Below are 285,451 nucleotides of genomic sequence, written 5' to 3' on the forward strand. Positions count from 1 at the left end.
GACGGGGACACCTACTTTTACACCTCCCTCCGTCTACTGAGGCTCCCCTTATTATTGTGATGGATGGCGAAGGAAAGGGGGAGAGCGATGGCCCCTTGCCTCCTCATCACCTATCCATGAAGAGCGTGCGGCTCGACCGGCGGTGAGGTAATTACACCGTCGTTATAATACGCACTTGTGCACAAGCGTACTTACTCTCGCACTACATAAACACAGCCCTCCACACACCAGATGGGGTCCCCAGTGTCTGCATCCTGATGGCTCCATCCCTCCCCTCCTCCATACGTCTCTCCTCTGCTCTCCCTCTCTACGCCAACTGGGGAATTCCAAGCCTTCCAGGAAATCTTGGCAGCTCCTGACCAAGGAGTGTGTCTGCATGCGTGTGCGTAAGAGAGAGAGAGAGAGAGAGAAAGAATGTCTGTTTGTATTGTAGGAAGGAGTGTGTGTGTGTCTGTGCGTATATGTGCACATATGCATGCTAACCCTCGCTGTTAACAAGGTCTGTTTAACGCTGATCTCTCACTGTCCCTGACGAGCTGACAGATGTGGACACTCTTATGGTGCCATGCTCACACGTTTCAGTCCAGCAAATTAGTTTCTTTCTATATATTTATGGCAAATGTGGCTAAAAGGTTCTAAAATACCTAGAAAAGCATATTAGGAAAAAAACAAAAAATTACATTTATAATGTGTATATAGAGCAATGCGTTACCTTTCTGGGGAATTGTATGTCCATCGACAGCATAGATCCTAAATCTAGCTTTACAGTGAGTTGCTGGGTACAGAAGTTTAAACCAGACTCAATAGACATGCAGGAGAGAACACAGACGCACTTCTTTTCTGTCTGGTGTTACAGAAAAAAATGACATTTAGGGAGAACTGCTTATTAACGTTCTTCTTGGATCAAAGCTCCACCATAAAAGTCCAACGCACACATGGAGACGGGTCTGACCATTGGGACAACGGTCACAAAGGCAAACAAGTGACCCATCTGACATTAGTTCTCATTTCTGTAGAAACAAAAGCCGATTATGCAATGAACTGTAAATGTAGCTTAAGGTGGCAATCTGAAAAATCTCTGTTCACTTTGGCGCCACCTGTGGCGATAAGCGGTAATTGCAGATATGAGTTTTGTCCCTGGTAGAAAGATAACTGCTGCTGGATCACCTGGGACTAATTGTGCATATAGCTCTGGATTTTGGGCAGGACTGTCCACATATATAAATACAGAAAATTAGTGTGGACCATAGGCTCAAACAAAAGTTAGTTACCTCATTTGGTTTATTTCAGTAAGGAACGATTCATTTGTACGTAAAGATCAACATTTTCTAAATGAAACAAGACCTTGTGAGATTAAATATTCTGGCGTTTAGACTCTGATAAGGAGCATCTTAGAATGGAGTCATGGATGAAGGAAGTAGCTCGAGACAGGACCCCTCTGGTGGTTCATTGGTGAAGTAAACATCAAAGATGTTTTGCCACGAGCTGCAAATGCAGGAGCTAAGCTATGGTAATGCAGATCTTCTTCTGAGATGGTAATTCTTTGGAGCATCCACATTGCTGGAAACCCTTCCGCGTCATCAGCAGGGATCTCAGGTTCACAGGTGTTTCACCCCTTGGCTTGTACACCTCGCCTGAGTGGGTCAGCGAAGACTGACAAGGCTTCACCTGCAGAAGGGTTCCAACTGTGCGCTGTCTACAGCCACAGACACCTTGAGATGGATTCGGCTGCTGGTGGCTTTCTTCAGCTGTTGGGGGTTCAGTCCAACCCTCTGGAGGAAGTATGTACCGAAATGTGCTGGGAACCCGCGGCAGCCGACTTCAATGGGGAAGATGGTTGCGTGCCACCCTTTTAAAACTGCTTCGTTGATCAGGTCCCTGCGAAGGGTCACGGGGGGCCTGGAGCCTATCCCAGCTGTCATTGGGCGAGAGTTGGGGTACACTCTGGACAGGTCTCCAGTCTATCCCAGGGCTAACACAGAGAGACAGACAACCATTCACACTCACACCTACGGCCAATTTAGAATCACCAATGAACCTAAGGAGGATGTCTTTGGACGGTGGGAGGAAGCCGGCGTGCTCCACACGGAAAGGCCCCAGTCGGCCGATGGATTCGAACGATTCTTCATTCACCATGCAAGTTAGCAGGTATTATGTTGATAAAATATGTATTAAACACAGAAAGGTGAGTAAAGACTCAATGTAGTAGGTGTAGCATTTAAGAGAATAAAAAATACATTAGGTGCTTCAACAATCTTAGGTGAGTAGGTAGAGACTGTTCAGTTTTAGGTAGTCAGATCTGTGGAGCACATGCCACAACTCAAAACATGACAATCTGCGCCCTCCCGTTCTTGAGAAGCATCCACCAGAAACTCATAACATATATGAATGTCTTTCCAACTCCTAATGTTTACATGATTCACAGTAAGGCACGACAGAACTTAAAGGGAAAGGTGGACTCAGGCGAAGACATCAGACGAACCTTGAAGGTCTGCTTCATGTCCTTGGCAGACGCCGCTCCCGTCGCTAACTGCAACACAATGGGAAGAGGGAGTCGGCTATAAAAAGTGTGGAAATTGTGTCATTTCTCCGGGTTGGGTCATCGGACACGGCAACCCCGTCGGAGCGAGCCAGTCGAGCCGGAAGAGTCGCCCCATTTCTTAACTCATACGTGTGTCGATGAATTATGTATGTTGACGGGTTCCCAACAGAAGCTGGGGGAGGAGGGGCTTTTCTTTTCTCCAAGAGAATAAACAACTGAAATTATACACCGCTAAAGCATGCAGCCGGACTATAAATAGCAGCAGTAGTGCTTTTTTTTTTTTTTTTTTTTTGCCTGGGGATGTAGTTGCATTTTTTTATTATTTTTTTTATTTAACAGGTCAGACTGTGATCTCCTCTTTAAGCCTCTGCATTGAGACGCAGCATCTCTGGGGTGTTGTCCTACCTCTTTGAGGGGCCCCTTTAATCTCTCAAAGCAGGGGGTTGGGGGGGGGGGGGGCATCTTGTGAAGGCAGAATTGCTTGGTGTGTGTGAGAAAAAGAGAGGGTGATGCTTTTCATATGTTATTTCATAAGGTTAGAGGTCAGCGCTGTCAGGAGCGCGGCGGCGTTTAAAATCTCCCAAAAGTGACATCAAGTGCAAGAAAAGAAATGAGTGGCGTCTGCAGCGGGACGCGGTGTTAGTTAGTTAGTTAGTCTCACTTAAAGCTTTGTCAGGAAATAATGGTCTCCTTAAGAATTAATCTGGGATCCACACTACTACGGTGGCAGGCGGCCAGCTGAGTGATGTGCGCGTTTTTAAACGGCCCCCGCATCCTGCCCGCTTATCTGTAGGTGTCCCGACGATCGCTCGGCTCTCTGCTCCTCTCGTCTGGCAGTTTTTTTTTTTTTTCTTTCTTTCTGTTTTTTTTTTCCTCCCCTCTGTATCCCAGCCCTCCTCCATCTCTTCCTCCTCCTCCTCCTCTTCCTCCTCCTCCTCCTCCTCCCCTCTAAGTTCGATGCGATCGGCTCTGGGCCCTGCCGTGAGTTCTCGGTGCGGGCGACAGCGCTGCTGAACATGGCGTCAGACGGGATGATTTTAACGAACCACGACCACCAAATCCGGGTCGGAGTCCTGACAGGTAAAGGCACGAATGCCCATCGCCTCTTTTATGTTTCGCTCACATTTCTACCTATTCATTTCCGCCGGTTGCATCTTCATACATGTCGGCTGGTTATATATATAAATATATATATATTTTTCTTTTTTGCGTGGCGGCGGCGGTAGCGGTAGCGGTGGTGGTGGTGGTGTCTCTCGGTCTTTGCTGGGTTTTTGCAGCCTCTTGAAGGCTGATTTAAAGCCTTGTTTTTTTTTTTTTTCTAACCCCCTCTCTCCCCCCGTTTTTCCCCTCACACCGGTTTGCGTTCACGCTACATGACATCCAGTGCTTATGCGGCTGAAGCGGTAAATGTGCGGCTCTGCATCGGTTTGCGTGTCTCCGCTCCTCCTGTAGATTTCTTCGCCGAGCCGTTTTTCCCCGCTGGAGAAGAAGGAGAAGAAGAAGAAGAAGAAGAAGAAGCGCTCAGTTTATGTGCATTGAATAATTCATGCCCCGATCTTTCTTGTCAGAGCCCAAAATTACAGCTGACCGTGTGTTGCGCGGCTGCTAAAGACGCTCAGGCTGTATAGATTGCATTATTGACACCCAGCTGACCACAGCGATTTTTTTTTTTTTTCATTCCTCTTTTTTTTTTTTTTTTTTTTGAAGTGTTGCTCACGACAGTTGCTGGAGGTGGATGTGGTGGATGTGATGATGCGCGCATCCTCGGCCTGTTAGGAAGCGGCGGAGGATGTGGAGGAGAAGATTGGTGAAAATAGATATATATATATTTTATTGGGGGGGGGGGGGGGGGGGGGTTGTGAATGAGAAGTTGACGTGAGGCGAGGGCTCGTTTTTTTTTTTTTTTTTTTGGTGGGGCTTGAACGCACCACCGGCGAAATCCTCCTGACATTCCTCTAAACGCAACGCGATGACGGCGCGTCTCTCGCTTGGATGCAATGTGCGGCTGTGAGGCGGCGGATGATGGTGTTAGATCTGCTCGCCGCCGGCCTTCATTTTTCCCCCCTGTGTGTGTGTGTGTGTGTGTGTGTGTGTGTGTGCGTGTGCGTGTGTGTGTGTGTGTGTGCATGTGTGTGTGTGTGCAGCCTATTGCTTTGTCATGTTTCTGATCGTGAATCAGAAGCAGCTGTGATCGGAAAGTAAATTATCTTTTTTTGTTTTGGGTTGGTTGGTGGGGATGGGGTGGATGCACGATAAGGCTATCCAAAGGAATACCCCCCCACCACCCCCTTTCCTCCTCCACCTCCTCCTCCTCCCCTTCCCTTCCTCACCCCCCCCCTCCCTCCCTTGTCCATCCTGTGTGAGGCTGGGTCGATCAATATTTCATGAAAGCCGTGGTCTCTCTCTCTCTCTCACACACACACACACAGGCACACACACACACACACACACATACGGTATTCCTGCGTATGGAAATCCGCCACGGAGGAGGTGGTAGGCGGTGGTGTAGCGATGGAGGAATGACTGTGTAGACCCTCTCCTTAAATCTGCCAGGGAAACCCCCTCCACCAACAGCAACCACAACCGCCACTCGTCTCCTTCTTCCTCCCTCCTCCCTCCTCCTCCTCTTCCTTCTTTTCTACCCGTAGAGAGGGGAAGCGCTGTCCGTGGTGCTGAAATCCAGCGTCACTCACAAATCAGTGCGGTACTGACCCAACCGCGGTAAATACTGCATGAGGTAGCTACACCCTGGGACCGTGGAGGAGGATGAACCCGCCTTGGGGGCTCACGCAAACGTGCGGTGAGAAATGAGCGGCTGATCAGATTTTAGTGCGTGAGGAGGAAATAAACGCGCTTTCCCGACTGGTTTCTGTTCACGCAGGTTTGCCAGCTGGAGGTCACCGCCCCCCTTTTTTTTTTTTTTTCCACACTACAGTAGAGGGGGGGGGTTAATTTCTCTACGTGTCATCAGTCACTCGAATCCCCAACTGTATCCCCGGCGCGGTGACAGATTGCCAGTTTGATCTCGCTGTGCGGTGTTGACAATTCCCGCATACATATGCCGATGTTGAGACGCGCAGAGACACGACCGACAGGCTTATTTGTCTTTTTGATGTATTCGTGTGTGTGTATGTGGAGTGGGAGGGCTTGCACTGTCAGGGAAACAAAGCATCAAAGAAAAAAAAAGAGTGGAAACAGTGGCTTTAAGTTTCCATGTTTCACCTGACCCCTTAGCCTTTTAAGAATCTAATCACAGCCGGATTACTCATGGCTACAGAGGCCGCTGTGTGATTCCCTATTTGGAGGGCGGGGGGAGTTTTTTTTCTATGAGGTGATGTATTTTGACAGCAAAAACTCCCCCCCCCCCTGCTGTGCAGCCACGAAGCTCCAACTATTCGGGTTGAAAACGGCTCGCAACTCTCGCCACGCCTCGGCCTCCCATATCCGCTGTGTTCATTCCGCTCCTCTGCTGTGGTATTGGTCCTGTGTGAGCAGAATGCTAATGGGGTCCGGAGCAGTGCTCAATCTCCCTTCCTGCCAGGGTCAAAGGTCACTCCGTCCACTCCTGCGCTCGGTCACCGGGGAGCAGATGAGACCTTGGCTCACCCTCCTCCATCACTTATCCCCGCATCCCTTTAGACAGGTGACAGAGCCCCGGGGGACGTCTCTGTTTAGACACCCCGGGCACGGCGCAGGCTGCCCGAGCGCAAACCCCGCGCTTCTCGTCGGGTAATGCGTGCATTTCCTTGGATGTTTTGCGGGGTTTATTTGTTCCGGAGAGGGAGGCAGGAAAAACGGGATAATTGGGGTGAGCGTGCTGTCACTTGTCAGGGACGTCACGCCGAAAATGTGAGCTTAGTTAGGAGTGGATGAAAGCGTCTCATGCTGTGCTCAACCCATTGTGATGTTTGTGTTTTTTTTTTTCTTCTCGCCTACCTGTGTGTAAGCGCTCGTGTATTTTGACGCACGAGCGCACGGTGGCCACTTTCTAGCTGTCTTCGGGTTTAGTTTTAATTGTCCTATGCCTCCCTCCCGGAGCTTGCCTCAGGGCCTGAAGCTAGAAGCTCACACACACACGCACACACACACTGTCTTTGTATAAATATGCACGCCCGCATCGCTTTATGCATGTGTATTTGTGTGTTTATGCAGATATACAGTTGCAAATGAAGAGGTGGTGAATTGTAGTCTCAAGTTTGTCACAGGGAAAGGACTGTGCAAGCACTTAAAGAGATGCTAGTTTAGCGGTTTGACTTTTACTATGATTTATAGTCGGAATGTATTGTATAGTATTGCCATAAAAATGTGTCTTTAACAGGGAACACTTCACAACAAGATTTCTCTATGAAACTCTAGCACCAGGCTCCCAATGCTACATATTGGACGAGCGCTTCTGAGCACATGCATGATCTGTGTGTGTGTCTTGGCCTGTACAGTATGTGCATATGCATCTGCTTCGCCCCTTTGTCTTTGTGCACTAATACTGAGCTCTGGCTGGAAAACACAGCTTAGCAAACCCCCCCCAGCCCCAAATATAGCTACTGTATGCATACCTCCCATGATCACACACTGAGAGAGAGAGAGAGAGAGAGAGAGAGAGCGAGAGAGAGAGAGAGACCAGCAAAAGAGGCATTCAGTGGCTTTTAATCTATAAAAGCCAGTGTGTATGTGTGGGACCGTACAGTATTATTACACGGCAGCGCTCCATACATAGGCCACGGATGCTCTTGCATGTGTGGCTTGATTCACAGCCCATAGAAAGCTCCATTGATGCTGGCTGCTGAGAGTATGTGTATGTGTGTGTGTGTGTGTGTGTGTGTGTGTGGGTTAACTCCAGCCCTTCCTCAAAGGGTCTTGGATACACAGTCAGCACAGAGCTTCCGATGAGGAGCCGGGGCAGGAAAGCTCCACTCTGCGACAGACAGCGCCACTCTCTCTCGCTCTCTCTTTCCCTGTATCAATCTTTTCCCATCCTTCCCTCCGTCTCGCTGTTTCTTCCATTTTATTTTTGTTCTCTCTCTCTATCTCCCTCGGTTGTAACAACCGAGAGAGGCTCAGGGATGTGTGGGCGGCTCTCCAAACTTGCATGTCTGTCAGAAAGACATGAATTGACGACAGGCAGGCTTCCCAAAACAACCACCTTTAGATCGCTCTCTCAGTCCCTCCGTTAAGTAGAACTAATTCTGTGACTCCCTGCAGAATGGCTGGAAGCTTTTATTTTGGCAGGGCGGCGGCCTGCGTCTTAATCATGTGCTTCTTAATCATATTCCGTTGGCGTGTTAAAGACGTGTGGAGGGTTGTCCTAGAAAGAGGGCGAAAGCAGCATAATTATATTGTTTTTAAATGTGTTTGAAAATGGCTTCCTTCGCCGCACTTGTGCTGTGATCACGGGCAGGCCAACATGTATGTGCACCTGCTCGTCTAGGTGCAGATGGGATAATAACTACTTAATCTGCTTTTCCACATAATTTAATCTTCGGCGCTAAAGAGGCTTCACCGCATAAGCGGAAGTCGAGTCAGCGAGAGGCGGACTACGGCGCGCCGGGGCACCTTGACCAAACCTAAGAGACGCAGTCATCTGCAAACAAAACGATGTGCGCCGGCTGCCGAGCCACGGAGCGATCTCTGCTCGCTGCCTCTGAATAATTAAAGCGACTGTATACAATGCAAATCCAGCATTACGCTGTTAAAGCTGAGCCACAGTCGCTAATTATCTGTGTTTCGACGTCATCAAATTGAGCGTTCGTCATGGTGTGGGAAATTTAGCTTTGACTTTTTGCGCGTTGTGACCAATATTGACGGTAGAGTTGGAGCTCTTCCATTCAAATACTGTAAAAGTGGTTGTAATGCTCCACATGCAACACACAATAAGTCCTATTGGGCTCTAGTTTATTAGGCCAACGTAGACATGGTAGATTCTCTGTGTGTGTTGTGTCATTTGAAAAGGATAGCAATGAGTTCCAAGTTTTACTGGAGAAATTTTGTATAATCAGAAAATGGTACATTTCCTAGCAATACTAGCAAAACTGTCCATATTTTTTGGTGATAAGCCATTTATTGACCATGTCCAGGTTAGCTTGAGTGCATGGGAGATTATTTAATTTAATTTCCTCTTTAATATCGCACATCTAAAGGATTCCCTTGCATATTGGCGGCTGTGGCTCAGTAGGTAGAACGGGTTGTCCCTCTTTGAGCAAGACACTGAACCCCCAGTTGCTCTCAGTTCGTGGCACTGGTGTGTGAATGTGTGAGTGCTTTTGTGAGCGAATGGGTAGATGCGTCTGTGACTGTAAAGCGCTTTGAGTACCAATAGGTAGAAAAGCGCTTTATAAAAACAAGGCCATTTACCACGTTGCATATCTTCCATATCATAATGTACAACGCTGGGGCAGTGTGTAACAGTTTGGGTTTCTTTGGCAAAAACTCCCAGCACCACTGGCACTGAGGTTCCCACAAGGCTCGTGATTGATAGCACAAGCCTTTAACGTTACCAACTCCAGTTGAACGCTCATATTCTTGTCATGCCAAAAAGCTATCCAATAAGCAACAGTACACAATTTCGACTCTTGTCCTCTATAAAGAGATTCTGGGTTCATCTGTGGTTTGCTTATGTCGTGGGTTTCCTCTGGGCGCCATCGGGTTCCTCTCCGCAGTCCAGAGACATGCAGGTTACCTTAAATGGCGACACCAGTGGGTGTGAAGGTGAGTGTGAATGGCTGCCTCTCCCCTGCGTGTCAGACGTGTGATTGACTGGCAACTCACCCTGGAAGTTCCCTGCTTATCACCCAATGTCAGCCAGGATTGTCCAGCACCCTTTCGAAGATGTGAAGTGTATTGGTATAGGACGGAGTTAAGCTGCTCTATTGATAGAAGATGTTGACAGAAGAAGAAGAAGAAGAAGATAACTGTCTAATTATGTAATGAGCACTACGGAGCAGGGTGATGTTATTCTAAATTTGCTACCCGCATACTGTTGTCCATCATTTGAAGCCTTACATTTGGCCACCACCTATTCACGGGGCAAAGACAAAGTCAAACAGTCATCCCATTCCACCCTCCTGACGCTGACACAGGCAAAACGCGATATCCCGACAAAGCTAACATCACGACAGGACAACAAAAACAACACCAAATGTACGCTTACACTCGGCTCAGTGGCGATACAAAGATACGTGGTGTGGATGGGAATCAGCGAGCCCCGGGCGTGTGTCTACCCACTAGCATGATTTTATTCCTCCTTTTTTTTTTCCTTCCTGCTTTGACCCAACTGTCTGTGACTGAGTTGAATCATCTCCGCGCCGCTACCGGGGCGATCCCTCGCAACGATACGTGGGCATCTGTTCGACAATATGCTAGTTTGAGAGGGATATACTTGGAACAGAAGGGCTAAATGGGAGGAAGGTGGGGAGGGGAGGAGGGGAGGAGAGAAAAAGCAAACTGGGCTCACACTTTTTTCCTGCTTCTTGTCCCTCATCTGATACCAGTATTTTTAGATCGACTTTGAGCCGTATCGGTGATTTTACTTTCGTTGCCTGTGTCAGCGTTGACATGTTGGCTTTTAACGGACTTTAACAACCGGGAACGTTAAAAATATCGCGATCCCGAGGGCCGTGAAGACAAAATGGTAGCACGGTTAGAGAGAAGAGAAAGCCACCTGGACAGTTTGTGGTGGTGTTATTTTTCGACTCTACAAATATCTGAGCTCCTCATTTGCGTGTGGTCAGGCAAAGATTTATCTTTCGTATGGGTGGGGCTCATACTGTAGCAGTAGTTAAAACACAGGCTGACCCTTCCCTCCCTTGTTCTTTCTCTCTCTCTGCATCAAACACACACACACACAGCTGTCACAGTGGACAGCAGTAAGGCAGGCAGACCACATGACCAGAATAGACAATACAGGATCAGGGACACGGACACAGAATGAGAATTAAGTCTTCACTGCAAAGGAATTATTTTCAGTGTCGAGTAGCGGGGAGTGTATGTGTGTGTGTATTGAAGCAGGAAAGGGCGACTCTCCTTTCTTTTGCACTCTCTCTCTCTCTCTCTCTCTCTCTCTCCTCCCATACTCTAAATAGTCTTCACTTGGAACGGCGAGTTAGAACAAGAGGCAGACGGCGTTTTGGCGGACAAGGAGCAGGATCTCCTCCGCTCTCGTGGGCTCTTGTCAGCTCTCCAGAGAAGAGCTCCATCAGGGCTGCCTGGAAAGCCATTCCCAGACTGGATGCGTAGGTGTAGGAGAGTTCGCTGGTTCCCTTCCTGGCCTAAAGCGCTGTTTCAGTCTGTCATTCATTGGAGGTGATGAGGAGGTTATCATAGCTTAAAAAAGAGGATTGTGCCTGATATTTTAAGGATTAAGCAAAGGGGGTGCTTCAGTTGTTTAATGTCAACGCTAGTGTTGGTTTGACAAAAAAACTGTCAGCGGACATGGGTAGGGAGAACTAGAAGCTACGGTTTTCCATTTTTGAACTGGCGATAAACGCACAAGACTATCACGAAATCAGTAGTAACACTTTCCAGACAGTGTTTGATGGGTGTTGAGGTTGTGACGAAAAACCTTTTGTCAGTCTTGAACAAGAGGCGTAGCTGTATTTCTTTATTTCTTTATGTCTTTTGCTTCTGTCCTCTGCTGTAATGCTGTTAGCTTACCTTGATTAGCACAAATAGCAGCGCACAATGCAAGTCTACGCCGACCAGGACTACTAATTGTTGGCTACCTGTTACTGTTATGTCATTATAAGGCCCTTTTTAGCTTCTATTGCCCTTGAGATTTGTGTAGGACTTCACCCGTGATAAACTAAACTGATTGGTTGCTATTTTGAGGATCATAATTCATGTCAGGACAAACCCCAAACCATGGGGCTACCTGTTGACTACTATGAAAGTTATAGGTCAGAGCAAAAGTATAAGAGAGTCTTCTGCCTTCGATAATTGTAAAATGAAAGAAGTTCAGAATGAACTCTTCCTCGATGGTTGGTTGTTTAAGTGATTACGTGAGTTGGTTGCCAGGGCAAATGGACTAACCCTGCACGAAGGTCATTGGGTGGGTAAACAATGGTCACTTTAACAGGGTTTCAGAATTGAAGTCCTCTGCAAAGGTAAGACAACCTGCCAGAAGGAAAACCATCTCAACACCGCTCCATCAACCAGGTCTCTATGGTGGAGCAGCCAGATAGAAGCACTTCCGGAAGTACACTTGTCATTTGTCACATAGCGATTAACCTTCATGTTGTCAATCATGCAACTTTTGTCCTTCTGTATCAAAGCTGACCTGATCTGTTTGGCTATTTATAAAGCCTAAAATATAATGTGCCACCTAATTCTGTCTTACGCAATTTAAGCCAACTACTTTTCAACTAGTTACTACGTATTATACATGTCTTTTAAGAATTCATGGGCACAAGATCACATTTATATGAAATGATGTGATATAGAAACAAAACGGGCCAAATTTGACAACAGGAAGGTTAAAGGATTACTAAGAGCACAAGTACAAAAGAAACTGCTGGTTTGCACAGGACTTCAAGCACTATTACTGGTTTTCCTCATTTATTTAATGACAGCCTCCCTGCTGTGAAGCATAGCGGTGGCAGCATCATGTCGTGGTGTTGCTTCCCAGCAGCTGGCACCGTGAGACTGATACAGTGAAGAGACCTGAGACTGGAGCAGACAGTTCTCCTTTAAAGCACGGCCATGACCCATAGCATACAGCAAAGACAACGCTGGGGTGACTTCAGAAACACATTCAGAAGTATTTACTCTAAAAAAGTTACCATATTTTGGACCAGTATTGTGATTTGTGTACTTAGTCTGGACAAAAAATATGTAATATCACCTTAGGACGATGATGGAGTTATAGTTTCTTCATATACATTTTTTTAGACGACAAGCAATCAAGAATATTTAAAATTCTGCAGCAATCCAATAAGTGAGATACTATATTTAAAGACAAACAACAGAGCGTGTTGTCTTTTTACTCTCCTCTGGAGAGACAGCAGTTGCGTCACCCCACTCCTTTACTTAGGCCGGTCCTTTAGCGATAACCTATGCGAGGAGAGAAACTGCTGAGTGATGGCGATAGAGATCAAGATAAAAGATACAGCGGTGGTTTTAACTGATGAGTCACTCTTACGGTTTGCTGCCGCTGGATCCCGGGTCCTGGCTTGAGGTGTTAATTAGGGCTGGAGGGCCGGAGGGCCGGAGGGCGCGAAGGTTGCAGGAGGACAGATAAGTTAGGGGAGAAAGGGAGAAAGGGGAAAACGTCATTGATTCATCAGCGGTCCCGCGTGTTGCCGTACTCCCTCGTGTCTCTATCGGTCCTCATCTAATAGGTGCCTGAAACGTATACCTCTCTCATGTTTCACTCTGGGGACTCGGCCAGTTTGGCCGTATCTGGCATCTATCACAGGACGCCTGGGTGCCGGGAGTTTCACATTGAGAGCAGGGGCTATGCTAACAAGGCTAGCATCAGTATTGTTTTTGGCACACGTGTGAGCCGAGACATTACACAGACTGCTTTTTAGATGTATTCTGTAATGTCGAGGTGGCACCATTTTCTTGGCACACACGCTTCCTTTTCTGGAATATTTCACCCGGCCACCATTATCATAAAAAATTTACGTTTCAGTCAACATGAATGACTAGATTTTAAAAAAAGTCTTTTTCCTGACGTGATCAGATTGTTCTTCAGGATCTCCTTCACCTTTAAACATATCTGTAGAGAGAAGCTGGCTACACTTTGAATGGGTTACAGATTTTAAAGATGTCTGACATATTTGTCTCTCCATAAAGCAGCCAGCTGGGCACATCAGCTCCACGTTTGGCTGCTCGTTGCTGGTGTTTGTCACCGTCTCAGCTGACAGACACTTGTGTGATATCCACGTGTTTCCTGGTTCACTTTGGCTCAAGGCTGATTTTCTATCCTTCTGCTCACTCACATGTTAATGCTTGTTTATGTCTTTTTTTTTTTGTTGACACGTAACTTCAGCACAAAATGCTCCATTTAGCTTTTTTTATTTTCTTTGAGCCACAGAATGCTATGGGATTTCAATTAAAGGTACACTCGGAGAGTCTGCTGCTACTCAGCCTCTGAAAACAGATGTGTAATGTCTTTCCCTGGATATAGATGAGCTTTGTCAAGTCAAATTGTCTTAATTTGGGCTTAGTTTAACACAAAACCAATTGCCTGGGGAAGTCTACCCTACTTGTGTGGATATATTGGATTTGACTTGACTGCTTTGATTGTGACTATTCATACTTAACCCTGTCGTAAGTGACCCAGTCAGTGTAGTACTCTTTAAAAGGTCTTTCTCTAACACCTCTAACATCGTGCAACACAAACATTTTGTTACTCAGTCAATTAATTCCTATGTTACAACAGCAACTGACTGCAGTCCCTCGAATGGCTCCAGCTTGAGTTACTAGACCTCCATGTTAAAATGCCTAGCTTTACAACAGGAACAAACATGTGTTTTACCTGGGTTTGGATGAGGTTTTATGTAACTCACTCTTTTGTGACCGGTGCCCCTGGTACTTCTCTTCAGGAAACCCGTGGGTGACGTCAATTTTCTGTATACTGTCAATGGTTGTGCCTCCAATATTCCACGTTCGCGTCCCTCTCCTTGGACCCCCATCAGTGAAGAATCGCTGAGAGCAGAGCACCTTTTCAGATCTTCCGTGTTCCAGCGACCATTAAATCTGCTTCCCTGTACTCTAAGAAGAGACAGGGAACCTCATTTATGTCAACATCACTCAGATTTTTCGATATTTCAACATTTTTGTTGTTGTTTGCCAAACAGAGAAACAGAGAAACAGAGCGGGGTGTAGTTTGAAGAGGGCTGAGGTGTGAGACGCACGAGAAAACACTCCGAGTTATGATGAGTAAATAAACCGTTCCGTAATAAGAGTAATGTTTTTCCCACAAGGTGTGCGTGATTGAAAAATATAGGCCAGTTAATGATTAATGTACAAACCCGAGGTTAGGAAACATCAGTCATCACCACACTCATCAGCCATTCATAAGAACGAAGACAAGCAACGTGCACTGAGAAGGTGGAAAAGCACCGCTGGGAAGTGGTGTAGTGCCGTGTGACTCCTCGCTGTCACCCTGGTCAACGGCCCTTCAGCTCCCTCTTGACACACTGCCAGGGTGTCCATTGGCTTGTCACTTGCTCAGACCTCCTCCCTCCATTACTCCGTCCCTCCCGAGGCCACAGGACCAGCCATGTCGAGGTGCAACGCGCTGATTGATGTGTGTGACACACGCTTCCGGGAGCCTCCGTCATCTGAATTGCTTCTATTTTGGAAGCGGAAAATGCAAAGGAGAGACACGCAGAGGAGAGAGGATATTTATATTTTTAAGGGGGGGGGGGTTGGAAAAATGTCCACAATCAACATTGTGTTTGGTGGTTCTCAATTAAAAAGCCTTTTCCCTGCTGTGTTTACAGTTGCTATGGAGCGAGAGCTGCGATTGCATTCGTAATTGACAGTAATTATATCAGTCGTCGGCTTGCTCGCACATTTATATTTACATCAATTTCACTAATCAATTCCAAATCAATGATAATTGAAACCGAGTTTGATGAGGGTTATAAGACTTGGGAGTTAAATATTAACGCGCTCTCTCCTCCATTCCTTCTCATACATCACATTTTACCTCCCATTTTCTCGCTCGCTATTTTTGTCTCCATCTCCTCACTTTGTTTTTTTGCTCCACCTTTCTCATTTTTTTATTTTTTATTTTTTTTTCTGTCCATCTACTTTCAACTCACTCGGCCTCCCCTGCAAAGAGGCTGAGCGAGGCCGCATGAGAGGAGCATGTGCGCGTGAATAATGGAAGAAGCCAGCTTCTCCCTAACAAGGTGTTTCTGATGGCCGACCCCTGCCCGGAGTGCGTGTGTGGTCAAGGTGTTCTCCCGTTCTCCTTCTCCATTATTCAGCATCAGGCCTTCTCCTTTTTTTTTTTTTTTTTTATTCCTACCACAAAACCCTTTCAGATCATGGCACCTGGGAATCAAATGTTAATAGACACCCGCCCCTCGCCCACACGCTCGCACACATCACCGCCCGTAAATGCTCGACGTGTACACACACGAGAGCCCGTTTGATTGACGCGGCTTGACGGCTTTGTTGCCCTTTTGCATCACGGTTTTGCATGATGGCCTGGCAGCAGGCGTGACTGGCGGTTTTTCAATCTCGGCGCGTGACCGTGTACAGTTGAACGCGTGAGACGGGGAGCTTCCCTCTGTATTGTGGCGGCGGGTTTATGGAGAGAAATAACTCTCGTGCTAGAGACCCACTTGGAGTTTTCCGCTTGTCCAAGTTTGCCACCAGCACTTAAGCTTAATGCGCAGTTGTTGATCAGAGGAATCTCAGATAGTGACCTGAAATAATCAGCTAATCGCCACAATAGCAATGAGTGAATCATCTATGTTTTATGTAATTATAAACTTAGTGTCATGGCTTGCTGTGGGGAGATGCACGAACCGACGAGACTGTGTTTTGTGGTCAGCACCTGAACCTGCAGGTATAATAATCATATTAATAATAATAATAATAGTAATTAATAGTGATGATAACCAAATAATCAGCGGATTAAACGAGGGGGTAGTGTAGAAAGATGCATATGTGATTACCATAATTTATTTGCATATCATGACGCGTTTCTGTATTTACGTCAGTGAAAGTTGGACTTCTCTTGAAGCAAAGTTGCCTAATGATTACAAGTCACAGGCTTTAATTCATCCAGTCAAACCCTGAAACCCCCCCACCCTAACGCTCTGATCCTCCAGGAGCTTCCCTCTCGGATGCCCCCGCACTGACATGTAGATGTATGTGTGTGTGTGTGTGTGTGTGTGTGTCTCAGTGGGATAAGTGATGAGATGTGTGAAATATGGCAAGTGGAGCAGTCTATTAGGCAGCTACCCGCCGCCCCCGCCCCCGCCCCATTCGCCTCCAGGCTTCCCTTCTGCTCCGCCATACAGAGAGGTGTGAGAGAGAGGGACGTCACAGAGGGTGTGCTGGATCTAAGTTTGATGCATTGAGGGGTTTTAAGCAGCCGAGCCTGAGCCAAACACCCACCACTAAAGAAGAAGTAGAGCAGGAACTCCTCTCTTCATCAGCTAGCGTTAGCCTGGAGAAGAAGGACAGGTATCCAACTGACTATTAGTGTGCGTGTGTGTGTGTGTGTGTGTGTGTGTGTGTGTACATGTGTGAGCTCTGACAGTGGGAAGCTGTAATGTAATTGCTGACACTGTCCAGAGGATTGAATGTAATGAAGGTAGCTGCTTACAGACGTCTTCATTAGTACAGCCGGGCCCGGGGCACTCCCTTTTGTGTGTGTGTGCGTGTGTGTGTGTGTGGGCATGTAAAAACTCTGCATCTTGGGAAATAAGGGAAGTCGAATGGTTTGCACGCATATGCACACACACACATGTGACGCCACCCACTCACACATTAACAAACACATGAACGGGCAGCGTTCAGATTGTGTTGATTGTAACTTTAATCCACAGGAGTTTTATACATTACAGATGTAACATGACAACATTTTGGGGGCGTAAACCTTTGCTGCAATTTTTTTGAGGAGGTCATGCTGGATGCAGTGGGGCGTGACCGATGATTATTTTAATTATTCTCTTGATTATGTCTTAGAAATGTCGCGCACCAACAAAAAACCCTGTCACAGTTTTCCCGGAGCCCCGAGGTGACGTCTTTGAATTGCTTGTTTTGTTCGAGCACCAGTCCATAGCCCAAAGATATTCAGTTCACATTTCATATTCAACACAGAACAGCAGCCAAATTTCACATCTGGGAAGCTGGAGCAAATAATTGCTAAGGAAGTTTAGTTGTTGATTCATTTTCTATCAATTGATCCATTGTGTAATTTCTTATTCCACTAATGGCCTTAAGGGGGAACTACTGGTTTTTACAACCTGGACCTTATTTCTGGCATAAAATATGGTTGTTTACTCACCCATATAACTTTTGCGTCATTTGCACTCGTTTAGGAAATAATTAAATCAGCGTATCTCCATATAGCGGGAGTGACAGGGCGCCGAGACGCAGCCTCTAAATAACGCATTATCTGCTGCGAAACTCGTTCATTTCGCCAATATTCTGTTATCGTACGCTAGTGCTATTCCCCGTTGAGTCTGGAGTTACCTGTTATCATCATCTGGGGTCTGTAGATTGACCTAGAGACCCTGGACGATGTCATCTCTGAGCGGCGCGCGCACCCGCAACGGTCGGCTTGTTTACCTGTAATTTGCTAACACGTAACTCTGGACTCAACGGGGAATAGCACTAGTGTATCATAACAAAATATTGGCGAAATTAACAAGTTTCGCGGCAGATAAAAAGCCTTATTTAGAGGCTGCGTCTCAGTGCCCTGTCACTCTCGCTATATGGCTATACGTTGATCTAATTATTTCCTAAACGAGTGCAAATGACACAAAAGTTATATGGGTGAGTAAACGACCGTATTTTATGCTAGAAATAAGGTCCAGGTTTTAAAAAACGGTAGTTCCCCTTTAACTATGGAGGGATCTGCAAAACATTTTTCTTTTCCGCCGTCAGACCTATGAGTGTGTGGAAAGCATGACTTTGGATTTAATGTGATCAGCTGACTAGTAATGTCCAATCACGCTCATCCAGGTGTCTCTCTACCTGATGTTTTTGAGGCCTCCTCCCCCCCTTAAAGCAACAGTTGGACCCTCAGATTAACGCTGCGTACTTTCGGGTGCTGCAGAGTTCCTCTTTGCTCTGTTCCACTGATTTCACAATGATTGTTGGCACAATGTGCTAAAGCCGCAGCTGTGCTGATCAGGCTTTTGTTTTGCCTTTTCAGAAGCGTGGCTGGCATGAAATGGGATTTGTGGGCAGAGAGCGGAGGCTGGTCATGGGGAGGGCAGCCGGTAGACCAGACGATGATGAGGCTACCGCCTTCACCACATGGGGACCCTGTGGAGATGCAGTTTAGATTAACTTTCCACTTAGTGAACAATGTGTCACTTACAATATAGTCGCCTCTCATGCTGCAGAAATCGGCCTGACAGCTGCACCTCTTGAGACGTGTTTGGCCCAATCAGGGTTGGGGTTGTTGATGCGCATTTGCCCTGGCCATCGAATGATTCCCCTGCTCGGTGTGAGGGTGACCCTTTACTCTGATCAGGAGCCGGGCATCGATTGTGAACGGCCATCCGTCAGCCCAACCTTGACCTGAAGCGCTGACTGCAGTCGCACCGTAACCCTTGACCTCGGTCTATCCCTCCCTCTGCCTCTGTTCTTCTGTCTCTTTCCTCCACAGAATGAGACATCACAGAGGAGCAGAGACAACATTAAGCCTCCTCTATGAAGACGAATCAATACCTGATCTGATTAGTCCTCGGCACATATGTTTCACTACAAACCCTGAAAGCCAACAGATAAAGAGCCCCATTGCTAATGTTAGCCAATAGTTATCCATTTCAGAGCTAAACCACTCTCTACCCGTCCGTCTTTTGTCATTTTGAATGATGTTAGTGTTTTCCTTGTAGAATCGCTCAGCTTATCCATACTGGATCCTGTAGCCGAGCCGTGGTTGTGGTTGTAGTTGTGCATCCTAGGTTTTCCCTGCATCAGCAGCTTGGAAGGGAAACGAGAGGTGGGAAAAAGGAGGAAGAGAGGGAGGAGGGAAGCTTCTAACGGGCGGCATCAAAAATGTGCAGCAATATTGATGCCGCTGTAAGCATTTCTATTGAAATCAATAAAGCCACTCTCAAACTCATTCTGGCTTCTAACAAGAGGATGGGACCTAGCTTATTAATGAAGCAGTCATAGATATCACACACACAGATGCATAGCGAAGTTGGAAAGAAATGGAAAAAAAAAATACAGCAGTTAGATGAGAATTTGTTAATTGGTTTGTATTTCGGGAAGGCTGAAATGACATTAACTTGTCTTTAACACACTGTATGCTGCCTTCTGAGCTGCAGAATTAAGTCACAATTAAGGGGTTAGTCACACAAATTAAACCAAACCTGAGTCTGAGATGTCTCCTAGTGCACAGGGACGTTTGTGCTGAAAACGGCTACTTAAGTTTTAGATCCGGTTTCAGTTTAAGCTGCAATGCTTACCGATCTTTCATTGAACCTTTTGATTATCCTTATTCTTTTTCACCAGCAAACTGCGACGTACAAAACACGTGGGTGCGTGATATCAGCTGTTACGGACCAGTTTGAGTTCCACGTGACTAAAACGTTGGTCAAAGGTTGTTCGTGAGTGTAAATACGCATGATCCTGTTACAACATTCAAAGACCACCAGTTCAGCAGCTCCATCTAAATAATGTCTGATGATCTGCTCACATGAAATAGAGAGGAGTCTCTAAGTGAAAGTTTTATGTGCAGTACTGTATATCATCGGCACAGTGGAGAGGTGGTTAGCACTGATGCCTCACAGCGAGAAGGTTCCAGGTTCGAATCCATGGGCCGACCGGGGCCTTTCTGTGTGGAGTTTGCATGTTCTCCCTGTGCCTGCATGGGTTCTCTCCGGGTACTCCAGCTTCCTCCTAATTAATTGGTGATTCTAAATTGGCTGTAGGTGTAGGTGTGAGTGTGAATGGTTGTCTGTCTCTCTGTGTTAGCCCTGCGATAGACTGGAGACCTGTCCAGGGTGTACCCCCGCCTCTCGCCCGATGACAGCTGGGATAGGCTCCAGCAGACCCCGCGACCCTTAACAGGAATAAGCGGTTACAGAAGATGGATGGATGGACTGTATGTCATATCATTATAAGTTACACTTTGGCGTGTATGACCCTTTAAAGAAACTCTTTCCTGAAAGTATGAAACTCTTCCTAGAAACCGGAAGAGCTACTATTACCTGGGAGGCCTGGAAGCTACCAACCACCGTACACATCTGACAGCTGATCAGTTGGTCCTTCGTTCATTCTTGAGTCACTTTCTTGTTCGCTGGTGCTCTGAGCTAAACGGCCAATCAGAACGACCCCTCACATCAATTTCGCTGCACGTTCAAAATGTCTTAATTTGCAGAAAAGTCAAGCAGTGCGGGAGACACCAGACGAGCCAGGATCACAGATGGTCAGTGATGGCCCGACACTGGGAAGCGGCCGACCATCGGCTTGGTGTGTCACGGCCCTTAGGCGGATATCTCCATAACGCGAATGTCAAATAATACTCAAATTGTCAGTATTGCTAGATTTAAAGGTTTTGTGATGTGTGTAAATGGATCCTTTAATCATTTTGTATCATATCCATCAAGGTTTATTTTATATCCACCCTGTATGGTCCGTTGCGTGGATGTGCATCCGTGGTGAAAGCAATTGTAGCTTCATATTGTGTGCAGCATTTATATCCCACCACCTTTTTAACCACCTGGTGCTTGCTTAACTATAATGTGTGCTTTTAGTCAAACAGCTCCTATGTTTTTATTTTTATTTTTTTATCTCTTTACCACTCACAGATACTTGATCTACGGTGGCTTGTACACTTGCATTCATGCACTTTGTTGCAGTGCTTGTACCCATGTGTGTGCACATTTAGTTTGTGTGTATAAACAGCTGTTGGAAATGCCACAGAGAGCCGGCTTGCCGTGGGCCCTCTGCCATCGAAATGTCATGCTACATGGGGAAAAAAAGCTGCGATACCTCATCCCCCAACAGCCACACACCCGCCCAACCTTCATAGCACGTGCACACACACACACACACACACACGCACACATACTCCTGCCTGGCTATATGATAATGCCACGCCGAGCCACAGACACATTCATCACGCCTGTTGTCATTAGAAACAGGCCTCATTATACTCAAGGCCTGTGATTTATGATTAATATTTGCAAAGGGGTGTGGTGCATCGCCGAGCCCCTCCAATCCATTGATTTCATTGAACAAGAGAAACACAGAAGGGGGGCGGGTAAGATGGAAGGTGTTGAGGGGGTGATGGCGAAGCTGCAGGGGCATTCCAGCCATGGTGTGGGGAATGAGATGAAGGGCAAAGAAAGCGAAAAGAAGGGTGACACAATCAAGGACCCTGTATTCCCTGGTGCTGTAAATTGTCTCTGGAACTCTTCTTACGTGGCTTCATTAGTAAGTGTCGTTTCAATATTTATGGCCGTGTTAATAAAACATCAGTACGTCAGACCTTCGTGGAGAACTGCAGGGTGCGGGTTGCCGCAGTCTTGGGGTTTTCGATGGTATTTCGGATGATGAAGATGAACCCAGGTGAGCGCTGTGTGAGCGCTGTGTGAGCGCTGTGTGAGCGCTGGGGTCCGTCGGCGAGAGCGGATGACGGAGACCTTTTGGACATGCAAGCGCATCACAGAAGAGAAGTTTGGAGCCGGGGAAATTGAAGTTTTCTGCTTTCTTCTTTTATTTGTTCCTATGAATTTAACAGTAGGGCCCAGTTTAAAGAGCGTTCAGGTTGAGAGCAGTCTTTCGCAGTTTTGATATGTGCAGCGTAAGCTTGCACCGTATTACTGAGTCCATGATCCACCTTTAAATGAATCCCTTGTATCAAAGACTATTCTTAGAGCTGAAGGTGATATCTTAGATTTAGCAAAACCAAGATACATAGTACTTGAATCTACAGTATATAAAGACGGGCGAACCCTCTGGGATGTCACCCAAGTCTCCTGAAGATCAGTTTTGAAGCCCAGTGCGGTTGGCTCTGGCTGTCACCATCTTGGCAGCGTCTGACTCCTCCTAACTCCCGGCTAACTCAAAAAATGGGCAAAGAGGTTGGACTGTGAGTGAAGCTGAGGTGGGGTTGTTATACGGAGGCATTTAGCTACCTGGGGCGGACACTCATGAAGTCTCTACTGGGATGCTGGGATAAGAAGTAATGTTAATGTATATATAAACGCATTGGAAACACATCTGGAGGTGTAAAGACGACATAAACTTAATAGATCTCCTGTCTCCACCTCTTCCTCCGACCTCCTACCTGTCCTACAAAAAGCTGCACATGAACGTAGAGCTGATTCAACTGTTTTCTCTCTTTCCTTGATCCAGGTTTTTGCCTAACGATTATTTGTGTCGGAGCCTGATTCCAAACCTGTGACACGGAGAGCATCTCTGATATAAAGCCTTGTGGTCAGATGTGATTTAATCCCCTTCGATTTTGCTAATGTGGACACTGTTAATAGGACAAATGAATGTGCGATGCTAGAGAGAGATGCTGGTCTATCAGGGAGCAGTGATAGAAGCCTTTTCCTCATCATTCCCCTTCCTTCTCCTTTGCATCTTTCTGTTTCCCTCCTCCATCTGCCCCACTCATCTGCATCAATTTTATTTCCTCCACTGCTTCCCCTTCTCTTGCACACTCTTCCCCTACCAGTCATTTCCCCATCTTCCCATTTCTTACTACTCCCTGTCCTACCCTTCTGTCTTCCCCTGCCCTCCCTCTTTGCTTCCAGAGTACTCCCACCATCGCTCTTCTCCCTCTTCTTCTCTGTGTTCTCCCCCCCCGCTTTCATCCGGTGTGAATTGCTCTCTTAATCCTGTCAGGGTTAGGCTGCAGCTCGACCTCCCTCAACTCCACATGTCCGTCCTACCACCACCATTCCTCCTCCTCCTCCTCCTCCTCCTTTACTGAGGCTTGGATGGAGCTGCTTCTCATCTCCAGGGATACGCGAAGAGAGGGAGAGCTGCACAAGTTGGGGAAAACGGAAAAAGGCCCTGCCTGGGACACAGCTGTGAAGAACAGAACTGTCTTTCCCTCTCTGCCTTCCTTTCGCTGCACATCTGGTGCGTGTGGGGGGGGGGGGGGGGGGGGGGACTGGGTCATGCTGCGCTGTGTTGTTTTGTCCTTGGCCCAGCACGGTTGCCGGATTTTGGCCTGGCTCCGTCGGCGTGCGTTTTCGATTTGAGATGCGGATCGGCCCACTGCCGTACCCACACGGATGAGCCGGGCTCCTTTGGCGTAGCAAGCGGTGGTTATTAAACCGATAGATTAATTATTAGCTGCGGTATTAGCGTGGGCCCGGTGCGCTTTTGGGCCGCTTCCCTTCCGTAGTGTTCCTCAGCGGCTGGCTCCTAGTAGCAGGTGGAGTGTCGCACTCCTTGCGTTATGTAACTCCACCCCAATTTAGATCTGACTTCAAATAAATGAAAATCAAGCTGCTGGTTGGCTCCTCTCCCCGCGGATATAAATAGCATTTTCAAATCTTATCTAGAAACAGTGTTGTAGAGGGGAGAGGCTTTGAAATGCAGCCCGACGATTAGGATCCCATTGTTCCGCTCCACACCCCCTCCATTCTCCCGGCTGCTTACAGTAAGCCTGAGGATCTGTGTGTATGTGCCCGAGCGTGTAGTCCTGCACATGCGTACGCACTCATCTGCATCACACTGTGATTGAGATAGCGGCTAATGGTGAGATAGCATGTGCATGTGCGTGGCGTCGTGGATTTGAGAGGTTGTGAGTAATTGGTGTGTGGATGTGTGCTGCTGCTGGGTGTGTCTTTGATGATGGATGCTGTGCTGCTGCTGCTGCTTACCCCACTGCTCCTCTCAGAATTAACAAGGTTGCTAAGATACAGTGGGCTTATATTAGATTAGGTTATCTGCTGTTATTGCTGTTACTATATTTTACCCAGCACCGTGAAGCCTTTATTAATTTGGAAATTTACCCTGCCATGGAATGAAGATGCCGGTATTTGTGAAACATTGCTCCGTTCCTCTCCTCTTCTGGCTAGGAAGGGGGGTGGTTGGGTGGTGGGGTGGTGGGGGGGGTGTTGTACTGAAAGCCCCCTAGTCAGATGTCTACCCCACCCCATTACAATCTGGAGGCGGATCCAAACCTCTATTCATCATTAAGCTCATTTAATCCGAGGCCCGGGGCCAAGTGTTTCTATTTGACACAGAACAAGCCAGTAAAATAGAAGACAGGGTAGCGTTATCACTTTGGTCGAGGCTTATTGGCGTGCAGAGGTGTTGCCCCTCCCACCGGTAGATGTCATCCCAATCCAGCATTTGACCTCCATAGCAGCTTCTCCAAGGCTGGAGGGCCATTGGCACCGCTGCTACCAGATAAAGAACGGGAAACAATAGAGATGCCAAGTGGGCTGCTCAGACTAAGAAGCCGATGCCCTGCTATCCCTCCACTAGAGCATGTATTTACTGTATGTATTGATTTAGTTTTGGACAAAACAACTCGAGACCTGAGTCGTGATTTCACCTGGATAAGCATGTGGAATTATCTTTAATTTGTTGACTAAAACTTCCTATAATAAAAGTAAAATAAAATATCCGAGACAGCTAGCTTTCAGGGCAGCAGGGTATGGTGTCATCATGACGGATGAGGAGTGTCATAATTGGACTGGAAGCACACTTTGGAAACTCTAGCTGCTCTGTCTTGCACTGCGATTTGCAGAGATGAGATCCAGTTTGCTGATCCGTGGCAAGCTGTCCAAGGCTGCATGCGGGTGTAAAGGTGTGTTCCTGCACCTGGAAAGGGGGTACGCTTTTTAGTGTGCGGCATTTATCTTTATACGTGTATGTGTGCCCGCGTGTGCTGTGCTTGTGTGTGTGTGTGTGTATGAAGACCAGCTATAAGGGAAAACCCCATTAGTGTGGGATCCCAGGGAGATAATGAGTGCTGACTGCTTTATGTCCTGGAAATGATTGAGTGGAACATAGTAGCAGTTTATGAATCCTCTCTGCTCATGGCTGACAGACTGACAGCACGTAGCCAAGATACGGTATTATGGATGCCTTCTGGCTAACCTAAAGTATCTATATCAGAAAAACACATCCAGCCCGCGTGCTAACTTAACCTTGGTTATGGAGACAACAAAGATTGTCTGCTTGCTGACTTTGCTGTCTGTTTCAGTGACAGATTTAATGCTTTATATCTGCATTACAGCATCTGTTTTGTAAGTCTATAGACTACAAACACAAACTAATTCTTAGCAGGTTTTGAGTATGTTTCACTACTAATTGATTAAACCAAGAATACAAAAAAGTCAGAAAGCATTTATGAAGCACTCAAATGACTTTTAATGTGTTTTTAAAGGGGAACTACCTCGAACTACCGAGTCAGTTTTAGTCCTTCGGAAGATATTTAGCTCCAGTGGAGCGCTGTGTATATCCATATAGTGGGAGTGAATGGGGCACCGAAATGCAGCCTCTAAATAACGCATTATCTGCCGTGAAACTTGTTCATTTCACCAATATTTTGTTATGATACGCTAGTGCTATTCCCCGTTGAGTCCGGAGTTACCTGTTGTCTATTCGCAGACGTGCAGCAGTTTGTTATTCTTTGGCCAGCTGTTCCTCTCCCTGCTTCTGTATTTTCCTTTCAACAAGCTCCTCATCCGTATACTCTGGCTCAAAACGGTAAGAACGTAAACTAAGTCGTCGTCCACAACCTCAGCACTAGCGTATCATAACAAAATATTGGTGAAGTGAACGAGTTTTGCAACAGATAATGTGTTATTTAGAGGCTGCATTTCGGTGCCCCAGTCACTCCCACTATATGGATATATGCGGCGCTCCACTGGAGCTAAATATCTTCCGAAGGACTTCAAATGACTAGCAGGGATGCACCGATCGCATCTGACTTTTTGTCAAACTGTGTACAGTACCCGTACTTGCATTTGGGTACTCACCCAATTTCAAGTACCAATACAAGTGAAGCTTCTTTCAACAGCTGATGTTACTGTTTTGATGCCATGGTCCTCATCTGTTCTTACCAACCCCTTAGCTTAGCTAATTTAAATTCCTGTAGCATCATTTTTTGAGCAAATTACACTGTCCTAAAAGAACTAAATGAATTTGTCTCTGCTGCTGAAGTACCACCTCTTGACGTCATAATTTAAGACACAAAATTATGATGGCAGATGTCACACAAGTTTAGATCCTCTCTAAGCAGTCTAGGTATCTATATTACAAAATAATCCAATAAAGCCAAGACAGATAAACAGTTTTTTTTTTTATCCCTATTATGTAATATTTCCTTTTCTGTTTTTTTTTTTCATTCATTTTTGTTCTTTATTGACATTCTCTCCTCCCTGATCATTCCTCTTCTCTTTGGTCTCTTGATGTGTTCCCCCATGTCCTGATCTCCAGCGCACGGCAATGTGTCGGCGATTAACCCCTTGAAGGGTGAGCACGAGCTTGTGTTTGCGCTAGGCCCGTGTGTGAGTGTTGTTGGCCTGCCTCTGAAGCTTCCTGCTCTCCTCCCACCGCTGTAGCCCGGGGACATCCACTCAGACACACTCGCAGGTGGAGGCAAATGTGAGAATGATAAGAGTCAATACAGGCGTCGGCCCCGGAAAATAGAATTACACATTACAGATATCTGCCTGGATGCGTGGCATAGCCAACATACGACGTTTCAGGCGTGCTAAGTTAGTGCTCATGAATGAAGTCTGCTGTATTGTGTTGGACCTTGGAGACAGCAGTTCAAAAAACAAATTCAAGGTTAAGTTACTGGCTTTATTGCAGAGGGTTCCCCCCCAGTGGTGTTCCCTGGTTCTTGTGGTTCTTCACTGTATTGTTAATTCACTGTACGGCATAGGGGTAAGGGTGTTTATGGTTGTCCTTGCAAAATATGTCCAAAAGTAGCTATGTCGGGAGCCCCTTTATCATTTCTTTTCAAGGTTTTTCCAAACAGTTGCTTGGTTTGCATGTTCTGACAGCGCAGCCCCGGTTCCCCTACGAATAGAAACTGACGGAGACATGCATTAACACAGAAAAACAGAAAGAAAAACAACACTCCCAGTAGAAATAAAACAAGGAATATAGAAGAAGGAGAGGGCAGCTACAAGGGCAATCTTTGGCTGCAACTGTCATCCAATATAAAAAGTGAATTGACCGCCTTGAAATTTAAATTACATCCACACGATACGTGTTTGTCCACAAAATAATAATAGCGCGGTGCAGTGGTAGTCTAGGGTGCGTATGAGCAAGTCTCTGACAGCAGTCTGTCTAGCCTTACGTGCCTCGTCCCCTCCTAGTGTCGGTCCAGCCATGTAGAAGCATTGACCTTTAGCTTGCTGTGTAGGCTACGTAGCATGGGGAATAGCACCCTCTGGGGTGGGACAGGGGTCGCTGTCGGCTCACGATTATGAAGCTCACGTGCGGTGGGCAGTAGAACTGAGTCGGCGTCTTCCCTGACGGTTAAATCCCAGGTGGCTCAGGCGGTGCAGGTTTTTATTTTTTATTTTTTTGAAGGACGACAGAGATGATGCAGTGCAGAGACGCGTTGTGGGAGCTTCACCTGGAGAAAGGTGCATGGGCGGAGCTAGATGTGTGGGAGGGAGCGGTGTCATGAATTCCTGTGCACCTATTTCCCCTCCCTTCTCACTCTGCCTTCATCCTGACTCCCGCCTCCCCCCTTCTCCCCCCCACCACCATCTTCAGCTCTTGCACAGGATCACATTAATATTCCTTTGAAGCCCGTTTCAACCGCAGCCCAGATCTCCCTGTCCCTCTCCTCCGCTCCGTCTCTCCCTCTTTTTGTCCCCCCCCCCCCGCTTTTCTTGCTTTCTTCGTGTTTTCCCGTGCTATTGTTTTCTGGAGAAGGGATCGCTTTCCCACCACCGGTGCAGCAGGGAGGGGCAGTTTTATTACCTTCAGTCAGGAGTTCCCCTTGCTGCACACATGCGTGCACACACACACACACCGAGGGGTGGTGGATACCGATGCCTTTGACAGACCGTGTTGATTGGTTCAGAATGGTTGCTGCCTCTTGTAGGAGAGTGGAACGGCTATTTTTAGATCAAGGGGTAGCTGGGAGAGAAAGACTGAGGAGGGCTCTGTGTGTGTGTGTGTGTGTGAGTGTTTGTAAGGAATACTGCAGTCTTGAAGGAAGTTTCCTCTTCACACACACACACACACATATACACACAAACACACGCATGCACTTATGCAGCAGTGCCCCTCTGAAGCCAGGGTGTATTCCATGCGTTTGCTCCCCCTTTTCTCTCCTCCCTCCCGCCTTTTTTTTATTTTATTTTTTTTTTATTTTTCGCTTCACCCCCACCCCTCTCCAGCAATCTCTCCATCTCCCTCGCTTCTGCCTCTCTTTCTGAGTTGGCTCGGTGTGCAAATGTCAGCACTTTCCTATTTATTTGCCAGAGCCCAGAGCAACGTCCTGCACCCCCTGTTTACCTCTGTTTCCACAGCGTTGCCCCGCCGGCACTGCTTTTCTTCCTCATCCCGTTCCACGTCCTCCATCTTTTAATTCTCTCTACTCCACCTCTAATCTATGAGTCCCCACTCAACATCCATCCAAGCTTCCCCGTCCTTTACTCCAGCTCTCTTGTATTATCTCCCTTTCTGCCACCCCACTTCCATTTTTACACCGTTCTTGCTTCACCCGTCCGCTCACCCCGTCCTCCCGTCCCTCCTCTCCTCCCGTTCATGGATCATGGCATTTCATTGGAGTAACATCATGACATTTCCAGTCTTGGCTACAAGCCGCGCATCAGGTTTTTTATTTTTTTTTTTGGCTGATATCCACGGCGCCGCCGCCACACTCCTTCGACGCCTGGCTTTATATCTATTTTAAGACGCGAGCGTGTCCGTTCATGTTCAGATCACAAAACACCTTGTCCCTCTCTTCCTCATCCCCGACTGTCTCTTTCCGTCTCCTTTCACTTTCGCTGTTTAGTTCGTCTTTCTCTCCCCGTGTCCTCAACTTCCTCCCTGTCTTACTCTATCCGTCTGTGATCGCCACGATGACTCATGTGGGTTCACACCTGTTCTGCAGTCGGGCGGGGGGTTGTGGTTTTTGAGAGGAGGGCTTGGAGACGACGAAGGTGTGACTTTAAATAGTCGCACAGTAAAAATACGGGGCGGATGAGGCGGGGGGATGTCAGTATTTATTATATTCACACGGTGACATTGTTTAATTTTCAACATGCCAGGATTGGAAGACATAATGCAGAAGACACCAGACTTGGTTTCTATATACAGACATCGCCTGTCTTATAACAGCCACAGCTGACAAGTGTGACTCCCTAATTTAGACACAACGGACAAGACTCGCATGCTTGAGACACTTTTTTTTATTTTTTTAGGCAATTTTTTTTTTTTTGTCGCAGGTGTGAAATGTGAGAATGAATACAAAAACAGCACAGATCCATTTATAGGTGTGTGTGTGTGTGTGTGTGGAGGGGTGTTTCTTGGATGTCCTTCCTCTTATTTTCCATCATCTGTTCTTAATAGGGTTGCTTTAGTATATTTCAGCACTTTCCTTATCTGCTCGTCGGTTCGGTCTCCCACCGAGAGTGATCACACGTGGCTAACCGTGATACAGCGCAACGAATATAAGAGGATAAAAGCGAGGTATACCACGAATACCTGCTGTACCTGTCCGCTGCCGTTGTCAGAAAATACGGGGCGAGTCTCGATCATGTCGTCGCTGTTGGTCTTTTAGTTTTTCCCCCACTGCAGAAAAGACTCAACCAAGATCCTCTGTCCTGATTTTTTGGTCTCCTGTCTTTCATTGGCACTTCTTACACCAATCAGCCACAGCATTAAAACCACTGACAGGAGAGGTACATAACATTGACCATCTTGTGACAATATAGTGTCCTGCCGGAAAACTTTTGGACCTGGCATTCATTCATGTGAATGTTACTTAGACATGTAGCACCCACCTAGACCAGACCTGGCCTCCAAATTCAGTAGATTCTAAACTGATCAAGTATCTGTAGGATAATCCACAGAGGCCCCTCCCTTCAACCCATAAGACCCAAAGGCCTCCAGTGCCAGACACCACAGGACACCCTCAGAAGGCCCATGTCCATTCTCTGATGAGTCACAACTGTTTTGGAGGCACATGGTAGACCTACACAATATTAGGAAGGTGGTCATAATGTTATGTTTTGAAGGCACAAGGGAGACACAATATTAGGTCATAATGTTATGCCTGATTGGTGTATAGTGAGCTTTTCTCCTGGTTCAAATGGTCTTAACTCCAAGGAGTGACGTTCTGTTGGGTTGTTTGAATACTTCATGCATGTGTTGGTTAGTGCGTGCAGGTTGAGATCTACTGGAACAAAAAACAACATTGAATGACTGAGCATGAGAGCAAAGAATTTTTAGGCAATGAAATCAAAAATTTTGATAACTTTTCTATTGTAGTTGCTTCCATTTATGAGAAAGGTTCATTAACGGCTGCTGCTGACAATGCATGTTTGCGCTTCGTCCCACTTGTGTGCTAACCCCGTTCTTCTCTCTGTCTTTCCAGTGAGCGACAGCTGTTTTCGGAACCTTGCAGAGGACCGCAGTGGCGTCAACCTCAAAGATCTCGTCCACGATCCCTCCCTGTGAGTGTCACCCTTTTTCTCGTATACGTTATTCATGACAAAAAATGCGCACGATCTCTGTATGATCCAGATCAAAGGTCTTTTAAATCTGCCAAACAGAAAATAGATGCGCAGGCTCTCTGCATGTGTGCGTGCGTTTCTGCTCCTTCTTCTTTTAGTGCAAGAGTGTAACTAAAAAAAAAAAAACTAAAAATATCTCTTCGACACAACATGTCGGGGCTCGGTGTCGCCCTGTGAAGTGAAATTCCCAGCATGCATGGCAACAACAAAAGAGCTGCAGTGCTCCTCTGTTTAAGGATGAGTCGTGGTAGCTGCAAGAACTCATTATTTGCTCAGAAGAAGCTAAAGGAGGTGGAATCAACAATTGTCTCTATTAACAGGGGAGGATGTGTCACAATCCTTCAATTCTCCTTTGGCTTTTCTCTATTTTGTCGACAACTGAAGGTGGTGATTTATGTCGTAAACCTTTACATCTCGTTCTGAAACCGTTAACACGCTCTGGCTTTATGGAAATTCTTTCGCGTGGTTTTGGATCTTGGCTGCAGGGATAGTCTTCCATTCGGTTACAAGAGCGCTGCTGAGGTCAGGTGCTGATGCTGAATGATAAGGCCCGTCTAAGAGTTTCATCTTTAAGGTAGAATTCAATATGGTTGAGGTCAGAGCTCAGGCTGCTTCTTCCGCACCAGATTGGAAGCACACTATTGTCTGAACTTTCTTTCATTTTATGCTGCATGCTGCAGATTCGATGTCTCCGAGATTTATAAGTGGAGTTTGATGGAGTCTTCTTATATCAATGCACACACCGCATATTGCCTTTTGAAGTGCCACCTCAGCATGTGACTGGAATGCCACAAACTGTGACCCCCAACACGCCGCCTCAGAGACACGCTTCTCTAGACATCCAAGCCGTTCTCCGCACATCCATTGATTCGCCGGAGCCGCTCCCCTGTCACACTATCACACCAGTCAATATCACTGGAGTGTCAACCACCCTGCCCCCCTACCCTACCCCGTGGGGGCCCCCGGACTGATCCGCGCTTGTCATGTCCTTTACGGTATGTTTATTCTGAGGCTGATGTGTAATTTATGTGTCAAGTCTGTGTGTGACACAGAGCGGGAGTGTGAGCGGACTTGTGCCATGTCATGTGCGTCACGCTAGACATGCCGCCAGAAAGTAATTAGGGGAGTCATCACACGCTTGTTTGTACAGTGTGGCACGCTGGGAAAATACATTTTAAGTGGTCTTGTTTGTGTGGCTGTCCATGTACATTTGTTTTTTTGTTTTTTTTTCTATGTTTAGTGGTGTATTTCATTTTTATTTTTATTTTTTAATGCAAACCAGATGACATTTTTACAAAAGTAATGAAGGTGGCAAGGCTGCAAAATGTCTATTACCAACATATTTAATTAGGTTTCTACCCACCAATAAATAAGTATATTATGAAAATATATTTTTTCAGGATTTAACCCAAGTCTGTATTTTTTTTTCCTAACCATAACCAAACCGTATCCTTCTGATACCAAATTCCTCTGGCTTGTCAGTACACTAGTAGTTACTAGTTTATTTCCCAGAGACAGATAATATTTTCTGTTATGTGATGCCATGGAGCTCGAGTATTAAATGTGTTTTTTCAAGAAAAAGAGCGTCCACAAGCGTCTCGACCCCTCCGTCAAAGCATAGCAAGCTTATTTATACAACATAACATTTGGATACGAGTCTCGGCGATGGCTGGTAATGACTGAATGAATGAATGACACTGAGGGTATGCTTAAGTTTCACATAAAGGGAAGCCAAAGTCAACACCAGTGTCTTTTTGGTGACCAAGGATGTCGCCTAAAATTGTGAAAATTGTTTGTTCGGAGTTCTCTCTTCACCTCTTGTTCTCGTAGTAAGGGTTTGTACCGACTAGTCGACGAGTTGCCATCACGCTTAAAGCAGGAAGTCGACTAGTCGCTGATCACGTGACAATAGCAACACGGACGCCTCCTAGAAGACAGGTGAGGAAGTTTCGGTCATTGCAGCAAACTAGCAGCGGTAGCAGCTGCACTAAAGATGAAGCCCACACTATCGTGACATGCAGAATATGTAAGCCAGTCCTGAAATACAACAAATACTACTACTTGTACTAGTAGTATTACTACTAATACTAATACTGCTCAAAAGTACTACTGCATTACACACTCATCTGAAAAGGCATCCACTAAGTCTAGCAGAGGAACGGTCCAAATCATCTTGACAGCAGTCAACTAACAACTTCACCTATAAGTCCTATACATCATCTATTTGCTGGTAAATTTCATTGTCCAAAGTTATTAGACCTTTAGCTGCTATACACGGAAAAGGCCTCGGAGAAATACCCCCTTTTTTTATCCTGGCTAGTTTACAACACGCTGTGAAGTACCATTAAATTATTGACGGCGATGATTTATATAGGCTAAACATATCTGCAGCGCACAGTATTGATAAGCTCGTGTATTTCAGCTCTGTTGTGTTCTATTGGTTGACATTGTTGTGGTTGTAGAGCATGTTTTTTGTTTTTTTTTGCCGAGGAAAAGCCGCATATTAGAAGTGTTGACATGGGCTATTCAAGCTTCAGTAAACTTGCAGAAAAGCCTCTGTAATTTCCTTTGTGTGAAACTCTAAAATATGTATTCAAGTCAATAGCATTGATTTCATTCCTGCGAAGTATTACTTTGTACTGCGTTTTTTGTGTGTGTGACGTCATCGACTAATCGGCGTCGACTTTTACCACATATAAGTCGACTTTCAAAAGTCGTTCAACCCCTATCATGTAGTAATGTTCCTTAAGTGTTTTTCTACTTCTAGACTCTGTATGTGTTTACCAGCGCCTTGAGTAGCTTTTTCATCCTTTTTCACATCCCAAACTGACAAAGTGTGTTTCACGACCCTAAAAACAAAACTCTTTCTTCATCTCTTTAAAAGTAAAGACGGTTTTTTTTTTTTTTTCTTTCCCATAATTTTCCCTACGGGGATTAATAAAAGTACATCTTATCTTATCTTAAGGGAGATGCTTTGATTGTTTGTGTCTCTGTTAAGCCGTTTGACTGAAGCTGATTCTGCTCAGGTTAGCAGTTGGAAACCAGGATAAGGTGTATAAATAAATGCCCAGTCGTAACCCAGACGGTCTATTTAAACACGACCAAAGATTTCTGGTGTTTCCAATAAGTAACAAATACTTTAGATGGAGCTTAAAAGGGAGCTACTGTTTTTTACAACTTGGACCTTATTTTTGGCATAAAATACGATCATTTACTCACCAATATAACTTTGGTGTCATTTGGAGTCGTTCGGAAGATATTTAGATCCAGTGGAGCGCCGCGTATATCCATATAGTGGGAGTGACTGGGGCACCGAAACACAGCCTCTAAATAACACATTATCTGCCGCGAAACTCATTAATTTCACCAATATTTAGTTATGATAGGCTAGTGCTATTCCCCGTTGAGTCTGGAGTTACCTGTTGTCTATTTGCGGACGTGCAGCGGTTTGTTGTTCTTTGGCCAGCTGTTCCTCTCTCTGCCTCCGAATCCTCCTAAGGTCCGGTAAGGACGTCCATCATAAACAAAGTCGTCGTCCACAACCTCAGAATTGGAAAAATATTCTGCCATGTTGCAAAACAAGCCGCGCGGGGTTGCGCACAGGGTTGCGCGTAGGGTTGCGCATGGCGCTCAGAGATGACATCATCCAGGTCAGAGGTTAGTAGGTCAATCTACAGACCACGGATGATGATAACAGGTAACTCTGGACTCAACAGGGAATAGCACTAGCGTATCATAACAGAATATTGGTGAAATGAACAAGTTGCGTTATTTAGAAGCTGCGTTTCGGTGCCCCAGTCACTCCCACTATATGGATATACACGGATCTAAATAGCGTCCAAACGACTCCAAATGACACTAAGGTTATATGGGTGAGTAAACGATGGTATTTTATGCCAGAAATGAGGTCCAGGTTGTAAAAAACGGTAATTCCCCTTTAAATCATGTAGTGAAATCCCAGTGTTGTCAGTCCATAAAAGGTTAAGTTGTTAACTGGAATCAGCCAGTCATTAGCAAGATTTTCTTGTTGTTGACCTCTGGAGGAAATGACCTTACACAAATGTTCTGTGTACCGGTCAACTGATAGCGTTGATCCCGGCTCCTGTTAAACATTACAACTGGAACATGCAGTCAGCGTCAGCATCCCTCCCCTCTCTGCTGCTCTGCGGTGATGATTGACCTCCTCTGGCCCGAGAGCCTCCGTGCCATGTTAATCCACGCCGCACCACAAGTCAGCAGCTCCATCAGGTTGAGCAGCCGGAACGCTGTGCCCTCAATGTGCCACCGCTGCCGTGACAGAGACGCATGGACAGAGACGAAAAGAGAAAGAGCGGGGGAGGGAGGGAAGGACGGAGGGAGGGAGGGAGGGAGAGAGGGAGGGAGCGTGGTGCCACAGCAGGACACATAGCATAAACTATAATCACAGCATCTCTCAGGCATGCAAACACATTCTGGCACATGCAATCAATCAGGCTGCCCAGTTTGGCATTCAGGAGTATCCAGAGGTGTGTCAGGGGGAGAGAAAAATGATTTGTGGCAAAAAAAAAAAAAAAAGAGAGAGCAAGTAACAGAGGGGGAGTCAAACAAATGATACCCAGAGTCAAGGACACACAGATGAGGCAGAGGTGTATGTGTGTGTGTTTTGTGTCCATCCTTACCTCAGAGCAAGCAAATACTTTTAGATTAATATTTTTTATTTTTTGCATCCTGTGGTTGTTTGTGCGCTGAAGGTCGAGCGAGTCCACCCTCCGCAGCAGTTTGAGCCAACTCTGTGTCTCTGCCCTCCAGCGACTCGGGCTGTAACAACCTTTGTCAATTTTACAAATTGTCACGGCTAAGAATAGCTACAAGTCAATCAGATGGGTGACACCAGGCCCAATTTCACAGCCAGGAGACGGTCAGGGGACAAAGACACAGACAGAAACCGGGATTGCTGGAGATCCAGGACCAATAAGAAGTTTAGGCACAGACTTGTGCTTTTCTCCTCAGAGCCGCTGTACATGTATCTCAGAAAAACTGGAAATCTGATCCCAGGTTGGGTCTAGGGGCTCTAGGGAATGCTGATCATTTTAATAGAACATCCAGTGTTTCAGTCTGTCGTGAGATCTGTTCTTGTCTAATACAAGAAAAGGTACAGAGAGAATGCAGCTGCAGTAGCAAGTACAACTTCTGTGAAAACTGCCACTAAAATCTGCCGCTACGTCTGCAACTACTTCTAAAGTATTGTGTAGTTGTAAATGTAATCCTGGTGTAATGTTGTTTTGCAACACTAAGCTAGAGGTGGACATTTGTTTACTCATAAACGCTGATGATTACCACATGTAGTTCATTGAGTTTGCCCTGTGATAGACTGGTGACCTGTCCAGGGTGTACCCCACCTCTCGCCCAGTGACAGCTGGGATAGGCTCCAGCAGACCCCTGCGACCCTTAACAGGAATAAGCGGGTATAGAAGATGAATGAATGAAGGAATGAATGTCTCTTTTTGTGTTGGCTTTAAGTTCAGAACAAATCAAACTCTATCAGGCTATGCAGCAAGCGTTTTACCTGCATCTCGATTGTGTTTTCGCCACCTACAGTGTGTCCCTGTTAACTCTTTCCATACTGGATCCTTCCTCCGGTGCCTACCAGGGAGGTATATCCAACGGGACAGTGTCGACGTTGAGGCGGTGGACTGACGTGCAGCATGATTGACTTTTTTGCCAGAGATCTGCAGCCGTCGTGTATTTCTCCTCGTCTAATGTAACGTTCGTGTTCTACTTTTAGTCAGCAGCGAGGGGAACGCTGATGTAGTCAGTCACGGTGATGATTCAGGAAACCAAGATCGGCTTGAGGTCTCAAAGATGACTTACACTCCGCATGTATAGAATTAAGATGCAAAAATAGATTTTGTGGCGCCTTTCAGCAATTTTCCGCAGGTCTGAGCATATTTGTCGCCGTAGTGTCGCCCGGGTTCGTCGATAAGGTCTCAGTATTTCAGACCTGAGCGGAGGTTCAGTGGAAGTCACTCAAACACACCTGCGCTATGAGCAGTGCTTGTTTCGCCACATGTGTTAACTGCGTTGTTTAAATACGCGTTTGTTTTTATATGCGGCGTGACGGGGAGAGTTCAGAGAGAGAAATGAAATGGGAGAAACGGTCAGCGATGGCTGATCTGAACCGCGATGACATTTATTCTGTAAATAAAAAGAAGGTCTGCCGAGTGGAGTGGTCTGCAGGCGGTTTTAAAGTGTGTGTGTGTGTGTGTGTGTGTGTGTGTGTGTGTTTCTGGGGCCGTGTGCATGCTGCTTAGTGGCCGTGAGTGGAATCATGGGAGTGGAACACCTCGCTGGGCACTCAAAGCTCTCATCACGGTAGGGGATTGAAGAGGTGGGCTCGTCCATTCCTCCTCCTCCTCCTCCTCCTCCTCCTCCTCCATCCCTCCATCCTTCCCTCTATCAGCTAACATGTTGAGAGGTGACCCCTTGAGAGCTTTCCTACATATGGATGAACCAACAACTCAGCTCTAATGGGCTCGAGTCCATGCTACCACCGGGAGTGTGGAGATGGCCAAGGCTCTCCTCCCTGGATGCAGCTTGTGTGTGTGTGTGTGTGTGTGTGTGTGTTAGAAAGCAACAGAAAGAAAGAAAGAAAGAAAGAGTGAGATTGAGTGCTCTGTACAAAGAGCTTGTATTATTAATGAAATCACCCTGGCAGATGGGTCTCATTTTGGAAGTGTCCCACAACCACTGAGATTTGCAGCTGGCTCCCATGCACACACACAAACACACACCCATACACACACACACATCCCCTCTCTTGTTAAGTGTGCCCCTGACAGTCTATCCCTCTCTTTTCTCGCTCTTCTCACTCCTTGCCTCTCTTTCTTATCCTGTCTTCCTCTCTTTATCCTCTTCTCTGGGCTCGTCTTTTATTCATTGAAAGATTTGGCCGAGGCGTCTGGGCTTTCAGGCCAAAACCACTGCACCCCCCCCCCCCCCCCCCCATCGCTCTCTTTTCCTGTCCCACTCTACCCCCCCACCCACATCGGGATTTGTCCACACCTCGAGCGAAAAAGCCTTTATTCCAGGCTGACTACCTCTGGCCTGCAGTTTGAAGAAGAGCTTTGTATGTCATAACCCCCCGCAGTAGAAAGAGACATAGATGGGTTTTTGAGATTAAAACGTCGCAAGCCCTTTCCCCTCTAATAGGCTTCCCTCGATTCAGAGCACACCCACCTAAAATGCAGCCAAGCACTCCATCTGCAAGGAAGCAATTCATGCACAAACGCACATATATGCACATAACCAGTGTATGCGAACATGCCAGTTTACCCCCTGAACACATCCATGCGCACAAATGTGCACACACATAGGTGCACGCCTCACGTGTTCTTATCGCACATAATCAGTTTGTTTTCTCGAACCAGTCAAAAGAAAGTGAAGTGTGCACCTATCTAATGTCATTTGTCACGACAGCAGACCCGTGGAAGCTGATAAAGGGGAACGCATCAGTGGTTAGGAGTTTGCATGTTGTGCAATAGGAAAAAGTGCCGTTCATGTGGTATTCACTCCAAACGTGGTAAACCCAAACACCCTTTGAAAACGGCATCTGAACTCGGGATGATTCTCTTTTCTTTTAAATTTTTTATGAACACCTAAACGGCCAACTGTGTAAGATAAGATAATGTCCCCATTCTTAATCCCATTATGGTTTGCAGTTCAAATAGGAAGAAGACTCGAATGTAGGGCACTACAGAGCAAAGATGAGCTTTTAATAAAAGCTGACTAGCAAAACAAAAGTCAACAAAGAAGACGCCAGGCCTCAAAAAGTTAAAAAAAAAAAAGTATAAAGCAACGCATGGCATGAGGAACACAGCAGAAGAACACCGGCAAGAAACATAGCGAGGGCAAACACCCAGGTGAACCAGATGAACTGCTGTTCCCCTCTTTTCACAACCTCATAAGTGGACATTTTCAAAAGGTTAATGACTTGCGCGCACAACTTTCCATGTCTGTATCCACGAGTCGCCAGTTCCATCTGAAGGTAGTATGAAATAACTATTTGGAAGACATACGTGAACCTAATGATGGAGGAGCAAATGATGACATAAACTAAAGAAGCTAAACTAGCTTACAAACACCTGGGCTGGGCTGGGCTGCACATACACTGCACGTTTCTATAGTATATACAGTTGAAACTGTGTCAGAAAGGTGGTGATTCAACTGTATGATCATTTTGGAGGATGTAGTTTGTGGTGCTGCTAAACTGGACTGAAGTGTTTCTGTTATTTAGCCTAGCCCACTGAAATGAATCTGATACTTGTGGTCGTGTACTGATTAGATAAAAGCAGAATAAAACATGCAGTGTTAAATACATCCACAAGCTTACTGTACACTCCCATACACATATGTACCTATATTCTAATTATGCACACGCGTTTATGGAAATGAGCAGCGCATGGACAAGCACATAAGCTTATGCAAGAATACACAAGCCGCAGCGTATATTTAACAGACATGAATACGCACCTGCTCAAAAATGTCCAGTCAACAGCACATTTCTGCCTTTGCAGAGAAAAGGCATCCCTGATAGTTAGCAAAACAAAAAAAAAACTCTCACACTCTCTCACGATGAACAACACAGCAACCAGAGGCTCCAGACAGGAGGGGTTGCCTAGGAAACGGTGGGAAGGAACCCTAGTTATTTGTGTTGAGCATATTTTCATTTGGGCTGAAACAGAGAGGCATAAAAACCCCAGGAGAGCGAGAGAGGTGATTTGTCCTGACAGCTCCTTTACTCTCCCGAGGTGTAACACAGACGCACACACACACACAAGCACGTAAACGGACGAGTGCACATGCATGAACACATACAAACACACACACACACACACACACACACACACACACACACATGCAGACACGTACAGCGACGCCATAATAATAACCCCTCCCCTACCTGCCTTCTGAGCACATCAAGAGAAGTAAATCACTCGTGCCATCACAGGAATATCAGCGGGGAAGCTATGTGTGTGTGTGTGTGGATGAGCCAGTTAGCGCATGCTCCAAGTGGCCCTGCATGTCCAGTGTTTCATTAAAAAAAAAAAAATGCACTTCCTAAATGATTCTTTCTGACTCCTGTGAGTGTTTTGTCGGCAGCAGAGAGCTTCCCTCTGAGCCTCATGCGTGCTGGATGCAGCGTTTCGGTGTGATCTTGCTTAGCGTGTCCCTCTGCTGCACATTTCAAACACTAATACTTCCAGTGTGCACAGTTTTCAGCTCAGTGTGTGAAGAGTGAGAATCCCAGTGTAAGGGAAAACCATGCAGAAAATTCGTTTGTGGGTATTTGTTTGAGGGAGGGTATCGTCATGGCGTTTAAGTGTCTGACGCGGAGAGGAATCATGATGCAGTAGTCTCCCAAAAATAGCAAAAAAAAAAAAAAAAAAAGGAAAAGTGTTACATAAGTGGTGTCTGTGCAGAGCCTTCACCTTGAGCCTGGGGTTGCTGCTGCTTTATTATTTTTTTTTTTGAGTGCCATACTCTAACTGGCCACAGGAGGTCGCCATGGCTCGCTGTTCAACATCATCATCAGCAGTAGCAGTAGCTCTGTCCTTGTCAGAACTCCCTCCTCACTGGGCCATCCTTTGGAAAATCCTTTCAGGAGGGGATGTTCAAGGGCATTCTCGCTCTCCTCGTTTTTCCTGCTGTGTTTCTGCGTCTCTCGCTCCTTTTCGCCTCCGCCGCTTTGGGCTCGTTCTGTCTTTAATCCTCCATTTCTCTCACATTTTTAGCACATCTTTCAGAACCTCTTGAGCGTCTTCACAGGTTTTCTTAAATGGGCGATGAGGACTTTTCTTTAAAGGTTACAAAGCCGGGGAGGCTGGAAAGCAGAGGATGTGTTAATGAGAAAACATGCCACGCACACAAGCTCTACAGTGCACGAATCCGTCTCCTTTTTGGAGGGGGATTTTCCGATTTATTACGTCTCTAAATGAAAAGAGAGACTGTCCTTCAAGTGGTTACCATGACCTTAACTTAGCCACCAACTACTGACAATGTCTACATAATGACACAAGAGATGCGCAGTAAGAGGATTTCATTTCAGGGATCACGCCTTTAATGCTACTTGTGCTACTTAATGCTACTACTTGACAATATTTCCTCATTCCTCAGGTTGGGAGGTATGATTGCAGCCTACAAGATAGTGCCGGATGAGATCGATGAAATTAAGGTGAGTGCCTCCTGCCTATGAACCGTATTTATCTACCTACAGCATCTCTGATTATTTTAATGTGCGGTGTTGATTTCCATTATAATTAATCATGTGTATGTGTGTGTGTTTGTCACACAACAGGAGACGCTGGTGGACTGGTGCGATGAAAAGGAGCTCAACCTCATTCTCACCACCGGAGGCACCGGCTTCGCCCCGAGAGACGTCACACCAGAGGTGGGCTTGCACGTCTCTCATTTGATTGTGTCGATACCGATAACACTGCACCGCTGCAACATAAGTAGTTTTAGAAGGCTGCTAAAAGGCCAATGTCTCCTGTCAACGCTTCATTCAGAGAGCTGCAGCCTCTTTTTTTGCTGATCACACACACGTGCCGTAGCACTGATTAACACACAGGGTAATTAGCCCCGCAGCCAAATGGGAAATAAAGTGGCAGAAGTTCGACTCCCCTTAAAAGAAAATATGGGATTGTATTGAGGGCAGTTTGGAGATAATGGGCGGCAGGTGGCAGAGTGGCTGTGCTGAAAGTTTCTATTGCAGTTTAGTTTTTTTTTTCTCATTACAGAAAATCCAAATTAGATTAACCGTCTATTCTTTCTTGTTTCTTTATCAACAGTTCAGTCACTTTCTGTCATGAACCATAAAGAACATACCTGAATACAGACCATTTACTGCCTACGTACAGAGCAGCTCAACATTTTTGCCTAAAAACGACTCAAAACATCAGCGGACATTTACACGAGTCCTGAAAGTAGACAGCGAATCCAGTCCAACAAATGAAACAGAAATATTACACTTGGATTTGTTTATTCGGGGAAAATGAGCCAATATTGCATATCTGTGAGTTGCAAAAAGTAAGTGCACCTCGAAGATTGCAAGTTAATTTCAAGGCGGTCCATCTGTTCAGAAGTGTTTCCAGTGTTTCCAGTCGGTGTAAGGAATTTCAGTGTCCAATTTAGTTTAAAAAAAAAATTTGGAATTCATCACAGTGTGAGCTTCACAACACAAGTTTGTGGAAGTGTTTGATGGCACGAACAAAGGAGCTTTCTGAGGACCTCAGAAACAGAGTTGTCATTGCTCATCGGCCTGGAAAAGGTTACAAAATCATCTCTAAAGAGTCAGAAATACAGCCACATACAGCCTGTTTAGCTGCATCTATGCTGGACCAATGAATTCAGAATCATACCTGCAAATTCTAAAAGAAAATCTGTCCGTGAGCTGGATCTGAAGACGACTTTGTTTATGATGGACGTCCTTACTTTTTTGAGCCAGAGTATACAGATGAGGAGCTCCTGGAAAGGAGGACGCAGAGGCAGAGAGAGGAACAGCTGGCCAAAGAACAACAAACTGCTGCATGTCCACGAATGGATAATAGGTAACTCCGGACTCAACGGCTAATAGCACTTGCGTATCATAACAAAATATTGGTGAAATGAACGAGTTTTGCGGCAGATAATGCGTTATTTAGAGGCTGCGTTTCGGTGCCCCAGTCACTCCCACTATATGGATATACGTGGCACTCCACTGAATCTGAATATCTTCCGAACGGCTCCAAATGACACCAAAGTTATATAGGTGAGTAAACAATCGTATTTTATGCCAGAAATAAGGTCCAAGTTGTAAAAAAAACGGTAATTCCTCTTGAATCCAACAGAAATGTTGTGGAAGGACCTGAAGCAAGCAATTCATGTGAGGAAACCCAGCAACATCTCAGAAGCAGAGAGGTTTAGAACTGAGGAACGGGTTCAGATTCCTCCAGGCTGGTGCAGACGACGGATCAGCAGTTACTGGAAATGTTTAAAGTTGCTGTTATGGCTGCAGAAGGCAGTTACAGCAAATACTGAAAACAACGGTTCACATTCGCTTGCAACTCACTGATATGTAATATTGGCTCTTTTTCCTGAATAAACAAATACAGAATTATTATGCAGCGTAGTGAGTACACAATTATTCCTGTTTCAGTTGGTTGAACGGGTTGTCTTTGCCTACTTTCAGGATGTTTTGAATCATTTTTATGCAGAAAAGTAGATCATTTGGAGGAGTACAAATACATTTAACCTGCACTGTATATCTTCCTTAATACTGCTGATTACCATTTCAGGAAATATCAAATAGAAACTCTTAAAGAGTGTGACAACTAATTATTCACCTTGCACACATGCTTGTCTCGTGTTCTTTACCTGTACACGTACTCGATCACACACATGCAAGCCGTTTGGCAGGGGATAAGCTGTGGTTCTCAGCAGTATCATTGGTCCTCATCAATCACGGCAGACAGCTGCAACCTTCCTGGAAGGAGGAAGACGCGTACACACTGTAGCCACTGATAATACCTGCTATCTGATCAAACCCCGTATGCTGCAGACGGCGATATCTCCGCGTCTGTCCCTGCGTGTTTGAAGGCTGTACAAGAAACATGTGACTTCATTGTGTAGAAGCTAAAAGCAGGAAAGGCAGGGGTGACGGATCTGCGGTGTGACTTAATTGGAGATGTGCGCAAATGTGTCCCTTTAACCTCCGTATTTTTCTTTTAAGCACTGCATGTAGCTGTTTTTTTTCTTTACATCCATTAACAAATAATGTCGACTGTCGAAAAAGATGAAAAACCCTTATCTGACCCATCTCCTCCCCATCTACACTCATCTACATCAGCAATCAATATTGATTTAATCTTAAATCAATCTTTAACCATTGCATGTTGAACCTGGAATTTCCTGGAAACTGAAATTGCTCATCATATATTATACACAATTATTGCTTGCATAGTTTTTCAGCTGGTGTCATTGCATACACACTAACAAAGTCACATTTTTAGAGTTGGTAGTTTTGATGTTTTCATCCGTCTTTGCGGGAACATAACCGGCTTAAATGTAACTGTAACATCTTAATGGTTGAAACCTGACTGTTGCCTGTTGTATGTTGCATTTCACCCCATCACACGTCTACTTTTCTTCCATAATTGAATGAGACTGTGCTGCATTTGAGTCTTTCCCAGACTGTTCTTTTCTTTACTTGCAGCAAGTGTGAAATCAATGTAAATTTGCTGCCAGAATGAAAGCTAAAACAACTTGAGTGGATGTCTGAGGCTGCTGCCCCTCCTCTTATTCCGTGGTGGTTGTGCACTAAAGCAGCTCCTCTTCATGCAAACCAACAAAACAGATGCTCAGATAATTGCTTTCTCACATGCAAGTACATTGATTTCTGGTCGTTAGCCCAGGGCACTGAGAAGCATGATGTATGGTGCATGTCCGCTTCAAGGACTCCAGTTTCCCTTTAAATAAATCATTTTCGGTGCATAGATTTAATCAGGGCCCTGATCCTTAACTATTATTGTGATTACAGTGTGGAGGAATTTCATTTGTTGTGTTCATTCAGATGCAGCTGCCTCTTTACAAAGGTCACTCGAGTCACCGTGCACCCGAATGTAATAAGTCTCATTACGAGTGTCAAGTTAGAAAGAATGCACCAAGACTGTGTGTGTGTCCACACCTCAAGGACACACATAAACAATGGACAAGAACATGTCTCCAGCTAAAGGTGTGTGTATAGCATAGACCAACCTTTCCCAAAGAGTGGTCCGAAGAGCACTAGTGGTCCTTGAGCGGCACGGCGTCTGGGTAGTGACCCTGCCGTGAAAGTTAGCCCACCTTGGGATTGAACGTCAAATTGAATTATGGATTAGTGGCTTAGGACAGGGTCACTTAAAAGAAATCCAGATGAAACAGCTGACACAACTAGAAAGGTGCAATGCGAGTAGTTCAGTTAAAGGGGAATTACCATTTTTTATAACCTGGACCTTATTTCCGGCATAAAATACGATCATGGTAAATGGTAAATGGCCTTGCTTTTATATAGCGCTTTTCTACCTATTGGCACTCAAAGCGCTTTACAGTCTCAGACACATCTACCCATTCGTTCACACAAGCATACACACATTCACACACCAGTGCCACGCACTGGGAGCAACTGGGGGTTCAGTGTCTTGCTCAAGGACACTTCGGCATGTGGCACATTCCGGGGATCGAACCGCTAACCCTCTGGTTCGTGGACAACCCGCTCTACCTACTGAGCCACAGCCGCCCCACCAATATAACACTGGTGTCATTTGAAGTCGTTCGGACGATATTTAGATCTGTGTATATCCATATAATGGAAGTGAATGGGGCACCCAAACGCAGCCTCTAAATAATGCATTATCTGCCGCGAAACTCATTCATTTCACCAATATTTTGTTATGATACGCTAGTGCTATTCCCCGTTTCGGTGCCCCAGTCACTCCCACTATATGGATATACACAGATCTAAATATCGTCCGAACAACTCCAAATGACACCAGAGTTATATGGGCGAGTAAACGATCGTATTTTATGCCAGAAATAAGGTCCAGGTTGTAAAAAAAACTGTGCCGTTGAGTCCCAGGACGACGTCGCTAAGGTGAAAAATCACAGCGAATACATAGAGTTAGGGTTTCTTTGGACTGGAGAGGAGGAGGATCCCTAAGCACACTATGTTTTGTGCTGTGAAACGTTGGCTAATGAGGCTATGAAACCCGCAAAGTTAAAGCGGCATCTGGAAACTAAGCACAAGGAGTACCAGGGGAAACCTACTGGATTTTTTGAGAGAAAACGCAATAAACTGAAGAAGCACATGATGAAGGATACCTCCCAGTTTTTTGCACCTGGGGAAAATGCGAAGGCTACAGAGGTGTCATACAAGCTATCCCTCTTGATTTAGTTAAACCAGCTGCAAAGGTGATCGCTAACATATTGCTTGGGAGAAAGGCCAGCGACGAAATTAACAGGATTCCTCTCTCAAATGACACCGTCCAGCGGCGCATAAAAGCTATGGCTGAAAGTGTCGAAGATCAGTTAGTGACACGTTTATGCCAAAGCCAGTTTTTCTCACTACAGTTGGATGAGTCTATCGACATGGGGAATGAGGCAAATCTGCTGTGTTTTGTGAGATACAACTTTCAGGGAGAAAGGTTTGACTGACTTGTGGCTCCACGTCCAACCTGAGCATCCAGAGCTGGCTGATTCTGCTCTGAAACTGTTGATGCCCTTTCCAACCACCTGCTGGATTTTCCACACTTGTTGGCCTGAAAACAAAGCAGCGCAACCGAATCAGTGCGTACTACAATATGAGACTGAAACTCTCCAGACATTACTTCACTCATGGCCCAGAAAAAGCATCTTCCCATTAAGATGGCAAAAAAAAGACAATGAATGAGTAGAGACTATGATATTGGTAAAGCTGTTGTTTTGGGGGTGATTTAGAATTAGGTGGTCCGTGAGTGTTTGTGTTATGGGTTAAGTGGTCCTTGGTCTGAAAAAGTTTGAGAAACACCGGCATAGACTGTATAAATATGGATGGTGGGACAGCGCCTCAAAAAGTGAAGCCAAAGCAAGTAGAGCTCCCCCTGGTGGTTGGCTGTGGTATAGGTCATAAGCTCCACCCCCTCCATGTTAGCTTATGGGCCGAACTAAAACTCTAAAATAGACGTCAAATAATTTTTTTTCAAGGATGGTTTCTGTCATTTTAGATGGTTAATATAACGTTGATGCATGTTCAAGTGTCAATTTGTTGGATAAATTTTGCTTTTAGTTAGTTATATGGTGCTATAGAAACAGGATGTGACATAATGGTGACCACCAGTTGCTAAGTGTGGTTGGGTCATCGATATCGCGGCGTCGCATGGCTCCACTCTTGGACCGTACTGCGCAGACTCTGGCCCCAAAACTTGCAAAATGGCGCTGTCCGTATCCCCGGGAAAATACTGTCACTTTGGTCAATGCAAGGAAGTGGCGACACTTCCATATTTATACAGTCTATGATGTATAGGAGTGAAATCATGTCATCTTGATATTCCTCAGTGTTAATGACCACGTCAGACCTGAAACAAACCCACGTCCTGCTCTCTTTTTGTATGAATGTGCTACAAAACAGCAATACCAAGGACCAAAAGTCCTTCTGCTACACTTGTGCATCCCTCTCATCATACAGCTGCAAGGGTTAGGGTCTGTTTTTTTTTTCCTGTAAGTAGATCAACAAATTACTGAATCAGTAAATGCATGCATGAATCAAAGAAACTCATCCCGTCACTTCTTCCAATCACTGACTTTGTACGTTGCGTAAAACGCGTGTAAATCCATCCTATTTGTTTCTCCCTCCCTCCTTCCCTTCCCTTCTCCTCATCCCGCATCCCTCTTCCCTCCCTCCCTGCATCCCTCCCTCCCTCCCTCCCTCCCCTCTCCTGAGTCCAAGCCCGAGATGCTCATCAGTGGCTCCTCTCCTTTGAAGTCTTTTTCCCTCCCTCTCTAATGGTGCGTTTGAAGTGTCACTCAACTCGAGGACGCCCAACAGCTGGGGGAGAAGGCACTGTCTTCTCCTTCGCTTTCTATCTGTCAGGAACGTGCCGCATCGACTTCAGGGAAACAAAAACTAATATTTTAATGTGATACATGAAATAATAAAGATCCACACACGCTTTAATTTCTTTAAAGGTGTGACTAACTGCTACAGCTGGTTCCTTTAAATCAGTTTCCTCTCTCATCCCTAGTGAACACCACTGCAGTTTTCTCAGGAGGAAACAACACCGTTGTTTTGAGCTGACGCGGATCGCATGCTTGGTTAGACGATGGTCACACTAACAGCTCTCCTCTCTCCAGGCCACTAAGGAGGTGATAGAGCGCGAGGCTCCAGGGATGTCTCTGGCAATGCTGATGGGATCTCTCAACGTCACACCACTAGGCATGCTTTCCAGGTTAGACACACAGCTTACCTTACTGTGGCTTCATTTGCAATTAAAACCTTCATTTAAGCAGAATATTTTACATTTGCAAGTGTATTTTATTAAAAGTTTTTGTAACTCATTACATTTGGAACCTAAAACCAGTAATTCCCAGCTGTGACCTTGCAGCGCTGCTAAAGTTAAAACGCCCTGTGACCTGACGTTATAATTACTGTATTTAAATGTGATGAGCAGAGGTAGGTAGTTAGAGCCTTAAATATAAATAAACTACAGTGGTTTAAGAGGAGATAACGTCTCATATTTGTCACTTGATGCGCTGAGCTGATTTTTTGCAGTGGAGGGAGACGCCTTCATCGCTCTAATATCAACATAAGAGAACACTTTCTTCCCCTTTATTTATCTTAAATTTCTCTGTGTTTCCAGACCTGTGTGTGGTATCCGAGGGAAGACACTCATCATTAACTTACCAGGAAGCAAGAAAGGCTCCCAGGTAGGAAACCCCCTCAAAAAGAGGTAGCCACCTTTATCAGAACAAACGAACGAGCCCAATCAGTCAGATCAGATCAATCAGACTGAGAGAGGTGGGGTAAACTTACGATATTCTATTAAATAGGAAAATATAAGCTCCCGATGACCCTGTAAACTCTGGATCGATTTGTTTATCTTCCTATCTTCCTGTTTCAAAAGTTCTTCAAAGCCAGAATCTACACCGATCAGCCACAACATTAAAACCACTGACAGGTGACGTAAATAACATAACATTGACCATCTTGTGACAATATAATGCTCTGCTGGGACCTGGCATTCATTGGTGTGGATGTTCCTTAGACATGTAGCACCCACCTAGACCAGACCAGACCAGACACCCCCACCCCATAACAATTACACTCCTTGATGGCAGCAGCCATCCCCAGCAGGATGCAGCCTGACACAGGCACACACACGCTTTAGGAACAACTCAAAAAAACATGAAGAACAGCACAAGGTGTTGACCTGGCCTCCAAATTCACTAGATCCCAAACTGATAAGTATCTGTGGGATGATCCACTGATCCCCACTCCTGTTGCCAGACACCCCAGGACACCCTCAGAAGGCCCATGTCCATTCTCTGATGTGGTTCTGAGTCCAAGAAGTAGAGTCTTTTGTAAAGTGTTAACTGCAGTTTAGCAAATTATTCTGCTGTTTTGGTTTCCTTACTCAAATAATATAATAGTAAATAGAAAAATGTCAACGCCAGGCTTCTGGTTCCACATCCAGGACGTGTTTAACATATAATCAAGACCTGAGGGATGCACATCAATCAGTTACCTGCCTGGAGTGCTGCCGTTAGGTTGTTTGCATAAACAGCGTTAGCTTAGCATTGTGCTAATAACGTGACATCTGAAGGTCATCTTTCCTTCAGAGTCTTGCTCATCGTTCGTCATCTGTGTGTGTTCGGCATGTGTATGGATTTGAAGGGGTACGACTTAGTGTGGGTCTCTGTGCGCATTAGTTTAAATGATTAATTGATCTTGTCTGTGCATATAGATCTTTGTGTTAGTTGTTTCATGGTGCATTTTGTTGTGTGATCTTTCTGCGCTTTGATATATTAATGTGTGTTCAAATGTATGGGTGCAAAGTGCACGTGTGGGTTTGTGTTTCTGTTGAATACATGTGCATATGTGCTTATGTAAACCTGGACATGTGTGTTTATGCGTGTCCACCCACTACTGTATCCTACTCCCCCTCAATCTCTCTCCCCCCGTGCTGACCTGCACATCTGTCTCTGTCTCGTTACTCGCCCGCATCTCCTGATCGATTTTAGTATTTCTTTCAATCAATTACACCACCTCTCCCCCATCTGCTGCCATATTAGTGTCTCCCTCATCAGCCCCCTGTTAAAGTTAACGGCACAAGCAGCCCATTGCAGGCTTTTATTACAATGATCTCCTGTCATAAAGATAACGGGGAAGTCCAGCTGAGCCAGCCAGACGAAGCCCCTTATGTCACAGTGTCGGTTACGCATCTTTTAGCAGCTCATTTTGTCTCTTTGGCCTCATTTGCACAGCAGATATAACACAAAGCGTATCTGCATATTGCGCTATAAATACATTTCCGGCGGAGACACAGAGCCTTGGTGCATTTAGAAGTCGTTTCCACATGAAATGCTCAAAGACGTAGAACATGTTTAAAGGCGTACTCAGAGGATTTAACATCTTCGTGCATCTTGTATTAGAGTTTGGGGCTCACAAGAGACAAAAATGAGCTGCAGAGGAGGGCGTCTTCTGAAAACATAACATTTACCATGATGCAACTCGATAGCAAATTCCTTTAAACTCCACAAGACTTAGATTTCCCTTGTGTAAAATCTTTTTTTCTCCTCTGAGGACATGATACATAACATCTCATGACAAATAAACTAAATCCATGAGTAAAATCAGTGAAGTATCCCAATAAAATGATGGAAATATAGCTACTAACTTTTAAAAATCTATTTTTGTCAGACCGTAATTCACAATAAAGAGCATATTGCTGTGACTGCCTATAAAACATGCTCTATCCTCGTAGTATTGACGTTCTCACTCTCACTGATGACTTTGCTGCGTGTAACAAATGGCCGTTCTACCTGTTGTGGTGACATTTTTTTCCTCTTTTGATGGTGACTTCCTTGCAAAAATGTTTTTAACTTTTGATTATGAGGTTTCCACCTGCAGTGATGAGATTTAGCAGCGGGGAAGGCATTTATACCCACTGGGATGACATTTCCATACACTGCAGTGACATTTTTATATACTGGGATGGAGACGTTTTTACTAAAAGCAAAAACCTGAACAGTGATTGCAATTTTACCTTTACAGTTTATCATATGTATTATTATACCTTGTTATGTTATTATGTTATTGTTATTATTTTATCTTATCTATATGTATTTATATATAAGGATGTTTTATTGTGTATCTCAGATCGCTATGCCCACTATACTCTACTCACACTCAAGGCTTTTTAAAAGGGATTAAAACCAAATATCACTAATTTAAAAAATAACTTGTTTCTTTAATCGCAATTATAATTATAGTATTGGTTTCCAAACACTTGGACAGGACATGGACTATTTTCCTATAAGTTAATGCCTAAACAAAACTGAATTGTAATTAGATGACTTTGTAATTTCAGTCTATTGATTGCACTAAAAAAATATATAACAAAATAAATGTATATAAGTAGTACTAGAATCATAACTTAAAGGGGAATTAACGTTTTTTACAACCTGGACTTTATTTCATGGACCTGGACCTTATTTCTGGCATAAAATACAATAATTTACTCACCCATATAAACACAGATAATGCGTTATTTTTAGAGGCTGCGTTTCGGTGCCCCAGTCACTCCCACTATATATGCGCGGTGCTCCGCTGGATCTGAATATCCTCTGAACGGCTTCAAATGACACCAAAGTTATATGGGTGAGTAAACGATGGTATTTTATGCCAGAAATAAAGTCCAGGTTGTAAAAAAACGGTAATTCCCCTCTAAGTATCCTATAGCTTTCCAAATAAATATATATATATATATATTTATTTTTTTTAATTCAACACAAAGCAAAACAGAAGCGGGACATTTCCAGATTGCGGGAATAATATGATCAGATGTGCATCATGCAGTTTTCATCAGCCTACACGTTCCAGTTTTGTCGAAGCTCCTTAGCACGTTAATCCAAAAGCTACTCCTAGATTACCACGGGCTGATTATCCGGCACAACTGACTGACTTGTACGCTGTAGGCTACCGTCGTAAGTTTAGAGTCTAGTGGGTCTCTGCAGCAAGCTTTTTTTTTTGTGTGTGTGTGTAGAGCAGTGAAAACAGGAAACATCAGTTGTTGTGTGTTGCGGCCGTCTTGTCTTTAGCCTCCTCTCATCGTGTCTCTTCTCATGTGATTTACCTCATTGCCGGTTCGCTCCACTTCAAGTTAATGCAGAGATCTTCGTTGTAGTAGTCGACAAGAGAATATTTCAGATGATGAACCCATTGTGATCATGTGTGTTTTCTTCTGGGAAGAGTGGTAGTGCAGCTCCGTGTCCTGGCCGATTCTAAAATGGTAAAAGAAGCCTTGATATAATTTAAACGTTTGAGTTGCAGGGAGCGACGGGGAATAGCACTAGCGTACCATAACAAAATATTGGTGAAATGAATGAGTTTTGCGGCAGATAATGCATTATTTAGAGGCTGCGTTCCGGTGCCCCATTCACTCCCACTATATGGATATACGCGGCTCTGCAATGGAGATAAATATCTTCCGAATGACTCCAAATAACACCAAAGTTATATGGGTGAGTAAACGATCGTATTTTATGTAAGAAATAAGGTCCAGGTTGTAAAAAACAGTTGTTTCCCTTTAACATGGAGGCCTGGAGACAGCCTTAAGTGGCCATTTGAGGAACTGCAGTTTTTTGTCACTTCTGCATTAGCTACATTTTTCAGCTCCTACAGTCGCCACTTGATTTTAAAGTATTTCACTTTAAAATTTGATCGTTTTGCTTCTTTTATCATGAGAAACAGTTTAACCTGAGTGAAAGTCAGACTCACACATGTAAAACGACCAGGGGAATATGCAGAGTGACCCAGCTGGAGATACCGCTTCAAGGTTTTATCAGCTCGAAATTCAAGGACTTGTTTTTAGGAGCTGAAGGATCTGAAAGTTGTATTGTAAAATATAAAAAGTAGTCCTCAGACTGTTGGAGTATGTCTTAAACTTAAGAACTATGTCTGTGTTGGCCATTACTCTCCACCCCTTATTCTCTACTCTCCCCATGTCTGTTTTTCTTTAGTTTCTTTTTCTTTCAACTTCACTTTCTTTGTCAGTTTCACTGTCTTTTTGTAGCAGTCTATTTTCCCTCGTTCTCCGTCTTTATCTCCCGCTCTGTCTCTCCTAATGTCTCGAGATCTCATCCTCCCTGTCTCTCTCTTACTGTCATTCTTCCTCGTCTTCTCAACCACACTTCTCACAGCCCCCCTCTCAGCAACGGCATTGCCTTCCACTCTCCCTCCATCCTTCTCTCTCTCTCTCTCTCTCTCTTTTTCATCCGTTGGCAGTATATCCTGGGATTGCTTTTTAGTGTTCTTGACAGTTACTCTCCTCCCGGACAAAACAGAATAAGAGCAAAAAAAAAAAAAAAAACACTCCTGATGTACCTTAAAAAATTTCCCCGCCGCTCAATGTGAGCACAAAATGGAAAAGCGGGAATGTCTCCAGGCCCTTGACACCATCCTCACTTCTTCTTTGGCCCTGTCCTTCCCTGCTGCACCTCCACCTGCACAGCCCTCCTCTTCACATCTTCCGAAAGCACTCAGAAGTGGGCTTCAAACACGCCAGCAAGAGGCATAATCACTCTACTGTTTGCTGAGGGGTTTGGGATGTGCACGTGTGAAGGGAGCAAAGGTTAGTAGCTCGCGGCTGCCCCGGCTTGCAGGCTTGTGGTCGCCTGCTAAAATCAACCCATTCAGTCTTTTCCATCTGCTACTTTGAGGAGTCCTTCAGCTGTCCCTTTTTGTACCTTTTATGCGGAAGCTGCTCTTCCGGTCGTGCACAGATTGCAGCGAAGATTTAAATTCAGTCAAATCAAGGTTAACACTGCCAGATTTAATCCAGCCTGCGGTGCGCGCACGCGCTAAAGCGGAACGTGGAGCGGGGAGGCTGCTCCGAAAGCGACCCCTTCGCTGCCAGCGTAAAGTGTGTGTGTGTGTGGGGGGGATTAATAATGTATCCCATCAATGCTTAAAATGCACGGGAAGATAAATAATTTCACAGATTAGCTCTTGTCTTGGGAGTGAGGAGAATGGAGCGTTTAACATAGCCGAGGAGCCCACAGGCACTCTGATGACACACAGAGAGACGCCTGAGAGGAGGGAGCAAAAGCTAGTAGATGTAAGACCAGGAGGTGGCGCTGTGTTCTGCTGAGGCTTCAGACTTCTGATTTTGATTCCTCACATGGTGTCACACTGTTATTCGCCACAAAAATGCACTGTACCTTCTAAAATCTTCATTCATATCAGAGAGGGCTATTCACCTAAAGATACAATTTGTCACATGCTGCTGATGTTTCCTTACTTTCTTAGCATAAACACAGCACTTCCTCCACGTTTTTTTTATTAATTTAGGGTCATCTAAATTTCCACATGGCTAATCTGTGTCCGCCAGTATCCACATCGACCTCAACAGTCTGTTCCCATTTCTTCTTTTCCTGTTAGGCTTTAAATGTGACCCTCTCTAACTTAGAGAACATCCTCACAGCAAATGGCAGACGAGTGCAAGCTGGTCTGGAATTCTAATTAGGGACACTCAGATTATGTAAGCCATTAAAGAACATGGCAGTTCGTACACCGGTCAGGCATAACATTATGACCACCTTCCTAATATTTCGTAGGTCTCCCTCCAAAACAGTTGGGACTCATCAGAGAATGGACATGGGCCTTCTGAGGGTGTCTTGTGGCGTCTGGCAACAGGATGTTGTTAGTGGGGACCTTTGGGTCCTATGGGTTGAGGGGAGGGGCTTCTGTGGATCATCCCACAGATACTTGATCAGTTTGGGATCTAGGGGATTTGGAGGCCAGGTCAACACCTTGTGCTGTTCTTCATGTTTTTTTGAGTTGCTCCTAAACTGTTTTCTTTGGCTGCATCCTGCTGGGCATGGCTGCTGCCATCAAAGTGTGTCATTGCTATGGGGTCGGGGTGTCTGGTCTGGTCTAGGTGGGTGGTACATGTCTAAGTAACATCCATATGAATGCCAGGAACAAAAGTTTCCCAGCAGAACATTGAGTTGTCACAAGATGGTCAATGTTATTTACTTCTCCTGTCAGTGGTTTTAATGTTGTGGCTGATCGGTGTACACGGCAGCCATTAAAGAACGCTTACTCAAGGCAACGTGCACTTATACCCCTCCAGGAATGCTTCCAGTTCATCCTTCCAGCGCTGCCGCACGCTATCGACCTCCTTCGCGACGCAGTGGTGAAGGTAAAGGAGGCGGCAGACGAGCTGGAGGACCTGCCCTCGCCACCGCCGCCCCTCTCGCCGCCTCCCAACAGTTCGCCACGCCGCCAGACAGAGGACAAGGGCGTGCAGTGTGAGGAGGAGGACGAGGAGAAGAAGGACAGCGGCGTGGCATCCACCGAGGACAGCTCCTCCTCCCACATCACCGCCGCGTCCATTGCTGCCAAGGTACCAGGAAAGAGAGGAGGGGTGGAGGGGTGGAGGGGTGCAGGGTGGGTTGTTGTTCCAGTCACCTCGGGTCTGACATCATCCATTTCAAACAGTCATCTTCACACATCATTTTTATGTTAAAGGTGTCTCGTGGAGCACTTTAACATCAATATATCATTACCAGTACAATTTAAAAACAAGTGTGAAATGAGATGATGTAGAGGAGGGAGTATAAAGAATCATAAACGCAGTGAATGTCTGAAGAAAAGACGTGAGAGACCAAAAGTGGTGGACCGAAAGAGGCAAGAGGACAAGCACTGTAGAGTGGATATTTGGCATACTCTTTGATAACAGCGACATCAGCCAATGTGTGGAATACAAAGTATAGTCCTGATAGATATGTATGTTTTGAAGAAGTTCAGAGGGGTAATTCAAAGTATTTGGGAGCAGTCACTGCTAAAATGCTGCCACAATCTTTGAGCACTTTTAAATGATAGATATACTTCTCTTCAGCCCACACCTTCCTCTGTGCCGTGCCTCTGCGGCTGCTTCCTGCTGGCCTCAAATGTGGTCCAACTGGTCCAAAATGTAGGAGGATTTGTGTTTTTTTGTTGTGTTTTTTTTTCAATTTAGGTTGCTCGTTTTCTTTTTTGGCCAACGGTTTATATTTTTAAAATGCACCACAAGGACGTTTTAAAGTCTTCAATGACCTATAAGGTTTAAATTGGAATCTAGGGGTAAGTTCCAAGATATTTAAGTGAATTTATTTTTATTTTCTTGTGTTTTTGGGACAAATGCAGAAAGACTCCCCTGAGAGACGAGGCCGATAGTGTACACTGTACGCATGTCTATATTGTCACCAAATGATCCTGTGAAAACACAGCTCCATGTGTGTGCTTTGGCGATTTAATCAGTGGACCCGTCGCAGGTTAGATGTTTGTTAAATCTATCAGAATCAGTTCCATTTATCTGTTAAGGCGATAATTAACAGTATGTTTTGGACGTCTTGGCTTTCTTTACATGGTTCTAGTTCACACGAGGTATTTAGTAGTAATCAATGACCGCCTAAATGCGAATGCTTGGCAGACTATTGATTCATTGTATGAGAATTATGAGTTACCTATAGGGATCCGTGCCCAGTTATAAAAATTGTCAGTTCTAGATATGAAGACATGTCTGGCTCTGACACTGTTTTTAAATGCTCGACCTGCAAATAAAGGAAACTATATCATTTATCGTGTCCACATTATATCATAACTGTCTCTCAACGTGCATGCTAATGTGTCTCCATACCCCTCATCCCATCCTGTCCTGTCCTGTCTGCAGCCTGGTCCTTGCTGTATGCCTCTGTTGTCACGGTAACATCCCACCTCATAGTCCATTCACAGACAGATGCGGGAAAGACTCCATCACCCCATTATTTGTCACCACATGTCATATTTTTGAGGTAATTTTCCTTCCATGTGCGTCAGCCTTGTAAGTAGACACACTTTGACATATTGTAGATGTTGACATGTTTTGTCCTCATGGCTGGTGCGTGTGTAGGTTTCTTGCATGTGGATTATGTATATGTACGTGTGTCCTCTAGAATCTTTAATATCAGTTTGTGTGTGACGGGTTCATGGTGTGTGTGTGTGTTTGTGCGTGTGTGACCTCAGATCCCAGACTCCATTATCTCGCGGGGTGTGCAGGTGTTGCCCAGGGATGCAGCCTCTCTCAGCACCACGCCCTCTGAGTCGCCCCGCGCCCAGGCCACCTCCCGCCTCTCCACCGCTTCCTGCCCCACACCCAAAGTGAGTACTCGCCAAGTAGACACACGCAGACGCGCAAACACACAGAATGGTTATTATTTACTTATATGATCTGGCTTTGTTGATCCTGCTATCAGCACTTGGACTTTAACAATTAGCCTTAATCAGTGTCTGATCAACTGTGATGTACTACTGTGTGTACTGAGGTTTGCAGGAAGAATTATTCAGAGAAAACGGGACTTCATATTATTCATATTAGTTCTTTTGTTTTATTTATATAAAGAACTAGAGTCCCGCAAGCCCAGTAAAGCTGACCACACTTGGAACAGCTTTGTCAAAGTTTCATATAAAGCTGCACGTGAACTTGTTGTCATGGCAGCAAAAGTGCTGACACCTGAGCTCCGTAGCCGCCAGGAGTTCTTGACCTTAAAAATGGTACTTAAGCGCTCTCAGTTTAAGCTCCACTTGGAAAATGTACATATCTGTATGACCAATAGCTAAATTAGCATGGCTAACAGCTAACTAGGCTCAATCCAAAGGTCACACTAGCTATTCAAATCTACAAGCGCTTGTACAGCTCACTCAATTTATGTTAGATGTTATAACTTCAATCAGTTCTAATACTAAAATTTCAAAAGTTTCCACAAAGTCACATCCTGTTACTTGACAGGCAACTTAAATCTGCAATTGATCCACATAGACCCTACGCTGCAGCCTGCACTTTTTTATTTGTGCGCTGGTGTGTCTGCCTCGTTCTGTATTTACACTGCTAAGATTATGATTGAAAGTTATAGGCTGTTTAGACATCTGCACCGTAACTGACATGCACCTCCCCAGAAATGTAACTACACCCATGGCAACGCAGAGCACAGGAGCTGCGATTGGTCCACTTGGTAGTAGCGTGTTTCCACTTTAGTATTTCCAGCTGCTTCTCCATCTCTGCAATTTTCAAATTGATTGTTTTGGATCAATAAAGATGGAACACATCAAGGAAAGGTTAACTGAGGAGGTTCAGAGATAAAAACGTTTGTACGACTCGTGTTCGGTCGCCGTTGTCGAAAGTGAAGCAGGAAGTGGAGACAAAAATTAACCCGGCTAGCAAAAAGACAAAGCTCCAACTAGCGTTTGGGTGACAAGCCAGACTGACGAGCACACAAGAATAAATGGTTCGCCTCAGCGTAGGCTACATGCGTAAGTTACGCCGTCTAGATCCCGCAGTACCTTAAATGAGCCTTAAGTCTGTGTACTTCTGACAGCGCCGATGGGAAGTGAGCGCATTATGTTGGAGTTAGAGAAGAAGAAGTCAAGGTGGTGTGTAGGAGGCACAGGGAAGGGAGAGTTTTCTGTGCTTCTCGGCCCAGCTAGAGACGGGAACAAGAAAGTTCACTGTGGACTGAACACTGCTGTTCCGTCTGTCTTCCTGTAAAGTGTAGTTACATTTCTGGGGAGGTGCACATCAGGCTACGGCGCTACGGTATACCTACAGCGTAGCATAAATCCAGAAAGGAATGGCAGCTGCTGCCTCATAAGAAATATTTCCAGTTTGGTCTCTAAAACCACAGGTTGTAGTTTTTACATTTCAAGTTTTGTATAAGTGGCAAACTAATCTTTTAACTTTTAAGCCAAATTGACAAGAACTCCTAAAAAGAGCATGAAAGCACGACAGCTACTGCGCTTGTGTATCAGCGAAGGCTATTTCCATGAAGAGGAACCTTCAGACCGTGATAAACTTCTAGGAGAGAAACGATATAGCTGCTGTTTGAAGCTGTACATTTGTATTGTGCTGTATAAAACGGATTCTAATCTTGAACCCAAGTCTCAAACAATAACTTTGAATTAGTAAAAGTACACTCTAAAACTTAACCAAGTTCTCAGCAGGACAAGGACACGCATTTAGCCCTATTGTTTGTCTCCCTCAGCTCAACTGTGTCTATCACGCTCCAGGTTTGCAGTGTGGTATTTTGTGTTAACACATGTAATGCTTATTGATTCTTCAGGAATGTAAAATGTGAAGGAGACTTTTTTTTTTTAATTGTTATTTTTCATGAATTTCATACTTTGTTGCATTTCCCTTAATTGAAATATATTTTTATTTGTGTGTTGCGGTGAGTTCAGGTTATCTGAAATAGTTCACACATCCAGATACTTCACACACAAACACACACACACACACACACACACACACAGACCGGGTTCAAGTGTATGTTCTGTGTCTTTGTGTTTTTCCATGTGCGGCCTCTGTTGTTTGTGTGAGAGTGTGTTACTGTGCGTTCGTAGAGACAGCGGGTTGTGGTTCTTATGCTCCGATGCGTACGGTATTATTACATTGCAGCTTTGTTTTATTAATTTTTATTTATTTATTTTTAACATATACCTACAGTATGCGTTCACTGTCCTCGCCTTTAATTGGATACTTAAACATTTTGTCCATGTTCTCTTATTTTCTCTTCTATTCTCTTGATTCGTCTCTTTAACCGAAGAGACGCGCAAATCCTTGTAAAAAAGACAACGTACGAAAAAAAAAAATAAATGTCCAAGTATCCTTCTGTGTTTTAACAGATTTCTCCTGCAGGTTTTTAAAATACAGAATGGCGTCAGTCTCTCTTTCTGCCCTCCGTTCTCTATTTCTCTCTCTGTCTTTTTCACCTCATCTGTCAGTGTCACGTCTCCATGTGTCTCCCGGACAGCAGGCAGGTGCCGTGGGAATAGATGAGGGGGTTTCCATGGGAACAGAGGGATGGGGTGTTGGAGGAGGAGGAGGAGGAGGAGGAGAGAGGGAGGAAGGAGGGCGGGGGCATAGACGGGTCATGCAGCACAAGAGCAGCCAAGAGCGGTGCTCTCTGTTTCTGCAGTTTCTCACAGAGTGTGTGAGGGGGTCAGGAAAGACCCGGCAGCGTGTAGATAATAAAATTTATATATAGTATTTAAGCTGGATTTAGAAGTCAAAATGTGGAGGAGTAAGTAAGAGATGCTGAGAGTATGAAAACTTCAGCTCTGCATCCTGCTGAGGTGTCACTGAGCAAGATAAGAGAAGATGATATTCATTCTTCTGGACACTTCTGGGTATCCAGATTTTTTGTGATTTTGTCACAAGAAGAAGAACGCATTATCAGTGGCTTGAAATGACGGCAGCTTTGATTTTCTTCACTAACCGTCTAAAATAGGATAAGCTGCATGGTCAAACGTCAAAACTGTGCACACACAGATCTCTTCTAACTCTCTGCTTGGTCTTAAACCAAAGCACTTTGGAATTTGATTTGATCTCACCCCAAAAAGAATCCTAATGTTTGTCCTAAAATGTAAAAAGAAAAAAAAAGTCAACACACTGCAACACACTTTAGAATCACTTTTAATGCGAGTCTTACTTTCTGGTAGGAGTGTTCTCTATGGAGAGTGCCGGGACACCGAACACAGCAGCAGCACTACTGCCAATTTTTCAGTGAGCAACAAATGAAAAGCTTGTGTTGATCACAGCTCATACCGCTGATGATGATTAGAGAGCCTCAAACGTAGCCAAGGTGTTTTTGACCTCAGCTGAGCTGCAGAGTGTGGAGCTGTAAATAACCGGACAGCGGGGAGCTTTACTGCTGCGGCTGTCCCGGCACTGCTGCTGCTGCTGCTGCTGCTGCTGCTGCTGGCGCTGCTGCTGCTGGCGCTGCTGCTGGCTCCACTGATGCAGTCAGGTAGTCCCCCACCACCACCACCACCACCTCCCCCTTTTTCTCTACAACATGTCCACACACATGTCTTCACAGTGAAGCCTCTCAATGACACAGTCTGAGTATCGCCAGCCTGTCAGGATCACATGCCAGCCGCCTTAGTCAGCGTTTGTGTTTGACGTGTGCATCTGGACATGTGTGTCTGTGTGCGCGGCAGATAACGGACAGCTAATGGCTTTTCTAGGTATGGCTCTTAGCTTGTTTAGATTCTGACACGGGCTGTTTCCCGGCGACAAGCTGCCATATGTTCTTTGAAATTCCCACGTTGCGAGCGGCTGCCGACAGTATGTACACAATGTCCCTGGAGCCGGAGCCAGAATGGCTCTGTTCACTGATGCATTTCACGTGCCACTGTGGGCTGTGTTAGTTTGTTAGCTGGGTCTCGTTGGCAGGGCTGTGTGGTGGCTTTGAGAAGAAAAGGTATGAAGGAGGTCTTAATCTTGTCACTGCCAGAGCTGCTGCTGCTGCTGCTGCTGCTGCTGCTGCTGCTGCTGCTGGGTCCCGTACAAGACGGTCCGACACCTCAGCTCACAGAGCACAGCATGTGCAAGGGAGCGCTCTTCTGCCAAACAGAAGCACGCATAAATACACACACAGGTCATGTAACGATATTTGTCAAGTTACGGGACTGTGCCTTTTTTTGTGGTGGATGTGTTACAAAAAAGTGAAGCTGCATTTAAATGTGTTTGTGTGAGTCTGTGTTCTGTACCAAAGAGAATTTGTTGATACAGTACGTGTGTGTGTTTGTATACGTGTCAAAAGAGCTCATAGTGTTTGCTGTTAAGGATAAAGTCTGTGAACTGATGTCCTAACCCGTCCGTCTGCAGAGCTACATGTGGAAAAACACACATACAGTAAATTCGGATTCACAAATCCATCCCCGGGGGAGAAAGTGTCAGCCTCGTCTTTCACCGCGCACACACACACTCAGCCCACGACCCACAAACGCGGGCTCCGCGATACAAAGGGATTACAAACTGAGCAGCTCTACGACCATTCATGTAGCCAGACTTTCTTTCTCCGGCGCACTGTCTCGAATGCACGCAGGCACTCTCACATGCACAAGACGCCGAGAGAGTAGTTGTACCTTTCCACTCTTGTGAGCATTTAGTACAGTTATGTAATGGTGAATTTGGATTAATGAAGCATACGGGAGACGGGGGGGGTTTGATTCAGAGGATGGTTGACGGTGTGTGTGTGTTTTGTATTCTCACTGAAGTAAACTGAAGAATTTTTATGTCAGTCGGTTTGCAGAAACACAGAAACATTACTGCCTGTTTTCCAGATTGAGAGACAGCTCTCCTGATTAAAATAAATAAGTAGGGAAACCACTGTTTTTAGTTGACATGTTCTGTTAAAACAGCAGCAGCACTTTCCAGTAGACACTTCCTTTTGGTCTTCGGTGAGGGTACGGCTGCAGGGACGGGCAGATGGGGATGATAGATGATAATCTTAACCTGGGCCCTGGGCGTGAAGACCGGAGGTGAGCGGAAGAGAGTCACGGCAATTTTTAAGTAAAATTACAGCTGACAGCGGCAGGCGAGAACATATTTAAAGTCTTAACGGCAGCAGCAACGTGATTTGCTGATTGGGATTGTGGCTAGGCTGTAAATTAACATAGTCAGCTGATTAGAGAAGCAGAAAGATGGAGAGAGAGAATTGTGAATGAATAACTTCCTGACTGAACTTACTCAGAGCTTCATGTGTTGAGTTCTGCTTACACTCAAAGTGTTTGACATCATCTGAATTACAACAATTTAGAGAGCTCTTACAGCGTCACGTTTGCTCCACTGGTTTTTATGGATGTATTTAACCTTCCAGTTTGTGTCCCGTAAAAATGTAAAATTAGCCACGAAAGTTGCTAAATTGTCAATTTCTCACTGGACATTTTGAATACAGTAGGCTTACAGGCTTATACTGATTAATGTCAGAACTCCTAGCCAATGAACCGCTGTTTAAAATATGTAAAGAGTAGAACTTGAATTTGACTTTTCAATTAAAGTTTTTTGCTTCATTGTTAATCTGAAGAGACATGAGGCATAACATTTTAGTCTGTCTCCCTTTCCCCTGCACTCCCCTTTCCGTCAGAGCTTTCACCTTGATCACATTGCGTCTGCTTACAGTGTTTAAGCCCTCTGCATTGTGTATGTTCCAAACATCCCATCACCTTGACAGATATTGGCATCAGTTTTGGACTAAAGCATTCTGTGCACTCGCCGTCTCATGGCGACTTTGCACAGACACCTTCAGGTGCTGGCTGTGCACCTAGAGGACACGGCCTCATTTTGCTCAGGTCCTATAGCTTTTTTTTTTTTTTTTTTTTGATGAATGGTTTGATGTATGGCTTCAGGGCCAAGGCCAGGGCTTATGGAAATCAGCTCCTTCGCCGGAATGTAGGAAATGAGTCACAGTGCGGTCGAGCGGTGCAGCCCACAACACTTCCACAACCTTCAGACTGGACGGCTTGACGTTCTGGTCACCGCCACGAGTCAAATACAAAGCGCGTATTGTGTTACTGTCCTCAATAAATGACTTAATAATTGATAACTAATTGGGAATCTTGCTGTTTAATTTTCTGATTTAATCGTCCATTTAATAAATCAGTTTTTCCTTTTGGTCCTGCTCCATATTTGGATAATGAAGATTCACAACGGTCATGGCCACTGAGTTCAAGCTCGAGCGGCCTTAGTCATCCGTCCCTTGCAGGAGTCTGACAGCGGTCAGAACGAACGATCGACGCGCGTCAAGCCTGAATAAATAACTACACGTTCAGTTTGGCCATAGACCGGGCTTTGCACACAGATCCCAGAATCATCGCTTGCAAATGAGTAGTGACAGAGGATCATTGACAAAGTGAAGTGATCTGACAGGTGTGGGGGGAGGGCAGATGAATGATTTATGGCCCGGCTGTACGCGAAAGTGCCGTCACAGCGCCAGCTCAGCCAGCTGTGGTGTGATGGATCAATGATCTGTGAGCCTGTAGCAGACTTCTCCTGTAACCCATAACATGACTCCACTGCCCACAGCTATAGAGATTTATGAGATAAAACATGAGAGTGTGCAAAGGTTTTATTGACACTAGTTGGTTGGAAAAAAATAATAAAATTCTTATTATTCATGTGTTATGTATGGAAATAGGCCTAATTTGGATAACTTCAGTTTGAGATGTGTCTCTTCTAAACAGAATCATGCACTGATTGGAGAAGGGTTGCATGCGACATTAAAGGTAAAAGATCTCAAAAATGGCCTCTGAGTCCTCCAGACTCACTTGCGTTTTTGTTTAACTAATACTGCGCTCTGCTCTACCTCCACCAGTTACAAGGAAAAGTTGGATTATGTACTGTATTTATTTATTTATTTATTTTTTACAACTCACAGTCCTACGGGACCGCTTTACGGAGCGGTTGCTACATCCTGTTTCTATAGCGTCAAATAACTAACTAAAACGAAACTTATCCAACAGTTTGAACATGCATCAACATTATATTAACCACCTAAAATGACAGAGACCATCCTTGAAAAATAATCATTGGACGTGTGTTTTAGTGTTTTAGTTTGGCCCAAGTCCCATCCACTGACATGGAGGAGATGGAGCTTATGACCTATACTGCAGCCAGCCACCAGGGGGAGCTCTACTTGCTTTGGCATCACTTTATCTATCTTTGAACTGTCTGTGGTTTTAACACTCAATTTTAGCAACAATTGTGAACGTGAGCAAAATGCACAAGTTTGATTTCATCACCAGCATCATGATGCTATAGGCCAGTCTAGCCTGAAGCGAACACTTTAGTTAGCTGTGGTGTTCAGAGCAAACAGCTACTCTTCTGTGACAGATGCTGTTGAATTTTTATTTTTTTTTAAACTCCTTTGGGTTTGCTGAAAAGCCGCTATCCTCCGGGCTTGGCTTTCGCATTTTAGCATTTTCCCTGTGGCGGGCTGATGCCTCTGTAGTGCTCTTGTCAGAGTATGTTGGGTGGTTAGTGGAGCGCAAGTTAAAGGCGGTGAAACTCAAAACAGATGGGGGCAACTTCAGACTTTTGTTGTAATATTCATTTTTTTTACATCCAAGAACAATGCAGTAGTGACCTCCTTTTTGGTAAGCGTTCTTGTATTTATACAGCGCTTCTCAGGCATCGGGAGCAACTCTGGGTTCAGTGTCAGTGTTGCTCGAGGACACTTCGACATGTGGTCCATGTACCGGGGATTGACCCGCTCTACCAACTGAGCCGCAGCTCATTCAGTGTCTTTCATTTTCGCCATCTTTTGATATTGGGTCACAGTTTCTTCTGTTGTTGAAATCTGCTGATGTGTTTAGCACTGATGCTGCACGGCCAGAAGGTTCTAGGTTCAAACCCACCGGCTGACTGGGGCCTTGTATGTTCTCTCTGTGTCTGTGTGGGTTCTCTCCGGGTACTCCAGCTTCCTCCCACCGTCCTAGGACATGCTTGTTAGGTTAACTGGTGATTCTAAATTGGTTGTCTGTCTCTCTGTGTTAGCCCTGTGATGGACTGGTGATCTGACCAGGGTGTACCCCGCCTCTCGCCCAGTGACAGCTCGGATAGGCTCCATCCCCCCCACCGTGACCCTCCAGAGGACAAGTGCTTACAGAAAATGAATGAATGAATAAGTATTTCTTTGACTATAGTGGAAAACTTGCTTGCTTGACCGTTTCATATCCATTCACAAGCTTAACCTTGGATCATACTCCTTCAGTGAATCACACAGAGCATTCATGCTTGTCTGGCGTGTTGGCGTTGTTCTGTAATCACTCTGCTTCAAAACAAGTCGTCCACTAGTCAGCTGGAGCTATCAGTGTTGTTTGTTGAAATCGCTGCAACACAGAAAAGAGGCCAGACTTTCAGAGTGGATGATGCGTAGGAAACGGAGGGCCGCTCAGAGACGGGGGACGAGGAAATGCACTTTCCAGTCGCGGCTGCCGCGGTCTGCATCGCATGTGACGTGTAGTTACATTTCTGGAGAGCTGCACGTCGGGCTGCGACGCAGAAGTGTAAATCTGGCTCCACGATCGATAACTGTACATTAGAGACGGTGTTAAGAGCAGCCATCCTGATCTCCTGCATTCAACGAATGGTTCGACTAATATTTGCAGCGACCTTCACAGACACCGGATCCTACTTAACATCACATCTACATCAGGAGGAGTGAGCTTTGCCACCCATTTGATAGATGAAAGGAGCCATGGTGCAGTTAAATATATTCCTTCCTCCTATCCCGTGACATTGGAGCATTTACTGTCGTGGCCGAGTGTGTGACTGGATGCTTTTGTTGGCCTGTAGAGGTGACGGCGCAGTGCTGTTTTATAGGTGTGTTTTCCTTCTTTTAAGGCTTATTCCCCCCTCAGAAACGATAGATAGGACTTGTTATACGCCTTTTTGTTCCCCTAAAATTATTCATGTTTAGTTTTATCTGACAGTATTGACCACTTGCGCGTCTGTTGACGAGTGTGTGTGTCCTCGGCGGCGCAGCCTTAGCACAAGATATGTGTTATTGTCGTCTTCCAGTGCAGCAAGGCTCATAAAAGTGACTGCGGCCTGCTGGAGGTGTGGAGGATTTATGATGGAGTGAGCGAGTGAGAAAGAAAGAACGAGAGAAAGGAAGGAAGGAAGGCGAAGGGGGAGAGCAGGAGAGAAGAACAGAGTGGGAGGGAGTGAAGACAGGAGAGAGAAAGGGACGGACAGCTAATGAGTTAGAAAGGACAAGGGACGGGAAGAGAGTGGGAGGTGGGGACGGGGAGATGGAAGTGCACTGAAGGGAGAACGGTTTGGCTAGGTGGGCCAGAGCCGCTTGCTCCCTCTTTCTGTCTGTTTTCCGTCAGTCTGTATCCATCCGTCCTTCCCCGAGGGTGAGTCCAGCATCTCCCCCTCATGTCGGCTTTAGCCTTGGCCTTCTCCCCCCCCCCCCTTCTCAATCATCTCACATCAGCTCGAAAAGCGACGGAAACAGAGGCTGTGAGAGAGGGTGAGGGCTGGGAGGGGGCGAAAGAGTCACATCCGTCATTTTCCCCTCCACACACATGCTCGCGGGGCGATGCACATTATCGCACAGAGATGCGCGCACACAGGCCTCAGTCATGCGTGTATGATTTAGCAGGGCACACATCGGCGTATGTGCAGCCATATACCCTCCTCCTCCTTCTTCTCCTCTCCTCCTCCTCCTCTTCCTCATTGTCTCCTTGGCTGTTGCTTTTCCTTGCTGCTCTTTCGCTCTCTTGTGCATCCTTCCCACTCCAGCCTTCCCTTCTTATCTCTCTCTCTCGCTCTCTCTCTCTTGCTCACCCTCTCACCGTTAGCGAGTGTGTTGAAGTGTGTGTGTGTTTGTGTGTGCATGTGCCGGGGAGCTCATTCTGTTTCGACTCCAGGCAGAAGATGGTAAGTAATGTCTTTCCTCCTGCATATCTGAGAGTATGTTTACAGGTTTGTTTTGAGTGTGGAGGGTTGCGTGTGTGACTGTGGATGTCATTTGTGTGCCTGTTTAATAAGTGAAGGTTTCTGTATCATAAGCTGAGTGGGCATGGGGGTGGAAATCTTGCGTGTGTGTGTGTTTTGAAAATGTAATTTGCGCTCTTGCATACGTATTTGTGCACGAGTACGCCTGAAGGAGGTGCGGTGTCAGGCCATGGTTAAGTTTAGGAGGTAGGAGGGTGAGTAATGTAGCAATGGGGCTGCTGACTGTCTTAAACTAGCAGTGGGCTGCAGAATGAGGAATGAGGAATGAGGAAGAGGAGGAAGAGAGCTCATGTGTCTCGATACTGTATCTGTGGACTCGGTTACATAAAAAGACAAAGAAAGCCAGTGTAGCAATCTCACAGGACTCCCCACTCCACCGGTGTTGAAGTCCAGCCTTCTCAGGAACAGAAATATGCTCCATCCACATTTCTCTGCAGCCGCTTTCATCCAGAGCACCTCACAATTCATGCAAAACAGGAATAAGGAGCCCCTTGATCCTTATGCCTCCAATTCACCGTTACTCCTTGTCCCCGGAGTTATCATGTGCTCCCTTCCAGGCACTAACACGGCAGCTTAGCTGGAGCGCTACTGTAAATGGAAATGAGGGCAGTATGGATGAAGAAGTGTGGAAGCAGCACCTTCAGGGTCCACGATGGCTTTAAACAGCTGACAAGGGGAAGCAGCGGGATATTGATGTAGCTGTGGTAGAATGGCTCCACCGATATCTAAATGTCAGGTACAGCGATAAATCTGTAGCTGCTTTTTGCACACGGGTTCCCACGGCGTGTAGAGAATAAAAGCCGTGTGGGGACCGTCGGTGCCTTTTTGTGACTGTTTCGACTGAAGTGTTGATATTTTAAAGGGATGGCAAAAAGAAAAAGGTGATACGTTTGGTATGCTCCTTCTAGTGGCCATTTCTTTTTAAAGGTATAGTTTGACATTTTGTGGGAAATATGTCAGCCTGTTGACTCTCTTGCTGGGAGAGAAGATGTGTACCTCTGTTGTGTCTGTGTTGTAAATGGAAAGCAATTGCAAGCAGCCATAGCTTAGATTAGCTTAGCTTAGCATAGCTTAGCACAAAAGATAGTAACAGTGTCTTCTTAGAGCTAGCTAAGCTCTTTCCAAATATGATACAACCCAGCTACCTTTAATTTAAATGCCTCTTTCATCTTAAGTATACAACAACCACAGAACATGCAGCTTAATGCCGGATGCAGGTTCATCTCTTGGTGACTTTCTTGAGTCTCTGCTAGTTGTCAAGTAACCTCAAGAAAAAACACAAGTTTTCACTTTAAAATTGCATTTTTACAGGGAGGTTTCTCGAAGACAGATTTTCTTTCTGTCATAAAAACACAACAGTTGTGTAGATTTTACCATGTGACAAGAGGCAAAGAAAGCAAAGGTGATCTAAATAATATTCTTCTTAAAGGGAAACTACTGTTTTTTACAACCTGGACCTTATTTTTAGCATAAAATACGGTTGTTTACTCACCCATATAACTTTTGTGTAATTTGTATTCCTTCAGGAGATAATCAGATCTGCGTATATCCATATATTCGGAGTGACTGGGGCACCGAAACGCAGCCTCTAAATAATGCATTATCTGCCGCGAAACTGCCGCAAAACAAGATATTGAAATATTCCTTTAAAACAAGCAACTAAATCTGCCAACACAAGGAGACTTTTACCTTCTCCCGGTTAAAATCAGCCATTTTTTTTCAGTCCGTACATTTAAAACCAGACAAAACAACACCAATGTCTGCATTAAAATGAAGGGAATTTGAAAATCTATTTCAGAAGATACATGAAACAGTGTGACTGGCATTGGGGACACTAAAATATTCTTATTGTACTGACAGAACTGTCTTTCACTAAGGAAATAAAACTTTAAATATCAATATTATTATTGTTTCAGAAGGAGATGTTTTTTTTTTCTTTTCACCCTTTTTGAATCTGCTTTGTGCGGCCCTTGGAGGATCAGAAACATGCATGTGATGCCGGCGCGAGCGTCCTCCTCTCTGTTAACAAGAGACGCAACAGCTTTCAGTAACTGGATCGGAAAATGCAGATTGATGTTAATTTGGCTGTGAGGGATGACTCTGCCTCGTCAAATGTCACGTACAGAGAGATGGCTGCGGGAGCCGGGTCTTATAGGACGTGGGATGTGTTATGTATGATGCATTGTTGCAGAGACCAGATGAAAGTAGCTGTGGCCAGATGGAAAGTGCTCTTTTGTCTTTCAGCCGTCACCTTGCTGTGTTTTGGCTCGTTTTACCCACGGACCATTTGGGTCAAATTGCTTTAAGCTTTAAATCAAATTCATTTCAGCCGAGTCCAACGTGTTTGTTCTTGTATGCATAGAAAACACTTTTTTCAGCTTTTAGTATAAATCTTAACAGATGTTTGGGAGTATATCACTTTAATGGAGTGTTTGAATGTAGCTTTTATTATGCAGCATGCACATACATCGATATGTCTCACGTTTGCGTGCACTGTAGGCGTTGTTATATTTGTCTTGAGTTACTCACGCCCACTGACTCGGAGAGTTTGCCCGGAGGGCAGTGGAGAGAGAATGGAAAGGGTACATGAGAGCTTTCAAATAACGAGACAGCAAGAGAAAGAGATGAACAGTCAGACGGAAAGAGAGAAGAAAGAGGAGGAGAAGTCAGACAGGATATGAAAGGCAGTAAGAGGAGTGGATGAGACGGTCTGACCAGCTGCACTGAGCGTGCTCATTCACCATGTGGGCTGGGGGAGACTGGTGAGCAGCACAACTCGAGCCTGTCAAAACAGCTGTGTTAGCTCTGGCACGCTGGAAATACACTCAATAGCTCATTAATTTCGAATGTATGTAGACGAGAAGATGGTCATAGGAGGGCAGTGATGAATGACCGGGGCTAGACGAGGAGGCATGGACCACATGCTCACGGTCAGCTGTGGCTACAGTTTGTTTGGCTTTTCCATTGACTCTCCTCTCACTTTATTTATTCATGAGAAAGAGCAAGTTTTCATCTTCAATAAGCCGCCGTTTTGAAACTGTAAGCACAAAACTTAAAATCAGTTTAAAGCGCTGGAAGCACAAGAGCTTAATTTGACGAGTAAAGGCAGCAGCTCGTCACAATCCTGCAGAGTCAGTTGGCGATATCAACTAAAAAATAATGTTTACACTGATTAAACTAAGGGCGGCACAGTGGTCTGATGTTCTCCCTGTGTCTGCGTGGGTTCTCTCCAGGAACTCCAACTTCCTCCCACCGTCCAAAGACATGCTGGTTAGGTTAATTGGTGATTCTAAATTGGATTCTAAGTGAGTGTAAATGGTTGTCTGTCCGATAGACTGGCGACCTGTCCAGGGTGTACGTCGCCTCTCACCCAATGACAGCTGGGATAGGCTCCAGTATTTTGACAGATTTAAAGGGGAACTGCCGTTTTTTTACAACCTGGACCTTATTTCTGGCATAAAAGACAATAGTTTACTCACCCATATAACTTTGGTGTCATTTGGAGTCATTCGGAAGATATTTAGCTCCGCGTATATCCATATAGTGGGAGTGACTGGGGCACCGAAACGCAGCCTCTAAATAACGCATTATCTGCCGTGAAACTCGTTCATTTCACCAATATTTTGTTATGATACGCTCGTCCGGAGTTACCTGTTGTCTATTCGCGGACTTGCAGCGATTTGTTGTTCTTTGGCGAGCTGTTCCTCTCTCTGCCTCCGCATCCTCCTTTCAGAGAGCTCCTCATCCGTATACTCTGGCTCAAAACGGTAAGGACGTCCATCATAAACAAAGTCGTCGTCCACAACCTCAGTCAGAAAAATATTCAGCCATGTTGCAAAAAATGAGGTGTAAGTCAGGTGCTTCTTCTTTTACTGTCCAACATAATGTTTTATTGTGTAAAAGGGTAAGTAGCTCAAGTCTCAAAATTTACTTCAAAGGTAACATGGCAGCAACACAGCTAGCAACCTATCTCTGGCTTTAATTACAGCAAAGCCACAGTTGGTATGAGCAGCAGTCAGAATGGCCTAAATCTTGAGACTCATGAGTGATCTGATCATTTGGAGGTGGTCTGTGCCACATACGACCAAATTCCTGTAGTAGTTGGAACAGACATCCGTCCTGGCCACATGGACAGACCCTCTTCTTAGCTGACGTGCGCTCCGTAAACTGAATTTTGCCGCACTCATTCAAGAAAAAAAAGGCACACAACTGCTAATATGAATGATCACCAGAAATGGCAAAAGCACTGAAAGTGTTGTCTGTTCATCAGTAGGGAGAGCCTTTTAATAGCATGCAGCTGTTAAGTAACTAAACTAATAGAGTCTAAACGAGAATAAATTAACAGAGGAAATGATTTAATGGGCTATTATTCAATAGTTTAAGAGGATACTTTCAATTTGCCTCTTTCCAATTAGCAAGCATTGTGTTCTAAACCATTCTTAATGGTGTTGGTACAGAGATACTTGGTGATTAACTTGTTTTGTTTTAAAAGTTTAGTTTGTGTTTCACTGTCTTGTAATGTTCCTCATAAAGACTTATTATGGTTCTAAATGTTCATTATTAAGTTTCTTTTACTGATTTTGCATTTCTCAAGAAGGTTTTAAAATCATTTTCATGATACATCACTTAAAGGGGAACTACCGTTTTTTACAACCTGGACCTTATTTCTGTCATAAAATACGATCGTTGATCGTTCACCCATATAACTTGTGTCATTTGGAGTCGTTCGGGAGATATTTAGATCCAGCGGAGCGCTGCGTATATCCATATAATGGGAGTGACTGGGGCACCGAAACGCAGCCTCTAAATAACGCTTTATCTGCTGCAAATCTGGCTGGAGCCTATCCCAGCTCAGGTGTCGTCGGGCGAGAGGCGGAGTACACCCTGGACAGGTCGCCAGTCTATCGGACAGACGACCATTAACACTCACACCTACGGGCAATTAACCTAACGAGCATGTCTTTGGACAGTGGGAGGAAGCTGGAGTACCCGGAGAGAACCCACGCAGACACAGGGAGAACATGCAAACTCCACACAGGAAGGCCCAGTCAGCCCATAGAATCAAACCTGGAACCTTTTTGCTGTGAGGCATCGTTTCTGTAATTCAGTTTTGTGCTTTTTTGGAAGAAATTGCAGCGATGGTAAAAAATGTTTGGCACTGTGTTAGTGGACTGAGCTCTGCCTTAACAGAGCACTACCTCGCTGCTACAGTGTTTAGGAGAACCTCGTGTAGTTCACTCCTGCGTTTCAATTTGTAACCACCTGCGGTTACCTGCCAGTGTCCATTATCTGAGCAGTGAGTCTGATGAGGGCAACTGCTGTGAATGTAGAGCATTTCAATTAGGAGGAATCGAATGCTCATCTCCGTGACAGCCCTGCTTCACAAACTCTATTTATTATATGATCTGAAATGTTACCCGTTCACGAGGAAAGGTCAGGAATTTTCTAATGACTTCACTAATAAGTAAATCATAGTGAGCTTGGCTTTCGTGCCAGCCATTATTTAGGGAATAGATGTAATATTTTCGAGTGGATTTCCCAGTGATATGTCATAGCTGCAAGGCTCGTAGACCAGCAAGAACCTCTGCTAACACAGATGGCTGTGTTTATGTCGTGGTTTTTGGTATTTTGAGAAGCGAGCACATGAATGAAATGCTGCCGCGGCAGCTGCCGAGGACACGGTGAATGACTTTCCCACCGGCTGCGGTAAATAAACACAATGATCCTGATCTCCTCTAAAAATCCGATCTAATAGCTACGTGTCCATAAAGATAATCCTTCTCCTTGAAAGATCTTCTTAAAACTGGCTGAAACAAAACCTCCTTCTAGCCTCATTAGGGGAGTTAATAAAAGCCTTCATGTGCCTTTTGGTGGAGGCATCGTTATTAAAAGTGCCTTACCACGGCATAAATGAAACCGCTCAAATCATGGGTGACCCCGGCGGAGCAGTAACAGGTGATACTTTTGGGTGCCGAGAATATATTACATTGCATTTTCCTGGCTCATTTTATTTCCCATGTGGTTTGTGGCCTCTAACAATATGTCACGTTAGCAGTTGGAGAAATGTCGGCTCAGTGATTGATCTCTGCATTGATTGCAGGCTTTCCAGTAAATGTATGATCTAACACGGCAGTAAATACGAGAGGATGTAACATGTTGTAGCTTACAACAACACACTCAGTGTTTTGGTTATATGCCGTCAATAGCAGATGGAGCATATGTTGAGTTTACTAGAGGTATCTACACTCTGGGTTAGGATGAGGACATGCACAATGATGGGGAAGTAAAACGACTTCATTCTGATCTCTGCGCCTAGCAGGAACATTGCATACTCCTCTAAGCAGTGAGCGCTTTGGTGTTCAGGTATAAACAAGGGACATGTGGTTTCTTGAACATTAACAATTTATACTAATGTTCAAAATGTTTGTTTTTTTCCCCTGTGAAACCTGTTTTCCTGATGTTTTGGTGGGGAATGAATCCTCATGCAACTCCTACCTGCTGTCCTGACCTGTCCTGACCTGTCCTGTCCTGTCTTGTCCTGTCCTGTCCCAACCTGTCCTGTCCTGTCCTGTCCTGTCCGTCATGCCCTTGGCTGCCTTGGCCTACCTGAGCCAGTCACACAGAGACCTGTCATGCAGATGCCCTCCTAAGAGACAGAGGGCGCAGTCTGCTCCACTCACCAGTCTCTGTGTGCCTCTGTTCCCCGCTCAACCCGGCTTTGGCTCTGTTAAACCTCTTCTCTTCTCCCCTCCTCTCTCTCTTTCTCTCTCTCTCTCTCTCTCTCCCTCTCTCACGTGGCACCAGGCGCGGCTCCCCTCCTGTTCATCCACCCTAAGCATTGCTGAGGTACTCCTGCATGTGTTCTAATGCATCGTTACGGCCGTCACCATGGCACCGGTTTCTACTCCCTCTCTCTCCAGCAGCATCTCTGATTTCCTGCCTGGCATGATTGCTTACTGCCTAAACCTCAAATCGTTACCCTTATGTGTGTGTGTGTGTGTGTGTGTGTGTGTGTGTGTGTGTGTGTGTGCTGTCCTGCCTGCTGCACTCCTGCTTTCTCTCTCTCTGTGTTTTTAACACACTACCCACAATCCTTTCTGTTCTTCCTCTCTGTTGTTTGTGTGGATGTGGTCGTGCAATGGTCTTACTCTGATTTTTTTTTTTGTCTTGTAGTAAACTGTTGTCTCATTCTGGTACATCTACTGTATCTAACCCTTGCCTTGTTTCCATACTCACACACCCACCAAAATGAACAAGCCTCCATCACTTGGCATATCGCTCATATGTGTTTCAACCTCAGAACTGAAGTTGAAAGATGCTTGAATTATGTATTTAAATGAAAGTGATATTGCTTGCACCAACAAAATGGGTATCTCCCCCTCTGTGTACATACTTCAGTTCCTTTAAAAAAAGGCTTCACTGACACACATATATCAGCTTGTAAAGGAGAAATGTAAGGCCCTAAACCTTTGCGGCACTCCGGTGCTTGTTACTCTAGTCATGGCCCAATGACTCGGATCTGTGAGTGATAAAGACATGACCTCAGTGCAAGGGCGTGGATTGGTGCTGACACTCGAGAGACACGATATTGGAATCCATTGATTTAGCGTAATTGCACAGTAATGAAACCGCAGAGTTTGGATGCGCATTTAAAGAAAGGGAGTAGGGTGGGAGGTAATGCAAAATCTTTTATTTAATTTTCAGCACTTGTGTAGAGACATTATCTACCTTTATAGCCGTAGATAGCTCTGCCATCACTTTGAAACGGTACAAGAGCCTGAGCAATACGTCAGCTCAGCAGCAAATGTTATCACACGTATTGGACAAGGAGTGATGAACAAACACTGTAGTAAAGATATAGAAAAATAATATAAAATAAATAAAACCAAATATTTTATATGTTTGAGGTATATAGCATGGCATAGCATAGCATAGCATATCATAGTGTAGTAGGGCATAGTGTAATTTAACTTAACGTAGCATAGCATAGTATAGCATAGCGTGGCATAATATAATATAGTATGGGATAGCATAAGCATAGCATAGCATACAATCTGTTATACAAAGCAGAGTTTAGCTCTCACTTGAGTATATTAACACAACACAAAAACAATAATTACAATATGTGACTACACTTACACAGTGCTCGAGTGAAACTGTTGTCAAATCCACTGAACTGGTTTTGTTCTTCATTCATCTTTGGTTCTGTTGTGTCATTGGTGGTTAGTGTTTTCTACTTGACTTGTTTGCCACGTTCTTTTATTTTAAACTTTACTTTGATCTGATTGCAGAATGTGTGTCAGGCTAGTAGTGGCTTAGTTCTGGGATGTGTGGTGCGTCTGTGTGCAAACATGTTTCAAAAGCACCACTGATTGATATGTTGTGTTGGTCAGAGAGAGAGAGTGTGTGTGTGTGCGCGCGCGTGCCTGTTGCCTGAGTGAGTGTGTGTGCGTGGTATGAAGGTGAGTGACTATCCTTTGGCTTCCCCCAGGCCTCACGGAGAGAATTCAGGGCTCACCTGGATGAGGTCATCACGCTCAAGTCAAGGTACTCTACCTTGGACCAGGTAAACTCGCCATCCTTCTAGCAACTTCTTATCTACCGGCATGCAGGCCACTGGCAACCCACATAACCACAATGGTCGCACGCAAGAGCACTTACACAGACAGGGAGGCAGCTAGAGATAGAGAGAGAGGCACACACAGATCACACCACTCTGAAATATCTTGCAACGGCATGTCACTGTAGCACTTCAGTAGGTGTGAAAACTTAATCTGTGCTGTTGCTTAATGAGAGAGCAACAATCTGCCAATACAGTATATGGTAGCTTATATAAAGCTTAACAAGAGCCAGTTTACACCTGGTATTGACATCCTCTCTGTGTCTATCAGTATCATTTGATCTAGATCTGTTAAACCGCACGTAGGAATGGCTCACACTGTGTTCAGGTTAACTGATCACATAGGATCACACAGTATGGTATAGTACAGTACAGTACAGTACAGTATAGTGTAGTGTAGTATAGTATAGTATAGACTTCATAGGGTAGTCTGGTATAGTATAGTCTAGTCTAGTATATTATAGTGCAGTATAGAGCAGTATATCACAGTATAGTATATTATCCGTAGCATAGCACAGAACAGCACAGTATGGCGTAGCATAGCACAGTATAGTATAGCATAGCATGGCATGGCACAGTATAGTCTAGTATAGTCTAGTCTAGTATAGCATAGCACAGTATAGCATAGCACAGTATAGCATAGCATAGCATAGCATAACACAGTGTAGTATAGCATAGCATATCATGGCACAGTATAGTATAGTATATTCTTCATAGGGTAGTCTGGTATAGTCTAGCCTAGCATAGCATAGCATAGCATAGTATAGTATAGTGTAGTTTAGTAAAGTATAGCAAAGTACTGAACAGTATAATCTGCTCTCCCTAGTATAGTATAGAGCAGTTTAGAGCAGTATAGTATATTATCCATAGCATAGCACAAAATGGCGCAGTATAGCATAGCTTAGCATAGCATAGCATAGCATAGTGTAGTATAGTGTAGTTTAGTAAAGTATGGCACAGTATAGTATAGAGCAGTTTAGAGCAGTATAGTATATTATCCATAGCATAGCACAAAATGGCGCAGTATAGCATAGCATAGCATAGCATAGCATGACACAGTATAGTAATAGCATAGCATAGCATAGCACAGTATGGCACAGTATAGCATAGCATAGCATAGCATGGCACAGTATAGTATAGTATAGCACAGTAATGGATAGCATAGTGTAGCATAGTTTAGTGTAGATAGCATGCTATAACGTAGCATGATATAACAGAACATACTGTAGCACAGTTTAGTGTAGTATAGAATAGTATAGCATATTTTTATATATTTTGGTTCTGTCTTTATGTCAGCTTTAATATGTATGATATAATAGATAGCCCTGTTTAATACCTGGTGTAACGCCATCACTTTTCTTGACACTTTTTATTAGCCTTCCTTATTACAGGTGTAAGAGGGCTTTTGTTTTACAAACACAAACTCACGTAATACACTTCCCCATACTACAGATGTATACAGGGGGAGGTGTCTATTGCCATTCAGCTTTAGAAGTACAGTGGTGATACACATGGGAACATCATGAGCATAAAGTTAGACATTATTAAAAGTCACAAGATCTGGACTTTGTTTTCCACTAGAGTTGGATTAGAAGTTGTCCTGTGTATCACCATCTTTAGTGGTCAACTACATCCCCCTTCTCATTGCCTCTCTATCAAGATCTCCACCAGCTCTCATTCTCTTCCATTCATCACCATCTGGTCATTTGTCGGGTGTGATTTGTGTATCGGTGCGTGCTGACGTTTAGTTTCTGCGGTGGATGTGAGTGCGTGTCTGCACCAGATGTGGACATGAGAGGAAGCAACCCAAGAGGAGGCACGAGTGCGCCACAGTCACAACCATCAGGCTCTTTCCTCCACTCTTCAGGGAGAAGGGCTTCTCCTGATTGCCATCGTAACATTTTGGCTTGCTCTCTGCTGCTCTGTCGCTATCACTCCGGCGTTTGGTCCTCTGCTTCCTCCCTCTTCCTCTCTCACTCCGTCCCGAGGGGTGAGGCGGTTGAAGCCGGTCGAAGTGAGCCTCCCTGGCTTGTCACAGCCTTCTCCTCCTCACAGCGGATGTATAAATCTTCCCCTTTTTTGCATAATTTGTCTGACAGCTCCTTTGTTTTGTGCTGAGCTCAGCACCGCGGCAGTTGCATCCCATCATTTCCTGGAGCGTCTGCTCAGCCGGGTGGTTATTGGCCCCATCGATTTTTACCGGGTAGCTCGCAGGCGCCGGGCCACGTGTCTCGCTGACCTGGCCACGTTCGCTATTCTGGGTTCGTACACGCCGTCGCCACTCGCTCCCCAGACCATTGATCTTCCGGGCAGATCTCCATGGCAACCCCGTCGTCAGGCTGTGACGATGGAGTTGGCCTTAAGAGTGATTAGTATTTCTGGCATAAAAGCCGACTTGTTCTTTTTTTTGTGCGTGTGTGTGTGCATCTGTATTCCCGTCATCCAAGCGTTGTCAGGCCAAAAATTCAAAGATGCACACACACACCAACTTTATTTCTATTTTATTTCAAGTTTCCAGTGTTTGTTGTGTGTACGGTGCGTGTCTGTTAACATTCGCATCCCCTCATCCTCTTCTCTCATTTGGTCGGTCTCTCACCAGTAACGGGGGATTGCAGCAAAGGGTAGATTAGAAATGAGTGTGAGAATGTTTGACAGTCTGCTTTTCCTTTTCTTTTTTTTTTGCCTCTTTCCCCCCCTCCCCAAAACATCCACAACATCCCAATACGCTTCTGCACTCATTCTCCATGTACTCTCCTCACTTCCTAAACACATCCCCCTGTAGCTTTTCCACTGTGTTCATCTCCATATGCAAACTGTCTCTCCCCATTGCTCTCTGATGGTATGATCTTTTCTACTGAGCTATTTTTTTGGCACACTGAGGTCTTGTTTTCCACCCCTGTCAGTGTCGGTGTCATCACTCCACAAATGCATCAAGGTTTTGAGCCGTGCCCTAGCCTAACAGTGACTGTATATTCTACTGCATTAACCCCAGCTTCGGGGCAGATTAATTATCTATTAACTGTGTGTGGAACTGGATCAGGAAGTAGAGAGGTTGTGATTTCTGTGGGTTTTATTTTATTTTTTTTTTTGCCTGTGTGTTCAAAGAGACCAGTTTAGGAAGTGAGATTCTGATGTAAATGATCTGCGTTAAATAATCTTTTAAATTATTTTAGGTGTCCGTTGTAGTTTGTCTTTTTAGCAAGGCACACCTTGTACAAAAATGTCGTAGCTGTCCATCGTTAGTTTTCTCAAGTGCTTTTTAATGTTTGCAAGTCTGATCTATGTCTTGCTGTCGGCTGTTTTTAGCTCCCTAATCCCACCTTTGCCTTTTTCTTCTTCTTCTTTTTTTTTTATCATACTTCTCACTCTCTCTCTCTCTCTCTCTCTCACTCTCTCTCTCTCTATATATATATATATACATGAGGGCTGTGAAGTCGTGGCCGTAAAAGTTTTCGTATCCACAGCTGCTTTCATCCTGGAGGGGAAAAAAGGGACTCTGTAAAGGAAAGCTGAGCTAGAAAATTTGATTTTAATATATGGTATAATAGAAAATTTACCAATTTCCGCGACGTAACCAGACCATACTCCAAGCATAAAGTATAAACAGAGTGTTCCAAGTTTTAACTCCTTGTTTGTATCTTTATGATCTTTGTCCGTATTGCAGCGTAAAAGAGTTGTAACATTACTTTTGGGAAGCTAAAGGCCGCGTTCCTCTTCGCAACCTTAGCTGTGTAACTGTATAACTGCTAGCACTCAAATCTGCTAAATCGTCTTTGGGTCCTGCCTGGTTTGATTGCTCCTCGCTTCTCCCCAGTTCCTCCCTCTCCAAGAAAACAGCTGAACGCCAAACCCGAGGCTTCTCGATGGTTGCCCTAAAACCCAGTGGCTGCCTCCGTCTTTTATAAACAGTCTATGATACAGAGTCAGCTTTGCTTCAAAAATTGTCCCAGTGGATAACATCAACAAAAATATCTGTGGCCATAAATTGTTGACAGGACGCCTCACTATAAAATTTAGTTTTCTTATTGTGCTTATTGTAAAAGCTGTTTAGGTTCAGGAAAACAGACACTAGTACACATGTGCAGTGACCTTAACAGCATTAAGTGCTGTGTGAAAAACTTTCTCTGGAATAAATGAGCATCATCTGGTGTCTCATTGTACATCTGTGACTATAACATAACGTAGAGGAGTCTTGAATTAATCAAGGACCCCTAATTAAAGGGGAACTACTGTTTTTTACAACCTGGACCTTATTTCTGGCATAAAATACAATCTTTTACTCACCCATATAACTTTGTTGGTAATTGGAGTCGTTCATCAGATATTTACATCCGCATATATTCATATAGTGGGAGTGATTGGGGCACCGAAACGCAGGCTCTAAATAACGCATTGTCTGCTGCCAAAGTTCATTTCATCAATATTTTGTTATGATACGCTAGTGCTATTCCCCGTTGAGTCCAGAGTTACCTGTTATCATCATCCGGAGTCTGTAGATTGACCTAATAACCTCTGACGGAGAATAGCACTAGCGTATCATAACAAAATATTGGTGAAATGAATGAGTTTCGCGGCAGATAATTAGTTTCGGTGCCCCATTCACTCTCACTATATGGATATACGCCGATCTAAATATCTGACGAACGACTCCAAATGACACCAAAGTTATATTGGTGAGTAAAAGATTGTATTTTATGCCAGAAATAAGGTCCAGTTTGTAAATACCGTTGTGGTTAAATGCAGTTATAAATAGCATATTTGTATGCGTAAACCATAGTCACATTTAGAGTTAACCGATACAAAACCAACCAGAGAGTTTTTTTAAGAAGATGACGTAATCTTGATGTGTTTTTATTTGTTGTCACCTCAAGGTTAATGCACAGTAGAGCAGCCATTTGAAATGGAGACATGCCGTACATAAATCCATCGAATTTTTATAGGCTTAGACAAAAAAAAAATTTAACTTTAACAAGCCAGACTGAGGAGCTGAAGACAAAACCATTTAAGTTAATACATTTTTCAAAGCTGCATGAGTTAGGAAGGATTTTTTCCTGCAAGTGTTTGGCATTTTTTAGAGAGTTGAGTTGTTAATGTGCCACCTGAAAGCCCTATTTCTTTTACGCTCTCTCTGTTTCTTCCTGTCTCAGATCTCTCCTTGCTGCTTCTCTCCCTACTCTTGCTAGGGTTGCTTGTCGTAGTGGATGCCTGTCTGTCTGTCTGTTTGTCCTTTCGTCTGTCTGTCTTGTCTGTCTTGTCTTGTCTTGTCTGTGGTGTCGTGGTTGCCGGGACAGATGCACTGATGCCTGTGATTCGATGCTTTATCTCCACTAGCTCCAGTGTAGGTTGGAGGGGCTTAAAGATGATCGCAGGAGGACCTTCAGCTCTCGAGTAACTATCCCGCCCCCCCCCTCCCCTTTCCCTTTTTACCCTTCCCTCACCCTCCTCCGAGGAGCGCGCAAAACAAATGCCCCGCTCTGTGTCCTCCCCCTTCCTCCTCGCTTGCCCAGCTATCTCTCTATCTCTTCCTCTGTTGTCTCCTGTTCTCAGCCTGTCTGTCTGTCTGTCTCTCGTCACTCTTTGTCTCTGTTAGGATTCTCCCACTCTCACTTCTCTGTCTCCTGTCGTTCGCTTTTCTCTGTCCGTCTCTCTTCCTCCATCTGCCTGTCTATCTCTGTTCCTGTCTCTCCGGTTAACATGCTCTGCTTTCAGTAGCTGTGTCTGGTGTGCTGGATGTCTGTTTAGTAGATGCCATCAGGCCGCTCCAGTGGTCTTTATTGTTTTTTTTCTTGTTTTCTTCCTGTTTTCTCTCTTTTCTGCTGTGTCTCGGCTCTGTAGTTTAGTGAAGTCTGTCTAGTCCGTGCTTCCTGTTTTTGTTTGTTTGTTTCTTTCTTTCTTTCCGGGCTGTGGGAACACGTCATGCTGATCCACATCCTTTCCACCTCCTGTCTATCTGTCTTTTTTCTGTCACTCTGCCTCTCCATCCCCTCCTCTTCCACCATCCCAACCCACCCACACCGGCTCAGCCCCACCTCCCATCTCCCACCCTCTCACCTTGGCTGTTTAGTGCCCAGTGGTGTCGCAGTACTAGCCTAGGCAGCGAGGGAGGGGAGGAGAGAGAAAGGGGTGGGGGTGGGTGAGTAGAGAGACCTTCACCTTCACCATGGGTGCTTTGGTTCTCCATGCACCACACGGTCCCCACACCCAAGTTAACCACAGATAGCACGGGTTACAGATAGTAGGAGCAAGTGGAAGACATGCTAGAGTACACAGATGTTAGAAACTAGGCTCAGTTATATGACACATGTGAATTATAAGATAGCAAGCAGGCAAGAGAACAAATGGAGAGCTAAATCCTGCAGAAATTTGGCAAATTTATTCAAATTTACTTTCAGTGCGCTCAGTTTATCCAACTGGGCCTATATTTGAGGTTTAAAGAGTGATGATGCTCTAATTCTGTGCCAAACCTGTAGCCTATTAAACTGCATCCTCTGATTCTCCTTCCCTTATTAATCATTCCCTAAGGCTGAGCTTCCCAAAAGCACACTGTACTAACGCAACATCTTCCCCCCACGAGGAGTGCTTTAAAGCGCGGTGCAGCATCAGTGCTTCGCTCGTTTTTACATAAACGCTGCGATGACGGCGTGATGAGGCAGGATGCTGCACCGGGAGTGGGTTTCATGCATTCATTTTGCGCAAGATCTGATCAGTTTTGCAGCGTAAAACAAAATGAAGGCGCTCTTCTTGAAAGTTAAAAACTGAGGCCAGAGCTGTAACGTATAGATGCTTGGAAAGTTTTGAGCATCGGGGGGAAAATTGAGATAAATAAAAATAAAAATTCCTTAAATTTTAACTGTGTTGGCGGTGAATACTACTGTCTTACATAAGTTTGCACAAAAGAATAAAGGAGGTGATCACCGGAAATGAGCGTAAATGAGAAAATATTAAATCTTATGGAAGACTTCCATCGGTTTCTAGGTGTTTTTTGATCGTTTTATACGTTGATTAAAGAACCGACAGCGCAGCAACGGCAGGAAACTTGAACAGAAGTGAAACAGGCATGCTGCCTTTTATAACCAGCATCCCAAACCCCTAAAGGCCGCCACTGCGCCCAGATTTCTATTAAACTAACACAGCTGCATTTAACCGGAGTTATCACTTACCCCGCTCTGGCAAGAGGTTTGTGGGAAATGCAGTCATTAAGATAAACGATTCCACAAGATTACTATTAACCATCCACACCTTGGTTTCTTTCATTTCCCTATTAGACTTCATCGCGTGTATTAACTTTGGCTCGCTTCCATCCAAGGCTCTGAGTAAACCGCGGCTGTAGAGCAGCGTGCACAAAGGCTCCCCTCGGTGGAATGCGGCCCCCATTAACACACCTGGTCCGCTTTAAAATGGTCTATTATAGTAGAGGAATAATTCAAAAGATGCATCTCTTTTAATTTTCTCTTTCATCCTTTTACCACCGACGCCACGGGCCGTTAGTTGAAGTTGTCTTTGGGAAGCTCGGCCCCGTGTTAACCCACTCTGCTCTCCTCCCCACCTTGCCGTAGCTACCAACGCAGCATCAGCGATTTCCAGAGAAATCCTAACCATCCCGCGCCACATCTGAACAGCCACTATTGATACTCGGCACTACATCTCCACTACATTTGATGTCACACCGTAGCACAGTTAAATACATCTGTTATGACCCTGTGATACGATATTGTCACTCTGTATGTTGTTGCCTTTGTCCGTATATATATATATAATCCTTTTTAAGTGCTTTTAATCTGTTAATAGCGTGACATGTCAGTGCATATATCAGTGTGACTGTCACCTGTGATGTGATGGTGTACAGTAAGCGATGATAATGGTAATGCAGGGGATGTAGCCATCTCCCGGCAGCAGGACAAAGTGCACAGTGTAGTGTGACACAGCTCTTGCTTCTGACTGTCGTATAAACAGCTTGCCATCTCCAGCATGTGAAAAGAGCAGCCTAGTTTATCTCAAATTGCCACTACCTCTGCTCTCTCTTTCCTTTTGCCCTTTGTCTTTCTCTCCCAATCACTCTCTCCATCTCTAGGTGCAGTCACGATGCAGCAGCAAAGAAAATATCCTAAGATCAAGTGAGTACGAACATTACTTTTGCATCTGCATGTCGCCGTTTGAGCTCTGGGAAAGCGTAAATAGATTTTAAATGTGATGTGACAATGCGAGCACGCATGTTTGCCCGTGTGTGGCTGCCGTGTTGTGTTCGCATGCCTCTGCGCGCATGTGATGTTTTGCCAGAGGTTGTTAAGCCTCGTGTTAAAGCATCAGAATATGCTGTGGAGGAAGCGTAAGTGTATGTTTAAAAGGAGAGAAATTGGGTCAAGGGAAATCAAAGCGCAGCGCCCATTCTTCGCTGTGAGGCAGAGCGAAGAGAGAGGCAAGAGGGAGATAAAGAGAGGAGGAAAGAGAGAGCAGATTACACATTAGTTACACCTTGCTTTGTTCCTTTTACCTTTGGAATTATTAGAGAGGTATTATTAGACCAACGCGGCCGCTATCGAGCACCTCTATCATCCAGATGCGTTCCACAGCTTCCGCAAACAAACACTTTCTTGCCAATCCCTCTTCACGGCATTCAAATAGTGTTATTGCGCGTATACACGAAAAAATTAAAAAAAATAAATCACGTTAATCCAGTTGTCTGATATTAGTGTGAAGACATGTGTTCATTTATATAACTGTATGTTATGCGTTTGTTCATTTCACACGAATTCGGACCTTTACTGCTGCCGCTGCTGCAAAGCCAGCGTGCGCAGATTAATTCCTCAGTAGATTTTCTAAAAGTTTTCGGGTGCCTGTTGGGCCAAAAGAAAATTCTTAAAATGCAGTTTTTGTCTCCAGAGATAGTTGAGTGGTTCATGTGTTCCCTGCCTTTGGAGCCGCACAGACGCCTGCAGTCCTGGGATTGAATCCCAGCAGAGTTCCTCGCCCTCCTCTTCTTTCGGTCTACTTCTCAGATTTAAACGTGTCTAAAAAAAGAATTAAAATGTTAAAAAAATAAAAATAAAAATGCATGGACTGTACCATCTCCCAGGGAAAAACAGTGGTTTGTAAATTTGAATTGGCACGTTTTAGCTTTGTATAAGTTAAGACTTAGTCTTCCCTTTATGATACTTTGTGCACTTGTTAATCCTATCCGTATTATTTGAGGGTCTAGAATCCATGAACAAAATCTACCAATGAAGACTCTAGTGTCCAGAGCATGAGCATTAGTTTTTGCTAAATATACCATTCTGCTGTGTCTATTTTTAGAATATAATCTGATTTTGAGGCATCTGTTTGTATTGTCTTCTCAGGTCACAGTGCAGTGGACATCACCAAGGTGGCCCGGAGGCACCGCATGTCCCCTTTCCCCCTCACCTCCATGGACAAGGCCTTCATCACTGTGCTGGAGATGACCGCCGTCCTGGGCACTGAGATCATCAACTACAGAGGTGAGGAGGGTGAGGAGGACACACATTTGCTTCCCTTTAAACTCCCCGCATATCTAACCAAACTTCCTTCACATGCACCCACCTCCGCATCCCCACTTTGTCAGCTTTGCCCCTTGACATCTTCAATTTGCCTCAACCGTTACATCTGCTGACATCAGCTCCTGAGGATACTGGGATGTTGAGGCGTTGCGCCTTTCAGATCGATGCGGTAGCGTGCGCCTGCTGAGTTCACATGACAGCGTTTAAACTCTGTCTCTGCACAACTGGACACCTCACTGACTCAGCAGTCTCTGTCTGCAGGCCACGATGTCAGTCACACAGACTCAGATTCTCTTGGAGCACACATACGAACCAAGCTTTCCTAATGATCTTCTTAGTATATGCATGCATGCGGCTCACAGTGTACAAAGCTTCCTGCCTTTAAAGATCTCTTGGCAACAACATGTTTCTGCTTTTCGGAAACTCTTGTCGACATTCGCCTTTAAAATGTACACCTGAAATCAATATATTATTGTGTTTTGATCTTGAGGAACATTTAGTGGAGCAGAGTGGGATACTTGCCTCCTTCGGCCCTCTGCCCACACATGTGACTGTAGCTTTATTCCTTAGCTCTGAGGCCGCTGCAGCGTTTCCTTGACAGAGCACAAACGCAACTAAGCTGAAATGTATTTTCAGAATTTCTACACAAGCAAAAATTATCATCACGGCTGTCTGTGAAAATTCTTAGTCATCCAGGTCATGGTATATCCCAAACAAAACTAAAACAAAGGCAACTCTTCCTCAGTTCAGATCTGAAAAAGCCACTTGGATGAGTGGGGACAACTTGCATGACTAGTCAGGTTTTGAGTTTTTATTTGATGTATGTTAATAGAACTGCTAGCACACGCCTCAACACCCTTGTAAGTGTTTTAGAAGTAGAGTTAGACTAATGTTTTCCTAAACGACATTTATATTTGACATCAAACAGTGCCGTTGAGACAAAGACAGAAACTAGAATTTGGATAGCTGTGTAAAATGTATATATTTTCACACATTGTTTGCCTAAAAATGACATAAAATAAAAGCAAAAGCCAGCCAGTATCATTTTAATAATTGTTAGCTTAATTCTGCTGCCACCTAGCGGGAAAAAAAAAAACATATGTAATGCATTTGCAGTAATTCTTTTATTTTCAGTCCTATTAATGCCACATTTTAACAAACACACGTTAGTTTATGTTTTATATTTTTTTTACATATTCTTATGTAGACACCTGTGATTTAATATGTTAATTGCTGTAGTATTTTGTATTGAATGACACGCGGAGATAAAAACATAGTTTAGTACCAGAGGGTCTTGTCATCCTTCTGGCAGAGTGGCTTAAGTGCCAGCGGAGGGTGACACCGAATTTCTCTGAGGGCCAGAGGGGAAAACACACATTCTTCAATTCATCTCTGAAAACAGTGCAGTGTAGCAAGGACTTGGGGCGGGGGGGGGGGCAACGATGGCCTGCAGCGCACATGCCTTGTAGATCAATGATGGGAGAGGGAGCACTTTCTTTTTCCAGGTGCAAAGTGATGTTTCATGTTCTCGGAGCGGGAGCTGAGTTGCAGGATTTGCGAGGGCTCAGCTGGGAGGAGGAGGAGGAGGAGGACAGTGGGGTGAGGAAGAGAGGAAGAGGGGAATTGAGAGATGAAATATTTAGACAGACAGCAGCTGGAGCCGCTCCCCTGCATATATGTGAGTGTGTGTGTTCGCGGTGCATACTGTCACCGTTTGTTGATGGGTGTGTATGCTACATTAATGCACATGGTGTGCGTGTAACTGTTTTAATGGCCATATTTCCTGACCATTAAAATTTTTATTAATTGTCATATTTTTGGACTTTTTGTGGTTAAATAAATTATATATATTGTAATTTCTTTTAGTACAAAAATGTGAAATTCAATTCTTAAAATTTAAGCAATAGTTTGCTGTGCTTTAATCCACTCTCCTAGATGTATGTTAAATGTGAGGCTACAACCATTAGCAGCTTGGCTTAGCTTAGCATAAAGATTTGACACTAAAGAAAACTATTTAGAACGTCTTAACCGTTAGCTTTAGCAGAAATGCGAGATGTTTTTGCTCCTTTTCCCCTAATTTCCATGTTTTTTTATGCTAAGCTAAGCTTGCTATCTGCAGGGTAAAGCTTCATATCCACTGTACTGCACAAAGAATGATAGGAATCTTCTAATCCAGTTGTGAGTGTGAAAGTGTGTCCATTTTCCAGAATATCAAACTTTTCCTTTAATTCCCATCGATATGTTTACCAGATTGTGTAGTAGCGTTGTTCGGCTTGGTTTGCTTTAATCATTAAACCCTTTTAAAACCTGGACGTGGTAAAAGAGATGTTTTGAAAAGCGCCTTATCAAAACTCGAGCTATTGTGCCGCGACAGCCTCTGTTCTATTAATACTCACAACTCGGCTTCAGCGCGTGGTTTTAACAAGCTGTTTAAACGGCAGCTAGGAAGGAGATGCAGTTGTGAATAACTGGAATGAAACACTGCCACTGACTTTAAAAAAAAAAGAACACAAGAAGATGTAAGGATTGGGCTGAAGCACATGCTTCTACATTTGAGATGCATTATTTACAGAAGCTCGTTATTGCTGTCATCTAGTGAGCCTTTCTGCACGTGTGTGGGCTTCCGTGTGTGCGTGCATCATTTCTTTCCCCCCCTTCAACTCATTGATATCAAAGCTTAGATCTTCATATTAACACCCACATGATCATGGCATAAAGGCTCAGAGAAATGCTATATATAGCCACACAGCAGCTTAAGGTATTTTAGTGCCAAGATTTCTTTTTTCCTCCGCCCACTCTCCTTCTGACTTTTTCTATCTTTCTTTCCTTCCTTCCCTCACTCTCTCTGAGACATTGTCTCGACGAAAAACTCTCTGTTCTTCCTCCACAAAGGCTCTTTAAGTTGTCTGGCTGCTGGACGTGGGTTAAGATATTCAGAAGGGGACACTTTCGCAAGCCTCCGATTTCTGCATGCGAATCCGTAATCTGAAATAGAATGGGAGAGAGTGCGTCCATGTGTGCCGGTCAGGTGGTGAGTCATGCCGAGAGATCCTGACGCGTGGTGTCACACTCTGTCTCGCTTTAAAGCGCGCACACTCACATGCGCACACGCACACACACACACACCTCCGGCGCACACGTCTCCCTGCATCTTCATCCGAATCCGATCCACTGCCTCACCCTCTCTGCCTCTGTCTCTCTTTCTCTCTCCAGCAGTCGCTCTCTCCCTCCGCCACCCTTCACCCAGCTTCTCCTCCTCCTCCCCCTCCTCCTCTCCTCATGCCCATGTTCTTCCTCTTCTCCCACAGATGGGATGGGTCGAGTCCTGGCTCAGGACGTTTATGCCAAAGACAACCTGCCACCCTTCCCTGCTTCTGTCAAGGATGGTTATGCTGTGAGGGGTAGGTACAACAGATCATGACGGGCGATGTGCACTGTGCTCCTCTCGTCTCGTTCTCCTCTGTCCAGCCCAAATCTGTCCTCAGAGACGCCTTTTCTGAAATAGTATAGATTTTTAGGGTTCATGTTGAAGATGAAAACTAATATTTGGGTTCTGGAAGACGAGGGAAATAGTGTCAAGATGCTTGAGGGCTGGAACAGGTCAACATCCAGATAGAGAATAGATAGAATAGCGAATTAGCAAAGCTTCAAACACAAATCTGATGTGATGGATTCATGAGTAGCTGCTGTGCGCTTCTGCTTCTTCAACCTCAAACAGGTGTACATGTAACTCTACGCCTTGTCCGCAGAGACCCTGCTGTTTTCTTAGGATGTAGCTGCAGAGCATTGGTGCAGCTCAGGGACTAACCGGGCCACTGTGTCTTTCTTATTACTCAAATGACCTGACCGTCCCAGTTAGTGAAGAGCAGGACATCGGAGTTGAGGGTTCTTTTGCTTGTGCGAACCGGAAGACGATTGAGGCTTTGCGTCCTTCGCTGCCGAGGGTTTTATCCTTATTCCTTAGAGATGGGTTTCAAGGAGTTTTTATTTTTATGGGGCTGTGGTTTTTCCAGGTGAGATTTGGGTGTCGTTGGCTGAGTCGGACAGTCAGTAATTCAATGTCTAGGGGAGCACTGAGGGGGCCCTGTTAACCTGGAGAGCAGGGTGACAGCTGGCTTCCTCCAGGCTGCTCAAAAACTCTTGTTTGTAACATCTGCTCTTACGGACAGAGATGGACGAGCAGAGCACCGCTGGTCTCTTTGGATTTTAAGCACCTGTCCTTAGGGTTATCAGTTGTAGCATACATGTGCAGGTTTTAGAGATTTTTGTGCCTAGACTGTGGAAGTAGACAAAAAGCTAGTGTTCGGCGGCAGCTCTGCTGGAATTCACAAAGGCCCCAAGAAGCTTAATGAATTATCCTTAGTTAAGGAGCTACATGTGTTGAGTTTGTGCAGATGCCCGGTGATAACTAAAGGTTGCATTGATCACAAGTTCTTGTTCTTATTATCAGCAAGAGAGGAGGCTGCAGCCTTTATGTGATGTGAGTGCAGTGTAGTCGGTCTTAATAAGAAGACGTCGTGAACCAGGAATGAACCAGGAAGTGCGTGATCATTTTAGTGCCGAGTGTATCTGTGGACTTCCATAGCGCAGGAGTTTGATGTCCTCAGTGGGATTTTCAAGGGTTCAAAAAACAAAGAGACTAAATAACCAGTTAAATCCATCAGTTAAAGGATTTTTTAAAGTTTGAAGGGCATTTGTGTATTATGAGGTGAGCTTTGTTCCCTGTGTTTCGTCTAAAAAACAAAAAAGGGTTGGTACGGGTGAGATTTAGGGCGTAATTTGACAAGTGACTGAAGCTGTAGAATCTGCAGCACTGAAAATACAGTGTGTGTCTGTTTTTGAGATGTTTCATAAAAGCTACAAACTCCCTTCTTGCCTTTGTGCCTCCTCTGAATATGAAATGACTCTTACACATCTTGTGTAATGCTTTTAAATCCTTCTTTTCACCCCAGCGGCTGACGGCCCGGGCGACCGCTTCATCATTGGGGAGTCCCAAGCCGGAGAGCAGGTACGTTCCCACGTTAACACACATGCCTCTTCTCTCTCTCTCTCTCTCTCTCTCTCTCTCTCTTTCACACACACGTATACACAATAACTCTGACACACGAATATGAAAAAAAAATGCTTGGATTTGGTCCTTCACCTCGTGCCATGAGCAGCTGTACATCAGCGTGTTCCCTCGGCAGGTGATGAAGAGCCCTTTGCACCAAAAACAGGGCTAGAAAGTCAAAGTGCTGCCAAACTATTAACACGTTAGATCCCTGAGACAAGAGATTTATGGGCTGCCTCAGTGTCCGATCACATACAGGTCCTTATATCCTTTGCAAGGTCTGCATTGGGTTTGTTTAATCATTTGGCTCAAAGTTTTATGAGATGTTTTTTGAGAAGTATTCGGATCTAAATTTCTTCAGCTGTGTCATTTCAAAACTCCCAACACGTTTCACTGTTTTCATCTCACGGTTTCTCCTTTCTGCAGCCCACCCACACGGTGATGCCCGGACAGGTGATGAGGGTGACAACGGGTGCCCCCATACCCTGCGGGGCAGACGCTGTAGTCCAGGTGGAAGATACCGAGCTCCTTCGCGAGTCTGAAGACGTAAGTGGGGATTTTTCTCCAAAACAAACAGCCGCCACCGTAAGGATTCCTCGCTAAGAAAATGAACGCAATGCAAAATACGTTTTACACTGATGGAGTATCTGTTCACTGAGATGGTTCTGAGAGCTGGTTTTGTCTTTCAGGGCACAGAGGAGCTAGAGGTACGAATCCTGGTACAAGCTCGCCCGGGGCAGGACATCAGGTTAGTCACCTTCTATTTTATTTGCCTAATCACTCTTTATGGAATACTAAAAGACAGTATTTTGGGTTTTAAGAGGCATGCAATTCAAGTTACTCTTCTTAAAATTAAACTTAAAATATTTATTATTCTAGTTATTCTAGTTTTAAATCCATCTCTCCATAGGCCCATCGGTCATGACATCAAGCGTGGGGAGTGTGTCCTGGCAAAGGGCACCCATATGGGCCCATCTGAAATTGGTCTCCTGGCCACTGTCGGGGTCACAGAGGTGGAGGTCCAGAAGTTCCCCGTGGTGGCCGTCATGTCCACAGGAAACGAGGTAAGAGATAAGAAAATTATTACTTTGGTTTGGCATGCCTAGTTTTCCTGACGACACACCTCGTTCATATTTATGCACTATCTACGTTGTCTGCTTTGGCTGCAGGCAGACGCCAGAAGCACGTTCAGCTGTGAATGTGAATTCAGCTGTTTCGTGCTGATCTTTCAGTTGTGGAGAATGTGTTGGTGGTTTCTCTTAAACAGTGCAGTCACATCTGCACGTTTTCTGTGTGACTGATATGCAGTTTAAACAGTTACGCGGGGTGTGTAACCTTCATGGAGGTCCTCAGCAGATTCTCGCCGTGCATAACAACTTGCTTTCAAGGCTGTGCCGATATTTTTAAATATCTGCAATTTCTTCATCTTCATCATCTAGTTCTTCTTCTCTTTCTTTGGCTGCCTTAAAAGATGGCTGCCAGTTTCATCACCAGTTCTTCTGACGTTCTATTTCTTCTGACAGCTGCTGAACCCAGAGGACGACCTCCATCCTGGGAAGATCAGGGACAGCAATCGCTCCACATTGCTGGCCACTATTCAGGAACACGGCTACCCCACTATCAATCTGGGCATCGTGGGAGACAAGTACGCCTTCAGACCTAGCCCCCTTTTAGCCACTCATGCTTTGCATCATCTTACTACACTTACATCTTTTCAAAGCTGACGCTCTGTTTTCCTTTTTGCCTCCGTTATTTCTGCTGCTTAACAACTGTGTGCCCTGCAGCCCCGATGACCTTCTCAACGCTCTGAATGAAGGCATCAGCCGTGCTGATGTCATCATCACCTCAGGAGGAGTGTCCATGGGAGAGAAGGTACAGTGGCAGCAAACGATCCGGTCACAGAGTTTTACTGACACCTTGTGGCAGATCAGAGAACGACAGGGTTTATTTAACAGGAAACACTGATTCTGATTCTTTATCCAACTATCTTTAATAGGAGTCAGATGTTATTTACATTATATCCTCATGTCTGTAATTATTTTTCTCTCCAATGTTATTTCAGGACTACCTAAAGCAGGTGCTGGATATTGATCTTCACGCTCAGATCCATTTTGGTCGTGTTTTTATGAAACCAGGGTAAGAACAGCAAGTTATCAAATGCTTACACACAAAACTGCACGTTGTGTTGAACATAATTTGTGTTAAATACAGTCATCTAAAAATGAGAGGCATTGGACAACATGTAAATTATACTACTGTCATAATAATGACCGTTATTCAACCAGGAACGTCTCGCTGAGTTTAAGAATCTTCTTGGCCATGACAGGTCGCTGCTCTAATTACAGACAAAACTACATTCAAACATATGATCAAGTTACAGAATCACAAATATTTCTCACAATCCATCAATGTCAGGGACCAAACATGAGCTATATGAAAGAGTCCTAACATCTGCAGCTGGATGTGCATGCCTCCGAGTCATGCTCTTAATTACACTACTAAAATACGATTACGCTTTATTTGACGTGTTGAATTGTGTGCTGCATATTCTGTTCTGTTTCTTCTTTTCCAGTCTCCCAACAACATTTGCCACCTTGGACATGGACGGTGCTCGCAAACTAATCTTTGCCCTCCCAGGTAGTGTGTGAAGTTGAGAGAAAGAGCGATTCACCCGACTGCTTGCGCAGAGATGTTGCTCACATATTCCTCCCTCTGCTTTTATCTCCCCACTCCCCCCCCCTCTCTGTCCGTCCGTCTGCCCTAGGAAACCCCGTGTCCGCTGTGGTCACCTGTAATCTTTTTGTCATCCCTGCCTTGAGGAAGATGCAGGGCATTTTGGACCCTAGACCCACCATCATCAAAGCGAGGGTAGGACGCAAAGGGGCAACCAGGGCTTCCCGACTTTCTGGCTGACCTGCGCAAAGCTCTCCACATTTTGAAGTATAAAAAGTGTTCATCTTGTTTTAAAGTCTCCTCTGAGGCTAAGAGTTAGATCGTCACACTCGCCGTTGCGACATAACAAGTTTTTAGCCTGGGAAGATTTGAGCGCAGATGCAACAAACCGAAAGAAATATATATATAAAACATGGGAATATCTACAATTATGTTTGCACTAAAGTTTCAGTATGAATCATTGCAGTCTATTGCATCTTAACTTGTGATTTTACACCATTTACATCATCCGCTTGATACATATTTATGACCACGATGTTTTTGGCAGAGGTACCAATCACGGCCCACACTGACCTGAAGGCCTGCTCCTCGGTCATGAATATTCATAACGGTAGAGAGGAGAAGCCATAATAACACCGTGCACGCTGAGCAGGCGCAGCTCATGTCCCCAACTAGCATCATCCAGTAAGGGATCTGGTCCCCTGCCATTATGGGTGCTATCCAGAGTGCAGCGCTACATCATTTGCTGTTATAAAGCAGTTAGAAATCTACTTGAATGCATTACTGCCACTTAGCGGTGGGACTGATGGCCTGAACGCACAGATGGAGCCAGATAATTTCCCTAAGCAGATGGCGTCAGACCCAGGTCAAATAGTATTCTGGAAAAACCTTTACCTGTGCCAGAAAACTTAGAAGAGCTTTCCACTGATTTCTTTTTGCCTGTTGCATATTAGAAAAAATATATATATGAGTTTTAAAATTGTATTTGGCAGAATTTGAGTGGCAAGATCGGCAAGTTTATTATATTCTGGTGATAGTCCAGATCTGGGATTTTTGCCATTTGTAGATTTTTATTTTATTTTTTTTAGCTGTAGCTGCATTAATGAGCCAGAGGAAATGTTTACAATCCAATGCTTGAGTTTTGGCAGAGACCCTGTACTCGAGGAAACGCGTTTCGTGTTTGGCCTTCACCAGAGTTTCCGCCAGTCAAACTTTGCAAAGGTGAACTGAACTCAACTAAAAATTATTTTGTTACTCTACCCTTTATGGAATACACCAGTATAGCACCTTAACTCATACTTCTTTCATATTTAATGATAGTCCAGGTTTGGGATGTGTTGAAATGTTTACTACCCAGCTCCCAAGTTGTGGCGGACTTGAAGAAACGTGAACATGCGACGTCACGGAGTCCAAAGCGCAACGTTGCCCCCGCTTCTCTTTTTGTTACTTTAGTCTCTAACGAAGGTGTGTGAACCGCGTTTCGTTTGCACCGTGAGATCCTGAAAACAATTTCGGAAATTATCCGAAAACCGAACCAGACGATTCCCTGCGCCGACAAAGACCGTGTGTTGACACCTATTGTGAGAACTTGTATGTTTTATCTCTTTAGTTGTCTTGTGACGTAAAGCTGGACCCCCGCCCTGAATACCACCGCTGCATTTTGACGTGGCATCACCAGGAGCCTCTGCCGTGGGCACAGAGCACAGGTACAAAAACGACTGCGGTCATCTTAAACGCATCGTTCCCTAACAGAAAAAACAGCAGACACGGATATTTACTGAGACGATTTTGATATAAAAGTCATTAAAACAAACAAAATAAGATAAATGAAGTGATATTTGTCTCACAATTCCTTTTTCATGCACCTCAAACTGTCTTCATCAGAGTTGAGACAATAATAAAGATATTACAATGTTACACCTGTAGGTGACTACACAAATCGACAATCTATACCTCAATCCCTACCAGAGTCAATGTGTTTGTGTTTACTTTTTGTGAATGTTTTAACATATTATTAAGGGATCAGCCTGAAACCCCAGACAGTTCCCTCATTCAGCTCTGATCTAAAGCATTTCCCTCCCTCCGTCTCGCCCCCCTCTCCCCTCCCCTCCCAGGGAACCAGGTGAGCAGCAGACTGATGAGCATGCGCAGCGCCAACGGGCTCCTGATGCTACCTCCGAAAACAGAGCAATACGTGGAGCTGCACAAGGGCGAGGTGGTCGACGTCATGGTCATCGGCCGGCTATGATGTCGTCACAGGGGGACGGAGAGACGGCGTCATATAGCGAGGGAATGGGTGGTTCACGGTGCATGTCCACATATCATTGACTATTCTGTAATATGCAACGGCACAGCTAGTTTTTATTGATTTGGATAACGTTGAGGTATAGTCAACATCTTGATCACAAACCTAGATACATATGAAAAAAAAAATTAATTTAAAAAGATTATAGTATTTCAAACAAAGAAAATATAACTTTTAATGAAAAAATCTAATTATAAAAAGAGATTTATTCTGTAATATATTATTATGATTATTCTTATTATTATTATCATTATTCTTCTTATTATCATTATTATATTAAGGCAACTTTGTTCCTTTCATTGCAATTGCTTTGTGTGTTCAATGCTAGACCTTATCTATAGCAGTAGCATTTTAATAGACAGCTGTAGGTGCCTGCCAGGACAAAAAAAGAAAATTATTATTTTCTCATCTTTAGTGGAAAAAAAAAAAAGAATCTGTTTTTTGAAAAATGAAGAAAACATTGAGGAAGACTCGAGATTTCCCACGGTGCTCAGCTAAGAGGAAGAGGGGAGGGCACATCGATGCCACTTCCTCTTTCGAGCGCCCATCAAGGTGACACTTCTGTTTTTCTCTCATTAGTATGCATCATAATGGCTTCACAAAGAGCTTTGCTTGTTGTTTATCTTGTGAGTCTTGTTTATGTGCGCAGTGCCAAATGCCTGGGCAGGGAAGAGGCGGTGTCGGGAGGGGGAGGTGGGGAAGGGGGACACGCACCCCAGTCGGCCCAGACCCTGAAGCTTCCTTATATTCACGGTGACCGGGCGTAATCTCAGCCCCGAACCCCACCTTGGGCGAGGCGAACCCGGGACAAATAATCTTTTATTTGATCAACTATTTAAGAGGAAAAAAAGAAATAATAATAATAAAGAAAGAAAAGAAACAGCTTCTTTGAGTGCTGACAGCCTTTTTAACCAACTTCACAAAAAAATGTACAGAAAAAAAAAATAAGAACCATATTGTACAGATATATGTGACCAGCACTCCTAAGGAAATTATTAAGCAATGAGGAGACATTGAACAACGCTGTACTATAACATTTTCTGTAATGATATGAAACTGATGAAAGAGACTAAGATAATAAAAATCCTTGATCATTATGTAAAAAAAAAAAAAAAAAGTTCTTGTTGGGTTTCCTTTTTTAATAAAATATATCTAATGAACAAGACAGTTATTTTCATTATTGGTGCTTAAAGTTTTGTAGGTGCTTTCAAATGAATGATGGTTTTATATGCAGTAACTATTACATTAAATACTAATAGAGACGCTTAAATATACAGCATTACACTTCTCGTTGTCTAAATGGAGATACTTTTACCACGCAAATTTATTTGGAGGCTACAATTTTGAGTTCTTGAGTCAAATTAAAACTACAATTTCTTGCTGGTGATGACAAAAAATTGAGGCATCCATTCTTTTAGCTTGTGACGTCTTACAAAAAAAGGTTTTTGACTTGTTAGCAGCTCCAACAAAGACTGTTTTCCCTCATTAAACTTCTCAGATGGTTTATATTCAAAGCCCAAAGGGAAACATGAGTCCAGTATTTCACAATAAAAGCATCCATTAATTATCTTGTGACCCTTAGAAACGGTATATAAAGTTACTTAGAGTTTCGTCTGCATTGGAACAAATCACTGCCACCCATTTGGGGGGGTGGGGGATCTTAACTGTCTCTCTTTCCAGGAAGGTAAGTATTTAAGTGTCGGGAACTGGCAGGAGGGAGCCTAACGAGGAAAAGAGGTTAAGCGCAGAAGTGTCAGAAAGGATTAACCTAATAGAAAATACGGCAGCTCCCGGTTTTAGTAGAGATATAACCGAGGCAGCATGAGATTAGACAGTTTCTGTTCTTCTCCGCGAGGGTGAAATGACAGTAGATCCCATTAGCTGCTGATGATTAATAGAGCTCTGACGAGAACTTGAGTTATATCCGTCAATGTGAATGTGTATAAAATGTGCTGAATGAAAAGGGTGGATGGTTATAGAAAATAAGGGCAATAAGTGTGATTATTTATAGCAGCAACTACTTCACACTGTTTTGATTAAAAATCTGATCAGTTAAAGGCTGCCCCAAAATGTGTCTCATGTACTGTATGTTACCAGAAGTAATAGAGAAAAGGCTGGAAATGGAAATGGGGATTTTGCACCTGAGTCTCTGTGGGCAGCTCTTAATCAGGCCTGCACATTTGGAAGCTGCAGTTTTATTCCACTCTTCTTTGCAAAACTACTCAGAGAACAGGCGTGAGCAGCCCAATTCAGATTCAGCAACACATTCTCTATTCGGCCGCTCCCGGAAAATTCATCTTGTTCACCACGTGTGTATTGTTTTCATTGTAAATCTCCTAAGTGGTGGTTCCCTTGCAGACTGGATAATATTGTCTTCTAGGATTTCAGTTCAATTTTCTGCATTAATTTTACCCTCTACCCTTTGAAGCTGTCCAAAAAGTCTGCTACCATGAAGCATCCCCACAGCATGATGCTGCCACCGCCATGCTTCATGGTGTGTTTGTGTGCTGTGAAGTGTTTGGTGCCAATGAAGCATAATACACAAGGTGGTGAATACTTTTTATTGGTACTTGGTATATCTTCTCACCACTGCTAGAAATAAGTACTTGTATTTCTAGATGTGACTTACTTTCATACAGCATTTCTGTTGGATGAAACTTTATACTTTTGAGGAAAAATGTCCAGTACTTTTTACTCTACATATATTTCCACTTACATGAAGTATAGTTGGTTACTAGCTTCACTATTAACGTAATGCTTGTGCCTTGGCTATCGTGGCAGTTTTCAGGAATCTGTGAGCATCCTGAACACACAGAAACAGAAGGTCCACGTGTACAGAGCAGAAACATTAAGGAGGAGGTGAAACCATTCATTAAAACCAACTAATCCTGAAAACGCAAGAGCCTGGAGAGCACCGTTTTCACTTAACATTAGGATCGGGCACATCCGATCTTTTTAAGATGGACTTAACTCCTAACCTATCCTTTAAGGTTGTCAAAACATCATTTTCCAACTATCCACTGAAGATTTGATGATATTTGAGTTTATAATATTTCCACGTAATGGCCCAATGGAAATGTTACGTGTATGCATGTTTTCTATAGGTATCTTAATCTATGTGGCAACCTTGTGATCTTTGGGATGTGTTGTGTGTTTAGTCAAACTACACAAAATAATGTAAATGCATCTGTAATAATATTCAGATAATACAATGGGGCCGTTATTCAGTAATAGTATTACTATTTTGACTTCTTATTTTTTTTACTAATACTTAAGTAAGGTTTATCACCGATGTTGAATAATAAATAAGTGAATTTATTTAGGTAGTCTACTTGAATACTGGTTTTAGGTACTTTGACTCAGAGTAAATCTGTTTAACACTTTTACTCCACAGATTCGGGTTTATTTAACATTTGCAGGATTAACACAAGGTTAACAGTGCAATGAAATGTTGTGGATGAGAAAAAAGGTCAAAAGCACAAAACAAATAAGAGCAAAGCAGTTTAATTGTTCTGTTATTGCACATCTGTTGTGATTCAGGTCATCAGTCTTAAAGAAATTATATTTTTATAATAATATACATATATGATCTTAAATGCATGTATTTTATAGAGTGGTATTACTACTTTTATTGAAGTAGAGCCTCTGCGTCACTAATTTAATCAGTGATTAAAACCCTCTGTCTTGAAGCGCTGGCTGCAGTTTGCGGTCATTACGTGTCTGTCAGACAGGGGGCGCTGTGGAGCCGCAGTGTTGCCAGGGAGACGGCTCATAACAACGGGCGCAGTTTCTCGCAGGAGCAGCAGCAGCAGCAATGGCCACAAGTGTCCCGACTGTGCCTGGACGAAGCCCACACTGACTGCCGCGGCTGAAAGCGGTCCTGTGAACACCGGGGGAGGGGGTTGTGCTTTTTTTCCCCCCATGAACCAGAAACATTTTTTTAAACCCCTGGATTGTTAAAAAAAAAAAGAATCGCCTTGAGTAAAAACCCATTCAGCGGGCTGTTTTCTTGAAGTGGTGAGTACACACACAGTTTGTCATGGGACAGCTACCGTTAGCTTCGCCGTTAGCCTCACAGAGCTGCTAAGCTAAGTTGGTGCTATTGTTGCGATTAGCGCTTAATACCAACAACAAGTTTTACACATTTCAGTTAAATACAGGGTTTGTTGCAATAGACGAGCCTAGTATGTCTATTGTTGTACATTTGTGTGAACGTGCTACGTCTTTTCTTTAAAAAAAAAAGTTGCGCAAAACGGAGAGTTATTCCTTCAAAACAGAAAAGATGTTGTATTTAGATGTCGAAAATTTACCTTAAACTGGCAGCTACCAGTTGTTAAACTTATACCCCTGATAAAATGACAATATTATTAACTAAAACTTGTTTTATTAATCGTTTAAGACGCTAAACTTACAAGAAAAATGAAATAAAGTGTAAGTGAAGAGTATTCTAGCTGTTTTAGAGTAAATAATCCAGGTTAGTTTACTGTTTATTTGTTTTGGGAAGGTGCTGCAAAGAAGCTTAAAGTTGTGCTGCAATGACACAGTCAGGATTTTCCATGTTTAGCTCTCAAGAATACAAGGAGTGTGAGGAAATCATGTGTACCATGTGTAATATTGAATGGTTTACTACATATTATTTTAACAGTAAGCCAGTAGCCAATACAATTATGTTTAAAACTACTAACCACTAAGAAACTTTTAAAATTCCAGCTTGATTTAACCTTCACGTCGTTCACCAAATACATTTTTATCATGGAACAAACCAGCACAAAACGTAACACATGCCCTAACTTGCTAGTCCATTAATTACATGCCTTCTGTATCAGTCCTGTACTAAATCACAGCTTCATGAAGGTTAGCGAGACATTGATTCAACTGCATTTTATTTTCTGACAACCCCCCGTTATAGTCATTGGGCTTGGCTGAATAACCAGAAACACTTTTGCGATTCATTCAATCCAGCTTAACGTCACCATAAACTATGTCCTCCTCCTCTGTGATCATACTGTTGAATTATCACATTTATTATGCTAGTTTCAACACAAACTGAACATTATACGAGTCACGGAGGGAGATTTATAGCAGGACTATATATCTGAATGTATTCTCAGAGCTAAGAAGACGTGAACTCTGGTGCGAACCTTTGATTTGACGGAAGTAATCTAATTTCCAGCAACACTGTCACCTGCTAAATTGTGGATTTATTTCACAGCAGAGTCAATTATGTGTGAGGGGTTATAATAGGACAGAAGAATTCAGGATAATGTGTAGATTTATTTCTAAAGATTGTAATGAGATCCCTTTCGTTTGTGTAGTTGTTTTATAAGCGTGCTTGGCCCTCTGTCTACACCGTCAGTAGGCTACGTGATACGAGCTTACTGTCTAATCTGGCATCACATGATTACGCGATTAGCTCTTATTTAATTTTACAAACTCATTTCATGATCTTTGTCACCTTTCAGAGGTGCTGAAGTTGGTTTATGTGGTTTAGGTGGGCGTGTGTGTGTGTGTGTGTGTGTGCACCTCCATTCATTCTCACTCTTCCAACCCAGGTGCGTGTGTGCCTTCCCCAGCATCCCTCCCAGTGCTACTGTGCCCACTGAGCTGGAGTAGAGCAGGCTTAATTAAGCCCACGGGAACAGATGGTCCGCTGGCAGTCTCTGCTGTTTGTCAGCAGTGCACCGCCACTCTAAACGCAGCTAAACACTTCCGCAGGGGAGGGTTTTGGGAGGCAGGGAGGGGGATAGACCTGCCAGACGTAATTAGCTGTGGGTAGTAGGTAGAAGAGGGGGAGGGCTGCCATGCGGTGATGGCTGACATGGGATGGGGGGTGTGACTGACTATATGACATGAGCGTTAGTTAAAGTTTACTTCCTCTATGAATACAAATTGTGTCTTTAACTGGTAAGTAGCAGCAGCAGCAGCAGTGAGGAAGGTTTAATATGGAAGATCTGGTAAGAAATCCAAACAGGTACGTGTTAAGCCTGCAATATATTTAAATTATAGTCGGTTAGAGAAAGACCTAAGCCATGATATGTTATTTAAACATTATATGATCACAGAAGACATGTTTATGGCTTCCAGTATGTATTTTTATGTCAGTTTGATCTGAGGAAAATCACTTTCACTCCTCACCCAGTAACGTATCTTGCAAAATGATCAACTTTTATAAAATACAGATAAAAAATGAGTTAACATAAGCTCTAAGTGAGCATCTCTCAGTCCAGATTAATGCATGTTGCACCGTCGAAAGTAGACTTCAATCCACAACAGACACAACAAAGTCAACATCAACCATCAGCAGATGAGCTAATTCTAGTTGTGCGTTTCGTTTTTTAATTTATTTCTATTTATTTATCCGCATGCGTGCGGCAGGCTACAGATGGATGTTTCGGTTAAGCTCTTCAGGGTGAACAATTTGGAACAGGTGTACCCAAGCACAAAAGGCTGGATGAGACTGAACCGAAGGGATTTGAGGCGATCGGGGCCGGAAAGCTTTCCGTGTTAGGGTTTTTAGGTTAGCGGTGTGGTAGATAAGAGGAGGTCGGAGCAAACGTTTGGCTCTGATCAAAAGGCAGCCTTGCTGGAAGGAAGTGGACATCAGCGTGCTTATAAAATACATGAATACTGACGTACTTTAACTCAATAAATCGGGGGGTTAGGCGTAGAATAAATATCTGATTAAGACGGCTGAGCAGCTGAGTTACTTCTGATGAACTGGTCGTTACAGCTTCTGACAATCAGAACGGAATAAGATGAAACTGATACGATAGTTGTAATGTTTCAGACGGATAAGAAAGTGCTCAAAAAATGTTGCATATTCTCCGACAATAAACCCTTCAGCTTCTTTCTGTAGTGTCCTAAGATGACTGCCAGCAACTCTGTTTGTATTCTAGGATGGAAAAATCATAAAGGACTACAGACTCCACCGGCTTACTATGGGGTCCTGAGTTGAGCAGCCTCAGCGCCCGTCACTCGTAACGCTCCTGTAGATCTCAGGAAACACTGGGGTGGTTTGAGCTTTACTGCACCGCAGCAGGGATGATTACTTCCCATATGAACGGTTATGTGCAAGAGGGCTCTGACCCCACCAAGAGCCACAGGGAGAGGGCCGTGGACTGCCCCGGAGAGGAAGGTAACCTCGTCAAATCTCCACACTCCACTGCCCACATGGAGAGGATCCAGCATTACCAGGAAGAGCTGAGGAAGAGGAGAGAGGAGGAGAGCAGGGGAAGGCACGACATCGACCCCGACGCTTCTCTGAGGCTCAAGAAGCTGTCGCAGAACCCTAAAGTGGGCATCGACAACCCCACGTTCGATGGGAAGGAAAAGGCCACCAGGGACGCCGGCTCCCCGGATCATGTAGTGGGTGAGTTAAGAGGAAGAGGAGGGGGTTGAGGAGGGCAGTGAGGGTTGAAAGGTCTTTGCAGAGTTCAGGGAGGTTAGACGGACGGAGGAATGTTTGAGAGAATAGAGAGCTGTGAGGTTTTACAAAAAAATCTGTGCAAACGAAAGACGGCAAAACAAAGACTGTTGAAAGGGCAGAGCAGGAGCTGATAGCAGACGAGGTCGGTGTGGTTTATACTGGTTAGTTGAACCCGTCACAAAATCCATTAGTGTCTATTATTGTAGGGGTATTGGAGTCTGTAGCAGCTGAGGAAGGACAAAAGCAGTTCTTACAGTTTTGGTCAATCAGAAATCAATCTGTGTCTGATCTGACCTTGACTCAGGTTTACATTTAGTATGACATGAAGACATAAACACAGTCTTCAGTAGTAGTTTTGTGACGCCGCTATCATTGCATAGCAAATATTTCAGAAGATATTGGTGTTAGGCCACCTTTAAGCTCTCTGATCTATTAAATGTGCTGATTTTAGTCTAATAAATAAAAAAAGATTACTGTATAATGTGAATTATTGCGATTACTTTCCACAAAAAACAACCAAATAAAGAAGGAAAACTTCTTAAATGTCATTTTACTGTCCTGTCTGCCACAAAAAAATGCAGTAACCCTTGAACTGAATCAAAAGTTTAAGTAAAAGAATATACAGCCACACATTGTTCTGATTTAGATGTGCACATCTAACCATATGTCTTAAAGCAGTGGGGTAAAAAAGAAGGGTTGGTTCAAGGCCTTAAGTCCAGTCCAGTTTGATTTAAAATGTTTTTGCCTCTAAAAGTATTAGGATGTGAGATCTATGTGCGATATAAGTCTGGTGTCAGTGCATCAAATGTATGTAAATGTGCCGGTGGGAACCTTTGATAAATGTTGATGACTTTCATTTTAATCCTTTGTTGTCAGACAGTTAAACCTGACAGAAATAAGAAATCATTCACGTCTTCTCTTCAGGTCTTAAAGTTTTGTCGACCTGTGTTTCTCTGTCCCTCACTGCCTGTGCCTTGTTGTCCTCAGAGCTGGAGGAGCTGCTGCAGGCTCTGAAGTGGGTGCAGCACTGCTTGACCGACGCTCAGAGCCAGCAGGACGTGGAGCTGATAACGCAGCTCCTCGCCAAGGAGGACTTCAGGAATGCCTACACAATCTACAGCGCCGTGTCCCAGCAGATGAGCAGAGTCAGTCCCACCTCACCCCTCACGGCGCAAGCACAGGACCTCTGCCAGGAGGTACGCATTACGTCACCTGCTAATTTATTTTACGCCGCTAAGGTCTAACAGTTTTATAGATGTAAGTGTCCACAAGTCTAATCAACTTGTGTCACACACAGACTGTATTCTCAAATTTATGCTTTGGGCGCTGTCAGTCCATATTTACTCTGAAAGCACCTCTGTGAGTAAAGAAATTGAACATACTCAATGAAGCGTGACAAATCTTGGCTTGAGGTGATGATTAATTCAACAAAGCTGCCCAGAAGACAGCCACGGGAGTCTGAATAATTATGAAGTAAGTTGTCTTGTGATTAAGGAGGTGAGTGAAAACAAAAATTGGGGGATTTGTAGGATCAGGGCCATGCATGAAAATTGAGCAAGCCGGGCATAAAAAAAGAGCGGAAAGAAGAAGGCAGGAAATATGTAAATGAGAGAATCGGAGTGAAAAGAGGATAAGATGACTGGCACAGAAGGACGAGGAAGGGGTGAACTAAAGTGTGTGGTTTGATATTCCAGCGTATGTGCATTTTTAAATAACAAAGTTGTGGTTCAGGCCTGAGCCGGTGGGAATCAGCTACACATGACTTCCCTTTTAGGCACAACACAGGCCAGCTGGTGTCTGCTGCAGCAAACTGACGGTAAGTGACTCGTGTCCCGGCAGAAGCGAGCCTCCTGCACACTGAGTGTTCAGAGATCCAGCGTGCCACACAGCACAGAGCTGGTGGAGAGACAGAAACTGTTTTCTATGAATAATGCAGAAGCTCTATGCGTCTATGACAGGCTACACCCACAAAGAAGCGCTTCGTTAAGATTAGTGTCGGCTTCTGATGTGTGTAACAGGAGAGAGTGCAATACAGACTTTTCGGAGAGGTGTGATTTTCGCATGTGCAATAGTCGAACCTGTTTTGACGAAGCCGGCTATGAGCTGCGTACGGTTCACTCAGGGGACAGCAAGCAGCACTGCAGCAGAATTGCTATTCTAGTCATGACAGGAGTGGTTTGAAGATAGAGAGGGCTGAGTGTGATAATCTATTTTGCTGCACACACACACACACACAGACACACACATTGTCTTCCTTCCTACAGCGTGTGCAGTCACCCACCAGGCACAGCACCCGAAGCTCTTAAGAGTTTGAGCTGCTGTGTGTCTAAACTAAGTGGCTGTGCTGTGTGACACTCACATTGGCCATTGGGCGAACTAATCTCCCAGCAGCCCTTGCAGGAAGCAGCACACCGCAGGAAGGAGGCCAGGATCTGGGCTGCCAGAAAAAGAAACTCGCAGCAGCTTACCACGGCGTGGGCCGACGTGCAGCACGTTGCTTGGGGGGGGAGGGGAGGAGAGGGGAGGGGAAAGTGCGTCACCTTGTTAGTGAGAGCTTTGATTAGTGTAATGGATGAACTAAGCTCCAAACGGGAGATGAAGAGGCAGAAGGGTGGAGTAAGAGAAAGCCAAAAGCCCTGCTGTCATCTTTCAGCGGAGAGTCCAAGCCACAAACGGCCACTGCATTGTTCTGCTGAACGGCAACACAGACGGCAACAGAGAGGAGGGAAGAAAGAAAGAGACATATGGATGATGTGCTGTTTAGTTGGGCGCTTTTCTCGTTTATGGATATTAGATTTGGTGAAATGGATGCATAAATGCTCACAACGACAATTAACAAGTTCCTTGAGTGAAGACGAGCAGTTTTCTGTCACCCACTTGCCAGTCTATGAGGCACATATAATACAACAGCCCTGCTCTAAATTCTTCACGACTGTTGTTATGTTCAGTTTACGCGTGTCGAAACATGTGTTATTACGACACAATACAGTCCCAACAGCACAAATGTTGAAACCCATAACCTTCATGAAGCTACGATTTAGTGCAGGAATATTATTTACTTGTTTATCGTTAATTTGTACGTCTGAACATGATTTAGATTAAGAGTACACTCGGTTAAATATCACTGATGCAGCCATGTTGGATCGTTAATGTCAACAAAATCATAAACCAAGCAGGTGTAACAGGTGAAGTTAGACCAAAAGAACAGCTGCTCCAACTGTTTTTCGCAAAATTGTAGAATAAAATGCAACGTAATTAGAAATCAGAGTGGCATTTTTAGGTGGGGTGGTGTTTAATATTATTGTTGTTGTATATTCTGCCTTGAATACCTTGCATACAAATGTTACTAAGATTGACTTGAGGATTACACTATGGAGGAGGGCCCTTAAGTCATCGAGTGTCGTGATATTTTGTTCTGACTGGACTCGCACATTGTATTTATAGCTCACACTTGCAGATTTATAATTCATCTCACTGTAACGTGTCCCCGTGTCTGTTCAGGTGCAGAAGATCCTCCAGTCCAGCCAACAGAAGGAGGGCTTGGAGCTCAGAGCTCTGCTCACCAATCCTCACCTCCAGGTCAGAGATCACTTTTCCGACCGTGACTTCACCTTGAACCCACACAAATATGATTTTAAGACGGCACCTCAGCAATCTGTGGGCATTAAAGGCCAACTCGAGTTAATATGCTGATAACTAATGTACATTGGAGTTATAATAATGTTATTCTGTACTACGTCCAAAAGGGTAATTGTTTCTCTTGCACCTTCCTCTGGGAAGTCAGGGGTCAGGGTTGAGTTCAGAATATACCATAAACCGTAGCGGCTTAGCAGCTCAAAGACAGCTGGACAGTTTCACATCCCTGTTGTGAACATGTGTATCTTGATTATGAATAAAACGCAGAAAGATGATGTTTTACATAAAAAAAAATGGTGAAAGAGACGAAGCCAGCGTGTTGTTGGCTCTTGATCCAGCACGGATTGATCGTTGTGTAAAAAGGCACTTGGGGAAACGAGACGGTTATTCTACAGGTTTAATCCTCTGCGGCACATTGATTTCCTCCTTTTTATTTGTGTTTATGTGTGTAGCTCAATTTTTCAAGGTCAACTGCTCCGTCTTTAGTTGGAGAGATTAATGTGGTTGGTCTCGAGAAAGGAAGTTTATAGAATTAGGTGGCAACGAGAGTCATCTGTCTTGGCAATGAAAGAAGCATGACTAGTTCAATTAAAAAAAAAAAAAAAAAAAAAGAAATTCTCTGAGAAATGTTAAAGTTGTTGCTGGTTTGTGTCTTCCTGTGTGTTTTTGTTGAAAACAGACAAATTAGACGTGATTGATCCGTCCAGAAGGTCTCTAATATTATAAAAAATACGATAAACCGAACTGAATAGTGGACAACTGGATAAGACTGACTATGAAAGTGTGTAATTAATAATTTGCGTCATTAATCATCTTTCGCTGTAGGCAACATCGAAGTCGGACAGCTTCCTTTTTGTTGGGACAGGTCTGTAGTTGAGTTTAACGAGGTTCAACTTGGCTGTAACCTGTTCAGTAATGATCTTATACCGCTACGAAGGCTGCTGCTGGCACAAATAAGATGTTCCTCCCAGGTGCGCCACTTCATTAGAACTATCAGGATCACAGGTAGCGTTACGCCACTTCCCCCACCCTTAACTTGACACTCTTGCCTTTGTCAGTTTAAGCTCCAGTGATTCCTCTGTAGGGAAAAATGGAGTCACATTATCGGACTGTCATCGTCCATTACCGAGGCGGTAAGGTGAGAAAAGACCTCAGGTGTGTGATTTTACGGTTGAGGGTCCTGACAGTTCCAATGTGCCCGGGGTCTGATGTTTGACCCATGCGACCGTGTGAACTCCCGGCCCCCTCCCAGTGGGGTTTGGGCCCGTTAGCCCCTCCACTGACTCGAAACTGTGTGGCCAGCGGGGGCCGAGTGATGAGATGTGAGCCTGCGAGCCCCGTGGCGCAGAAATTGGAACAGGTTATGTCAGTTTCTCTGCAGGGGGCCCAGAGGATCGCATGAGTTTACAGGTAAACAACTTCCTATCCAAAACTAATGGAGACGTGAGGGGGAAAGAGCAGCGGCCCCCCCCTCTCCCCCCCTCAAATCCGCCTTTTTTCACTTTCACCATGTTCTGGGACACGGTTTCCTCTGGAGCGGGGGAAGGCGAAGGTGTCTGATGATTGATGGCGGTGGATTCTGCCTCCTAAACGCACGGGGAGATTAAGACGGATTGTGTGCATGCCAAGGCTTTAGCCCGGCCCTCTGCTCTCTCAGGTCCCCTCCGCAGCCGGATAAAGAAACTAATTTGGACCGACGGTTATTAATTGTGGGGTACGGAGCTCTTGTCACATTAAATGAAGTGAAGGAGCAGTCTGTGTATTATTTCTGGCTTAGAGGTGGGCTGGCTGGCTGCTCTTGTTAAAAAAAAAAAAAGATGGCAGGTGCATAGGCTTCTGGTTGCAGGTGCATGTCTTTTTGGGGTGTCACTTCTCTTTCATTGGTTTATATTAACAAGCACAAGTCTGACTAAAAGTGGTGTTATGATCATTTTTATTTCCACATATCATAGCACCCCTCTTTCATTCTCCTCACGGTGCCTCCTCTTTTATTCCTGTCTGTCTGTGTTTCCCTCCGTTGCATGTTTGTACATTCCTGTACGTTGCTCGTCTACGTGTCTACTGCATGTTGTCCGTCTCTGTGTGTTCATGTGGCAGGCACTGATGCAGGTCCACGACAGCGTGGCAGTGCAGGAGATGGCAGAGGGCAGTGTGACCCAGTACCTTGGGGAGACGGTTAAATTGGTGCGGCTGGAGAAGACCAGGGACACTCCACTGGTGAGACACTCTCTGCCATTAGACGTTACGATGTCTTGTCCTCCGAGGCTTTGTTTTAGTGAGATCATCTCTGTCGCTGTCGTCTGTGTGAACTCCCATCAGGGTGCGACGGTACGCAATGACATGGACAGCGTGGTGGTGAGCCGGGTGGTGAAAGGCGGTGCAGCAGAGCGCAGTGGCCTCCTCAGCGAAGGAGATGAGATCCTGGAGATCAACGGGGTTCCTCTGCGTGGGAAGCACGTCAACGAAGTCCATGACTTGCTGGTGAGGGGCGTTATCAAAGTGGTGTCCAGTAACATAGTTGAAGCTTAATTGTAATTTGAGGGAACCCATCTTCCTTATAGGCGCTTAAAATGTCTTGAAAATGTCTCACTCTCAATGCATTTCCAGCTCAATTTATCCAAAGTTAGCTTAATTAAGTCAATATTGATGGACGTTGTTAGTCGTGGTTGCAGGTTTCACTCTCACTACCTTCTTTTCTATCCTCTCACACACTGTCACAGCACAATCGAATTAAGGTGTGGTTCAAATATGTGTCTTGACGTTGGGGATAGAAAAATGTCCCAAAAGACGAGTTAAGACAAGTAGCAGAGCAGTCACACATACTGCAGTTATTCCAGTTTCCCAAGATCACTATTATCTAATGAGTACATTTATTCTTAATCCAAATAACTGTGTTTTTTGTGATGAATTCAAATCTAATTTAATAAATACCCTGGCAGCTATTTTGACTAGATGTGCTTTGAAAATATAACAAATACAGAGCTATGAAGCTAGAAGTCTGGGCCCTGAGGTGCGTGTCACGTTTAATTCATTGCATTTTACCTTTTCCTGCAGCAACAAATGCAGGGCACTCTGACCTTCCTCCTCATCCCAAGCGCTCAGATTAAACCTGCCCCACACAGACAGACCGTGGTAAGTCTCTAATGATTCGCCCGCGTTTGCGTGACAATGCCTGTCTGCGTGCGTGCAACCCCAATTATTGTAAACCTTGTCCTCAGATGCACGTACGGGCTTATTTTGACTACGACCCCTCTGACGATCCCTTCGTGCCGTGTCGGGAGCTGGGCCTGTCCTTCCAGAAGGGAGACATCCTTCACGTCATCAGCCAAGACGACCCCAGCTGGTGGCAGGCCTACAGGGATGGGGACGAGGACAACCAGCCCCTGGCTGGACTCGTTCCAGGTATGTAGTTTACTGTGTCACAAGGGCGTATCACAGCTGCAAGGACATGCTGCTACAAACACGGGACGATCTATAAACATACTTTACAGATTATTATTGTAAAATGTACAATGTGTTCTTGATATGCTGTGTATTTTGACTGTATTATGTGTTATTCTTGCACAAATGCGATGTCATACACAAAGCAGGAAGTCACTACAAAATCCTTTTACTATATAAACACACAAAAAACCATAAGAGCAGGACTTCTGACGAATTAAGCAGCACAAGGCATGGTCTTGTATTTCAGTGTTTGATGCGATGAATAAACTTCAGTGCAGCGTTTAGTTGATAAAACTGTCGTTCCATCCATAAAGCACAGACAAAATGTGTAAATTAATTCAAATGAATTGCTGTTTACAGCTGTAGTTAAGTTAAAACTGTACATTAGATGCTTAGAGATGGCCGAGAGGTTTAGTTGGGGTAGCTGAAACCTGAAACTTGGTTTCTTTGATAAAACTTCTTGAGCTCATCAAGTCCCTACAGCCACGAAAAGTGCCTGTAATACAGTTACATAGTCTGTTGTGTTTGAAGAAGACATATTGTTTGACAAAAACTACAAATACTTATTCCTTTCAAAACAGCAGATTAGTTACTAAAACCCATGAGACATGAAATAAAAACAGAAATAGTTGATGTACAGAATAAATAATGCAGCTACATGGGACTATTACTTCTTAACGTATTGACAGTCAGGGTCATAATTTACACCTTGCAGTGGCTTGACACCCGGTGACAGAAGAGCAAGTGACTACTCTCCTGGCACAAGTCTCCACCCATCTGGCACGACAAGCAGATTAGAGCAAACACCAAGAATTATTTGCGATTACTTTTTGACCCAATCCTGTTGTGTCCAGAAGAGAAAGAGGTTAAGCACTTTGAAATGGAAAGTGGGCCACTTCTTTATTTATTTATTTATTTATTTATTTATTTATTTCCAGGTAAAGGTTTCCAGCAACAGAGAGAGACCTTGAGGAAGACTATAACAGACAGGAGTCGAGACCAACAAGGTGATTAGAAACACACTCAGGCTCTTTTGGCTCAGATTTGATCTGCTGAAATATCATCATCTGCCTAATTTCTCCTTCTCTAACACGTCCAGGCAAGCTTTGGTATGCAAAGAAGAGCAAGAAACAGAGGAAGAAGAGCACGTCCAACTTGAACAAAAGCACCGGTAAGGACTTTCTCTTTTCTTCTCGTCTAATCGGCGTGTGGACAAATGAGCTGATTTAAAAGTGCGCTACACTCAACACTCTCAACACTTATCCCGCTGTCGCTCCTCGTTTGCCACCCCCTGCGAGGGGCCGCCTACGCACCGGGCAGCTGTCAAGTGTCCACACGCCGCCGGTGTTAACCCCCACACGTTAGCTGGACTTGACACGTCGCGTCTCTCTCGCGGCGGCTTTGGCATGTCACAGGTCAGATTAGTTCAGCCTTCACAGACGGGATCAGAGGAGGCACCAACAGGTGTCCGACAGGTGCCTAAATGGCTTGGAGGAACCTGGGGTGTTGTTGGGCCACACATAGAAACACATATATATATATATATATATATAGTAAGACTGACACATGACCTGTTCAAGATCAAGACAATAAGAGTTGGATATGAAGCGAAACATGTGAAGAAAACATTCAGGACGGGAATAGTAATGTAATAGTCTGATGTCCTGCCTCCACAGAGAGTTCAGGTATCACAGGTGGTAACAGAAGAGTGTAGGACGTCTCATTAACCCTTCCCAAACTGTCTCCCCAGACTACGATGACATCCTGACCTATGAGGAGATGTCCCTCTATCACCAGCCTGCTAATCGCAAACGCCCCATAGCTCTGATCGGTCCCACCAACAGCGGCCACGATGAGCTACGCCGAAGGCTCCTGTCCATTGAACCGGAGAAGTTTGCCGTCGCCGTTCCACGTAAGCCTCGTCGAAGCCTCGACAGCGTCACGTCTCAATCATTTAAATTAATAATAGCTCTTTTGTTTTTTCACGGCGCAGACACGACCAGAAGCCCGAGGATACACGAGCGGAACGGGCGCGAGTACCATTTCGTGAGCCGCTCTGCCTTCGAGGCCGACTTGGCGACGGGGAAGTTCATCGAGTCCGGGGAGTATGAGAAGAATCTGTACGGCACCAGCACGGACTCGGTGCGGCATGTCGTCAACTCCGGACGCATCTGCCTGCTCTCTCTGCACACGAGGGTAGGAGACTGAGCGCTCAGTTATTTTTGTCCGGCGTGTTAATTACAAAGCCCTCTTTGTGCTTCTTCATCAGCGATCTTAACCGCTCTGACCGCACCACAACACAATGAGCTCTTCTCATATCCTGAACATAATTCTTCACGTCTCTAATTGTGTTCTGGCTGGGACAACATGTTTGTTTTGCTGTATTTTAATCCTGTTTTTTTTATGTCTTGTTTGTTTGTGCCTTGGTTTTTCCTTCTATCAGTCACTGCAGGTGTTGAGATCCTCCAACCTCAAGCCATATGTCATCTTCATCGCTCCTCCTTCTCAGGAACGACTACGCACCCTGCTGGCCACAGAGGGGAAAACACCAAAGGTAAAAAGTTGACAATACAAGCAAACATTGTTTTTTCTAAGTTGTGCATATTGCTTGTAATATAGAGAATAGTTATTTTAGAGGAGTCAGCTCCACCCGGTCGCCTTAAACGTCCTGTTTTGTGTGTCGCAGCCGGACGAGCTGAAGGACGTCATCGAAAAGGCCCGCGAGATGGAGCACAATTTCGGCCACTTCTTCGACGCGACCATCGTGAACATGGACCCGGACCAGGCTTTCCACGAGCTGCGCAGGTTGATAGATAAACTGGACACTGAGCCACAGTGGGTGCCCACCTCCTGGCTGTGCTAGAGGCGTCCCAGCACGCGGAGCCTCAGGGTGGGATGGGGCAAAACGGAGGCCGAAAAAAAGAATGACGGACGGCGGTAAAGCTGAACTTTCACTTGCACATTTTTAATTTTTTTTTTTTTTCCTCGTTTGTAGAGGAGGCAATCGTTACCACGTGTTGCAGGGATGGACTCATTTTTCTTTCTTCTGTTGGTGTGTGTGTGTCTTCGTGGGTGATTTCTGGTTATTTTGTTTCATGAAGGTCGTCACTGATCTCCCTTCTATTCATTTATCAAACAAATAGAAACATTTCTATCCTATTCTTAATAGTTTTATTTATAATTGTAAATATATATTTTCTAGAGAAAAGGATCAAATATTTTATTGTTACATTTTGTGTGTGCATGTGTGTGTGAGACGCCTGAAACAGTACGGGACAGTACCGGGACTTGCAGCAACGATCCAAAACTTACATGGATACCAAACAGAAGAGAAGCACTTGTCTTCCACTGAGGAGGACAGGCAAGAAATCTGTTGCAGCCTGCACAGTTGTGGTCTTCCTCTGTACCAGTGTCAGTATTATGTCATGTCTCATTTATGCTGTGATAACAAACCAGACTCTAGCTGGTTACTCTCAGTATTTAACGCTCCAAAGTACTGCTGGGATTGTTGTTTCTTTTCTTTCTTTTTTTTTCCACCAGTATTGTAAGAAGAAGACATCATATCACTTAGTCCAACAAATACTGTATTGCTTCTTTGCAGGGTATGAATTCCTAAGCACAATTTTGTGTTAAATAAAAAACAAATGCGTGTGAACATGTGATATATTTTGTATGCACTAAAAATGGCTTTCTGGATATTTAATACGCTTGGAGTATTGTTCTTTGAGCACAAATGTGACCCAGATCAACCCCTAAATACTCGCTGGAATCTTAACAGGAAATGGAGACGCCGTTTGGATATGTAGAACATCTTTATTGGGGTGAACTGTTGGGTTTTGTTGACTTGCACATCACGTTTTTACAGCAGGGTCACACACCGGGTGTCATGGTTTAACATCCTCCGGTGAGGTAATACTTTCCCCATCACATGAGGTCAGCGGCGGGAACGCGTCTCCGCAACACAAGGCTCACACACTCTTTTGAAATCAACAACCGCCTTAGGCTTTTACAGCATGCAATGGTTCTACACGACGTGATAAAACTTGGAATATCTATAAACCGATCAGTCACACGGAATGACTAAGTTAATTTCCCTCGCAAACCCACGTGTAAACATATATTCTTTGTGATATTTGCTTCTTCTTCTTATTGTTATTATGATCATTTAAACAGTTTATTTTGTCCCTGGTGGGTAACACCAAAGCGCGTCAACACTTTCTGTACAGTGAAACGACGCCCACGCCATCCAGCACTGGAACAACAGAACAAATCATCACAGACACGGACACACAAAAAAAAAAAACAACTTCCATCACTTCCATAAGAAGACATAGACGTGGCCGGAGAGGCACAGAATAAATAGGATGATGAGTGACGTCGGTGGCTGACGGCGTGCGGTGGCGCCTCACTCAAACAGCAGGTCCTCGTCCGTCTCCTCCGTCAGCATGTTGGCGGGCTCCGCGATGGGCCCCAACTTGGCCAAACGGGCGGCGATTTCGATTTCCGTCCTTTCCCTGAGCTGCTTCTTCTTCTCCTGGATCTTCTTCAGCCTGGGCGGATCAGAAAACATTTTCAGTGTTAGTGTCGTGGACTTGTTGGAGGTACTGAGAGAAGACGTTTAGAGGATAAAGTATTATGTCGTCACCTGTAGAACTCCTCTCGTTCTCTCTCGTCCAGCTCCGTTATGATGTAGGTGAGGGTGCGATCAATCCTGGGAATAATCACTGTTAAAAGGGAATAAAGATAATTAAAGCCACAACAATCACGTTTCTCTAAAGATCTTTGAGGAAAAAGGCGACAGTTACCATGCTCAATAGCGTTCACTCTGCGGTTGGTGATCTTTATGGCTTCATCCAGAGTGACAAAAGATGTCTGCAAACAAAAATGTAAAAAAAAGTCACAAGCCTGTTATCTATGAGTAAAATAATGATGTTTGTAACAGCGCCACCTACCTGTAAGGAGGCCAACTCCACAAGCAGCTCCACAGCTCTGGCGTAGTTCCTCTTCAACCTGGACAGCTGCTCTCCTCCTCTGGCCAGACCAGTGAGCTCGTAACCTGACAGGTAAACACAAGGAGGCTCTCTTAACGTTGACCAGGTGAAAAAAAACAACTAATTTAATTTAAACACGATGCAGATTCACAGCTAATCGACAAAAGCGAGACGCGACTTACTGTCCCCGCCTTCTTGGTAGTGTTCAAACACGGGAAGGGTGACGCCTGTAAGAGAAGAGCAGCACATGTAAATACCTTCCAGTGATGAGATCTTAAAGTGATGATAAAAGTGAAAAGACGTTCTTGACGCCGACCTGCCACGTTATCTCTCTTGGCTCGGACCTTCACGTGGGCTTTGTTGACATTCTGGATTATGGTTGTGCTGTAAGGCAGAAATACAAAGTGAAACTACAGATGTACCACAACTATATCATCATCATCATCATCATAATAATAATCCTCTTGTCATTCATACCTGAAGTCCCCAGCTGCAAATTTGGCTTCAGCCAAAGAGAAAGCCGCCTCTCTCATCACCTCTCCCATCTTGGTCTTAGTCTAAAGAAGCAGAAATAACAAGATGAAATCTACTTTGAGGAAGTTATTCAAAAACGGATGCTGTCTAATTCCTGCAATAAAGTCCATCTTAATGTGAATTTTAACAGCTCTGATTCAACTTTATGGCTAGAAAGTGGAATAAACACCTCTAAACACTTTAGGTAATATTTTCTGTCATAAGGACTTTGCTTTAGTACAGAATCTGGTGGCGTAACCCAAGTGGAACAAATCGGGTGTGAATCAACTTTAAACTGACCTCGATGATTTTGCGCAGGATCTGGCGGAAGCGCATGGACAGAGCGTCGGCTTTCTTCTTGAGCAGGTTGCGGCCGGTCTGTGCTCCTTTCAGCCGAGCCTTCATGATGGTCTGAGCCCTGGACACAAAGAGAGGACACATCTGAAGGAATATGTATCGGGATCTGGTCTTCACATAAACTCGTTAGTTCCACATCCAGCGGACTACATTTCAACATCCAGCTGGACAGTGTTTGGCCACAGAAAAACCAAACAAGAGCACACGGAGTCTCACTTCCTGGACTCGTTGATGCTACTGCTTGGTCTTTTTAATTATTTTTAGTAGATTTAGACATTTTGTTTTGGTGAAAAAATGGATGTTTCAACCATTTATCATTTACTTTTCACTTATTTTCTTTTTATTTTTGGTGAGAAGTATGTCTCGCGCTGTCACACTACAAAAACTTTTGTAGTTGTGTGCTTATTTATATGTGGATACATGTTCTGAAATCATATGATCTTGTTCTCTTTGTCCCTCTTGTCTCCTGCTTGTTCTATTTTAACTCTGGCTTCTTGCTGCTGGATCACCGGCCGACATGGAACCTCTTGTTCTCTCTCTCGTCTGGCTGTTAAATCCTCATTCCAGATGTTTGTGTACTCTGTCCTCTTTCCAGGTCTTCTTAATGAACAGATAATCACGTGATTCAGATTCGTATACGTTTGTCCTGAATCACATTTTTCCATATGCTTACAACTAATTATAATTTTGTCATCCTGATTATTTATGCAGTGAACTCGTTGCTGGGCTGGCTTTAATCTGTACACAAAACATCTATTGCAAGACTGTCCGTCCCAGAAGAGGGATCCCTCCTCTGTTTGTCTTCCAGAGATTTCGCCCGTTGAAAGATTTATGTGGCACAATTATTATTATTTATTTATTTTTCTTGAGCTATTTATGAGTCTTTCCATGTAGTCCCAGTGGAAAGTGACTGGAAATTACTGAGCAACAACTAAAGCAATTCCAGTTGCCCTTGTTTTGCCATTTTGATACACAACGACCTAGATGTGGAAAAATAGATATTATATTATATTTGCAACCAGAGATGACTCTTCATCTGTTTTATCACAAGACAATGTTTTATCCATGTTACCTACACACACCTTCTACACTGAGGCTTTAAAGACAGACATGATTGGATCATGGGTGGATCAATAAGGTAAAATGATCAGAGCCTGCAGACAACACAGGGAGCCTCTGATATCAGTAGATACTCTAGTTACTCAGTGTTTCAAGTTTTCTGTGTGGAGGTCAACTTGTCTCAGGCTGACAGCTCACACTTGGATGATGTTGGAACCATCACATGACAACAGAGGCACTCTTCCTCTTTCAAACAGTAACCTGGCACTTACACTATATCTCAAACACTGTTTTAGTTTGTGTAAGACAACATCGTGGTCGATTCATATGAGATACGTGCACGGAATAAACAATCCTGGAGAAAAATAACTCCACAACATAGCGTTATATTAGTCGGTTAAGAAGCTACAGTGGGTTAGCTTTAGCTAGCAAACAAGCTGCTTACATTCTGGAGGGGAATACGTCAATCCGGTCTTTTCCAGACATCTTGGAGGCTGCAGTCTTCTGTTTGCTTCCGCTTCTTAAAAATTAACACCTTGAACTTTAATCCTAATTTATTTCTAATAAAACAACAGAAAACAAACGGTGTTTTCCGCGCAGGATTAACCGCACAGACCGAGCTAATGGTCGTGATCTTGTCAGACTCCTCTCTCTCTCTCTCTCTCTGTCCGTCCGTGATGATCAGCTGGTCTCTGGTCATGTGACGGCACCGAGCTCGTTCTGCACATGCGCGCGTCGCGGGGGCTCCGACGATCTTTTTCCGGGTCGAGAAATTAGCACACCCATGAAAGTGAGCTAGCGGGCCCGAATTCTTCACTAAAAATAACACGAAACAGCGTATAACCGGACACGTGAACACGTCCAGGGAGGACAATTCAAGCGTATCGTTCCGTAACCATATGACGCAGGTGAGCTTTTATTGATAAAGGAGGTGTTTGGTGGGGAGCGATGAACGGACGGCGCTGCTAGCTAGCTAGCTAGCTGGCTAACGGCTAGCCACAGCGGCGGTGCATGTGCCGCATGTGAGTTGGAAGCCGGGTTATTAGCTAGGAAGCTAACGGATACTAAAGTCACTGTTATTGTTCTTAAAAAGAAAACATTTCGTCTCTTTGTATAGGACATGATAGTCGTGACCACACAAAGCTAAAGCTAACATGCTACATTTACTCTTAATGGGCTCCTTTGACTCAATGGTCAGTTTTTCGCTATTAACTCTGAACAGAAGGCAGATTGTCGTGTGTCTGCGTTGCATCAGCCCATTCAAAGCCAAAAATGTGAAATAAAACTGCCAGACACGTCGCCTCATATTGCTCACATTAATACTGTCCAGTTTAAACTCAGTATTTTGATGTGCTACAGCTGTAAAAGCTTCCAAAAATAGATGTAAACGTGTCATTCAAATGGTTTTGGACTTATCAGTTAATATTAGAGGGGTGTTTCTAATATGTCTAATATTTTGTCCACGCCTTTCATATCAGCGACGCTAGTCTCAGTATTAGAAACGCCCCTCAGTACCATATATATCAATATAACAGTGTTAAAGCCTCTAAAAATGACCATAAATGTCAAATAACACATAGTTTTAACTGGGTCTGCCTCTTGAACTGACAACTGAGTCTGTGCTTACAACCATATGGCCAGGCCTTGATTTGTACTGATGATGCAGAAATGAATTTACTTAATTAATGTTTGATTCTGCAGGCTTAGATACTTTACATAAGTGTTATTTATCTTAGACCCGCTTCTAAATGTGTTAAGTCAAATGGATCTTTAATGTGTCCCGGCTGTGTTCACACCTGTACTCTCAGCGGGTCACTTGCAGTGGGATCATTCAGGACGCATGTTGACACCAGGTCTGAACAGTCAACGTGTAGATGCTTCATTGTGCCATAGAAAGAGAGCTTTACTTGTTTTCTATGGCCTGTGGATCAGTGGTGCTATTGCAGTTTGTTGGTGACTCCTTTAAAGATGAAAATATCTCATCGCAGAGTTTTTAAGCGGTTGAAATTATTTAATAATTCTCAATATAGAGCAGAGGATTAAACAGCCTTTGGGATATGTTTTTCTATCTTTCTGGATATATCTTGGATCCCCTTTTGGTTTCTAACCACGGCTCTAGATGCTATCTATCTATCTGTGTTATATCCACAGCTTAAAACTACTCAGATGAAAAACAGGATGGGATCTGTTCAGTTAGTTTAGTTTCCAAATCAGTAAATTTATTGGTCTTGTCTTTAGACATTAAAAATCCCGGTCAGCAGCACCTTTAACCCCCACACACCGTTTGTAAAATGTGCTATCTGTTAATAACTGTGTATCCTTCAACTCCAAATCAGGTAACCTTGATTATATCGCCACAACATTTATTTTCTAAGTTGATATTTAACTTGCAAAACAAAAAAAACGAAAAAAAAAAACAAACACGATCCTGATGTCTAAAGCTGCAAACATTCACCGCCTTGTCTCCCCGTCCCCGCAGCGATGCCGGGGCTCAGCTGTCGATTTTACCAGCACCGGTTCCCAGAGGTGGAGGATGTAGTGATGGTGAACGTGAGGTCCATCGCCGAGATGGGCGCCTACGTCAGCCTCCTGGAGTACAACAACATCGAGGGCATGATCCTCCTCAGCGAGCTGTCTCGCCGACGTATCCGCTCCATCAACAAGCTCATCCGCATCGGACGCAACGAGTGCGTGGTCGTCATCCGAGTAGACAAAGAGAAGGGTGAGTGCAGGAGCTGGGCCGGGGGACGTGAAGGACGAGGGGTTTGCACATTATTAGTTGAGGAACAAACCGCTGCAAAAAAACTGTGACTATTATTATTTCTTTTCCTGAATGCGAACAATCACTTTATTATTATTATATCAGTTTATTATCAATAATCCAACAGTTAAATTAATTAGCATGTTCTTATTTAATGTTAAGAACAGCTAAAACAGAGGAAATATTACTTTTTTATGAAACTTGATCCTGCAAGTTTTTAGTGTTTTTTTTAATCTACAACTGATTGATTGATTACCATGTGGATCTAGTAATGGATTATCTCTAATCTTGCACAACTACTACTGGGCTTGAACTACTAGCCTTATCTCATTCAGATTTTGTCTTGTGGAAAAAGTTTTCTGTCTAAAACTGTGTTTCTTCCCGTGTTTTCTCTTCAGGATACATCGATCTATCAAAAAGAAGAGTTTCACCAGAGGAGGCCATCAAGTGTGAAGACAAATTCACCAAATCCAAAACTGTAAGTCAGATATTTATTATGTGTTCCTGTAAAACATAGTCGTTGTTTTAGTCTTTCTCCAAACATTAGTTTTTGAGCAGGGGGGTTTTGTGAGTTCGACCTTTACGTTATTGATTTGATGTGTTCGCAGGTGTACAGCATCCTGCGACACGTGGCAGAGGTGCTGGAATACAGCAAGGACGAGCAGCTGGAGAGCTTGTACCAGCGCACCGCCTGGGTGTTTGACGAGAAATACAAGCGGCCAGGATACGGCGCTTACGATGTCTTCAAACAGGCCGTGTCGTAAGTGCCCCATCGTGAAAACGACACAAAGATTGCAGACGTCTAAGCTTGTGTGTAATTCTTTTGTGGCGCCTCTTCACAGAGACCCTGCCATTCTCGACGGCCTGGATTTGACGGAGGAAGAGAGGAACGTGCTAATTGACAACATCAACAGGCGACTCACTCCACAGGCTGTCAAAATCAGAGCAGGTTGGTTTATTGTTCCTCATTTGAAAATAGGAAGAAAAAAAATCGATGAGGTGAAGATATAACCGAGATGTTTTCCTCTCCCTCCCGCAGACATTGAAGTGGCGTGCTATGGCTACGAGGGGATTGATGCCGTGAAGGAAGCTCTGAGGGCCGGACTCGGCTGCTCCACGGAGGCCATGCCCATCAAGGTATTACTCACCGCCCCAGTAACTCTCAGCCGCATGTTCAGCTGCTGACGCTGGTTTGGTAAAACGTGACACCGTCGCCTTCTCGTTAAAGATCAATCTGATCGCTCCCCCTCGCTACGTGATGACGACGACCACCCTGGAGCGCACAGAGGGCCTGTCTGTCCTCAACCAGGCCATGGCCGCTATCAAGGAGAAGATCGAGGAGAAGAGGGGCGTCTTCAACATCCAGATGGAGGTGAGTGATTTCAGTTTCCTAACACTTCTCTTCTTCTTCATTTTTCATAAAATGTACAGCGGGAAAAGGATTTGATGTAGAAGTCATAGCTTCACCTGAACCATGAAGTTCATATACAAGTACAAGAACATAGTGCCTGGGTGTTTAGACATGGCTACTACTGCTATAACCTTGCACATTTTGAAGATCTATCTTCTTTATTTATAATTTCGGCAAAGGTTTTAGTCGCCATTGTTGAAAGTGAAGCAGGAAGTGGAAACAAAAATTAATTCGACTGGCAAAAAAGACACAGCGCCGACTAGCGTTTGGGTGCCGTTGTTACAGAGCGAGCCAGACTGACGAGCGCACAAGTATAGTACTCTAAAAGCGCCTCTGTCCAGATATTCTCCGTCCTTCTTCCTCCTTCACACCATTTACTCAGATGTCTTCTCTCTTTTCTGTGTTTTAACGATTCCGCTAAAATGAGCTGTCCTCCCAACTCCAGCGTGAGTCACTCTGTTCCAGTCTCCATTGTCTGAACCACAGAGAGACTCAACACATTTGACTAGACACCAACTAGTGGTTGGGAGGTGTAATTACAGAACAATGCCAAAAATATTAAGGCTCCCAAAGATGTGGGCTCCAATCTAGACTATGAATAGATCTGTGGGATTATAGACCAAGCATCAGACTGTATGGCCACCCAGTTTAATTTGTCTAAACCATTTTTATTTTTATTTTTTTAATCCATATCAAAACTTTTCTTCAAATTGGGAACATGGCTAATATTCTGGTTTCTCTCTGTTTCTTTGAGCTTAAATCATGGTAATCTGGTTGTAAATAAAATGACATTTTAGTTATTTAACTGGTTTTGATTAATAAAAAAAAGGTTTTGAGAATATTTTAGTATTTTTAAGGCTAAAACTCTTTAAAAATGTTACGTTTAAAAGACTATACATATAAAAAAATTGTTATATGTGTAGTCTAAATAAATAAAACATGGTTATTTGTCTTGTAAAATTATTCTAGCCTTTTAAAATTAGTTTCTCATGAGATTGTAATTTTATTCACCTAATTTTTCTTTTTCTTCTCTAATTTTTTTAATTTTTCTTTTTCAAAAATTGCAGCTTGATTTTTACAGCGTTGCTATCTTTATTTTTACATTGCTCCATTTTTACACAGTTTCTCTCTGGGTTTATCTTCTAGGTTTTATTGAAATTTTCTTTTGTGTGTGCACAAATAACTAAACGGTAAAACTGTGTCCCGCAGCCCAAGGTGGTGACAGACACGGATGAGACAGAGCTCGCCCGGCAGCTGGAGCGGTTAGAGCGGGAGAACGCCGAGGTGGACGGAGACGACGACGCCGAGGAGATGGAGGCCAAGACGGAGGACTAGCGTGGCTCCTCGGGACGAAGGCTGGCGGGGGAAGGAGAAAATGTGGACAGACATGGCCACAGTCACTCAGCCCAACAGATGTTAACTTTCACATTGCAAACATTAACTGGGGTTTATCTAGTTTATTGGCGAACGTCCCTGTTTGTTTTATTAGCGAGGTTTCCCTCAGAAGAACGTAACTCTTCTTACCCAGACCTGGACACGCGGATGGTTCAGTCAACTTAGTTTCTATTTTGACCCATTTGAGTAAATAATAACTCTAAAACAAACAAACAAAAAAAGCTGTTTACAAGCGGTGGCCTTCACCTCTCGCTTTAAAAGAGCCTGGTGTCTTCAGTTTCCACTGCGCTTCATCTCTGGCTGGTCACTGGATGTTTTTTGGCTAAAGGGGAAAGGCATAGGCTCGTCTGTCGCTGCACCGGTCAGCGGTGACATCATGTGCTGATTCTCTTCCAGTTTAAAGGGTTTTTACCGGCAAGGCATGCTCTTGTTTCGCTCACATGGCATCAATAAAGTTCTGGAAGTTTTGATCTCAATGCGTCTTTGTCAGATGAATGAAACGGGACAGGATTGTTTTCCCTTTAATCATATCCCAGCACAAATAAAAAACATCTCTCTGATTGTTAGTTCAGTTAAAGACAAATAAATCAAAGCCTTTAATTCTATATTACAAATATTAGAAGAAGAATCAATCATTAAGCAGCTTGGGGTCAGGGTGTTTGGCCAGGTGAACTTTGTTCAGTTTTGTGGCTCAGCTTTGTCATCTTGCCGCTGCCTGACTTTTCCTAACTCCCAGCTAATTAAAAAATGGGCAAATTGGTGGATGTGTGTCACCGTAACTCAAAGCCATGATTTTGTACATCTTTAAGCCTTGATATAGACTTGATATCACTTTTACTCCCTTTCATTCCTGTATGGAGGCAGCACACACACTCTGGAGAGAGTATTGATAAAGATTTTACTGCTTGCACCATGCGTTATTGTAGTGCTGCAGTTTAGCGTTGCAAAAGAAATGCAATCCTCTAAAGCCACGTCAAGGTGCGGTATTGAAGGGGAACGCAGTTACGACTTTGAGAACTTTGTTCTTGCTCACCTCGAGAACAAGAACAAATTTCCCGCAGTCATCAAAAATAACATCCGAAAATAGTGTGTCTCGTGCATTTCCCACAATGCTTTGCGTGTGTGACATACGCTGCGGTCCTCATACGGCCCTCCCAGTGCGGAGCGGCCGCTAGCGTTTACCGCATTGACCATGCCCACTTCCGATTTCTGACTAATCACAGAATAGTTGCGAGAACAAAATAACGTCATTTGGTTCTCGCAGCCCGAGAAGTGAGAGTTCTTGTTCTTGAGGTGAGCAAGAACAAGAATAAAGTTTGTTTCGGTTATTTATGCTTCATGAGAAACTCAAGTGCCAAATTCCGGGGAAGTCTTCATAGGACCCTCCCACTGCAGCATATGTCACATGCACTAAGCATTGAGGGAGATGGACGACGAAACACTTTTCAAATGTCGGCCAGTCGTTTTGACGACCTTGTTCGTCAGATCACGCCGTTCATTCAGCATACACTCACACACTCTGCCGTCTTCATCTTCCTATTATGCTACTAATCTACTATAATTCATCAAAGTCTCACTAACTTCAAATCAGTGAAATCCAAATTAACTGCAGTGATTTGTTTAAAGTTAAAAAGTGAATCAAACAGGTTCACAAACAGTTATAAAAATCAATTTTATTCAAATGTTCACCAATACAAAAACAAATGGAGAGCGTTTTCACAACTTCAAACGTTTGTTTTTTTCCCCCTCCCCGTTCTTCGCTCGTTTTCCTATAGTGGTTATGGCGTGTGTGTGCTTTGAGAGCTTCGGGGTCTGGTCAGTAGAGTCGCTTCAAAATGACAAGAAGTTTCAGGAGGTGATCTGAGGCGAGGACGTTCCAACTCGTTCATGAGGAATGAGAGGAGGAAAAAAAAAAAAAAAAGATGTTTCATGACAAAACTAAGCTGGAGTTGTGTCCTAAAGCCTCAATAAATACCCCTGGAAATTAAAAATTAATCACATCCTTGGTGTTTCACGTACTCCCCAAGTCTGTGTCCACTTGACCAACTCCCCTTCAACTGCGAGCCAAAGACTTTAAAGCAAAGTTCATGAAATGACAAGCTAGCTGCTCTCACAAACATGTGTGTTGGCATGCATAAAAATAAAAGCATGGGGCCAATAGTCCGTATCAGCAACAACAAAAGGTCCTGGATGTCTGTCAGCAGCTTCCTCTCTAAATTACGTCATTGTAACCACATAATGTCGAACTGTATATACACACAAAGCACACCGACACGGTCAGCACCTGCAAACGGATAAATGAGGAAGGTAGGGGGTGTAGCCTGAGTATGTTGAGGAAAAAAAAAAAAGAAGACATGCCCTGAACGAGAGGATGAGCTGAATCTGCAGTTACAGTCTGGTATGGTCACTTGTGTTTGGGGCGGGGAAATGATTTCGCTACACGATTATACACAATGTATAAGGGAGGAAAAAAAAAATGATAATCGTCTTCATCCAGCGGTTCTCATTTCACCAGCCCAATCTTCTTAGCCTCGGTTTCATAAATGAGCAACCGCCACATCTTCACGATGAAGACCTCTGCTTCTTCATCGAGAACCTGAGCCGGAAACGGAGAGTTTAAAGAGCTGCACCATTAATACAAATAAGCCTGTGGTTATGACATGATGGGAAGTTGTGTACATGACACACTTTGGCAACCCGACGACTTGGCAACTTAACGTAGGCAATGCAATGGCGCAATGAAAAAGAAAACTCTGTACAATTAAACTTCAATATCAGGGTTCCCACTCCTAACCTGAAATTATTTTCCGGGACTTTTCCAGGACATTTTCAGCTGCTACAGAGACAGGTTATCATGTCATACACTACTACATTCCCCTGTCCCGCTCATTCTTTGGAATGACACTAGCGACACTGGCACTTTTCAAGTTACCGTAGTCCCGAGTTTTGTCTCTAGGCGCGGGATCTGAAAAGTCGCTAAAGCCAGAAATTCTCTGCTAAAGCTAGCGACAAAATCAAATTTGATTTGCTGGCAGTGTCACGTGGGGCGCTGCGCTGGCTAGAAGCAGAGAAGCTCTGTGCCGTATGTTGCCCAGAAGACATGCATGTGCATAACTTTTAACCCGTTTGCATTCGCTCAGAAGGTAGGGGGGAGGATAAATAATTTTCCAGGATAACTTAGTAATTTCCAGGACATTTGACCTTTTTTCTCATTTTCCATACGTTTTCCATGACTGGAAAATTGGTCAATCATTTCCCAGGTTTTCCAGGTTTTCCAGGACGCGTGGGAACCCTGAATATTCATTTTTGAAAGCGTCACCACGTCATGTATGATATGATAGGTATTATCTGAGAAGGCTAACAAATAATCATCTGGTTTCAGCATCTCAATCTGAGAACTACCCATCTTTTCATCTTAATAAGAAACCTCATCAGTGCATCTGTGACACTCACCATGGCAACGTCGTCCAAGATACTCTGTGGCATACTGTGAGCCATCACCTGATAGGACACAGAGGAAACATATCATAAATTGCTCTCCTCCAAGTCAGGAAAAAAAAAAAAGCCAAATGTGGAGACGCGGTGTGATCAATACCTTGGTGCAGACGAAGTCCACCAACGTTGCCTCTTCCTCGCCGATGTACTCAATGATCTTTTTGTTGATCCAGGGCCGAACACGTCGCTCCATTAGCGTCTACAGAACGAGAGAAAAGATCGTTGTTTTGTTAGCAAAGACGAGGTTAGACAAGGTTAATATTCTAAATGTTTACTTAGAAATAAACTAAAAAGTTTAACAGCAACAAGATATGTCGTCCTCTCCTCACCGTGTCCACCATAGACCAGTCCAGTGGGTAGGAGAAGAGCTCAGGCTTCCCCGTGGGAATCTTTTCGATCAGGCTCTTGATGTGTTTGCGTTTCTCCTCGGTGTTGGCGCCCTTGATGCTGGACAGCCCGGCGCCGTCGACGCCCAGGCTCTTGTCGTCGTCGTAGTCCAGCGGCACCAGCTTCCTCTTGCGCGGCTGCTCGTCGGCCTCCTCGTCGTCGAACTTGTCGAAGACACTGTCCACCGGAAGCTTCTTCCTCTTGACTGCGTTGGGTTGACTGGGACTCCCCGTGGCACCTGGAAGAACCACACAAGTTTTATGAGTAGAGTTTTTTGACTTGGATCTGTCCACACAGACAGGTGCATCTAATAAATACTGACTTTAGGTGGGTTAATACCAATGCAATCATCTACATCAGTTTGTAGTAATCAGTTTTCTAATCGAGTCTGAATCCTACCACAATTATCAAAACTCTTTCAGCCTATTTCCCTGCTCTCTGCAGATTCACCTCCTCTTCATACAGTTATTTCCTGCCACTACCCCAGTAAAGTTCAACAGCCACAGATAATGGGGCTCATTGTGCTCCATATACGTACTGTAGGTGGAAAAAGAAACCGTAACAAAGACTTGCTTTGTAAGGATGGATGTGTGGAAGGGGGACAAGAACTATGGTGGGATCAGGACTTGTTTAAAATAAGTAAATAAATAAATAAAAATCTAAAAGAAAAATACTGTACTGGTCAAGTGACGGACCGTCTAGGTCCAAGTCTCTGCTTTGTGAATTTTGCATCGTATTAAGCAAAATGATCTCTAAAGGTTTCCCTCTTTCAGTGACTGGCACCAATTTAAAATAAACTTGACAGTTAATCTACACACAACAAGAAACAGAGGGAAACCTTTCTGCATATACTGTTGTTCGTGAGCATTTTTGTGTGTGGCTCCAGGCTGTACCAGTGTCGTGTAACAAAGCAACCACTGAAATTAATTCTCCACAAATGTCCTGTGAGTAGGCTGGCAGCAGTCGACCACATTCATTAGCAATTACTCTTCTAAATTACAGAGCAGCTGACTTTTGTCCAAAAACCTGAATCAGAAACAGCTTCGAAAGCCAGACCAACGTTCTCGCCCGGATATTTCGTGTGGAACCGCTCTGTTCAGACTTCAGTATGTTCCAGCAAAGATCTGCCGGGTCAATCAAGTAATGTAGGAGGGTTTTATACGGCGACAGACAGAAGAATAACCGTGATGTAGTCATACTTGTTATCTGAGTGCTGGGGAACTAAATTTATTCACAATAAAATGGACCTGATTGATTGTGGGACTGTGTAATTGTGTGCAGAGGTATTCGTATTTCCTCTATCAGCTGAAACACATTCGGTAATGAAATACAAATTGTGCTGCATGCTCACTGGATCTTCTCAATTATTCTCCTGTTGAGCAAATAACTATTCTTTTTACCTCCGGCAACTCAGTTTTATCTACAGGGTGCCAGAATTCAAATTAAACTGAACTAAACAAAGAAATGCATTAAAGCTGAAGCTAGAAGACGTTTGTCATTTGTTTGGTTGATTAGAGTCAAGTGTCTGTGTGTCTTCTATCTCGGACGGAGGTCTTTCAGACTCACCCAGTTTGAGGCTGAGGCCGATCTTCGGCCGGTGCTCCTCCTGCGGCAGAGCGTCGGGCGGCGAGTTCTCGTGGGGGATGATGATGCCGCAGGGCGACTCGTCTCCGGGCGTGTTGGGAGACACGTTGCCGCTGGCCGACGACACCGAGGGCGCCGCTGTGATGGGCCTCATCGTGGGCTTCAGGCACGGTTTCGCCTCTGGGTTCTCTTCGTCGTTGTCGTAGTCTTCCTCCTCGCCTTCCTCCACCTCTTCGTCCGAGTGGTGGTTGGGCCGCGGGCGGGGCTCCGCTCTGTCCTGCTCCTGCCGGCGGTCCCGGTGGTCCCGGTGATCCCGGTGGTCCCGGTGCTCTCGCGAACTCTTGTGGCGTTCCCGCTCCTCCTCGGGTTCTGGCTCTTGGATGATGGGCGGTCGCCTCAGACGCTCCTCCTCTTCCTCCTCCATCTGCACCAATAACAGGCGGATATGCAGAAAATATCAGCCACACGCAGCGCTTTACACAACAGAAGGTTACCACACCACGAAAGCAGGACAGCCCTGACGTGCAGAGATATCCAGATCATAAAGTGACCTTCACAAAGACAACAGACAGCATGCACATCCACTACACACAGACACAAGAAGAGAAACACACCATCATCACTATTATTATTATCATTATAGACGAGCTTACCCTGCGTAGCTCTGCGTCTGGGTCTGGATGTCCCTCGTCTAACAGCCTCTGTCTGATCTCCTCCAGCTCCTCCTTCTCTCTCTTCCTGTCACGCTCGTCCGCCTCCATCTCCTTCTCTCGGTCTCTGAGACGCTTCTGCAGCGCACTGCCCCTAGGGGTCACACCGGAAATAACAGCCTTCAGAACAATGGCCTCAGCTGCAGCGCTGCATGCACTGATGTTAGTCAGATTTGGGTCACACTGCATCTGCTAAACCATGTTTTTATCAGTCGCACATAATTAATTAATGCTTAAAAGGTTTAGTCTTCATGTTTATCTAGAATATACAACATTTCAGTAACAATTGGAAATGATTATTTGTCTTAAACGTCACATATCTGCAAATTCAAGACATCTAAAGGCATCAGAGGCATGTGTGCGCTGAGCACTGTGGCTTATTTCTTCAGCTGCTCACCTGTAATACTTGGGGTCATCTCTTTCATCGTCATAGTCTTCAAGGAACTCTTTCAACCGTTTGCCTTCTTTGACCTAAAGGACCAAGAAAACACAGGATCAAGCTCATTTCTCTCTACAAAACCATATGCTGGCAATACTACATTTTATGTTGATTTATGTAAAAAAAAAAATAAATAAATAAATAAATAAATGACCACACTGAGAACTTTCAGAGAAGGACAATGCTGTGACAGTCATTCAGCGTCTCCTCACCATTTCTCGTCGGCGTTCATCTTCTCTCTCGGTCTCCTTGGCATAATCCCGCGCCTTCTTCCTCTCCCTGAGCTCCCAGTTTTTTAAACGCTGTTAGAGAAATAATGTCAAGGTAAGCCACAACTGTATTCAAAAACCTCCCCAGACAAACTAGGAAGAGGCATGCGTGAGATGTTTTTGTCATCCGAAGACATAAAACACCAAGAAATCTCTTGTATTTAACTGAGTCTTTCCTACCTCCTGATAAGCTGCTTCCTTGTCTCTGAGTTTCCTCTCCAGCTTCCTGCGTTCATACGCCTCCTCTTCATCCTCTTGGTCTCGCTTCTTTTCTCGGTCTCTGTCTCGACTCACTTCCCTGCAAAAACAAAGTTACGGATACCTTATGACTCCGTCTGATTTGGCACAATATAAAATAAAACCCACAAGTATTAGAAATAAATCTTCTTTCCAGTGTGGTACAGTATCTGTCTGAATGTTTAATTATCCACCACAATCAATAATCATTGCTGTTTGATTGTAAGCTGTCCTTCACCTTGATCGACTGCGCTCTGCACTTCTGTCCCGGCTTCTGTCTCTCTCCCAGTCTCTCTCCCGCTCTCTTTCTCTGGTCCTGCGGTCACGGTCCTTGTCTCGGTCCCTCTCCCGCTCCCGCTCTCTTTCCCTCTCCCGCTCCCGCTCCCGTTCCTTCTCCCTCTCGCGGTCCCGTCGCTCCCTCTCCCGCTCTCGCTCCTTTTCCCGCTCCTTCCTTTCCCGCTCGAACTCCAGCCGCTCCTTCTCCCGCTTGTCCTTCTCTTCCTCTAGTTTCTGCAGAGCAAAACACAGACAGGTTCAGCGGGCGCCGCACGAGATCCGGCGAGTCTTTGCAGTCACGATCCTAATGTGCACAGATCAAGTGGTTTCCAGACTTTGAGGTTTCACATGCTAATTGGTGCAAAGCCTGCAAGAGAAGCTGCAGTCCCAACTGGGAAAACCTAGAACAAACAAAAGGCTCTCCCTTGCAGAGAAACAGCTTCATCTAAAGCAGGTGAACTTTGCTGCTTCAAACTTGCAGTGTAAAGTTTAGCAAGAATTTAACTGGAAACCACTTTCTGGTCGTAATGATCTGTGAAACATGTTCAGCTTGAGGCATTCATAACGAGAAAAACGCGGCAAAAGACAGTGCTTTTTCTCTCCTTAAGAGTCCTCGTCTCAGAACAAGGAAAACAAAAACAGAAAACAGGCATCAGTCTTTTGTTGAACTAGTTGTTTGTGACTTACAGGTGTTGAACTACGGACTCAGCCCTTCGCTGCCCCTACAAGCCTTTTAAGTTAGGCCTGGGAGGAAAGCAGGTCACACGGTATACAAGGGAAAAATGTTACGGGATTCTGTCTTTCTTAAAGCATCATCATTATCATCAGCATCAGCATCATCATCATCATCAAAAGCCTTTACTTCAATGGTAGCATTCGCTATAGAGCTAAAAGCCAAGAAATGAACATCATGAACATCAGGTACATTTCGTCACAGATATATGAAATTGTAGAAGCGGTCTTACCCCTGCAGGAGTCTTCAGTAGCTCTCCGTGACTCAAGTATTCACACATACACACACACACACACGCCACAACTCTGCCTTTAAAGGGCATTACACACAAGGCTTTGAGAATATTTATAGTTAAAGTTGGATCTGATGCATAATGAGTCATAATGTTCAGTTTCTTAATTCTTGTGCTGCAGTAAAAGCAAACAATTTTGTATTTCATCTGAACTCAAACACTTGGGTGTAATGCAAGAGAAGGAAGCTCATGATATGATAAAGAAGACGATTTAATAATTTAGAATAACTCATGAGGCTCTGGTTTCTTATTACTTAAAGGTCTGGCTCTAGTACAAACTTGTTTGGTAGAGTTAATGCCAGGTGTCTTTTTACTTACCTCTGTAGCGTCAACCACGGCTCGACAACCTGCAAAAACAGCTGACAATAATTTTGCTTTTTGCGTCTAACGGTCTACCAGATATAGTTATTATCTTTTTAGCTTATAGAACTGCTAAAGAACTTTAACTGTAAAAAGCCAGACCAATGAGCTGTGCTATTTCCTGCTTTTAATTAAATCTATGCCGGACTTGAATCTAGCAAGAGCCTCAAATACAAAAAAAGACCTGTGTACTTGAATCATCCTGTTCAGTTGTTTTAACAGATGGACAAATTCACTGATCCATCTTGCAGGAAATAAAAACTTAAGGCAGAGAGAGAGAGAGAAAGAGTAGGAGACTGATGAAGAAGAGACTGAAGAGAGAAAGCGCACGACACATACAGAGAGCACGCACCTTGCCAGTCTTCAGATCATCGTACTGCTGTGGAGAGGGCGCCCCCACCCCACACTAGCATAACAAATGCTACAGCCAAAGTCACTGCAGTGGTTATTGAGTCCTTTGTGCTTCAACATGAACACCATTAAGACAAACCATAATTTACAGAGGACTCGCACAGGTTCACCGACTCTCCAGCTTTTCCGGCCGACGCCGTCGTAAATTCAGGCTCACGAAGCGGGGAGGGGACGTGTGTTTGTATTGTCAAACAGTTGGCTAGATTCAAGGGCTTTACAGTCGACAAACACAACAGAGCAGAGCAGTGCAGTTGCCCCAATGCAAGTCCTCAAGAGGGGGGCGCCCAGTATATGTATATAGAAAATGAAGGCTCATACTTACATCCTATCCTGGCAACTTTTTCCAAAGCTGTGAGATTCATCTTGCTTTAGTCACCATATGATCACTATCATAATGGTGGGGTTTAATGAATAGATTAGCTTTTAAGTAACTTTACATCGTCTCCATGCATTTTTGTGTGATGAATGAAGAAATGGATCTATAATGGTCACACCTAAGTTTCACTACGGTGGTCACACGTGTCAAATCAGGCCCGAGAAAGGTGACAAGAATACTAGCCGTCTACCTACTTGTGGTGTCTGAACACTGAACATGAAACATTTCATATAGTATGGGGCGAGTTAGTACGTTTGACTGTGTACATTTTAAGGGCAAAAGCCAATTTGGGCCGCACTATGCATGTCACTGAGATCAAGTAAAGTGGTAAATGTGTCAAATAAATCTGCAAACGCTAGGAGTGATCTATGTGAGCAGCTGCTGTCCAAAACCTGTAATGTCAAGTACAAGACTGAAGAAGCCACTTTACCTTGTGAGTGTCTCGAAATTTACTAATCTCTCTGGAGATCAGGTCTCTCTTGTCCTCCTCCATGTCGATTGTGTTAATGTCATCCTGAGGAGAAAAGGAAGGAAACGTAAATTCTCAAGATGTTAAGTAACAAGGCTCACTTCCACATTTAGGTTCAGTGAAAGCTTTTTTGAATAATTCAAGTTACGATTCAATAAAATGTTGGTATACCTCTTCTTTTTTCTCTTTTTTCCTCTTTCGTCGCTGGGACTCCTCATCCTGCGAAGGCGCATTAAGCTCGGCAGCGTATTCTCGCATCAATCCGTCAATGGCACCTTTGACAATCTGATCTTTCTTCTTTGTCTCTTCATCTAGAACCTCCTCCTCATCATCTCCTCCACCTTCAGCGTTCTTACTCTGACAATGCACAAGTCTAATTCAGCCACTTCAGAATAGACACACGTTTCAATTGCTTAACAAATCTAAGATGTGTGCAGCAGTTCTCCAAAACCAATTCATACCCCATTCGCGGTCTTCTTTTTAGCCTTCCATTCGTCCAGCTGAGCTTTAGTCTTTGCATCCACCTTCACCAGCAGGTTTTTGTCTCCAATCTGCAGCTCATGAAGCAGCCGCAGTGCTCGCAATGTGGACTCTGGCTCTTTGTATTCACAGAAACCAAAAGCTGCAACACACATTGACATGGAAACACATTAAATATGACATTTTAACAGCAGCTTGAGAGGTTAGTAAATAAAAATGAACAAAGGATCTCTTCTGTTCAGTTTAAAGCGAACCCTGACACTGATCATCCAAGACGGCCAAGGTGGAAAGTTTTCTGACTGAAGAGTGTATAATAATTTACCTTGAAGCTTGCCAGAGGCTCCTTGGACTCTCTTCCAGCTTAGAACAATTCCACATTTCTATAAAATGAACATAGAGAAGAAAACAGATCATGACACAAGTAGAAGTGGGTTTTTGTCTTAAGTGCTACAGTTCAGAGGTCAAAATTTCAACAGGATGACTACACAACTAATTAAAAAATGTAATGGCTATGGAACAAAAGGATATTATATAGGTATATTATTTAATATAAGTTGCTGGTACTACCTGGACATTCAGTTACACAACTAGATCTGTTTAAAAATAAAACACGTGGTAGATTTGACTGCTTAAAAAAAGGGATATTCGACTACTATCTGATAGACTGTGTAAATACACGTCAGATGTGTAAATACTATTCTCCCACTTACCGCAAGCAGCTGTCTGATCAGCATGTCCGAAGCCTTCTCTGATATATTCCCGACAAACACAGTGGTGGTGGGCCCGCTGTTCTCGTCGTTGTCTTTGGCTCGCATGGCAACAATGTCCTTCTTAGGGACTGGAGGTTTGCTGACCACTGCCATTGAGGACACCATTACTGTAGGGGCAGGGGCCATGATGCCCATGTGGACCGGGATCATTGGGGTTCCTGCAACAGGCAAAGTGAATATAAGTCAACTAGACACTTGAAGGCTGCTAGTTTACCTCAGAAACAAGAATAAGTTCAACACTGGCGTATATCACGTGATAGGTAGTCAAACACAGTTGTTGGAAGGATTACCTGTGGGGAAGCCAGCATATTGAGGAGGCAACCCAGGAGGGGGCAACAGCGGCCGGTTTAAATGAGGGGGGAAGGACATTCTGGTTGTGAACTGGACCGACCTAATGAAAGAACAGTGACATTTATTACAAGTCAATGCACAACGTTGCTCAAATCAGGAAGTCCTCTATACTATGTAAATTAAACAACAGTGTAAATTCAAATACAGTTCACACCCAGGAAAACACCGACTTACTACACTGTTACGTTGCGTTTGTACAAACCATACAAAATCAGATGCATAAAGTATGTGATGATTGCTATCAAGTTAACAATACTTGAAGTTAGCTTATCTTAAGTGGCATTATGGTCTCTAAATGAAGGTTCACACTCCGCGTATTGTTGCCCTTTTGTTTGCGTATTAGCTACACAATGGCTCGGCAAAAACACAAAACAAACAAAAAAGACACACAGCTCACCAAGATAATGCTAGCATAGAGCACGCTGCCGTACCCGGCACGGCTAAAACAAGGCTAAGCTAACATCTATGGCTAACATTAGCTAGAGATGGTGTTACCTAACAAGCAATATCCACTTTACCGGGCTAAATATTAGTTTTAAATAAATGTAGAAATGTCCGTAGATACGTACCCAGAATCAGGTGGCGGCTAAAGGATTCAAAAACACTCGCAGAAGGTTATTTATTATGGAAATCTGTCTAACGTCCCGATTGTTGGATTAGCACGATGGCTAGTCTCGGGCCTTCAAAAACATTGACGCAAGCGCTGTACGCTCCGTAAAACGAGGGCGCTTGTTTTGTGTAGCGGGACGCGCCCGGTGGACGGAGCTTAGCAGGGTAGTGCGCTCTATCTGGTCTACTAATAATCGTAAATTTATAATATTATTTATACTACTTTATAATCGTGTTAATAGAACGTCTGTCATAATACTTCATATTATTGCAATAAATAATAAATCAATAACATCTTGCTGTTTTCTATATGTAAAACATTTATACAGCATATTTTATTATATAAAGTATTTCTTGAAGAGCTAATAAACACCAAACGTCTTATAAATACCAGAAATGCCAACTGATTGCTCGGTTGCATCAATTACTCAGTAAATAATTGATTATTTAATACATTAATAACCATAATCAACAATCAGCTCAGCGTCTATTTTGGAGTGAATGTTTTTTTGAGCTTTAAATATCCGTCTGTAACCTGAGTTGGATAGTTATGTGTAGCGATTTGTAGATATCTCAATATACAGTGCAGGTTTGTCCGCAATTTGTAATAATATAGTTCAAAGTCCAAATTTCCCGGTGACCAACTTCTCTCCTGTCTTATCTTCTCTGACCCATACAGTCACACATTTATAGGTTTTATTATACATTTTGGTTTCTATTATTTTCCCAATCTTTTAAATAAAACCGCTTTAATGTTGTGTAATGTATTTGTATACTGTAATGCTGCGGAGTTGTTGGTTGCCATGGTGTTTTTGTTGTAGTTCGACCTCTCTGACAGCAGCTGGGTCGCGAGGGCTGCAGCTGACAAGTACGTGACGTCACTTTTAGGCGGGTTTTTCGTGGAAAGTGCTAGAAGAAACGTAGCACACCCTCCCTGTTTTCACATATTCCTCCATCAGATTAAAAAGACCCACGGTCTTTGTCGATTTGCTTGACAATACACGGCTTGCCCGTGGTTTTGATGGAACGAATTTCTTAATTGTATGCACACACTTGTGACTCGATAGTATGTGGATGCAGTTATGGATCCTAGTCCGTCGCCAAAAAATGATGTCTGAATGACTATATTCTTATGGTGGAAACTGCCACAAGATGGCAGCAATGGTGCGCTGAGCTCAGGGTTGATTTTGCTAGAAATACTGCAGTATTTTAGAAAAAAAATCTATAAATACAGAAATGTTTTTAAAATATGCAAAGTTTCGTTCATCAGAAGGTGCATCTAGATGTCTGACAAATAACCTTTGTCATGCAAATTACATATAACGGCAGAGCATCACCTTGTGCTAAGGGATTCTGCCAGTGTTTATAAAACTGCAATGACAAACGGCCATAATTTCCTGGTTAGATCGTTTTAAAAAGCTTTTAAACGTTCATTTGAACAGATAGTTTGATTTAAAGTCAGTATATTGTAACTGTTTACAGTTTTATTGACGGCCCTTGCATTCAGAGTAGTTTTAATGGCAGATGGTGCGCCGCGGATGGATACGGCTGCACACTGGAACGCATGTGTATAAAGATTCCGGTCTATTAAAAGGAAGTCCCTTTCTATTTCCCTGCGTCAGAGAGCACAAGGGACAATATATTGGTTGCATTTTATTCAAGATAAGTCAACGAAATTATTAAGGTAAGTCGACGAATTCTTTGCTACCTTCTTGCACACATTGCACTTCTTCATTATCTGGGTTTTGCTCACCTATCACTGAAGTATTAAAAGGACGAGAGCTCATGAGTCACGACAATAACCTTAGCATCACAACGTTAACCGTCCAAGGGCCACAGTTAACATACTAAGGTTATTACTTTACCCCTCAGAAGCCTGTTTATATCATGTTAAATCTCTACACGGTGAAATTTTTAAATTTTTTTTTTTAACCGACCCATATTTTTCTTGATGCAGACCAGTGTAAATGCGGCAGTGTGCCGCACTGTTAGGCCAGACTCGGGTCTGCACCAAGGCAGGTGTGGTGAAGATGACAGGGTTGAGTCCAGTTATTTAACGGATGAGTTAGCCGTTGGTAGCAGTTTACACTCATCCAACTGAACCGAATCACAACACGTTCATTTAAATTGCAATTAAAGAAGTACGCCCATTATTGTTCAGTATGAATGAATGGTTTATTTCAGTAGCTCTTCGTGTAAGTCGGCGCACGATAACGCCTAATAGATGCTTAATGAATATTTGTTCACTAACATACATGCGTAGTTTCTGATTTTTCTAACGTTCTGTCTTAAACGACACGTAATTATTTCGGTTTTCCTCTTCGGCCCATGTGATGAGGCTTGCCGTAATGTAACACGATTAGCCGTCGTCGCTCGCCAAACACCATCTAACGGCAAATTATTCACGTTTTCATCGTACGTCAATTCACGTTGAAGCGTTTATTAGTGGTTTTATTAATTTCGTCTGTATCCGTTGGAAAGCACGTGTCTGCGGGGGCCATTGTCTGTTGGCCGACGCCATGTTGGTTAACGGCTACTTCCGCCGCTATGGAGTAACATGATGGCAGCTGTCCAATCTTATGAAACCGGCTTCTGATTAGGATGAAATTACTATACTGTCTTTATGACTATCCAAATGAACATTTCCATGCTAAAGCCAATACCTTTTATAGTTTTATACCGTTAGTCTTCAGATGAAAGTCGCTTTGTTTATCTACTAAAATTGAAATGCATTTTGTCTTCACTTGATCTAAGGTTTCTAGTTTTGCTGAAACTTGATGCCTTACTTTTTGTTCTGTGCAGATGCCTGAAGAAATGCGCCAAGAGGAGGAGGCTGAGACCTTTGCCTTCCAGGCAGAGATCGCTCAGCTGATGTCCCTGATTATTAACACCTTCTATTCCAACAAAGAGATCTTCCTTAGGGAGTTGATCTCCAATGCCTCTGATGTAAGTACTCAAATATATATATTTTCATATCTATTAAATTTATAACTGTTTTTGTGCTTTAGAATTTGCACGTCTCTTCACTTTTTAATGTCACTGTCGATCTGTTTTTTTTACAGGCTTTGGACAAAATCCGCTATGAAAGCTTGACTGACCCAACCAAGATGGACAGTGGCAAGGATCTGAAAATTGAGATCATCCCCAACAAGGATGACCGCACCCTGACCCTCATCGACACCGGAATCGGCATGACCAAGGCCGACCTGATCAACAACCTGGGTACCATCGCCAAGTCTGGAACCAAGGCCTTCATGGAGGCTCTGCAGGTACTGCATGGTAGCATCATCTAGGCTGTAGTGTATATATGGCGTTTAAACATGGTTTAATAATTTGAAGTTGCCTATATTCTGAGATTACAAGTGTTTGATTCTTCTTCTAGGCCGGTGCTGACATCTCCATGATCGGTCAGTTCGGTGTGGGTTTCTACTCCGCCTACCTTGTTGCTGAGAAAGTGGTTGTCATCACCAAGCACAACGATGATGAGCAGTACGCCTGGGAGTCGTCTGCTGGCGGTTCCTTCACAGTCAAGGTCGACAGTGGTATGTATCCTGGCATCATTTCCAATCTGACACCGCTACTTGTTCTGACTATGCTGATGCTGTGGCATGCCACTATGTTTCCAACAACTAGCTGCATCCTATTCTGATGATTTTGTTCAGTTTCCAACATAGTTTGCACTGAGAGCTTTCGTAGTATCTTGAAGATATTGTGACATGTTTGAAACCATATACTCATGAGTGTGTTCTGTTTACAGGTGAGCCAATTGGCCGTGGAACAAAGATCATCCTGCACCTGAAGGATGACCAGACAGAGTACGTTGAGGAGAAGAGGGTGAAGGAGATTGTCAAGAAGCACTCTCAGTTCATCGGCTACCCAATCACCCTGTTTGTAAGTATTGATTTTGACTTGTGTTTCGGCTAGTTTAAGCTATTGGCTTTTCAGTGGAATACTAATCGATAAACTCTGGTCTACAGGTGGAGAAGGAGCGTGATAAGGAGATCAGCGACGACGAGGCAGAGGAGGAGAAGGCAGAGAAGGAGGAGAAAGAGGAAGGTGAGGATAAGCCAAAGATCGAGGACGTCGGCTCAGATGACGAGGAGGACTCCAAAGACAAGGACAAGAAGAAGAAAAAGAAGATCAAGGAGAAGTACATTGATCAGGAGGAGCTGAACAAGACCAAGCCCATCTGGACCAGGAACCCTGACGATATCACAAACGAGGAGTACGGCGAGTTCTACAAGAGCCTGACCAACGACTGGGAGGACCACCTGGCTGTCAAGGTGAACGGTCGATACTAAAGCATTTAGCTCTTTGCCTACTGTGGCTAATCTGTACAAAAACTAAAATGAATGTCTTCCTCTTTCAGCACTTCTCGGTGGAAGGCCAGCTTGAGTTCCGTGCCCTGCTCTTCATTCCCCGTCGCGCACCTTTCGACCTCTTTGAGAACAAGAAGAAGAAGAATAACATCAAGCTGTACGTCAGGAGAGTCTTTATCATGGACAACTGTGAAGAGCTTATCCCAGAGTACCTGAGTAAGTTTGCCGTTTCCGCTCTGGTCTGGAGTGTCCTTCCCAAGCTTGTTGGACTATGCTTTTCATCTAAACCTTGTTTTCTTTTTCTTCATTCCAGACTTTGTCCGTGGCGTCGTGGACTCCGAGGACCTGCCCCTCAACATCTCCAGAGAAATGCTGCAGCAGAGCAAGATCCTGAAGGTCATCCGCAAGAACATCGTCAAGAAGTGTCTGGAGCTCTTTGCCGAGCTGGCTGAGGACAAGGAAAACTACAAGAAGTTCTATGAAGGTTTCTCAAAGAACATCAAGGTATCCAAAAAAATATGTCCTCCACTGTGTGACTTGAAGAAAACTTAAAACAATTTTAGCTCTCGTTTCATATTGCACCCTTTGTTTCTTCAGTGCATCTCCATGGATTCCTAAGGTTTACATTTATTTAATCTGTAGTTATGTCATCTAGCTCTGCAAATAAACAGTGTAGTCATTTTAGTTGCTGCACAGATCTCTAAAGCCCGCCACATAGCTGAGGAATAGTTGCCCTTGTATATTTTCTTGTGCATTAAGCGTAACTACACCTGGTGCTTTGCTTATAGACTGATCACTTAGCACTGTAGATCAAATACTCTGTACTGCTACGTAATGATAGATTATAACCGGATTGGAGTCAATAATCTGATGCATGTGGCTTGAATTTAAAATGCTGAGTTTTCAGGGACGTGTTTCCATTTCTAGGACCTGTATTACTGTATGTCTGATTTTGTTGGGTAAACTGTGTTGGTCATAATTTATCAGTTAGTCCTAATATATAGTGTAATTATAAAAGATAACGGTTTATAGGTCTATTATTTTGAAGGAGACTCTAACCGTACTTTGTTTGTCTGTAGTTGGGCATCCACGAGGATTCCCAGAACCGTAAGAAGCTGTCAGAGCTGCTGCGCTACCACAGCTCCCAGTCTGGAGACGAGACAACCTCCCTCACAGAGTACCTGACCCGCATGAAGGAAAACCAGAAGTCCATCTACTACATTACTGGTGAGTTATGGTAACCCTTACCTGTGACGCAGTAGAATTAAAGTCTCTGCTTTGCTTTTTAATTGACTTTTTTTTTTTTTTTTTATTATTATTAGGCGAGAGCAAGGATCAGGTGGCCAACTCTGCCTTCGTCGAACGTGTCCGCAAGCGTGGTTTTGAGGTCCTGTACATGACGGAGCCCATCGACGAGTACTGTGTCCAGCAGTTGAAGGAGTTCGACGGCAAGAGCCTGGTCTCTGTCACCAAGGAGGGCCTGGAGCTGCCGGAGGACGAGGAGGAGAAGAAAAAGATGGAGGAGGACAAGGCCAAATTCGAGAACCTCTGCAAGCTTATGAAGGAGATCCTCGACAAGAAAGTAGAGAAGGTCAGTGATCCAAATCGGCTGTGAATTTGAAGCCAACGAAAATTTCCCTGCATAGTGAAGGACATGGGTTCTCAAAGTTCACAATTACAGTTTGACAGTGTTCTGTTTGGTAACAGGTCCCCTAATTGCTCCCAACTTGTATTCTGGTGAGTTCATGCAGCTTTGAGTTTGCCCCTTAGGTCTCCGGTGTTTTGTAAAGCGTGACCTGAATGGATTTACTTGCTTAGGTTTCAGATTGTGTGGAGACGCCGCAAGAACCTTTTGAAAACCCTAACTCGTAATGAATGCGACAAATCTTGTTCTAACAGATGCTTGAGTTTTCAGTTTGTGTATATTTTGAAGTTGAACCGATTTAACGTTTATAGTCGAGAATTGTGTGTTGATATAAAATAGGTCTACATGGACTGGTGTGGTATTTCTAACATGTACGTTCTGCATGCTCTATTAACTTGACGTGTTTAAAATATTTCCACCTGACGTTGGAGCCACACCTGCCGTTATTCACATTCTGACGTCCTGTCTCCACCAGGTCACCGTGTCCAACAGACTGGTCTCATCGCCCTGCTGCATCGTGACGAGCACTTACGGCTGGACGGCCAACATGGAGAGGATCATGAAGGCCCAGGCACTCAGGGACAACTCCACCATGGGGTACATGATGGCCAAGAAGCACCTGGAGATCAACCCCGACCACCCGATCGTGGAGACCCTCAGACAGAAGGCCGAGGCCGACAAGAACGACAAGGCTGTGAAGGACCTCGTCATCCTTCTGTTTGAAACCGCGCTGCTGTCCTCAGGCTTCTCCCTGGACGACCCACAGACCCACTCCAACCGCATCTACAGAATGATCAAACTCGGACTGGGTAAGAACGCACCGCTGATCACTTTTCTTACCTGTATATTTATGACCTCGACTAACCCAACTCCTCAATCTCTAGGAATTGATGACGACGACGTTCCCATTGAGGAGGCCTCCACTGCAGCCGTCCCAGACGAGATCCCTCCCCTAGAAGGCGAAGGAGAGGATGACGCTTCACGCATGGAAGAAGTCGATTAAACTGCCCCCCTCCCCACAGATTTCTAACACTTAGCCTCACTTTCCAATTGTTCATCCTTAAACCTGCAGTAACTGCAAAACAAATAGTCATTCATGTTGTGTTGGTGGACCAGTGTCGCTCTCGAGTAACGGAGCGTTGCACTGCAAGACCTTTTTTTTTTTTAAGAAAAGCGGTTTTGGTTTTTGCTGTAAAAATTCATGGTGACAGCACATTTGTTTTAACGAGTACCCTGTTGCACTGAGTTTTAAATGTTGGAGTGGTAACTGTGTGAACACGGGAATGGTACATTCCATATCAGATCAGGTCTGGTGGAGGGTTCCGGGAGTTTCTGTTCATGTGCAACACCGCACGCTGCATGGAGAGAGGACTGTGATTCCTTTGCCTGAGTCCAGGCTTGTCTGTATTCCAAGTCTTGTTTTGCAAAAAATTAAAGATGTAATACCTAATCTGTGTTTCGCTTGCATCTGTCCACCTCACTGGAGCACAATGATGCACAATGAGCAAAATGATCATTGGCATAATTCTGTTTACAGGTTCATGCTGTCTCTATTGTTGACCACTAGGTGGCGACAGAGTTCAAGTATTCTCAAAATCCCATTAGGTTATCAAGCTACCACAAGTGTACACCATGTGTCATCCACATAAAGGTGGAGACACACACTTGGGATTGGTTAAATACTACGATCATGTTCAAGGACCATAAATATAAAACCTTCCATGCTTTTTAAAACGAAACAAAAAAAAATGTTGGCATATTGGCGAGGTGGTTAGCACTGATGCCTCACAGCAAGAAGGTTCCCGGTTCAAATCTATGGTCCAACTGGGCCTTTCTTTGGGGAGTTTGCATGTTCTCCCTGTGTCTGCGTGGGTTCTCTCCGGGTACTCCAGCTTCCTCCCACCGTCCAAAGACATGCTCATTAGGTTAATTGGTGATTCTAAATTGTCCGTAGGTGTGAATGTGAATGGTTGTCTGTCTCTCTGTGTTAGCCCTGCGATAGACTGGAGACCTGTCCAGGGTGTACCCCACATCTCGCCCCATGACAGCTGGGATAGGCTCCAGCCCCCCTGCAACCTGTCACAGAACAAGCAGATACAGAAGATGAATGAATGAATGTTGAATATTTTCCCTTTTGCGCTCAGCAGCATCTGATTTTTATTTTAGGGAGATGATTAAAATCCTCGTACCACTTCACAGAAATGATCTTCAAATTCTAGAGGTTGAAGAGGAAGTGTTTCCAACAAACCCACACATACTTCTGCTTAAAGTTATTTCAACATGGCATTTAAAAAAAAAAAAACACACACACACATGGGCAGAATCACATTATGAAATAAAGGTTCTAGCGATGTGCTGAGGGCACTGGTTTCTTGAAACTGTGAGGCATCCCCAGCTGAACTATTGAGGAGGGGGGGGCGGGAAATATAACATGTATAGTTTTCCTGGAAGTCATGTGTCTTGTGCAAGCTTGCGGGGGTGGCAGCAGCAGCTTTTCTGCTCTTCTCAGTAAAACGGTGAAGTGTGGGTGTCTGTCCCTCCTGAGCACTCAACACCGTTGCAGTCAGAGTGATAGTGGGGGAACCTGAGCTGTGTCATCCAGAAAGTCTTTGTGGCTCCTCAACTTGACCACCTCCTTACTGCTTTTGCTGTGCGTGCAGCAAGAACTGACACCATTATGTAAATAAAATGTTAAAAAAAATATATATATATATATATATGCATAAAGGGGGCGATATGCCTTGTAAAACTTCTAATGACGTGGATATTAAAAGTCATATCTAACTTGTGACTGTAAGACAAAAAGTATGCAAAGTACATTATGTATAGTACAAAAGTATGTGGGTGCCAATCATACAGTGATTGCACTGATCACGTTTCATTATTAATATGTGTCTTTGGAGAAGATTTTGAATCAGGTTGGGTGCAGTTACAGTAATGATCTCCAGAAGTTTAACCCTAACAACTCTGGAAATCTTCTGACTCCGGCGACATGCCGAGAATCGTCTCGGATGGATTTCCCACAAATCTGCGGACAGAAGACGTCCAGAGGAAGCAATTTAGACAACCCCCCCTGACTCTGCAGAGCCATCACCAATTTGTTGGATTACCATGAAATTCACTATGTGCATGTCTCATACGTGATTAATTGTGACAATTTAATGGTAATCTCATAACTTTTCCTCAAGTGGAACCAACAGTGCATCGTCTTTGGTCCATTACGAGCTCCGTTGTAGCTTTTAGTTGAGATTAGAAAACGTTACCATGCTAATACATTAAATCTTCTGGGCTCGCTCGAGTTTTCTTGAAGATGTTTCACCATTGTTAGGGAGGAATTTGTGGTGATGCCGATGAAGAAGAAGAAGTACCAGAGTCCCTTTATGTCTTATGCCTGAAGGAGTTTATTTAGGCTCGATCGAGGAGAACAGAAGATTCGTCATCACAACGTAAGTGCATGAGTCCACCTCAATTCTAAGGGACAAACAGTAAAGCTCAGATTCTTATACTAGAAAGGTGGGCTGAGGCAGCAGAGGGGAGATGTGTTAACATCCAATTGGCTATAGTACATAAACATGAAGATAAGGATTCACACCAGCTAGGAAATACAAAGTGTCCTCCAGTGACGGAGGGCGTTATCATCTAACTCTACAGCTGTGTCTGTAGACAGCCAGAGAGTGAGATTGGAGACGCCAAAGAAGGACCATGGCCTTGGCATGTTCCTCAGAGAGAAAATAGGGCAGATAACTGACCCCAGCAGTAATCTAACATTAACTACACAAACTATCTATAGGGAAGAGAAATTATTCTCTAACATCCAAGTGGCTTCTTCAGTTCTAAAATGACTTGTGGGGGTTCATCCGTGGGTGGTGCCCACTGAAACTCACACAACCAGGGCCTGTTCACAACCAGATACTAACCTCTGGATACGCCGTGACCTGGATGACTGAGACTCTTCACAGAGTCACAGAGAGCACAAGTCCGGCCTGTCAACTGTTTCCTCGATCATGAACGAGCTCCGAAGCTCCACCGCTAATTCAACATGAACAGCGAGTCTGTAAAGCAGATTCAGTATTTATCAAAACCAGGCGCGGAAATGCAAATACACACTGAATATTTACTTTAGCGCTCCTTGCATAAAATCAAAGCACTTTGAATCAGTTCACATGGTAACTACTGGGTGAATTGTTTTGCAATGTCATGCAGCTGCTGACTTTGTGCTGGGATTTCTTAAATATTGTGTATTTTAGTCTTGGTCAATGTCTGTATGGTGAACTGGGAAGTCCACATGTCCTCAAATTTAAATGTCACCGGTGCTGCTTATATTTTTAATGGAACATTTTGACCCTAAACAATGGGCTGATGCAATCAGCTGGTGTTTTTGTAGCGTAGGTCTTTTGCAGGAAGCTGATGTCTAGAGCTAAATTGTAAAAATCTCTTGTTATTATATGTAAATTAATATTATTATTCACATTTTTCACACGGAAAAACAGGCTACCGAAAGTGATCTCCAGTTTTAATTGGGTCAAAGGTCGTAGAAAAGACGGGGGATGAAGGACTGGTTTAGCTCTAGTGGAAATTTCCTGGTAAAGGGTTCCCTCATGACGGTGAAAGTGTATCTGGTCTCACTGTTTGACTCTTTCTTCTTCTTTTTTTTTCAAACACTAGACTTCCTGTGGAAACATTCAACTCCCCGTTGTAAATCTCTTCTCCACCCACAAAATGCTGAGAGCATTAATTCGGGGGGTTCCTGGTGTTTCAGTGGGCTGTGCTAACCTTTGCCTGCAGTGAACACAGTCGCAAACGTGACCTTTGCTTGTCTTTCATCGCTTCTTTCAGTTTTTGCGTGTCTTGCGTGCTCTCGGTGCAGAAATACGCAATGAATTCTCTTGTTATGCGTTGGTGAAACCCGAACACAGGTTTTTGATTTATTTAAAACGACTTTATATCTATCTGCATATTTAATGGTGACAAGGTGTGTGGGGTTTTTGTATCGGTGAATAACAATCTGAAGGTAACATAAAGTGTAGAATCCCACTTCCATGACACTTAAAAGGCAAAATGCCAGAAATAAAACACAACTTACAACTACCAGTGATCTGAAACAGTTTGACAGCGCTTGTTAACTACTATCAGGAGCACGATAAACACCTACACGGAGTAGGAAGGAAGCAAGATGTGCAGATAAGATGCCTACGCGAGAGAAATAAAGCCTTCTATCGTGAAGTATAAAACACAACAACCCACAAAAACCTTTATGACTAGGTGTAAGAGAGAGTCACACACGCTTTGTGTTTATGTTCCACTTGTACAGTAAAGCAGTGCGTGGTGGTGGCGTAAAAGGTAAGAAAGGCTAACTCTTGTGGTCCTGGTGGTGCTTGGGAATGAGTTTAAAGGAAATGTAGAATCATTTTTAGAAAAATATTATGAAATTACCACCAAGTCTTTTTCTGTTTGGTAACTTTGGATTGCATTTTTTGAAAGTACGAAAAAAAAAAAAAAACATCGGGGGTACATGTTTGCCTTCTTCCGTGCCTCTTGATGCTTATGTATTTGTATTTTTAGATCTGTCCTCTAATAAAGAAAATGAAAGAATCAGAATCAGGACTCAGGATTTACTAGAGTGAGGTGTTATCTACACCGATCAGCCACAACATTAAAACCACTGACAGGAGAAGTAAATAACACTGACTACCTTGTGACAATTCAATGTCCTCCTGGGAAACTTTTGGATCTGGCATTGGTGTGGATGTTACTTGGACACGTAGCACCCACCTAGACCAGACCAGACACCCCCACCCCATAGCAATTCTTGATGGCAGCAGCCATCCCCAGCAGGATGCAGCCTGACACAGACACACACACAAAAACACTTTAGGAACATCTAAAAACAAAACATGAAGAACAGCACAAGGTGTTGACCTGGCCTCCAAATTCACTAGATCCCAAACTGATCAAATATCTGTGGGATGATCCACAGAGACCCCTCCCCTCAACCCATATCACCCTAAGGCCTCCTCTAACAACATTATGTTGCCAGACACAACAGGACACCCTCAGAAGGCCCATGTCCATTCTCTGATGAACTGTTTGCACAAGGGAGACCTACACAATATTAGGCAGGTGGTCATAATGTTATGGCTGATCAGTGTATGTATGATCTTGTGTTCCTTTCATCCACAATCGGACAAAAATATTTAACCATTTCCCTTCTTGCCAGTGCCCTGTCTGTTCATTAAGTTACAGTCAGCAGCTAGGTACCATGTGTTAGGACAAAGATAATGGCTGCATCCAAAGAAAACCATTCTACAAGGATCTAAAACCTGCGACTCCGGTTTCTAATCTGTGTGCTAGGCTAATACACGCGCGTATAAACCTTCTCATAGCTCCATCAGGCGTTTTCCTTTTAAGGGTTTGACACTTTCAGTCTTCTCGGCATGCGGCCCCCCTCCGGAAACCTTCTCATGCGTTTGCTCTGCAGGCTAAGAGGGAAAACAAAGACTAATTTCGGGAGACTCCTGAGTAATGTAACGCAGTCGAGCGCTCTTGCTGGCTAATAGAAGGATAAAAACAGTCAGTCCGTGTCATCACTGCAGTCAAAGCGAGAGCTCAGAGTGACTGGTCCACTGGGGGCTGAAACCAGAGGTCTACATTGACTATGGTTTCTTTTGCCCCCTCACGTCTCCTGTTTTTTTTTTTGTTGTTGTTTTTTGTCGTCTTGTGTCATTGAAACGAGGACTGGAGACGCTGACGCCATGACGCACTACTACAAACCAGATGGGGTGTAAGACTGTGAAATGAGATGTGCAGGGAAATTCCCCCATTGAGCAGCTTTGAGTTTCAAAAAAACCAGGGGGGAAGGTTTTCTTGTGATTTACAGTCAAACCCGGTCTTCAGTTTGATATTCAGTGAATCATAAAAGTGGACCGGTTAATGAATCAGTGAGGGATTCAAAGAGCAGCGCAGACGTATTTCGAAAATGACCTTTGCTCTCTTCGATTGACGAGACCGGAGAGAGTGGAATGAACAGAGAAATGTCGTTACGGAAAGAAAATTAAATGACTGGTGTGATTTGTACCGGAATACCTGCAGTAATGTCAAATCGCTGTGCAACTTAAACCGCAAAGCTACTACATCGATGCACATTTAGAAAGAGCGAAACAAAAACTTGGAAGTTTCATGTGAGCTGATCGCCGACTTATTTGCAGATGACGCCCACGTTACTGTGGCTGTAAATCCTGTTCATGTGCGCTCCTTAGAAAAACTGCCGGTTTGAAATGTAGAAGATCCGTAACGTCTGCCGCACGAATCAGGACAAATCTGAGATTCTGAAGAGGGAAACTGCACCTAAACGTTTACCACGACGTCTCAGCACATGACAACTTTGCCCAGGACAGAGAGCTGGGTGTTAGAGTTGACTCAGATCAAACTTTTCAGGCGCGTATAAGGAGCATAACTAGAACAATATTGTGTTATTGAAATTATATCGACAGCTCAGAGCTACTTGTCTCTATTACACACGTAGGCCTGACTAACCCACTGCACTATTCAGATCTTTTAAAAGGCCAAATAATAAATTAAATACAGCTCAAACTAAATGTTGGCGCCATTTCTTCTGAATAAGTTCACATCAATCCTAAGCCAAGGCCTTTTTTTGGATTTCAGGATCAATTTCAACCCTCTTTGCATGCGAGGTGAATGGGTGACGGGTCTACTAAAGTATTAAATTTGGGATTATGTGTATAGCAGAAGCTAGAAGCTATGACTCTTTCTAGGGTGCAGAGAGACCTGGTTAGCTTCATATACAGCTATGCTGCCCATGCATCATCAAAACCACTGTAGCCCCATAGCTCCCTGCTCATCACCAGAAAATACATCATCACAAAGGTACGCCTAGAAGCACACATAACACTTGTTTGTGACCAGGTGGTCCACACCATTTATCTATATTATCTTAACAGTACTCACAGTTCCAGGCATGCAGGTAGCTGCTAGATATAGTTTGGTAAAGCCTCCTTCAGCAGCTCCTTACAAACACGTCTCCAGGCTCCGTCCACGTTCAAAAGCATCCAGTAGCTTGGTTTACCACACACATCCTCCGATACTGCTAGCATGAGGGTGCTAACCAGCAACAGCCCACGGTGTGGTCATGGTTTATTCATTCATTCATTCATTAATCTTCTGTGAAGGGTCGCAGGTGGTGCTGGAGCCTATCCCAGCTGTCATCAGGTGAAAGGCGGGGTACACCCTGGACAGGTCTCCAGTCTATCTCAGGGCTAACACAGAGAGAGATAGACAACCATTCACACTCACACCTACGGCCAATCTAGAATCACCAGTCAACCTAACTAGCATGTCTTTGGATGGTGGGAGGAAGCTGGAGTACCCAGAAAGAACCCACGCAGACACAGGGAGAACATGCAAACTCCACACAGAAAGGCCCATGGATTCGAATCCGGGACCTTCTTGCTGTGAAGCATCAGTGCTAACCACCTCGCCACTGTGCTGCCCCGTGGTCATGGTTTAGCACCAATTAAATATAGATTCCCGGTGGATACAGGCGGCACTGACCGTCCAGTCTTTACAATAAACAAATACACAAAGTCGTGCAGGCAGGCCCATAATTAAATCACAGTAACTTAAAACACTGAACAAAGTTTTAGTGGTTGTCTAAGATAATACCTCGCTAATTGGCCAACAAAACAGATTGACACCCGTCCCATTTACGACACAAAGCTATGGTGCGTTCAGGAACCATGCTGAACATGGTACATTCCAGATACTTTATGAACCTTCACGAATACCAATAGTCTTCTATGTAATTTTTGCGCATTAGGGCCAGATTAGGCACTCTGGCGGCCCAGCTTTGGGCCAAGGGCCATATGTTTGACACCCCTGTGCAAGACCATATGGGAGTAGGCAGAAATCGCTGGATAGCCATGGTTCCAAAACTCATGAATCGGGAGATCCAGATGACTGCTAATCCTCAATTTCACCTTTCCCAGTTACATATCTTGCCCAATTTTTGTCAGGCATCCCGCGAACAACCTTCTGTCCATGTATACTTCTGGATAATGTTTAACTTTTTAGGCTTTGAGTCGTGACTGGATGTATTGCAGAATTGTTTTATTAGCTTGGCTGGTTGGGCTGCATGGAAAATGTTTATCATCGTTACTATTCTTTTATTACATGTGAAGCGAACAGCCTCGTGAAACACACATGAAACAGTAAAAATCAGACTTCTTCACTTGATCGTGTTAAGTTAATTTAACATGTTTTATTATTAATCCAGTTACCAGAGGAAATAGTAGAATGATACAAACAAGGTACCGGTAACACTGCATTTCCCTTGTACGCATTCTGGTTTTTCTGCAAACTGCCCCCTGGGCCGACAGTATCTTCACATCCTCACGACAGCAATGAATCATCCATTCAGTGTTCCTCCCAACATTCGCCTGAAACTTTTTTTTTTTTTTACAAAAAGCAAACACAACAGACGAGCTGGCTGGAAATAAAAAGTGATCCATGAGACATATTTACATGTTTGTGTGTTGTTGTTGTTTTGTTTTTTTAGCCCAAATGTTTAAAAGTGAAAAAAAAAATAAAATATCTTAATGCTTAGATTTCACAGCAGCATCTGGTTCTGTGTTTCTTTTTATTTATTTTCTAGCCACCTGCTGTATTGATGGTGACCTCTGGAACATGTTAATATACCTTAAATTAAGAAAAAGAAGCAACATATGTACCATGTGTTCAGACTATGTTAACAGCTTTAAAAGATAAAATCCCACATTAAGACACATAGAGGCCCCTGCTCTCCATCATAAAGATAAAAGCTACTGAATAATAATCCAACAGAGAGTAAGTGTAGTTACAGAAGGTGACCATCTAGTTCAAAACGACTCAGATAAAGTTAAATAAGAGGAAAAAAAAAAAAAACCCTTCGCTCTCTCATACATTTTTCACAATGAAAAATATTCTACTGTTAAAATATGATTGAGCTAAAGAGGCAGTTTGCAGTTTGGGACTTTGTGTATCAGACAATCTTACAGGCACTCAAAACTTCTGTGACAAATCACATGGACCCCTTGGGGGCATCTTTGTGTAAGAGTCAAAACTGCAGAATCCCTTTCTGTACCATTGCTAACAAAAAAACAAACAAAAATGGAAAAGAACAGAAAAAAAAGAAGAAAAAATAGACACAAATAGACAAATAGCACCACAGAAAACGTGGTCTTAGTTCCCAGTTTGGTGCGACTTTGGAGCGTTACACCTTCTGCGCGAGCGGCTGCGCTGACCGCCGGCCTGCCTTCATGCGGCTTCGTGCGTACACCCGTAGGAAGAGCGCCAGGAAAACCACTCCCACGCCAAAGCCGCCCACTAAGGTGACGGCGTGACCGTAGAGGAAACAAGAGAGGAGGATGGCGATGGCCTGGCGCAGGGTCATGATGATGGTGAAGACGGCGGCGCCGAACTGGCTGATGGTGTAGAAGATGAAGAGCTGGCCGCACGCCGAGCACACGGACAGCAGCACGGCGTGGACGGCAAACTCGGAGTGGCGCGTCATGAAGGCGAGCGAGTCGAAGAAGGCGCCCTGCTCGAGCAGCGAGCCGACGGTGAAGAGGCAGGAGAACAGGTTGACCCCGAACATCATCTGCACGGACGACATCTTGTACTTGAACAGGTTGTCCTGCCAGTTGGAGGTGAAGCTGTCGAAGACGATGTAGCCGACGAGGATGACGACCCCGCTGAAGGTGGTGACGTTGGAGGGGTGCTTGTCGGTGGTGCTGGAGAGCAGAAACATGCTGACGCCGACCGAGATGAGCACGGCAGTCAAGTACTCCCAGTATTCGTAGCTTTTACGGGACACGATCTTGCCCATGAGCATGACGGGGATGACTTTGGAGGCCTTGGCCAGGACTTGAGTGGGGAAGCTGATGAACTTGAGGGCCTCGTACTGGCACCAGCTGCTCATGATGTTGGAGAGCGAGGCGAAGGAGTACTTGTACATGGGCGCTCCGTGGCGAGGCTGCTTGAACAGGAGGCACCAGAGGCCCGACACGGTCAGAGCAAGGATACGGTTCATGAAGACCAAGAACTGAGAGTCCTTGAACCGCTCGCCCTCCTCCTCTGGAGTCGCGGCCCCGTAGGAACGAGTCATCACCCTCTCCTGCAGGACTCCCCACGTCAGGTACGACGCCTAAGAATTAGAAACTCAGCTTAAACCTTTCAGGTCTGAGTCATGCACAAAACACCCAAGTCCAATATAAAACAGTATTTGCATGTTAGCATCGACAAGACAAACACTTTTCATTTTCTGCCTAACCCTGAAATGACTGCTCCCTACAAGCATTATTACTTTAACTGAAGTACTCATTAGGCAAAGGAATGCTTTACATTAGTCATTACTTTACTTGTGTTACTCAGACCAGCTGGAAAACAAGCACACATTCTGCAAGTCATGTGTGCCTTTTTTACTGACTGTCATTATGTACCTGCCTATTATTATGTGTCTTTAACACTGCCAACTCTAGAGATGCTAAACTGTACTTTGTTGCTTTTTACTTGTGATAATAAACGTCTATTCTATTCTGCATCCACACACTGCCTCTTATATTTAACAGATCCAGATACAGAAAGCCGGACACTGACGTTTAACAAAGAGGCGTTTATTGAACATCCACCAGCAGCTGGCTTAGACCTGTGTACTTGCACAGAGATCAGAAGAAGTCCCAAGCTCAGGTGTGCACACACGGTCTTTATCTCAATAATAAACTGGCAATTCCTGAATGTATGTGCACCTGTGGCTAATGTTAGCTCAAGAGCTAAAACCGTACTGGGTGGTGTATATTTGGCTTGCTGAAGGTACATATTAACTTTAGGGAAACTTCGGAAAATACACTCCCTTGCCAGTTCATTAGAGACACTGCTAAAAACGAACGCATTCTACTGAATCAGTCCTGCACTAAATCTTCTTTCATGACTGTTTTAATGTTCCGTTTACGTTGAAATAGCACCAGAAAGGTGGTAATTCAGACTGTTTGATCATTTTGGAAGATGTAGTTTGTGTTGCTGTTAAACACAAAACGTTTCTGTTATTTAGTCCCCCTGACTAAAACGGGGTTGTCAAAATAAAAGGAACACGTGTCACTACAGCAGCCTACAAGATGACAACACAGTTAAATTAAAGGGGAACTACCGTCTTTTTACAACCTGGACCTTATTTCTGGCATAAAATACGATTGTTTACACGCCCATATAACACTGGTGCCATTTGTTGACGTTCGGAAGATATTTAGATCCGTGTATATTCATATAGTGGGAGTGACTGGGGCACCGAAACGCAGCCTCTAAATAACCAATTATCTGCTGCAAAACTTGTTCATTTCACCAATATTTTGTTATGATACGCTAGTGCTGTTCCCCGTTGAGTCTGGAGTTTCCTGTTCTCATCATCCGATGTCTGTAGATTGACCTACTAACCTCTGACCTGGATGATGTCATCTTGAGCGCCGCGCGGCTTGTTTACCTGTAATTTGCTACTGCTAGATTTTTGCAACATGGCTGAATATTTTTCCGAATCTGAGGTTGTGGACGACGACTTTGTTTATGATGGACGTCCTTACTGTTTTGAGCCAGAGTATACGGATGAGGAGCTCGTTGAAAGGAGGATGTGGAGGCAGAGGGAGGAACAGCTGGCCAAAGAACAACAAACCGCTGCACATCCGCAAATAGATAACAGGTGACTCCAGACTCAACGGGGAATAGCACTAGCGTATCATAACAAAATATTGGTGAAATGAAAGATAATGCGTTATTTAGAGGCTGCGTTTCGGTGCCCCATTCACTCCCACTATATGGATATACGCAGATCTAAATATCGTCTGAATGACAAATGACACCAGAGTTATATTGGTGAGTAAACAATCGTATTATATGCCAGAAATAAGGTCCAGGTTGTAAAAAAACAGTAGTTCCCCTTTAACGGTTCTTTAAAGACAAGGTTTAGTGCAGGACTGTTATATTAGAATTATTTCACTGGTGTACCTACTAAACTGGCAAGTGAGTGTATTTTAGTGCAGAAGGACACCACTGGAGTTTGCAACTTATTTCTTAAAAATGTAGGCGGAGTAGTTCGTCACAATATGGCAGTGTTGTTGTGTACTCCCCTACCTGAAGTCCTGCAGCACAAAAGATTAACTTGACAGCCTGTCTGACTGACGAGCCAGAGTCGGCATCATTCCTGTTTGCAACCGACACGTCATCCAACAAGCCGGTGTTGGCCTCGCTGCCGTACACGCAGGCCTTTATGACAGGATTGCAAAGCCCATTGCCTGAATGACAGGGAAACACAAAAAGACACCTGGAGTTAGATCAAGAAGTCTCCTAACTTGCATTCAAAATTAGAAAGCAGTATCTCACAAGCCCAAACCTTTCTCTATGTAATTGGTGCGCTTGAAGTAGCTAATGAGGAGGTAGCCGGGGATGATGATGGTGGAGTACCCCAGGATGTTGATGAGGAAGCGGAAGAGCCAGACATCGTGCCAGCTGTCCAGTGGCGAAGACTCTTCTGCGGCCACGGTGGAATGGAACAGAAGAAACACAAGTGCGGGGCAAACCCTACAGGGAAATACACAAGCGGCACGTCAGACTAAACTGTGGAGAAATTTTTTTTTTCATTCGGTGATTGGCTGGATCAACACAGAAAAAAACTTCTTCTATCCCGGCTGTCATTGGGCGAGAGGCGGGGTACACCCTGGACAGGTCGCCAGTCTATCGCAGGGCGAACACAGAGAGACAGACAACCATTCACACTTATACCTACGACCAATTTAGAATCACCAATTAACCCAACAAGCACGTCTTTGGATGGTGGGAGGAAGCCGGAGTACCTGGAGAGAACCCACGCAGACACAGGGAGAACATGCAAACTCCCAGGTCCCAGTCGGGCGATGGATTCGAACCCAGAACCTTCTTGTTGTGAGGCATCAGTGCTACTCAGCATTTGTTTAAAATAACTGAGAGCTGCTGATTCAACTGTGTTTCATTTCGGAGGCTGTGGTTTGTAGAACTATTGAACTGTATTGTAGTCAGTGCGCTTGGCTAAATAACAAACACTTTTAAGTGTTTAATTCAATCCAGTTTAACAGCACCACAAGCTACATCATCAAGAGTGATCACACGGTTGAATTACCACCTTTCTCACGCTGTTTCAACATAAACCGAACAGTAAAACAGTCATGAAGGGAGATTTAGTGCAGGACTGTCATAGCACAATGCATTTGTTTCAAATATTCTCATGCATGTGCTGCTATAGGTCTGTAGGGCATGCTATAATGTGAGGGTTTAGGGGGTTATGGTATGCGATCAGGTAAAACAACAATAACCTGTTTAACCAGCCAGAAAGCACATTAGCTTCGCAGCAACAACCCAAGTGACACTGCACTGAAGCACACCTGCTGTGAAACCCAAGCTTCCCACGAAAAGGTGAGCTCCTTGCCGTCGTGGCAGTGAGATGTATCTTGTTTGGAGGAAGGCAGGGCCTCCTCCCAGGAGTCTGACTTAACACAGAGCCTCTTTGTGTGTGTGTGTGTGCTGTGCGTCCCGGTCAGCCCACTGCGGCCAGACCTGGGCTCTGAACAAGACGCCTGTTACACGGAGGAATGCACCGGGGCCGACTGGACAGGCTGCTACACCACGGACACAAACTTAAAGAGAGCTCCACCAAAACTATACATAACTATACTTTTATGAGTATATGGCTGCAGAGAGTATGCAGTAAAATTGAGATAAACCTTTTTATAACAAGGGCTGTCACTGTTTTTAAGGTGGAGGGTGTGGCTTCAAAGAATGTATATCAGTGCAGGAAATAAAAACAGCGTACTACTGCTTATGTTAATTATAATTCAAGATAGTTTTGATAAGTGTTACCCAACATTTTTGCTTCCCTAGTAGTACTTCTATGCACTTAAATGTAGTACTAATCAGGCCTTGCAACACTACAGGATCACATTATTGAGTTATATCTGTGTAAGCTAACATTTATTATCATTTTTAAACCAGAGAGGACAACATTTTTTAATAACGTGTGCTAATAAACACTTGTAGCAGCTGAGTTAGTTTCTACACACAAGACGCAGTTTAACTTTAGCAGACTTCACACACAAAAAAAAATAAAACACACCAGTGCGACTTTAAATAAGAGAAATTATTATTATTAACACACTGCAAAGCACAACGAGCAGCCAGACTGGTCAAGAGTCAAGTGGACTTGCTCAATTCGTCGCTAGCAAGACGTTGTTTTTCCCAGTTAGCTCGTCTTGGTGTGAAGCGTTACCTCCATGAAAAAGAAGGCATCTTCCCCCCCTTCACTCTGTGGCCGACACCTGGAGCAGCACACCGGCCCACACACTCAAGCGTCCCCGCTAGGAGGGAGCATGAAGCCGCCCGGATCCGGCAAGAGGAGCTACTTTTAAAATAATTAGAGACGGCGTTCCCCCTCAAAGACTAGCCGCCTTTAGCGCTGATGTCTTCGACTTATCCTCAATAGCAGATGTGTTCACTTGAGCAGGAAAGGCGCCCCCTCCCCTCCTCCTCTTTTTCACCCAAGACACCACAGGATGCCGGAGACAGAGAACAGCGCCCTCCCGCCGGTGCTGGCCCCTGTCGGTGTGGAGGAGGAACTGCAACTCAATTTGTTGAGCGCGTTTAACGCACGATGCTTGAAAACAAAAATAAGCAGAACATGTTTTAGTTTAAAGAAAATATAATATAGTATACAACCTTCTTCTACAATGGATTCAATTTTATGAAGTTTTTGTGCTATTTATTTTTCTCTTTCTTATTTAATCAACAGGAAAAAGCTTTGGCTTTGTACTTATTCACATACTTGCACACTGTTGCACTGTTTCCATAAAGTTGGAAAATGGAATATTTTTTACCCCTTCTCATGAAATGACTGTGACAGTGTGATTTATTCCTGTTTATATAAAACAGGAATAAAAAGAGGAATGTGTCAGAAAATAAAATTATTCCAACTTTAATTTCTTGTATTTGTTTATTCTAAAGAAAACCCAATAAACACTAATATATATATATATATATATATATATATATATATATATATATATATATATCAGAAAATCAGAAAATCTATTATTTAATTTCTGATTGAATTAAAACATCTAAAAAAAATAGATGTAGATTAGTAAAGATATGTCAATTCATTACTGGTGAAAACAAATTCAAACAGTTTTGCACTAAATCTCATCTTTATGAAGGTTATGGTCTTCAGCATTTGTTTAAAATAGCCAAGGGAGGTTTTTATTGTAGAGACACGTGTTTCTATCCACACCGCCACTGGCATCATCACAGGGTTGTGCAGTGGCGGTGTGGAGGGGTGTGACTCCAGGACGCTGGAAGTCACTGTTAAGCCTTCTCGAGGTGTCGTGGGCCTAACTTAACGAAACATCGGTGAAGGGAGGTGCCCACTTGAAAACCCCAATGACATGCTGCATACTGCTGTTGTCTTCTTGTTACGTGGTAGCTATGGTTAGCTGCTGAGCGGGCCATACAAGCCAGCAGCGTTTAGTTAGTTTATGTTTTACAATGTCTGAACTATGCTGCTCAATGGGCTTACAAGCCAGCAGCTTTTACTTAGTTTATGTAGCTTATAGGTTAATTGTCATATTATATGACCATAGGTTTGGTAGGGTCTCTTAGCTGAACAGGGCCTCTAAATGTGTTTTGGCTGGGATTTTGGCACAAGGGCTTATAACATCTTATCCTGTGTATTACTGAATTTCCTCAACCCCATTTTAGTCAGTGGGCCAGGCTAAATAACAGAAACACTTTTAAGTGCTTAACTCAATCCAGTTTAACAGCACCATAAACTACATTCATCCAGAGTGATCATGCAGATGAGTTATATCACCTCTTATATGATGTTTCAACGCAAATTGAACATTAGAACAGTCATGAATAGGGGGCTTTACTGCAGGGTTATTATATTATAATATATTCATTTTCGCTTGTGTGCGTAATGAACGGGCCAAGTGAGTTTATGTGCAAGTTAGATGATAATGTCAAGGCTTTAATCTGATCCTGCGGTCTTCCTGTGCTCCTTGAAAGGGGAAAGTCCCATTATTTCAAGCAGTAATAGAAACTTGTAAATGCATTATAGTAAAGTATTAGTGCTGATAGCAGAGTAAATCGCCTCAGCTGTATTTAAACAACTGTTTGTGGAGCCTGGCTGAGTATTTATTTGTCAATTTTGCAAAATGCTCCTGGTCATATCATATATTTTGTTGATTTTTAAATGAAGGGCAAAAAATATAAACCCTGAAGCAAACAAATGAGTTTTTTTCCTCAAATACTAATGCACAGTTAGTTGTTTTGTGTTATCTGTAGTTAAAGAAAGGTGTTGAGAAATCAGCCCTCCGGAAACACTTGTAGTGTAAAGATCATGGAGAGATCAAAATGTTCGAGATAGTTCGGAGAAACAAAGTGTCCTCTCCACGCGTCCTGGAAATGGGTTAAATATTGGTGGAATTTTTTCATAACACCTTTTAGCCCATGGCAACACCCGCACTACCTATACAGTACATAACACAAATAGCTTTAGAGTTTCCCAGACCACAGTAGAATGGGGAAGTAGGTATAGTTTCATAACTCTCTGTTGACCAAAGAGCTTTGTGTGTTCAGAGGCTGACGCCGTAATAAGTTCTGTTTGTGCACCTAAACCCTACACCACCGCTCGCCTGATCACCGTCAAGGCGTTTTACGATCATCAGCCAGACCAGTAGTCCTACATGAACTTGTAATGAACCTATCTGTGTTTATAGAGCAGATCTGAGTGGAATTTCCAGCTTCTACACGGTCATTGTATTGAAAGGAGTCATGAGGAAGAAGCCCGCTTAAAGAAAAACAAAAGATACACCTTTTAAAAGCAGCTGCCAGGAAACAACGATGGGCCTATTGTCTATGTATAGTTGAAATAAGGAAAATAAAATCCCAACCCTCCTTTCATTTAAACGCCATCTAAGCTCAGACAATTCAACTACGTGATTAAGTTGGAGGATGTAGTTTGTGGATGTGTTAAACTGGATTAAACGTGAAAGTGTTGCTGAAATGGGGTTGTCAAAATAATCAATCAACATCTCTCTCTGTCTTACTTCAAACAAATGCTGCATACCACAACCTCCACCAAGATAAGATTTACTCCAGGTCTGTTTTCATTTTCTCTAGTGTACCTAATGAACTGGCATGTGATTGTATTTTGATGAAGCTGGGGTTGCCGGTGGAGAACAGATGGTAGATAACATTGAGTTCATGTGTGTACAGTCACAGATTCCTGTCTGGAATAACAATTAAAAAAAAAAATTCCCCTAAACTCCCTTTTAACCAGGAAAAAGAGTACAACATGAGTTTTTTTTTGTCTCCTTTTATTACAAAATAAATGAAATATTAACTAAAGAGGCCAGTGTAATTACACACAACAGTATGTTTTCTTCTGATTAAGGATGAGATAAATAGGGAAAACCATTTCACAAGCAGCAAACCTAAAAAAAATAATACAAAAAAAAAAAAAAATGAAGCTGCGTTTTGTGTTATATATTACATTTCTATATAGGCACTTTTACACTAGAAGCAGGGATTAGTTTGTCTTTGCAGCATTTATATTTTTCATTTCGTCAGCAGAACATACATTTTTCTCTGCCTCATGTCGCCTGAAGCAGTCTGCATATGAGCGATGCGAAGGAAGAAATCACAAAGCAAATGCAACCAAAGCGCTGATGAAGTTTGATAAACTGAAACAGGAGGTAGAATCCTTTTTTTTTGTTTTGTTTTTATACGGGGGATCAACATATTGAAAAGAAAGTTTGAAACTCAGTGAGGTGGTGCAGCCCCTCCGGAGGCATGTGAAAAGAAGCAGAATAATCAAGCCGGTGACTCAGAAACACAGATTTATATGCTGAACATATCAGGCTGAGTATTATAGTAGTATACTACAAAACAATAGTATTTAAAGAAAAAAAAAGAAGCTCATATTTAAATCAACGCTTCTAGCTGCACTGAGGCTCCAGACAATAAGAAGACTGTCGTTCGGCCTGGGATTCAGCTCAAAACTTCACGCCGACCACCGACCTGCCAGAGATCTGGATGTCATCGAAAGGAAATAAAGCCAAAATCTGAAAGACAAACAAGACAACAAAAGGTCAGATTTCACGAATGCCGTCTAGAAAAACATCCGACTACAACCAGCATTACTGCAGAAGACGTCATGGAATAGATGAGATCTATGGCTGTAACAGAGAGAACGGAAACTTCATAATAAGTCTGATGATCAATAAACTCCATGAAAAGACCAAATTAATGCTGTGACCACACTTTGGCTTTAAAAGAACCAGAGTTTTTGAAAGCTAGAAGGTTTTTACAAGTATCCTGCACAACTCCTGTGGATTTATTCCGTGTCAGTGTCTCTGGTTGTACATTTGAGATCTTTCCAGACATTTCTCTGATGCATGCTAGCTAAAGGGGCGTACACACAGGTAGAGATTAGCAGCGACGTGGCCGTGTAGTGTTAATGAATGTTAACGGTGATAGGCGAGGGTACCAACTCAAAGTGTTTACCACAAGGAAACACTGTCCTCGACTTTGGCTCCTTCCATCACATTCACCATGCTGATAAAGGACTTGGAGAATGAGGGTGAATTCAGATGGAGAGTATTTTATTTTCATGTAAAGAGCGTTGACGGGCAAGACGAGCTTACACCGGTCATACATTAATAATATTTTTATGTTCTACATGTTTCACTCAGAAAACTTTGGGATGGGAAATATACAACAGCTGTTACCTAGGCAACTAGTCGCTGCAAAGGGATGGGAGGATGGGAGTTAAGCATGACTCAGACGGGAGTGTAAAGAGAATTTGTTGTAAACTATTTTCAGCTTAATACACACTTGTTGCTCTAGACTCTGGCAGCAGGAAGGTGTATGTGGGACTGACTTAAAATAAACTACAGTGTGTGTGGAAACATGTCATTTAGTAAATAGTACGTAAGGACTACGAGACATTCCTGGCTTTGGTCTTTTCCCAGGATTTGTTGAAAGAAAACTAAATTTAAAATCTTGTCCTTTATAATCTGCATGCACTACACACTTGCGCACGTAACAAGTGATTCCTTACGTCATCGTTGCCATCAGCCAGATCCAGCGCCGTCTCGTCCTCCATGTTTCGCAGCATCTTGTCGGCGCCGGACTGACAGAGGAGGTTGGCGATGCCGGCGTCCTGCCTGCCCACCGCCAGATGCAGCGGCGTGCAGCCGTTAAACATGGCGGCATCCACGTTGGCTCCCATGTTGATCAGGAGCTTCACTGACACCATGTCGTGCAGCTCAACGGCGAGGTGAAGAGCTGTTTTGCCGCTGGTTCCTTCCTGCCAGAGGAGCAAGTAGAAATGAGAACTGGCAGAGCTGCGCGAACGGGACAGTGATTTACAAGGTTTCTATTCGGGAAGAAGGCGTCTATTTTTATGAGTTTTGAATTCGACAAGCACTGAAGGATACTACGCGATATTTCACATGCAAATGACAATCATAATGATAATAATTTAGCAGGCTGATGTGAGGCAGAGTGATATGTTGGGCCACTGACTCAAACTGAGAGGAATGTCTGGGGTAGTTTCGGGACTGACTGCCATGTTCCCTTCCATCAATAGAAAGTTAAGAGCGGTTGGCCAGCCCAGCCTAATCATAACTCCAATCTAATTATGTCTCCATGAATCCTGCAGGAAGCCCCGAGCTCAGCTCATATCACTATCAGCGTTGCACAGGTGCAGCAGATTTATAGACAGGAACACAACATAAGGCCACGGTAAACAGAGTCTGAAAGAACGGGGAAATACTGTGATTATAAATACTGGCACAAAACTAGATCAAATATGAAGGGCAACCATAACCAGAGACTAAATAAAGTTAAGGTTTATACAAACAAAGCAAAAACGTTGATTCATCTTTCACTTTCTCTCTTTTAGCTTAAATCTTATGAGTGGCAGGTAGGCGTCAGCTACACGTGTTGTGACTTACACAAGAGCAAATCTCATCCACTTACAGCCCCGTGAGCTGTGAGTGGATGAGATTTGGCATGAACTCAGCCTTTAAGTAAATCAAATAAATGTAATACACACGATGCACTGAAGACCGGAGTCACAGACTAACCTGGATATTCACGTCTGCTCCCTTTTTAATCAGGAGCATCATAATTTGATGCTGCCTGTTCAGCGCAGCCACGTGAAGACAAGCGAGACCTGCAAGCACACACACACACTTTGTTTTAAATATGCAACACAGGGCTCGTTTCTGGTCAAACGTGAGTAAGAGATGATTAAAAAAACATAAAAATCAGTGCTGTAGCTGTTTCTTCTTCTTCTTCCAAGATAAGAAGTTACTGTCTGGTAAGATGAAATTTGGATTCTTTAAATTCTACATTGCTTTAGTAATGACATGCTGGATAATGATTTATTTAGTGCACAACATAAAAGTCTTGACTTAAAGGCCATTGCACAAACTTGGAAGTTTGATTTCAACAGAGCCCACTGACAAATAATTAAACAGATGATGCAGACGTTTTCCTCACCTCTCCAGTTCTGGGTCTCGAGGACCGGCGCTAGCTTGGACGGGGAAATGTCTCTGGTCATCTCCGTGGCGCACTCCATCTTCCCGTGCTGGCAGGCCACGTGCAGCGGCGTGTTTCCGTCCTGGTCCTGCAGCTCCAGGCTGGCCCCTTTCTCCAAGAGGCTTTTCATCACGTCTGTCAAGTTCAGGTACGTGGCTAGGTGCAGAGGCGCCTGAGGATGAATAAAAGGAGAATCGGTGAGTAATGCAATCACGAGCTGCGGCACTGCAACGCCACGTTGCCCTTGCATTTCCTGCAACGCCTTCAAATCACCCCAGGGAACAGGTTTGTACTTGTTGCATTCAGCTGTTGGTTATCGGTACAAATAAAGAGACCAACAGGGAACTACTCCAGCTGAGAAAGTGACAGTTGCGTTGTCTGTACAAAACAAACAAGTACTGTGGTTGCACTGCATTGCTTTAGGTGCAGAATATGATACCTCGGTCTCGTGTTTGTTTAGTGATGAATCCAATCTTTGCATATCATTTGTTATCAGAGTTCTGCAGTTTAGACTCAATTGTAGTCACGCAACACACATTAAAACTGCAAAGATGACACCAAGAGACTTTTAATTTCTCAGAGTAAGTTTTCTTGTAAAGGCACTCAGCGGTAATATGGAATTAATCTTTGTAATGTGCGCCCATACGAGGTCTTAGAATGACTACTCGAGAGGAAATTAGGCAACCAGTTCCAACTGAGTCACGGCGTTAAAGTGCTGAGTCTCGACTTCTGATGTTTCTTTTTGACAGCTCTGTCGGCGCAGTTCGGGTTAAGTCTCTGGTCTGACTTCTTGAAGGACTGGAACAATTCCTCCACCCACATCCACACAAGGATACACTCCACAGCTCCCTGCAGTTCTATTTCTACATGATGTAGAGAGGAGGGGAGTTTCCATTCAAAGTCCCTTATGAGCTAACTCTGGAACCACCCACAGTGACGTCCCTGAGAGAGGACGGACTGCAAATAAAGAGGAACAACAATTCTCTGGAAGTACACAGATATAAATAATGGCCCTGCTTCCACAATCAAAAACCTGGTAATGAGGAAGTCCCTTTGGATTCAAAAATTCCAGTGTTCATTGTGCTTGCATAGTGGAAACAGTTGTACTCACCTGGTATAAATTATTTTGGATGTCCAGGACTTCTTTTGGGAATATCTGTATCAATTCTTGTGTGAAGAAAATATCTTCATGGATGATTGCTAAGTGCAGGATTCTACAGGGAGGAGAGAAGCAAAAACATTATCAATTACGCTTGAAAAAAAAACCCTGCAGGTTCACGTTACGTTACGTTGAGCAATCGACCCCGTAAGGCTGCAGCGTTCAGAAGAAAAACGGCTGCGTTTCAATATAACCTTGCATCACAGTTTTCCTCTGTATTCATCTCTAGAGATTACCTCGACATGTACTGCTCAGTGGGCTGAATGGCAAGGCTGAGTGGTCGGGGTATTGAGCAATGCAAAAAAAATTCTCCAGGCTGTAAGGTTAGAGGGACGTGGCTGGCGATGGCAGATAGGGTTTAGTTTGAAACACAGCAAACGACAAAACAAAACAAAAACACACCAACCTCAAAACCTGAGTGGGAAGTTGTAGCAAACAAATGTACAAAGCACAAAGCAGGAAATGGAACCAAGCGTTGGTTCTTAATTTAGACTCCCTGAGAACAACACAGCGAGGGCACCGACTGGAAAACGGATCTCAACAGATTCAAATAAACGTTGTTAAAACTCTTCAGCCCGCATACGATATAAACGCTGATCTTCGTGCGCGCCGCTGCAGCTACTGCCCTCTCTGAAAGTGTAACAGTGAGCCGCACTTCCTTCAGATTAAATGTCATTTAACCAGATACTGGAGGTCTGTCTGGTTCAGAGACAGACAGTGTGGGATCAAAAGTTCCCACAACATCTGACTGCACAGACCTTTCATTCAGCTTTCTGCTTTGAACAGTTTCCCTTTTCCAACGTCACATGGTGTAAAAACTGTATAAAATGACATTTAATTGATTGATTTAAACGCAGCTGGAATTTCCAGCAAGGAAAAAAATATCTAATGTTGCATGTAGTCATCACCCAAAAGAATATTGAATCAATATTATAGTGTCTAACTGATGAGATGCATTCTGCAATTACTATGTTTTAACCATGAAATACTACTAGAGTTAAATATGCAGCCGATATTTTCTTTGCAACAAGTCTTTTTTTTTTATATAAACATAATTCAGTTATTTTCTATTTAATTTTATACTTTGTACTTCACATATTTCATTTGCTGGGATATTAGAGGTTGAAATTACACAATCATGTTACACCTCCAACCTCACACCACCACCAAAAACAAAAAAAAATCTTAGTGCAATTAGTGCATGAAAGCCGCTTTGATACACTTCCAGTTCTGTGTAAAAAATTAAGGAAACATTTTTAAGAGAAAAACTGCCCGCATCCTCATTGTTGACGGTAAACAGTTTCAGTCATTTGTTCAGGCAAAAATTCCGAATTTCTGCCGATTCCAGCAGACAATCGACTTACACGGGTGTACAGTATGAATGTGTTGTATGTTGTGAACTCTGAAAACATCCTCTTACAGAACAGACAAAGATGCTTGAGGTAATTCAGCGTCACCGCATTGTTTACAACGCCGCCTGCAGCAAATGAAGCGGAGGATGCATCATCACCGGCCCGGTTCAGAGTGAGGCGGTGTCTCAGCGGTGCGTTGCCAGCTAGTTCTGCGACACACACACACACACACACACTGCTGGAAAGTTAACAAAGGCCAAAATCCTTTCCCTTTTCAATGCACGTCTATCTCAAGGAAGCTAGCTAGCGGTTTGCTAAATATATAGTGTAAAATTATGGGAGGATATATTAGAATTTCTTTCTCAATCTCAGTATAGGTCTCATAAATATAGCAGCCCTTAGTAAACCACTGAGCTGCAAACTGAACCAATAGAAGCTGTTTCTGATTAAAATGTCTTGCTAACCTGAGATCACTCCAATATTGGTATAAAAGTATAAATGATGCCAACTATTTATTTTTTGTTGTTGCGCCTGTAAAGTCCTCACCGACCCGTTTAAATGTCTGCAGACTGATGGAGCTCCACCACTAGAGTCAACCCTGTGAGCAAACATCGCTCAGTGTGAAAGGGACTTCCTGGTTTGAGTAAGACCTGAATGAATAAGAGCTAAAAAAAAAATCCCGCAGGGGAAAATTAGAGTTTGCATGATTCTCCGTCAGTCTGAGCAGCAGTGTGGTGTCTTTCAGGTGTTTTTTCCCTTCCAGGTATCTAAAGTTAGGGTGTGAGAATGAAACCATGTGGCCCTTACAATCAGCGAACGGAAATAAAAAGAGGTCAGAGACGCAACAACACTTCTGCAATACTCTGACTACATCAATCTCTGGATTACACAGACTGGTGGCTGCAGGACTCGCTAGCAAGTCTGCTTTATCGTAAAAAACAGACTGATGACATGGCAACAATGGATGAGTGGGACACGGCGTACGATCTGCATGGGCTGATAAAAGCCGTGTGTGGAGGCTGAGGTGTTTGGATTGTGTGCAAAAAAGCTGCAGTTTCATTGAGTCAAACTGAGAAATGAGCAGCAGCAAAAAAAAAATTTTTAAAAAAACCTTTTTTGGCTCCTTTTTTTTTTTTTTTTTTTAAGACGTCCGGTAGAAAAACGAAACAAAGAAAGTAAAGCAGCTTGCAAACGGTGGGAATAACAACGTGTGTGTTTGCACTGTCCCATCCTGATCAACAAGTTTCTTGGATCAAAAGCGAGCGGTGGTGCTACCTCACAGCATGTGCTTTGTCTGTGCTGCAGGGGAAGTCCAGGCCTATCTGTTTCACTTCTGTTTTCTAACTGAGAGACGCCTCACAGGAGACCATCCGCACTCATGACACGGACAAAGTTCATTAAAAAAAGAGTCTGCAGTATCACAACGCTATGAAATCCCCTTAAAAAAAAAAAAAAACAGCATCATGGGAAAACCATGCCTCAAATGCAGTTTGGTTTCAGACTCCATAGATTGCCTTTTATGGATGCTTTAAGTCCAACAGTAGCTGTGGATTACAAGCAGGCTGATCATTTATGATTTACTCTGGGGACATTTTTCAATCAAAAAAAAAAAAAAAAAAAAAAAAGTCAAACCCTGCCTGTTTTGTTTTCTTTTGTCCCCTTAATGTGCAAAATATCTTAAAAACAACACATGTGGTTATGTCACCTGGGGCATTCATAGACCTGTAATGCCAGTCAAGGACATGAGCAGGGGATTAAGCAATGATGACTAGCTGCAGCCCCAACGAGCAGAGCTTAAATGTGCTAAAACACAAATTTAATCAGTATTAATAATAATATTCTGGTGTGGTGGAAGCATGTAAAAAAAATAAATGTAAGCTGGATTTTTAGGATACCACAAACCACTTTAAATAAATAAAACTTGGTAAGCATTGTGGGGGAGAAAGTTGGAGGAGACTTCAGACTTCACCACCACCACCACCAGTGTGCAGCATGGTGCCTCTCAGCCAAGACTCTTATAAATGGATAGATTCTTTTTTTATTATTATTATTATTTTTGTAATAAACTGAGATAATAATCAAAAAAACCTACGTGTCTCCTTCCTCTGTGATAGTTGTGAGCAAGTTCTCCTCCTCCTCCTCCTGTTCAGAGAGTTCAGAGCTCTGTGTTTGAGTCTCACTGGCGCTGGACAGTCTGCAGCCCTCCACTATCTCTGACAGACTGTCCACTGTGATGGAGGACGACTCGTAGGCTGAGTCCAGGCGCTCCCCCGTGGCGGTGGAGAACTTGTCCTTGGGCAAGCTGAAGTCGGTGCTGGACTCCCGGGACTCCTCTGACTTCGGTATGGAGCGGTACGACTCGATGCCCGAGTCCGTGCGGTTCTCCTCCAACGAGTCCCCTTTGCTGCACTCGTCGTCGCTTGCCATGGTAGCGCTGCTGCTGCTGCTGCTCCTGCTCCTGCTGCTGCTGCTGGGTTTCCCCCTATTCCACCTCCTCCTCTCGCCTTCCCCGAGGATTTAAACGCTTCTAGCGGGTGTAGTCGCCGTGATATGACCGTACTCCGAGGACAGGCTGAGGAAACCACCGCTCCGTTGAGTAAGCCAGAGGAGTGAGCCGCCGCGTTTCATGCCACAAACCGATAACGTTACCACTTAGCAACGGCCCTCCTGGCGATTTATAAAAAAAAAAAAAAAAAAAAAAAAACTACTTTTAAAAAACTTTCAAAACATGGCAGGTCATCGCAGAGTCGGTGAAACGGGCGGTTTGAGGCTTGAAACGGCTGCCCCGTCGACTAGATATCCGGTAACAGCATGAGCTCCAGGCGGAGGGCATATGCGCACTGAAACGCGATAAGGGGAAGAGCTGACATGTGAAAGCCAGGGCTGTTTTTGTCACGCGGGGGAATCCCCAGTGCGCGCGAACGAACACACACACACACACACACACACGCGCGCGCGCACGTCAACATTTGAAAGAAAAGACGTCAGGGGCGTGGTTTAAGTTCATAGAGCCAAACCGGAAGCGACTGAAATTTTTCAAAATAAGTTAACAATCGAAAGGATGTTTGATATTTTATTAGCTGTTTTAGTAAAAAATGTTACATACATCTAATTATGCTGTAAAAAAAAAAAAAGCTTTTGATTTTATCGCTCTTAGTGCATTAATAATGTTCATTAACAACAGTTAAAACCCTTAGTTTGAAAAGTTACCAATTACAGTATTGTCATAATCGCCATTTTTAGAGTTAGCCTACTATTTTCAACTTTCCTATTGCCTTCCAGGTCAAGAAGTGTATGTTTAGTTATTAGTTGAGAAGAAGTTGGCTTAAAAATGTGAATAAATAGTCAATGAGAGGACGAGGCAATGGTTGAGCCTACAATAATTAATCCAAAATTATTATGATTCCAAAATATGACATGATTATATAAAAAAAATATAAATACTTTTTGAATCAATCTGTAAGTTAAGTAAGCCGCATTATTATGGAACAATAATATGAAATAATGACAGCTTGGATAAGCGCCAGCCCCCCCCCCCCACGGCCCTTCACAAGACAAGCGGTTACAGAAGACGAATGAATGAATGAATGAATGAATGAATGACTATGCAATCATATGCAACACTGTGACAGCCTACTCAACTTGCAGCCATGTGTCATAAAATATGAAACATGCACAATTTCTGTAAACATTTTAAAACCTGCAGACACTATAATATGGTCCTTTAACCCTCAAGGTCTCATATCGTCATAACTAAATTTCCAAAGTATTCTTTTGTGTCTTAGTCAGAGCGGCAACAAAGTCATTTCAGTTCAAAACAAATAAAATGTCTGTGTGTCTTGTAGCTGCTCAAGTCTTGCTTATTAATAGTACGACAAAATTCCCCTTGGTAGACTATGCTGCGAACACGTGTGAGTTTTATTTTCAAAGTCACACCGGAAGTCTCATTCCTCAGGCTTGCGTCTGGTAGCAGCATGAAACCACAGAAACAGTTTTATTCGTGGAACTTTTTCTGAGAAGCTACATAACCTGAGCTTGGTTTATATAAATGTTCACAATGAGCATGATTGTTTTGCGTACTCTCTGTAACCTCCAGGATCCAGTGATAAACGTCAAACAATAAATTAGTTTATCTCTCAGTGAGGTTCACAATACTCTTGACTATGCAGTACTTTCTGTCTCGTGTCGAGGCCGCTATAAGGAAACAATTACGCATATAAGCAGAGTTTAAAGTACTAATTCATGACCTCCAAAAAGACCAGGAATTACCCAGCTATCATGTCTTATTTCCTTCTCCTTTTCAGAATGCTTGTTGTGGTTTGGCCTTTAGAGGGCTCACTTACACAGCTGCTGTCATGCTTTCAGAGAGCGAGATTCATCATAAATAAGTCTATAAAACAATACTGACTGTCAGGGAGAAGCCTTCACTGCTGCCAAGAGCTGCCATCTGTTTTCATGTCATCTCCTGTTATGTTTACTTATTTCACTTTATGCCAGCAGTCCAGTCCAATGTCCACATCGTGGGCCATGATAAACACAGGCCTGTGTGCCAGTATTGTAAGGGAAATGTTTCTTGTGTAAATAAAGCTGTGTATAAAGGAAGGAATGAAAAACTATTCTTTTATACATGCTAAAGTTTCTTATTGTGTTTTCTTCTTGTATTTCACCTTAAACGGCGATTGTATCATCTCATAACAACGTGCTGGAGCATTTACCCATCTTGGCACAGTATTAAGTAAAATCCCATTGACATTCAGTTTGATTTAGCTTATAATTTAGCTTACACCAGATCTCCTGGAATTCAGTTCATTTGTTTAGACTATCTGTGCCGGAGCAAGGAGATCATGTGGCCAAATTTAGGTGGGTGTAGTGCTGAAATTATCACTGTTTTGTCTAAACCTCATTTGAAATGCATGAACAGGTAAGTGGAAGTCAGTTGCAGTTGAAAGTTTGCCATCAAAAGAAAAGGCAAAGGCCGTAATCTTCAAGATATCACAAGTGTGTTCTTGAGTTACAATTGTAAAAAGCCATAAAGAATTATGTCAAACACGAACAATGGTCCAATCTCCATTTAATCTGTGTTTATGCAAATGTGACGTAGAGCACACTGAGCTCTCTGTAAAACAATGTATGAAATCCACTTTATTGTCTTTTGGGTGTTTTATGTTTCACTAAAAGGGCAAGGGAGTTGCACGCAAATCTTAAATATTTGGACTATTTTTGGGTCTGCGGCCACATTTTGCATTAACTGAACCAAACAGTGGCTTAAAAAAGGTTCAGACATTTACTAAATATGTCTGCGAAGATTCTCAGTCATCCAAGTCACGGCGTGTCTAAAAATAACGCCAAAACAAAGGCAACCAGCTCGTTTGAGTTTTCTTGACGACGCTTCTCTACGCTTTCAAGTGGCTTCTTCAGTTCTAGATGACTGTTGGGGAGTTCAGGTTTTTTATTTCCTTTTAACTGGGAAAAACCTTGAGCGAGGCCCACTCATATGGGAGGGGGGGACCCGTCTGCTTAAAAAGAGCGAGGAGAGACGTATACAGATACTGTTAAACAAATAAACAGGAGCACAGGTGCAGAAAACTAAGCCAGTGATAGTTACTATGGGCTGTTAACGACCCAGCGCTTAAAAGTGAATGCTCAGTTAAAGAGTACCAAGGCGAAACAGGCCAGTTGCCTGCTAGACTGCTGAATGCTGAAGCCAAAGTGACTTATCAGGTGGATGAGGAACCCTCTCTGTCCCCCCCAGTGGCCCCACACTCTCACCTCTAATTCCTGTAGCATTTGGTGATGAAGAAAACCCATTGCCACTATTTGGTGGGTCTCCCACAGTGTCTAGCCAAAAAAGGGACTCCCTGAGGAAAATGAGACTCCACTACCAAAAAAAAAGGAGATGTCCTGAGGAAAATGAAACCCCAAAATGCCATAATAAACAGGAAATATCCCTAGATGCAAGTGAGTCTCCCACAGCACCAAGCCAAAAAAAGAAAAACAGGTTACTGACACCCCACAGTGCAGTAAAAGGAGATGCTCAGGTGAAAATGAAACAGAAATATAAAAGAAGACAGAAGAAGTCCCTTCAAAATAAGCAAAATAGGGGCAGAGTTTTTAAAAGATCTTGACAACCACCCACATCCAGTATACAAGATTTCGTGGCCTATTGCCCAACTGCAGCAGATTGCATTAAACAAACCAAACCTGACCCTGCTGATTTGTTCCCGCTGACGTATCCTGAGGGAGCTCACTGTTGAGATGTCAAATGCATATTCAATGCAAACCAAAGGGAAGGCACTTGATCTGAACATGGATGAGTTGCTGACTTTTTATGGGATTCTGCTCACATCTGACTACAGTTGTGTGCCATGGGGGCACATTCATTCATTCATCTTCTGTAACCGCTTATTCCTGTTAAGGGTCGCGGGGTCTGCTGGAGCCTATCCCAGCTGTCATCAAGAGAGAGGTGGGGTACACTCTGGACAGGTCGCCAGTCTGTCGCAGGGCTAACACAGAGAGACAGACAACCATTCACACTCACACCTACGGCCAATTTAGAATCACCAATTAACCTAACCAGCATGTCTTTAGATGGTGGGAGGAAGCCGGAGTACCCGCAGAGAACCCATGTAGACACAGGGAGAACATGCAAACTCCACACAGAAAGGATGACCCTGATGTCTACAATGAAGCCATCTCAAATGCAATGAGAAGGATTCGCTTTGATGAGATAATGGCCTCAATACATCTGGTTGATAACTCAAAAGCCACAGACGACCCTTTCTATAAAGTGTGACCCATCTTCAGGGGCAAACCCATTCGGTTTGGATATAAGTCGTGGAGCCTTGCTTCACCCACAGGGTGCCTGTTTCATATGGAGCCCTATTGTTCAGTCCGCACACTGTTGCTGGAAACTGGCTTGGGACAGAGCCCCAGTGTTGTCCTTGGTCTGGCTGAATAAGCAGAAGTTCCTCCAGGGTGCACATTTGTGCATGATAACCTTTTCACCTCCCTTTGCCTCATCGATGAAATGACCAAACGGGGGTATGGGTCCCTTGGCACGCTGAGACAGTGCCGTCTGCATGACATCCCTTTCACAGGTGTGAAGGATTTTGAAAAAAAAAAAAGCATCGTTAGGGCACTGAGGTCCTCACAGAGGAGAAGAAGCTACTGGTGCGTTGGAAGGATAACAGCGTTATAACCATGGCAACCAATGCTATATAAAGATATTCAGAAGGTCAAGCATACAGGTGGAGCGAAGAGAAAAAAAGCCTTTGTCAAAGTGCAACAGCCTCTGTGTTTCCTGAGATACAACCAAAACATGGGCAGTGTGGATCTTCACGCGTCAAGATACAGATCTGCGATAAGGTCAAAAAAGTGGCGGTGCCTCCTGTCCTTTCAGCTTTGTGTGTCTCTCCTTAAGAGATATGGAAGACAACCTCTTGGTCAAGGCAGAAGATCTGTAATTGCGAAACCTCGGGATTCCACAAGAGGTGATGGAAAACACCACTGGCCTGTCAACACGGAAAAAAACGCTACCAAAGATGCAGAAGTGGGATGTACCACTCCACACTGAGTGCTCCAAGATTTTTCATGGAGAGTGAAATCTAACCAAAAAGCTTTTTAGCTGTGTCTTGTTCTTATGTTAAGTAAGTCAAACCGGTTCATGAGACTGTCAAAAAGATATTTTGATTTTTGTCCCTAATAGTACCCTAGAGTATGCACTGTACTGTTATACCTTTGAATTGTACATGTTTCTATTTTTTTGACAACCACATTTTAATCAATGGGCTAGGCTAAATAACAGAAAGACTTTTGTTATTCTTGAATTACCACCTTTCTTACGCTGTCTCAGCATAAACTGAACATTATAGCAACAATGAAGAGGGTTTTAGTGCAGGATTGTTAAATTAGAATGCAATCGTTTCCTTTGTTTCGTTGTGTTAGGTTTTTAAAGGTTTTCATTCAGACTGGGCCACAGACAAGGTCTTGCAGCTAATAGGATGCAGGGAGGTGGTTCCCACCGTGCAGCAGCATCGTCTCGGCGCAGTTGTTGTGATCTACGTGAACACGTTTGTCTGTGTCTCAGCGTGTGTGTCTGCGTGTGTGTGTGTGTTATTTACATTGTGGTGTCGGGCTGGCTGCTCACACGTGCCTCCTCCTGTCGCCTTTGTCTCGCTTCACAGCTTCACTGGCTGCCATGGGCACTGTTGTCTGCAGGGAGAGGAGCTGACTGCCTCCTTGGCCATTTCCTCACATCGCATCCCTTGCAGCAGTCCTTCACCGTCGCCTCGTTGCATCGCGGGAGGAGTCTCAGCTCAGTTGTTTTGTGCGTCTTCTTCGGAGCAACAATGACTCCCTCGGGCCGAAGCGTGAGAAGCCTGCCCACCTGAAAAGTGGCTGGTGAGAGGATGCATCATCCTCGGAGGTTTTTTGTTCGGGCTCCCTGTGACGGGCTGGTTTGTTTTGGATGATGCGCAGGGTGGTCCTCGGCGTGTTTTTGTCTCACCCTGCTTTGGAAACCCCCCATCCCAAGAGGAGATCCATGCACCGCTTTTTGCACCCTCTTCACCATGTCCCCAGCATCGGCTGCAACGGCCAGTGAAAGCAGCACCACTACCACCGTACCCGAAGAGGAGCCAGACAGCCCCAGGGAAGAGGTAAGCATCGATTATTTCCAACATGTTTACATGTTTTCTAACCCAAAGACGCGTGAGGTCTAATTGGTAATCAGTGTTCTATTTAATAGTGTAATCTCACAGATTTTGGGGATTAGGGGTTAATTGGCGCCAGTACGTGTTTACTACTGTTTCAGTGCCTTAACATGCAGTGATATGTGTGAACCTGTGCGCACCCGAGAGTGTGAACGTGTATGGATGGTGCTCCTGTTTGTCTCCCCTTCAGACAGTAGTTTCCAAAATGGGGCTCAGGGACCTACTATTGGTCCTGGAGAAGGTCTAAAGGGTAAAGAATTGTCTTCACAAGAACACAGCTGATTTTTAACTTTAAAGATAAGAAACCTTGATCCAAACGCTCTCTGCGAGAACAGATAGTATGGAACATTGTAATTAAACAAACCTTGCCTGTTGCTTTCCACATCCTTGGATTCATTTGGAAACACATATTCTTTCCTGCATATGGGTTAAATTGATTAGTGACGGATCTTCCACATTAAAGCACAAATAAAACCCCGTGGTGAGGTATGATTTCCTCTCCTCTCCACTGACCCTGCCTAGACTTCCACTACAGACACACATGCTGGATAAGTTACATATCCATTACACAAGAGCCTTTTTATATAACCTAGCTGGTCTTATTATGTCAAGAGAAAGTGTCCATGAGTGTGAGAGGCTCTTAGTTGAAGGCACCGCCGAGGTCTCATGCGTCATGGAGACTGATTTTAACCGCCCTGAAATGTTTTTATTTATTTATTTATTTATTTATTTTACGTCAGGTATTTTCTCATTAAAGTGACCTAATTTGGTGCAGTTTTAGTAAAACAGGTTGACTTGGTGGGATGGCAGGCTATAAAAGTTGCTTATTTTCCTATTCTCCACATGTCTACTTTGACATTTTGGACACAGATGAATGGACAGAATGATAAATGCAACAAAACTGCAACCAAATGTAAAAAATAACTAAAATAATATAAAATCTTCCAGCTGACTGACTGGAGCTCAGGGTGCAGTTCAGCTGTAGCTTTAGTGCACATTCAAATCACACTAAGAAAACTTCATTTTGAACCATAACACACAATTTCCTAGACAATGTCTTCTCCTGCGTCTCTAAATCCGTGTTAGACGTAAAAACACACATGGTTCGGTGCCCCTTACGGGTATTTCTTCCTTCTCAAGCAAATCTGGGTTAATTTCTTTTGTCTAACATATCAAAAATCTCCCGACAGTGAGTCATTTCCTTTCTTTTCTGCTATCCACAAGCCTAATGAACAGCTAAGCTCTTACGCCGGGACTTTATAGTTGTTTCTTTCATTTCATACTCATTTCTAATCAGATACTGCTTGATGCATGTGTATTTGTTTTCTATGTTGCATTAGCTCTTTGTGAATAAACAGTACTTCGTATTCAGGATGAGAGCTGCACTATTATCGCTGCTCAGACTCAGCCTGTAAACTGTAACATGAGTAACAAACTATGCCGTGCTGCATTGATTATAGTTGTTGAGCACGTACAGGATGCTAGTGAGTAAATACTCCTCCTGCCTGCGGTAGGTTTTCCTCAATGGGGAATTTCAGTGTTAATCCCTTTTGCCCCGCGGGGTGCAGCTATGGGTTGGCAAGGTAGCTGGGGACCATGTGACCAAGGTGGGGAGGATAATTAAGGAGAAAGAACATCTATTATTTATGCTTATCTGTCGCTTGAAGGTCACAGAAACGGCATGTTGAGCTCAGGAAAGTGATGCTGGTTGTGGTTATGGGCTGTCATGTGTTCGATGATGGATGTTAATATTTACAATCCAAATAAGACTCTGCCTTAGTGTAGTGTCTGTAGTGCTAGTGAATGAATTCAGCTGTAATCTATCCTTCCTGGGGCTCTTGGGCGTCTGCCAAGTTAGTGTGGCTGTGTTTCTACAGGGCGTGACTGCCTCTTCATCTCTTGAAGCAGCCACTGGGGCCTGCTGTGCCCCAAGGTGATAAACCAGCTTTATGCTGCCAGAGTCAAATGACTGCCTGGCTCGCCATTAAATGTGGGGTCTGCCCTCTCAGACTGTCTCTGTTCTTGCCTTTCTATATTCTTTTCTTAGACATAACGAGGCATAATTATATAAAAGCAAAATGTATCACGACAATGTGAACACCCACACGCTAATGCTGTGTTTTATACTTTTACATTAATCTGGGCAGGTTTATAAACTCGGAGAATATTCCGATCACAGCGAGCACAAACCAACTCATGAGAAATTGGCTCACGGCTCATGCATAAACTATGCAAAAGCACTTACAACGCGGAATATTTCTATAAATATTTTATATGCATGTGCCACTGCTTTTTTTTACTTCATGCCTTCCAGATATTTAGGTCATGTTCATCAGTTTGATTTCCGTTTTATATTAAGAATGGGTTATTCATGGGACTTTCTTATGTAACTTTCTTACTAACTTTTTTTTCTACCCCTATCTTCTTTGCAGCAGCGGCCTCAGAAACAGTCCCTGACCAAATCCTTGTGTCAGGAAACCCACTGGAAATGCCTGCTGCTGTCCCTGCTGATGTACGGCTGCGTCGGGGTGATGGCCTGGTGCCAGGTGACCAAGGTCACGCGGCTCTCCTTCGACAGCGCTTACAAGGGAAAGTCCATGATGTACCACGACAGTCCCTGCTCCAACGGCTACATCTACATTCCTCTGGCCTTCCTGGTCATGCTCTACGTGGTCTACCTGGTGGAGTGCTGGCACTGCTACACCAGAAACGAGCTCCAGTACAAGGTGGACGTGGACAGCGTGGCGGAGCGCGTACAGAGAATGCAGCAGGCTACGCCCTGCATCTGGTGGAAGGCCATCAGCTATCACTATGTCAGGAGGACGCGGCAGGTGACGCGGTACCGTAACGGCGATGCCTACACCACCACACAGGTCTACCACGAGAGAGTCAACACCCATGTTGCTGAGGCGGAGTTTGACTACGGGAACTGCGGGGTTAAGGACATCTCGAAGCACCTGCTCGGCCTGGAGGGCTTCCCCATCACCAAGCTGAGGTTCACCAAGTGCTTTAGCTTTGCCAATGTGGAGTCAGAAAACACCTACCTGACCCAGCGAGCCAGGTTCTTTACAGAAAATGAGGGCCTGGACGATTACATGGAGGCCCGTGAGGGGATGCACCTGAAGAATGTAGACTTTAAGGAGTATATGATTGCCTTTTCTGACCCCAATCACCTTCCCTGGTACGCTTCCAACTCCACTTTCTGGGCAGCAGCTGCTTTCACGCTCTCCTGGCCTCTGCGGGTGCTGACAGAGTACCGCACTGCCTGTGCTCACTATCATGTTGAGAAACTGTTTGGCTTTGACTATGTGCCAGTCACACCATCTGAGGAGCGGCCGTATTGCAGACACATCCCACGAGTCAACACTATCGACAGCACAGAGCTTGAGTGGCACATCCGCTCCAACCAGCAGCTGGTGCCCAGCTACTCGGAGGCCGTTCTCATGGACCTGGCCCAGCTCTCAGGGAGCAGTAACAGCTACTCCATATGCGGAGGCTACGGCAGCTACAGGCAGAACTGCGAGCGCTGCCACCGCGCCATCAGCAGCTCCTCCATCTTCTCTCGCAGCGCCCTCAGCATCTGCAACACAGGGAGCCCCCGCATCCCCTTCAGCGCCAGCCGCTTCTCGCTGAGCCGGCTCTACGGCTCCAGGCGGAGCTGCCTGTGGAGGAGCAGCGGGAGCCTGAACGAGCCGTCCTGCCCCACAGAGAGCACGCGCTGCCTGTCAGGCCAGCAGACCAGCGAGGAGAACCCTCCAGACTATCAGGACGCCGCGTACTTCCCAGTGCTCATCGTACATCGCAACGAAGGCTGCCTCAACCACGACCACCGCTCTCTGCACAGAAACGGCTCCTGTGTCGAAACGTCTCTATGACCCACAGCTGCTGCTCTTAAATAAGGAAAATGATGACACAAGCTAAGTCCGAGCAACCTCTTTAACCAGACTCTATAAAAAAATATCCACCAACAACATACTGCAACCAATGATTTGTTCTAATTTCCAAATACACAAAGTATGTCTGGAGGATCTGTCACTGTACTGTCAATAAGTCAGGGAAAACAGACTTGTTTAAAATACAACGTGGCTTTAAAGGACCATTTTGCCAAAGTTACATGAAGTCCTAAAACATCTACAAAAAGTCAAACAACCAAGGAACACCACAGGGATTCACATCCTGCTGGAAATGCCATATTTATAGATCTTAGTCATAAACTATTCGCAAGGACGTGAGTAACACTTCCAAGTATTTGAAGCCTGGAGTAGACTTTGACTCAGCGGCCGCGGAAAAGAAATTGCTGAGAAACGAAAGGGATATGACAATTAATGGACGCCTGGGTGACACCCATCGTGTGAGTCATGTGACTTGGATGAATCATGCAAAAGAGCTCCTTGTGAAAGCGTGACCAACACGACGGAATTTCGTTAGTAAAATAAAACACATGTCTTCTCGCGCATAAAATCTAAACATCTGCATGTTAAACCTTTTGATACTGGGTGATTTTAAAACCATTCACTCAAAGTCAAAGCTCAGAAAAAAAAATAGAATAAAAACTAAATGTCTGGTGCAGATAAAATATCCAGTCAGCTGAAATCGTCTCGGTTTGCGATGACATTATACTCCCTGGCTTGCCAAATATAGCACGGGAGCAGCGTGAATAATTTAGTGCAGGAGGGCTAAAATGACACGAGAACTTAAAACTGAATCATCAAACTGAACTGTACATTTTGTATAATGGCAAACTACATAGTAATAAGCCTCTCTACATACTGGTAGATGTGTCAACTTAGCTGATTTAAAATCTAAAAGGATCCTTTTAATTTCACATCTGGCAATATTTTTATTCAGCCTACCTCTTTATTTAAGTGCCTAGCATCAGCTGTTATTGACAAGCGTAAACTATCACGAGTGAAGTCATCTCATCTAGCATATGGTATATAATGTGTAAGCTGAAGAAACCAGGCCCTAAATGTTTTTCTTTTTTTGTTTTATGTGATTTTCTTTGATAATATTACACAGGTCTGTGCAGCCTGCTGATGCGTATCAGAGAGACAGCCAGAGAGCCAGCCATCAAAGACACGAGAAACAGTCCGAGGTCTGGATTTACTACCGAGAGTGTCACATTTAATATGACAGGATTAGTCTAAAAAGAACTAAAAAATACTTCCTCTCAGCTGAGAGCACGCAACGTCTTATGGTGAATCTCAGCCGAAACGTGCACAATAATTGATTCTGTGTTTTGAGACAAATATTATGAAGGGATTAGCTTCTGAAATTAAACCTTTCAGCTAATTTTAAGTGTAAAACTGAGAGAGTTTGAATGGCCTTTTAGTTCTACTTCAAGGGATTAAATTAAGCATAGAGCTCTTTTAAGGAGGTGATTATATTTATTTTCTGGACCAGCTGTCACCCATGAGCGTAAAGATGAACCGACACGATTTGAACCGTCAGTATCATTGAAAAAGCACGAATCTCTTCTGCACTCAGACATCTCGTGTCGCGCCTTCTCTTTATAACAACGGGCTTGTACAGTTAATTGTGACCAATTATCCATACTCATTACATTCCATGTGTGGTGTCAAGTTTTGAGTTGTGGACTATATTAATAGCAATACTACAGGATACACTGAAAATAGTCCAAGTGAGCGATAATAAAAACGAAACAAAAAAGCCCAGATCAAACTTCACGTTTCATTAAAACATTTGATTATGTGTTTTCACAGCTCAGTGTCATCTATGCATGCCCCCCCCCCCCCCAAACTCAGGATAGTAATCAGGGCAACGACTCTTATTTTAAACCTCAGACTGAATACATTTGAAGGCATTTCCTTTTGCTTTTTCAGAGGCTTTCAGCAAACAAGGGGTTTGCAAACGCAGGAATCAGATTATCAAAACTTTACTAACGTTCCCATTTCAGATAAGAAAGGGAAAAGGCTCAGAGGCAGAAGGGTGTCACACCACCAATATGTTTGTGAGTAAAGTCCATTTTAACTTTTTTCAACTCAGTCTGCACCATTTAACACAGAAATATCTTAGCAGGTTAGGAACACTTGTTTTCCTAGTAAACACATATGAAGACCTCAGTCCTTTTAAATCCTTTGCATAATTGGTTTGATGATGCTAACGTCGAGATCGCTAAGTCAAGATCTCTCTTAGGAATCTCATTTGTTTGTTTATATAAAAGCTGAAACGCAAACAAATGACAAGTTATGGTTTTAAGGCAGATTACAACTTAATTAATGACTTTTAGAGATGGTGTTGATTCATATAGTCAAGGTAGCTACCGTCATAGTTTGTAGTCTTTAGCCAAAATATATGAGAGCAATCTTGAGCTAAAACAGCAGAAAGCTATTTAATTTATTTATTAATTTAGTTCCTTTAGTCAGTTATTTCTGCGGTTAAGGGGTCGGACTCTGTCCCGGCATGGATTGGCCAGAGGTCGGGGAATTAAATGGACATGCATGTCTCAGAGGACACCGCAAATAAAAGCATGTAATCTCCACAAAGGATTAAACACATACTGTAATCGTAGGAGGACGTGCCCGTATGAACAAATGTTAGAATTCAGTTGCTGTGCCGCTCTGAATCATCACATCCTCTTATTCATGATTAGCCAACAAGCCTCTCACGTGGCTTCACTGTGATATCATACAAAGTCATGTGTAAGAAAAGAAAAACGTGTTTACCAGTGAAATGTTTACGCAACAAGTGACAATAAGACAGTTTGGGGTTTTGAAAATGGTAAAAAAAAATAAATAAAAAAAATCTCACCGAAAGGTTAATAACTATGTTTTTCCTCAGTAGATGACTGTTAGAATAAAACTACTACTAAACCCTTTATCATGTGTGTGGAGTAGAGGTTAGGTTGTTTATTTTTAACTCAAATATGCTTTGGGACTTTTTTTATATTTGAATAAATCTTTGCATTTTCAAGACTGTAGGGCAGAAAGGCTTTGTACTGTAAATAAAGTAGAAATGAGAGTTTAGAATGATGTGGATATCGTGCTCAGCTCATTTACACTTAGAGGTAACCGGAGCGGAGACATTTCTGATGTGCAGATGTTAAATGGTGAGTTTGTCATTGTGCAAAGAGCGGAGCAATCGCTTGTAATCGCAGCCGAGCAGCAAGTTATTTTAAAAAGCCTTTTTTTTTAACAAACCTTGTCTGTATGATTTTATTGATTCTGTAACATATACAAGTTCACGTCTCTTTAAGAGAAAGTCGAGAGACTTCTGATCTGAATTACGTCAGTATTCTACGGTAGTATTTTTGGTTGACTTAGTCCAACTTGTACTGTCTTCATATAATGAGAGTGTAATATTGCAAAGTTAAAATCTGGGAAAACGCAACATGAATCACATCTAAGATGATCTGCTGTCTAGCAAGCTACACTATTAACCGGTAGATATAGGTAAAACTACACAAACAACACAAGTCTGTATGTATTCACAACACCACCACAACGTTGCCTTCATGTTACATAAGGACTAAATACCAAATATGTGTATCAAAGTGGAAAAAAAGGCTCAATAAACTGAAATGCTCACAAATATATCTGGCCTATGTCTTAATGTGTAATAGACTATTGTTTTGATGCCGCCGGTTTCATTTGAATAGGTTTAACAAAGGTCACTTTTACTGTCATTGAACTTCTTGAAGAGAGAACTAATTCTTTGCAGGATGGTAAACAACCGTGTTGGCTCCTACTAAACACGTACATCCAAAAAGGACATATATTCATTCATTCATTCATCTTCTGTACCCGCTTATTCCTGTTAAGGGTCGCGGGGGTCTGCTGGAGCCTATCCCAGCTGTCATCGGGCGAGAGGTGGGGGTACATCCTGGACAGGTCGCCAGTCTATCACAGGGCCCAAAAAGGACATAATGTAAATATTAGGGCCGGGACTTTAACGCGTTAATTAAGATTAATTAATTACACAAAAATAACGCGTTAATTTTTTTTAACGCATTTTAATCACACTTATTTTTGCACCGCGGAACGTTTCTCACTGGATGAGTTTCGGCGGACCGATTATACTGGAGCACCAACTAGCGTTCATTACCAGTGTCCTCAACAAGCAGCGGGTGCTGCCGTGAGCCCCTCTCCCGTCCCAAAGCACTCACAGGCGGTCAGTCTCACAGTAGCCCCGCGTAGCAGCAGTCAGAGCAGAGAGGGAGAACCACGCCACCGCGTCCAGACTGCAAACGAATGACGCATGCGCAAAGCTGCCGCTGATCGCGCCCTGGTTTACAGAGCGGGATGTAAATGTTTCTTCACTGTCACACTAAAATAAATAATAAAATAATAATCCATTTAGATTGTTAATTTTGTCAAGTAAAAACCGTTTGTACAAAAAATGTTAAAAATATTCTAGTTATGGCAAAAAATGCTCATGTTCTTCTGAGCCTGTGACTTGTGTCTCTTTAGAGTCATTTTGCCAATACCAAGCCCGGATAAAGGAGGCGCGTTAATAATACAGCGTCCATCACAATTACATCCAAAAGGTAAATTATGCAAATTAGCCGATGACGTCATTTAGCGACTTCTAGCGACTTTTAGGACAGCCAATAGCTACTTTCCTTTCCTGAGGAGTTGGCAACACTGTTCATTACTTCAGACAACAACAAACCACAGTGAACATGAAAGAAGAAGCTGATGAGACCGCTTTGGTTGGCCCCGTGGATGGGAAATTTAGTCATTATTCAATGGTATACTAAAAATCCATATGAAAAAAATTACTTCTCACTGTTCTCAGGTCAAATATTTATATGCGATTAAAATGCGATTAATTTCGATTAATTAATTACAAAGCCTCTAATTAATTAGATTAATTTTTTTAATCGAGTCCCGGCCCTAGTAAATATATAATGTCATTTCTCAGTGACACACAAGACATGAAGTAAATAGATCAGTAAGAGCGATCTCTGTGGGTCTGCCGATGTCATGTCACTCTGTACAGTACTGTAACTGACTGATGTGTTTTTTCGTTCTTAATAGTTTTTAGGACAATATGTAGGGATATGGATACATAGACAGTACCATAGATCAGTACATTTCTGACATCGATCAGCCATTACATTATGACACCTGTCAGTGGATGGGAAATATTAAGCAGCAAGTGAACATTCGTCCCTTAAAGTTGATGTGTTGAGAAGTGGAAAGAGTTGCGCGACTTTGTCAAGGGCCAATTTTTAGCTAAACAACTGAGTCAGAGCATCGTCAGAACTGCAGCTCAAGTCAGTGGTCAGTACCTAGCAAATGTGGTCTAAGGAAAAGAGAAGGGGTGAAGCAGCGATAGGTTCATGTGGCTGGCCTGTGTGGTCGGATCCGACACACGAGCCACTGCGGATCAAATTACTGAAAAAGTTAATGTTTGTTCTGATAGAAAGGTGTCCGAACACACACATCACAGTTTGCTGTGTGTGGGGCTGTGTGGCATCACATGGATCATACGGCACATATAGATGCAGTATTCCTAGTATTCCTATTCTGCAACAATACCATGCACATAAATCAGAGAACTCATGTTTCCCAGAAGAACATTACATCCAAATGATACAATCAGTGGCATTCACTTCAGTGGTTGGTGATTTTAATGTTATGGCTGATCGTTATACACTTCCTGAGTTAGAAATGGTGCAGGACTAATCGATAACTTGGACGTTTTAGATCCAATTTGCTTCAAATTTCACTTTGGTTTGAGATGCAGCGCTGGCATATTGTGGTTTTAGATGAATTCAAGAGGCAAGGATCAATACAGAGATGAGTTTATATTACACAAAAAAAAAAAAAAAAAAAAGGGAGCCGTTGATGTTTGTGGTTACTTCTTTTGAGCTTTTTTCATTCGTTCTAAACTCTGGTTGGCCCAAACCACCTGGTTGATGGAGGAAACACTCTGCTCATCAGCTTGTGTCATGCGGATGTCACATTGTGTAACGCTGGTGTTATGAGACATGGCTTGCTCCAAAGCTTTACCTCCAACCTACACACACACACAAACACAAACACAGACACAGAGAATGAGAAATGAGAGTTTGACAGCGATGATTGTTAATGTTGAACACATGACACGTCTGAGAATACACACGATGACCTTGAAAAAAATCCCCCCCTCGGCAACTATAGCTGTCTGTCTGACATAACCCACGCTTTCTAAACTGTTATTGTTGGTGTCACCGGCGTTTTGTTGCTTCGTCCGCTGCAGTCATTTCTATCTCTGTGAAGAGTAGACCAAGGTCAGAGATATTGATTGTACTGCATGTTGCATTTCTGCTATGTGGGTGATTTTTAATCCTCTTGCGGTAGACTGCGGTCAGAAATAGAATATACTGTAAAGAAAAGTGGACAATTCAGATGTAACTCTCGTGGGAGAAAAAAGCTTTACCCAGCTTTCCAATTATTAAATTTTTTTTCCCCAGACATGCCTATGAGTAATCGAGAATCACTGTGCTTCACTTTAATATGTCGACACAGACACCAGGATGATTTGGGAGTGAACAAAAAAACCCAGTGTTTCAAAATAAAAGTGTTAAAGTTCATCGAATAAACACAAAGAAAAATTAAATTAAATTTGCAGTGTCATGTTTTAGTTCTGCTTTTGTCTTTGTCTCATCATTTTGTTAAAAAATATACAGGGACAGACATTTGGATAAAGGTGATAACTTTACCTTTCCTCTGGCACCTCCCTCAGGTCAAACCTGACTCTATCACAATTTCACAGTTTCTTTGCTATGTAATCGGCATCGCAGCTGTGAAGAGATAATTACTTGTGAATGTTATACTTACCTCACCCAGTGGGTTGCAGGAGAGGTTTATGCTCTTCAGGGTATTATTCTCTACAAGCACTTTCGACAGGGCAGCAGCAGTACGCCAAGTCACCCCGTTGCCTCCCAGGTGCAGGTGACGCAGGGTCTTGCTGTTCAGCAAGGCCTTGCAAACAGCCTGACCCCCCTCGTCCTTCAGACGGTTGAGACGGAAGTTGAGCGACAGCAGCGTGGAGTTCTTGGACAGGGCCTGAGCTATAGCTTTGGCTCCGGGGCCGCTGATGTTGTTGTCACACACGTTGAGCGTCTCCAGTTTACTCCTGCTCAGCAGCGTGCCAAGGGCCCTGGCTCCGGCGTCCGAGATCAGGTTGTGAGAGAGGTCGAGCTCAGTGAGAGAGGGGTGGTCCAAGAGGTACTTCACCAGCAGCTGGCACTTTGTATCCTCGACGCGGCTCAGATAGAGCTTAAAAAGCTGTAGAAACAGTGAGTTTTGTCAGTCAGCAAGAGTCTATAGCGAGTTTTTCCATATCTTGTACAGGAAACAGCAAATAAAGCAGATGTGTGCCCTAGTCTCATACAGCAATAAATGAATGGGACACATAATGACTTATTTGGGTCGTAGCCACAGGGTTTTCAGTCTTTTTCTAAAAATCTAACTAAAGAACTCATTCAACGCTTCGGCCAACAGCACTTTTCCTGTTCCATTACATCTGAAACAGTTATGCAAATAGCGGTTTCAAAACACCAAGAAAAGCACTGAAATACAACAAACAAAATGTCAAGTGGTTCAAAAGGCAAGTATGCCATAAACCAAGAGGTGGAGCCAGCATTCACCTTCAGAGTCTTACAGGACTTGAGGGCCTTCCCGAGGGACTCGCAGTCCCGATCAGTCGCCGCAAACATATTCCATTCAAAGTGCATGCCACATTGTTTGACTCTGTACACCAAATGCAGCTCCTCCAGGTTTGTCAGCTTGTCAAGCAGGACGCCAAAGTCAAAGTGATCCATTCGGGGTGTATACTCATCGTCCATTTCCAAGTCTGACTCATGGTCGTCTTCCTCCTCTCCGTCTCCCTTCTGGGGCTCCTTGACAGGTGGCAGCAGCTGGGATATGTACAGCCTCTTGACGTAGTTTTTACAAAGCGGGACCATTTTCACAACTGCGTTTGGCTCCGTTACCTCTGGGATGAAAAGTTCAATACTGTTCTCCAAGTGCCGCTCAAAGAACATGCGTTTCCAGCTGTTGTCGTAACGAGAGACGTCACAAAAGTCCCACCTCTGCTGGCAGCAACGCTTCCAGTAGACGCCATCCGTGACCAAGTTGGCCGTCACACGCAGAGGCAGGGAGGGGGACAGTCTCTCCTGGATGAAGTTTTTCTGGGTGGGTGTAAGCTCTTCAAATATGGGCTTTTCTGCAACAGGTACACACTTTGCAATCAAACTCCTGCTACATTAAAGGTTACAGTTTTCAATATTGGCACTAAAAGCAGCAGCACACCTTCAAACTTGTCCACGATGCACTGCAGACAGAGGTTTGACAGCCTCGGCACGACATCCAGGGTCCAGCTTAGATCTTCAGCTACGATCCTCCTCATATTTGTGAAGTTGGAGATTTATTAAGACTCCTCTGTATAAAAACAAGAAGCATTTAATTACTTTTAAATGTTTCACATTTTAAAAACAAGAAGCATTTAATAACTTTTAAATATTTAACATTTAACATTTTGTCATTGCCCATTTTCTGTGTGTTTATCTGATGAGAATCAGTTTAACGGTACTGGCGACAAAATAAACTGCTACTGAAAGTAATCTGTAGGAATTTCTCGCTGCTAGCCAAAACGGTCTCTAAAGTAGTTAGCTTAAGCTAATGCTAGCTAATATGCGGCTATCTTACTATGGCAGCTATTTATTATCACTAGTATCAATTTAAGTATCACAAAAAAAAAATCCATAAATATGTAAAAGTTAACTAAGAGATATTTAATGCTTGTTTTAAATCATTTAGTTAACTTCACACAACTCAATGTGCTAACGTTAGCATAGCTACAGCATACCTACGGGGTGCTGGTCTGGCGTTGATCTGTCTCCGTGGTAACAGAACGCTATCAGTTTAGTTTACGGGAAACAGGGAAATTTGAACTTCAATCCCGTACAGTCCCGTCTTAGAGAAAATGGATAAACAACGTTATACTCAAATAGTGCCGTCAGGATTAACAATGTTCAACTGCAGTGTTTACGACACGTAAGATAAGCAAACTCAAGAAAACAGATGGAGAAGAAACTGCGAGTTTTCTCAATTGAGAGTCAACTGAATCTTTTTGGAATCCGAATTTTCCGAGCTTATGTAATGCATCAGATTCACTCAGTGAAAAAGTATGTAAACAACATGAATCAATGTCATGTAGCACTGCTGCTTATACTACTACTAATAATGATGGTAATATTGTTTTACTGTACTGCTTTGTTACAGCGATCTAAAAATGAATTTGAATGCATTATTATCTATGAAATAATTATTTTATAAAGAATAATAGAAAGCTGCCTGGGGAAGTCGACATATTGAAGATTCAGTTATGGAAATATTGTAATAGTTTGACATAAAATGAGAACACTAAAATTAATGCAAGAGTACTTGTATTTCTTGCGTTTGGATTCGGCATTGTGAAGGAGGGAGCATGGATCATACTGTGAACCAGATTCCCCGAAATGTCCAGATGGACCGCAGGCCTTTTGGAAATGAGCGCACTGGAGTGGATCCATCTGTCCTTTCACAACAACAATATGAAACAGGTGAAAAGCTAGAGTGTCGGAGGGGATAAATCAGCAAAGACGCCGCCAAGATTGTGGGTAAAACATGGAGTCAGCTTTGAAAAATTAATGGTACTCAGAGGATGTGATGTTTGAATGTGACTTCACTGCCATCACATAGGGTCAAAACAATTCAGAAAAGTGGATTTTTGCTTGAAAAATTAAACAGTTAAGTAGAAGCCAGTTGTAGTAGGTTCATTTTCTGTCGATCAGTCAATCAGCTAATGGTTTCTGCACTTTTGCTTTTATCTCTTATGTAATAATCAGGGTAACATTTTGCTAATCACACATGGATGAAGGCAGGTACGTGGTGCAGCAAATCTGACTGTTTCCCATATGCCTGGGAAAAAAGATCCTGCCAGACAGAGAGAGAGAGAGAGAGAGAGAGAGAGAGAGAGAGAGTGAGAGTGAGAAAGAGAGAGTGATGACAAAGCATCATGAGGTTCCTCCAAGAGTCGTACGTAGGGTCGCACAGCACAGAGGAATGAGAGGCTCCAACTGTAGCCCTGAGGCTTCCCATCACTGTCGTCCTCGTGTAATACGTCCTGACAGACACACGCTTCCCTCATACTCCGGCTTTAATGGACTGCCGTGACATCGGGCGTCCACAGCACAGGAGTCACACTCACTGTGTGAGCTGCTGTCTCTCAGTGCACTTTGGGTAAAGTCACTCTGAGATGGATCTCGGCGTCGTGGGTCCCTGCGTCACACACGAGAACTGTACAGGTTCACGGATCAGACGCTGTGTGGCAGCAGGATTTGGCCGTCAAACGTGGTTTAGGACTGACTGAAAGAAACATGTAATGAAATAACGATTATCATTTGCGTTTCTTTACCAGATTAAAACTGTAAATTGATGGGAAGGCTCCTGAAAAATCTATTTGTATAAACAGATGTGTCATGAGTCCAAGCATTTTCTTTTTTAACATGATGACTCCCGGATGTTTATAATGCAGTACTGCAAGGGAAACAGCACTTGAGTGTTTTTAAAAGATCCGTTTTGTTTTTAATTAGATGAAAAGACATGAAAATGCATGTTGCAAAAGAAGTGACATCAGATTAAAAAGAAATGATCTAAATTTCCCTGTAAAAGTCTAGAAATTCCCCCAATTGCTGTGTCGTCAGTGGATGATACAGATATGATTATGTGGAAAATGAAAACTGTGTCACACAAACTTAAAACGTATTAGCAGTTTCTGATACACAGTCTACACTCTTTTAGCGCAACAGTGGACAAAATTCAAATAAGTATGCCGGTAACATCAGGAATAACGGTGTTTAAAACAATAATTCTCTGTACAGATCTGTTTATCTCAGTGGCTAAGATCAATGTTTCTTCTAAATTATTAGTAAGAGAAATCAGTGATATTTCTTTTGTCCTAGCAGTAGGGTGACTTTAACCTGAGTGTAAATGAAGCAGCTCTTTCAAATAAATATAACTTACTCATCACAGTACTAGTACACTAAATGTGACAGCATGCACCGCACCAGAACCGTGAAACTGAAGCAGATAAATACATCATCACTACATATATACCTCTACATCTGTATCTTCTACTTTTACTCTGGCAACTTGTGATATTTGTGATATTTTTCCCTGGAAACTCGCAAGAAACAGGGAATATTTAAATGCTTGACTCTCCAGTAGAGCAGGATGTCTTACTAAAAATGTTTCATGTGGATTAGAGGCTGGGTGCTGAGAGTGTTGAAATCACACGGTGGCTATTTATAGTTCAATTAAGCCTCCAACAAAAGGAGTTTAACTCACAACTGCTGCGCGGTTCACCGTGTGAGGACGATGTGCCCTAACATCCACCCCAGCGCTGCAGCCGGTGCCATCGCACTTTCATTTTCTCTCAGAGCCCAAGGAGCTGTTGCATTAGTTGCTAGGCAACACAGCATGCGTGCAATGACTAAAAGATAGAAGGATAAAAGATAGAAGTTTCCACCCGAGATAAAATAGCTATATTTAAATGTGACACCCACTCAAGCAGTCACAGGGCCATATAATTAGATGTGGAGTGTCTTCTCGCCGCTTTTATTTCTTTGATTACACTTTTAACAGTTTAAGTGCACAATCTAAACCACAATTTAAATGTTGCACTGACCACTTCAGAAGCCAAATGTCGTAAGAGGTAAAAGATAAAACTGACCAGCGAGGGTAACGTGACATTTTTTCCACAGCTGTCTAACAATTCCTTCAGTTGTTTGTTTATATGAGGAAGAAGCAGTGAGGTAAACTCTGGAGTGTTGCCGGAGGGAGTGATTAATGCTCCTCCTTCTCTGCATCCCAGCAGCTTTTTTCCTGCAAAGCACCACTGCTTGTGTGCCAGTCGAGGCAACTCCCAGGTGAGTCAGTGGATGGGATGGAAAGCGGGGAGTCACTGAGCTACACTGAAACGTGTCCGTCTCTTTTCTCTTTAACAAATCCAGTAATTACAGTATTGTGACATTACAAATATTTTTTCTTATATACAACAGAGTTTGGTAGGTTGAGTAAGAAATGCTGTGTTCCAAATCTAGAAGCACAGAAGCAATGGATTCAAATCTGTCTAAACGTAGGCTACAGAAACCTCCACTGGATCAGAAACAAAATAGGTTGACTGAGAATATCCAGTCCAGTTTGGAGACATTTGATCCTGTGCTGGCAGATTATGTATCCCAGACATGTTTTAAGCCTCCTCTGAATTAATTCGACAGAGAAAGAAGCGATGCTAATCACCGGCTGACGGCAAAGATGACACATTAAAGCCACGGGAAAGGATCTCCAGCAGCGTGAGAGCTCATTAGTTACACAAGACTAGATTGCATTACAGCAGCTCTGTGAGGCCCTACTGTACTTTGGTGCGGTGATGCTAAATGTGTTAGTATGGTACCATTCACTCCTCTTTTAAAACTAAAAACTGGTGTTTGTTGGCGACATTAATGCAGCAGATCGTGAATAAACACAGGGAGACACCGCGACAAGAGGCAAACCAAGCAACTGTTTGTGTCCACATGAAAAACACGAGAAAGAAGAGCCCCAGATGGTAGGTGGGCCTCTTAAACCTAATATGATACTCCACCAACCTCCCATAAGGCCTCCTTCTATCTAAGCTATGACAGATTTAGGTAGTTTAAACTGGGGGGATAGCACATGTACATCTTCCTCCCTAGAATCTAGGATCTCCACTGACTAAACCTATCTGCTACCATTACGTCTTTTTTCTGCATCCTCAAATAGTTCATTTTGCTTAAATCCTGAGGCATTGTGCTTCAAAACGATGCCAAGATCATCAAATCTGATTCAGAATCGCCCAGTTAATTATCGCCAAATACAAAATGCACCCGAAGATGAAATAATCCCGTGTTTAGCAGCCGTTTGGACGTAAAGTACTGGACATATTAATCTGATCTGATGATGGTGCAAGAGCAGAAGTTAAGCTTTGTCCACTGGGAGCCGTAAACCTCAGAGAAAGCAGTACCACAGCAAACGGACACCATGTACGGACGCACATATCTCATCTGAATTAATATTACGGTTGTTTAGATATTCTTGAGCAAAATGCCGGACTGGCCAACACACATCCATAGAGCGACACTGGCGGCGTGGCTGACAAACCAGTATAAAGCAGTCCTTTGTGTCCCTGACCTTTAATGTCTCCTCAATAAAAAGTCAATCTTTCACATGGCAGCTTAGGAAGTGCAGCATCATCAAAGACAGCCTTAATATGTGTAGTAGAGGGGACTTCAGATTTGTTAAAGTTTACTAGTTAGAGATGAGGAAGTCAACATACAGACAGGGGTTAGTGTGAAAATGCATAGGAAGAAACTTTATTCCTTTCATTGAAAATAAACACAATAACACAGCTGTTCCTCTTACAAAAATAAACATAAACCTCAGCTCAATCCGGTTACTGGACTCACGATGAGACCAGACCTTCTGTACGATATCCTAAAGGATCCCGGGAAATAATCCAGGGAAATTCAAAACTGAAAGAGTCAGATTCACATCAGAGCGCAGAGACGTAAAAGGGGCTAATCCTCAGACTCATCAAAACTCTCCTCAGAGAATCCGCTGTATGGAGAACTGGAGTCCAAATGGATGCTGCTGTCTGTGTCCACAGAGACCACAGAGCTGAGGCTGCTATATATGGACACCATGCTACCGTCACTGTCGCTGCTGCTGCTGCTGCTACTGCTGCTGCTGGTACTGCTGCCGCGGCTGCGGCTGCGGCCGCTGCTGCTGCTGCCGTCGTCGTGGATCACCATCACCTCCGTAGAGTCAGCTGCTGGAGAAGACAGAAAGAAAGGCTCTGTGAGTCTGTCTCTGCAAATATTTGAGGAGGCAGCAGCGTCCCTCTGAGACACGTTCATGTCCTTTACACAACTTTAATTTGCTGTATCTGACCTTGCAATCATAATTGTTTTGTATTTTATGTTAAGGTACGTTGCTAGCTTTATTTGTGCAACGTGTAATCAGCAACCCTGTACGTGCATCAATCAGCCACAACATTAAAACCACTGACAGGAGGAGTAAATAACATTGACCATCTTGAGACAATACAATGTTCTGCTGGGAAACTTTTGGACCTGGCATTTATGTGGATGTTACTTAGACATGTAGCACCCACCTAGACCAGACCAGACACCCCCACCCCATAGCAATGACACTCCTTGATGGCAGCAGCCATCCTCAGGAGGATGCAGCCTGATATAAGCACACACACACAGAAAAGGTTTAGGAACAACTAAAAAAACATGAAGAACAGAACAAGGTGTTGACCTGGCCTCCAAATTCACTAGATCCCAAACTGATCAAGTATCTGTGGGATGATCCACAGAGGCCCCTCCCCTCAACCCATAGGACCCAAAGGCCCCCACTAACAATTCTGTTACCAGACACCACAGGACACCCTCAGAAGGCCCATGTCCATTCTCTGATGAGTCCCAACCTACACGATATTAAGAGGTGGTCATAATGTTATGCCTGATCAATGTATTTGCTAAGTGCAGAGCATACATCTGTTTCAGCTTTCATTTATGAACTAATTCAGCTTGTTTTGAATAGTTCACGTTTTACTGTCACATCAGCGTTTCTACAACAAAAGAACATTCTGTAAAGACAGATGAAAATGCTTCACTGTGCTGCCATCTTGTGTCTGAAACTTCAGCTCCTCCTCCTCATCTTACAGCCATATTTCAGAATCACGTGTACAGCCACGACAGGTGGAGCAGTGAGAGTAATTACTTTTCTTTTACTGCTTTAAAGCATCTCAGCAGCTTCACCTGAACCACCGGCTGAGGGTGGAGCGCTTTGCTCAAGGACACTTCAGCGTTTACCGCTGAGAGCGAGAAGAATATCAAGTCACCGGAGTCACGCAGATGTGTCAAGGCTCTGCAGTCATTGGATATGATGAATGGGGCGCCGCACACCGTTGCTGGTAAGTAAAGTGTCAGTCAAGATATTTAAGCCGTATGGGTCATTCATGTGATGTAATCCACATCACATGAATGACCAGAGCAGCAGCTGCAGAGCTAGGAGAGTAGAAATAGCATGTACGTATGCCGCAGGTTAAATAATCAAACTAAAATAGTAAAACGGTATAACAAGACGGATCTGAGTCAAAGTTTCAGGTTTTTTTAAATTAACTAAATTCTATCATTTATTATAAGCCAACTGTCATTAAATAGTTACAGGAAAATTTCACACAGTGTTCTCAACCTACTACCTGGGGACCTCTAGTAATAACTGCAACTCCGCCATGTCCATAATTATACAACAGTTTCTGTATTATCACTGCACTCATGTCAATCTGGTGTTTTTATTATTTGAAGGAGTTTTATTTCCTCTGTCTCTTCTCACTAGAGGATTATGAAGGCTGGTTTTACAATTATAAATGAAAGTTTAGGAGCAAATAGAAAAGGATGTCGCTTCACAAACATCATAAACCATCAGAAGAACAAAAACTCAAAGTATGATGAGATGGATGACATGCGTGGCAGCGTGTGGTAGGAACATGTTGATGCATTTTATTTATTGATGCATTAATGTGTTCATCACATCAGTAAAGGTCAAGCTGATCTAAATTACATACTGCCACGGCGGCTGGGAATTTGTTGTGCAGAGACTTAACAACATATCCGGGTTAATGTCAGGAGGTCTGAAAGGAGGGTTCGTCGAACAAGTGGGAATGCGCTGCACGTGACTCAGACGTGGGGAGGTTATTTCTAAATCACATGACGTCCCTTTTTTAAACAACGAACTCAAAAGTCTTTATAACTTGGTATCAATGAAGAAGACGAACTTCAGAACAGCAGACACTACTTCAAGAGGACGATACGTCACTGACCTTCTCCCTGTCTGAACATGCCTGTTACTGCAATGAACCCCAATACAGCTTAAAGCTCTCCACTGACCTCATGTGATGATCTGATGACTGAAACAAAGAAAACTTACTTGACATTCATGAATCTCCATCTGAATTTATTTTAGGGGTAACGCACCTCTCACCTTTCCTCTCCGTAACGAGGGCCTGCCGCCTCGCCTTCATGTCGAGGCTCAGGTTTTCCACCATGCTGTCGATGCAGTTGTCCAGCGCCAGGCAGCGGGTCTGGGACTGGATGGCCTGTCGGCAGATGGGACACTCGTCTTTCTTCCTGCGCCACTGCTTGATGCAGTGACAGCAGAAGCTGTGGGCGCAGTTCAGGATGACTGCCTGGAGGGGAAATCAAAACGGAAGACAACGACGATGTGAGTTTCGAGGTGTTCTCTTTCAGTGTCACAAAGCAACGTAAAGACAAAACCCAAGCAGTAAATTGTTCTTTGTTTGAAGGCTTTGTACTTTTATAATGATGTATTGGTTCTCGCTGGGTTCCTGGTGTAGTTGCTATGGAACCAGGAAATCAAATAAAATAAAATATCGACCCTACCTCGATGAAGAGCTCTGAGCAGATGATGCACTGCAGCTCGTTCTCCAGCACTTCAGTCACTTGTGTAACAACCTCCTCTTTTTGGGCCCTTGCCTTTTCTTTTTCCTCCTGTAAAAAAAATAGAAAGACTAAACACTCAGATGTGATAAGAAAAGGGATGAACATAAAAAACTCAACCATGAAACAATCTTGAATACCTTTGTCACTTCTAACTCTTTGTTTTTGGCCAGGAGAACCTCTTCAAAACCTCGTCGAGAGAGGGCAAGTTCGTCTATCACTTTCTTTTGCTGAGGATGTCGAAAAAACGGTTCACATATTTCATCAAATTCACAGTTTAATTCAATTTTTATGCAAATAAAGGTTTAAAATATTATCTTTGTAAAATGATAACGTGGTGCAATATGTGTCTGGCTGCCTGTGGCTAATAACTAATCATAAAAAGCTGGATTTATGCGTCATACCTCTTGCAAGGCGTCCTCCAGCCGCTTTTTCAAAAGCTCCTCTTGTTGCTGTGTTTTCTGCTCCTAAACACATAAAAGGTCACATTTTAATTAAAGAGAAAATTCTGTATACTAACATACTGCTTTGCCAGAGTTTTAATTTTTACTATTGCCTGATCACCATAAACACAAAGAAATCTTAAGTTTGTGTAACATGCGGAAAATGAGACTGTTCCTGTAAACACACGCAGCCTTCTGTAAATATTACACAACGTTTCTGTTAAGGAAGTAGGGCACTGAAACGGGTCTGCAGTTTCTGGGTATTTCTGTCAAAAACACATTTCTGTAAAATGTTCCGTGAGGGTATTGACATGAAACGTTACCAAATAAATGAGTGGAAAAATTAGTAACTCTGAACTTTTTTCATGCCTCAACGCATGGAAAAAACAGCAAAAGGTCAAGACTAAAAACATTTCGTCTCTTCTTGTAAGTGACGTCCAGCCATGTAGATAAGTTTCAGTTTTACGGATCAATCGTTGACTTGAATCAGAAAATTTTAGAGTTGTTACAATCATCAAATACACAAGTTTACAAGTTTAATGTCTTTGAGGGGCCGCTGGACCAGGATGTAGTCAAACTCCACTTTGGTTCCAATGACAGGAACTCCGAGCCGTATGGAGTTGTTACAATCATGAAATACACATAATAGGTATTATTTCTGAAACAGTTGTTAGTTAAAAGGGAACTACTGTTTTTTTTTTACAACCTGGATCTTATTTTTGGCATAAAATATGATCGTTTACTCACCCTTATAAGTATTGTGTAATTTGTAGGTGTTCAGGAGATATTTAGATCTACGTATATCCATATAGTGGGAGTGAATGGGGCACCGAAACGCAGCCTCTAAATAACGTATTATCTGCCGCGAAACTCGTTCATTTCACCAATATTTTGTTATGATACGCTAGTGCTGTTCACCTGTAATTTGCTACTGCTGTTTTTTTGCAACATGGCTGAATATTTTTCTGATTCTGAGGTTGTTGACGAACCATAGCAGTAGCAAATTCCTTGTAAGCTAGCCAACCGGTTGCGCGCAGCGCTCAGAGATGACATCATCCAGGTCAGAAGACATCATCTGGGTCTGTAGGTCAATCTACAGACCCAGATGATGATAACAGGTAACTCCGGACCCAACGGGAAATAGCACTATGATAACAAAATATTGGTGAAATGAACAAGTTTCGTGGCAGATAATACGTTATTTAGAGGCTACGTTTCGGTGCCCCAGTCACTCCCACTATATGGATATACGCGGATCTAAATATCTCCCGAACGACTACAAATTACATAAAAGTCATATGGGTATAACGATCTTATTTTATGCCAGAAATAAGGTCCAGGTTGTAAAAAAACAGTAGTTCCCCTTCAAGAGACACATTTGCTTTGCGTTAAAGATATCACAGGTAAAAAAAAAACTCTCACCTCTAGCTGCCTCTTAGTTTCACTGAAGGACTTCTCCAAAGTCTCCATCCTGTGCATCTTGGCTCTGAGCGTCTCCAGCTGACCATGCAGCTCCTTGACCTGCTCCTCTCTGAGCGGGTCGGCCTGGCGGGGTTCTCCCTCCAGACAGGCTACCTGCCTCTGGGTGTCATCCACCTGCTCCCTCAGCAGCAGGATGTTCTGGCTGTACCTGCAGATGAAAACAATTGAAATAGGTCAGACTTAAGATTCGTATCACAAGTGAGATTATGTGACACCTCTGTATTAATGGCATTTTCCAAACCTATAACACAAGTAATGACACATATGGCGGTAGAGCAGGTTGTCCATGAAACAGATGGTTAGCTGTTTGATCCCCGGAATGTGTCACATGCCAAAGTGTCCTTGAGCAAGACACTGAACCCCCAGTTGCTCCCAGTGTGTGGCACTGGTGTGTGAATGTGTGACTGTAAAGAGCTTTGTGTAGATTGAGTACCAATAGGTAGAAAAGCACTATATAAAAACAAGGCCATTATCATTTACATATGCAGGGAAGAGATAAGTCATTGTCCAGTCGAGGCTACATCCACACTAATACATTTTCTTTTAAAATACATGACTTTTGCTCCATCTGGCATCCACTTTAACCAAGTGGATTTTAGGACGTCTAGAACAAACACTTTTGTAAATGTTACTGACGCCAATTTAGCCTGAAAACTCAGGGTTGCGTTTCAGTCTGGAGAGGTACAAACTAATACTTTTGGAAACAATGACGCAGACACCGATCCTATTTTGGTAAAACAGTTAAGCCAAAGCATTACAGCTAGACATGCCTTTAAGCATGGGTAGTCCTTAGCCTTTGCCACGGCTTTCTCTAGAGACAGATTACGGTCCTGTACGACCGGACTGTGTTACCAATACGATCCAGATGGACAAAAGAGTTGTGAAAACCTCCACAGCTGCAAGTCCTGAAAAAAATCACATTCATCAAATAACCAGATTCACTTGTCATTATTATCAACTATTTTTGGTTATTTATGAGTCAATTTAATGTCTCTGATGAGAAAACTATGTTTTTAAAGCAGCCACACTGGACTTTTATACAATTAACTGATTCATCGAAAAGGGATTCAATAATACAGTGTAAACATAAACAATAACATCTTACATCTGCAAGTTGTCCAGATCACAAGGCGTGCTGGAGCTGTCAGAGGGACGCTCCACTTCTTGGCCCCGTCTGCTGGATGCGGTTTCCTCCGGCTGCGTGTGACTGAGCCGCTGTTTCTTCGGAGACAGAGGGCAGGGCTTTGCGAAACACTTGTCTGCAGAGGAGCAGCGGTAAAGCTTGGGCTTTGAGGTAGAAGGCTCCACTTCATCCATGGTCATCTTCCTCTTAGGCTTCTTGGTTATGTGAGCAGCTTTGGCACCTTCTCTCTGTCTCTTTGCCAGGCAGAGTTTAATGTCTTTGAGGGGCCGCTGGACCAGGATGTAGTCAAACTCCACTTTGGTTCCAATGACAGGAACTCCGAGCCGTATGGAGTCTCCGAGTCTGAGCTGATGGGCTTCATCGGCAGGAATGCGATTTCCATTCACCCACACTCCGTTGAGACTCTGAGGAAGAAAGCAGCACTTTGTTTATCAACTGCAACTCCTAATATCCATTCAGCTTTAATTATAAGCCACAGAAATGTTGTGTCTCCCTTCTACAAATGAGAGTAATTACACAAACACTGTTGACATGATGTATTCCTACAGTCCCTTGTCCTCTCCCATGTGTCTTGTGCAAATCCTTTGCAATTAGCTCGATACAGAGGAAAAACATTAAACCCAGAAATTGCAAAACAGCAGCAGTGTAATCCTGTAGCGAGGCATCTACTCACATCATGCACTTGGTTACAAAAACAACAAAGTTGTACTTTAAGCTTGGACACAAAGCAGCTTAGTGGAAATGTGAAGGATGTGAATAAACATGTATGTAAATGCATTGGGAACTCATCTAGTTCTAATTAATTGGGAGAAAATCTTCTAATGAATGTGTGACAATCTGATTTCGGTGGACTGAGAAGCTTCTGATGTGATCCAGACATCTGGGGACCTGGTGGCGGCTGATAGAGGTGGCAGACGGGTGGCAATTTGAGCAAGAGTCGCTCGTCTGTCGGGTCGGACATCACCGGGGAGCAAAGGCTTTCCTTCCTTGGACCACCACCCAGGAACTGACTACTACAGGTCAGGGACAACCTGCAAGAGCTGCAGTCTTTGACAAAGCCACACGAATCCTTCCACTTGTCAATTTTTCCTGCTTCTAATGTCAAGTTTGCGGACGAAATCACACGCCGTCTGCTGACAGGTGCCACAACAACCAGATACTGAGCGTTATTCACTTGAGCAGTCAGTAGCGGTGGAAAAAAGATTCAGGATCCGGTTCATTTAACCAACCACCAACGAAGAATCAAGAATCGTGAATCTAGACGGCTATGTAACCGGCTCAGTTGAGTCCTACCACATTTTACTGATATATAATCAATTAACGGCACCATTCAAACATCTTACATCTCACTTGGAAGAGAAACAAAACGTACTACCCGACTTGACCACTAGCAAACTAAGACACTCAGCCACTCGCTCATTTACGCACAATACGCAGAGAAACGAAACTGGCTCATAACCGCTACTCGTTCATTCATGAGAAGCAAATCCACAGGGATTGTAAATCTCTGATTAACCGAGAGCAGGGAGTCAGCAGCCACTCACTCGTTGCCGGCAGAGAAACGAAACTTAACCAGCTCAGGGATCATTCTCATCTCAGAGAAAACACAAATGCTCGTAATCTGTCGTGAGTGAACGAATAGCCTACTCTGCATCCACTCCACGTACATTTTAGACCGTGAGAAAATAAAATATTCTTTCGTAGTAGTGACATTGTCCTCATTTGTGTTTTTTGCACGGCCTATAATTGAGCTTTAGGTTTAGGCTTATTATGTAAGCTACTTGATATGATTTTCAGTGGCCATGTTTACATGATCACAATGAACTGATAAATGGCAATGACAGGTAACTGCAATAATCCGTTCTTAGGTGTTTACTATGCTTTATTATGTGTCGAGTGAATGTACTCGGGCCATTTTGGGTCAAGTGACTCGCACAACCCGGCTCATATCAGCGAAGTGACTCAGATTGATCCGAATCCCTCGAAAGATTTGCATTTTACACTTCTAGCAGTCGGGCGGCACAGTGGCGAGGTGGTTAGCGCTGATGCCTCACAACAAGAAGGTCACCGGTTCGACATGGCCTTTCTGTGTGGAGTTTGCATGTTCTCCCTGTGTCTGCGTGGGTTCTCTCCGGATACTCCGGCTTCCTCCCACCATCCAAAGACATGCTCGTTAGGTTAATTGGTGATTCTAAATTGGCCGTAGGTGTGAGTGTGAATGGTTGTCTGTCCCCGCGACCCTTCACAGGAATAACCGGGTATAGAAGATGAATGAATGCACTACTAGCAGTCAGTCATAATGTTACGGCCGACCAGTGTATCTGGTGTCAGACATATTTTGATGGTGAGCTGCAGAGAGTTCAAATATATGAGATTAGGGGGACGACACACAGAGAGACATTTAAAAAAGACAAGGCTGGTCCGTCTCATACAAAGCAAATTAAGATAAAATATATGTATAATATTCTTTTCCACCTTCTTGTCTGTCACTGTCCACTGTCCGTCCTCCCTCTGCTTTAAAGTACAGTGCAGTCTGGAGATCATCAGTGGACAACTTGGAGACATCAGCTGGTAGGTTACATCTGCACCACGTCCAATAGTGATCTGGACAGTCACAAACAAACATAGCAGTTAGCTCGTTAGCTCTTTAAAAACGTACAGATATTCTTCAGTAACGTCCGTTTTTTTTTTTTTAAACTTAAACAAAACTATAACGCATAAATGAGGAGGTTATTTTACGTGGAAATATGATTCTAGCGTGAACTTGAGCTTTAGCCTGATGAAGTAAATGTAGCTAGTTTAGCTAACGTTAGCCACCTCTGTGTTTTCGAACAGACGCAGCCAGTCTGAGTTTCTTCCGACTCTCATCAAACATAAAACCTCCGAGTCTGAACATTCATCCTCGTCGGCCGCGCCGGACTCCGTCGTTGCTGTGTCCATCTTATCTCATTCTGTCAGAGGCTAATTAGACCTAAAACACACCACCCGCTGCCCTGCTCCACAGCCTCCGTCCCATAGCTAGCGGTAGGGACCGACAGAAGCCGGAAGTCGTTTTGTTTGTTTTCAAAACAAAAGCCTTATACGTGTCGCACCAGACATTCACTCAACCGCCCTTAAAATCTACTAATCGTTTTAATAGTTGATATTTTATGTATCATATCTTAGGATTTGTCCACCTAAATGAACTACTAAGCTAATGTATTTATGAATTTGTTTATTTTGTATTATATTTATTGATATTTATTATTATTTAGCACCACTAATATTCAGCTAATATACAAAACGCTTAAATGGAGTCTGCTTTTGCTTTATCTAGTCAAAATAAGGTGTAGAAGTATAAAAAATACACATTCCCCCATACATACTCTGAAATTATATATACATTTAAAAACCTTATGTTTTGAGTTTAACAAAAATCTTTTGTAAATAATAAAATAACTAGCATTTAATTTATAATTTTTTAAAAAATGTCAAAACTGTATTTTTATGATTTACAGATGTATTTATTCTAAAGCAAGGGCTGGATTTTCAGTATAAATAATGATTATAAATAACTTTTAATTAAAAAAAATAGAGCTGGTCTAAAGTAAATACGTACATTTAATCAACAACATGTGTAATTCATTTTATCTTGATCTATCCCACTTTACATTTATATATGATACAGTAAATTAATATTTGTTTCCTTTTTACTCCATTGAGCTCTAGAGAAATGCCCCATACTTATATACATCTTAGCTGTAATGTATATACATAAGTATTTAGATAATGTATGTACCAATATATTATTTAAATCAGACCAGTGATTCCTATTCTTTAACTAAAGTACTCATGACTCCTGTCACTTTTAGGTTGTATTATTATATTATGGGCATATTGTTATTTTACTTGCAGGTTGTCCAAACTTTGTAAAAAAAAATTACAGTAGTTTCAGATGTTTTGTCTGTAAAATGCATTTGTATTTGTTAAAAACGTTTTGGAAATTAAACATACGCAAGTGTAAACTGTCATTAATAGTAATAAAAAACACTTTAAATTGCATTAAAGTTACAGGGTGCGCCACAGAGTGCCACGGAGACGCCAGCGTGCGCCACATCGAGAGCCGGAAGTGGTCACAAGGAAGTCACAGGGCGCCAGCGCCACTCGGAGGATCCAGCACTTTACTGCGCGGGCGACCCCGTGTTCCGAAACGCGCGCACCCCGAGCTCCGGGCGGGACTTCCTTTCTCTTGCGGATGCGTTAGGGGTGAGAGCAGCAGGCAGAAAGGGCTTGGTCCGTCGGGGTGTCACCGGTCTATCCGTGCGCCTCTGGACGGGGCAGACGACCTGGCTGACGACGCCGCCGCCGCCGCCGAAGCCCCGTGGATGAGCCTCGTCCCCGGCTATGCTGCCCTGAGAGCGCCGCGAGTATCCGCCCCGCCAAAATGTCTGATGTCAACAAGACTATTCAGAAATGGCACGCCAGTTTTAAGAAAGGCACAGACTTTGACTCGTGGGGACAATTAGTGGAGGCTATAGATGAGTACCAAATGTAAGTTGCATTCAACATGTGTGTCCTTGTTTCTCCACTCAGCTGGTTTACACTGAACGCAGCGCGGGCGGTGTGCTTCTTCTCCTCTTTCTTTTATGTTATTTATTAATTTTTTTCCCCCTGTCCTTAAATGTGCAGATGAGATGTAGGACACAGTGTGTGCACGGTGCTTCATGTGAGAAGTTAGCCTCGGAGCTGTCAGTCAGCCCCCTCGCAAGCAGTAAATAAAGCCTACCCATCCATGACGTGATGTGGCAGTTGTTGCAGAGGGGAGCGGAGTGTGTGCATGTTGCATCCCCAGCCTCCACTCACCACGGCAGCGCTTTGAGTTGGAGGAGGCTCCGTGCATGAGAGCCTGCCGCGGAAAACCCACCCAGAGCTGCGTGCAGCGCGCTTCGTTATGTGTCATGCTCTGCAGAAATGGGCCAATATTCCTCAGAGTATTGAGAAATAGTCAGCCACACCCTCTCATTGTTATGGGTGGGTTTCATCTGTTCAGTGAGGAATGCTCTCTGCTTCTTTTTTCTCTCTTTTCAGACCAGATCAGGCTCTTTGTGATTTCCTCAACAGCAGATCTACTTTATCTGCTCATTAACGTTTTATTTAAACAACAACAACAGAAATCACTGATCATTTAAAACCATTTGAACACGTTCCTTGACCGCAAGGGGGCGCAAAGGTGCACGGCAGCAATGCAATCTTCCAAGGGTGTTGCAGTGGATCATGCGCGCATCTTAACCGTGTTCTTGTGTGTTCATTTTAGTCTGGCAAGGCAACTGCAGAAAGAGGTGCAGTCAACAAATTCGCCAGACTTCACAGAGGAGCAGAAGGTAATCGTTAAGCCTGTTGTCTGCAGCCTCTGCGCTGAAAAGTCGAGCCGTGGTCTCTGAAGCTAACAACTGTTTGTTTTTCCTTATTATTTTTTTTAAAGAAAACTTTAGGGAAGATTGCAACATGCCTGGAGATGAGAAGTGCCAGTTTGCAGGTTTGTGTTGCTGTTGTTGAGGAGGAGGAGTCTGCGTGAGAAGCATCTGCAGGGTGGACGTTGTGGTCTCCTCACATGCCTCCACCCTGAGACACAACGTCCACTAACAGTGCATTTTGACTGATTTTATTCTGCGCAGATGCTTTATTCCTCCAAGTTTAGCTACGTTTGCCTTCATGAAAATATGTTTTTATTCGATGGACGAACACTGAAGCTCACTGTTGATGTAGTGACAGAGTTTTTCAATTACATCTTGTGTAAATTAGATCTTTAATTCTCGTTCAAATGCTCATCGTAATGGGAAAAAAAACCCAAATTCCCTTCATTTGACTTAAATTGGATGTATTATTAGTAGATGCTGGCCAGTACAGGATGGATAGTCTGGTATTGGTTGACATTATATACTGTTCAAGCTCTAATTCAGACAAGTTCTTGACACATGGAGTCCAAAAAATGCTCAAAACTACAGAGATTTGTAAAAAATAAGAATAAATAAAGTGAACTTTCTATCACAGAAGGTTTGATTGTTTTCACTTTCCTTAATAATATGTGCTACTACTGAATGGGTCCTTCTTCCTTCCTCAGTGCACTCAGTCAAAGGAAGACTTCAAGTTAGAAGACCTGAAGAAACTGGAAAGCAGTAAGTGTATGACTGATAACTAACGATGATGATGATGATGATGATCACTGTGTATCCTGACATTTCATAATTATATAATTAACTTATTTCCTTTGTCAACAGTAATTAAAAATATACTCACCTACAACAAAGAGTTTCCTTTCGATGTCCAGCCGGTGCCGTTAAGGTAGAAAATGTTTTTTCTTTTCTATGAATATCAAACACTTCTAAAATAAGACAAGAAACATTCACTTTGGTTAAACTGGCCACTATCTATAATGAAGGAGGTGATCACAAGCTTCCCCTCACTCATACTGATTTAAACTTCCTCTGCTCCTCTCCGTCAGGAAAATCCTTGCTCCGGGTGAAGAGGAGAACCTCGAGCTGGAGGAGGAAGAGGATGCCGCAGCAGGAGCCGGTTCGACGGAAGCCTTTCCTCCGCGAGCTCCCGGTACTTCGCACCTGGCAGTCGTAAAAAAAAAAACTGTTCGCTTTACTTCATGTGTCATTTTGTCCCGTTCCTGACGGCCCGTTTTGTGTCTCTCCGTTCTCTCTGTCGGTGCTGTGCATGGCTTCATCGCTCATTCGCGCCTGCCTTCATTTGCAGCTTCACAAGGTACGGCTTAATAGCGGCATCTGATTTCATTCTCTACTGCATGATGTCTCAACACATCTTGTGACTCATTTAGAGTTAATTTTAGAATTAGATGCTTCTTTTTGACTTCGGGGTAAAGCTGATCATTTATGTTGTCAACAGCAAGTAGCTTTCCACTTACCAAGTCAGTCTAGATTGTTCTTTGTGAAAACAATTACTAGAGATATAATTTCAATTTTTTGCCAAACTGCTATTTATGTAGTGTTTTTGATGTTGAACTTGAGTTTCAATGGTCAATGTTTAACACTGACAAAGTTAGCAAGTAGGTGAATGTTTTGGAACCACATATTTACCTCAGGGGCTGGTAGGGACCAACGGTTTATAAAGTCGCGACTGAGCAGTCAACAGATTAATTGGTGCAGCGTTGATACTTGGTCCTCATCATGTTTCAGAAAGTTAAATAAAAGACGTGCTCTGTGAAAACATTCATCGTCAAATAGTGGAGTGTCTCTTTATAACGGTCTAAACAGTAACTCAACATAGAAGCTGATGAAAACATTTGGTTTTAATGTGTCTGACCGTTGTCCCTTTGCAGGTACCTTGTTGCCGCGGTTACCCTCGGAGCCCGGGATGACACTACTTACAATAAAGATTGAAAAAATTGGGTTGAAGGACGCCGGGCAGTGCATTGACCCTTACATGACCGTTAGTGTCAAAGGTACAGATCCCACAGAGAGGCCTTTGTGCTGGAAGGTTTCACTATCAGTCTGTAAACCCGTTGTTCGCTGTTGTCCCTTCCTCCGCCTGCAGATTTAAACGGTGTCGATCTGAACCCGGCGCAGGACACCCCAGTGGCCACCAGGAAGGAGGACACCTACATTCACTTCAGCGTGGACGTGGAGATCCAGAGACACGTGGAGAAATTACCTAAAGGTAAATGCCTTGCAGCGATCGGGCAAAAGCGGCACAGTTTGTGTTTAATATAATTTATGTACTTCGTTTATTACTAATTTCTCCGTCTCTAGTGAAAAGACAAGGTTTAGTTTTATTCTTTGCTGCTCACGTGTTACATATTGCTAAATTGTCTCAAGATAAGTTGATCCCAGAGTTGTTAGAGCAGCAGATCAGTCGCTACTTTATAAACTCTTTAAAGTCATGTTTGTAGCCACTCGATGGATCGAAGTCAAATCTTTGCTCTTCTTTTATCTCTGTTTTGGTCCCTACCAACCCCTGAGGTAAAATATGTGGCTCCAAAACATTCACCAACTTGCTAACTTTGTCTTTCAGAAATAGATAAGGAAAAAAAAAATCATTTAAGAGTAGATATGTTAAGGGTACAAAACATATTTATGGATAGATAAAGTATAGTAATAAGTAGAGTTGATTGGAGGAAAAGAGTTGAAGTCGTGGTCAGAGTACTTTTTGGTATTTCAAGTTTGGTTTTAGACTCTAACGGAAAGAACCAAACAAGAAAACTGTTATTTGATTCATATAAAAACAGAAGAAGTAGAAGTTGTTTACAGCTGTTAATGATTTTGTAGTTCTCTAGAAAAAAAAAAACTCTCAAAACGGAGCACAGACATGACTTTGGAACAATATTCAGATGTAATTTCTCTTCTGAACCTGGATAAGCAACAGTTTTCTTCCTCAAGAAACATTTGAAAATGTTGCGCTGAACCTGCCCAGCGCTGTCGCAGTATCTGTGGGATGCACTAGAGCGAGCCCGGTCGATGTTGCACCGATATATCGCACCAAAACGACAAGAGTATGGGCCAATGGGATCGTCTTGTCATGTCCGTGTGCAGGAAGTGATGTTCTGATTATAATAAGGAACAATCCATCACATCAGCCCGATCATATTTCCATGTGATATCCATATTATGCTCTAAAATCTTTTGTTTTGTTTTTTCAAAAGGAGCAGCTATCTTCTTTGAATTCAAGCACTACAAACCCAAAAAGAGGTTCACCAGCACAAAATGTTTTGGCTTCCTGGAAATGGACGAGATCAAACCAGGACCGATCGTCATCGAGCTGTGAGTCGAACGTTTTAACATTTTTTACGAGCTCCTTCTCGTTTCAGGGAAGTAAAACCCTCCCTTTTCTTCTTCTTGGCTTTCAGGTACAAGAAGCCCACAGACTTTAAGAGGAAGAAACTTCAGCTTCTCACAAAGAAACCACTTTATCTCCACCTCCATCAGACATTACACAAGGACAGCTAAATCAGAGCGAAGCCGCCTCTTCTAATCTCTTACGTCAAAACAAAACAAAACGTGGTGTCGCCCCTCTCATCACATGCAGCAATACTTAAAAAAAAAAAAAAAAAAAAAAAAGTAAAAGGCTGTGGTATTTCTTTGTTTTTGTTCCGTGAGTTTAAGAAGAAAGTAAAAGTGAACTGAGCCACATATTCCTCCCATCAGCTCGCACTCTGATTTTTATAACAGCAGCGTTTTTACTGTTTTTGGAGGGTTTTCTGTAATCCAGCAGTAGCATTTAAAAAAAAAAAAAAACACCTCATCTTCAGTCTTCCTTCGCTCACCGATTCTGGGAAACAGGGACACGACCTCGGTCACTGCAGGTGCTTTAACTTGAAGTCTTTATAGTTTTGACTCGTCGTGTTTGTGCCGCTGGACTTTGGACAAAAGGTAAAAATCAGCAAAACATTAACCAATTAATAATTACCGCCCCAAACAGACTAGAAGCTTGGATGCATTTCGTTTGCTGGATGTGTTTTTGGCGGATAAAAGTGGGCAGCAGGTCGTTATTCAGTAAGAAGAGGCTTTGATCGATGACAGACAAGTCAGAAACTACAAGTAGGGTAGTCCAAGTGGTCCTCAATTCTGCAGGATGGTCTATGGAGTCTGGAGTGTGCCATCATTTCTAGTTTAGTCATGAACCATTTCTAAACAAATTAATCTTTTTAAGTTATAAAACTAAAAATCATTACACTAGCCTGCGTTTGTTTATTTTTTTGTTGTTTGTTTTTTTGTCTTTAAATAACGGATTACTTGCGCGTGAAGGAAAAAAAAGATTAGTTTCCCATGTCACTATTTCTTTCTCGCTTCAACGTGTTCAGATTTTATTTAATCAAAGAAGTAGGTCCACATTTTGGGAAACAAACGAACCGATCGATACCACACTCATGTCTGTACGGTAAATACGAAGCCATCAGCAGCAGCTTTGTTTAAAATGTTATAAAGCTAATGTTTATATATATTTTTGTTCCAAAAAATCTAAAGTATATACCTGTAAAAACCATAACCATTGTGACATCTAATGTAAAAGTGCTTATCTTTTATAAACGATCACCAAAAAAAAAAAATAATAATAATCATGAATTCATTTAACACTAAAGAAATCCAGTAATTTTTGCGGTACGCTTTGGACTCCGTAGCGGTTCAAGGTTTTGTCGCCGTCGGTGTTGAGTTCATCAGTGGCATTTATGGTTTAAATTGGGCTCATGTTTGCTCATGTTAAATAAACTGTAGTATCTACATTTTACTTTGCTTTAAAAAGCAGATTTTTTAAACACAAGTATTGTTTTTTTTTTTAATCAAAAATGAAAAATTTAACCTCCCCACGATCCTGACAGTCACCACGTGTCAGTGTTAATGCTTCAGTATAGATCATAGTTAAATATTGTTGCATAAAGGTTAATAATACAGATGCAGCATGCTGTGACTTCTGTGTGAGCCAGATGTTTGTTTTTTTTCTTACCAGCAGAAATGCAGTGTTGTGTATCTTGCGGATGTTTTACCACCTGCCAGACAGAGATTTTTAATCCAGTGTTATTTTGCAAAAATATTTCATGTACGCGGGACGCATCTTTATCAGCAGTGAGCAGAGAGGAACGTGTTCTCGGACTGACTTTTTAAAGACTGCCTTTCTCCAGCCAGATGCTCTTATTTTGAAATTTCACATCATGTAATTTTGCCCGTTCCAGCTCTGCAGACGTTCTTCTTCACTAAAACATTATAATGTTTGATTTTAGATTTTTATTTTTGTAATGTCCCAGAAATAAAAAAAAAAAATAAAAAGAAGAAAGAAGAAGGAAGAAGTCAGGATTGTAAATGAACTAAGAAACACAAACAAACAGTAACTGTATGTGTGTGTGTGTGTGTGTATGAAGCACTACGACATGACCAGACTGAGAAGTGTTTTATGTGTGTTGACAGACTGAGGGAAGTTGTATCGAACATTTACAATGCTTTTAATTTCTAATAAACTATAAATGAGACGGTGTGTTGGATGATTTAAACTAGAGGATTATATAGTAAACAGACTGCTTTATTGTTCACTACTACATTAACAATCTGTTTCATTAGCAGGCCGACTGGTAAAGACAGGAAATAAAATAGATAAATTATCCTGCCATTTTTTTTTTATATTAGGGTTGTTATGACTTTTCCATTTGTTTCCTATATCTTGCCGACAGTTGATCATCTGCAGTTTAGTGATTAATTAATTGAATCTTGGGTTGAATTAAATCAGATTTTATCAAGGTGTGTAGCTGCGGTTTTAAAGTTGTGAATATGACGTAAATAGATTAATTAATTCATATTCATGTAAAAGTTGATATGGTAGAGGCTCAAAATCTGAGTTATATTAAAATCTGGACAAATAATTAAAAACTATCTGTACGGCTGGGGCAGGTAAATGCCATTTGACTCGGCTGGAGTCACCCATAAAGCTGCTTTTGGACATCTTCGTTCAAATGTTGGATTCATTCCTGAGCCAGTTTGTGTCCTAATGAACCACGGCTCCAGGTAAAGAACCTGTATTTTAGCGCTGGTGAGAATCAGAAGACTAAAGCCATCTCTCTGAAGCACATTAAATGAAGCGTGCAGATTTGGACGTACAGATGTATGCCTAATATTTTTTTTCACTACATACACACATACATCTCCAGCTTACAACACAACACTGGCAGTTTTTTTTTTTTTTACATTCTTTATTATTAAAAGTTCTACCAACATTGTAAAATAAGTTATATATCTGGCCATCAAATTACACATTTGCTTTACAGTTCGTACTAAAGCAACAGCTTTGGGAAAAATTATGGTGTTCCTGAAATGCTAAAAGCTAAACCTCCCTCCTGTTCTTGCTTATTTTAAAATAATTTCCACAGGAAATGACTTAAAAACCTTTGCCCCTTAAAAATCATTGCTGTATATATATATATTTTTTTTAAGATCAACACAAAATGAAATGGCGTATAATAAAGTGTTATTGCACAATAAGCGGTTTAGAAAAGTGGCATCCCTCTCAATTTATATCGATTTCAGACACATAATTATTGATGATTCTTTAATCTAAGGACCACGTTTTTAATAAACATCAGAAATATGAAAATAATCACGTCCTCGGTTTGGACTGGATCTGGGTTGTTACTGTGAAGGGTTTAGGTACGGGGGATGTGTTCAAGTCCTCTACCGTAGCTGGTGGCATTTTTTTTTTTTAAGGCTTGACCATCGCTGGCCTCGCCGAGTCCTGAGGGGCCTCCTGCTTCTCCTGCAGGTCCTGTCCGGGGCCGCTGTGAGCTCCCGTTGAGTTCTGGAGGGCATTGGGCGCGGGCCGAGCGTAGGCCTCACCGAGGTGTGACGGATGGGGTGGGACACCTGGAGGCAGGTCCATTGGTGGGCCGGGGCGCGGTCCTGGGAAGCGCATGTCGGGAGGGAAGGGTGGACGTGGTCCTACAGGCCCTCGGACACCTGAACAAAACAATTCAGAAGGAAATGATGAGGACATACAGCCAGAGACACACTGATAAAAATTAAGGACATAAAGAATGATCAAAACTGCAAACTTTTTAATAAACTAAAGAGAAAGATTACAACCACAAACACTTGATGTTTTGTCTTCTCAAATATCTCTATAGTTCATAAAAAAAGAGTCAGTTAAAAAGACATTTAGCAGTTTGAGCCTTAGTTGATCTTGTGTTGCCATTTTCTTATGGAGGTTAACGTCAGCAAACATTATACAAATGTTTTTAAACTCTCATGACTCTCCTCGTATCGTTATATCGTCTTCTAATCACATAAACTGGTTCAGACCAAATTACACAGAGACGAAAAGGCTGAACATACCGTGTGGAGGAGGGAGCGGCCCGTAGGGATGTGGTGGAGGAGGACGGAAATGTGGCGGTGGTGGACCCCGAGGGTCAATGACATGTCCAGGGCCAGGCCTGGGGTGGAATACAAGTCCATTGGCAGGTCGAGGACCAAACTCTCCTGCCATTGGTCCAGGAAGGGGCATACCTGGGTGTCCGTTGGCTGGTAGTGGAGGCCCGTGCAAAAGAGGGGGTACATTTGGAGGAGGAGGGCCAGGCGGGAGGTGGTAAGGGCCGGGTCGGGGCGCCCTGTAAGGTCCGGGTGGGGGCAGACGGCCGTGGGGTCCCGGGGGCAGCAGTGGGTCGTGGGGTCCGGGGCCGGGCGGAGGTCCTTGGACCATGGGGCCAGGTGAGTCCCTGATCGGTGACGCTAGGAAGGATCCAGGACCCTGACGAAGACAGACGGAGACAGATGAGAAATTAAATTGTGTTTTTTTCCTGTAAATAGATGAACTACTGTTACAGTCATGCTGTAAAACGCTCCACAAACCACACAATTTACTCCCAAACAAGACGTGCATGTAGCCAGAACTCAATCACATGACCAGGAACCAAACACCATGATTATTTGGGGGGAAAAAAAAAATACATGGCCTCTCACACACATACTACTCAACCCAAATATTTCACATTTTTGCTGAAATTCAGACTTGGTGCAAAGTGCTGCTTCTGTCAGTGCTGTGAGAACAGGTGAAACCACACTCAGCATTAAAAAGAAAAACGTTAAGTCAGCCCCAGAGAAGCACAAACGCCTTTAATCTATTCCCATATCCAAATTCTTTCCAAGCTTTAGGGAGGAGGGGGTGGAGTGCTTGCATACACCTTCACACCAAGCCCCTGCACTGGACAGCCTCTGTACTCACTGCCTCTGGACTCTCTGTGGAGGCCTCAGCCTGAGCCTCTGCTTTTATCTGTGGATCTACAGCTTGCGTCTGTTTTAGAGCAAGGGACACACAGCGGAAACGTAGGTAGGAACTCTAGGTGTACAGATGGAAGGAGGGATGGCATCACATTCAAATCTGACAGGAAAGTGACTTACAGATCCGTCCAAGTTAGCCGGAGATGAACTACGCGGGCCCATCATGTCTGAAAGAGGAAGAGCAGCGCGGCGTTAGGAGCAGGTTTGAAGCAGATATGATTTATCTGAAACACAAAGACGGGAGAAGACGTACCCATCCCGGAGATGTGTTTGTTGTCAGGGTAACGGCCATGTGGATCCGACGGAGGCCGAGGACCTGAGGGAGGGAGAAAACAAGACGCTGAGTAATCAAAATCCTCTGGACTTTGTTTATAGCACCTTCACAGGGGAAACAAGAGTTTGTAAGGAAGAAGAAACAAAGAAGAAAAGTGGGAACAATATGAATGAAAAAGAGATGCACATTTAGCTAATATGCTTCATCAAGACTGAGTACATGTTGAGCCTCACTGAAAAAACACAAAGACACAAAAGGGGAAGCGTAATTCAACGGCAACACAAGAAACATCTTCAAAAAGGAAATTTCAAAACGGTTAAAACCAAAACTAAAGAACAAAACAAGGGCAGGAACCAGGAAGATGAAGTAAACACTAGGAAGAAATAAGAAGAAACGTGAAGGTGAAAGAGCTGAAAAAAAGAAAAATAAAGTCAAGTGTGAAAGAAGAGAGAGGCTGAAGGACGTGAGTGGGGAGCGGAGGGATGGAAGCAGGTGAAGTAATCCACTTGGGACTCACCATACGGGTCAATTCTTCGCCCAACCGGGGCAGAAGGAGGGCGTCTGGGACCCTCGATCATTAATGGTGGGGATGGTGCACCCCCACTCACAGGAGAGGGTCCATATGAATCACCTGTTATGATCAAACCGTCGATTTAAGAAAAAGAAACAGCTGATAATGAAACTACAGTCTATGTAATGAAGACGTCCTCGCTCCAGGCTCTCTGAGAAAGTCAGCTCATAACGAAACACAGGTAAACAACCAAATGTAACAAATCTGTGTGTACGAGACAAAAAGAGACGCAGGATTAGAAAACAGCTTCCTCTTCTGGGTTTTTAATGAAAACTGCCCCGCTGGAAAGAAAAGCCGACAGCACATTTTGTCTCCTTACCTTGGCGAGGGCCTGCAGGCTGACCAGAGTTGGGTCTGAACAGAGGAGCACGGCGCTCGTTGAGTTGGGAGGTAAGAACAGCCAGCCTGTTAACAACAAACGAGGAGACGCAATGAAGTGCAACAGGTTCCGCTGCGAATAATGATCATTTGATTAGTGATTAATCTGCTGAAAATAGAGGAGAAAAACGGCTTTAACAGAAAATCCTCTGAGGTTATTTAAATACAATATTCACCAACTTTCTGCCTACAAACCAATCATGAGTACTAAATTAGAAATTCAGACATTTTAGATTAACTGCAACACAATTAAATATCCAAAAAATTATATCCAAGAATCCTGCCGACTCACTTTTCCCGGAGCTTTGACGATTCAAGCTTCTCTTGATTCAGGGCGCGCTCTGCGTTACGGGCGTTCACCTGGAGACGTCGTAGACAATTAGTACGCAACTAGAGTCACGCCTCAGCTAGTTGGCTGAAAAATATTCTTATCACACCTTTACATGAGAATAACTTAACCAGTTATAACGTACCCAGTTTGAGTGAGTTTTGTTTTCTTGTTCTTTTATCTAAAACGAGAAAAGAGAAAGTCAGGGTTCAGGTCTCAGTCACATTTGTCTTTGCACATTTCGAAATATTATTCTCAAGGAGGGATCTACCTGTTCTTTATAGACTTCCTCCGTCTTCTTCATCTGGTCCTCCATTTCATTTATGCGCTGCCTTAAGACTTTCACCTGCTCCTCGGCCTCCACAGCTTTTCCTCCCACCTCGGACAGAAGACTCTCTTTGCTGCGTCGCTCCAGCTCCTCCTTCGTTAATTTCCTGTGAAGCCACAGAGACAGAGTCTTTCAGATAACAAGTCCTTTCCCCTCGTTTCCACTTGAAATAACACATGCTTTTATTAATGAGAGGTTTGACTGGATTCTGATGAAACAGTATGCATCATCGTAATCAACCATAAAAATATTTCCAATCCTCTTTCACTCACTGCTGCAGAGCGTTTTCCTTCTGTTGGTACATTTCGACCATGATTTCATTTTTCTGCTGGAGGATCTTGAACTGGTTTTCAACGTGGCTCTTCTCGCTTTTTATAGTCGCAATCGCATGTTCCAGCTCCTGGTGTTGCTCTGTTACAAAATAAAAAACAACAACAATGCGTTTAGTGCAACGTAAAAAAGATACCACGACTGAATTATACAGTTTCACAACAAAACTATACCTTCCAGTTCCTTTCTGGACTTTTCTTCATTCAGTAGCTTCGTCATGAAGCGATCACGCTCTTCTTCAACTACAGTGAGAGTGGTCTGGACCTGTGTAGAAAGAAAAACAGAACAATACATTCCAGGAGGGACAGATTACCATTTATGCTGCTAACATTTGGCATAATTATAACCAGCTTTAAAATATTTATTGCCATCTTACCCTGGAAACATCCATCATCTGTTTGATTCTGTTCTTTATGGCCGTCTTCTTGTCTGTTAATGATAAAATTAAAAAAAAGTGGTTCGCAAAACAGAAAACGACACAACTACTGAATCTATTTACATTAGAGACAAACTTACCAGGGGCTACTTCACCATTGGCTAAAACTTTGGCATCGCCTTTTTGCGAATCACAAGCGTCTAGGTCTGCCAGAAGTTCAGACAACACCTGCCAGCAGACATTTTTGTGTGTGGTGAGCCAAAAATTTGACACGAGTGAAGGGACAAAGACACAAAGATATGCTGTGACAGCGGTGGAAAGAAAACACTGACCTCCACGTTGTGATCTTTGAGCACCACAGAGTCCTCCAGCTCTTTCTGGGCCTTTTGGTAGACTTTAATCTTCTCGTTCAGCTCCTTGTGTTTGCCCTCCCAGCCTTTTATAGTAGACTTTAGCTGTAAGAATTGGCAGCGTCAGAACACGGCCTCAGTTTGTTTTTAAATCCAGTTTCAATGTTCAAGACCTAAACACTGTCTTACTGTTTTGTTCTCTTCTTTTAATGCCGCAAACTCTTTCTCAAGACATTTGTGCTGAACATTTCGTGCATCTTCACGAATCTTAGCCTCATCCAGGAGAACAGTAGTCTGCGGTAAAAACACGCAACTATTAGATACGCTGAAATAAAAAGCAGTACTTACAGATTATAGCAGTATACAAAATATGGTGCAAGAATTTGTACCTTAGTGAGCGCGTCCTGAATCTTTTTCCTGCTGAGCTGCAGCTTCTCGTTTGACTTCTCTAATTTTTCAATCTGTCAGAGAAACACTTAGCGTCATGAATCAGAGAAGTTAAAATAATAACAGGAAGGGGATGAAAAAGAAATAACTATTTACCCTGGTTTCATTTTGGAGAGCGTGTGCCTGCTCTTCTTCAAGTAGTCTTGCATATTTGTTCTTTTCTTGAGCAATCTGCTCATTAAGTGTTTCTGCCTCCAAAACTTTACTCTGAAGAAGGTGAGAAGAGAAATTAGATTAGTTCCCAGTCTAAAAAGTTTTCAAAATTAAAACACTAAACATATTAACAGGCAAACACATCACACACTGACACCCCTTCTCTTAGTGCTTACCTCTAGGCCTTGCATCTTTTTCACTGTACAACTCACTGTTTCCTTTGACTGTTTTTGACTTTCTTTTAGTTGTTCAGTCTTAAAAAAAAGAAGAAAAAATAATTGTGTAACATTTTCCAAAAGTAATTAATAGATATATGATCACATTTTCATCGTAGCTCACCTGCTTCTGGAGTTCAGACATTTTGGCGAGAACGTCGCTCTTCTCTTTTTTGAGCGCCTGGATTTGCTCCGCGAGTTTTTTTGCGTCCACTTTTTCCACACAACACAAAGCGAAAACAATCAGAGAGGCTTTACGCATCTGGATTACGTGATATAATGTGAAAATAATCAAAAACTTACCAAGGTATTCCCTCTTCTTCACCTAAAAAGTGGAAATATTTTTTAAATCGTTGTCACGTCATGGTTGTTTGCAGTTTTATTATCAGAGACAATACTAGTGTCCAACAATGATCCAGCTAAGGAAAATATTACAATATGTCGAACTCAGAAAAGAAACTGAGTCTAGGGGGAGTTTTAGGCGCCAAGGCTAATATCTCTTTCTCAAATTTAAGCTTTATAACAACTTTTTTTTTTTTCTTTCCTGCTGCCAAATAACGACACACAATTTGAAAAGGTTGACGATGGCGACAACATCACAACACTTACAGCCAACACAGTCCTCCAGAAGAAGAGAGCGAACGTCACCACTCCAACCAAAGCCGTGAAGATAACAGCCTGCCAGGGACAGCCGAACAACGTTTCCCCGGGCCTCCACTCCTCTGGCAGTAACGAAATCATCTGAAAACACAAAAAAAACACACACAACCACAGAGTTCACGGTGATGAACGAAATGAAGCTGGAAAAGACTGTTGAGACATAAATAATGTGAAAAGGACGTGTACTTGATGTCAAATGAGGAGTGGGACAAATATCTCTCGTCTAAATGATACTGTAACCCTTAAATCAACTTCCAGTATGCACACATACCTTTAGACTAAGATACTGTGTGTTAATTTACCAAACTCTGATAAACAACAAAGGACACCGAGTGACCCTATTCACACCACCGCAAAGAAGGATTATCACACTGCTAAGAGCATTAACATACAATAACTATGAAACAAAGTGCTGTGCTACTACTAAGCATAACCACAGCAGGTTATAACCTAGCTACATGTAGAAAGGAAATAAGCTGAAAGCAGGCTGACTTTTTTGCAAGTTTCCTGCCACTAACGTGATAAAAACAGAGCTTCAAAGCAGGGACGAATATATTTTGATATCAGTAAGCACTATTAAAAAAAAAAAAAAAAGGATTCTGCTGTTCCTTCTAAACTCGGATCCCTACAATAAACAGGATTCAATGAATTTCATCATTATCCAGTCAAGTGAAGCTGTTGTGCACATTGGTCCAAGCAGCACAAAGAAACCTTTGAACTCAACAAACACACTCTATAGTCCTGACAAGATGCGGGTGTTATAGTGAAATTAACACGTTGCCTGCAAGGATTAACATCCTTTCTTTGGCCTGCTGCATTTCAAAAGTCTTCTTGTTCAATACCACATTGCATATAATCGAGACTGTTGTAACACTCATGAAAGCGGAACGTGAAAGTAGAAGAGGCCATGTCATTCGGTTCACTAGTGGAAACTAGTATTCTAATAATATAAAAGTCTGCATGAAGGTTATGGTATTCAACATGTTTTTAAACTAAGGGAGAGCCTTTGATTCAACTGTGTTTTCTTTCTGGAGGCTGTTCATAGTACTACTGTGCTGCTCCAATACATGTTTGTATAATATTGCATCCCCATAACAGTCAGTGGACTAGGCTGAATAACAGAAACGCTCCTGTGTCCAACTCAAAACAGTTTTAAGAGCAGCACAAACTACATCACAACAAAGGGGATTTAATGCAGGTTATATTAGAAGGCATACGTTTCCACGACTGTACCTAACGTTTTGGCATGTGAATTTATCCTGTTTGTGACGAATTTGACGAGTAGAGACGTCAGTGTCCACCATACACATGATTATTAACACGTCAGCAGGCCATGGTGACAAAATTAATACTTCACACGTAGTAGTAAACCCCAACAAACGTATCACTTACATGTTGCAGCTCCTTTAGAAAAAACACGTATAGGTGCTCCGGTTCCATTAAAGATCGAGGTAATGCATCACTCTCCATGTTAAACACAAGAGCGGAACTAGCCCCAATGCTAGTTTGACAGATATCGGTTAGCTTGTTAGCAGGCTAGCTAGCTACAAACTACGGGTTTACGTCCGGTACTCGTTAGCGTTAAAGATTAAAAATAATACCTGTTAACTAACACTGACAGCGTTTAACAATAAACACAGGTGGCGAGGAGGACTTGGCAACGACAGCTTTCTAACAATAATTACAAGACATGACGTCGAGTCTCATTCACTACCGTTATAAAAAAAAAAAAAAGAATAATAATAACAACAACCGACGTTAGCTGAGCTAGAGGGCTCAAGTACGGATAATGTTTCTAGCACAAAAGGCGATTTAAAAAATGCTACAATTATTTGATAACAAAAAGTCGCCGTGTTTTGGTAATTATCTGACCATACGTGTTACTATAAGGCCCGCCGGTTGTACGAGTGGCCAGCTCAGCACCGGCTGTGTTGAACTTCAGTCTACACCACGACAGTCAATAAGGCAGGGGGAGGGCCGTGGGGCGTTCAGGGGAAAACGGAAACGGCATGTTCCTCTAATAGTCAATGTGTAGGAGGAAACCACAGCGCTCTCTCATTTACACTTAATATGTACTTTACAGTATAACTTAATATATATTGTTTTGCACATGGCAGATTTTGAGATTAGTGTATTTCATTCTTTCATCTCAACTGTAATTCAAATTTTTAATATTCAATCATGTTATTTTTTTTATAATATACCACAATACAGGTTCACAGGGATTTATATCTCTTCAAACTCCTCCTCAAATTAAATCTGAATTTGGTAAATTAGCTTTTGCATTTTTTTTGCATCTAATAAATGGAACAAATTGCAAGAATTATTAAAATTAGATAGGTTTGTGTCTCTAGACCAATTCAAGGGTATGATTGATGATATGGCTGTTGTACAATGTTCTTGTTTTGACTAATATTTAGACCTTTTATATCATTATTATTATTATTATTATTATTATTATTAATTATACATACATATTCTTCTTTTCTTTCTGTTTATTATAATTATTATTATTTCATTTTAATTATTTTATTACTTTATATTTTTACCATTATTATTATTATTTGCCCTTTTTATCTTTTATTGTTCTTGTTTTGTTATTTTGATTATTGTTGTTGTATGTTTTTGTAACTCAGGGCATTGCTGTAAAAGAGCTTGATGCTCAGTCTCCCTGAATAAAAAACAGTTGATGATATACACGCCTCTAGATTATGTACAGTATGCAGAATGCATGTACGTTGCATGAACATGTCTATATATTTATCAATACCATTACATGATAAAACTACATTTTTGTGTGCCTGCAAGTCAGTGAGAAATGCCTATACGTCCAGCGTTTGCACAGATTCCACTGTTTTCATTCAATAAAAAAAAATGAATCACTATTAATCCCTAAATGCTGTCCAGAATAAATGCTGCATCTACATTGAAAACTATCCAGAGTGGTTTGCCCTTGGTGAGTGGGAGGAGGGCTCTCTGTATCAGCTGTGTGCTTGGCCAGCAAGTGGTATTTGAGACTTGACATACTCATGTGGTAACTCAATTCAATTGAACTTTGTTTATGTCAAGAGAACCATCTGTCAGACTTTGAAACCGAACTTGCCAAAAAGACAATTTTGTCTCAGCCATTCACTACGTAGCTACTGCCTGATAAATTATTAATGCATTAACTTTGGCAGACCTAACAGATTCACAATCCACTTAGGGCGTATTCACACCAGGAAGGTCCGTTAGTTCACTTGCTTTGGTCCGGACCAATTTTTTTTTTCTTAGTGCGGTTCGCTTTCACACTGTGATTAATTGCAACCGGACCAGAATTTATACACAAAAACACATGTGCTAAGGTCGTTCAGCCATTGGCTGGTAAACGTATAGGCGGGGTAAAGAAGGAAGCCAAATGTCCCACGTAAATAGGCTACAATGGAGACTTTGCGTACTGTAGGTCTACTTGTTATTATGCTAGCAATATGGTTTATAAACTTACAGCTTGTGCTCGAGTGTCAAGACCGTTTGATGCAACATGAGTTTAACCATATCATGCTCGTTATTTTGCAACGGCTCATCTCTACCTAACCTACCTGCGTTTGTTTGCTTCACGTGTCTCTCTCTGTTGTGTGTGTCACTGGGCTATCCTACATTTCCCATAATGCGCGAAAACTACGGGAAACTACGGGAGCTCGTCAAATCCAAACAGGTAGATTTTTGCAACTTGGGTCGGATCGAGGTCGGGCTGCTTTCACACCATAAAGGAACCGCACCAGGGTTCGGTAGGAACCGCTCCGAGACCACCTCCTCAGCTGGGTCTCGGTCCGCTTGTTTGGTCCGCACCAGAGTTCGAGTGATTGTATTCACACCAGTCAAAAAGGTCCGAACCAAGCAAGGAAACGAACTTGAGTTCGTTTTAATCGAACTAAACAAGGCAGGTGTGAATACACCCTTAAAAAGTGGGGTATTACGATGAATACGTTAAGCTTTTTATCTTCGCAACCATCTCCAAATAAGCCGGACTTACCACAGTGGTCCACTCTGCAGTTTTATTCTTGATCACTGAAACGATGCAGCACGTGTAAACAATTCCAGTTGAGAATATTCCCGCTTCCTCTTCATGTATTTCAGACACTGGCTCCATTGTGTCCATAGATCCTAACATAAACAAAATTAGCCAGATTGTGTTTATTTTGGATGGATGAAGATATTCAAAATATTAAAACCAGAGGAATTTAAAACATGTACAGTACACTGATGTGGTGACTCCAAGAATGATCACAACAGTGCTACATTAATGCAAATTTCAGATTTTCTGATAAATCCTGAAAGCGTGAGAACTTTTTATGAGAAAAGTCCAATTTAAGATGAGGGCTTTGCAAAAACACTCTCAATATCGAAAGAATCACCTTGAGCACTGCATTAATAGACACAAATGAGCAATCACTAAAATAAAAATATGATTAATCAATTATCATTAAATCACCAACCTGAAGGCAAGTGCTCAACCTCACCAAGGCCCATGTCTAAGGGATTTTCCAGGGTGGCTTGAGGGACCTTCTGCATCTCATCAGATGCGCTGAAGCTCGGCTGATTGTCTTTGTTTTTGTTAAAGTGTCCGCCATCCTCGTCCACGCTGACGTCCGGTCCAGCGGGCACCTCCTCCAAAACTCTCGTCTCCTCTACGGTCTCAGTCGGCTGTTCCTCACGATCCGCTACCGTGAGGTTGTCGTCGCTCTCCGTCTCTGGGATGTGGTCAGACTTTTCCTCCACAGTTTGAGGCGTGTCTGCTTCAACATTCAGTTCATGTTCAACCACTGTGCAAACAAAACACAAAGACGTGCAGAGTTAGTGATTAGTCAAGGAGGTCACTATTCAGATCTTGACAGAAAGGACTGTATTTGTGGTTTCAAATATTCTGAGGTGTGCATTTGTTAGCAACTCAGGTTTCAATCTAAAGTCTTTCTAAATCAGAAACCGGCTCGTACACTGCAGGATATCTGCAAAGCAATGCTATAACGGAAAGGTCTTTGTTGTGCTAATTATAGTCAAAGGGAAAAAATGTTGGCAATTCACTGAGTAAATTAAAGCCCTGTTCACACTTCAGTCAGCTAGAATGCATTGGCAGGTGCAAATAAAGGTATGATGTCCACCATAGCTCACTGAGAATGCAGCGGCATCAAGCAATTAAGCCATCAAGCCATTAAGTTATTAGTCAGTTGACTAAAAATTTATTATAAACAACATTTTTTTTTTTATAACCGATGAAGCATTAAACCATTTTCAGGTAGAGTTTACTTGCCATATGCATAGCTTCATTATATTTATTACTGGTGTAACTTTGGTGTTTGTTTTTTTAAGAGTGTTGATATTTGGTCATCAAGCCTTTATTTTGACAGAGACAGCGGTAGATGGAGACAAGACGTGCGGGGAAAGACATGCAGCAAATATGCACCCACGTGGTATGTGTCCTTGCCACTTGGCCATCGGGGTGACCCACTTTCCCCACTATATCTCGACCTCATGTGCACTCGTCATAAACAGTTAAGAGCTGTATCAGCCATTTAGACGAGGCTGCGAATACGTTTTCTCCATGAAATGCCTCAGTGATTATGAAGAATATACAGCTTAGTTACAGCCCAAATTGGAAGAGAAATGTGTGTTGTGAACTTTTTAGGATGCACCCAGGAGAATAACAAGACACCTGTACATCTGATTTGACAATACCCAAGAACTACAAAATGTTTCGTGAGTTAAATGTGAGGGGAGCTTGACACTAGGATCATCTTTTGTGGCAGCAGAATGCAATACTATCACTAGAAACGCAGCCAGCTGCCAGGTGTTAACTGGAATACCTTGTTTCGTTGAGGAACCAATCTGGATATATCTGGAAACAAGATACTGGCCTGATAAGGTGAAGGAACGCTGCATATCTGCTGTGCCACAGTATCAAATTCTGTATTCACTTTGTGTGTGGATCGTAAGCTGATGCAATAAACAGTGGATAAACCAGAATATGAAATGCCATCTGACTCCACCATTAACAGAGGAGACAATCCTGCACTCGTATTTATCTGTACAAGATAGTCAAATGAACACAATAAAAATCAAACCTACCTTCCTCTGATGGTTTCTCTGTTGCCACAGGTGTACTGTCACTGACTGTGGAATATTTTTGTCGCAGGCTGAATGCAAGCTCCTGGAAGTCGTCCAGTATTTCAGTTTCCTCATCCAAACTACTCGTGTCCTTGTGGTGCTCAAAGTCGTGTTTTGCGTCCCGGCCATCGAGCATCTTCTCTATCTCGTCCAGGATAGTGTTCTCAGAGGCTTCCAGGATAGCCTCAAGCGCGTTTTCGATGTCATGCGTGCTGCCCATGCTCGACAGGCGGGTTGCCTGCAACTCCGTGTCCAGATCAGAGAACATGGCTTCCACTCTGAAGAGGTTCTGTAGACCCAGAAACCTTTGAACCCGCGCCATGCCCTCCTCTGAGAAGTGGTCTCTCAGAATGGTCAGTCGCATTACGCTTTCACTGTATTCTGGCTCTGGAGTTGACACAGTGGGCTGTGTCATGTCAGGTGAAGGGTTGTTAGTGTCCGACTGTGAGAAAGAAAGAGCGTTTTCATCTTCAAGTAATTCTTCTTTCTCTTCATCGTTCCCTTCCCCCACCTGTGCGTGATTGTCATCTTCACTCTCCTCTGCGTCTTTCTCATCTTCTGTTTCATTATCAAGCTTGTCTTCTATCTCATCTTCTATTTCCTCTGAATGTGGTTCCTCGTGATCCTCTGCTTCCTCTGCAAATAATTCTGCTCGACTGTTATTACTTTCTAAATCTGTTATTAGAGGTTCGCTTCCAGGATTAGGCATACCGTCAACTATTGTGTCTTTGACATCTTTGACATCTGAATCATTTGAATTTGTCTCTTCGATGAAAAGACTCTGATCTTTTTCAACAATGACTAACTCTTGCTCGACCAGCGTGTGGTTTTCATCCAGTGAATTGTCTAAATCCTGCTCTATTACAACACTACTGTTCTGTACATTTGTCTTATCCTCATTAACTCCAGAATCCTTGGTCACCTTTTCCTCTGCTTTGTCCTCAGTGGGTTCATGTGTTGTTATAATATCTGACTTTTCAGCCTCAGGGTTTCCTGAACTATCTGGTGATACTGGATCTACTGATACTGTCCTCTCTTCTGTTTGATTGATCGACGTTTCATCCCAATCTTCCTTGTGTCTGACAACTTTTTCAGCACTCTCATCCTCAAACAAAAGTTTCTCAGAGTCACTGACGGTTTCTTTACTATCCGACTGTACAGAGCTGGAGTTAGGATGATCATGAAGAGCTGACTTTATGTTGTCCGAGTCTTTTGGAGGTTCTACGGATAGCGGGTCTTTTTTTGCTTCCTCAAAACTCTGTGGTGTTTTTGCCGCAACTTCTTCTTCTTCTTCTTCTCGATCCTCATCATCTACGTCTTCCTCTGAACTCACATCTGGTGTCCTCTCTCCCCCAGTGACCACTGAAAACACGGCATCACCAAATGATGTCCACATGTTCTTCTTCTCCTCCTCTGCTGCCTTTGGTTCATCACCCTGTATTGTTGACGGACTATCCAGCGTTTTCTGGAAATCAGATGGCGGAACGTTCACGGATTCTTCAGAAAAAGTCAGCAGTGGTGTTTCCTCTTTGACATCTACGTGTTCTTCAGGAGGATTTTCCAGTTCTTCCTCTTCCTCCTCTTCCTCCTCTGGGGTAACTTTCTTGGTGATTTCTGCATCAGTGGTGACAGCATCAAAAGTTGTACCTAGGGTAGTTTTTAACTCAGGGATTTGCACTCCTTCAGAAATAGTGACTTTGTCAATCTCTGAAACATTTTCATCTTTGGGAACAGATGCCACTGCAGATTTTATGGGTGTTTCTTTGGTTTCACTCCCTTCCCGAAGCTTTTGAACTAGTGACATTGGTTCATGTGTTTCCTCAACTTCTTCTGTAGCATCAACCCCTTCATTAGCATGAGGCATAACTGCAGGAGCATCAGTCCCTTCAATAACATCAGCCATAGCTGCGGGAGCATCAGCCGTAGCTGCAGGAGCATCAGGCATAACTGCAGGAGCATCAGTCCCTTCAATAACATCAGCCATAGCTTCAGGAGCATCAGGCATAGCTGCAGGAGTATCAGGCACAGCTGCAGGAGTATCAGGCACAGCTGCAGGAGCATCAGGCACAGCTGCAGGAGCATCAGCCCCTTCAGTAACATCAGGTGTAGCTGCAGTAACATCAGGCGTAGCTGCAGTAACATCAGGCATAGCTGCAGGAGTATCAGGCGCAGCTACGGCAGCGTCAGGCCTTTCAGTAGCACCAGGCGTAGCTGCTGTATGGGACTCTACTACATTTACTGAAGATGAGTGGGTTGATGTGTCAAGTTCAGGTAAAGAGGCACTTTGATCATCATGGTCTTCAACAGGATCCTCCGAGTTATCATGGTGCTCAGTTTGTTTTTCACTCTCAGTCACTTCTTCCTTTGATGGCTGTGTTTCCATCTGCATTTCTTCTGCCACTTGATCAGATATTTCCTTATTTTCATCGTCGTCGTCGTCCTCCTCCTCTGACGAGCCTAAGAGTAAATCTACGTCGTAATTGTCAAACTTGTCAAATCCAGTGTCAAAACAGACAAAATCTGTTTCCTGAAGAGAAGACAAAGTAATTGAAATTATAAAACTATACACGGTATGTATATTCATAGGTGCTGTTTTCTAATAATTTAAAATGAATTCAGTACTACATAAACATAAGATGTTCATACCTCAGCTGGAACTTCAATTTCTTTGTCAGTATACATATGATTTAATGCAAGAAGATCCTTTGGGAAATAGCCAAAGTGATTTCCAACCTATTGACAAGAGCACATGTTTAGGATTTCGATCAATCTCTAGATACAGCTTTGCACTGATTATAATACTCACACTTCCGGCCCACATGTCAGACCGTCTTCCTGCCAATTTGTAGTAAACGTAGATAGTTTCAGATTTCTGGAATGAAAGGAACCGACAGTCGGGCCCAACGAAATCTCTCACAGCTTTTCCCCGACACAGCAGCACTAAAAAGAAAGCAAAAGATGAAGAATTACACTAGCAGTTATTGATGTTGTCTGTGAAGATACTCAAATCATTAACATCATGATATCATGACATATCTGAATAATAGGACATCGCCCAGGTTAACTGCTAGTGAGTACTGGGTTGTTTGCACATCCTAGTCCTGTTAGTCCCAGGAGGGCACCACCCACAGATTTTTAACTGAAGAAGCCGCTTGGACGTTGGTGAAACGTCTTCAAGAAAACGCAAACAAGTTCAGTTGCATTTGTTTTAGCTTTGTTAATGGGTTGCATCTAATAGAGTGGTCATTTTATGCAAACATGTAGGTTTTCCGCAATGCTTTCAGACAAAAACAAAATCTATGTAATTTTTTTTCATCAGATTACTGATGATTGCCAGTTCATTAGGTACACCAGTGAAAACGAATGCATTCTAATATAACAGTCCTGCACTAAATCTTATCTTCATTAAGTTTAAGGTATTCAGCATTTGTTTAAAATAACAGAGCGCCGTTGATTCTAGTGTGTTGTGCTTTTAAAAGCTGTGGTTTGAATTGCGTTGTACTGACTAGTTTGTATTAGTCTGTCAGCCCCGTGGTTAAATAACAAACACTTGAGTGATTTATTCAATCCAGTTTAATAGCACCACAAACCACATCGTTCTGAATAATAATACAGCTGAATTACCTTTGCCTTTCTTTTCTTATCTATCTAATGTCTTGGCAAGTGAGTGTATATTACCCTTTAAACCAAACAAGCTCAGAACCAATGCAGCAAAGGGTTACTAATCGCTTGCACTGCATATCACTGTTAATTAAAACCACATCTCACGGTTATAGTCCTGTCTCTAGTCTCAGATTTAGTTTTTAATTAATAAGGAACAAAAATCTACTTGTGCCTTTTACTGTTTTATGAGTCAAGACCAGCTTTCACTTGTATGTCACCAATAAAATGACTCCTTATCGCAAAAGAGCGGACTTTTGAGTAGTAGTTAACACCTAGCCTGGGGTGAATAACGAGAAACACACCCCGAGGAGGCAGTTTTGACATGCGTTTGCTTAAATCTAGCAACCAGAAGTGGGGATTTAAAGAAAAAGTCTTAATGTAAGACTTTGCTAAGCTAGCAAGGTTAACACAGTGTAATGGATGTTAGTCTGTGGGAAACTAGTAAGGTATAATGGTGGGATGTATGTTAAATCTTGAGCTAACGTGTTTTAACAATAGAGTTAGCCTTGTTTGCTCTTTGCTTAGCTGCTACTGTTGGTTATTAACATTAGCATTAGCACCGCAAGCCGGCCGGTAGCTAATTAGCTGCTAACATTAGCCTCCACTATCCCAGGAAGGCAGGCCACAGCTGCCAGGCAACCGGCCAATTCAGAATGCGTCTGAACGAACGACCCCACCAAGCTAATGACTAACATTAGCTTCCCCTTGTTTTCACTGAGCATCACCCAGCTAAACAGCATCGGGAGAGCCACAAGCTGCTATCAAGGTCGCGAATATCGACTGGCAACAGGTCAAGAGATAAGGCGCAGTTTATGGCTAGCTGTCGGTAACGGGATGTGGGGAGAAGACGCATCCCTGAAATATATCTCCAACCCCTTCTCCAGGGCGAGCAAAAAAACTTACTGCTGCACTCCTCGTCGGCGCATCTCTTAAAGTCGGAGAACCTCTTCTCCAAAGCTGCGGTGGAAATAAAGTTGAATAAAAGTAATAAAAAGCCTTGTCGGTAGAAGTGTTTTGCTGCCATGCTGGCAGTTTTGTTGACTGGCTTTGACTCCGCTGATGGAGCATGAGCACTGGGGCTGCAGTCAGAGAGCCGACACGTCAGCAGATCAGATCCGGCTGGGTGTGTAGGCACGGATAGCTTTTCACTGGAGCCACGGGTGGATGTGGCCGCTTCAGGACGCCGTGGGAAATAGTCATAGTGTGTGCAAAGATAGGACTTATCTGTGTGTGTGTGTGTGTGTGTGCAGGGTCGTCTGGAATAACCCAGAGTTTTCCTCAGATCTAACAGACTGAAAAAAATCAGGTATTACTTATGAAGCATGACTGAATATTCACATAGGTTTTTTGGTGCATGCTAATATCCACTTATCCCACTCCTCATGACCATCTGTAAACAAAGACACGGTGGAAAATGTCCAATCAAAACATCCCACATAGCCATAAAATAGAGAAAGAAAGAAAGAAGGAATACTTAGCAGGTATAAGATCTGAGTGATGCAGCCTATTCTCTAACATTATACTAGAATAAAATAAATAAATAAAACGCTGTCTCAGCAGTGTTTTTTCTCAGCAGACATTTTGTTGTTTTCGTGTTGTTTGCAGAGTGAAACAGCATGCACAAAAGCTGGAAACTCCACTTGTTTGTAACCCTAACCCATAAACCTAACCCATACGCAATTTCAACTGCATTGCAAATCCCTGAAATGTATGAAAACTGCTAAACTGTGCACAATTTTACAAGATATATACTCTTGAAGATACTAATCTCTCTATTTATGTTAACTTTATTGTCTTAACATTACTTGTTGTTTACTATACTTACATTTATAGTTTACGTGTGTACATATTATTTTGTCATATTATTAACATATATTTGATCCGTTAAACATAATAACAGAGGTACAGCAGTCAAACCACACATAAATGCCCTTGGACGAGTTTAAAGCAGATATAGGATTACATTTGTTTCTCTAAAACAGTTAAATAACAACAACCACTGCTTCTGCAACTGTTTTTCTGTACTTGGCCCTCATAAATAAACTACCAGTTATATTAATGATACCATAAATTAGACAAGAAAAAGCAGAAGTGCAAAGATAAGGTACGAAACTGCAGAAAACATACTAAATAGGATCGATAACTTAATCTTTGGTAGTACAAATATCAATGTATAAATGTCTGTGTGAATATTATTTGGTGAATGCTGCCATAGCAACTGCAGAAGGAGCATACTGTGGTATCTTAACTGACCGTTTAGCGCACAAAGTGTAATTACACAATACAAAAGCTCGAATATATGTGAACACAAGTCAAGTTTCAGTCGTACAGTTCACATTAAAAATAAAAAAAAAAACAGAAGAAGAAGAAAACCGACACCGCTCTTAGCCCCGCCTCTTCCGGCTACAGTAGCCAATCACCATTTAACTCCCTCACTCTACTTCCTTAGCTGCTAAAAGCATGAAAGCTAACAACAACACATGGGAGTGACATTAATCTGCAAATACAGCGTAAAATATTAATTTCTAAGAGTCACTGAAGGAATCTAAATTCCGACATGCTGCTGACGGATCTGGACGCTAGCCCACTGATGCTGGTTAGCTGCTAATTTAGCATCGGTGCGTTGGTTACAGTCAGAAACATCTTTAGTAAGTTTACTTCTGGGAGGTAAGTTAAGACGTGAGCTGACATTGTGACATGTATGAAAACTCAGTTATGTATTTATTAGTATACATGTATATACCAATTTCCTTCCTGCCTGTACAACCTGTACAGAATAAAAGCTTTGTTTGATGCAGCAGTTACTTGGTTTGTGGATCAGTTTGGGTCTTAAATTATGACTAAATAAATTCTGACCTTTTTTCTGCAGGTGCTCTATAACGTGATAAAAAGAAGTTCTCTTTCCTGAGTGTAACTGCTGTGTTGATCATGGATGACTTGGACAGAGAGCTGGGGGCTCATGCAGACTTAGAAGATGACAATGCCTCCGTAGAGTCCAACTCCAGCAAAGAAGGGAAAAGATTAGCGCTTCCTCTGGTTACTGCTGCGTTTATAGGTGAGTTGTACAGCATGTACATCAAAACCTTGTTAATTCAGAAAAAGTTAGGTTGATAAACTGTCTGGACTCATATATGAACTTATTACAGATTAACTGGTGTTTGTGTTGGCTGATGAACTATCGTGAATACTAATTAAAGGAAGACCAAAAACAGAAAACAAATCAACTCAATGCAATATAGCTTAGACTAGAGGCAATCCTTAAAAATCAAATGTTGTCATCAGCCTTTTTAAATTTAGTATCTGTCGAGTTACACAAGCTGTAATATTTAAAAATGTACAAATTCATTCATGTCATTCATTTTTATCTCTAGAGAAACTAAATGAAACTGGGTTCCACAACAGCACCCGAATCTGTCTGGAGCAGGTCAGAGAAGACATGCTGCATCATAAATGGCAGGAGGCAGCGGAAAATATGGCATGCTTACCGCAAATTTTAGAGGACACGCATAAAAGCACATCACAGCCGTATAAAGAGGTGGGTTTGTGTTGTCTTATTTTGCCATCAGTTATAGAGATGTCCAAGACACAAACAATTTAAACTGCCACACATAGTTATACACCACAGCATGGATAATATACCAGCCCCAAAACACAACTTAATTGTTTTACAATCATCTACGTAAAATTAATGCATTAACAGAGACCTGTTGAATGTTTAACAAGTTTTAGTAAAACTTTTACCATTAAGATGTCTGAGTTGCTTGACCTCTGAGATACATGGTCAGGGAAAATCATTTTTGGACCAATCACAGTTGTTGCAGTGTGTGTTGCCACAAGGTGTAGTTACAAATCTGGGGAGGGGCATGTCAGGCTGCACCAGCGTAGATCCAGATCTATCTTAAGATTCATTCAATCATTAATCTTCTGTATCTTAAGATGCTAAAAGTTAACAATCAGAAGATTTATGTGCTGCGTGTAAGTGTGATATCCCGTCCTTCATATTAACGTTGTCTTCAATGCTTTCACTCCAGCTTATTTGGAGAATGAGCACTGAGATCCTTCACCATCATCCCAACTCAACAATGGAAGACTACAACAACATCTACGAACGATTAAAACATTCAGGAGTTAGACATTACCTGTTGGTATGTCAGCTAGTAAACCTAATGTCAGTGCAAAGATCTTTTGGTTTGTTCTTGTTTTCATGAGGCCATTCGTCTTTTTTTTTATTTTTTATTTCTAGATTTGTCTGGAACATGCCTTCCACCTACTGCTCCACGGTCAGACTGAAGATGCAAAGCGGCAGCTGTCTGGAGCTGAAAGCTGGAGGTATGGGAAGGAGTCAGCAGCTCAGCTCCAGAAGACCAAACTGATCCAGGCCTACAGGAGCTTTCTGGATTACATCATCTGGTGCGACAAAAAGTTTACGCACTCCAAAGACCGTAAGACCATACACGCCTCATCACCCTGAAGCATCCATATTTAAACTCATCAGTTACACAAGAAGCTCTTGTGTGATGTGACAGTGACACCTACAGGCCAAACACAGTAACTGCATGTGTAAAGAAGCAAGTTAAGAGCCGACAATGTTGTGAGAAATGTTTTTGTGTGCAGCCACAATGCTCTTCGTAGTCTGTGCCTTGTTTGTCGTGAATGAAATGTAAACCAGTTTCTATAAAGTCGGGTGCTTCTTTTCAGGTCATTTCGACTCTAGCGACGATCAAACCATGCACAGCTACTTCAGACAAGCTTCTGTGAATCTTCAGGAGATTTTAAAAAATCCAGGCATCTGGGATCCCTTCATACTGAGTTATGTCGAGGTGAGGACTCATTGTTTAATGATTTACTTAAACAAAAGATGAAACAGAATGGATAAGAGCTGCAGTTAGTTGTCAAAACTCAATTATAAGGCCTCACACACATTGCATCATATTGACACCATACACCCACTCCATTGCCACTCCACTGTCCTGGCCTTTAGGGTGCACGTACGGGACCTTAAGATGCAGAAGGCCTTGCTTCGGCTGTGCTTTAACTGTGTTAACTAACTAAACGATTAATTAAGAAAGGACGCTGCAGCCGGCCATACATTTTGACATCACCGCTGTCTTTGTTTTAAGCACTTGCATTAAGAAACAACCTTTTCGTCCTTTATGTTTATTTTAAACGTAGCCCTCTTCCTTTATTCTGACAGATGCTGGAGTTCTACGAGGATCACGAGGAGGCTCTGAAAGTCCTGAACGACTACGCATATGACACCAACTTCCCGTCCAATCCCAACGCTCATGTCTATTTGTACCAGTATCTAAAGCGGCAGCAGGCCACGGAAAAGAAACTAATGAAAACGTTGAAGGTGTAACTCCATACTGTACAAGTTACAGTGCGCTTAAGTGTTTAAATTGTATTTAACACTTTATTTTAGTTGGGTTACTTGGATATTATGAGTAATAGTAATGTAATACATTCTTAAACTTCACTGCTTTATGCTGTAGGTCCTCCACGTGTTAGTCCCGAGCCATGAGCTGATGTTGGAGTACAGCTCTCTGCTGCTTCAGTCAGGTAAAAGCAGGTTTTTGTATTTTTTCAGCTAGGGGATTTCTATTTTGTCTCCCAATAACACTTTGTCGTCTAATGTTTGTTCAAGAGAAGAAAAGCGACAACCAGAAAGCTTTAGCAGTGCTTCTTGAGATGCTGGACTACGCCTGCTGGAGGAGCAGCCTGGATGCATGGAGGTGTTTAAAGGCCGTCATTCAGAAACTGCAGACGGAGTATGTAAAAGACGCATTGAAATATTGAGTTAAATATATATTTTTGTTGCGTGTGTGTGTGTTGGTAATTGTTTGGTATTTGCTTTTAAAACAGGGAAGACTGGGAGGAAGTAGTCTCCGGAAATATGGCTGCAAGGAAAGACTGGTGGCCTGCGTTGCACTTCACCAGCTTCCACGCCAGTAAAGACTCAGAGGAGAACCCTGAGCTTCTGGAAGTGAAGGCATCGCTCACAAAAATCCTTTGTCCAGGTGAGCGAGTGTGCGTTTAACTTCTGGAGGTGATCCTGATCAGATGGGAGCTAAAATGATCAGTCAAAGGAAACGACCTATTCAAACAATGTGTGAATATTTTTGGTTATCATCAGAATAAGATATGATGGACATTTTGAGCGTTTTAATCCTTTTAATAATAATAATTTTTAATAATTGTAGCTATTATTGCTTTCATGTCCCAGTTGTTCCGTTAAAGCTTCATTAAGTTCTTATAATTGTCAGACCGGCTACATGGTAGAATAAAAAGACTCTGTAGCAGAAACCAAGATCATTTAAAAAGAAGGAATTGATAATAATAGTACATTTATAAACCAAGATGAACTTGGCTTGAAGATTTCAGACGGAACGTGGCATTTTCTTGTGAAAGCAAACCTGCCAATACTTCCTACTTAATTCTCCCTGTGGATGTAGAAAGAGTGTATAGAGATATAATATATACTTTACACAGCGTTATATAGATGGATAGATAGATGGAAATGCAAACTCCACACAGAAAGGCTCCAGATGGATTTGAAACCAGAACCTTCTTGCTGTGAGGCATCAGCGCTAACCACCTATATAATTCTTCTGGTTTAAAAAGCAAATCATTACATGCGTTGTCAAATGTCCTGTAACTTGTTTAAATTTTCCTTTCACAGACCAAACACTCAGATACACAGCTGAAAGTGCAACCAGCAGAGAGTGAAGCTGAGAGAAAAACCTCCCACTGTGTCCTCAAACAATCGAGACGAAAGTTTACGTGCCGTCCGGGACAACTGAAACCTCCAGGCAACGAGTCCCCCGACAAACGAATCCAACCCGTTCCTTTATATTAAGAGAACTGCGTCTCGCCACGCGCGGGTATATCCACTATGTGGAGCTCTTGCTCTGTGCGTTGGCAGCGTGTGTCTGGAGGGCACAGCCTGCTTACATTTGACAGAAGCTGAGTGCAGCTCTGAATGTCAGCGCTCATGTTGGTTTCGTGGTTTCTCGAAGCATTTTAATGAGAGCTGACCTTTGACTGAGTGTGCGCCGCACAGAGCCTGAGGGATTTTCTCTCCGTCGACTCTGTTGTCATGTCAGAGGACTCATCACAGACCTTTGAGCAGCATGTTGTGCTGAAGTTTAAGAGGGAAGGCAGATTAGTAGGTGGTTGCTGCTAATGGCTTCAGTATTAGTTTCTGTTAATTTGTACATTTGTATATTTTAATATTTTGCACAGACACAGTGTTCTCGTCTCTGTCCATCCTGTATTTTATTCATCATTTTGACACCTTTTATTATTATTATTTGTATAAAGAGATGTTTTGTCCTGTATCTATTAGCCTGACATGAGCTTTCCTATGTTCTTTACACCAAGCCATTTAATAAATACTTGCATACAGCAGCTCGCCCATTTAAAGAGCCAAAGTGTTTGTAATGATTGTGTTTGGGCTTGCCACAGTGTTGGCCATGCAGCAGCTCAGTCAACCGTGGTGCATGTGCGTGTGTGTGTGTGTTGCTTTGCAGGCATTACATAAACCAAAGCCCAAAGCACTTGCCCGACCACAGGAGCAGCTGCAGAAGGGATCTGGGAATACACAACACATGTCGTTTGAAAATTCAAAACATGGGGAGCGGCAAAGGGGATCGAAGCTGGTCACTGCTTCTGGACTTTGTCCTGGATGTGACCTCCTTTTTTTTACTGGGCTTTTGAATTTTTTAATCACCTACACAGATGTTCACAGCTGAGGCAGGCATTGCACTGTCATGGAGTGGCTCTGTTGGGAGTTGGGTTGACAGTGAAGAGGTAATTTTTTGTCCAGGCAGAGACTCGCATGTCTTCCTGAACTTTCCAAGGTCACAGAGGAAGCTTTGCAGTCAGTTGTAGTTTGGCTTTTCCTCACGGGTCAAGATAGAGGCAGATGTAATCACGTATTATGGATGATAGAGAGTCACAAACGAGAGAGTGTGACTCTGTCCTTTGTCGCCCCATGAAGCAGCTGCAGGAGTCTAGGGCAAGGTGTCCTAGCTGTTAGGAACACTGGTGAGAAAATGTGCGAGTTTTGCCATAAGAAGGGTCTGGTAGCCTGGTAGGCAGACGCCCTCTCTACTCAGGTTAGGCTTAAAACCTTCCTTTTTTTAATAAAGCTCATTGTTACGGCCTTAGTTATGCTGCTGTAGGGCTTGGCTGTTAGGGGACTTTTAATGAGCGTCCATCCTCTGCTCTCCTCTGTCTCATTATCCACGCGTTCAGGTGCTAGACACATTAACTCTGTGCCTTCTCTCAGTCTGTCTGTGCTGCTGTTTATTCTCAGAACTGTAACTGAACTTTTCTACAATAAATCATTTACATTCTGGCTTTATCCATTATCTCATAACATTACGACTATCTTCCTAATATTGTGTAGGTCTCTCTTGTGCCTCCAACAGTTGTGACTCATCAGAGAATGGACATGGGTCTTCTGAGGGTGTCCTGTGGTGTTTGGAAACAGGATGTTGTTAGTGGGGGCCTTTGGGTCCTATGGGTTGAGGGGAGGGGCCTCTGTGGATCATCCTACAGATACTTTGGGATCTTGGGAATTTGGAGGCCAGATCAAACAGTTTTTGTGTGTGTGTCTGTGTCAGGCTGCATCCTGCTGGGGATGGCTGCTGCCATCAAGGAGTGTCATTGCTATGGGGTGGGGGTGCCTCGTCTTTTGTGGCTGATAGGTGTATGCCTGCTTGTTTCCCTCTTTATTTCTGTCTCTACACAGCCTGTGTATACTTATACTTGTGTCTTGTCAGTCTGGCTCACTCTGTTAAAGCGCCACCCAAACGCTAGTTGGCACTGTGTCTTTTTTTGTATCTTCCAACCTCCTCAGTTAACCTTTCCTCAATGTGGTCCGTATTTATTGATCCAAAACAATCAATTCAAAAATTGTGGAGATGGAGAAGCAGCCGGAAATACTAAACACGCTACTACCAAGAAGACCAATCACAGCTCTTGTGGTCTGTGTTGCCGCAACTTCTACTTACATTTCTGAGGAGGTGCACGTCAGGCTATGTTGATGTGTTGGATTTTATTTAGTGGTGCTTTAAGGGTTAGGGTTAGGGTTTATCACATCTGTGCAGGTGTAGCTGATTCAACTATCGCTCGGATCAATACAGTCTCATCACATAAACCGTAACGTGTCAAAGTGTGGAGGTATAAAGGGTATATTACCTCTGACAAGTATTGTAGTGGAAGTGAGAAGTAGTAGAGACATAACCAGGGATAATGTCAGTGAATTTGAGTAAAACACAGTTTACTTATCCTGTGTGAATGCACCACACGAAACAGACGTAGGCTCATTTCTAAATCCCATGACGTCCCCAGTTAAACTAATCCCGGGTGAATAAGGCTTTAAAGTTATGAATGACAGTAAGTGACAGGTGGGTGACCCTTACAGCTCATTATCCGTCGGCCCAAGCTTCAACCACTCGCCTCAGCACCGCTCACATTTCACCACCTTGCCCATTTTTGATTTAGTCAGGATTCAAATTAGCCGTAGCTGTCACACTAAGCTTCAAGACCGCTACACAGATGATACGGACTGAATTAAGCAAATCATCAACGACAAAAAGTAAAATCATTTATGTTTAAACTCGTTTTATATTTTATATGTACCCCTTGTCTGCAGCAGCTGTTTTGGGCCTGCTTCTCTCTTGATATTACATCCCTCTGTTTAATGCTTAATAACTTGTCCTCTATACAACACAAAAGCTCAGTTGGAGGCTTACAGTGAAGGAGACACCATTTGTACCATTAAATCTGGACGCTTAAAGTACTGCTTTGTTTGTCTAGGCGACACTGAATACACTATTTTTATCTAATCTTCGGTTTTCAGTGGACCAAGACGTTGATATGATATTTGTACTGGATGTAAAAGTACTAAGGTTTTGTTGTTTACATAGTATACTTGGTCATGCATACAGTTGCTACACACCACGCGGTGGTGCAGAAGGTGGTTAATCTGGTTTATTAGATTTTACACCTGATTTTCCTGTACAGTGATGTATCAGATCAGTCCAATCAGCTGCTGCAACCATTAACGGGGTGGGGAGGTTCTTTGGGATATGGGGATTTTGGAAGCTATTTTTCTGTCTTTCACTTTCTTTTTTTGCTGTTTTTAAACCATTTTGTGATGTGGCAAGCAGCACTGCCCTGCTCGAGATGGCTGCTGTAGTTCAGGAGTATCGTTGCTATGGGGTGGGGGTGCCTGGTCAGCAACAACCTTTAGTTGTGTGTCGAAGTAACATCCACATGAAAACCAGGACCAAAGGTTTCCCAGCAGAAGACTGCACTGTAACAAGATGATCTACCTTATTCACTTCACCAGTGGTTTTAATATTTTGGCTGATCTGTGTATATTGTCTCTGCTCCACAGACCTTTATTGTTTTCTATATAAATGAACCCTACATTTGTAGCACCATTATCTTGAATATGAGCATTGTAATTTATTCTGTCCCAAACCTCCTCTCCATATTCTGCTGCTGTAAATATTCACTAAAAGACCAAATGTGTATTAATCCACAGCTTAAAATAGCTCCCAACACAGACATCAGTTACTCCTGGTTGATTAACATTCATTAAAGCTAAGGAAATAACTTAGATTTATTTAATTAAATTAGATATTTATGACCCTGTTTTTCTTAGTCCTGCAATAGACTGGCAACCCGTCCAGGGTGTACCCCGCGTCTCGCCCGATGACAGCTGGGATAGGCTCCAGCAGACCCCATGACCCTTAACAGGAACAAGCGGTTACAGAAGATGAATGAATGAATGAATGAATGACCCAGTTTTTCCAGTTGGAGTGAAATGTCTTATAGCTGCTGACTAATAAACAAGCTGAGTGATGGGCTGTGATGGGATTTGTTTACAATTGTGTCACAATGTCAAATCACCCAGTCGATTTTAAAATATTGCCTGGTCAATCTTGTCTGAACAAAACAGGATGCCAGTTTCTCTCCTTCTACTTGCTCACACCTGCCAAGCGCATTGTATGAATAATAAATTTAATGCATCAAACCAGATGATAACTAATACTGTTAGTCATGCCACTAAATGACTATTAACTGCTCTTACTCACTACTTAATCGGTATCCAGAAACAAGTGTCTGAGCACTAAATGTCTTCTTCTTCAGCCACCTTTGGCCTCTTTGTGTAATCAGATGTCTGTGGTCCCTCAGTCTTCTGGTTTAGGACGCCTACATGTCTCTGCCTGCATACAGCTGTCTGGCCATGTTTTATTTGTGCGCTACTGAATTATTAGGGATAATAACATGCTTCTGAGCTGCTGTGAGTCATTCACCTTAACAGCAGTGTGAGCAGCTTGTTTATTGATACATGTAATAGACGTGTTTTTACTCTTCAGAGTCCTAAGTTTTCCTAATTTAGAAGATCTATACTGCCACGTATTGCACAAAAACCTTTTTATATATCTGCATGGCTGTGACTGGATCATTGCTAAATATGAGTGACTTTGTGATTACTTGATCAGGTGCTCAGATTTTACCTTGCTAAGCAGCTTGATTTCAAATGAGATGAGGTCACAAGAGCACAAACCAGTCCATCTTGCCAGGCTTAAAGCTATACGTTTGTGGCTCCTCCTGTAAAGAACTACTGGCAACTATGGTGCGTTGGTGGTCAGAGTGCCTTCTATATGCGAATTTTACTTACAAAGATGCGTAGAATCGTCTAGTAACTTGCTAGCTTTCAAAGTTCTTCAGGCCCCGTTCAGACCTTGCATTAACATCCAGCCTTGAGAATCCAATCACAAGTGACCAGTGTAAAGTACAGGTGTGAACACACCTGCGACACATCTGAGATATATGATCTCTGACCATGTCATATAAAAAAAATAAAAAAAACACACAGCCTCTATTATAAATCGCCAGAAAAGGTAAGAACATTGTATTTACCTTTATTATCAGAAATTAAGGTGCGTTTGAAAGCTTCCAGGACTGGAATTATAAGCTTCATAATCTCGTATTGTGCAGGTCTAAAAAATAACTAATGTCAGGGTGGAGATAAATAAATAATAACTTAACGATAATGATGTCGGTGTGAATTTGCATATGGAGCAGGAAACTGAGATCGGCTCTGAAGAGCTGGCTGGAGACGCATGTTAAGGCAAGGTGTGAACACGGGCATCAAAAGCTGGGCTCTTGTGATCAGATTGCCCAGGTCGGATGTTAAAGGGGAGTTACTGTTTTTTACAACCTGGACCTTATTTCTGGCATAAAATACGATCATTTACTCACCCATATAACTTTTGTGTAATTTGTATTCCTTCGGGAGATATGTAGATCGGTGTATATCCATATGGTGGGAGTGACTGGGGCACCGAAACACAGCCTCTAAATAACGCATTATCTGCCGCGAAACTCGTTAATTTTACCAAATATTTTGTTATCGTACGCTAGTGCTATTTCCCGTTGAGTCCGCAGTTACCTGTTATCATCAACCGGGTCTTTGCTACTGTTAGTTTTTTGCAACATGACTGAATATTCTTCCGATTCTGAGGTTGTGGACGAACCATAGCAGTAGCAAATTACAGGTAAACGAGCCAACCATCGCAGGTGTGCGCGGCGCTCAGAGATGACATCATCCAGGTCTGTAGGTCAATCCCTGGTGACTGTCTGCAGTATAGGTCATAAGCTCCACCTCCTCCATGTCAGTGGATGGGACTTGGTCCAAACTAAAACAATGAAATACACGTCAAATAATTATTTTTCAAGGATGGTTTCTGTCATTTTAAGTAGTTAATACAATGTTAATGCATGTTCATGTGTAAATGTTTTGGATAACTCTATAGATGATGCTATAGAAACCGCATGTGACATAATGGCGACCATCAGCTGCCATCCCAACCGCTCCGTAAAGCGGCCCCGTGGGACCGTGAGAGTCGTAAAAAACAAAAATTTAACGAAAACACAAGTGAGTCTGGAGGAAGTGTGGTCGGGTCATCGATATTGTGGCTCCACGTGGCTCCGCTCTCGGACCGTACTGTACAGATTCTGGCTCCAAAGTCGCAAGATGTTTGGCCAATGCAAGGATGTGATGACACTCCACTTTGAATATTATTCAAGTAATGTGTGAAACACGAATAAACGACTGTGTCTGTGTCGGCATAGAAACAAAGAGACGAGGCTAATGATACCAGAAGCTTCCTCTTCCTCCTTTCTCCACCTCCTTCACACTCACCTCAATGCCCCCCCTGCCTTTCCTCTATGCCTCTCATACCCCGCCCCCACACACCCCCCTTCCACTCCACCCCTGCCTTTACCCTATCTCCTCCCTTTGTTTCCTTTCACAGGACCTCCGTGGCTCACTGATTAGCACTGCACCCTCACAGAAACACCTCCACCACCACCACCAGTATCTGAAGAGTAAAATAAAATCTGTTAAATCAAAAAATTACAAATTTTTAAATTAAGAAAATAAAAAGCAAACCACATAAGTACATTCTTTCCATGTTTTATTAAACTTTGGGGCACAAAAATCTTGCATCCAACATTTTTAACATTTTCAGTACTTATACTATGTGAACATTATTGCGGTCACTCATAAAAACTTGCATATCAAACAGTGCCAACAGTAAACATGGTATTTTAAAAGCGCAACATTACAAATAACTCCTATCCAGAGCAGTGGTATGAGTATTCAGGACCCTGTTTTAAACAGATAGTTGATTCTTCAAAGACTGAATTTTGGGTTTCAGCTCACCTCTGCCCAGGTTGAGCATGGCCTGTTGAATAAAGTGGAAGGTGCTTTTCATGCTTGGGGTAATCCAAGTGCAAGGCATACCTCAGTCCAAAAACGACACAGAAGGCCTGTGGCAGGTTGGCCAGCTCCTCCATTACCGCGCTCCCTTCCAAGATGATGCTCACTCTGGATGGGTTGAGCTGAGGATGTTCGTCAACGCAGAGGATTCCCACTGAAGTTTCTATGGGCGGACTAAACCATTTTGCGTCTCCAAGAGGGCTGTGACAAAGTTCATTCTCTCAGTTGATGTTATCAATACACTGAAGGGCCCAATTCATTCCAAAAAAATAAAAAATAAAAAATTCTGGATTTTCATGGGCCCTCTCCCTACTCGGGCCCTGGGTAGTCACTCCCATGCTGATGACTAAAGCGCATGTTCACAGCCACAGCCCTGGAGTATAATAGCAGGTGGAGGGAGTGCATCCACTGCATCATACTGGCGACTGAGCCGCTCCACAAGTTCCACCAGCTCCACCGGGTCTCGGCCTGGGTGAAGGGATGATGTATGTTCATCTGGGAGTGCACCCGAAGGTTGTTGAGACGTACTGTAAAACCTATCATCTCTCTCTCTCTCTCTCTCTCTCTCTCTCTCTCTCTGTGGGCTCATCTGACGACTCTAACAGGCCCTTTAAAAAAAAAAAAACCTTGTCTAGCCCGGGGAGACATTTACTGACGTATTCAGCGTAACCCCACCGTGAACCGGCAGGCATAATAATTGTTTGTGCGATTAATCATCCGCGCGCAGGTTGTAGACGGAGACAAAAACACTCAAAGTAGAGGGAGATGTTTTCATTTTACGCCTGACGTGTAAAAGGCCTCGGATGTTGCGTTTGTTTCTGGTGACGTTAATTGAGTTTTCTCTTGGAGCCTCACTCCCTGCTCTCGTCACACACACACACACACACACAAACACTGCAGATGGTGACTCAGGGTCTCGCTTGGCTGGTCTTCCGGGCTCTGAGGATTTGTAACCTCAAATCCAGACTTGCACAGTGACAGTGTAACATCTCAGTAACTCTGCAAGGCATTTGAAGTCTGCTAGGGTTCTGGAGTCGAGGCGCAGAGGGGGATGGAGAGAGAGAGAGAGAGAGAGAGAGAGAGAGAGAGAGAGAGAGAAAAGCGTGATAATTCGACCATGCAATTTGGACTTAACATACTGATGTGTTCACCAGTGCTGCGTGCCACGAGCCCGGGAGGAGATAAAACGGGACAAAACACGAGGCTGGAGTCAGAGCTGCAGTTCAAAACACGACTTAAGATCAAACTAGGGAATAAATAAACCAGCTAGTGAGTAAAAATCCCACACATGTCGGATTTAAGTCTCATCGTAATTAAACAGGTTGTGGTGCAGAAAGGCCAGCATATTATAATAATAATAATAATAATAATAATGGGTATATTCCAAACCTATGATGGCCTGTTTGAAGAGCACCATAACAAAAGCCCGTCGACAACACTGGCAGATGCTAAGACTAAAAACTGCTTGAGGGGAGTCGAGTGTTGTGGAACTACAGGGAGGGAGAGAGAGAGAGAGATTCCCAAAATATCCTCCCTGTTCTGACTGTGAAGTTGAAAGTGACAACTGCAATACCTTTGTTCTCGGAGTGCAGCTGCAAAAATAGCTTTCAATAATGTATTAGGAGAATAAAGACTGGGAGCTGATTTCTGGGGAGAAGGCGCTCGGCTCTGCGTATGCGCCAGGACCAGGAGCTTTCTTTCTGTGCTGTGCAGCGACTGTGAGAAAAGATCAGGCTGGGGGAACACAAACTGATCCTCTTGACTTCTAAGATTGCTCTACTTATCCAGCGTGGAGTAAAAAATAAAAAAATAAAAATCCTGGCCTCGGATTTGGATTATTCCTCCACATATATTAACGCCTGATCTCATATCGTCACCGGACAATTACTAAAGCTGAATAAATATTTTGAGCAGGCAGGCAAACAGCCGCCTGGACAGTCGCCGGCCGCGCTTTCTGAGCAGAAAAAGCAATGTGATGACTCTGAAATGCAAAGTACTTTGACCAGCAGAGCATTCACCTGAGGCGGTGGAGGTTTAATTTCTCGTGTGCCTCGGCGTGATAAGTGGCGGCCCAAATGTTGCGACTTTCCTTCAAGCTCTGATGAGGCCGGTTGGTTGAAATGGAACAAAAATATAAATAAATAAAAACGCTGAGTGATCAGAAATGTAAAGGAGGGAGCACGATTGAATTCCAGACGGACATCAATTATTAAGACGCGGGAGACAGCTGCGATGGCGTATCTAGAATATTTTAGCAAAGGGAAGTGACGCGCCTCTGTGAATCTAAACCCTAGCGCTCGCAGGCCTGGCTTGAGTTGTGATCAATCCTAGCCGAGTGTTTTAAAGGGAGCTACTCAAGCAGTTTAGTTTTTGGGCTTTCTATAAAGTTGGTGCATTCACAAGAGACCAAACTCGTTTGGTTTGAAATTCAGCCTTCGGCCACGCAAGCTCCTCTGGAAGGCCACAGCGCTCTGAGCTAAATCCTGATGGCATTAAACTGTGAAAGAGAGGGCTTTCCCAGTAGATGATGGTGCCAAAAGAGAAGTCAAAGGATCATCAAGATGAAAACAATTTTGTTAACTAGTCCGCTGACAACCAGCCAGAGGGCTCCTACCTTTTGTCAAGACCTCACCTCCCATGTTACTGTTGCTAGGTGGGTCAAACAAAAACAATAAGTTACGCGAAGACTTAGTTAGCATTAAAAACATGTATTTATGATTAGTCAAAAGCGTGAAAAGTTCACGGTTGACAAGTGTGGGTACAGCGGAGGAAATACATAAAGCAAACATAAAAACTGAAAACTGTTGGAAGGGCTAGTCATTTTTTCCCGGTGTCTGCCAACGTTAGCACAGTTGCTAACGGCCATTTTTATTCTGTTATTACAGTTTTTCAGTATTTTTCTAAAGGACTGAGTCCCTGCATTGCTATTATTTGTTTGTTCAACCTGGCAACAGTAACATAGGAAGTCGGGAAGGTGTTTTTAAAATTCAAGGGAGGTCTCCTCAGGTTAGGTCAAGAAAGATTATTATTATAGAACACAGGAAAATTAATTTTACCATGTCACTATGGTAACTTGTCTCATGACAGCAGTACTCAGACACATTATAGACACAAAAAACACATTTATATATATTTAACTTAATAATGGCTTATTTTATTTAACTGGTAATGTGCATGTGGACCCCCTGTCATGGTTTACTGGGACACTTTTAATGCTGTTAATGTGAATAGTGACACTGGTATTATTATTTTTATGTTATTTTCATTTATAACTGTGAGCCATTTTATAACTCATTTAAGTCCTTTATAATTTAAATAAAGATTTCTTTTTTGAGTCACTATAGCCCCACCCTGCAGAGGGCACTCCAGCTACCTCCAACACACTGTGTGTCTCATTTACACTGATCAGCCACAACATTAAAACCACTGACAGGAGAAGTAAATAACATTGATCGTCTTGTGACAATTAATTGTTCTGCTGGGAAACTTTTGGACCTGCCATTCATTCGTGTGGATGTTACTTAGACATGTAGCACCCACCTAGACCAGACCTGGCACCCCCACCCCATAGCAATGACACTCCTTGATGGCAGCAGACGTCCCCAGTAGGATGCAGTCTGACACAGACACACACACAAAAACGGTTTAGGAAGAACTAAAAGGAACATGAAAAACTGTACGAAAAAGCACCAAATTCACTAGATCCCAAACTGATCAAGTATCTGTGGGATGATCCACAGAGACCCCTCCCCTCAAAGGCCCCCACTAACAACATTATGTTTCCAGACACCACAGGACACCCTCAGAAGGACCGTGTCCATTCTCTCATGAGTCACAACTGTTTTGGAGGCACAAGGGAGACCTACACAATATATATATGAGGAGTCTAAATATGTGATGACTGCATCTGGAAGATCAGATTAACTTTTATTCAACACATGGGCCTCTTTCTGAGAATTCACATGACGTGATCTTTTAATTTGAGGCCTTTTTTTGTCCCGCTGACGAGTGTTGTGACAATACTGAGGAGGATAATGTCTCCAGTGTTCAGTAAACTCTCCTCATTCTGTTTTTCTTTGTCTCAGCTGCGAAGAAAACATAATAAATATTTATACTATACTCTGGAGGTGATATCATCAACGTGACATCATCCACCCACATGCTCATTTATCGAGCTTGCCCTCAGCAAATGAGGCCGGTTTCATACTCCGCACAATCCTCTGAAGCTCTACAGGTGGAATACGAGGTGGTTCAAACGGATTCTATGTGATTACGCTTCTGAAACCAGCCTGTTAGCTGCGCTCGCCACACTGAGTCATGAAGGTAAGAGCGTTCGTGCCCACTGACTCACAGACTCTCATCTATATTTCTGTGTAGGTACAAAGAGCGACGAACAAACAAGCACAATCTGACCCAAAGAAAGCCTGGTTTGTCTGCATAGAGTGGGGACTGTGTGGTTGGAAAATACAACAAAGCCTGGTGCATTTTGAATGAATGTGGGAGCTGGAGAGCGTGGCCTTCCTCCCTCCCCGCCTGTCTGTCTGTCTGTCTGTCTGTCTCTACATTTCCGCCTTTACTCATCCTCCTCTCAATCAGCACTTCCTTTCACTCCCTGTAAACACAGAACTAACGCGGTCGAACGGTTCCAGTTTACATCACTTAAAAAGTGTGAGTCAGATATTTAAAGTGTTATTTAATGCACCACCTTAGCTGTGATGAACATGAACAGGTCTTTGTCACACAGGTATTTGAACCATAGACTGGAAATAAACATGGCCGACACGTCAATGCATTGTTCTCACTCTGGTGACATATATGTGACTGAAAACCAAACCACACAGCGAACAGACATATTCATGAATATACACTGATCAGCCACAACAATATGATGACTGAAAGGTGAACCAGACAGCGTGGATTATCTCATTGTCATGGAAACCGTCAGTGGGTGGAATATACACAGCTCAAAAAGAAAAAAGAAAGAAAGAAAAGAAAGAAAGGGACACGTTTTAATCAGAGAAGAGCATCAAGTCAATTAAACCTCTGGGATATTGATCCGGTCAGTTAAGTAGCAGAGCTGCTCTACAGGGGAAATAATAATGAGACAACCCCCCAAATACAGGAATGGGTTTACAGGTGGCGCTGACATTTGTTTCCCCTCCTCATCTTTTCTGACTGTGTGTCACTAGTTGGACCCTACAGAGGTTGCACAGGCAGTCCAACACCTCCAGGATGGCACATCAATACGTTGCCATTGACAGAAGGTTGGATGTGTCTGGAGGAGATTTCAGGAGACAGGAAGTTACTCTGGTATCCGGTATCTGGTCCTTTGTGCAAGGACGGACAGGTTGAGCACTGCCAGAGCCCTACAACATGACCTCCAGCAGGCCACTGGGGTGAATGTCTAAATCCAACAGAACACCTCTGTCCAGGAGCTCAGGGATGATGCCCTGGTTTTGGGATGTGTTTGAATGCAGACCCTCTGTGGGTTGGTCATTTTCATTTCCATTAAATGACATGGCATCCTTTCATTCCTAACACATTACCCGATCCACATCAGTATAGATACTTCACTAAAAATAAAAATCCCATTGAGATCTGCTGTGTTTTCAAAGGGTTCCTTTAGTTTTTGAACAGTTTCGTCCTCAAAGTTGATGTTTCAAGCAAGAAGGATTTGAGAGACAAGCTCCAGATGTTGACGCCTGCACCACTGGGTCGGGGCATCTCAGCTCTGATGGGTTATTCCCCATCTGTAGTGGACAGTACCTATCAAAAATGGTCCAAGGAAGGACCAGCGGTGAACCGGCAACCGGGTGGTGGTTGGCCAAGGCTCACTGATGCGTATGGGGGGAGAAGGCTGACACTTGAGGTCTGATCCAACAAGGGGGACCTACACAGTACTAGATCAGCGTATATATGCAACCACTTCTGAGCCCCTGGAATCAGGAATAATTCCAACATCCTTCCTCCAATTTGGATGTAAATACCCTCAAATTAAAACTGAGAGTCTGCACTTTAAACCTATACATGTTATTATTTATCTGTAACATGAATATGTTGTTCAAGACAGCAAGAAAATTAGCCTAACTGTATTTATAAATGTGTCCAGTTAAAGCTGGTTCCTGAAATATTTAACAAATGCCACTCAAATGGGAGTAAATATGTCATTTTCTTGTTTAATTCAAGGAACTACAACAGTGTATGTGGTTTAGACTCAGCACTCAAGGAACGCGTACCAGTGTGGCTGATTTATGTGTTTTTAATCATTTTCAACGGTGGGAACTCTGAGGTCCAGAGTTGTTGGTCAATGCTTCTGTCACACAATAAAAATCAAACAGAGAGGCAATCAATTTACATGTCTGAATCTGTCCGCTCGTAGATTTTCATTGCCTGACCTCATTCAGTACTATTCAAAAAAACAAAACAAAAAAAAAAACGGTGATGCTGTACTACAGGCTGACATTTCACTGCTGGCCTTTAAATTTGCTTGTTTGTGTGTCTTTGTCCCGTGTTTAACTGTGTGTTAGGTCAGATTAACAAATGGTAAGGCCGGTGGCAGTCTGAATAACAGCATTAACCGGGGGACAATGGGAGCGTGGGACTAAAGCCCTTTCACGACCTGTCTGACAGCTTGTAGCGTTGATGTCACCCCTCTGACTCAGGCCGTTACCGCCGCCGCTGTCACCCTGGACGCTCGGCTGCATGACATCACCAAATGACACATATCACTCTCTCCACTACTGTCTCCCTGCTTTTATTTCTCCTCCCTTTGTCTCTCCGGGGGGGGAAATTTGCATACTCATCAGCTTTCCTGCATTGTAGGCTTCCACTTTGTCAGGCCGTGAGCAAGGAGGAGAGGAGCATGAAAGGGCGTCATTAGTTTCCCAGGGAGACTCGGATAAAGGGAGGAAAAAAAGATGGCCGCAGTTAGCAGAAGATCTCATTTGATTATTATTATTAGTTGTGTCCGAACTGTAAATAAGTTGCAGTAAATTAAAGGATACGCTGTAATGTTTTTTAGCTTATAATATTAAACCATTTCTCTTATGACCTGTTATCCGTTTTCTGATAAATGAAGCACAAACTTTAATCTCTGAAGCAAACAACAAAGAATCTCATTCAAGCTATTTCAAGGCTTACAGCGGCGTCTTTATCAGTGGAAAGAGTTTGCTCAGCGGTCGTCACATGTTCTGACTGCGCGGCACTTTGATCGTCAGCTGGTTGTAAACACCAACTCAGCCGATCTCTGACGCTTCCAACAAAAACAAACCAAAAGTGTTACGAGATGTATGTCGTTGAGCGTAGAGTAGTTTTGTATTTCTTTCCTCTCTCTGTGCTTCCTGTTACCCGACACCAGAATTTAATGCACGCAAATAAGGTGAATCTGTCACTGTCTTTTAGTCTTACATGAATTTCTTTCACGCAGCCAATCTTTACTTTACCAGTGGAGTTATTCGCCGTATTGCTTGGCGTAAAGCAGCTGTAATGATATGAGACTGATGTGCCAGGATGAACTATTCTACGGTGTTGATAAAGGAGGATATTTCACTGCAACGCAAATGAATTTCCTTTCATTAGAGGAGTGTTACATATCCCCTCATTCCTTATCCCCGCACACAAGCCTTACTGGTGCACATTTACCAAACTCTTAAAGCCTAAAGTAGTTCCCTTAAAAACATTCAGTTAATCAAACCTTTAATGGTCCCGCTTGACAAACCTCCAAAAATACTCAGCTTTGAGTAACAGTTACCTCTTTAGATATTCTTAAAATTATTCCTGCTCCTCTTAACCCATTCAAAATCCAGAAGCTATCAATATGAAGTCTTTATATTTCCACATAACACTTGTGTAAGTTGCATGTTATCGGACCAGGATTTTCACAAATCCTGTTTGCAGGTCCACGCCTTGAAGCTATAGAGCAGGACTTTTGCACAATCCTGGCAGATGCCTTCAGATCTGGTGTCTACAGCGACGGCAGGGATTGTTTTACCAGAGCTGAGGAGGGAAGCAACCGGAGACGGAGTTGTCTACAACATCCAGGAGTGTTAGGGGAGTCGGCGAAGAAACAAAAGTTATGAATGTAACTATGGTTCTATGAATTCTAGCCTCTGTTGATCTAGGAAGAAGAAAGAAACTCTGCATTCAGAGGAAGGATTACAGTCTGAGAAATGTTTTTCTTTGCTGGAGAGTGTTGAAAGAAGAGAAGTGATGGAGGAACTGATTTTAGGCATATGTCATACTTATGCGTCAACAGTGTTTTGTGTTATCGTTCTCACAGTCTGAAAGGATTGACTAGCTCCACACTGTAACTTTAATCTGTAATGTATTAAGTAAGCTCTGAGAAACTTTCTACCTTCAACACAGGTATGTGGAAAATAATGTCATACTTCTATACATACAGTTTTGGACAGTTTTTCAAGTTTAAGGTGATTAGATTCTTATCCATCATGTAGTAGCATGTGATCAGTCCCAGATCCATCCAGCACTTTGACATCAACCACAAACATAAAGATAAACAGATGTCATGGCCTCCACAAGGTCCCTCTGTAGGTTTCGCAAAGATAAACTAATAACACAATTAACAATCAGACTTTAGTTAGACGTCTAAATTTATGTGTTGCATTAAGTTGTTTCGCTCTATTTGTCAGCAGGTGTTGGTCCGCAGCCTGGGTGTGGAGTTGGATAACTCTTTAGGTCTGAGACAAGTCAGGCTGGACTTAAAAGTATAAATCTGACCCTGATCTCAATTTCATGGAGACCGAAGACAAAACAATTACAAAATTTAATTAATTAAAAAAAAAAAAAAAGATGAAGTGAGGCACCTTCTCAAAGACATCTTGAAAATAAAACGGCCAAAACATCTAAGAGAATAAATCCAAGTGCAAAATACATTTTTTTTTTTTTTTTTTGAGCGTTTGGGGAGTTGGATGTTTGTTTTCAACTCACCATCTGTTATTCAATAGCCTGCTCAGGAAAGGTTTTACATTTGCTATTCAGTCCACCTGGTGTCTGGTAACTTTTTCCCTGCAAAATCATCCTCTGTTACACAGGAAGTGAAGCGTTTTACATTTTTGACAGCCCCAACAGCTTGTGTAAATTAATATAGGGTAACCGAGGAGTTAGCATGAGAAGTATTAACAACGGAGTCTGGAAATAATGATAGAAACACCCGTCGAGAAACTTCAGGAAACACACTTCCTGACGAGTGTCACGGTATTCCTGTAATCTCTGTCTTGCTATATATTGTATTTAATTGATTTACAGAGTTGCAGAAATAGCTCAGAGTAGTTATTTTCCAGAGCAGGGAGACAGCTGCCAACATAGGCTAAAGCTCAGCCTCTTATGGGACGACCATTTGGAGCTAAAAGGGCCTGGCTTCCACACAGCCATGTAGCAGGTGACCCCCCTGTCCTAGAAACAGTTGCTATTTAGACATGATCAGCAGCGGGTGCAGAGAGAGTCATTGTTATTTATATAGCGTTATCCTTTTGTTAGTTTCAGCGGCTGAGCGGAGCGCGTACATCTGATAAGTTGCTCCACTCGAGGGTCAAGGCTGAGAAGTTTGGATTATAACCGCTGAGAAGACATTTAATAAACAGACACTCGCTGTGGGTGATGGGTATAAATATCAGGGGACATCATCTAATACCCCGAGTAGTGCAAATCCGTCCATGTGTGTGATACGTTTCCCATTCTGGGTTGGGGTCATATTGGGAACCCTGCTGCAGGCAGAATGAGAATATTCTGCTCATCTTGAGCTCATTATGTCACATTTCATCAAAACCGGAACTGCTTCGCTACGAATCGAGCACAACAGAGCATCGAAGACTCTACGCATTGCAAACGTGAAAGCGAATGTTTAAATTTTTTGATCGTAAATGAAACAATATTTGGTAGTTGCTAAGTGACCGTGAGGATGAGTCACCCCTCCTCAGGCCAAGGGACATGCCAACTTGAATGAATAATACTGAGCAGACTGGCCCGACTCAGAGAAAATAACGTTGTTATGAGTTCAGTGATGGAGCTGTTATTGTTAGGCGTAAACTACACCTCTCCCGGTACTCTGTCACAGTAGCGGGGCCTCCTCGCTCGGGCTCAGCACTTAAAGGAGAGATTTTATTTTCACGGCCCTTAACCAGCAGCTCGTTTCAGCAGCTCACAGCCTTCAGCTGGAACTCCCCTCAAGGCTGAGAGACAGTTTTAGAGGAGGTGGGGATCACAAGATGGCTTATGAAATGGGTTATAAATGTAGTTCTAATAATAATGTGTCCTTTCTAACATACTGACGTGATAATATACTTATTTTTATGATTTTACTCAGCTCTTGGGTCACTCTAGGGGAAGGATTTCTCTCACAGAGGTGTTTTAGCCAAGTGCTACTGTTAGTAAGTATTTGAAATAGTTTAAACCCTGGAAAATGTATTACTACAGTTTGTGTGGAGTAAATAAATGAAGTTGAAGTGTTAAGTTAGGTCTAAGAGAAGTTAGAATATGAGCTAAAATGCAGGCACTGACATTTCCATCTAAATACATCAGATATAGTGATTGTGCAGGTAGACGGGGACATGAAAACGTTCGTATGTTGTTGGTATTGGTGGTATTATGGTGATATTTAGGCGTGCGATGTTTCACACGGTATCTAGGTCACTCTAAAAAAAAAGTATTCCTCTCAGGAAGTCGTTGTTTGTGAAATAAATTAAATATCAATTAAATGAAAGTAGAAAAAGCTATGCTGAAAATACTTGAGCCTAGTTTTGAAGCAGTAAACGAAGCTGAAGTGTTAATTTAATTGTGAGTGAAGTTGAAATATCAGCTGAACTACAAGTTAACTTTAGACTTAACCTGGAATATAAACTGTGGAGATCAGGTTTGGTCAAGGACCTCAATTCACATAAGTTTAAAGTAATATGAGATACTTGAAATACTGAAACAATTGTAAAAAAACACAACTTTTCATTTTAAATGAACAAAGCTGAAGTGCTCGTTTAAGCCGGCGCACTTACAGACAGAGTATGTTTGAATAAAGGTGTTGTAGAGCTGAAGGCCCAAAACATGAAAGCACTTGAAGCGTCAGTCTGAGTGTGAGCACTGAAAGCACTCGAAATGTCTGTTGAAGAGCAGAGAGCAGTTAAAACTACACTTGACAAGTAGCCACTTATAGGTGGTTTAGGCTACTGCGTCAAATTGACGCACCACAGCTACGGCGACGGCTTAGACCCTACGCAGACCCTAGCGCCGTAGCTGACGTGCACCTCCCAAGAAATGTAACTACACGCCGCGGCAACGCAGACCGTAAGAGCTGTGATTGGTCCGCTTGGTTGTAGCGCGTTTCCGCTTTAGTATTTCCGGCTGCTTCTCCATCTCCACAATTTTTGAATTGATTGTTCATCAATAAAGATGGAACACATGGAGGAAAGGTTAAGTGAGGAGGTTTGGAAATACAAACATTTGTACGACTTGTCTTCGGCGAAGTTTCAGCGAAATTTCAGCGAAAGTTTCAGTTGCCATTGTTGAAAGTGAAGCAAGAAGTAGAAACAAAAATGAACCCGACTGGCAAAAAAGACACAGCGCCGACTAGCGCTTGGGTGGCGTTCTTACAGAGCGAGCCAGACTGATGAGCGCACAGGTATAAATTGCTTGCACCAGCGTTGGCTATGGCGGTCTATGTCCCACAGTACCTTAAAGGGGAACTACTGTTTTTTTACAACCAGGACCATATTTCTGGCACATAATTCAATCGTTTACTCACCCATATAACTTTGGTGTCATTTTTAGTCCTTTGAAAGATATTTAGCTCCAGTGGAGCGCCGTGTATATCCATATAGTGGGAGTGACTGGGGCACCGAAACGCAGCCTCTAAATAACGCATTATCTGCCACGAAACTCATTCATTTCACCAATATTTTGTTATGATACGCTAGTGCTATTCAGCGTTTCGGTGCCCCAGTCACTCCCACTAAATATGTTCTGAATGACTAAAAAAGACACCAAAGTTATAAGGGTGAGTAAACGATTGTATTTAATGCCAGAAATAAGGTCCAGGTTGTATAAAACAGTAGTTCCCCTTTAAAAGAGCCTTTAAGTTTCCAGTTAGTTAAAAATGAAAGCAGCTGAAGTGTCACTCTCTTCTAATTCAGCTTTACTCTGATTTTCTCTGGAACTCACTCATGCTGGTGTCTATCTTTCATATTTATAAGGCTTTTCCTGTTAAATGAAGGCTAAAAAACATCTTCTAAATTCCTTTTAATTGTTATATAATACTGAAATGCTTGAAACCATATGAAATGAGTCATGCTGGTTTATTAATTTAAGTTCATGTATGACTTTATGATCCGTTACTAGATCACACCTTAAATTATTTTAAGGTGTGATCTTACAGTATATGTTGGTGTAATGGTGACTAATTTAGGAATTTACTGTCAGGAGATTAAATCTGAGATGTGTCTCTACTATATGTACATGCTGGGTACTATATTGGGTCACTGACCTTATCAGATATTGAGTGGGTATTTTAAGGTTTTCTCTGTGTGTGTGGTTTTGTTTTTTGTTTTTTCAAACTCTGAAACTCATGTTTGACACATGCTGTCAGTTCGTCCAAAAGTTTAGACAGGAAGCCAAGATTTTCATCCAGAAAATCAGAAAGTAAACAAAGGCAGTCGTGGTGCGACAGTATTTCAGAGGGAGGCACCATAATGCATCGACAGACTGGGCTGACGGTTTTCTCTTTATTTATTTCTTTATTTATTTTTTTCCTTGGGCTCACAAAACTCACAAGACAGTTTGTCCGTCGATAGTCACACAGCTTTAATGAGTGTTGTTTCAGAAAGCTGCGTCAGTGCTTGGCGAATACACATCTCAATCAATTAAACCGCCTGATGAAGCTAATGGAATAGATTTGAAATGACAATCAGCTCATGGAGTTTCAAGAGGTTAGACATGTTTGAAGCTGTTTCTGTGTCACGGATTAACTAGAGTAGAAGCTGATAAACATGCTCAGAGTGGGGAGACAAAGGTTGACGGGCTGTTGAATCTTTGGCAGCGTCCCTCCCTCGCCATCGCTGGACATGTTGCTTTTCAAGCTGTTGAGTCTGCAGTACGCCCATCTGTGCCATTCCCTCTTAGAAACCATCAGCAGCAATGTTTTTTTTTTCTTCCCCCATTTATTAAATCCTCAACATTGAAAGAGGAATGAAGTTAAGAGCCAGATGGGATGAAATACAAGAGGGAGAGGGCAGTCTCTTGAATATTAAAGACTCAGAGCAGCAATTAGCAAATGGGCTAATTTGCGATTCAAGCGCTCTCTCCTGGGTCTCGCTAAATGAATGTATGTATGACAACCGGTTTCCAGGGTTACATAAGGTTGAGGTCTTCCTGTGATGCTTTAACTGTGAGTCTGCACCTTGCTGAAGACAGGAAGTGGTTTGTGTTTTTCATCTGGGCCATCGAATACCGCACCGCGATCACTCACATTTTCCATGCAACAAAAAAAAAACTTGACTGTGTTATACATCAAAGTTTGACATTATCTTATAACAGATACACAAAACCACACTTGTGTCATGTTTTCCATGGTGTGACATTTATGAAAGGAAGACAGTCGTCTCAATGCACTTCGAGATCTCGCCGAAGGGATAATAAAAACTGTCTGTAAGTGTGGTTGTGAGGTTTTCTCCTCCTGTTGTGAATAATAAAAGCTTTAGAACATCTATAACAATCGTTTTTTAAATCCACCTGCTGCCCCTGGTTTCCTACGACAACAGATTTGAGCAATTATTGATATTAATTTAATTTTGGCATCTTTCAGTGTTCGTGTGAAAATAGGAGCACAGATGATGTGTAGAGCACGAAAACAAAATGAGAATGAAATGATGAAGACGAAAACAAGAAACAGACGGTAAACTGGTGGACAAATAAATCTCCTCTCATATTAGTTGGGAGCAAACTGAGCTCAATAATCACATGATAACAAGCTTATACTTGCCATATATTTTAAGACAAGTTGCCACAACATTATGACCACTGACAGGAGAAGTAAACAACATTGACCATCTTGTGACAATACAATGTTCTGTTGGGAAACTTTGGGACCTGGGATTTGACATGTAGCACCCACCTAGACCAGACCAAGCACCCCCACCCCATAGCAATGACACTCCTTGATGGCAGCAGCCATCCCCAGCAGGATGCAGCCCAAAATAAAAATATGGTTTAGGAACAACTCAGAAAATATGAAGAACAGCACAAGGTGTTGACTTGGCCTCCAAATTCACTAGATCCCAAACTGATCATGTATCTGTGGGATGATCCATAGAGGCCCCTCCCCTCAACCCATAGGACCTAAAGCCCCCCACTAACAATATTCTGTTGCCAGACACCACAGGACACCCTCAGAAGGGCCATGTCTATTCTCTGATTAGTCCCAACTGTTTTGGAGGCACAAGGTAGACCTACACAAAATTAGGAAGGTGGTCATAATGTTATGCTCAGTGTACATATACAATATGTCTAATTTGCGGCATCATACGTGTGCTTATAGTAACGCAACGGCACTACATTTCTTCTAATTTTCCATTCAATTTTGTGTAGACAATGTTGATCCCCAGAGCAGGAACCTATTTTCTAACGTAACGATCAGATTAAAATGATCTTGGTGCTCACTCTCACTTTGCGGTGCGTTTCAATCAGCTCAAGCTCGGTTTATACTCCCACAATAGACCTACGGTAGTCTACATGAGCGACCTGGTGCATTGACATCATTCAGTAATTCAGATCAGCTGTGTCCAAACGTACTTTCCACATCCAAAAAGCGACTGAAAAAAAGGCAACTGGACTTGTAGAGTCTATACAAGGCCTTTTTTCAAATGCTATCCCATGATCTGACTGAGAACCTTCACAGATGTATGTACTTTCTACACTAAAACTTTACCAATGACACAAGTTATTTTCCTCAAACATGTGTAAAAAATCAAATTAGTGGAGAGTAAACAGAAGTTAACAAAAGGCTGCTGTGGTTCAGAAATGTTTCATCTACCGCTGAGTAATCACTGAGTGCCTCTAGGAACCAGTCTACTTTCCACATAACTTGAAATCTGCCTCATCAACAACATGTCATCGTAGAAAACTCCCGGTCACTCAATCTCTCAACAAACCGTTTTCACTGTTTTTTATTGTTTTGTTTTCATGGTGTACTCTTGGTTCTCGTTAAGTTAACTCATCCATCTTATTCTGGAAAAAAAGAGAAGAAGCAGCCTTGTGTTACTGCTCATCGGTATAAGAGCCAACATTATGGTGTGAGCTCGACAAACACTTGGCTCAATGAAACCAGCCACACAGGCAGAACTGGTTGAATTTACATAACTGCTCAGGTCACGCAGTGTTTGAATTCCCAGCAGATCTCTCTAAATGTCGCTCCAAGTTCCTGTTTCCACCCTGCGACAAAAATCTGATCTTTTCTAATGTATTTGCCACATATCTGTTACACATGCCACGAAGCGAGAATGCTTTTTAAAAAAAACGACGGAACAGTTCAGTAAATAGAAATCAGATCAGTTACTGGTTACACATTTCTTTGGCTGAATGATTTGTCGTCTTTGTTAAGTTTCAGAATTAATTTCGGACTGATCTGCTCTCTTATCTCACCAGATGACGGAGAGGAAACATCTGAATCACCTAAAGCATGTACACTTTATGTTCCTCTTCTAATTTCAGACACTACTACTGCAGTTTCTAAGCAGTTACACAGAGTCACATATCTCTACATTTTACGCGATTACTTAGTCCGGCTCCGTTTTCTCTTTGTGAATAGCACATCTGCTATGATCCAGAATCCTAGACTTTAAATTAAATATATTTAGTTTTAGCCCTGCGATAGACTGGTGATCTGTCCAGGATGTACCCCACCTCTCGCCCAGTTACTGCTGGGACAGGCTAAAGCCTCGCCACGACCCTTCAGAGGACAGGCGGTTACGGAAAACGAATGAATATTTTGCTTTGAAGGGCATGAATTTACATTAAATACTTCAGTTTACCTGAAACAAATGTTGTGGTTTTCACCTGTCAGACACACTGAGCTTCTTTCTATTCTTGTAAACATCAATTTTACATTTATTTTTGGCCTTTACTTTACAGAAAGTCTGTGTTTCTTTACTCTTGTCTGCACTTGCTACTAACAGGGCACAAACAAACCAACATTTAGGCATTTACATAAAACAGCACTCAATTAATTCCAGCCTACTTGGCATTCATAAATAAGACATTTAATACGGTTTATAACCCAGTATGATGAAGTTTAAAGCAGATTTATTTAAGCACATTTCAAGGGCTTATTGAGACTATCATGATCTTCTACTTAATTTTTGTTATTATCAAATTATTTGTCCCGTGTGTGTCCACTTATGGACTGATTAATATCTACGCACTGCCTCTAAACGATAAATGGAGGCCTCATAATAACACAATATTAAGCTGTTGTATAAATAAAACTGACTCCTGAGATTCTCGCGATGGCATGCGGTGCCATGTTCACTTACCCTTTAACACGCAGCGCAATCAGCTTTGATCAGCTGTGTCCATTTATAAATAACAGCACAGGGGCTAATAATAGACGCAATAATACATGCCCTGCATTGTGTCAGGTTGCCAGTGAGGATAAATAGAGAGCTCAGATTATATTTGGGGTTTGAAGCCAGCGAGACCCTCTCGCCGCTACGACACGATCCCGTCGTATGGGGCCGCGCCGCCAGCCAACTTGGCACTCGCTTGACGGGACTCCTGCCAAAGACACCCACTTATTACCACCAGCACTGTCACCTCGCCGTCCTGCATGCAGGTCACACGGGTCGTCTTACACAAAGCAAGGCACTTCTTCCGTCATGTTTAATACTAAAAGTCACTTTACTCTGAGGTCACTTCAAAAAAAAAAAAAAAAAGGTCACTTGATATTTATACACAGATAAATGAGTAATGGAGGAAACAGAGCGTCTAACTTTTGTGGACTGTCAGACCAGAGTGACTCAGACCAGAAAATACAAAAGTAGACATTCACAACCAGAATAAAAGGACATATTCAGCTAAAATCACACAGCTGCTGTAATGTGTAGTGACCTTTGACAGTTTCTGTTTCGTGGTTTTGTCATACTGCTTTGAGGGATATTTAAGTTACAGATTCTTCCTCCAGGTGCTATGGAAAATATTAACATTGAAAACCGGGAGAGTGTGGAAAGACAAACTATGACCCGTGATCTATGAACGCATGTGGGGAGACAAGAACGTCACGTCAGCGGGTCTTTACGTGATTCATGTGGGAAAAAGCTCACCAAAAACCCATCTTAAGTGAGGAACTATTAGCCAAGACAACGAAAAGATAAAAACCATGGAAATGCTTCAGCGTGAGGACGCACATCTTTTTCCAGACGCGTTGAAGGTATTGTTGGGTTCTTGAAGTAAAATCTTCATTTAAATTACGAACTGTATTGTTGACATTAAAGACACCATTCAAACATTCATAGTGTAGGCTGTATACCCCAAGGCTAATGACGTGAGGAGTTAGCAAACTTCGAGTCAAATCAATGAAGCACAAGATCAAATATTTAAAAAGTGATCGCGGAAGAGTTGCCCGTATGAATAAAGACTTTAGATACTGATCAGTTCGTGGGTGGCTAAACTGTCTATAAAAGGAGATGATTTACAGCTAAGATGGAAAAAAGAACAAAGTCACTGGAGCTGGCTAATGTCTTCATTCATGAGTCAGCCGAATGCAAATCATTGGACAGACAACGCGTCCACGGTGAGAAAGCACGGAGGCAGCCATTGGCCTCAAAAGAAAACGTTTAACGCCCGTCTGAATTTTACCAAAGAGCGCCTTTACACGACTGGGAAAATGTTTTGATCAGGGTGAAATGGTTTGGGGAGAACTCACAGGACTAAATATGGCGTAAGGGGTGAAGCATGGTGGAGGCAGCATCATGGTTTTGGGTAGATTTTCCAGCTCTTCCTGGTCTTTTACAAAAAAACCTCTTTACTAAACTGTGTAGATGAGATTATATGTTTCTTAAAATGTTATAGAGAGTGAGAGGTGACATTCTTTAAATAAGTGTGTAACTACACACAGTTATACAGTCAGTCTCCTGGAAGAAATTGTTGCTTCGGACAGAAACATTTGTATTGAGAATGGGAAAAAAAGTAAATAAATAGATAAAATTATCATGTCCACAGTCATAGCATAAAGTAGGTGCTAATGTCAAACTGTTCGTTTTGGAAAGTTACAGAAAACACTGGAAATAGCAAAGCCCAACCGACGGTGGAAAACTGTCGAGGGAGGAGGTTTCTGAAGACACTTCTGAAGAAAACGACTTAAACCACCACACTTACTGCATTTACATTAATAACAGTAATAATAAGGTTTATAAATAACTATAATAATGTGAATAATAGTTTTGTCAGAATAAAAAAAAAGGAAGAGTCAGTTGGATTGAGAGACGGCGTACACCTTAGATGATCTGTTCAGTGGGAAAATGTTATTCCCTAATAACCATGTAAACACTTGAGCTGACGATTTCCCCTCACACCGGAGCAAATACATTCTTTGTGTGCGTGTTTGGCCCGTATGTGGTAAACATTGGGTGGTGATAGAACGACATTTCAAGTGGGACAGAAGGAAAGAAAAAAAAAAAACCCAGAGGTGGAAAACCAACGAGCTGGAATCAGTGCGGACAGAACGGCTGGAAATGTGGGTTTGTCTCGGGTCATCTTCTTCCAATGAAGGGAGTCACCTTTTCGTGTTTCTGACCGATTTCACGCTCGGCAGTGGGCAGAACCACATGACGTATGTCAACAAAGTCATACGCCATTTAAACGCATGTATTTTAATAAGACACAGGCCTAAGACGTGGGTTTACATGCGTCTTATCTGATCATTTCATTTAGTATCAGTGGAAACAGCTGAGTTTGAATGTGTAATCAGAGTTGTTTCTGTTGGGGCTGAGAAATGCTCATATCCATGTGTACTTATAACCAGTCAATCAACATAGTGAAGAATGGAGTCCATGGTTTAAATAAAGAACAATGGTACAACAATACCTGGCTTTGTGTCGACTACAGTGTCACATTTATGTATAAACGGTGGGCAGGCCATTATTCCAGTCGTTTCACTTTACTTTCTTCTGTCACGGCAGCATAGAGTAGATATATTACTGGCCAGTTCATTAGGTACACTAGTGAAAATGAGTGTCATGAACTAAATCCTCCTTCATAACTGTTATAATGTCCAGTTTCTTTTGAAACAGTGTCAATTCAACTGTAATATCTTTATGGAGGATGTAGTTTGTGATGCCGTTAAACTATTTTGAATTAAAACTGTTTGTTATTGACTATTTTGTCAAAATAATAGAAACATGTGTATTAAATAGTACTACAAACTAAGCCTCCAAAAGCTCTCTCTGTTATTTTAAGCACATGCTGAACACTATAACTTTATTGAGATATGATTTAAGCGATTAGTGTAGCTAATAAACTGGTGAATGACTGCATGCTGCGTTTTACGAGCAGCCCTTGAAGGCACCGCGTCTTCTTCCTCAAGCCTCCCGGAGCGACTTCCGATTGGCTGCCAGTGACATCATCCCCGGCTCATACGTGGGACTGAAGGCCGTTTTCAAGCGACAACCTCCACCCCTCCCCTCAAAGCCAGACGCACACGGGAGAGAGAGAGGCAGGCAGCGCCGGCCTTTAGAGTCCCCTCCCACCGCAGGGCCGGACCTCACTGTACGCGGAGGGTCCCGTTTAATATTAATGAGTGCGCGCATTGGCTCAGACGCGCGTCAATCCCCGCAGCGCGACTTCTGTAGGCTGGCACACTTCCTTCAATATTATTTCTGGGGGAGCAGGGTAAAAGTACCAAAAAATGTTGCCGATCCACAACACCGGGACGGACTGAATGGAGGCAACGTTGCCGGGGAGAGGAGTTAATAAATCCGTCTAGAGTCAACCGCGACACTCACCGGTAAGAAGAAATACGAGGCAAGTTGGTGTGAATTTGTGGCACAAGTTGTTGTTGAGATGCCCGGTCGTAGAGATTTCACGCGATTCTATAATTAATGAAGAGGAATAGCAAATTGCTGCAACCATTTTGAGTGTTTTATCCTTTCTTTATTCGTATTTGTTATTTCATTCCCACCATTGCGGCAAAGTTACAACCCTCACGTTTTAAAAAAAAAAAAAAAAAAAAAAGCCGCATCTATTTATTTGAATTCTTGCGATCCACGCTGGTGTGAAATTGGATTTCCTTCAGTCTGCAGCTCATCTGATCACTCCGTCTCCTCCTGAAAGCCATATCACATTCACGGCACGTTCTCATGCCGGTTTCTTCAATGAATTTGGCCATGAATGATTTTCTGCTTTTGCTGAACCTGCACCGCGCTGAAAGGACGACAATGGCCCGGACAGGCTAGAGCTCAGCGGGCGCCTTTACATAACATGCCAAGATGACATGCTTTTAAAAAAACAAAAACAAAAAAAAAAACCGCTCACGTTTCTGATTAAAAATGAATTGCCACCCCTCTGTTTTTTTTTTTTTTTTATGCCCCCCTACTTTTCAGTGGAGACAAAACTGCAGCGTTGGTGCAGTGTTTTATCTCTTTTCCTCCATCTCTCGCTTTCAGAAGCTTTGGATCACACACACCATGCAGAGCTGGGATGAAACATTACAACATCACACACATGTACAGTATCTGGAGCATGATTCATATCAATTACTCTCCCAGTGATTCAGTCGCAGGACGCTCTCTGATGATTTCACTGTTTATTATTAGTGGCCACCGTTTGTCACACCTACATTTTTCCCACCAACCTGGGTGTTGCCCTGCAGGTGTTGACACTACTAATATTTGGCTTCAGCAGCTGTTTTCTAGTTTGTGTTGATCAAACAGACAGGGGGGGGGGGGGTCAGGCCCCGAGCTCTCTGCTCAGCCTTGATCTGAGTGAGTGGAAGCAGAATTTTATCAAGTATCTTCATGGTTTCATGTGGACTGTCCCCCACAGGGCGGCTTGTTGAGTTCTCCGTAGACGTCCAGCCCTCGGCCTCCCCATGCCTCCATCTCCTCTCGACGACAGAATTGTGGTGGCGCTGCCAAGGCCGATCCGACCTCAGGAACTCCAACTGCGCCTGGACACCAGCTACCTGGACTCCATCAGCACCAGCAGCAGCAGCAAGACCGTCATCAGCACCACCGTGGTGAAGATCCGGGCGACGGCCAATCTTGTAACGTATATGCCCTCATCCAAGGGCTCCACGCGCTCGTTGTCGTGTGGATGCAGCAGTGCCAGCTGCTGCTCTGTGACTACCTATGAGAAGGACAGCCAGAGCCTCAGCCACAGCCAGGTGAGCGCCAGCAGCCCCAACCTCAGCTATGCTGCGCCCCCCACACCTATGGTCAGCAACCACGAAGCACTGAGCGCCCCGAGTCTTGCGCCGGGCACGCCGAAGGCCCTGTCCACCTTGAGGGTCATCCACCCCAATGAGCTGGCCAAGAGGATGACCTGCTGCCCCATGGGTCACCCCATAGGGCCCGTGCCGGTCATCATCGACTGCCGGCCCTTCTTGGAGTACAACAAGAGCCACATCCGGGGGGCCGTGCACATCAACTGCTCCGACAAGATCAGCAGGCGGCGGCTGCAGCAGGGCAAGATCACTGTGCTGGACCTCATCTCCTGCCGCGAGGGCAAGGACTCCTTTAAGGGCATCTTCTCCAAAGAGATTGTGGTTTATGACGAGAGCACCGCTGACCCCAACCGGCTGACATCCTCCCAGCCTCTACACGTGGTCCTGGAATCGCTGCGGAGGGAGGGCAAGGACCCCATCATCCTCAAAGGTACCACTTAAGCAGGCATATTGAAGTTTTGTGGATGCGAGCGCCGGCTTTCCTTTTATAAAAACGGGATAGAAACCACAATTTCATGGGCTTTAGTTTGACTCCGGAGGGACTAAATCACTTCAGACATCTGAAAGCAATGTCCGATTTATCCGTGGCAGAAGCTTAGTGGCGATATAATATGAAACTAGTGCAGCGGAATAATAGTGTGTATAGTGTGTGAGTAAAGCCTGTTAAACTTTGATCTGTACTGTCCTGGTCAGCTGACGGCGCCCGTCAACACCGCGCTCGGATTTTTATCGTCTTGTGAGGTCTGTACTTAGGCTTTACCGCCGTTATTATACGTAACACAACACCTATAATCAAAGCTGTGCATCCCTCCTCACACATAAACATATGCACGCCCTGTTTAGCGGCTCTCTATATGACACACATTTTGTTTTTTTTTGATGCAGGGAGTGAGAAGCAGCTGTTAGTAAATAAGGCAGCCTGTTGAGATAGCGGTCCCTGGGTCGCTGCCATGTTTTCTATATTTGGTTTGTGTGTTTGAAGCTGGAGCAGCTTGTCGTGGCTGCGTTGGGTGAAGGCGGGCGGGCGGGCGGGCGGGGGGGGTTTCTGAATGCCTCCCAGTCGCCGTCTAGCCGTAAGATCACAGCACCTTGATCTCTCCTCGTCTGTTCTCTCCTTCCTCTGGTGCTCCTGTGTGCTTTGATGGACGAGGCTCCTCTCTCCGGTCTGTCATCCTGCGTTGGTTTCTGTCTGAAGCTCGCCTCGGTGGGAGGAACAAGCAGACTGTACTGCTCTCTCTTCCCACCCCCCCTTGGTTTAATTCTTACAAAATGCAAGATATCCTCTCTGCTGAGGGGGATCAAATGGCTCCGGCTCACTTTTATCCAAGTCGGATGTATCTCCAATATTTTTAACATTTACTTCTTTGATTGCAGTCTTCATTTCACCCAATATTGATGGGCAAATGTATTTAAAACTTGAACATTTAGTGCAAGAAGGGCCTTAAAATCTACATCTCTTTTTAAATTAATTCTTTGAGAGCTGTCTAACCTGGTATACATTCATTATTTTTACAAGCATAAGTAATAGAAACATAATAGAGCATGAATAATTTAGTCATACTTAATTGCTTGCTCAGTTACTATCATGCCTTAGTCATGATTTATTGTAAATATAACCATGGTGTTGATAGTCTACTCCACTGGAAAACACAAAATCTTCCGTCCCTGCAGTGCTGGGTTACATTTAATCCGTCAGAATTGCCATAAACAACATGTCACTAGTGTCGGAAAGTTTAGGGGCGAGCGCCGGAGGCCTCGCGAGGCAGAAGCGGTAGTTTCTGAACAGGAACTGAGCCAGTGGCTTATGAAAGTGACAGAGACACTTCTCGTGTTTGCCTTTGCCAGTTTAGTCAGAGATCATGACAGACGGTCACACTCGACAGATTTCAACTCACAGCTTTGTGCGGCTTCGGGAGATTCTGTTGTTCTCAGTTTACTATGAAAACCGTTGTTTATCAGCCGAGTTTGACCAGAATAAAAAAGATCCTTGTTCAGCCTGAGACAAAATATGTTTATACAGCGTTGGCTTGCTTCGACCTGACACTGTTTCCGTGTCCTAAACAAATGATGCTCGGTTCTAAATATAAAGTAGAAAGCTATTATCTAAGTGACAGTGTGTTATCATCAGCATATGTTCGTTTATAACAAGGATTTCCAGAAGAGAGAGAGAGACACATAGAGACGAAGACGGTGTCTCCATAGGGACACCAAGGTTTACTTTTCAACAAACCTGCCCAGGACATATTTAAATCAACGAAGGGCATCAGTCAAAGTATATTTTTAAAACCTACATGAATAGATTTTTTTGTGGTCCAAGGCTGTAAACACAGCTCTAGGATATTGTTACCTGATGAAGTTGCTACGTGTTTGTGAACATTTTTTATTAATATAAGTATGTTCTTAACTTTTAGCTCATTTCTGGTCTCCACCAACTCCTGTTGGATGTATCTTTCTCTTTAACTGCTTAACGCACCACTGTTTTAGAAGCTAGTTGCTAACTTTTTCCGTCCTGTGATGTGGACATGTACTGTACCGTGGGTTTATTTTAATGTTTATGTGCCTGGAAACAAGGTTGATAAAAAAAACAGTAGCTAAAAGAAGCTAAAATGCTACATTACACACTATAATTTCTCAATTTTTACAATTTTAAGCTACAATTACTAAAGTGGGCATATCAAGAGTATTAAAGTGCTTCACGAGTAGTCTGACAGCAGCCGTGATATTGTGGTTTACGTACAGACAAAGCACAATTTAGCGTCTTTTTGCGCTCTGTTTGGTCTCCACCAGAAAGACCAGCCGTTAAATTTGTGAAGTTACCATAAGCACAGCTTTTGGATCCGTAAATAAACAACCGTTTGCTAATGCAACTACTACTCTACAAAGTTGATGTTAGCATTGTGCTTACATCTTGTTTCTGTTGCTTCTAAGAGCCAAATTATAGGACAGTCGTGCATTCTTACAAAAGTATATAACATCAGATTATAAGAAGACATTATGATTGTCATTAGTTTCAGGAAATGTATGAAAATACAGCTAAAAATGTGGAAATGAAAGAAAGATAATAGAGTGGAAATCCCCCCTAATGTCTTTTAAAGTCTGGTACCACAGCCCCTGTTAAAACAAAAAACTTCCCTTTCTTTTATTTACCAAAGTGTGATAATCACCACGATGACATTATAGCGAGGGCGTGGCCACTGTCACAATTAGGTTGGTGTCTCTGTTGATGGTTAACAATCGAGCTGTTTCGCGATGAAAACACTGTCCGACAGTTGACAGGACATTCCCACCTGCTTCCCATTGAGGGGAAGTTGTGAGGCTGTGGGATGAGCTCACATGGCATGATGTCAGCTCCTGCATTGTGAACAATACATGAACTGATACTTGGACCCCTCCCCAGCGGCTCCAGTGCTAAAGGGAAACTTTGGCCAGTGGCATCATGAACAGGTGCAAACCGGTTATTTGGAGAAGTGCAGTTGTCCAGCGAGAAGCGTATTAAACGCTTGGTAAGAATGTTTGCCTGTAGATTAACAGGCAAACAGACGTACCTGTGTGTACGTGAGAGAGTGGAAACTGTCACATGAGCTGAATTGGGATATTTCTCACAACGGGCTGATTAAAACAGACAATAAACTTCCCTGTGTACTCGTTCGGCATTCAAATCAAATCCATATTTAACACCCGAGTTGGAGGACTGAAGGTTTCTGTAATGTTTTGTGACTTTCAAGCTCTTTGTAGCCAGTTGTTGTTGCTTTTATCAGACGTGTATGCCAAGCTCAGTCGTAACATGTGCCGTGTGGTGGTCAGTGGCATGAGCACATGTATTTTTAGCATAGAGGTCTCTGGTGGGAATTGAACCTTTAACCCACGCTCTAGCCACTGAAACTAAAGAGGTCCCGTTTGCGTCTACGCGGATCAGCCACAACATTAGAACCACTGACAGGAGAAGCAAATAACATTGACCATCTTGTGACAATTCAGTGTTCTGCTGGGCAACTTTTGGACCTGGCATTCATTCGTGTGGATGTTACTTAGACATGTAGCACCCACCTAGACCAGACCAGGCACCTCCACCTCATAACAGTGACACATGATGCAGCCTGACACAGGCACACACATAAAAACGGTTAAGGAACAACTCAAAAAACACATGAACAAGGTGTTGACCTGGCCTCCAAATTCACTAGATCGCAAACTGATCAAGTATCTGTGGGATGATCCACAGGGACCCCTCCCCTCAACCCATAGGACCCAAACACCTTCACTAACAACATCCTGTTGCCAGACACCACAGGACACCCTCAGAAGGCCCATGTCCATTCTCTGATGAGTCACAGCTGTTTTGGAGGCACAAGAAAGACCTACACAATATTTTATGGCATCTGTTATCGGAAATCATTGTATAAACTAGATGGGGTGGAAAAGTGAAAATACATTAAATAGTTTGCTAACCCAACACAAGTGATGCCCTGTATTTGCTTTGCGCTCATGTCGGCCTCTTTCTTTAATTCACAGGAGGCCTTAGCTGCTTCAGGCAGAGCCACGAAAACCTGTGTGAGCACTCGCTGCACCTCCACGAGGGCTTGGACACGGGCGCAGCCGCCGGCCTGACAGGTGCTCTACCTCACTCTCTGCCCTCCACCCCGGACATAGAGAACGCAGAGCTGACGCCAATCCTGCCCTTCCTTTACCTGGGGAACGAGCAGGACGCTCAGGACATCAACCTGCTGCAGCGCTTGAATATCGGCTACATCCTGAACGTGACCACCCACCTGCCGCTCTACCACTACGACACGGGTCTCTTCGTCTACAAGCGCCTGCCCGCCACTGACAGCAACAAGCAGAACCTGCGCCAGTACTTTGAGGAGGCGTTTGAATTCATCGGTATGAAAGCCTCCACTTAGCTAAGACGACTTTCTGTCTTGTGACCTTTAAGACGACGCAATGTGTATGCGAAGCGTCTCACTGCAGGCTGCACAGGGCTGTGAGCCGTCAAACCAAAGACTAATACTTCTCAGACTGTTTGGTGTGACAGTTTGTTCTAGACGAGACGAGGTGAAAACATCCATCAGTTCATAGGGACAAAAGCAAAGTAATTCTGTTCACTAAAATGCGCAGAAATACAATAATTTCCTTTTTTTCTGCGTCTTGTGACTCATGTTTGTTTTTTGTCTTGATCAGGAAGCACAAGGTTACAAAAGAAAGGTGTAGGGAGGGAAGAATCCTGACTCATGCCTGTGGCGATTAAGTAATTAGTGTTTAGAGCAGCTCACTCTTTACATCCTCTCTAAACTAGTGCTTTATATTAGTGAGAAATTTTGTTAGTGGCAAATTTTATTCTGAAATTCTAGATTCGTGTGGCAAGTTTATAGGACAGAGGTTTAGTCTTCATTTCGTGGAGACATATCGATCCACCTGTTACTCGCTCGATTCAGATTCTTTTATACCACTGACAAAAAAAAAAAAAAAGTGTGTTTAAAGCGGACTATTTGCTGAATTATCACCATTACCTGAAAGAAAAAAGGTCCTCAGTCTAAAGGCAGTGACGCGCCGAGCTGATGGTCGGGAGTTTGCAGGTGTCGCCCCGTCAGCGAGGGTGTGTGGCAGTAATTTTGCCTTTCTCTGCAGCTTTTCAGCTGATTCAGCAACTTGAATCAACAGCAGAGTGCACCGGCGATAGAGATGACTAATTAGCGAATATGCAAGACACGATCCTCTAGAATAAATAAACTGCAGACGAACTGATCAGCATGATTCAGAAGAGGCCAGCTCTGTGTGACGGTTTGTAGCGCTTCCTAGCCTCCTAGCCTCCTAGCCTTCGAGCTAATAGTATCTCTTCAGGTTCCCCTTTTTAAATGACAAATACAGACTGCTGCTATTGCTGGTGTGGCTTGTTATTTCCTCTCACGCAAGCAGAGAAAGTAAGCGCTAACTTAAGCCACTTGCTTTAGTCTTTGCGGTGTGTTCAAGTGCAACTTTTTTGGTCCAGACGTTGGCGTCACAGTCGGCCTTCGTTGGCGGTAGCTCTTTGACGTCGTGTTGTTGTATCCAGGCCTTAAAGGGGAACTACTGTTTTTTACAACCTGGACCTTATTTCTGGCATAAAATACAGTCGTTTACTCACCCATATAACTTTTGTGTAACTTGTGTTCCTTCGGGAGATATTTAGATCTACGTATATCCATATAGTGGGAGTGACTGGGGCACCGAAACGCAGTCTTTAAATAACGCATTATCTGCCGTGAAACTCGTTCATTTCACCAATATTTTGTTATCGTACGCTAGTGCTATTCCCCGTTGAGTCTGTAGTTACCTGTTATCATCATCCGGGGTCTGTAGGTCAATCTACAGATGTCTTCTGACCTGGATGATTTCGTCTCTGAGCGCCGCGCGCCCCCGCGACGGTCGGCTTGTTTACCTGTAATTTGCTACTGTTGTGTCCACAACCTCAGAATCGGAAAAATATTCAGCCATGTTCCATCTGAAACTTTCAAGTTAAATAGAACTGCTTGGATGTTGTTATGTCTGTGAAATAAGCAGGACATAGATAGAGAAGAAGACGCTGTTATCATCTAACGTTCTCAAATGTTGAATGTCTAAACCCTAATTTTGTATTTTATCCAGGCAAACCTACAATGAGTAAATCCTAGTTTTTACCTGAGCAGGTATTTGGGGCTTTTGGTAACAGTTTCCAAATTTATGTTTGTCTACTATGTTGCCCAGTTACACAGGAAGCTTTAATATTTTATCATGACTGAACTTCCTCACGGGGAACAAAGATTACCTTATCTTATCTTGTGTTCCTTTCTGCAGAGGAAGCACAACAAGCAGGTATGGGCCTACTGATCCACTGCCAGGCCGGCGTGTCTCGATCAGCCACCATCGTGATCGCCTACCTGATGAAGCACACCTGGATGACCATGACCGACGCCTACAAGTTCGTCAAAACCAGGAGGCCCATCATCTCCCCGAACCTCAACTTCATGGGCCAGCTGCTGGAGTTCGAGGAGGACCTCAACAGCGGAATAACGCCACGAATCCTCACGCCAAAGCTGATCGGCGTGGAAACCGTCGTCTAAGCGGACCCCTCGACGCTCGGCGCTCACGCTCGCACTCGCTTCAGAAGAGACCGGCTGCTCCATGAGCCGCTGTGGAGCGTGAGAGGGCGAGAGATAGAGACCCTGTATTCTTTTTTGAATCTCCTCATGCTCATCTTGGACTGCCAAAGCTCTGGGTCAGCGGTGAAGAGAAATGCCAAAAATCCCTACTGTTCGGACCTGGCCTAAGTCCCGGAGGAGAAGATGCGTTAGAGAGAGAGAGAAAGAGAGAGAGATAGAGAGAGAGGAAGAGGTCAGTGGGAAGCTTACCATTTGTGACCGCAGAGGAGTGCACACAAGGGTAGAAGAGAATCGGTTTGGAAAAGATATTCTCTGTGCTTTAGGGGCAGTTACTGTCAACAGAAACTCTTGAAGCTCAAGTTCATGTTTGCAGACTCAGGCGGGGTTGGCCACGGCAGTGCCTGTCAATAAAAAAACAAAAAAAAAACATTAAAAAAAATCAAACAAACAAACAAAAAAAAAAAGATGACGACTTGTTTGGTGTGTTAATGTTGTTGTTCTATTTTTATACGGGGGTTTACGGGGGTGACCATGACGAGCCCGTCGCGGCTTACTGTGCAATAATTTCAGAGTGGAATGCAACCTTGATCTTATGTGTATATATCGGTGATGATTACGAAACATTTCCAGCTCTTTGCTGACGAACCATTTTAATGTCAATGTAACTGCTGTTGTTCATTTCTACGGTGCATACAGTTACGCTGTAAAATTTTGGCGCGGATGTGTTTAACAGACAGGAGAAAAAAAAATGGGGCTTTATTGTTATTATTATTTTTCTTTTGAGTGCAGCTTCTTGTTTTTTTTTTTTTTTTGTCGGTTGAACCACAAAGTCCTTTTTCTTTTCTTTTTGCTTCTTCGTTTCGCCATTCCTGCATCCACATATGCATATATTTTAGCAATACGCGTATTACCAGACAGCCATAAGAGCTTTTTTTTTTGTATGCATGGCTGCTGGCAGAGGAAAGAACACTTTGAAATAATCGGTGAATATTGTAAAACAGGGCTACTGGTGATGTTTAATGCAACACGACGAAGGAATTTCACTGCCTGCTTCTGTTCTCCTCCGTTTGTTTTTGCTTCAGTTCATGCAGCCCTGTTGTAATGTAGCTACATCTTACGTTCCCCGTCGATGCCCTACATTGCGAGCTACGGTTTAGCCCGTCCTGACGTAGCAGAGTCGAGGTGCAGGCTTCGGACGGCCACGCACTTCCTGTGGTTGCGCGGCAGAGCAAGCGTGACCTCTCGTCTAATCTCTAAAGCTAACTGTTAAGTGAGCCCTCCTGCCCTGCATAGGCAAGCGCTGCCATCACGTGCTGCTCTAATGCCTCTATCAATGCCTTAATTCACGCCGCCACGTGAATGCAGAACACGCCAAGGTCGAACTTTTAGCTCGCGGACGAAGTCACCCTGCTCCTCTTTGCTCATCCTCTTCCTGACATGTAAATGTCTGCCATTCCTGATCAATATGCAGAATTTAGGAAAACTGCATTCAAATAAGAGGTAAAAAAAAGAGGTATTTTGTTTTGGCGTTTGAAAGGAGAAACCACCGTGAATTGTAAGTCAACTCGGCACTAAATAGTACTGTAGTAAAGAGTATATCAACACGGCAAGTGTGTTTAAATATGCTCACATGTGACTCATTTTTCAACAAATATATGCTTGAGTTACTTCTTTTTTTTTTCTTCTCAATTGTTGGGGCCCAGATTATAAATTTGTGTTTACACATTTAACCGTCTCACCTGTTCACAGTTTTAATGTCCCAGGTGGGATGCATTTAAGCCTTCTCCACCACCTGGATCCAACTGAGCACTCAGTGTGAAGACCGCGTGGCATTGCCATAACCAAAACTGAACATTAAAAAGTTGTCTGTAAGTGCCCAAAATGTTATCAGAAGCCTTGTTTTTGCCTGAAAATCACGCGTCTCTTGATCTGATTGGTTTTGATTTGACAAATCCAAGGACTGTCGACCGTCAACACTGAAACGAGCATAAACACACAAGAGTCTAAACCAAACCCAGTATTTTATAGTTGGCTTACTTGAAGCAAGTAAGCCAAGTAAATTACGATCCCAGATCTGTTTATGTTCATAACGTTCTTCTGGTTTCTGGTCATCGTCTGCATGAAAATAAAAGGCATAAAATGAAGCACAGGGCTAACAACATACCGAAAAAACAAAACAAAAAAATGAAAAAACGACATCTGTTTTGCAATACGCCAACTGCGAACCGTTAAATCTTTTAAACTGAACCCAATAAGTTTGAAAAAATTGATCATCTGTCTGCGTCAGCGAGGCGAAGGACAATGTTTTCACGGCATAACGAACACACGGCGCACTCGGTACGGCTTTGCAACACATCCACGGCAATGAGCTTGAAGAATCCCTCATGTGAAAAAGAAATAAATAATCCATGCTATGCAAAATGAAACCGTAACAGGTTGTTTTCCAGCTTTTTCGGGGGAAAGGAATCGCGAACGTTTTCGTGCATGAATGACAAGTTTGCAGAGAATTGCCGACGGGGAAGAAAAAAAAAAATGGCACCGGTGTCTACTGGTGCTTCACGACATGTTTGAGTCTGACACAAAAGGTGTTTAATAACCATTTAGCTCACGTTTGTAGCTTGTGCGTTTATATTCAGTGGTTACCATTTGCAAACAAAAAAAAGAAAAGAAGAAAAAGAGGGCGCTTATCATCTGAGCCAATGTTATATTAGAAAAATGTACCTTTTCATCCCACGCGCTGGTTCCTACAACCACAGCAGCACATGGCTTTTGTATGTACCGATCTATCTGACTGAACAATGTAACCGTCGTACTGTACGTTAGTTTCTGGGTGGAAACGAAGCATGCTGTGTGCCCCTGGCCTGTGAGGGACACTCGCAGACGTTATGGTGCTGTCTGTGTTTGCCACACTGCTCCTCGTGTAGAGGTCACAGCCTGACTGACAGCTGCAAAAGACACCTGGGCCCGTCCCCCCCCCGCCCCCCCCCCCCGCCCCGCCCCCCCGTTATTTGGACTCGGAGCAGTGTGACGAGTGCTCTTTACGACTAGACTTGTCCGAGAGTCTCTGCTTTGGGCTCGCAGGCTCCGGTGGAGACGGGCTTCGCTCTACAAGTATCTTTCTTTTGTGTCTGTAGTCAACGGTCAAGTATATACAGTATAAAAATATATATCTATTTTCTTTGTATGCATATATATATATATTCATTACTATTTTTGCACTGACCTACGGACAGATGGATTTATTTTTTTCCACAAAAGGGTGCTATTATAACGGAGGCCTTCTCCCACACCTTTTTTTTTGCATGACTTGCTCAAAATTCCTCTACTGGTCTGTCATCTCTCCGACTCTTCTTCTACTACTACTGTTGCAATTGAAGCACTGTAATTTTGTAATCCCTACTTGTGAGCTTTGAAATAAACAGGGAGGCTTCAAGTTTTGTTTGCCGTCCTGGAGGTTTTTATTTTCCCCGAGTGTTTCCCTTCAGTTCTTTCGCTCTGACACTCTGGCTGATGTTTCATGTCGCGTTCAAACATTTAAAGCTGCCTGTTATCAATATGTGTTAACTAGAAAAGATCAATTCAGAAGGAAAGTATAAATGTAATCGATGCCTGTAGCGACAAACTCACAGGACTTTCAGCTCATTGCTTTGGTGTTCTGAGTGGTATTTACATCCACAACAGGCACTGTATTCCACCTACCCAGTACCAAATGACTAACAATGCCAGGAATAACTAAGAGAGAGAGAGAGAGAGAGATCTAAAAGGAGAATAACTTCATAAACACAAAGTCATTGGTAGATGTTTTCAGTATTGTGCTCCCAGCTCGTTTTAACTGCACCCAAGTGGCCAAATATTCTGGTTTATTATCATTATTGAGTAACCTCTCCATTATTTTGTATTTAACATGTAATGCAGGCTAAAGCGCATGAGAAAAAGTGCAAAAAAAAAAAGCAAGCGGCTGAGTGGAAAACTCAAACCCAAACCTCTGATTCTGATATTAAAAGAACAATGGCAGACTGAGGGATTAAAAGTAATGTTTTGTTCCAAGATACAACTATGATTAAAGCCATGACGGGCAACTACAATATCAGGAAACAACAAAAGCTCTGATACTCCGTAAATATTGGACTTTATAAACACAAAACAGGCCCTTCAGTGACACGGATTTCAGAGGATCATGCAGAGGAGTACACAGCCAGAGTTGTGAATTATCTGCGCTCCCCTTCATTGAACCATGTGTCACATAGCTACAGGAGTTATGAGCCTATATTTACTCTGACTTTGCAGGCGTCTACTGCCTCATGGCGAAGAGGGAATGGGCGTTTGTGGGGGTAAGGGGGATGGGGTGGGGTGGATGGGTGGCCTGAGGGTCAAGATCACTCCATAGGAACAAACACAAAAATAGTTTTTAGCGTTGTTTCTAATTACAAGCGATGAGCGCCCCGCCTCATTAATCCTTTCCTATCAGCACTGGGCAGCCTGGCAGCACCAGAATAGCCCTGATCTTTGTGCTGCTGCACGCCGCTCTCCAGCGAAGCCTACATGGACGTATTAGGTAAAGAGGGCCTGAGAGGAGGACCTACCTTTCCTACACACACACACACACAAGCAGGTGCACGCACGCACACACACACACATATAACTGCGTGTGCGCAAGCTTCCCAGTCAGAGGAGGCGGTGAAATAAAGCAGAGAGGATCTCTGAGCCTGAGGTCGGCTGCACTGGTTACCATCACGTCTCTTCCCTTTGTCACTGGAGGAGTCACATGCACGACATCCCAGCTCAACTAATGCTCCTACAGCAGCACTTACTGCACGCCACATGAATAAAATAATGACTCTCGTGTTTAGCTAACTCGATAACAAACTGTGCTAGAAGAACAACTTGGATTTTGGTTACTGAGACAAAGGGTACACAAATAAAAATATGACAGACGGCTCTCGAGGATGATTGATTGCACTAATGACTACACTACTGACGCGTTGACATCACTCTGTGTTCTGTGACTGTGTTGATCATTTCATGACGTGTTAGGGTAATATTTGCTACCAGTACATTTTCTAGCTACGAGTACATTTTCTGGGTCAGTAACTCTGAACCTTGGGTGAGGACCACCAAGAATATAATTGGAAGGATAAGAAAGTAAATTCTTGGCTCAGCTGCTCACAATAACTCACAACTACTTTCCACCATATAACTAAAGGCTCATTTAAGGTACTGCGGGACATAGATGGCGGTAACCTACGCACGTAACCAACGCCGGTGCGAGCCTTTTATATTTGTGCGTTCGTCAGTCTGGCTCACTCTGTAAAAACGCCACCCAAAAGCTAGTGGGCGCTGTGTCTTTTTTTGCCAGTCGGATTCATTTTTGTTTCTACTTCCTGTTTCACTTTCAACAATGGCGACTGAAACTTTAGCTGAAATTTCGCTGAAGACTTGTCACACAAATATAGTTTGTATCTCCAAACCTCCTCAGTTGACCTTTTTTCCATGTGTACCATCTTTATTGAACCAAAACAATCAATTCAAAAATTGCGTAGATGGAGAAGCAGCCGGAAATACTAAAGCAGAAACACGCTACTACCAAGCGGACCAATCACAGCTCTTGCGGCCTTGACGCGTAGTTACATTTGTGGGGAGGTGCATGTCAGGCTACGGGTCTATGCTCTGCGTTGTCGTTTGAAGCTACGGCGTCAAGTTAACGCGGAGTATTAGAGTGAAGGTTTTCTTGTCCACATTGACTCATTTTAACCCCTTAACACCTGCTGTCATGAGAACAGAACGATAGAGATTCATTTTATGAACAGAAAAAGCCCCGATCGTACAGTGTGTGAAAGCACAAAGCCTCACGATTCAAACCATGTAAGCTAACTATGCAGATAAATTCCACAGCAACAATAATAACCTATATTTCTGCACTTTTCAAATCAAGATTACGAAGTGCTTAACAAAGACATAAAAAAACTGCAATTTTTAAAACAGGCACAGGCCATTTAAACAATTAAAATCTCAATTAAAACCCCAATTAAAATCAGGACAGATCACAGCTGACCTGATTCCCTCCTGAGTGCGAATGTACCGTACCTTTTTGTGTTTTCAGTCGGGCCCCTGAAACAGACATTAGACCTCTGCCTGAGGATCTTAAGGTACTGTACATGCCGGCCTGTGTGGCGCTAAAAGGTCAGTGATATAGCCAGGGGGCACGGCTTTAAAAATAATCCAAAGGACCTTAAAAAACAATTAGAAAACACACTGAGGGCCAGTGGAGACCTGCCAAAGCCAGAGTGATGTGATCCCTTAAACGTCTGACTTATTGTTCAAATAGGCTGTTACAATAATCTAAAGGTGACCAAATATAACGTTAATTCCTCACCTTTTCTATCATCTATAGCAGAACATACTTGTTGAATGACTATGTGCTGCACAATGTTTTCACTGACTGAATCCAACTAACATAATATGTTCCAGCCACTTCCCATACTTCAAAAAATTGATGAAAGTTAAGGGGCTGCAAGCCAAAAAATGTTGGTGTCCACCGGCCTTTATAGGACACCAGATATAATCAATACAGATTTTGGGTGTTTGTAAATTATAGGTGGATTTTGTCACCTTTGAACAAAGTCACATTGTTTATACTCTTGATGCTAAGCTAAGTTGGCTACCTGCAGCTTCATATTTATCTCCCAGATGCGAGTGAGGGATCAAGCTTTTCATATGAACGAACTGATTTCTAAAAAAAACCTTTTCATTCAAAGGCCTGTTCACATTTTTCTTTTCGCTTGTGTATGTAATTCAGCGAAAGGTTAATGCAGCAGGCAGCATGCTACAATTATAGTAAGAAACTGTGTGTCTTGCAAATAAGACCTCATCACCAGTCAGACCAAGTTCATAAGGAACGGTGTGATGTTTGGTTGTCTGAATATTTTTGGCCAAACAGATTGTGTACCTGTGACGTAAATCAGACTGGATGAGCTGTCCCACTCACTCTGAATGAGTTCTGGCCCTGTGATTCTCTGCAGTCAGCTCTTAGTTGGTTATTTATCCTCCTGCATCGCAGACAGAGACGTGGAGATGGGGAACCGGTGAGAGCTGGAGTGAGACAGAGAGAAAAGAAAAGAGTAGATGAGGTTGTGGCCTATTTCACACAATGCCCCAAGGAGATCAGAGGAGGTCACCTGGCAAGACGCAGGTGCCACGGTGACGTCTCTGCATATAAACGGATGCAAATTTGCCACCTGCAGTGGAGCCGGGGACAGGGAAGGACAAGGAGCTCGGAGGGAGCACACAAACCAAGAAAAAAGTGTTAATCTGCGAGATTAAGACGGTAAGGAAACAGCGGCTCTGCGCAGATAAAGAGATAAAACATGCTGTCATCTGGAGCTGCTGAGCCCTCAAGTTTGCTTGTGGCTTGTGGCACATTTGTACTATTGAGGCGTCGTATATGTTGTTACGTATTAGCCGCACGCTGACCGCCGAACAAGGAACGGGCCAGGCCTCGGTGTGCCGTCTCTGTTTGGGGCTTATTTGGCGGCTGAAGGTTTCTATCCACTGACACTTTATCATATAGTAGTGACACGTCATATTTATTCACGGTGCTGCATCAGCTCTGATTTGTCTCGTGACTCATGTGCAGTGGTGCCGCCGTGTGCTCTCAGATGCTTAAGAGAGCAGATCATACTGTAAATAGAGACGTATACAGTAAGCCTTGACCATATGGATGAGTCACAGGGACAACAAACTCATTTACAGCTCAAATAAATTAAAACATGACAAATGATTTAACACCGAGATATAAGCGTCAAGTGACTGTTAGTTCATGATGAGATATTTTTATCGGCCTAATGACCTAACAGGCTTCAGTCATGTTCTTCTTTTTCTGTCGTACATCGGTTAGCCACAACATTATAACCACCGACTGGTGATGTGAATAACATTGTTGATCTCATTAGGATGTAATGTTCTTCTGGGAAAAGCTGGTATTTACGTGGATGACACCACCACATCCTGAACATTGTTGCAGTTGCAGATGAAGCACAACGCCATGGCAAAGGTAAGGTGACGGGGTAGGTGTTGTGGAGATGAGTGACACGCACCTGGCCGTCCACGTGAACCAAGTTTCTATTCTGCTGGACTTCAGACCACACAGCACAGCTTTCACTCCCTTTATACGTCAATGACCTTGTTGCTGGCTCACTGCTTCTCCTTCCTTGGACCACTGTAGACCAGGAACACCCCCACAAGAGCACTACTGGGAATAAAGCAGCAAGATCCTATTAATTTTCAATAGAAACCAGCGACATGAAGCTTCAAACACTTAGACACATAGAGCGTAGTGGTCTATGAATCAAAGTGTCGGGCCAGTTGAGCTGTCTCCAACCTATTTGACGCGTCAGTGACAACCACTCATACATGATAGTTTCACCAGTTGACGTTTAAATGGACATCACCGTAGTGTGAATGCGAGCATGGGGCCGTCAAGGATGAGCGCTCCCTTGCAAAGTAATGACATCATAAACAGCTGCTTTTCTCGAAGGTACTGCTTCACGATGACCCGTCACACATGTTGTGCGCTCATGTGACGTCGAACTAATCCGAAAATTTTGTTTCAGACTTGGAAACTTCAAGCTGTTGGACGGAAATGTTGGTACATGACTTGCTGTAAGCGGTAAGTAAGCTGCCCAAACCCAAACTTGGTAGATGTTCTAGTTTTGACACCGGCAAGCTGCATGGCCATCTTTCACGAGCACGCCACGCATTAGAGCAAATGCAGACGTTTTTACGGTTAACATCATATACGGTTGAAATTAATCACATGTCACAGCTCCTCTGATCCATCTCCGACGCCCTAAAATGTCGCTTAAATACAGGAAACAGCTACGTGTTGTTTAAACGCTTGGGTCCTACTCCTTGTTTCTGGCATTTTCTGCATTTTGACACAGCAGGGACAGCACAAGTGAAATTAAGTGTCGCAGCGAGACATGATAAGCGAGGCACAAAAGCAGGACCTCCTCCCCTCAGAGGAATGCAGCCACCATTAATACACCTGTGTTTTTTCTACCGTGACAAGTCAGAATGTCTGCTGTGATGAAAATGAAAGTAGAGCACAGGGCTGGAAACAGAAAGTTAAGTTTCTTTTGTGTCATCTTCATCTATTGTCACTGCGAATCTATTCAACGTAACTCTGATACTAAAAGATCAAAATCCCCCTACAAAGGACAAAGGACATGATCTCATGCTACAGGACGTCACGGCTGCAGCTCTGCATGGCTGTGGCCTGTTTTGACGTCTTTGGCGACACGACCTCAAACAGAAGAGTCTTGTTTGTGTTTGAAATAATGCGCTGATAATATCACGGTTACTGCAGCAAAAAAGCCTGTGCGTCACCAGAAAAGCCACACCAGTGAGTACGAGAGATGCCTGTAGCTGAGCTGTCACTTTCTCCCTGCTCCAGATACAAGTCATTTTAATTGCTGGCCTTGTTTTGCCAGATTCACACACACATATGCGCTCACCAACTTTCTACAAACACTTGTACTGGAAAAAAATGAATCCTAAATGTAAATATAAATTCTTAAACCCACTGGCTCAGGTAACTTCCTGTTCTGCTGTAACCCAACCCAGTGGAAGTCTGTACTGTAGTTATGATGAAAGCCCATCACCAGCGAGCGAGTGAGGAGCGAGCAGCCCCCCTTCCTCCTTCCTCCTCATCTTTCCATCTACCCCTCTTTACCCTGGGAAACCCCCCTGCCACAGTCTTCATGACACATTCAACCCACCTATTATGTTGCACCGTGGGGGGCCCGGCGAGCCAAAACAGTAATTTGGACCTCATTTTACTGGAGCACTTATCTGCTAAGTGCTCGCACAAGAAGTCACAGCCACACATTGTTGCGGCGTTGACAAATTTAGATGGATGACCCAGTCTCATATTTGACTTCTGCTACTGAAAGAGATTTTTACACAAAGGTGTCTGAACAGTTGTCGAGAGAATGAATATCTTGAGAGCTCGGGTGGAGTTATAGTGTAACACAACCTTTTAGTGTGAAAGATACATAACAACACATCACAATTTTCTCGAGTTACAGTAAAATCTTTTACGTGCTTATATTTTGACTCCAGTGTACAAGGTCTGTTAAGGCTGGATGCTGCACAGACGTAGTGTGTAGACTGATAAACTGTTTCACCATGTAACTCAGTCTGTGTTAACCTGTGGGCATTAAAGATTTTTATAGGCTCTATTTTGACTTTCCAAAGGGTCAGCCGGGGTTAGGGATGGCTAGCTATTTCACCATTTTGCCTCTATCAATAACAAGTGAGCAAACTTTAGACTTACATGCACTTGGTTTGACAAGTTTGACTCTAAAGTACAAGCTCTGGAGGCTCTTATAAATGGGACAGCGGCATACTTGATGACACCCACGTAATGGATTCGGTGATATCTGGCTGTACCAAGTTCACACGATCTACCCCCTGAGGCGTCCAGCGATAAAACATGTTGGCCTAGAACTCCTCCGAGCATGTGGACCGTAGGCTACAAGGTCAGGGCAGCAAGTGATGACATTTCACAAGTCCACAAGAACATAGGGATACTGATAAGCGCCTCATGTTTTAAGTCTTGATGCTAAACTAACTTTATAAAGGCTCTTGCACCGTACTTACATTTGGAATTTCTAAGTTCCTTATAGGAATGTTCTATCTGAACAGCCGCACAAGTCAAATTGTCAACCTCAAAGTCTAAGATTGCCGCACCATGTGTCAACAGTAATGAAAGCTTTGGCAACACATTGATAGTTTGTGTATCTGTAAATCCATCCTGGTCACAGTAATGTCCATTTTTTTATCTGTGGACCTGAGGCTACGGTGTTTGTACGCGCAAAAGCTAAAAATGCGTTCTCATCAACTGCTACAGTTAGCAATGGCTAACAACGGCTAATCTAGCGAGTGGACAGAAGAAATGTTTTCCTGGAGGCGTTTAACTTTTCCAACTCGATGTCTTCTCGCTGTCTTCAAATGTGGGTTTTGTTTAACGTGTTCACAAGAATCTGAACTACATCCCATGTGGTATTCACAAAATTTCTGGAACTCTCTAAGTTCACTAGTTAGGACTTGTTTGCAGATGTTTTCTGAAATGCCTAAGGTGGGTTATCTACTAGTATATTAGATATACACGTTTTAGGAAAATGTTGATACTTCCATCAACCTCATCCTTTCATTGAGTCTTTATATTTCCTGTACTAAGCTGCCTGGATGTTAGCTTGCTAACTGTTAGCTTCGGTAGCTTCCAGATTCCAACAGCTGCCTAGCAGCGGTGTTCTCACAACTTATATCTGATGTTACCGCTTGAACGTCAAGCATTTTGTCTTCCCATGACATAACAACACGCTCATGAGTTTCATTTGAAGGCAGCATTGGACACGGTCCACACAGGTTTGATATCATTCCCAACTCAGACTTCCGAGGTTAATGGAAGGTGAGAAAGCAAATAAGAAAATATTGAATTTTGAACCATTTCTTTAAAATTTGACATAAATATAGTGGTGGATAGGTCTGTACTACAAACTGAAGACTATTGGGGGACGCCAGTTTTGTTACAAGATTTTCAGAAATGACTTGATCACGATAATGAAAGCTTTATCATGGTCGGTCTTTATCGTGACCTTTAAAATGTACAGCAGGTTACCACCAGTTGTGTTTTTATTCATCACAAGTGGCTTACTGTACACACATGTGACCTTTCGTTTCTATTTTAACACTATGAGGTGTGGTATTTTTTTTTTTAACACAACCTTTTGGTGTCAAAAAGATAAACAGCGGTTCATCACAATTTTGCCATGTGTGAGTAAAATCATGCTCAGAGCACTGAGTAAATGTGGTCTAGTGTTCACAGAGCAACTGAAAACACTAAGTTCAAGAGTATTAATAGAGTGTGACCTTTCAGTCGGGCGTGCACACGCGGCGTTCGCACACATACGCACGCTCAATAACTCATGACAACTCATAGTAACTCAGCTGAATCTGTTTGTAGACAGTGAGCTGCAGAGTGGAGCTCGTATTAGTATCCTTGACTTTCTCAGCCGTGGAGGTTTCATGTACGGCGGGTGTAACTCAATAGGTCCATCAATTACCTCTGTTTCCTAGGTGCCTTCACAAACAACAGCTGCAGAGTTTAATAAACTGGCCGTGCAATTCAATCACACAGGCTAAAATATCAAGAAGCCTGAAAACCGGCAGGATGATGAAAGTAGGCCTCTCTCGTTGTCGTCGCTTCATTTTATCTCCGTCGGTCTGTCTAGAACATCAAACCCAGCCCTTTCAACACATACGTAGAAATTCATAATTCATTCATTTTGATCCGTTTTGCCTGTTTTTAAAAATGTCACGGTGCGGCGTGACATGACCCTGAGGCCGTATTAAGTTGCCGCAGGCTTCATTTTTGGTTGTGGGACAGAGGTACATTTTTTCCATGGTAACTGGAACCTCATTCAAACCACTGTCCTTGAATAGATATGAGAGCGAGTCTCTTCTTTTAGATTGAATTTGAGTCACTGCTTCACACACATGTGTGCCCACTGCGCTCTTATTTTTCTTATCTGCGCAGATAAAAAAGGCCGTTAAAGAAAAGATAAAAAAGAGAAACAGCCGCACTAAGACGTGGGAACACAAAAGGAAAAATAAAGCAGCAGAATTCAAGTTAAATAATGAATTAATGGAAAAATATGACTGAATATATTCATTCCAGCATGTGGACAGTAGGCAAAGGAGGGCGGTGAGGACGGTGTATGATGACGAGGAAAGGAGAAACACCTCCAGACATACTGTACATCTAAACTTAGAAGACAGGGATATAGTAGATTAGATTTAGACTTACATCAACTGAACCCATTTAACCTTAAAAATATATGTTTTCAAAGAGCCGATGGGCTCAAAACTAGGTTTCTATGTGTTAAATCCATAACTGAAATGAAGCTGAAACCATCCTAGAGAAATCAGAAACACAAGACCATGCCTACTGGAACAAAAATATGTAATTTCATTCATATAGTTGTAGATAATGAATAGAAAGAGCCCCAACAAGAAATTTGAGCTTGCTTACACCACACACCTGTTTAGTTCCTGTATAAAAGTGGCACAAATGTTGATTTTGGTGTGACCCAGTGCCAACTTTATAAAGCTAAAAACACTGTGGCCTCTTTCAAAGTAGAACAATTTGCTGAAAAGAAAGGTGACAATAGCAAGAAGAACTGCAAACATATTCAAGAAATCTAGTGAAAAGGCTGAAAGTAATGAGCCTGTCTCATTGACAGCATTGGAGTCTGTCAAGTTTCACCACATCAACTTGACAAATAAGTCCACTTGTCACTACACTGCAATAACACTGTACACAACAGAACCATCAGCCATACAGAAATACAGTTACGATCAGGTGAGAGCAGGTGGCAAACATTCAGAAAGGGTTTGAACCATTGTCCACACAAAATGAAGTAATTTCATGAAAATGAAAAGGAAGAGCTTGAGCATGAAATTCAACCTTGCTTCCGCCACACACTCGTTCAGAAAAGTGAGAACAGCAACGGGATCAAAGACGAAACTGCGAAATATTTCAAGAAATCCACTGAAACGGCTAAAAGTAATGGGCCGGTCATAAAAAAAAAAATAATTTAGTGTTGGACAAGTCTAGTCTGATAAGTTACCTTAATAAAATAAATATGTTAACCTCTGATAAATCTTGACATAACGCGGCCTTCTAGATTTAGTGGAACCAACACCATCAACCAAAAAAATAAAACGTTCAGTAGAAGACTAATACGTATATCTAGGTTTCTGTCTGTTAAAACATTAAGGTCTGAAATTATATCCTTCTTTGATAAAATATGTGTCTTATTTAATATTCTTTAATATCCTGTTACTGCCAAATGCATCACTTTTCTTGTCAGAACGTCATTTGTAAGTGATGATCATATCACACATTTCTATTTCTTTTCATTTCTTCTTCTTCAAGGGTCTTTGGAAAAATGCACTTCTAGTGTAGGTAGCTGCGATAAATACTATATGGGTAGTGAGCTCCGACCCAGCATTTTATTCTGACAAAGCAGTTCTTTCCAACTTTAACAACTCCGGCTCTCAGCGCCAAGCCCATTCATCCCCACTGAAGATGTAAATCCTCACAAATACATACCTTTACGTCTCTGAAAAGCTAAATAACTGCAGTTTATGCCACAAACTGGGGTATATATTACATTTGCTACAAATACTGTGTGCTAGCGATTATTTAGAGCAGAAGGAAGGAGTGTGTGCACCGATCAGCCACAACATTTTGACCACTGACAGGAAAAGTGAATAACATTGACCATCTTGTGACAATACAATGTTCTGCTGGGAAACGTTTGGACCTGGCATTCATTCATGTGGATGTTACTTAGACATGTAGCACCCACCTAGATCAGACCAGCAGGATGCAGCCTGACACAGGCACACACACAAAAACAGTTTAGAAACAACTGAAAAAAACATGAACAAGGTGTTGACCTGACCTCCAAATTCACTAGATCCCAAACTGATCAAGTATCTGTGGGATGATCCACAGAGGCCCCTCCCCTCAACCCATACGACCCAAAGGCCCCCACTAACAACTGTTACCAGACACCACAGGACACCCTCAGAAGACCCATGTCCACTCTCTGATGAGTCACAGCTGTTTTGGAGGCACAAGGGAGACCTACAGAATATTAGGATGGTGGTCATAATGTTATGCCTGATCTGTGTAGATCAAACATGTAGCCACCGCAGATATAATACCTCCATCATGTCCTGGGTCAGCCCTGAGGTCTCCTTCTGGTGGGACATGCCCAATACACCTCTCCCTGGAGGCGTCTGGGAGGCATCCTTACCAGATGCCCAAGCCACCTCAACTGACTCCTCTCGACGTGGAGGAGCAGCGGTTCTACTCTGAGCTCCTCCTGTATGTCCGAGCTCTTTACCCTATCTCTAAGGTTGAGCCCGGCCACCCTGCGAAGGAAACTCATTTCGGCCGCTTGTATTGGTGATCTCATTCTTTCGGTCATTAACCAAAGTTCATGATCATAGGTGAGGGTTGGAACGTAGATCGACTGGTAAATTGAGGACTTCACCTTTCGGCTTAGAACTCTCTTTACCACGTCAGATAAGTGTCCGCATCACTGCAGACGCTGCTTTGATCCGCTTGTTGGTCTCCAGCTCCATCTTACCCTCACTTGTGAACAAGATCCCGAGATACTTGAACTCCTCCACTTGAGGCAGGACCTCCTCCCCAACCTGGCGTGGGCAATTCACCTTTTTCCGACTGAGGACCATAAAAGTTATGAACAGAACCGGTGACAAAGGGCAGATCTGGCAGAGTCCAACCCTCACCGGGAACAGGTCTGACTTACTAGCCGCTCCACGGGTAAAGATGGAGAGCACCACTCTGGTCTGCCACTCACTGCCCGTGATGTCCACACAATGTTGCAGAGGCGTGTCAACCAGCACAGCCCTACTACATCCAGATCCTTAAGATACCCAGAGCAGAGTTGTTTCACTACCTCTGCGACCTCTGCCCCATAGATTGAACGGTCCATCCCCAGGCCCTCCGACTCCGTTTTCTCTATGGAATACTCAAAGTATTCCTCCCACCACCCGATGATATCCTCCCCTGCCATCTGATCCAACTCTCCACCAGGTGGTGAACAGTTGACAGCTCTGATAATCTCTTTACCCGAGTGTCCAGAACATACAGTCGCAGGTCAGATGACATGACTATAAAGTCAACCATCGACCTATGATCTAGGCCATCATGGTGCCTAGACCACCGATGAACAACCTCATGTTTGAAAATGGTGTTAGTTATGCACAGACTGCGACTCGCACAGAAGTCCAATAACTAAACACCACTCGGGTTCAGATTAGGTAGGCCGTAGGTCACACTGTCATTACCCATGTGAGTGTCCCCCAGCAGGACAATGGAGTTCCCGGTTGGGGCACAGTCCAGCGTCCGTCCTAGGGTCTCCAAAAAGGGTGGGTACTCTGAACTGCTGTTCGGCGGATAAGCGCAGACAACAGTCAGGACCCGTTCCCCGTCCTAAAGGCACAGGTAAGCAACCCTTTCGTCCAGGACAGCTCCAACATGCAGGCAGCCTGCATTATGGGTCCTCTGAACCATTCTTTGTCTGGCCCTTCTCCTAGGACCAATCTTCCTTGGGAGACAATACCGGGGCAAAAAGCCCCAGACAGCATAGCCTCAAGGATCCTTGGGGCACTCCTCTACCACGGTAAGGCATTAATTAATGATTCAAGGAGGAGCATGGTATTGTATTGAAATAAAGTGTTGTGGACTTAATGTGAAATGAATCTGAGTCACATGGAAACAAAAGACTCAATATGTGTCAGCTGGTTGTTGGCCATTATTCATGTTAAACATTGTTGTAATGTTACTAAACACAATTGTTTCCCCAGAAATGACCTTATTATACAGGGTTAAGGAGGCACGGTGCCACTGACAGGCAACTACAAGGTAACACCCTCCAGATCCTGATGTGTCTGGACTTGAACATTGTCGGAAACGTTTGTTGATGTAAAAAAAAAAAAAAAAAGAAAAAAAAAGCTTGACCTTCAGGAACAAAATGGGATAAGAAAGAAAAGCTGGAACGGGCACCAGATATCATAACAAACTGAACAACAGAGGGCATCTCGCTTCATGACCCGGAACCATTTTCACCTCCCTGTGACTCCTCCACAGCAGGAGCACGGCTAAAACTCAAACAGCACCAAGACAAATAAACAGCATGTTGCTCAGGTCATTACTGCCGCTACAATGTTAGACTTCTTCACGATCATCAATGTCAATGGCAAGAAGTCTGCAGGAGCTAATCTTTAAGTGGTACCTACTCTCTCAGCAGCCTTTGTTCCTTTAGGATTTTTTTTTTTTTCACAATGGAAACATCAGTGTAGCTGAATCAGGACTTTTATAAATAGCACAGACCGTGATAACAAAACAGAGCTTCTCAGCAGGGCTGCTGAAGCTCCCTGCAGACACGCTCATACTGTGGAGACATGTGGGAGGACGCTGCTGCTCTCTGCTGGACAGAAGGAGAACATAAGAGCTCAGTGTCTTCTGTCATGAGAACGGAGGTAAATATTTCAGGAGCAAATCCGCTGATCTCATCTGGTAATTCCAGCTAAAGCGCTGCGAACTGACTCATCACCGTTCCCTGGAAGGACGCCGGTAAGATAATGACGGCTCAGTTGGTAGTTCCATGGGAACACAGATTCCTCCAAAGATTTAATTCCTTGTTAAACTCACATCTGTAGCTTGACTCATCCAAATGTTTAGAGTAAGGTGTACAGAATTAATGCGCAACCTCTAGTATGTACAGTCTGGGATTAGCCTTCAACATCTGTATAAACACTAACTTGCCAAAACATTAGGTACACAAGTGAAAACACATGCATTTTAACAGTCTTGCCCTAAATCCTCCTTTCAGACAGTTATAATGTTCAGTTTATATTAAAACATTGCCAGAAAAATGGTAATTGAATTGTATGGTCATTTAAGAGGAGGTAGTAAAGGTAAAGGTATTTAGAAACGTGTTGGTGCAGCTCAAACAAGTCAATAGTACTACAAACTCCAAAATGAAGACACAGGTGAATAAACAGCTCCCTCAGTTATTTTAAATAGATGCTGAATACCATAACCTTCGTAAAGATAAGATTTAGTGAAGTTCTGGGACTGTTATATTAAAATGCATTCGTTTTTTCCTCGTGTACCTAATGAACTGGTAAGTGTACATGTGCTACGGTGTAAAGAAGAAAAAGAAGAAGTTGGAAAGCATTCGAATATTATAATGGTAGTGTCATTGTTTATTTGACGCTCAGTAAAATATAACAGATGTGTGTATTCTTTTGGTGGAAGGAAGTTTTGAGAAGCGAGAACGAGGCTTTGCGCTTTTCAGCTTGTGTTTAGAGGTTTGAGAAATTGAGCCACATTTGCTGGAAATGTGTTTAAACAAATGGGGGGAAACTGGAAATTCAGAGACTTTGATACAGTTGGTCGTTTCTGTCAGAGAGCGTTTGATTGACGTTGACGATGACGCTTGTTGTTGTGGCCGTTTTATGTGTGCGGTTGTATTGGTTGTTAAAACCACGCCGGCTGACTTTGGAGAAAACACAACTTGACCAGAACACCCGTGCAGCAGTCTCTTCTTCTTCTTTTTTATTGTATTGTTACTTAGACATGTACCACCCACCTAGATCAGACTAGACCCCCCACGCCATAACAATGACACTCCTTGATTGCAGCA

At 43.4% G+C, this 285,451-nt stretch overlaps 15 protein-coding genes across 21 annotated transcripts; 8 read left to right on the forward strand and 7 right to left on the reverse strand.

Moving 5' to 3' along the window:
- Positions 1 to 3,558: 3,558 nt before the first annotated feature.
- Positions 3,559 to 95,516, forward strand: gphnb (gephyrin b; the record flags this gene model as incomplete). The annotated part of the gene is given in 23 exon segments (XM_084559773.1): positions 3,559 to 3,622; positions 30,738 to 30,816; positions 41,029 to 41,086; positions 41,210 to 41,302; positions 47,755 to 47,849; positions 48,261 to 48,327; positions 54,756 to 55,049; positions 56,614 to 56,660; positions 56,662 to 56,803; positions 83,639 to 83,681; positions 84,903 to 85,040; positions 88,388 to 88,480; positions 90,032 to 90,087; positions 90,556 to 90,675; positions 90,819 to 90,877; positions 91,040 to 91,193; positions 91,653 to 91,774; positions 91,914 to 92,001; positions 92,192 to 92,265; positions 92,702 to 92,766; positions 92,894 to 92,997; positions 94,412 to 94,508; positions 94,917 to 95,516. Coding segments are annotated over 23 exon segments (2,286 nt in total). The 3' UTR covers positions 95,051 to 95,516.
- Positions 95,517 to 98,902: 3,386 nt separating this feature from the next.
- On the forward strand, positions 98,903 to 113,309 carry pals1b (protein associated with LIN7 1, MAGUK p55 family member b). Its single transcript, XM_084560169.1, has 14 exons — positions 98,903 to 99,124; positions 102,004 to 102,476; positions 103,521 to 103,729; positions 106,035 to 106,112; positions 108,267 to 108,386; positions 108,489 to 108,650; positions 109,224 to 109,301; positions 109,388 to 109,571; positions 110,552 to 110,620; positions 110,713 to 110,784; positions 111,364 to 111,525; positions 111,607 to 111,809; positions 112,057 to 112,167; positions 112,300 to 113,309. Exons 2-14 carry the CDS (start codon positions 102,149 to 102,151, stop codon positions 112,474 to 112,476), a joined length of 1,953 nt encoding a protein of 650 aa, XP_084416295.1. The 5' UTR covers positions 98,903 to 99,124; positions 102,004 to 102,148; the 3' UTR covers positions 112,477 to 113,309.
- A 97-nt stretch (positions 113,310 to 113,406) lies between these two features.
- Positions 113,407 to 117,188, reverse strand: atp6v1d (ATPase H+ transporting V1 subunit D). Its single transcript, XM_084560753.1, has 9 exons — positions 116,979 to 117,188; positions 115,418 to 115,535; positions 115,082 to 115,161; positions 114,921 to 114,988; positions 114,787 to 114,831; positions 114,566 to 114,669; positions 114,419 to 114,485; positions 114,259 to 114,337; positions 113,407 to 114,163 (listed from the first exon to the last, which is right to left on the reverse strand). Exons 1-9 carry the CDS (start codon positions 117,017 to 117,019, stop codon positions 114,019 to 114,021), a joined length of 747 nt encoding a protein of 248 aa, XP_084416879.1. The 5' UTR covers positions 117,020 to 117,188; the 3' UTR covers positions 113,407 to 114,018.
- A 98-nt stretch (positions 117,189 to 117,286) lies between these two features.
- eif2s1b (eukaryotic translation initiation factor 2, subunit 1 alpha b) lies at positions 117,287 to 122,576 on the forward strand. Its single transcript, XM_084560752.1, has 8 exons — positions 117,287 to 117,441; positions 119,013 to 119,255; positions 119,693 to 119,772; positions 119,903 to 120,054; positions 120,137 to 120,243; positions 120,334 to 120,431; positions 120,523 to 120,666; positions 121,915 to 122,576. Exons 2-8 carry the CDS (start codon positions 119,015 to 119,017, stop codon positions 122,038 to 122,040), a joined length of 948 nt encoding a protein of 315 aa, XP_084416878.1. The 5' UTR covers positions 117,287 to 117,441; positions 119,013 to 119,014; the 3' UTR covers positions 122,041 to 122,576.
- Positions 122,577 to 123,753: 1,177 nt separating this feature from the next.
- On the reverse strand, positions 123,754 to 134,437 carry rbm25b (RNA binding motif protein 25b). The gene is made up of 17 exons (XM_084560672.1): positions 134,309 to 134,437; positions 133,679 to 133,779; positions 133,329 to 133,546; positions 132,941 to 132,998; positions 132,600 to 132,760; positions 132,310 to 132,495; positions 132,100 to 132,183; positions 129,460 to 129,731; positions 129,165 to 129,282; positions 128,928 to 129,017; positions 128,674 to 128,747; positions 128,220 to 128,370; positions 127,549 to 127,990; positions 125,925 to 126,220; positions 125,696 to 125,794; positions 125,554 to 125,601; positions 123,754 to 124,696 (listed from the first exon to the last, which is right to left on the reverse strand). The coding sequence occupies exons 2-17, from the start codon at positions 133,755 to 133,757 to the stop codon at positions 124,604 to 124,606; spliced, it is 2,469 nt and encodes an 822-aa protein (XP_084416798.1). The 5' UTR covers positions 133,758 to 133,779; positions 134,309 to 134,437; the 3' UTR covers positions 123,754 to 124,603.
- A 1,479-nt stretch (positions 134,438 to 135,916) lies between these two features.
- hsp90ab1 (heat shock protein 90, alpha (cytosolic), class B member 1) lies at positions 135,917 to 141,762 on the forward strand. The gene is made up of 12 exons (XM_084559818.1): positions 135,917 to 136,032; positions 137,151 to 137,294; positions 137,411 to 137,617; positions 137,731 to 137,890; positions 138,106 to 138,239; positions 138,326 to 138,631; positions 138,718 to 138,883; positions 138,981 to 139,171; positions 139,747 to 139,894; positions 139,990 to 140,258; positions 140,788 to 141,121; positions 141,197 to 141,762. The coding sequence occupies exons 2-12, from the start codon at positions 137,151 to 137,153 to the stop codon at positions 141,313 to 141,315; spliced, it is 2,178 nt and encodes a 725-aa protein (XP_084415944.1). The 5' UTR covers positions 135,917 to 136,032; the 3' UTR covers positions 141,316 to 141,762.
- A 7,686-nt stretch (positions 141,763 to 149,448) lies between these two features.
- On the reverse strand, positions 149,449 to 155,946 carry slc35b2 (solute carrier family 35 member B2). The gene is made up of 4 exons (XM_084560975.1): positions 155,647 to 155,946; positions 153,742 to 153,929; positions 153,483 to 153,643; positions 149,449 to 151,509 (listed from the first exon to the last, which is right to left on the reverse strand). The coding sequence occupies exons 1-4, from the start codon at positions 155,664 to 155,666 to the stop codon at positions 150,577 to 150,579; spliced, it is 1,302 nt and encodes a 433-aa protein (XP_084417101.1). The 5' UTR covers positions 155,667 to 155,946; the 3' UTR covers positions 149,449 to 150,576.
- A 2,772-nt stretch (positions 155,947 to 158,718) lies between these two features.
- On the reverse strand, positions 158,719 to 167,330 carry nfkbie (nuclear factor of kappa light polypeptide gene enhancer in B-cells inhibitor, epsilon). The gene is made up of 6 exons (XM_084560170.1): positions 166,588 to 167,330; positions 163,096 to 163,198; positions 161,946 to 162,156; positions 161,528 to 161,616; positions 160,498 to 160,746; positions 158,719 to 159,499 (listed from the first exon to the last, which is right to left on the reverse strand). Exons 1-6 carry the CDS (start codon positions 166,920 to 166,922, stop codon positions 159,431 to 159,433), a joined length of 1,056 nt encoding a protein of 351 aa, XP_084416296.1. The 5' UTR covers positions 166,923 to 167,330; the 3' UTR covers positions 158,719 to 159,430.
- Positions 167,331 to 173,065: 5,735 nt separating this feature from the next.
- On the forward strand, positions 173,066 to 177,415 carry tmem151ba (transmembrane protein 151Ba; the record flags this gene model as incomplete). The annotated part of the gene is made up of 2 exons (XM_084560007.1): positions 173,066 to 173,152; positions 175,639 to 177,415. The coding sequence occupies 2 exons, from the start codon at positions 173,066 to 173,068 to the stop codon at positions 177,079 to 177,081; spliced, it is 1,530 nt and encodes a 509-aa protein (XP_084416133.1). The 3' UTR covers positions 177,082 to 177,415.
- A 5,613-nt stretch (positions 177,416 to 183,028) lies between these two features.
- drc5 (dynein regulatory complex subunit 5) lies at positions 183,029 to 186,475 on the reverse strand (the record flags this gene model as incomplete). Its single annotated transcript, XM_084559755.1, has 5 exons — positions 186,026 to 186,475; positions 185,470 to 185,598; positions 184,806 to 185,383; positions 183,994 to 184,443; positions 183,029 to 183,190 (listed from the first exon to the last, which is right to left on the reverse strand). Exons 2-5 carry the CDS (start codon positions 185,564 to 185,566, stop codon positions 183,029 to 183,031), a joined length of 1,287 nt encoding a protein of 428 aa, XP_084415881.1. The 5' UTR covers positions 185,567 to 185,598; positions 186,026 to 186,475.
- Positions 186,476 to 190,564: 4,089 nt separating this feature from the next.
- Positions 190,565 to 199,847, reverse strand: rnf8 (ring finger protein 8, E3 ubiquitin protein ligase). Of its 5 annotated transcripts, XM_084560621.1 has the most exons (10): positions 199,635 to 199,847; positions 199,293 to 199,421; positions 196,779 to 197,221; positions 195,614 to 195,821; positions 194,153 to 194,215; positions 193,889 to 193,978; positions 193,692 to 193,799; positions 193,273 to 193,477; positions 193,179 to 193,198; positions 190,891 to 191,050 (listed from the first exon to the last, which is right to left on the reverse strand). In XM_084560621.1, the coding sequence occupies exons 1-10, from the start codon at positions 199,755 to 199,757 to the stop codon at positions 191,030 to 191,032; spliced, it is 1,410 nt and encodes a 469-aa protein (XP_084416747.1). In that variant the 5' UTR covers positions 199,758 to 199,847; the 3' UTR covers positions 190,891 to 191,029. The 5 variants fall into 5 exon arrangements, with proteins under 5 accessions (XP_084416746.1, XP_084416745.1, XP_084416747.1 ...); XM_084560620.1 differs by lacking the exon at positions 193,179 to 193,198 and having other exon boundaries at positions 190,565 to 191,047; XM_084560619.1 differs by lacking the exon at positions 193,179 to 193,198 and having other exon boundaries at positions 190,565 to 191,050.
- Positions 199,848 to 201,000: 1,153 nt separating this feature from the next.
- On the forward strand, positions 201,001 to 207,864 carry aida (axin interactor, dorsalization associated). Its single transcript, XM_084560673.1, has 10 exons — positions 201,001 to 201,347; positions 202,111 to 202,177; positions 202,279 to 202,332; positions 202,918 to 202,972; positions 203,075 to 203,138; positions 203,299 to 203,402; positions 204,142 to 204,264; positions 204,357 to 204,479; positions 205,462 to 205,579; positions 205,666 to 207,864. The coding sequence occupies exons 1-10, from the start codon at positions 201,241 to 201,243 to the stop codon at positions 205,763 to 205,765; spliced, it is 915 nt and encodes a 304-aa protein (XP_084416799.1). The 5' UTR covers positions 201,001 to 201,240; the 3' UTR covers positions 205,766 to 207,864.
- A 624-nt stretch (positions 207,865 to 208,488) lies between these two features.
- Positions 208,489 to 225,929, reverse strand: mia3 (MIA SH3 domain ER export factor 3). 2 transcript variants are annotated; one of them, XM_084559819.1, is made up of 28 exons: positions 225,689 to 225,929; positions 223,929 to 224,062; positions 223,769 to 223,855; positions 221,084 to 223,649; positions 219,457 to 219,783; positions 218,994 to 219,124; positions 214,931 to 215,062; positions 214,625 to 214,646; positions 214,446 to 214,534; positions 214,283 to 214,360; positions 214,050 to 214,160; positions 213,896 to 213,967; positions 213,696 to 213,800; positions 213,489 to 213,611; positions 213,297 to 213,384; positions 213,157 to 213,209; positions 212,954 to 213,044; positions 212,723 to 212,861; positions 212,394 to 212,556; positions 212,268 to 212,303; positions 212,087 to 212,154; positions 211,736 to 211,821; positions 211,363 to 211,476; positions 210,825 to 210,887; positions 210,692 to 210,738; positions 210,516 to 210,584; positions 209,630 to 210,041; positions 208,489 to 209,254 (listed from the first exon to the last, which is right to left on the reverse strand). In XM_084559819.1, exons 1-28 carry the CDS (start codon positions 225,807 to 225,809, stop codon positions 209,001 to 209,003), a joined length of 5,781 nt encoding a protein of 1,926 aa, XP_084415945.1. In that variant the 5' UTR covers positions 225,810 to 225,929; the 3' UTR covers positions 208,489 to 209,000. The 2 variants fall into 2 exon arrangements, with proteins under 2 accessions (XP_084415945.1, XP_084415946.1); XM_084559820.1 differs by lacking the exon at positions 210,516 to 210,584 and having other exon boundaries at positions 225,689 to 225,928.
- A 1,128-nt stretch (positions 225,930 to 227,057) lies between these two features.
- Positions 227,058 to 232,676, forward strand: taf1a (TATA box binding protein (TBP)-associated factor, RNA polymerase I, A). Its single transcript, XM_084561046.1, has 11 exons — positions 227,058 to 227,452; positions 227,655 to 227,840; positions 228,157 to 228,320; positions 228,817 to 228,930; positions 229,029 to 229,227; positions 229,484 to 229,605; positions 229,980 to 230,138; positions 230,278 to 230,344; positions 230,430 to 230,553; positions 230,648 to 230,802; positions 231,465 to 232,676. Exons 2-11 carry the CDS (start codon positions 227,714 to 227,716, stop codon positions 231,509 to 231,511), a joined length of 1,278 nt encoding a protein of 425 aa, XP_084417172.1. The 5' UTR covers positions 227,058 to 227,452; positions 227,655 to 227,713; the 3' UTR covers positions 231,512 to 232,676.
- A 25,626-nt stretch (positions 232,677 to 258,302) lies between these two features.
- On the forward strand, positions 258,303 to 267,999 carry dusp10 (dual specificity phosphatase 10). Of its 2 annotated transcripts, XM_084559774.1 has the most exons (4): positions 258,303 to 258,588; positions 259,626 to 260,455; positions 264,538 to 264,906; positions 266,836 to 267,999. In XM_084559774.1, exons 2-4 carry the CDS (start codon positions 259,672 to 259,674, stop codon positions 267,099 to 267,101), a joined length of 1,419 nt encoding a protein of 472 aa, XP_084415900.1. In that variant the 5' UTR covers positions 258,303 to 258,588; positions 259,626 to 259,671; the 3' UTR covers positions 267,102 to 267,999. The 2 variants fall into 2 exon arrangements, with proteins under 2 accessions (XP_084415900.1, XP_084415901.1); XM_084559775.1 differs by lacking the exon at positions 258,303 to 258,588 and having other exon boundaries at positions 259,576 to 260,455.
- The last annotated feature ends 17,452 nt before the right edge of the window (positions 268,000 to 285,451 follow it).

The sequence above is a fragment of the Chelon labrosus genome, assembly GCF_963514085.1.
Source record: "Chelon labrosus genome assembly, chromosome: 14".
Taxonomy (NCBI): Eukaryota; Metazoa; Chordata; class Actinopteri; order Mugiliformes; family Mugilidae; genus Chelon; species Chelon labrosus.

Excerpts from the sequence above, each read along its gene's own strand:
- mia3 (XM_084559819.1), bottom strand. The coding sequence starts at position 225,809 with ATGGCAGCAAAACACTTCTACCGACAAGGCTTTTTATTACTTTTATTC. Across the intron at positions 224,063-225,688 it reads CGCCGACGAGGAGTGCAGCA|TGCTGCTGTGTCGGGGAAAA; the intron begins GTAAGTTTTTTT and ends CTTTCTTTTTAG. Across the intron at positions 213,210-213,296 it reads CAATGGTGAAGTAGCCCCTG|ACAAGAAGACGGCCATAAAG; the intron begins GTAAGTTTGTCT and ends TATCATTAACAG.
- eif2s1b (XM_084560752.1), top strand. The coding sequence starts at position 119,015 with ATGCCGGGGCTCAGCTGTCGATTTTACCAGCACCGGTTCCCAGAGGTG. Across the intron at positions 119,256-119,692 it reads CCGAGTAGACAAAGAGAAGG|GATACATCGATCTATCAAAA; the intron begins GTGAGTGCAGGA and ends TTTTCTCTTCAG. Across the intron at positions 120,667-121,914 it reads TCTTCAACATCCAGATGGAG|CCCAAGGTGGTGACAGACAC; the intron begins GTGAGTGATTTC and ends TGTGTCCCGCAG.
- taf1a (XM_084561046.1), top strand. The coding sequence starts at position 227,714 with ATGGATGACTTGGACAGAGAGCTGGGGGCTCATGCAGACTTAGAAGAT. Across the intron at positions 228,321-228,816 it reads CATCACAGCCGTATAAAGAG|CTTATTTGGAGAATGAGCAC; the intron begins GTGGGTTTGTGT and ends CTTTCACTCCAG. Across the intron at positions 230,554-230,647 it reads ATTCAGAAACTGCAGACGGA|GGAAGACTGGGAGGAAGTAG; the intron begins GTATGTAAAAGA and ends CTTTTAAAACAG.
- rnf8 (XM_084560619.1), bottom strand. The coding sequence starts at position 199,757 with ATGGACACAGCAACGACGGAGTCCGGCGCGGCCGACGAGGATGAATGT. Across the intron at positions 193,979-194,152 it reads TGGAGGACGCCTTGCAAGAG|CAAAAGAAAGTGATAGACGA; the intron begins GTATGACGCATA and ends CGACATCCTCAG. Across the intron at positions 193,800-193,888 it reads AAGAGTTAGAAGTGACAAAG|GAGGAAAAAGAAAAGGCAAG; the intron begins GTATTCAAGATT and ends TTTTTTTTACAG.
- atp6v1d (XM_084560753.1), bottom strand. The coding sequence starts at position 117,019 with ATGTCTGGAAAAGACCGGATTGACGTATTCCCCTCCAGAAT. Across the intron at positions 115,536-116,978 it reads GACGTATTCCCCTCCAGAAT|GGCTCAGACCATCATGAAGG; the intron begins GTAAGCAGCTTG and ends CTTTGTGTCCAG. Across the intron at positions 114,989-115,081 it reads TTTGCAGCTGGGGACTTCAG|CACAACCATAATCCAGAATG; the intron begins GTATGAATGACA and ends TCTGCCTTACAG.
- hsp90ab1 (XM_084559818.1), top strand. The coding sequence starts at position 137,151 with ATGCCTGAAGAAATGCGCCAAGAGGAGGAGGCTGAGACCTTTGCCTTC. Across the intron at positions 137,891-138,105 it reads CACAGTCAAGGTCGACAGTG|GTGAGCCAATTGGCCGTGGA; the intron begins GTATGTATCCTG and ends TTCTGTTTACAG. Across the intron at positions 140,259-140,787 it reads TCGACAAGAAAGTAGAGAAG|GTCACCGTGTCCAACAGACT; the intron begins GTCAGTGATCCA and ends TGTCTCCACCAG.
- pals1b (XM_084560169.1), top strand. The coding sequence starts at position 102,149 with ATGATTACTTCCCATATGAACGGTTATGTGCAAGAGGGCTCTGACCCC. Across the intron at positions 108,651-109,223 it reads ACGAAGTCCATGACTTGCTG|CAACAAATGCAGGGCACTCT; the intron begins GTGAGGGGCGTT and ends CTTTTCCTGCAG. Across the intron at positions 110,785-111,363 it reads CAACTTGAACAAAAGCACCG|ACTACGATGACATCCTGACC; the intron begins GTAAGGACTTTC and ends CTGTCTCCCCAG.
- dusp10 (XM_084559774.1), top strand. The coding sequence starts at position 259,672 with ATGCCTCCATCTCCTCTCGACGACAGAATTGTGGTGGCGCTGCCAAGG. Across the intron at positions 260,456-264,537 it reads GGACCCCATCATCCTCAAAG|GAGGCCTTAGCTGCTTCAGG; the intron begins GTACCACTTAAG and ends TTTAATTCACAG. Across the intron at positions 264,907-266,835 it reads GGAGGCGTTTGAATTCATCG|AGGAAGCACAACAAGCAGGT; the intron begins GTATGAAAGCCT and ends TCCTTTCTGCAG.
- aida (XM_084560673.1), top strand. The coding sequence starts at position 201,241 with ATGTCTGATGTCAACAAGACTATTCAGAAATGGCACGCCAGTTTTAAG. Across the intron at positions 204,265-204,356 it reads CATGACCGTTAGTGTCAAAG|ATTTAAACGGTGTCGATCTG; the intron begins GTACAGATCCCA and ends CTCCGCCTGCAG. Across the intron at positions 205,580-205,665 it reads GGACCGATCGTCATCGAGCT|GTACAAGAAGCCCACAGACT; the intron begins GTGAGTCGAACG and ends CTTGGCTTTCAG.
- slc35b2 (XM_084560975.1), bottom strand. The coding sequence starts at position 155,666 with ATGCCTTCTTTTTCATGGAG. Across the intron at positions 153,930-155,646 it reads ATGCCTTCTTTTTCATGGAG|GGTTTGCCCCGCACTTGTGT; the intron begins GTAACGCTTCAC and ends ATTTCCCTGTAG. Across the intron at positions 153,644-153,741 it reads CACCAATTACATAGAGAAAG|GCAATGGGCTTTGCAATCCT; the intron begins GTTTGGGCTTGT and ends CCTGTCATTCAG.
- rbm25b (XM_084560672.1), bottom strand. The coding sequence starts at position 133,757 with ATGTCCTTCCCCCCTCATTTAAACCGGCCGCTGTTGCCCCCTCCTGGG. Across the intron at positions 133,547-133,678 it reads ATATGCTGGCTTCCCCACAG|GAACCCCAATGATCCCGGTC; the intron begins GTAATCCTTCCA and ends TGCCTGTTGCAG. Across the intron at positions 132,761-132,940 it reads AGCCTCTGGCAAGCTTCAAG|CTTTTGGTTTCTGTGAATAC; the intron begins GTAAATTATTAT and ends TGTGTGTTGCAG.
- nfkbie (XM_084560170.1), bottom strand. The coding sequence starts at position 166,922 with ATGGCAAGCGACGACGAGTGCAGCAAAGGGGACTCGTTGGAGGAGAAC. Across the intron at positions 162,157-163,095 it reads TCCAAAATAATTTATACCAG|GCGCCTCTGCACCTAGCCAC; the intron begins GTGAGTACAACT and ends ATTCATCCTCAG. Across the intron at positions 159,500-160,497 it reads TGGCTGATGGCAACGATGAC|ATTTTGGCTTTATTTCCTTT; the intron begins GTAAGGAATCAC and ends TTTGTCTTTCAG.